This window comes from Thunnus maccoyii, chromosome 20 (assembly GCF_910596095.1).
Source record: "Thunnus maccoyii chromosome 20, fThuMac1.1, whole genome shotgun sequence".
NCBI lineage: Eukaryota > Metazoa > Chordata > Actinopteri > Scombriformes > Scombridae > Thunnus > Thunnus maccoyii.
Window position 1 is genome coordinate 5,397,534 of NC_056552.1, and position 205,687 is coordinate 5,603,220.

The window sequence follows — 205,687 nt, forward strand, 5'->3', positions numbered from 1 at the left end:
AACATAACCACACAACCACAACCAGTCATTCGCAATTTTCAGTCATACACAGAAAATGTTTAAGTGAGAAAACTCAAGCCTTTAATAGTCATTAAGTCTGCTCTTTATACTCGACCTTCTATAAGCTCCTCGTTTGCTTGTAATCAAATCCTAAACAGTAGCGGTAGCCGCGGCGCTCGCCCTGGACCAGCTGACCTTGACAGTAGCACTTAGTATAGCAGGGTCAGCTTGGACCTGACAAGGGTGATGATTTCTTAATGTAGTCAAAGGGCACAGCGAGTGGACGGCCGCTGAGCTGGGGAGCCCGTCTACATATGAGGTGGGGGTTAGGGAATCGAGGGGGGATGGTTTGGTGCCTGTAAGGGAAGCCTGGTAATGTTTTGGAGGGTTGGTGGGGAACCGCGTTCATGGAGCAGACCGGAGGAATGTGGGGAAATGCACAGCTGCCCTGTTTTGTCATAGCTGTGCACTGTGCTGTCTGTCTGAGTAACATAAAGCTGCCAGTGTTGTGTGTTCAAGTGCAGGACCTCCCATGGATGTGCAGGCCACAGATGCACAACTCAGCATGAATGAACCTTCATGGCCAGCTACTATGTAGTACAGCTAAGGCAGGGCTTGAAAGCAACACTATCCATCAGTCAGAGTCTAGTTTATTTTAGTTTAGCTCATCAGTCTGTCAAATCTATTGTGTGTTTACCGATGTGAACAGCGTGATGTATCCTCTGACTAATGCACCTCTTTTGTCTGAGCAGATAACTTGCGTTCCTGGCAAAGATCAATTTCAGAAGTTAAGAGTGTTTCCCAACAAACGTTCTTAAATCTGAAGACCATGTTGAATTATTGAAATCTTAAATAAAACATGAAGTCTTTGGTTCTTCCTGCAAGTTGCAGTGCTTCTAAAAAAACTGGTTACTACAGTTTTCTGGAAAATTTAGCTGCCTGAGAGTCATAGTGAAAGCTTTGACGCAAGCCACATTGAAGCCACAGTCTGTGCTGTCCTGAGTCAGACCCCTGCAGACTCACACTCACTATAAAGCTGTAACATTGAGATGGTAAGCCACATGTTGACGCATTGGAAAACTGCAAAACCTCTATGGAACAACTGTAGTGAAGAAATGAAAACATAGAACATAAAGTAAGTTTAAACAAATCTTCAAAAAATAACATATTGAACAGAATGAATGAACAAAGAGGTGGAATAATATGATCTGGTACAGTGTGTCTTTTTGACTTGTGTTGTTTTTGTTTCTATGCAAGTTTTATATGATTTTCTGTTATTTTTTTATACCGTTATGATGTCAGATGTTAAACATGGTCAAATTTCCAAAACTTGAGGTGAAAGTGTGTAAAAATGCTTCCTGCAAGTCAAAAGTCAGGGATTCAACCTGTTCTGAACGCTACGCTTCCAAAGTTACCTTGACTTCCTCCTCCTGATGACATCAGATTGCACGTGGATGCTCACAAACGACCGTCCGCTCCGTCTGTCCGTGGGTTGTTCATGTTTTCCTCTTGCTTATTTCGGATTGGATTAGGGCTCGAACACTTATGGATGCATTCAAGAAGCTTATATTTCAAGTAAGGAACGAGAATAAGAAGCGCAATCTGACTACGGCCTGTTTCAGACAGAGGCTGAACTGAGGGGCTGCATAAAAAGCCAGTATAATATAAATAAGGAGTTTTTTGTCACTGCAAATCATGCAAAGATATTCCAGTGGAGCCCCAGAATATAAATATAGACCTGGGTGTATGTGCATATGTCTCCTTCAAGGTGAAGTAGAATTAGCATCTGTCAGAAAGTTGTCCAGAAAACCCAAACTTTTAAATTCAACCAGGCCATCGGAGCTCAAAGTAATTAGGAATATGCGTTGACCTTAGAGGTCACATCTGTAGCAGTGAAGTGTCAGTCCATGGCTGAGTTCCCTTAAGCTTACACGTCCCCTCTGTGTTTATGAGGGTTAGCGAGGGTTCAAAGGCCAACTAGAGAGTGCACACTGTCCCATTACTCTCCCACCACAGCGCTCCCTCCCTCCCCACTCCTTAAACAAGCTCTTGGTGAAAGTGGTAAGTGTCTGGGGGGGTCACACCACAACATGTGCCAATGGAGATGTCTATGAAAGTTAAACTCCACAGAGAATCGGGGAGGCGATGTCCCTTTTGAGCTTTTTCCTCAAGATTTATGCGAAATATCCTCGAACGTTCACAGTAGAAAATAAAGCTGCATCGCTCTACTTGAACTTGTTTTCAATCCTTTTCCCGTGTTTTTTCAGGCCTCTCTGATAAGCAGCGAACACTTTCCGAAAACACAGCTTAATGTTCTTTATGTTGGATTGTCATCTGAGACCTGAGAGTACAGCTGCAGGTCTAGTGTTGCCCCACCATGGCTGGGGATGTCTGACAGGACAGAAACCCACCCAGCATTGATTACCAGCTAATTATAGGCTAAGGAAGTGGCAGCTTGTTTGTTTCTGGGTTGCTGAGGAATATATTTGCACTTCACCAAGAGTTCATAACCTATCGAGTGCGAATTCCGCTGAGCACTAAGTGCTATCTTTTCTATCTCACTCTGTCTGGAGCTCACAAGATCTCTCCATTCTCTCTTTCCTCACTTAATTCCACCACCCTCTGTTTTCACAGCCTCTGTGGGTGGTGCCTCCTGAAGCCCTCTTTCACACCCCGTGCGGAGATTTGAATAAACATATGTTGCGTTAATTATGAATCGGTGCCATGGTGCGCCTCAAACAGGAAGGCGTTCTTCGGGAGCCACTTTGGAGAGTCTGAGCTCCAGCTAAGTCGGTCTAATGAGAAACGTTTTACATGGTGATTATGGGGGGGGACGTCTTCACTCCTGCTTCTCACAGCTCACAAACACCTGCTCCCAGAAATGTCTCGCAAACACACCCAAACTAAAGCCAGGCTTCATCACATTTTTACCACGGTCTTTAATAAACTTGTCAACGCCTCAGCAATGTGTAGCAAAAGAACTGCATATCATCATGTCGTCTTTATAATGTATATGATGCAGATGTTCTACGGTATGTGCTGATGTGTCTATGTCAGTCCAGTCCATACATTTAAAGATTAAAAACACACTCCTAATAAATATATTGATTTTATTGATGTTGAGTAATAAGAGCTCTATAGAAAATGATTGGAAAGCTTTGAGTATTTACAGCCAGACAGCAAAAACACAACACTTATTCCCCAAAATATTTTACCTTGTATAATCTGAACTGCAGTTTTTCCAAATACATTCCCTGCAACTGATAGTACATACCTGATTACCGTGTTTCCCAAGGGGTCACAGGATAAACTGGAAGGTATTTCAGTATCAGATTTTTCTGCTACACAAATTATGTTTATTTTTTTGGCTTTTTCATTGTGAAATCTTGGATAGTTTTACCTCTTGAAGCTTTTAAAAACTATTCAAATTAAATAATGTGAAGGATGTGAACGTGAAAGGAACATCACTTTTACACTACACATGTTTCATGTATTTTTTAAATGTTTTAAATGTTTTTTGCATGTTTTATACACCTTAATCCAAGTGCTTAAAGGTATACTAAGCAGGATTTTCCTAAGAAGCAATGTAAGGACTCATACTAAAATAATCCCTCACAATCATCACTAATGACCAACTATAAGTGTGTGGAGGTGGCATTTATCTACAGAGACTCTGCCCTCTGCTTGTATTTTCTCATTTTCTTATTATTTTGCTGAATTCAGGAAGTTTCTGGACGTCAACCTTTGGGCAGTGGCTGTGTTGCTCCCGGCCAATAACAGCACGCAGGTGTGAGGTCGGGACTCGTAGCGCAGCGACTAGGTTACGTCACTGTCTCTGTCTGTCTTTTCTGCTCTGCTCTGCTCTCTGTCTCTGTGTCATGGAGGTATAAAGAGCTGCAGGTCTGTGTGTCTGTTTGACTGAGGGGGGGCGGGGGGGGGGGGCTGAGCTGCACACACACACAGAGCAGAGAGGCCACAGAGGACAGGATGAAGCTCTGCATTACCCAAAGCCAGGCCCGCTCATCCAGGAATTGGCCCTCCCAGGAGAAATCAGCATCAATGCCGTTTTAATGCACAGGCTTACTGGGGCTCAAGCCCCGGGCCCGATGACGTGACTGGGCCCCCGAGGCTCGGAGGAAAAAAATAAAAATAAAAAAACTAAATAAAAAAACTCCTGTCTCGTCGGTACGTTTTTTTTGTCCATTTGCGGTGTCTAGATTTAGAGCAAAGTGAGACATCCGTCTATGTGTTTAGTATCTCTGCCACTGCTGAGCGGAAACTGGAAGTGTGGTGTTTGTTTTGTTGTCTGCAACAGTTGCTATTTATGGTCTTTACACTTTTGTTTTCACTCTTTATAAATCTTTCTATCGTCTCTTTCTGTTTCTAATAAGCTTATTCAAACCTCTGAGCAGGAGGTCTGAAAGTGGCTCCCTGTTAGCATGCCGGCCGGCTGACAATCACAACATTAAATTAAAACATTAAATTAACGCAGAATTACGCTTGACTTAACATTGATGTCATTGGAAAATGACTTTGTAAGAGCCCTGGACTACCACACTAATCAAGGACTTTGCTACTCATAAAACCAGGAGGAAGATGTTTTGAAGGTAGCAACGGACCTCAGTTGTTTCATCTGTTAAGTGTGTGTGTGTGTGTGTGTGTGTGTGTGCGTGTGCGTGTGTGTGTGTAAGCACACATATGTGTGTATTATGTGTGAGAGAGATGACCTTTGTTGTTTTACCCTACCTACCTGCGAGACAAATTTCCCTTTGGTGACAATAAAGTTAAAATTGAAGTTGAAACTTGCAACTCAAAGATATATTCAACCTGAGACAAAGGCATAGTGAGTAAAAAATGGTCACAAACCACAATGTTTGGGACAAATTCTGCCTGGTTTTGTAGTCTTTGAGCCACAGTTAGTCAAGGTTGGGAACAACACAAAATTGTAATGATATTGGAACTGCGAGTGATACATATCTCATTCTACGTGATGATAACATCATATTTTTTCATTGGCTTGTTTGCTACAAGCACCAAACTGGTGTTCGAGTGAAATGAATGCCACGGCTCAGCCTGTGCATTGGGTTTGATTTGTGAACTCTGTGACAGGCGTGCCATGCCCACCCACATCGGCGCGATGTCAAGACACGGATATTTATGGCCGAGAGGTTATGCACCCAAAAGGCACAGTTGACTTAAAACATGAGCGAGGAAGATGGCAGAAAAAAAGACAAAAAGCGACAGTAATTATTACTCTGAAGGAACGAGGAGGCCCCATTTCAGACGCTTGTGGCTGAAATACAGTGAAACTGCATATTAACGACAAGCATATATGAGTTTGACATAGTGAACATTGTGGTCATGAGTTAGAGCAACATGTAGCCTCCTCAGGTTTCAAATGGGGGTTGGTGGGCCTTTCCAGTGCAGATTCAGCGGGAACAAGCTGTAAACTAAGTGCTGTCAACCTGCAAACGTTATACCTGCCATACTGTAAGGCTTCAGTATGCTTCAAATGAACTAGTTCACACAAAGTGTCGTCCAAACCAGTCTTAAAGTGTTTATACCTGTTCTGAAAAGCCACAGTCGAAGGCCTGCTGTCATAGAGTAAAATGTGAATGTTGAATCATACAACGGGAATAACAGCACACACTTTGGGACAGTCTCAAAGACATTTATAGTGTTGTACCAGTTGTACCAAGCTGCAACTACCACGGCTTGAGGCTGAAGCCAATGTGGAAGTAAATTAAAGTTCAATGCCAGTAGCGGCCGCTAGATGCTGGATGCTGACTCCAAAAAATGTCTGGCTCCAACTGACTCTCATTCAAAAAGTGTAAAAATATTGCTCCGTTAAAAAGATTTGAAGATTTATAGTAGCTTTGATGTCTGTCGTGTGGGTGTTGATTGACAGCTGTGATTGACAGTTGGCTCACCTGCTGCTCTCCTCGGCTCCGGGACTACTGTTGCTATATTTTGATAAGTTTAATGTTACTTGATAATTATACCTGCCCTGTTAGTACAATTTAGCTAACGTAGCTAACCTTAGCCCACGTGTGCAGCGCTCGGTGTTCCCAGTAAGCTAACGTTAGCTTGGGTCCGAGGTAGCGGGGCGTGTTTCACCCCTCACTCCTTATTTGGAAGGTCATGTCTCCGAACGGAAAAGATGACGACCGACGGTAAGCAGCAACTCTGGGCTTCAAACCAGCTGCAATGCAAACCAAAAGGTGACAACACACCTCACTATGTCAACGGGTTGTACACAAAAACACTGATGGAAGTAGCTGTATCAAGTTTCCAAAAATGGAGCTGGAGTTCAAAATGTTGCTTACCTTCACATCTTTGCACACCTGAAAGTTGGGAAAGTTGTCAAATACAGGCCTAAAATTCCAACATCGGAAACGTGGTTTTAGTCGCTGTTCGACCATCCAACAAACACTTTATTTGAAGCGTACTGAGATCCTTAATGTCAGCCGGGGATTAACAGTGTCATTCATTACACACCAAATAAAACCTGGCTCATTTTTTTATATTTTATCATCAGTCATGTTCTTTAAGCCAGCTAATGATTTAACAGTGTAATCTCATAATCACCGCCACCTCTTCCCTTTCACAAAATATCATCTGCTTCAATTGAGAGCTCTGGTGATACCGTTAATGAAGACATGTTAAGACATCCGCTGATGTGCCCGTCTATCACGTCTAAATCTGTCGGCCCACAGAAGCCGTGTACAAGCCAACTGCACTTGCTTTTACTACATTCTTTTACAGTCATCAAGATTTTACATCAGTATCCAGTTGCAGCACAGGTCATGTCTACAAGTTTGAAGGAGATTATAATTCACTATTTATAACTTCTGCTCGCCCAGACTGACGTAAAGGCAGCAGCAGAAAGTTTAAATTGGTTCCTGAGACATCATAAGATAATCACAAATGTGTATCTTCATCAGAAAGGTTCGGACATTCAGATTAAAAATGCTTCACGCTGCTCAGAATATCTGCATCCCCCCCACCCACCCCCCCCCGCGTGTTTAGCTTCATGCCTGACCACATGAAAACCACCTGATCTGCTAATAACAGTCTCAGGAGAAAATGAAAGCTGATTGTGCTTCAACAAGGTGATGGCTTGAGGGCTCTAACCGGAAGCAAGGGAGAGCAGAGCAGCAGAGGAAGTGGTGACTCCAGCCGGGGGTGTATAGGGGGGGGAGTGGGCACGCCTGGCTGGCCGTGGCGGCCGCGGTGTCGCTCACACTGTGGCCCTCTCGCCACCGGTGTCAACACTGATGACTTCAGCGCGTGCCCTTGTTAGCTCACCTTGCTAGGAGAAACACAGGAAGTGGGATTAGAGCAATGACAGTGTCGAGGGGGGGATAACTGTGTCATACCTGCACTGGAGGGGCTTTCATCTATTAATGTGTGTGTGTGTGTGTGTGTGTGTATCTTCACACACGTGCAGCTGCTAATACCTCAGGGTCATCTGTTTCATTTGTGTTTATGAAGCAGATCCTCCGTCCAGGCTGGTTGACCGGTGACGGACAAACAATCCACTAAAAGGTCTTCAAGAGCAGAGACTTGTGCATGACGGCAAACCAGTTTCTGTTTCATGCAGAGTCGGAGCAAATGAGCTGTGATTTGTCACGACGGCACAACGGGAAGCTTTAGCAATCGCAGCGAACATTTGTGAAAGTTAATTTTGCATATTTGACTGGAACTGAAACCTTACCTGACCTGTTTCTGAGGTGTTCTGCTGCCACAAATGCTGACTTCAAACACCAAGCAGGTCAAAATAAGTTAAATCACATCTGGTTTGATATGTAAAGTGTTATGAAACTTATTAATTTTGTCTTAACTTGCTAACACACAAGGCCTAATAACTCCAGGCTTGTGCTGGGAGATTGTGTAACGTCTTAAAGGAAAATTCTGGTATTTTTCAACTTGCTTCCTCTTTGTGTTCCCATTAAAACTTTTAACAACTTCACTGTAGAGTTTTAGGAATCAGGTCCTGACCTTTCATAAAGTAAAAATCTGCTTCACTGTTGAGATTCTGTTTCCTTTATTGTATTATTGTGACAGACTTGCTAACCTCTAGATAAGCATGTTATTACTAGATATTATATACTTTTTTAATTGGTTATAATTAACAACAGCAACAAAAAAAGAAAGCAACAAATACATTATCAGTTACACACATAAACAGCAAATCAGATCATGTTCTCTTGATGGATAATCACATCCTGAATCAATTTTAGAAAAGTCAAGTTGAAGTTTTATGTCCTAAAAACACATTTATTTTGTTTTATTGATTAACTTCCATTTTAAAGACACAATTATAACAACCGTAATAGCACAAAAAGGTCGTTAATCTTGACCTCACACAAGCAGCGCTTATTATACAAGTATAAAAAAAACCCCAAAACGTTGAACGGGTTTCAGTGATTTAAATGGGGAATGAAAAATGATTCAACCTGCCAACTGGTTTATAGTAACGAAGAACTGAGAAAGTAAAAAACGGATTCCCTTCCTCTCGAAATGTCCTGCGACACAAAGAGTTAACAATGTTTTACGTAGGTTTTGACCAAATTACAAAAAAATCACTATTTCTTTAACGAATAAGCTTTAACTTCAGAGAGAACTGGCGAATAAATGTTTACAAGTCGACCAATGAATCAGACAGAAAAAATAATTCAAATCTTCTTAACAATGTGGTTTACAAGCTGAAAGAACTTCTAATAAATCCTATGTGCAAAATATAAATGTATTGATAAATTATAAAGTCAATTTAATATCCAACATGCGTAGTCTGTAAAATATTTGTCAGATTTACAGTGATATAGTTAAATTATCGCCTAATTAATTAGTTTCATTTCAGCCCCTCGCAGATCACTTTACTAACTCTGCATCATATAATTGCATTAATTATACATAATGTGCAGATTACTAAACGAAAATGCACACAGATATTTCCAACAGGGACCTTTATACTATTTATTTGTCAATTTATTACACTTATTTTTTACTGATTTTCATTTCTTCTGGAGTCGTTTTTAAAAAAAAGAAAAAAAAATATAATCGATATTTTTAAATATCCTTTAAAAGCAATTACCACATTCCTTTTTTTGGTGCGTGTGATTTGTGTTGAGCTACTCAGTGAGAAGGGGGATGTCTCCTTCAAATCTGGAGCCTATCACGTCCTCCCTCTTCATCAGACACACCTCCAAACTCGCTAAATGTATATATCATAGGTTAGAAAACTGAGCATGTGTTCGAGTCACTGGTAGCGACTCCACACGTCAAAAAAAAAAGACAAGACAATCAACCCACTCGGGTAATAAAAAAAAAAAGTTTAGGTGAATAGTCTAATGAGAGAGTGTGAGGGAGGATATGTTTATATTTTTGATTTAAAGGCTTTGAAGACGAGACATTCAAAGTTGATGTTATGTCAGTGCGCAGCGAGAGACTAAAGCATTAAAGTCATAGGTGAGGATAAAGTCCAGACTGTGCTGTTTTTTGTGATATTTTTTTTTCTTTTTTCTTTGTACATGCTGTTATTCAGTTGGACGTGAGAGCGGGGGACTTATGACATTACGCACAGACCGGGAGCGGGGCTGCAAATGGGCGGCATAGGTGGCAACCTCTACCTCAGCATGTTGAATGGGACTGAAACGCAAACTTTCGCTAAGAGCACCGACATCACTAGTCACCTCCACCGCGGCAGCAAGGAGCTCGCCGAGTTTAAAATGGGGATTCAGGACGCGAGGTTTTACTACACGGACTCAGTTCAAAGCGGGCAGGACGCTCTGGCTCTGCCGTACCACTCGGAGCAGACGGTCGGAGGGTACGGAGCGCAGCCCGGCAGGTTTTACGCACAGACCCTCAGCAGCTGTCCGTACGGCGGCGTGAGGTCGCCGCCGAGAAGTGGGGCCGGGCAGGGTTACATCCCTACGGCGGGAGACGGCTTTCCCACGGGCGCTAAAGACGTATATTCTCCTTCTCCGGAGAATTACCCTGCGAGCTTTCAGCACGGTTACCAGCGCCCGCCTCTCTACCCTTTACCTGGGCTACAGGTGTGCGGGAAGACTCAGGCTCTGCTCAATAACTACCCGCTGTGGGCCAAGTTCCACAAGTTCCAAACCGAGATGATCATAACCAAACAGGGGAGGTAAGTCTGACACACAAACATTACATCCCCCTCTTATCATCCCACGCCGATAAAAAAGATATTGATTGAATATCACTTTTATGTTCAGAAAGAATAGAGGTGGGTTAAACCGCGGGTCCCTTTAGCTCGTAGTTTTTACTCACTTTCTGCTTTACTCAAACTACATGACAGAATTGTGCCACAATTCCAGTTAAAGAACAGTTTTCCTGACAATTAAATAACATTTTACGGCCTTGTTGTGCTCTGATCGCCAATTGGAGGTTATAGTTTACTCAAAGCTCTTGTTTGACTTCGCATCAGTGGTCAGGTGATGAAGGTGTTAGCGACTTTTTATTTTAGGACGATGAGAATGACATCTGGACTAAATGCATAATAGATTTCCCACTTTTACTGTTTTTTATTTTGCGCATAAATTGGTGAGCGGTATCACCAGTTAATAGAAATTAAATTGACAAGAAAATATACAGGATACAGTAAATTATTTCAAGGATAAACAATATAATCTGCAGTTTTAATTGGCGTACAGAATTTGCTCTCAACTTTCCTTCTTGACAAATTGCACCAAATCTAAAATTTGCTCAGGGCAACAGTTGTTCAGCAGCCAAAGAAATGATGAAGTGGAGCCAACATCAGTTGCTGGAAAACATTTTGACACCTCTGCTTGACCTCAAGAGGCACTGGGGCCCCTTCACTTTAACACAGCAGGCATTTAACGCCAACAAGCGGGCAAATCAATTAAGTTTGACCCCTTTTGTAATTGGAAAAAAGTTCACATTATCACTACTTTCCTCAGTCACTGGACGCACTTCAAAATGAATCTTTTGTCGTCATTAATTTGGAAAACACACACTCTCCCCTCCTGTAATTATAACACTGGTGTTCTTTTGTTCGACAAGATCAAATCAGTGACAGATCAAGTTATCTATCACACTGAGAGGATGACATATAAAAGCAGAGGTGATGAAGTGAGACATAAACTTTTTCGATAATTCAACCTCAGCGTGTAGGCGGATTTAGAAACGGCGATACTGAAATTGAGAGTAAAACACATCTTTTTTTTAAAAAAGCATTTTTGTTGGGGCAGGTTTCTGCACAGCACAGAACTCCTTGAGCTTAGAAATGGGGGGGAAGAGACGGCGCTGCCGGGGCTCTGCTGATGGGTCACCGAGCATTAAGATGCAGCCACGTCGATGAGGATTAAATATGCGACACTTGTGTTTGACAGAAGGTTTCAGGCCATAAGTTTCTCATGGCTCGGATCTGTGCACAGAAAACAAGTGCGCTGTCATATAATAGGACACTGATATTTCCCAATGATTTTACTCGGCTTGTCAGCTGAAGCCCCATTTTTTTTTATGAAATCGACTTGAGTAAATATTATAATTCAAAAATAAGCTCATAATGATTTCCTGGTGACATTTTCTTTGTTGTTTTGACACATTTTTGTGTGTTTTGGAATTAACAGATTAACAGTTTTGGAATATGAATTTCAATTTGTAAGCTGCGTGTTACAAGTCCTGCGAAATATTCCCCTTTGACCTTCATGGCTTCTTTACTCTCTGGTTGACTGCTGTAGGTACACCTGCTGTCAGAGCTATTTCCAGTGCAGTTAAAAATTCATTTTTGAAAGCCAGAACTACTTTGAAGTAGATTCTTGAGAAGATTTCTGACTTTTTTTTAAAAAAAATTTCCAATTAGACTTGTGCAAAAATAAAAAAAAAAATACCCTGCATATGTAAGAAACTTAGTTTCTATATTAGTTCAATACATTTCCGTTGTTGCATATGTTTAAACCTGTTACAAACTTTAGAGTGTGTGCAGATTTTATGAGTAATAGGAATCATTTTAGGAGTCAGGTGTTGGCGAAAGCAGATATAGATAGTTTCAGGTGTTTATGGTGTAAATTTGTATTTAATTCACTTATTATTTTTCTCAGTGTGTGTGTGTGTGTGTGTGTGTGTGTGTGTGTGTGTAACCTGGCAGACTGGTGTCTAGACTGTGTCCGTGTCAGCTCATGTAATTAAAATACTCGATACAGTTTTCATTTTAGATCCCCTCATTTCAACATATCCTCAGAGCAAAGACTGTAGGGAAACATACAAACACACACATTTGTTCCCTTTTCTACACAAAAGTGTCAGTTCTACCCGCAATAACATGGGCGCGGAGGTGTTTTCCTTCCACTTCTGACAAAAAGAAAATTTTCATGTTATGCAAAAACCACAAACCTCATATTAGCAAAATTTCAAATCCTGCCAAAGAATATGCCTTTTATCTTATCTCCCCCCCCCGACATGTGCATCTGCAAGCACCCAACGCACCAAGCGATGAAGGTGCCAGATAACAAATAATAGTGATAATAAACATATATTAATACTAAAAAAACAAAACAAAAACTCCTGACAGATTTTTGGAGGAGTTAAGAAGAGGATACGGATGGTTTTTCAATATCAGAGGCACTGTCCTTCTTAAATTTTCATCTTGGGTTTGGGCTCCCACAATAATTTTGCAGTGATTTCATGAGCGAAGTCTGAGGGTCTGCAATGTTAATCAAAACCCCGGCATCTAGAAGAAAGAGTGAAAGAAACTCTAGAGAAAAGTAGAGAGAAGGGTCAAACACCACCAAGGCTTTAGATGGCCATGCTGAGAGGGGTGAGGCGGCTTTGAAGTTCAGGAAGTAAAAGACTAGATTCTCTTTTTTTTTTTTTTTTTTTTTTTTTTTTCTGCTGCTTTCTTCAGCCTGCACTCTGTAGCTGGTAGACGCCGGGTGTACAGCCTGACAGATCTCTCAGAAGTTTTGCTCATGTACCACACCTGGGGCTTTGAAATCTAGAGACATTTTCATGGCCTGTAGCAAAGGGAAAGGCGCGCAGGGTGGTGGTGGTGGTGGTGGTGGTGTGGGGGGTGAGGGGGGCGAATTCATCTCCACCTCTCATGAGCTAAATTCAGATCACCAACACTATAGTCGATGCCATTTCAGAGTCCTCTCGGCCTACGTTTGACTCGCGTATGAAGGCAAAGTTCATCGAGACAGCGCGCAGCAGGATGTGGAGGTAAATAAAAACACAGCGCGGTTATTGTTGTCTAGAGCTCAAACAAATGAAAGAAGAAGAGAAGCAGAGAGAGGCCTTTCAGCTGCAAAATTAATGGGATTTTCTGATATAGTAAAAAAAAGAATCAAGTGAGTAAAGTTGAAAAGAGAAAGTGAAGCTTTTTCCTTCATTCATTTGTTTCACCAAAGTACAGATCCTACACACCTGGCATGGTCTTAGTTGAGATATGAGTCAAGAGGATGTACTTTTCCCTGCCGTGGTTTCCAAGAAGCATATACTTTTTCTTTTATTTGGCCAGAAAAGTGCCACACACTTAATATTTCACAAGTCATGGGAATGTGGTTGTGCGTGTGATTCTCGCTGACCATATATGTTCGAGGAAGGAGATAGGACTGATTAAGTTCTTACCACACAAACACCTTTCAGGGAAATAATGCAGAGTTAAACATCAGACTCAGAGGAACCATGCTCATCTGCTCTCTCTGCTCCACTGAGTCCACATCATGACATGTAGCAGTCTGATGTCTGGTGGTAGTTTTTCACAGAGGAAATTATCCTTTGATTTTTTTTAAAACATTTTTTTTTTGGCTTCCTAAGAAGAGTAGGTACTTATTACATGCTAATGCTACGAGTGAAGCAATCGCAGAAAAGCAGAACTGCACAATTATTAGCATATATGAGCATTTTTACATCCCCAGATTTGTAGAAAGTGACTTTTTTTCTTACAAAACATGTATTACAACATCTACTCTATGAAATCACGATCAGTGCATCATTTAAAAAAGATATAGTATTTTTTAAATGGCGTGCAGCTGCTCAGGTAAGTCATACAAAGTGAAAAATGCTCAACGTTCATGTATAGCGATGAAGAATCAAGTTTCTTTCCAAAGTAGATATGTCATATTTTGGAAATGATCGCTTCACATTACCAAGGAAATTAGAGTGGGCGTCTTTTCTACTGTGCCTGGCTTCAGACATTTTAATACTCAATAAAACAGTAATGTTAAATATGTTAATGATCATGTCAGTGGAAAAAAAATCATCATCACACACGCTGTAAGGTGCCGTTTTTAGGAATATTTGGAAGTGCTGTATATTAATTATCTTTCTGTGTGTGTGTGTGTGTCTCTATCTGAAAGCAGAAGTGGGACTATTTCAAGGTTTTGACAGTATGACTCGTCGCTTCCTGTTCAGCTGTTTATGTGTGCATATGCAGCTTTTCGCAGAAACATCTAGTACCAATATTTTCAGATAGCTAAACAAGAGCTTCCTCTTATCGTGCAAATAACTTGTTCTAATAAATGAGCGGTGAAGTCCACCACGTTTTCGAGCCACAGGCCAGACCCTGCTGCCCTCAAGGGGTTATTTTTCACTGGTGTTTCTCTATATTTGGTTTCCAATAGGGTTAATAAAAAACTCTGAGGCTGAGTGAAAAACGTGCTGCTGATTTGTGTTTGATTCATTAGATGCAAACTATGAAGGCTTTCTTCTTGCCTGCAAGTTTTTAGTGTCAAGAAGTCCCATGAAAAGACCAAAACTAACAATGAATTGATCTCACTAAGAAATAATGTCTGTGTATCCAAAGCCTGATGTGTCTTCAAGCTTCATTTTGTCCAAAAACTATTAAAAACACATCAGTGAGCCACACCGTTGCACTGGGTGCAATGTTCCTTCATTACCATGAACACAGACACTGAAGTTTAATTTTAAATCAATCCCACACACACTGTCATGCTGCCAGAAATACTCACTACAGCACCAAATATGGGTTAATCTGCTGCTGAAAATAGTCCCCAACAAATGCACCTTTTCCTCTGGTTTGAGTAATGTTTGCTACAAATCTATAGAATCCGACTGTTTTATGAGATAACTGAGCATTTTCAAACATTTATTTATATATTTGTGCGCCATTTTTAAAAATGTCTTCAGTAGGAACCAACCGGCATGAGGTTGAGTAGGGAAGTTGGAAAATATAAAGAGACGGACTAACACGTTGTTGGTTTCGGGTTTTTTTTCATTTGGATTTGTTGTCATTAATAAAAATACAGCCAGCCTGGCTCTACATAAGGCATGAAGCATGGAATCAATCCCATGGTGCAATGGTATCAGATGACATTCTGCACTACAAAAAAGAAATTTCGACATCTCTAGTCCATGAGTCCTACAGTGTCCTCCAAGACATGCAAATAAACAAAACACGTCTTCATCAATGTTGCAGCACATGTGCAGCATTTACAAAAAAACATGTTGCATATACAGATAACACAACGTAAGTCTTTCCAGCTGACACTTTAAAGGTGCAGTGTGTAGGATTTAGTGGTATCTAGCAGCGAGTTTGCAGATTGCAACCAACTGAATACCCCTCCCCCTCCCTTTCCACGTGTAGGAGAACCTACAGTGGCCGTAAAACTCGCAAAAACCATGAAAGGCCCTCTGTAGAGCCAGTGTTTGGTTTGTCCCTTCTGGGCAACTGTAGAAACATGGCTGGCTGCGTGGAAGAGGACCTGCTCCCTGTGTAGATATAAAGGCCTCGTTCTAAGGTAACAAAAACACAACGATTCTTATTCTCAGGTGATTGTACACTAATTAAAACACACTTATGAATATTATATTCCATTTCTGCCAAGTCTGTTCCACTAGATGCTGCTAAATTCTCCACACTGCACCTTTAAAAGCGACGAACACGTCTGGACACGCTTGTTGTCGCCACAGTTTGTGTCTCATGACGTTATTGAGGTTAACTGTCTGTCAGTGGTTTTGGAACATGAGCTAAGATGCAAGTGTTATTGGTTTATTTTGACGTTGTGATCGCACGTCAAGATGTGATGATAATTTTTAAGCATCCTCTGGAGACACTTCTGCGGTGCATGTGTTGTCAAACTGATGAATTTGCTTTTCTCTATTTGTTTGTTATTTGTTGAGCTCTCAGGGCCACCGTACAATTCCTCTGCAGTGAGTCAATACAGGAGCAGGGATTGTCCATGTTAAAGAGTGCTTGTGTCCGGCAGCAGCTGTAGACTGGCATGTTTTCGTCACAGATGATCAAGCGTACGCACGGTGACAAAAACTGGACCTGAACTCCTGTCCAGATGAATCAGCGGGTGCGCTCATGTAGAAAAGTCCTCTCCCTGGTGAATAACCAGTTCCTCTCCTCTCAAGCTTCTGCCTTGCATCCCCAGGACAACCCCTCCACCCCTCCCTCCCTACACTCCACCCTCTGCTCTTTCCTTTTCCCTTTCTCTAACCTCTGTTTCCCCCCCGCGGTTTCCCCTCCCGCGCCCTATGTCTACACAACCCCCCTCCTCTCTCTGCAACATCCACACAGTTTATTTTGATTTTTTTAAATGTCACCACCACTGGCACTGTCTCTGTATTACTGGCTGGTACACCACACTCGTCTGTTTCTATGGTATTTAGTCTGAAAAAGGACTACAGTTATGAGTATTCATGTGCGTATACACCTGGATCAGAGACTGCCAGCCGTTTGTCATTACTATCATGTTTCTGGTGAATCAGAGTGGAGCACTGGCAAGTTGGTCTGTCTGATAGCTGTAGAGTTGCAGGTTTGATTCCAACTGGTGCCCAAGCAAGTCCATGTATTTGTATATCAGCCTGCTGCTAAAGAATTTGCTAAAACAATAGAAAAATACAGCAAAAGAAGATTGAGCTGTTTTTCTTGTGGTTGTAACAGCCTCATAGAAATAAAATGCTGCATGCGTCAAACTGTAGTCAGAAAGCAGCTACTGTACCCTTTCCTTACCACACCGCCACCGCACACACAATAACTGCACGCTAACTTGATGTTGTCTGATGTGTTTTGTGTTTTTCAGCTTCTCCTGGTGAACTCTATAGTTACCGCCCTCGCATGCAAATACCACTCTGTGTTGTGTTTTCTATGGTTTCGCCCCCCCCCTTCCCCTCCCCCCCGGCAAGTTCTGATTTCCCATAAAAGGCTGTAGTATAAGTGAATCGACAATATCAGTGGAGCAAAAACGATAACTACTCATCAACTTTCTAGATTACTCTCGTCAAGTGTAGGTGGATTCATTTTCATTTGCAGAACAGCCTCTTTCTGTTTTCACTTGTATTAAAACACCAATGGAAGAAGAGCCCTCTCACCTGTTCTTTGCAAGCCACTAAAGAGCCGCTGCCACGATCATGTTTCACCAAGAACTATGATTGATTGTTAAACTGGACTCGCCATGTAGCCAAAAAGACCCAACTGGGACCTATCAAGGCAGGGTTTTGTCTTACCACTGGAGGGTAAGAAGAGTGTGTGTGCTCAGTCCACAAGCATAAAGAGTATATTTGATCATGCGTAATATATTTTCAAAGAATGCAAATGCAAGCATTTGTTGACATTTGAAATCAAATTTATTCAACCAGTCAATCAAGGAGGGTAAAGATTTTTTAAAGAGGACATATCATGACCATTTCCAGGTCTGTATTTATATTCTGGGGCTCTACTGGAATATCTTTGCATGAATTACAGTTCAACAAAACTCCTTATTTATCATATACTGACCGTTTTATTCAGCCCCTCAGTTCAGCCTCTGTCTGAAACAGGCCGTTTGAGCTCCTGTCTCTTTAAGACCCTGTTCCACTCTGTTCTGATTGGTTAGCTGCCTCTCAGCAGACTTCCTCGAGCCCCTGGAGGCTATGTAAACAAACAGTAGTAGTGGGATTTTGCTTCTTTTTGTGTGTTCTTTAATCAAAATATAAACCTCTCAGATACATCCACGCATTCCAGCTGATATCAGATACAAAATATGTGAGCAAACGTCATGTAATACGGAGCATGTACGAACAATCTGATGTCATTTTGATGGGGAAGTAACAGTAACATTGCAAACAGAGTGTCCAAGGGGGATGAAGCCCTGGCTTTTGACTTTAAGGCAGCATTTTTACATACGTTCACTCCAGATTTTGGACCTATAGACATCCAACATTATAACAATATATAAATGACAGAAAATCTCAAAAAGCATGTTATTTTTCCTTTAAACTATTAGTATGTAGTAACACAGTCTATATACAATATGAGTATATGTATATGAGAAGTGTAATATTGTTTAAAATTTTTGTACTGGCTCCAACACCAACATGAAACTTTTTGATTTCAGGAATTTTAAAAGCTTTTTCTACAAAACTCTTTTTTTCATTTAGAGCTTAAGTCTTCAAATTTCAAACGTTGTCTGACAAGAACATTTCCTAGTCTTTTTAACTAGTCAAGCTATCAGCAAAATTATGATTAAAATCAGAAACTAGATTAAAGAAATAGTATGAATTTGAGCAAGTATTTGATGCTAGCTTTTGATACTTTGCTACTGAAAGATTTCGATCAGTATCAAGTACCAATATCTTATAGAAATAAAGAATAAACTATTCCAATATGACAGCTTGTAACAAACTTATGACATCCAACTTCGAGGATTAATTGTGTCTTTAAATTGGTACTTTTGTTGTATAGACACAAGCATGCGCACAGTTTCAGGCGACACATACACAAAATATCTCATCAACACGGACATACCCTCCAGGTGCCTTACTAGCCTGCTAACAGTAGCCTCAAACACTTTCTCTCTTTACACACCTCACTTGTTTTTACACCACTAAATGACCAAAACGCTCCAGGGAGGAGGACACACTGAATCTAAATGAGATGAATTTCCATACAGACGAGTTAACAGTTTTTGTAGTTTATCTAGACAGCACTGCCAACATGTAGGGTTATCTTTTCTTGACATGCTCTATGTCTAACAAGCTGAATTATCATCATATGTTTAACCCTTGTTTATGATCAAGAGAACAGCATTAGCGTATTGAGAGCGATGATGAAATAGAGAAGATCTTATCTATTTGTTCCACCCACACCAAAATGTTTTAGAAAAGAGCGAAGGTGTTTCTGTAAGGGAAGGTGTTTTTCCTTTTTTTCATGACCAGTTGTTGCACTTTTACAATGACTAATTTAAGTCATGCCTGATAGAACATAGTTATATCTGTAATGACTCTTGAAAGGACTGGAGAACACTTACTAATACTAACAAAGTCTTTCAACTGATTTACGCTGAAACAGAGCGTTTCTAAGCAAATCCCTCATTCTGATTTTACAATCTAGCAACACACTTTAATCCAGCTTGGATTCAAAATGTACTACAGGCAGGATGAGTAGTTTAAAATTAAAACTCTTCAGATTGAACACAGCAATGGGATGGATGGATGGATGGAGGGTGGTGCCGGTTGCCTATCACTCATTACAGATGCTCCATAGCCTCAGGTGCTGTTCGCCAGTGAAAAAAAGCAGCTGGGCAAAATGTCAAACATGTTGCCCTGATTTATTAACACCAACTACACTCTCGTGACCTTATATAGACCCAGAGTGCAGCACAGATCCACATACAAGCAACGACTGCCTCAGTCCTCATTCAGTGGATCATTATTTGCTGTTCAGATACTGTGGACTGTTTACATTTAAACAAACAGTCCAACATAAAGAGAATGTGCTTATTTTTACAAGAGTTAGATGAGAAGATGGATACCACTCTCATGTCTGTCTGTTAAATATGAAATTACAGCCAGCAGCCACTTAGCTTAGCTTAGCTTAGCATGAAGACTGGAAGCAGGTGGAAACAGCTAGCCTGGCTCTGTCCTAAGACAATAAAATCCACCAATCAAAACCTCTAAAGCTAATTAACACATTATGTCTCATTTGTTTAATCCATACAACAACCAAAGTGTAAAAAGGACAATTCATGGTTTTATGGGAGGTTATGTATGTGTCAAACTGTTTCTTGATGAGTCAATCTAGCTATTGCCTCCTACTTAGCTTGGCATAAAGGCTAGAAACAGGAAGTAACAGCTAGCCTGGCTCTTTCTGAACACATAGCCTAACTTTGCTGTCATTTTTACACTTCAGTTTTTGTATGGGTTAAACAAACAAGATATAATGTGTTCATTAGTGAGCTTTAGAGGTGCTGGTAGGTGGATTTTTTACTATGGGACAGAGCCAGGCCAGCTGTTTCCCCCAGCTTCCAGTCTTTATGCTAAGCTAAGCTAACCGGCTGCTGGCTGTAGCTTCATATTTAACCTACAAAAGTGAAAGTGGCATCATTCTTCTCTAACTCATAAGTATAAATTAATAAGTATATCCGCTTTCTTGCTTCCAAAATGTTAAACTATTGCCTTAACTTGGAAAGATGATGCAACTCAGTAATGTCTTACATCTTTTATGGGATGAAAAACAGTCAAAACAAGGTGGCAATTATGTGACTGGCTGACCCAGAGAAGGTATTTACTGCTCATTTATTCTGTATAATGTAAAATGGGAACTAGTCAACATGGTTAGTAATGCTGAGGCAGTTTGAATGTTTCTCTGTAGATTGAATGTCAAGCGTAGACATGAGTGAGCCACTGTAAAATGCCAGAAGTGTGTGTCCATTGTGGTTTTGTGTATTTGGTGCGTGTCTGTATTATGTGTGTGTGAGAGAGAGAGAGAGAGAGAGAGTTTTGCTCTTGGTTTAACCCAGCCTCTCCTTCTCCTTCCCTGGGCCATGGTGCCCAGGGACACCATGACCTCCCAGTTACCTCGTCTCACTGAAGCCCTCCGTGATCAAAATAAGTTCAAGATGCAAAGCCCCGGCAAACAGGAGCAGCTTTAGAGGCATCTTTTATTAACAGCAACATTAAAAATTCACCTTCACTCGCCCCCTCTGTCAGCCATCCCCTCCACCTCACGTCTATTACTCACTACTCTGATTCTTTAGCTAGTGAAGCAAAGACAAACAGGGTCACCTCCCTGCTTTACTTACATTGCTGTCCTTAAAGAGCACTTCTTATACATCTGAAGTCACATCTATTTGTTCTTTTTGCATTTACTTTCATGTATAAGTTACTTTTCACTGATGTTTTGGAAAAAAATTAGTTTGCTTAGAAAGATATAGCTGGTTGGGGGAAGGGCTGTGGTCATTAATAATACTTTATGCTGGTAAAATGCTGCACAATCTCACTTGTACCTATATTTTATATCCCCTAAAATACAAAATACTTGTTTTTCTGCTGGCACTTGTCCAACTGTGAAAGAAAATGGTGTCTACATTTGTTCTTCATCTTTTTAGCAACAACTTACATGAAATTTTTTTGAGGTAACACAAAAATTAACGCTAACGTTTTTTTGTTGAAACATCAAGGTATCTAAATTTAATGTAAATTTCAGCTTTACAGTGATGTTTGTCTTTGCAGTTCCAAAATATGCAGATATGTGTGTACAAAAGGATAATGAATAATGGTTAAATGCTTTTTAACTTATCCAGGAGGATGTTCCCCTTTCTGAGCTTCAACATCAGCGTTCTGGACCCTTCTGCGCACTATAACGTCTACGTGGACGTGATTTTGGCTGATCAGCACCACTGGAGGTACCAGGGCGGCAAGTGGGTCCAGTGTGGGAAAGCGGAGGGTAACATGCCAGGTACGTTTCAAACTGTAACACATAACAAAACCCAAAGTAATGTGCTGTAATGAGGAATGGATTGACATTTTGATTTCTATTGCTGCTGTGTTTATGGCTATTAGAAACATTTCCATGATCAGAGAACATCATCCAAATATAAAACACAACTAAAGAGTGATACAGTAGGTAATATCTAGAATATGACTTGTATAGGGCTGCAACTAACAATTATTTTTTATTATTGATTAGTCGTTTGGTTTGTAAAATGGCAGAATATGGTGAAAAATGTTTATCACGTTCTCCCAAAGTTCATGGTGACGTCCTCAAATGTCTTGTTTTGTCCACAACAACAAAGATATTCAGTTTACTGTCATAGAGGACTAAAGAAACCAGAAAATATTCACATTAAAGAGGCTGGAACCAGAGAATTTTAGCATTTTTACTTGAAAATCACTCAAAACGATTAATCGATTACAAAACAGCTGCAGATTAATTTAATGTTGATCGATTAATTGACTTGTCAAGTAACTGACATTAATTGTTGCAGCTCTAAAAACTGTTTCCTACTCACCAATAGCAGATTTTTTCCTCTGTCATTCCTTTGATTTGAAGCTGAACATGCAGTTTGCAGTTTATTAGCATCACATCACTTGGAATTTGAGTTTTTCAGTCACCTCTCTCTGATATTTGGAGCCACCGAGTTGCTCAGTTTGTTTCTCAAGTGTTTTACTTCGAACCAACGTTATAATTTTTTTCCTAAACATTTCTAAACTTACCCTCAGTAGCCAGGAATAAAACAAACAAAAAGTATATCCTAATGTGTCCTCTTGGGGCTTCCAAAAGCACTGAACAGATGATCGAAGACTGATGGCTAATGTGTGAGAACCTGGACAGTCGGTGAGCTTCAGTGCACGCAACATGGAAGATCTTGAGGAAGTGGTTTCTTAAGCAATATCGTAGCAAACCTACACTCACACAGTAGGGAAACCAAGATGTGCATCATAATGCACAGTCGTCTGAGTCTAGAGGTTTTTGTGGACATTTTAATATTGCTTTTGCAGCTTCACTTTACATACTGCAGGTTCTGGTTAAGTATTCCCCCAATGCTGTATGAGCCACAGCTCAAGTTTAGTGACAGAGTGTGTGAACTTGTTTATGTCTAGGAGAAACAGCACATTTAGTTTATAGTAGATATCTGTTCACTAATGTCCACGTCTTTTATCTGTGTGTGCAGCCAATCCTCAGCTTTACTCAAACACTCACTTTAATTCATTTGGGAATACGCCAGAAAAATATTTATTGGCTCCCAAATTCACAAGACCTGCACTTGTTTTAACTTATTTTGATTTCAGTATCTAATACAGTTCAAAGAAAACAGAAAACACACAAAAATGTGAGATTATGTGTGCCTGTAGGTGTCAGATAAGCAGGAAGAGAGTAAAGAGTGTAAATTATGAGAAAATGTGGTTCATGTAAACAGTTTAAGAGAGTGTAAGATTGCTTAACTAACTTGATCCTAAGGCTGCAATATTTTCATCATTGATTGTACTGGGTTTTTTTTTATTTTTTTGATGAATCTTTCAGTCTGTAAAACGTCAAAACGTCATCAGTCCGAAACCAAAAGATGTTCAAAGATGTAATGATATAAAACTGAGAAAAGCAGCACATTTTAAATAACAGGAACTTTTGGGTGTTTTTGCTTGAAAACCATTGAAACAATCAATTAACTGACTAATTGTTTCAGCTCTAATAACCTCATTGCAGCCTTAAGGCAGATGTTATTTGCTCCATCTCATAAAAACTCCAAACGCTCTGGTTCCATATGATGTAATACATTTAATAGCGAAAACTAGTGGGATTAAATCAATTTTACCACCTTCCTCGAAGCCTTTTGGAAAAACTTTGAGACTCTGAAACACTGAGAAAGACTAAATTGGGATATTTGTGAATATCATGATTGAGCACTTTCAGTACTTCAACTTCAGATTGATCACAGTTTCTCCAGCAAGTGTCTGAGCTGGTCGGGCACCACTTTCCCATAATCCACAGTGTCCAGAAGTATCTTTTTATTACTTAACATTTGAGCTCTCTTCAAGCACCATATTTGCCTCCCACACACTGCTCCCTGAGTATATTGTATTCATTTCAGCCTCATATTTCTGCTTTATTTATACAGTGTTCAGATTCATGGACAGAAATATTAGATCTGTGATTACGTTTCTATCCTTATTTCCAGTTTGCAGCTACGTAAGAAACATGGAAATCTTTTTTTACGTCTGTTTCCATCTATGTGTCTCACTCCTTGTGCTGCTTTCCTTTATTCATTCATTCATTATTTCTTCCTGTTCACACCTCAGAAAGAAAAAGAAAAAAAAAACTTAACAAAAGTAAGCCAACCAAAACGACATTTTGTGTGTGTGATTGATGATAACTAAACCACAATTATCTAAATGAGAGAGACTGTAAAGTGTTGTCACACATGTGCCAGGTGTTGTGGAAAGGTGACTGCTGATGTGCTAAAGTTGTGGAAACTGTGGTGAAACAACTTTACTGAATTAGATTTAATAGTGCAGTTATGTGGTGTGCTCATATAAGGTTACCAGGTCGTTGTGGTGACGCTGTGAAAAATCATGGTGCTGAGATTATATCCTGTAAGAAGAATGCATCAATTGTAAAAAGAATGAGAACAATATTGTCTCTGTTGGCAGAAAATAGCCAGTCATCAACCAAATGTATGGTTTTTTTTTGTAATGAAAAAATGTTACAGCTTCTCGCCGTCCTACTTATTAAGCTGAATCAACCACATGAAAGTGATTTATACAGTCACTTGCATTGTGAAATGAATTTAAGATGAAGAATGTCGTCAAAGTCGTCTCATTGATGTGTGAAAATAAAAAAAATTAATAAATAACTGTGAAACTCAACCAGAGATAACAAGTTCAGTCAACTTGAGATATGTTCAATCACACTGACATCAGGTCGCAGTCAGATTTGCTTCCTATTTACATCTTCAAAGTCTGAAGAATCTTTAACATTAAGAATTTGTAACAGAGTCAAACCACCAATATGCAACAATATGCTATTAACAGAGACTTTGCTTTGACTCAGGAGGTAAAGCGGGTTGTCCGCCAATCAGAAGGTTGGTGGTTCCTCCAGTCCGCATGTCGAAGTGTCCTTAAGCAAGATACTGAACCCTGAATGTGATTGTGTGTGTGTGAATGGGTGAGCATAGAAACATTGTGGCGCGCTTTGGGTAGGAAGTATCGCTCCTGAAGAGCAAGTTGGCACCTCGCATGGCAGCCTCTGCCATCAGTGTATGAATGAGTGAATGTTGGCAGGTATTGTAAAGCGCTTTGAATGGTCGATAACGGACGATATAAATGCAGTTACATTTACCATTCATGGAGGTAGGGACTGAATTCGATACAAACCTCCATCATGGTTTAAATTGTTTTTATTGCTATGAAAAGAAACAACCATGATTTATCTTAACATGTATTAAAGACACACAGCAAGTTTCCATCATGTATGTTGTCTTCAAACTACAGAAACAAAGCTCTCAAACAATGCATGCTGGGAAGTCTGATCGTGTTTCTTGAGAAACTTAATTTAACGAGTTGAGCCGTACGTTCATGCAACTCCTTTCAAGTTAATTCATGTTTATCAGCTCTTAAGTGGCTGTTTTAAGTTGAATGAACTAGAAATTAGTAAAACTTACATGTTTAAATTAATGACAAAGGATCAGTTGATGCTGCTAAACTCTTGTACGATGTTTTATTCAGCTCTGACATTTTAATAAACATGCAGATTTACAGATTAGATTTATGCTCGTTTAAATGACCACAAAATTCAACAATACTGTTTGTTTGTTTTTTTTAGATGTGACAGGAAATGTTTTAACACTTTAAATATCAATTGTAAGGTCATGGAGTCATGGTTATAAGTGTAACTTTGCTTTGATACCTGCAGGGAACAGGATGTACATGCACCCCGACTCTCCCAACACCGGAGCTCACTGGATGAGACAAGAAGTGTCGTTCAGCAAACTCAAGCTCACCAACAACAAAGGCAGCACCAACAACGTGGCACAGGTACTTTATCCTGCTCTCTGTCTTCTACTTGTGTTTTTTCTCTGTTTTCTCTAATATCTCTATCTATTTTAACAACAAAATCCAAACATCATCTTAACCCTGTGCCTAAGAGATTTATTCTCCCCTGATTCCAAAAATACCCAACACCACACACATTATCACATTATTATATCAGATATTTGATATTATCAGTAAGCGACCTGTCTTTCCGGATGTCCTGACCTTCAATTCACCTTCAGATGATCGTGCTCCAGTCCCTTCATAAGTACCAGCCTCGTCTTCACATCGTGGAGGTGAAGGAGGACGGCACGGAGGACCCCTTCCTCTCATCCAAAGCTCAGACCTTCGTCTTCCCGGAGACTCAATTCATCGCTGTCACCGCTTATCAGAACGCAGATGTAAGTCACGTCGAGTGCATGAAACGCATTCTCTGAAAAGGGGGATGAGTTTTGAATGTGGAAAAATAGATTTTAAATGCATAAATACAGCATCAAGAGTGAAACCGTGACCGACTTCTTGGAAGGTTGGACTTGGAAAAAGCCTGAAAATAAATAAGTTTTGTTTTAAAGTCCTGTTTCACTAATTTGTTACATTTTCAAGTGATGATTTAGCATCTGTTACTTTATTTTCTTTTATTTACCGTCTTGATTTGGCACAATGGGGTCATAACACCATAACGACACCTCTTATAACCTCTATAACACCATATTAATGAGGTCTAGAGTTCAATCATTCATGTCAGAGCCATGTTTGAGATAGAAGCTTTGGTTAATGCATGCATGCATCAAAAATGCATACACACTAATTTACATTCCTACAGCTTACTGTAAGCGTTAGCATGGCTTATTATACAGTAGCTAAGTTCAACTAAGAGTCACCTCACCTCGACTGACCTGCGTGCTGCTCACCCCTCCCCAGTAGGTGCTGTAAACAGTATATCTTCGACAGCTGTTCACATACATTGTTTAAGCGTTGCTGTATGCCAAGATGAGATCCGCACTGTGTTGTATGCTATACTGTGTATGCTGTGAGTACTTATACTAGTGCCCAGTCTCAGGTTCTAAAGATGAACTCTTTCCAACAACAAGAAATTGCATGTTATCCTCATTAATTATTAGTCTCTGACCTCACTCTTTCTGCTCTCTTGTTTCTCTTACGTGGCCGCTCACTCCTTCTTTTTCCTATGCCTGCATTCTCTCATTGCCCTCCTCCTATTCCCCACACAGATCACTCAGCTGAAAATAGACCATAACCCCTTCGCTAAAGGTTTCCGCGACAATTACGACACGTAAGTAATGTGGAGAACAACTGTGTTTTATAAAGAGAAAATCATACAGTAGTAAATCTCCTTTTAAAGAGGGTAAAAGAACACATCACTTCATTTGAACCTTGAACCATAAATAGTGAGACTGCATCACTGCTGGTGCTTAAATGCCCCCGGCTGCTCACATCACCCTTTCAATATTGGCATAGATGCAATTACTGCGCAGCTCGAGCATGCAGCAGTGAAAGGGTGTGAGGGGCTGCTAGATGTTTGATAGATAGTTTGAGGTTTCAGCAGGAAATAACACCTTTTTTTTCTTCTTCTTCTCACACTCTCTTCTCTTCCCCTCCTGCCTAGGCTGTACGCTCCTCCCGACTCTGATCGCCTCACCCCCTCCCCTACAGAGAGCCAGCAGCTGCTGCCAGGGAGTTGCTACCCCCAAGGCTACCTCTCTGAGCAGTACATGAGCCCCCTGCCCCAGAGCCGCTTCTACGGCCGGGAGCCCATCGGTATGGGCCAGCAACACAAAGACCCATCCTCCAGCCCTGGTCCTCACAGCCGCTGGTACCTGCCTCCTCAGCAGGGTGTAGCCCCCAACCGGCTTGACTTCACTTCCTCCTATGAAGGGGACTTCTCGGGAAATGGTTTCTACAAGCCTTTCCCTTTGCAGACATCCGCTCACCATGCCCTTAGCTACTATCCAGACCATCCTTTTGCATCTACTAGTGTGTCTGTATCAGGGGCCACCTCGGCGGGCTGGAGTACCAGCCGGCCCACCCCTCAGTACCTCAGCCACCCCAGTAAACCCGGCCCTAGTCTGGGCTGGTTTAGACCCCTATCCTCCTCTTCTTCATCCTCGACGTCACCCGGCAACCCTAGGCTGAATCCTCCTTCGCTTCTAGAGTCTCTCCAGCCGCCCCTGCTGCAGGACAAGCCCAAAGACACTGGAGCTGTGGTGGCAGAGGAGCCCTGGCTCGAACCGCCTTCTGTGAAATCAGCAGACTCTGCAGACTCAGGCCTGTTTGAAGGCGGAAGCGTGGGGGACAACAAGAAGAGGAGAGTGTCACCATACACGTCCAGCACCGAAAACTCCCCGCCTCCGCGCAGTGGAGACATCTGCGAGAAAGACAGCAACAGCGATGCAGACTACTATGGCTATTACACCCACTGAAGACCTCACACATCACCAACCGCCACAATCTCTCCCAATGTCTTCCCACACCTCCCTCGTGGACGCATCAGTCTGTCCAGTCAGGTCATGATCATCATCCCAATTTTTGTTTTTTTGTTTTTTTTGTGCTGCAGACAATTACCAGAACCACATAACAGAACGTGCAACCTCATCTACTTTCACATCACAGCGTGGGGAGCCTATCTTTAAAGTCAAAGTGTCAAATGATTACAGAAGGAAGTTTCAAGGTTACTGTCAAAGTTAGTGTTGAACAGGAGGCCAAATGGATGTGACTGGTCCGGCGACAGCTGCCCTAGAGTCACATAAACACCAAATAGACATACAGACCTGTGACTTAAGCCTTTGAAACATCTGGATATTTCAAAAAAAACAAAAAAGATCTGCATATCTGCTTGCTGACAGATGCCTGCAGGGATTGTCTGTTCTTTCTGCATCAAACACTCTTTCTGTCTCTTTTGCTCTGTCTTGTCTCTTCCTTCTCACCCTCAACCATTCACACATCCTCTCACAGTATGCTCACGTTCATTTCCCCCTGATGATTCTCAGGGGAAATTATATTTCTCACACACACACACACACACACACACATACACCTCTTCTCTTCAATCCGCCCCAGAGAGCTCCCACTAGTGGCGACAGAGAAGCATTACCGGTGCAGAGGCCACAGTGTCTGAGTAAAGTTATGTCAGGGTGTTAAGAGAGCTTAGCAAGCACATGTTCTGAAGTAAGGCCGCTAATCTGTTTCAACCCTGCTAGGACAACCTTTTCTGTGTAGGTTGCTGATAAGTAAATCAGCAACCACAGCAGAAATAGCAAGTCCTTACAGCTGGACGCAATCCAACATATCTCACATGTGTAAAGGAACAATTGTGGAATTAACGGATGGTTAATTTGATGAAATGTGGATTAATCATAACAAACCAACAAATGTTTAAAGAGAGGGTATTATAGAAGACAAAAAAAAAAATTCTCAACACAAGGTTTCAACCACATCTCATGGTCCTCTTCAGTGGATGGAGTTGCTCAGTTGTCATGGAGATGGTTTAGTTGTCATCACCTGACCCAAGTGTGGAATTTCGGTCAAGTGATAACAAGTAGTTGTATAAGGAGGAGAGATGGTAACCCCTGTCGCTCTGGCATCTTTGTCCTACTTGATCTTCCTCCAGCTGCGCACTGACTCCTGGTTGATGACCTTTGACCCCTGCCCAGTCGATGCTGTGACCGGTTTTGGTCTTGTGTTCACAGACGGCTAATGTCTGTTTCCGGTTTTCAGTCAGTGTCTTGTCATTTCACTATTGTAGTGTCCCCAACAGCTGTCACATTATTGTCATACACCACTGCAGTCTTCCTGTTTTAAGGGTGTACATTTAAAGATGTTGAACGACTTGTGTAGGTGTTGACATCTTGTAACTTTACGACCCAGTGGGTTGCTGCTGATGGTCCCCGTTAAGTTGGCAGCGTCCATCTTGTTCATACTGTCTCCTAGAATTTACGTTTACATACTACTAAATCATGTTGCATTGACAAATGTGTACTTGCAGATATTGTGCTGCAAGAACAGATATTTTGAAGGGAAGCATTAATTTTCTAGCAAAACATACATGTATCTGCTGTTGCAATTTAGTTGTATATAAATGTAATTTCTAAGAGACAGGGTTGCACTGTAGAGAATTGTCTAGTAGTTGGGTGTATTTTGGTGTTAAGGCAAGTAAATTTCACTTTCTATAGCCCAAAAGTATTTGTCACAGGAGACATAAGAAACTGTAGAGCATGCCCTACTTATGGAAAAAGTGTAAGCTCCACAAAAAAAACCCTTTAACTGGGACAAAAGATAGAAACCTCAGGAAGAGCAACAGAAAAGGTCTGACAGTGACAGCTCGGACCACTCGCTGCTTCACCAACCTTTCCAAATAAGTCGTTTTGAACTGCCCCTCGCTGTGGTGTAACACATGGAAAAAAGTAATCACATTCAGTATTTAATTGTTCAAACTGAGGGTCTGAATCTGCGCTGTAGACTGATTAAAATATGTAAGATCAGGTGTAATGCTCTTAAGTTTATGGACCCACACAGCTTGTTTAATTAAAGGTGAATGTGGAGCAAAAGATGTACATTTTCATGAAAAAAATGTACCAATATGTTATATAAACATGCAGTAGTCACATCATTGTGTCATAAAAATAAGAAAATACCCCCGATTAAAATAACTAGCTCAATGTCGGTTGATTATATTGCTTTATTTTACAGGTCCTATCATTTTATATTAGTTTCTTGGAAATTTCATGAGTAATTTGCATGTATTTAATGGTTAATTTATTTTACATATTGCAAGTTGGTGCAATTTGGTATGAATTTAGAAAAAAGGGAAAAAGTGTTAAGTTGGTAAGTGCCCATTTAATACTTTTGAGTTCATATGTAGTTGTTAATTTGCAAAAAAAGTTTATCTGACAGAAAATACTTAAGTTTTCAGTGTGTAGTTTTGTGTGTCAAACTACATGTTAGCATATTAGATTCTTTCCTAAAAACTCTATAATGAGTGCATTTCCCATATACTACCAGATGACATAACCCTGTTAAAGAAATATCCTAATATTTAACAGTTACACAGCAGCTACTTTTAGTAAATTGTTGAAAGGATGTACTGGAAATTAATAGGTTAAGTGTTAAGTGTTACTGAAATTATTGATAGACGCAGTATAGCAGTTTTAAGAAACAACTTAATATGTTAATGTATTGTTTGACACACAAAACTACAACTGAAAAGTAAGTTGTTTCTAAGAATTTTAAAGAATTTAATCTATTAAGAATGTTTGCAAATTAAGAACGACATAAGAACCCATTTTTCTTATAATTTGTACCGAATGTGCACCACCCTTTTTGTAAAATGTCCTTAAAATTAACCGTTATGTCACTGAAAATTTCCAGGAAATTAATATTAAAGGACCTGTAAAATAAAATGTTACCTCAATGTCTTCTTTTTCTCATCAACTTAAAGACGATTTACCGACACAGATGAGCAATATATCAAGGTTTTACATCTTGACACCAGGCGTGAAAAAGTCACACGTGCTTTGATAGAGTGAAAAATAATTATAGCAAAAACCCCGCGCCTCTGCTACAATCAGTCGATGTGAAAACGCCACACATGAATAAAGCCTGTGATCAATAAGGGCATTGATAACGACATACAACTGGAAAACAGTATTGGCAGAGTGAAGTGTGACAGCTTAAAGCACAAACTGTACATGAACACGTTTAACACATTGCATTATTTAGGTGACCATATGTTTACTATGAGCTTGTTTTCAGTCTGAGTCATTTTCACACTGTGACTTTAACTCTACATCTTAATCTTGTTTGTTTAAATTAGAGAAAAGATATCAGCTCAGTGCACGTGGGGACTCGTCAATGAAATTATGCAGCATTAGGCTTATGGTGACTCTCTAATCCTGCATCTATTCAGCAGTAGTGCTGCACATTTTCCCAAATACAGTAGGAGCAGAGCAAAGTGGGTCATTCAGATTGGCCACATACACCTGTAGATAAACGGACGAGGCACTGTCACCCTCCGACCATGATAAACAGGAAGCACAAAGTGACCAGACAGACACTCTGAATTTCCCCCCTAGTCTTCGGGCCCTATCATGTGCTGACACTGGTTGACAGAGGTCCGGCTTCCAGCCTGGTGACAGAAATGAAGAGTGAGGCTGCAGCCAGCGCTCATCAGAGGTCTGCTCCTCATTCCTCACCAGGTGTGCTAATGGCTTCAGACAACACTGGGGGCGACAGGCAGGCGCTCACCCAGTGCAGAGAGGGGTTACTTAAGTTGTTTCTTAAGGAGAAATGAAATTATTTATAGTTTTGTGCATTTTCATACGATTGAAATGTCTAAAATGAGCTGAAGAAAGTCATCAGTGGTCTACAAACAGTACTCTATATAGTATTTTACATTTAATATGCTCTGATTTTTCTACTATAGTGCAACGATTAGTCAATTAGCCAACTGTTAAATTAACCGCCAACTATTTTGATAATCAATTAATCATTTTAAGTAATTTTTTAAGTAAAAATATCCGAATTCTCTCATTCCAGCTTCTTAAATGTGAATATTTTCTGGTTTCTTTTGTCTTCTGTGACAGTAAACTAAATATCTTTAGGTTGTGGACTGTTGGTTCAGACAAAACATTTTAGGTTGCATCTTGGGCTTTGGGAAATTGGGATATTGGACATTTTTCATCATTTTCTGCCATTTTATCTGCCAGAAAAAAATCAACAGATTAATCGATAGTGAAAATAATCACTCTACTATCATGAGAACAACCAGACAACAAAAACTTCATTCAGTCATCTTGAAGGAATAGTTTGACATTTTGGGAAATTTGCTTTATCACTTTCTTGCTGAGTTAGATGAGTGAATCTATACCACTTTAATGTCTGTATGCTAAAAATGGAGCTAGAGCCAGGAGACAGTTAGCTTAGCCTAGCATAAAGGGTTGAAACAAGGGAAACAAGCTAGCCCGGCTAGCTAAGAAATAGTCCGGCTAATATACCCTCATGCGGCCACAAATTGTTTGTTTACACTTATAGAACCACATAGCTTTAGAGATGTTGGCAGGCGTATTTTGTAACCACTATCATATTCAATGGACACATATAAAAGTGGTGTTACTCTTCTCATCTAAGTTGTGGCAAAAAGGCAATTAAGCATATCTAAAATGTCAAACTATTTATTATAACTTGTTTTTGTTTTTTTACTACAAAGAAAAAACAACTGGGTCATAGCTACCACTGAGGACATTAAAGTCAGAGAAGTCAGATAATTTGGTGGTTTTAGGGACCTGGACGAAGTTAACATTGAACAATTTTCCAGGATTTGCATATTTGATGGGTTTAAGGCCATCTTCCTCCTGGAGGTGTGGACAGGACTTTGAAATAGCATTTAGACCTTTGTGTTGAGAAATTACATTTACAGAAAAGTATAGATGCACCATTAACTACATAAAAAATATTAAAAATCCAAATAACACACACAATAGCACAGTTTTATAGACTGTCTTTACAGTGTGCATTGGGGTAACTTGGACTCTTGACCTCTATGTTCTTTCTTGGCAACACACTCATTTTAACAAAATTTTTACTCTTTTATGAGCTAGGTTGATTTTATACAAGCTTACGAGTATCTGTACAAACACTGGGACTAACACTGGAGCCGCTTGAAGTTAAAGACAATCACAAACATGATGCATATGATGTAAAATCTCTTTTTTACTGTGCTCATTAAAATAATGTTAACATTGATGTTGATGCAAAAAAGGATAAACTGGTCCTGTACCTAAACATTTAAAAAAATAATGTTAAATGGGCTGAAAACAGAATGGATATATTGTATGATCAACTGATGAAAAATATGCTTGTTGCAAAGGAAGTAATTTTAGTATTTAATGTTTATCTGTCAGAGAAAAGGATGATTATTCTTAAATTACCTGCATCAAGGGGTTCAACAGACAATTCTTATTTTAAGTGCAATTAACAGAAAAGTACTTTTAGTTTAGGATTAAAGATGGCAGTGCAAAAAACAAAGAGAGCAAACTTTTATGTGACCACCGGCCTGTGGACGATGTCAGTTATTTATTTTACGTGCTGTGGTTTGTTAAGTGTTATACTGTCAATGAATCTGCACCGACATGAGTGCAAAGTCTCACATCATCAAAAAGCAGCAGAAAAAAATGCTTTCAGACACCTCAGGAATGACCCCTGCTGGATATCTCAGCTATTACAACCAACTTCAGCCAATGAACCCAAATGAATCCCTGTTAAACCTCTAATACCTCCGTTTCCCGCCTGTTTCCCTCAGTAAGAGAAGAAGACTGTGTGCAGGAAGTGTATTTCCAGAGAGTTTACTGTATAATATGGAGGTATGAAGAGTCAGGGAGGGAGATCCGGCAGGTTGAGCTACAAGCATGTTATTTTTTTGTGTGTGTGTTATCCATGTGCACTGTTTATGTCAAAGGAGCAATGATGCTCTTTTGAGTCCTTCATTAAAAGCTTATAAATAAATTGCGATGCATAAATGAATAAAAGAAGAAGATTTTTGAAGGGGAAAACTTATTTATTAAAAAAAAAAAAGGTGGCATACTTGTGTATTGTACTGTTCTTTTTTTATTCATGAAATTAAAGCTTAAACATGTTAAATCTTTGTTTGATGTGTTCATTTAATTTAATTATGTTGTTCTGAAGGCTGAATGACTGAAAGCAATTATGGAAGCAAATAATTACCATAATATTTTTTTGAATTATATCAGCAACTGAATGCCAAAATTTGACATTTAATCACTACTGAATACTCAGTGGTAAAATTTTAATTGCATAGAATTTATTGCACTGAAATATTTGACTTTGAAAACCATCTTTCTGTGTGTATGTGGTCTGAGTTTCACTTTGTGGAATTCACCAGATTCACTTTCAATTTGTGCAATTTCAAAAACTTTATTTCCAGTTTATATTTATTTTAAGGTTCTCAAATTCAGATTCCCTTATGTGTGTCCCTTATGTTCAGATCTGAATATCTTGAATCTTAACGTCTTAATTAATTTGAGAAACCAGTTTTTGACTTGATTTTTATGAATTTTTAGATCTGACATGTGCTAATTGAAATAGAGCAACTTGAATACAGCTTTTGGATATTAGGCACGTGAATTCATCTTAATTTATGAATCCTATTAAGAAATATATACTGGAAATAAAGTTTTTGAAATTTCACAACTTGAAAGTGACTATTGAGAATTTCAACATTAAGTCTTCAGTACTGATTCAATTTCAAATTTTGGTATTCAGTTGCTTATATATTTCAAATTATAATGGAAATGATTTGCTTCTAGGGCAAATTACTTTTAAATAACTTGTGAATACATTTTAAAATGTTATATATATAATAATTCATTAGTGCCACCATTTATTTTCAGTTAAATATTTTGGGTAATAATGATTTTGTTTTAAGAATGTCAATATCATTTTCAAACAAAAGTCCTATTTAGTCTATTGCAGTTTCAATAAATTCACTTCCTCTCAGAAATAAAAACACAACTGTGACGTCAACAGTTTAATGTCCTGTATAAATACAGAGTGTACATGTTTCCAACCAGCTGGATACTTCTTTCACTATTAATACAGCATAATATCTTCTTTCCTCTTTTAAATATGCGTACGTGTCTATAATGAATGTTAATTGTTATTTTTATATAGTTACATGTTCAGAAAAATCAAATAAAAACAATAAAATATTGTTTTTATCGATGTTGCACCACCACATGACCAAAGTATTTAGACAGATGCTGTCTTAAATTTCATCAACGGGTCCCATCTCGATAACAATCATCTTCAGCATCATACTCGGTTCTTAGTAATGTGAAGGCTACAGATACCAAGTCGGAGTACTTCATATGCGGTACGTTAGTATTGGTGCACATCTAGTTCACTGATGTCTAGTTATTGTAAATATATAGTAGCCATGGGTGGATTAGCACGGAAGGGGATCTGTCTTTAAAGGACAAGGCTGGAGATTTTCTATATTTTTCTAATTGTGAACAAATATCATGCGCAGAGTCAAACCGACAATGAACTGATCCACTTACAAGTATTGTGTGTGTATCGAAAGCCTGATATATCTTATTCCAAAAACACATTCATGAGCCACACTGCTGCACTGGGTGACATGTGTCTTCATCACAAAGATTATGGTGACAGTCGTTTGTTTAGAAATGGATAGGAATGAATCCAAAGAGTAATAACAGCAATCATGTTTTCAGTCTCCGGAGAGTAGTTCTGTGTGCACCATATCACCTGCTCTTGACTTTGTGCGACACTGTAAATTTCTCAAAGAATTTCAGTACAAAGTCAAGACGTTGTGATATGTAGCACAACAAGCTAGCAAAGCTGTAAACAGAACCGCGTTCCCCCACATCCTCCTCACATTAGTTTGTCTGCCTTGCACAGAACTACTCTCCTGAGACTGATAACGTGATTAGTTTCTAAACAAACTAACATGACCAAACTCTTTGTGATATAAGGAACATGTGACCCAGTGCGGTGGCGTGGCTCGTTGGTGTGTTTTTAATAGTTTTACAGAGGTCAACGGCACAGAAGAATAAGATATATCAGGCTTTGGATACACACACAATACTTGTGAGTAGATTTGTTGACAATAAGAAAAAAAAATTTAAAAAACACCAGCATTATCCTTTAAGGTAATTTAGCTATGAATATTCCTAAACAAATTTGCAATAAATCAAATTACCACAGAGCAGTTGTGCCCCCTTCGTAGGTCAGGGGCCTTTGGGCAGTTGGCCGCTTTGCTAGATTGGTAATCCAGCCCTGACTACAGTACATGTATACAGTTAAATATTTGTACTCATTATAAAACGCAGTAAGCTGGTTATGAGGAGACATTATTCGATTGAAAGTTTACATTTAATACACTAATACAGTCGGCCTCTTTCTAACCTGACAGACAAATGCAATTTTGATAGCTTAAAAAGGGTTTTCATTTCAAGTAATCAGTTCATTTCAAGTCCTTGTCTGCCGAGTGCGCGTCACAAGTAGAGTCTCAGAAAACTGTGAAATTCTCAAAAATGAAAACTTAAATATGTTCATTAAAGTCATCTAAAAAAAATAATAATAAAATGCATTAAAAAATGTCTCTTGATAAGAGTGGTCGTTCTGTTTTTCTTCACCTGAGTATAATGCATACTGGATACCTTCACTGGTGACTTTCTAGTAGGACTAAGGGGTCATGAGGGTTCCCATGAGCCAGTCATGGGTGTACAGAAAGGATGAGAAGAGATCAGCACGATCTCCGCTCTGCTAATGATCCCCAGAGCGGTTCATATATGCTGTCCAAATATCCACAACTGATATTTTTTTCCATCTCTCTCTCATGGTTTTGTCTCGTAGTTTTGTCTGTTGTCCTCACCACAGAATTATGTTTTCAGTATTTGCAAAACCTGGATTCTCTCTGAGCTTCCAGTATGTCCCGTTTGTCAACCAGACATCACGTCCACAGGAATCTTTGGCTTTCCTAAAGAAGAAGGAAACAATCATTTACTAACTTGCTATAATTCAAGTATTTGCACAAGAACATGGTGAGAAAACCAACAAAGAAGAAACATGTTTTTTCCAGCTAAACTACTATATAAATTCAGTGGGTTTTGAACCATTTCAAATGTTGTCACTATAGTCACAGTTGTGTGTAAATTAGGCTCCTTCTTGAAGAATGTTTTAACTTTGTTTAAGTCATTTATGCTGCATTTTATTTCTACTGGGTGCCATTGTTTTATTGTGACTGTATTGCATATTTTGTTTGTATTCTCGGGTCAATGAAAAACAAATAAACAATCCAGACTCAGATAAATAACCTGACCAAGTATTTTGAATATATGGACACATTCATGTAATCAAACATTTAGGTTTAACATTTAGTATTTAGCACTGCCTGCTACAAATATCAACAGTGAAACAGTTGAAATGGTCACAACATACAAATACCTCAGAGTTGAAATAGACAATAAACTTAACTTTGGGAACTGTGCCGGAAGAGGGAAACTGCAGCAGAGAACATACTTTTTACGCAAATTAACCATTTTGATGTAAACTGTCGGATTTTACAAATGTTTTACACATCGGTACTTCAGAGTTTTCTGTCTTTTGGTCTCATGCGCAAAAAGGACCAAGCTAGGCTGCGATGACATATCCGGAAAAACATAAGCACTGACCAAGAAACAACCACCAAACACCAAACACATCCTCCAAAAACTAGAAACAATTTTACAGGATTGTATCCATCCCCTTCACTGACTTGGGGAAAGAAAATTTTATAAAGAAGACTCAAAACATTTAGATACAAGAATTTTTTTATCCTTAAAGCAATCAGCCTGTATGACATGCAGGTTTAATCGACAGGTCTCTCTGCTGGTCACTTGCACTTTTATATCAAATTTGATTTTACTGCTTTTTGGGTATTCTATTGTTTTTACTGTGGTTGTTTTTATGATGTTTTTATGTTTAATCTAGTATTAATAACAAAGTTCATAAAGAATTATTGCTTTATGGTCTTTATTACTAATTACTAATTATTATTAGTTAGAAAGTTTATACCTTGTATGATGATAGATACAGTATATAATAGTTAGTTAATATCCTTCCATAAACAGGATTATAAAGAAGTGAACTAGAGCAGCAATGATTAGTCAATTAGTCGATCAATGGAAGATTAATTGACAACAAATCGTTTGAAGCATTTTTCAAGCAATAAGATCAAATATTCTCTGGTTTCAGCTTCTCAGATGTGATGATTTTGTCTTTGTCACGTGACAGTAAGTTAAAAATATTAAGGTTTTGGACTTTTGGTCTGACAAAACCAGCAAACTGCAAACATCACTGCGAGCTCTGAGAAGTGTTGAATGCCATTTTTTTCACATTTTATAGACTAAACAATCAATAAATCGAGAAAACAATCAGCAGATTTATAGATGATGAAAATAATCGCTCTTTGCAACCTTTAAATGAACTTACTTGAAAAAACGTGGAGTATGCTCTTCACCCTTTTTGGCGAGCTCTTTTCTCCTCTCCCTCTGGAATTCCTCTAATTCATCTTTTTTATTGTCTGCTCCTTCCACGTTCCCCTCCTCCAGCATCCTGCAAGAGGGTGGAGAAAAAATGTGATAAAAAAAAGATATTCATCACTTTCTGTATCATCTTGTTTTGTTTTTTTTCTTGCACATTTGAAGATTTCACATGTCCGGTTCTGCTCACCGCTGGTCTGGGCGCAGGCGACTGTCTGTAGGAGGCAGGAAAGGCCTCAGGTCTGAGGTGAGTTCATTCAGCTCCATGGCGAAGGTGGAGAAGCCGTAGTACAGCAGGTGATCCTTCGGCTGGGGATCTGCGGGGTGACAGAAGCTTCTCAGATGAGCTGCTGTACAAATGTGACGCTTGGCTTTATGCTGATAAGGAGTTTTGGCAACAGGAGCGCTTAAACATCTCACTTCTATTTAAAACTTCCACGTCAAGAGTAGATAACTTTGAGTCTCGGCAGTCAGTCTTATTACATCAACACGTGACACAGAGGGCAAACTAAATCAATAAAGTTTATTGTATCATTGAAAAAAGCATAAAAGTGTGAAAGTCTGATTCCATTTAAGCTGTCGATAAACCGCAAGAGTAACTGTGAAGGGAATTATGATAATTAGAAGTGTACGATCGGAGAAAACACTGTATTATGATATTAATGTTTTAATGATGATCAGTCTTGTCTTCAAAGAACATGATGTACTCTTGACTTGTCTATTTGATCTTTATATGTTGTAATCACATTGTTCTGTTTTTAAGTGAGATGTCTCGCCGAGATGTCTCAAACCTTGTTTGTGTGCTGAAGGTTATATCTGAAGGTTACATCTAAAGCGCATATTACACAGTGACCCCGATTCTAAGAGGTGATTGTCAGAAAAGGGGGAACTAAATGCAAGAACTGGAAGTTGTGCAAGACAGGAATGACACCATATATTGATTATCTTGCAGGAAACAGGTGTCTGCAGACAGAGAAGAATGACACAACACAAGCATTGTGTGTCTGTGTTGACGGTTGTGTTGAGAGAAGGCCGAAAGTGTAAAATGTTTGTGTGAGTTGATCAATGTGCTTCTCCTTTGCTACAGAGCTTAGGAGGCCGATATGTGTATATTTTATTAAATGCAGTTGGACTGCAGGAAAACAGTATGTCTCTGGTATTTAATTGCCTTCGTCACCTAACTAGAGAAGCTGATATTTAGCTGCAACAACGTAACAAACATGTCCTAAGTCTTGTTTTGGACTCACTTGGCTTCCAGACGCATTTCGGAGTGGGCAGAGTGTCACAGAAGATGCCTTCATGCCACAGACCTCCGAACCGGTGAATGACACTCCCGCTTTGGTCCAGCACCGTTCCCTGCACCTCGTTCTTGTTTGTTTCTGAACCCCAATAACGAGACTACGACAAAACAAAAACTTTATTGATCAAATCTTTGTAACCAAAACACAACAAAGTCACATGCAAACTAAAAAGAAAAGGACAGAGCAGAAAGATTTCAACTCAGAGTGTAAAGTAGCATCTAAATATTTAACTCACCTTGACGAAGGTGATCTTGCAGGTGCAGATGTTGCTTTTGAGGTTGCGGATGGTGACCTCTCCGTAATGCTCCAGATAGCGCTGCTGACTGAGGACGTTATGGATGCAGGTCACCACTTTGTTCCACTCGTAGTGGTCTCCATACCTGCACAAGGACACCACGGTTCAGCAAATTTAGTGACTGCTGAAATCATTAGTCAATTAATTGATTAGTTAATGGACAAAGCATTAACGCACAACCATTGTCTGCGGCTTCTCAAATGTGAGGATTTGAGGCTTTTCTCTGTTTTATATTATTGTAAACTGAATATTTTTCAAATTTGGACTGTTGGTTGGACAAAACAAACAATTTGAAGACGTCACTTTGGGCACTGGGATATTATGATTGTGACATTTTTCACCATATTCTGACAAAAAAAAGTAAACGACTGAAATTAATGATGAGATTAAATCATAAATTGCAGCTTTAAATTCAAGTGTTTCTTCCAAAATATATCACAAGTCACATCAATTTTATTAGGCATAAATTATGACATGACATCATTAAGTATACACAGTCTAATGAAGTGGATCTGTCCGGTATCATGAGCAGATAGTTTAAGTTTGTTCAGTTTGTGGCTCCAGAGACTGAAAATGGTGATATTCATAGAAAGTATTTCATGCCTCATTATTCCAAACTGACTTCTAACACAGATATTCTTTATCATTTCACATAAAATATGATTTGCAGTTACACTTAATGACTAGAGTCACGCCTCATCAAGCAGAGACATCACTGGAAATTTGCAAATACAAACTGTGCAATGTGAAAATAAAGCTCAATTTTTTTTTTTTTACCTCGGAAGAGTCACATTCACCATCCCTGTTGGCAGAATCTCCAGCGATTTCCCCCAGAACTTATTTTTCCATCGCTGGTCTGTTATACAAATGACAAAATACATTACCTGCATGTCAAGAAGCAGCTTTTCTTTACATTTTAAAAAAAGTAAAGTCGGGAGGCTGACACACCAGAATTCAAGATTATTAACTGAAGCATCAAAAAGACAGACTTTGATAGAAGAAGAGGAGAAGTCTCACCTTGCCAGAAGGAGAAGTTATCTGAGTCTGCATGACAGGCGGAGATCGGAGGATGGTGACAGACCTGGTTAAGTAAAAGACAAAGAGGAAATGAAAAAAACACCAAAATCACAACTTTCAACAACTTCACAAATAGTTTTTAACTATTTAATCTTAAACAAAGAGACTGTACCTGCATTTATGTGCCTTTCCTTGAGCGTTACATAGCAACTCTCTTCCATAGCTGTACGCTTAGATGTGCAGGACTCTTTATGTTTTAAAGATCATATAGGAAACTTTGCCATGACTTAAATAATTTACTTTAAGATCCCTTCTAGAAATATTTTAAGACATAAAAATCCTCTGCTTGGAGAAAGAAAAACATCTCCTCCACTATCGCATTTAAAAATCCAGAATCTATTAATCAGTTTACTGTCCTCATACTATGACTTTAAATCAATTACTTTATTAGAAGTCACTGTATCATGATTCTTAATAATAATTATAATTATTGTCTTACTCTTGAATTCTGACTTTTATCTAAAATACAACATAAATAAACGTCTTTCTTTGATAAGCTGACTTGCAAATCTGCATAACAAGCTGCTGAAAAACACCAAATAAACACACAGTTAACTAAATAATAATCGTATAATTAATAGCCTAAATATCAATGTGCCTTCCAAAAACAATATGTTACTTAGGAACTACGGTACACTGCTGAGCAACTGTTTAAGTAATTAATTGCTCTGTGGAGAAATGACATTTAATTATTTTCCCTTAATTGCTGTCACTTCTAAATAAACGATATAGGCATTTTTGTTCATTTTTAATAACATCATTAGTTGCAGTGATTTTATTAGAGCAATAAATCATTCAGTGTTGACTTGTGCAGCTCGGTGTGGCCAAGCTGCTCAATGAAACCGCTCTGTAATTAATCTTGATATTGCAAGACAGGATTATGGAGGCTAAACTGTAATCCCCATCACTTTTTCACAGTTTTAAAGAACGTTTCTATGGATGACAAACCTGCTCACTGATGAGGCGGAAGCCCCGATCCTCTCTGATGCACTCATAGGTCTCCCCCAGCACCGGGTTAAAGGGCTTGTAGCGGTTTCTGAACGTCGCAGTGGAGTAACCGGAGATGGCAAAGGCAGCAATGTAAACCTGCAAGACACATCATACAAAAAATCATTTATTTCCAGTTGTTTTGCAGATAACATGGACAATTTGGTGAAATCTTTATCTATATTATTTATTTGCCAATTTCACACTATTCCGCTGATCAACAGTTGGCAGGATAGTGTGTAAAGAAGTGCAGCAAAGCTCCAATAAAGGCGGGGAAGAAGAAGACTGCAAGCTAGCAAACATGGATGTAAAAAATGCAATGATTAGCCGATTAATCAATCAGTTGCCTACTATTAAATTAATCTCCAACTATTTTAATAACCGATTAATCATTTTGAGTCATTTTTTAACAAGAAAATGTCCAAATTCTCTGAGTCCAGCTTCTCAAATGTGAATATTTTCTGGTTTCTTTAGTCCTCTCTGACAGTAAACTGAATATCTTTGTGTTGTGGACTGTCACCTTGAGCTTCGGAAAACAGTGATTGATATTTCCCGCCATTTTTTGACATTTTATGGACCTTTTACTTCACTCCTTTACTGTTACTGCACAGATGCAAAACTTTTTAGGGAATTTAATCAACATCTAAGCAGGCGCAGATTCATCAGGATTTCTTCTGCATCATCAGCAACAACAAATCTGCTCAGTAGTTTGACACTCTTTCCCATCTGTCTAACAGATATGTGTACATCTGTTTGGACGGTCTCACCATTCTCTGGTAGGGGTCCGATGTGTTGTTGGCAGTATCCAGTAGCTCACTGTACTCCAGCTCCTCACACAGCCTCTGCAGCAGGTTAACGGGCTCATTAAGAGCTGCGGGCATGGACACTCGAGCCAAGTCTTTACCTGAGCAGAAACAGCATGGCAGCCTCAGAAAACTTCAGTGTTGAAAATGAACATGTTTTGGAAACTTTTTCACGTTAATTAGGACTTTAACAAAATTTTGCTGCACATTTTTCCTGTGTAAATGCAGAGGAGTATGGCTATATCAATACCAGTTTTAGTAAGTCCATACCTATGTTATTGTAGAGGATAGCCATGAGGCCCACATGGCTGTTGTCTGGACAGTGAGCAGCCAGTGTGGTTCGGCGTCCGGTGCTCTGGGGAACAACGCTGTTAGGAGACCTGGAAATGCTAGCATGGTACTTCCGGGTGGCTGATGCTGTAATGTTGATGAAATGAGACATAATATTGATATTATAATTATTAGTCAGGCCTTACTCTGATCTTAATAAACACCAAAACAAGGGTTAGGGTTAGGGATTAGGGTTAGGGGTTAGGGTTAGGGTAGGGTTAGGGTTAAGAGTTAAGGTTAGGGTTGGGTTAGGGGTTAGAGTTAGGGTTAGGGGTAAGGGTAGGGTTAGGGTAAGGTTAGGGTTAGGGGTTAGGGTTATGGTTAAGGGTTAGGGTAGGTTAGGGGTTAGGGTTAGGGGTTAGAGTTAGAGTTAGGGGTTAGGGTAGGGTTAGGGGTTAGAGTTAGGGCTAGGGTAAAGTTAGGGGTTAGGGTTATGGTTAGGGGTTAGGGATTAGGGTTAGGGTAGGGTTAGGGGTTAGAATTAGGGTTAGGGGTTAGGGTAGGGTTAGGGATTAAGATTAGGGTTAGGGGTTAGGGTAGGATTAGGGGTTAAAATTAGGGTTAGGAGTTAGAGTAGGGTTAGGGGTTAAGGTTAGGGTAGAGTTAGTGTAAGGTTAGGGGTTAGGGTTATGGTTAGGGGTTATTGTAGGTTGGGGTTAGGGTTAGGGGTTAGGGTAGGGTTAGGGGTTAAGATTAGGGTTAGGAGTTAGGTTAGGGGTTAGGGTTATGGTTAGGGTAAGGGTAGGGTTAGGGGTTAGGGTAGGGTTAGGGGTTAGTATTGGGGTTAAGGTTAGGGTAGGGTTAGGGGTTAGGGTAGGGTTAGGAGTTAAGATTAGGGTTAGGATAGGATTAGGGGTTAAGATTAGGGTTAGGGTAGGGTTAGGGGTTAGAGTTAGGGTTAGGGTAAAGTTAGGGGCTAGGGTTATGGTTAGGGGTTAGGGTAGGGTTAGGGGTTAAGGTTAGGGTAGAGTTAGTGTAAGATTAGGGTTAGGGGTTAGGGTTATGGTAGGGTTAGGGGTTAGGGTAGGGTTAGGGGTTAAGGTTAGGGGTTAAGGTTAGGGTAGGGGTTAGGGTAGGGTTAGGGGTTAGAATTAGGGTTAGGGGTTAAGATTAGGGTTAGGGTAGGGTTAGGGGTTAAGGTTAGGGTTAGGGGTTAGGGTAGGGTTAGGGGTTAGAGTTAGGGCTAGGGTAAAGTTAGGGGTTAGGGTTATGGTTAGGGGTTAGGGATTAGGGTTAGGGTAGAGTTAGGGGTTAGAATTAGGGTTAGGGGTTAGGATAGGATTAGGAGTTAAAATTAGGGTTAGGAGTTAGGGTAGGGTTAGGGGTTAAGGTTAGGGTAGAGTTAGTGTAAGGTTAGGGGTTAGGGTTATGGTTAGGGGTTATTGTAGGTTGGGGTTAGGGATTAGGGTTAGGGGTTAGGGTAGGGTTAGGGGTTAAGATTAGGGTTAGGAGTTAGGTTAGGGATTAGGGTTATGGTTAGGGGTTAGAGTAGGGTTAGGGGTTAGTATTAGGGGTTAAGGTTAGGGTAGGGTTAGGGGTTACTGTAAGGTTAGGGGTTAGGGTTATGGTTAGGGGTTATTGTAGGTTGGGGTTAGGGATTAGGGTTAGGGGTTAGGGTAGGGTTAGGGGTTAAGATTAGGGTTAGGAGTTAGGTTAGGGGTTAGGGTTAGGGTTTAGGGTTATGGTTAGGGGTTAGAGTTAGGGTTAGGGGTTAAGGTTAGGGGTTATGGTTAGGGGTTAGGGTAGGGTTAGGGGTTAGAATTAGGGTTAGGGTAGGGTTAGGGGTTAAGATTAGGGTTAGGGGTTAGGGTAGGATTAGGGGTTAAAATTAGGGTTAGGAGTTAGGGTTAGGGGTTAAGATTAGGGTAGAGTTAGTGTAAGGTTAGGGTTAGGGGTTAGGGTTACGGTTAGGGGTTATTGTAGGTTGGGGTTAGGGATTAGGGTTAGGGGTTAGGGTTAGGGTTATGGTTAGGGGTTAGGGTAGGTTAGGGGTTAGGGTTAGGGGTTAAGGTTAGGGTTAGAGTTAGGGTTAGGGATTAGGGTAGGGTTAGGGTATTTTTTTGAGGTTATATAGCTGTTTTCGACCTTGGTAAGTTTATCTTTTTGTTAAAAGGTCATCCATGATGTGTACTGATACAACTAGCAGTCAGAGTAGATGAAACTATTACAGCATATGTTTAAAAATAAGATATTTCATTACATTTGTGCCATTTTTCTGCCTCCCATATCCAACTCTACTTTATTTTTCACAGTTGTGGTCCATGTAACAGCATGTCTTTGCATGGACGAGGTTTCTGATGTACCCACCATGTCCTTCCTCTGGCTCCGAGTTGGTGGTGCTTCCATCACTAAGTCCAGATTCGTCAGACACCTCAGATGAACTACCGCAAAGGACATCATCGCTGGCATCAAAATACTCCGCTGCCGAGTCTGTTACCGAGGGAGGCCCGTGGGATGGATGTGTCGCTGCTGCGGGCTACAGAAGGGAGAACAAACAAAGCTCAGCATCAAAAACAACAGTTTTTATATGTGCCAGAGAATCTGAAGATGGCAGGTGTAGCATGAAGCTCACCTCAGTTAACGTGTTTGACTGGGGGACGTTAGTTTCCCAGACTTCCTGCAGCTTCTGCCTCTCCTGCGACAGAGTTTCATGCACCGACTTCAGAGATGCCAGCACTGAGAGGGAAATATGGATACGTATTAATTTCAGTTGTCTTTGAATATTGACTTATACATGAACGTTTTTATCTCTGAGGACTTCTCCCTCTGATCTTATACTCTATCTCCAGTACTATTTCCCACCATCTCTCCTTAGCACTGAACTCTTCATTGTTCACCTGTTTGTAGAGTATATACTGTATGCATGACAGTGTCTCTGACCTCGTAGCGACATGGTGCAGATATCCTGCTGGATTTTCTTGCCCTCGGGTGATGTGGCGACCGGAGGGGACAGCTGAGAGTAGACGTAGTCGGGGATGGAGGGGACTGATGCACCGAGGTGAGACGAGCTGCTCAGGTGGCTGGAGGACAGCTGTGGAGTGAACGGAAGAGGGTGAAGAACATTTGTTTCACTGGTTGATTAAACAGGTTTTTTATCAGTTGAAGTGTAAAGATGTAAAAGTGAAAGTGTCACTGTTTAGTCAATATTTTGTACACTCCATTCTCTTCATTTTTTTTTAATATGTATGATTACTTGACTTTTGTGGTACTTGTATTTTCTCTTAGTTATGCACCACAAAATCAAGGCAAATTCACTGCATGTGAAAATCTACTTGGTAGTAAACAAGTAAGTTTCTGATTCTGTAACTCATCACAAAAGGTTATTACATTCTACTCTTTAATGAAAAATGTAATTAAAGTGCATAAAATCCAATATGTACAAAGCAGTATCGGCCTCAGACTACGTGCAAAACAAGCATACATTTGATTTTGAACATTAGAACAGATTGCAGTACATTTTGCATTAACAGGAAATGATGCAAGGCCTGTTCTGACAGATATCAACCAAACGAAAAGTTCAGAGTCCTGTCCTCACTTTCAAAATGACAAATTACTGTAGCTGTATTAGTTTACTGTGAGTAGCTCATCATTAACATTTAGTGTGAAACTGATGGGCTAAGAACAAGGTGCAAAGAATGAATGATTTTGGTCATGCAGTGATCATGACTAAACATTTCCTTCTATGTTGTATGCACAGTCCTATCTTTCAAGTTACTACATTTGCAAAAAAAATTAATAATATTAATTTAAATGAGCCAGGATCAGAGCTCGTGTCGGATGGATATGAAGCATTCATCCGATAACTCAGGAAAGTTGCATAATAACTGAGTTGAATTACATTATATATACATCCATTAAAGTTGGGTTTAATCACACTGAATGACTTCGGCTGATGTGAGGCGTCCATGATTGCTTGGTTTTCAGACATGTCCATATTATTAAGTGCCAAGTCGGATATATGAACACTATTTACAAGTCTCCAAAGCGGCAAGTGTTTGTTATAACTCCAATTTAACATGAACGCAACATCACACTCATTGGAACAATTAATCTTTTATCATTGTTTTAAGAAAAGATAATCTCCCACACAAAGTGTCCCAGCAGCAGAAGTATCAGAACAGATGCTTTAGTAAATCTCTTTTTTTAATTAAAGAAAAGCAACTGTAACATATACATAATGAACATTTATTATAAATGAAGCATGAAAAAATAAAAAGCTAAAATAAAAGGTGCTAAATACTATAAAGAAGGAAGTAGCCATAAAAATTAAATACAAAACTTGCACTTGAGAGGCTAAAATTGTGTGGTGGGTATTTATTAGTGGTAGTTATTAGTGTTGATTTTATATACGTAGTAGTGACACTGAGTGGATTATCCAGGTGAAAAGAATTTAATTGACTTGACCTCGATGGAGCAGAGTTGGCATTAATGTCATTAGTTACCTGTGCTTTTCCTGCAATGACAAGTGAAAGTGAATGCTGAGAGGGACATCACAGCAAGGTGTCTGATCTGTATTATTCTAGTCTTCTAATCAGGGGTTTATTTACAGCTGGGACACGTTAACTACAGTTTTATGGCTCAGGCGTGGACCTCTAATGCCACAGCCCTGCAGGTTTTTAGGTGTACACAAAACACTATTTGTTTGGCGTGAATGAAAACCTTTAAACCATTCAGAGCAGCTGGAAGGACAGACAAACAACACTATTCGGGTTCCTAAAGAAGGAGATTGGGAACTACTGATCTAGCTTCTAAACTAATTGCAAGTACAGTAATAGATACAGTTGATCTATTAATTTACTCTACAACTCTAATGTTTCTATAGATCAGAATAATGTCGTTGCTCTGTTCTGTTCTCTGGTACATAAATAAGTTTTATATGTTGAATAAAACAGTGCTTAGTAGGCCTGACATCTAAAACACCAAAACAGAACACATTTACCATTTTAACATGAAAAAAAAACCATCTTTTATGTCATTATTTATGCAGTCACAGTTCATTTTTGGGATGGAAGTCAAAACACAGAATAGATTCAAGTTGTCTCACGTTCTGCCCATTGGCCACTCACCGATTTAGTAATCCCACGAATAGGCTTTGGATCAGAGAAAGGCCCCATGAAGTTACTGGAGGTCTGACGTGTCAAATATTCAAACCCAATATGCTCTACAGATTACCAGTAATGGAGTTAATTTATGATTTCAATGGAAAAACCAGTTAGTAGGTTAGAAAAACAGCTAAAACATTAATATCACATCATATCAAATCAATGTACAAATGTGAAAACAATGTCAGTCATGTCTGTTAGGCTAAATACTAACAGACAGAGTGAATGACAGACCATTCTTACCATTCCCAAGGCCTCTACTCTGGACAGCGTGCGAGAATGACCCCACATCTTCCCCGACTTCTGCTTTTTCGGCTTCTCAAGTGAGAGATTCTGCAACAAAATATAGAGAAAATATCACAGAATATCCCCATAAATAATGTTATTTTAATGCGATGCTGCCTTGAGAGGAGGAGTGATTGAGTCTTGCTGTTGACTTTCTTGCACTATTAAATTCAACATTAGTTCACCTGTATGCTGATGATGCGCTGCAGGTCTCCGTTAGTGAAAGTCTGGCCTGCCTCCAGCGCCTGCAGCCTCAGGATTAAGCGATTTAGCTCAGAAAGATCCAAATGGCAACGGTTCAACTCTGAAAGAAAACATGAGGTTTGTTTTTTTTTAACATATCAAGTTTCAATGAGTAATTAGTCAGATAACTGTGGTCCTGATCACATTTTAAAGTTCAACTGAAATCACATTTAATCTTTGCTCTCAAAGAAATGCTCCTTGGTTCATGGCAGGCTAACAGAGACAAAGTAAACAAACTACCGTAGCTGCAAGTCATGGACAGACAGCATGTTGCTAACAGGGATTTTGAAGAGCAGCTACCAAACCAGCATCTAACAGATCCAAAGTGACATTCCCAAGTACGTTAACATGCTGTTTAATGTGCTGCAGCTAATTAGCTATCTAGCCTGCTAACTGACATTAGCGGTGCACCTTTCCCCAGCGAATGTTTGCTCAGTGGCTCGTTCAAAACAAGTTAAGCTGCAGGACAAGACGTGTGTTCATGTTTGTAAGTTAGATAAGGAAGAGACTTTAACAGGAAAGCTAATGTTTGTTGTTCAGAGTCTGTAGCTCTTGTGTTGTGTAGCAGGATGCTATCAGGCTCAGTGTGACCGTCTGCTCAGACTATGATAGAACAAGACATCATTTATTTATTTATTCAAAATAATGTAAAACTGAACAGCAACATCATAAAATCAAAGAATTTTAAACATAAATTTCTCCCTTTTAGTTTCTGATTTTTTTCTCAGGAGAACACAGGACAAGTGATTAACAGAGCAGATACAGTATGTAGCTGTAGCAGACAAAACAAAGGCAATTTAATTTCAATTGGACTTTAAGGAGAAAAAAAGAAGATTAGCAAGGATTTCACAAAGCCAGCTAGCATTAGCCTACTGTTGGTTCATGTACAAGAAAACTGTTCCTGTGAATATTCTTACACATTTATGTCTGTTTAAACATTTACGTCTGTGCTGTTTGAAACATTTCAAGAGTGACTGAATGGCAGTCCAACAGTAAGAAAGAGGTCAAAAACATGACATTCACTAACATTTAAAATTATTATCAGCTTCTATTGGATATACAGTATCTAAACATGTCACATAATTTGGGCATGTTATTAAAATATTCTAAAGTATGTATAAAGTATGTAAAAAAATACATTTTTTATTATATTATACTTTGCTTAAATTGTGTTATTTTCAACAGACTAACATTGACTAACATAACATGCACTTTAATTTATTAACGATACATAATTAGTGCACTTAAAAATACACTTCACTGTGCTGTTTTGAGATACCATTAAGCTAATTTGAACACACTTTTTGGTACCTAATATAGATACACTTGAAATCTATTTTAAAGTTACTCGGATTATATATTCAGTGTATTTTTTTTTACTTAATTTGATTATTATATTGTAAATATATTTCTTGCATCAAATGTGTACTGCAAGTAATATTAAAAGTGAAAGTGTGTCCGATTTAGGGGGAACTATTGGCAGAAATGATTCATAAGTATGTTTCATTAGTGTGTAATCACCTGAAAATGAGAACCGTGTTTTCGTTACCTCAGAATGAACCCTTTATATGTAGATATAGACATAGACATAGACAGACATAGTGATACCAGATAATCAGAGATCTCCCCGCCTACCGATTGTTTGGGGATTTCTAAATTCATGATAGTTAAACAATGGTGACATACACCCCTTACAGTTTATCAAGGACAAGCCTTACTGGAAATGAAGCTCTTCCCCCATTATTCTAGAAAGACTTTGGACTGGTTCTGCAATGCACATGTTTTTTTTTTTAACTCTCTAATTGTTTCCACACAGTTTTAGCAACAAAAGCTGGGAGATTGTCCTCCATCTCTAGTTGAGCGAAGTGTTAACAGACAAACCAAACACTGGCTCTGGAGAGGGCCTTTTGCATTTTTCAGGTATTCAATTGATTGTAAACTGCAACCTCACTGCTAGATGCCACTAAATCCTACACACTGGTCCTTTAAGTATATACAAAGCACTATTTTGTGAGCACATCATCGGTACGCAAACATGTACTTAAACACACTTAATTACAACTTAATGGTATCTCAAAACTAGCAGTCAAGTCCAGTATGTATTTCAGTATGTTTCAAATTAATTACATATTGTTAATATATTAAGTACAATATAAGCATGTCAACAGCACACACAAGTGTATTAATCATGAGTGCACATGGAATTATACTGAGTATACTGCTGCAATTTAGTATAGTTATTTTTTTACAAGGTTTAGATTTTAAACCAGAAATAAAAATATATACACACCACACAGAAATGCAAGGCACACTTCCATCAGCTGTTTTCCTAAACTTTCTTCCAGACCTTATTCATCATTTGTTTCCTCCACTATAAGCTTGTAAACTTTGTGTCTTTTGCAGTTGAGAATCTATGACAAATACCTCGAACACAGGTGTCTGGAGTCTGACTCTGCTGCAGCCAGGCAGACACTTTACTGTTGGCAGCCGTGTTAGCTGAGGGCAGCACTCCTGACGCTCCCGCTGAATCCGCCACACCTGCAGGATTCTGGTGATGTGAAAGCAGAGGGAGTTAATTTAAAACAATATTTCAGTCACTTGTAAAGAATGCTCTGTGACATTTGACTTGTTTGATAGTCACCAAATCTCCATTTCTCTGAGCTGTGCCGTGGGAGAAAGTCTGGAGGAAGCCACTGTGAACGTGTGCTGCCTCGTTCTTCTTGTACAAGCGGTGGGCTTGTAGCTTGGTTACCCAAATGTAGAAAAGCTCATGGCTCTTTGCCTTTCGAAGACAAGAAAAGTCGTTTTAACATGAAAGTACGCAGTTTCTTTGCTTGAAAAATAGCAGGATCATTAAGTTTACCTTCATGTGATAGAGAATGTCCCCTGCATCCAAGTCAATCCGATTTGACTTCTTGTTAATCGACATAACTGCAAGGCTAACATCTAAGGAGCCCTGGACTCTTCCCCTTGATACCTTTAGAGAAACAGCAAATGTTAAGGTGCGTTCACATATAATTGCTCCAAAAACTACACTGTAAAACTTAACATTCACTTACGTCTTGTTGACTTTTGCAGTACCGCAAGATCCCTGCTTCCAAGACAAAGTATCGCTGAAAAAAAAAATCAAATAGTCTTTTTTTTTTAGAACTGTTTTTAATTAAAAGTCAACATCTAACATAGACGACAACGTGGACGGATTTCTCACCTTGTGCCAACCTTTAAGTGGCCACTTCCTCCTCTTGAGAAGATACCCTTCACAGATACCTGGAGTGGTCATATCCTGAGGATTATCGCTTCCTATGTACATTTCTGCCTGAAGATCGTCAATCACTTCCCAATCTTTGATGATCTATTGATAGCATGACCAGGAAAAAAAACACTGGATTTAAGGCAACTCGTCTATGTTACAAGATTTACTCTTTTGTGTTTTAAGTGTGAGGTCGGTGTGATTTGGGACAAGTGTAAAGTGAGCCCCATTTCTTTTTCTATTGTACACATTATGACGACTCAAGAGTATCAATATTTCATGAAATAATTCAACAAAACTTTGAAATATTCTGGTGTACCGATGCAAATATACTTAACTGGAATAATTTATTTTTAAGACTTTAAGTGACAAAACTTTGTATCAAACGTGAAGAAGAAAGCAAGACTGCTCTGATTTCCTAGTAGGTTAAAATTATAGATGTTAGATTTATCTCTAATCTATTAATTTTCCTTGCAGACACGAAGGTCTGAAAATCTGATCATGTGAGAGGTTTTCTTCTTTCTTTTTGGACGCTTTTAAGTGTTGTTTGAAAATGCGTGCGCTGAATTGTGAACATGTTTGTAAGGTCATACAGGTCAGGCTTAGTTTTAAGCATGATACAGTGACAAAAAAATCAACATTATGGTCATATTAATGCTTACTGGGTGGTGTTGATTCACTGCAGCATCATTACTGCATTTCACATAAATTAGCCGAAGCATCAGCTCACTAATCTCAGTCATGTCATGAAAAACAACCACCGTAATTGTGAAAAACTACCTAAAAAACCTAAACTACAACTAAATATTATGTTATTCTGGGCCGTGCGGTTGTGATTCTAGTTTTAGAAAACATGCCAGTGAGAAAAATTCGCTACCTTTCTTTTGAAGATCAGAACACCTGACTGATGTGAGACTCACCTGCCTGGAGTGGCGAGACGACAGAGTGCTACTGCTCCGAGAGTGAGAGGGCTTGTTCCACGTTGGCGATGTCTTCTCCATGCCGCTCGCCAGCGACTGGCTGCGATTGAGCGAAGACCCGTATGAATCCATGTCGGAGCGCAGACCTCAGACTCCCTTCCCTGCTGTGATTGGCTGCTTGTTGAGAGAGATCTGATGTAATCTGCTACGAGCCCCCTGAAACGACCAATGAGAGAATTTTATTATTTTATTATATAATAATTAATATTACGCCTCCGGTCTGTATTACAACAAATAGGAACACACATCAAAGTAGTTTTCCCAGATGCATTTTCAAGAATGTAAAGAGAAATGTGAAGATTTCTGAGGTATGACCGCATGTAATGATTATTTTTAGCATTTCAATTTATGTATTAATTATTAAACTCATTGATTAATTGTTTGTCTACAAAATGTCAGAAAAAAGTTGTTGTCATAAAATTGCTTGTTTTGCCAGCAAACAGTTCCAAAAAAGGAGATTTTAGTATCTACAATCACAAAACAAATGGGCAAACTTGTTCTGTTGATGAAGATCAGGCGATATGATCAAAAGCTCCGGAATAGCTATTGAATGGACCTTGTGGCGAGATAGTTTTCTCAACAAAGATATTCATTTTTCAAATATATATATATATATATATATATATATATATATATATATATAAAAACAAAGAAATCCTCATATTTCAATATTTGAGAAGGTGATAAATAACTTGATTATCAATTAATTGATGAATCAATTAATTGGTAAATAGTCTCTGAGGAACTCTGAGAGAACTGTGTGCTGTTGTAGTAAATCTTTCAAATAAACTGCATCTGCGATTATCAACACTTTGCAGAAACTCAGCTCTGAAATCTTGTACTTGCTGTTTGATATTGTTCCTTATGAGGAGCCGTATGATGACACAGGAGAGCAAGACAGACAGAGCTGCACGAGCGAGCGAGAGAGTGAAAGTGTTCAGCTTTCAACAGAAGCAGGAGACGAGGGCGGACTCTGTGTAATCCAGTTACCTAACTGAGGTAAGAGCTGAGCTCTCGGGCCAAGCCTGTGACGCCGTAAATGCTACCTGGATACCCTGCATATATCCCGGATCCTCATATAGATCAGTCTGGATCCTAAAGTCACCCACACTGTAAAACTCACTGAGTTAAGTTAACTCAACTAGTGATAAAACCAATAAACTAAAAGGTAGTAAATTGAATCCATAACAGTCAGATTTTCTTTACATTTCTCAGTTTGAAGAGCCTGTTTTTTATTTTTTAGAAGAGCTTCTCTGCACAAAAACAACACAAAATACCCCTGAATTTGATAATAACCTTCATTGTGGTTTTTATTATAATGAAAAGAAACAACCTTGACTTAAAGACAAACAGCAAATCACCTTATAGAACTGAACTAAACAAAATAAACCTTATATTATCAAGCCATTTCATATCTTTCTATTATTTATTTGTTTTTTGTACAATGCTGTCATGTTTTTGTAGGATTTCATCCTAGTTTTATTTATTTTACCTTTACTACTCATAATCATGTCTGTGTCTTAATTTAATTGTGTTTCTCTGTCTCTGTAAAGCCCTTTTATCATCAACATCAATAAATTTAACCTGACTGCCAAATGTGTAAAAAGATTCAGACAACAGATATGAGAATATGTGGAAATGTAAACAGTATATCTCCAAATTAATGAGGCTAAATTGGTTGTTTACAGATCATCTTACTTGAGCAACTCCGGCTTTATGGTCTGATGTGACCCCTGTAATAAAAGTAAGCAACTAATGATGATGAATTATGAAAATGATAAGCTGATTCTTAACAACGTGCTCAAGTTAAAAAGAGGAACAACCTACTAAGATACAGAGTCTCTTGTCATTCTCGTGGTTTTTGAGTCACTGAGTTATCTGTTCATCTTCTCAACATGGGTGGAGGTGCTTAAAAACCTTTATTCAGTGCGCAATATGTTCCAATCCACTATCTCTGAGCAGTATGATGTGTATTTTTTTATCAGACTCTGACAGAGAGATGTTGATAATAATGAGAACATAATGCACTTTGTAATGCGGTTGCTGCTGTGATGATGATTTCCTGTTATTTTGTCCCCCCCCGTTCATTTAAACAGAAAAATATTCAACACATTTGTAAGAAAAGTTTGGAAATATTGTAAATATCCTTCCTTTTCATGCTTAAGTATTGATTCATTTAGTGAATATATGGATCTTTGTTTGACCGGGTTTACAGTATAATGTATAATGTCACTGAATTAACAAATATTCCCGCTTCAGAACAAAATTGCAATACAAAATTTTGACAGAATCCCAGAGGATCCTGTACAGCATGATTTGCACATGCTGGTATAACGGCTACAGTTTGTGGCACCGTGGCTGATACCACCTGGTAGGAGAGGATTACTGACCTTTGCTTAATTGGTTTTTCAAGGGATGTTTTTAGCAACTTGTCACTTGGACAAAACGATCACAAGGCAGAGAGCACTGACACAAACACACACCCGTCCTACGTAGGGCTGCGACTATTTTCATTAACGATTAATCTGATGATTATTTATGACTGACGTTTGTGTCAGAAAATGTCAGAAAATAGAGAAAAATGTAACTTCTTAGAGCACAAGATCCAAAGATATTCTGTTTACTATCATGTGTGACACAAAAAAGCTTAAAATCTTCACATTTGAGAAGCTGCAACGAACGATTTTTTGGCAAATATCCTTTAAAAAAATGACTAAAATGATTATCCGATTATCAAAATAGTTGCTGATTAATTTTCTGACAATCAACTAATCGATAAGTCGACTAATTGTGAAACCTTGAAATCTCAATCTTTGCAATTGAGGTGATTCAGAATTAATGTCAAAAGGTGTTTTTGCAGTAAAAGCAGGAAAAACTAACTATTTCTTCTGACTAATTAAAACTTAATTCTTCCATTGAGGCCTGTAGCAGAACATGTTTATCAGATAGTGACCAAAGTTTTATTTGCATGAAGGAAACAAACCACATTTGTGCATTTGCAGCATTTAATTTGTTTCCGCTGCCCCACAGAGTTTCTGTATTTATAATACTATGGAACAGATTCAGACTGTGTGGAGATGTAACCTGTAAAACAATGAGAATATAGGTCAAACCAACATCTCTTTAAATCTGGGCAGAACCAGCCCGGCTTGCTGTTATGTTATGTAAGAGCCTGGAGGAGGAGGAGGAGGAGAGTGACTGACCTCAGTGATGGAAACAGGATGAAAGGATTTGCAAGTTTCTGAGCTCGCTTACTCAAGGTAGGAAAGATTCTACGAGTAAGAAAATGGTTTTTGATCTGATTTAATGGAAGAAAGTTCCACAAGTTTCTAACTGAGAGTGCTTCATGCAAAGCTTCTGCACAGAAAACAGGTCCATGCAACTCTTTTTTTTTTTTGCAAATCTCTTATTTACAGCATGAAGAACAATCCCACTCCAAATAATAATTTGAAAATGCAAGGCGGCGTTTACTGGACTGTTCAAAACAGACAAATAATTCTTGGTCAGAGAGTCATTTGCCCTCATGTTTGACCCAGAAGAAAAGAGATAACATGCACATAGATTAAATGACGTCAAGAGGGCATCATGAGGAAATGGTAGCCAACAAAACAAGCTGAAGGTAGCCTTATTGGCAACCGCCAAAAAACCGCATCATGCCAGAGGATGGAGTTAAGATATAGAGATTATGGCGGTTAAAATCTCTTTTCTGGTATAAAAAATATGACTAAAAACACAGAAACTCTGCCATCAGTGAAAGAGAACACATTTAATGAGTCTCACTATTATTTGTCAACCTTATTGCAGTACAAACATTTTAAGCAAAGAATCTCCAGACTATTTATTTACTAAATAAAAGCACAAATATGTTTAATAAATGAAAATAAGAAGTGAGAAAATGTTTATAATCTGTCACCACCTGGATGGAAACACATGTCCTTCCAACAGCAGTAAAAGTTTGTGACTGAGAGTCAATTAACTGGCAAACAGTAAACAGCTAAACTGATGTATTTTAGTGTGAATGGTTCATTATTAGCAGCCTGGTTGATTCACGTCCTTGGTGACGGTGAGTTGGGGGTCACTTGAAGACCTTTTGGGCTCTTGTGAACTATTCAGGGCCACACAGGCTCTAATCTAAAGCCCATTAAGATGTCAGTGTTCCAGCACTCAGTGAAGAGGAAGTCCTGACAAATTCAACCAAACGTTTTTGTTTTTTATATGTTTTAACATCATGAACAGGTGGCCACAGCGTATTCACTACAGGGATTACTGCGTATTAGATGTCATATCTAAATTATATTAATATTCTAATGGTTTTGTTCGATTGTTTCCATCAGAATTTAACCAAAAGTTTCACATTTCAGTCATGTTTTCAAAGATAATTATTCAAACACACACGAAAAAACTCACCTGAAATTCACCTCCGACTCTCATCATGTATCGCGGTCAAACGCACCTTGTAAATCCAACAAAAGTGTCGTTTGGTGTTGAAGAATCTGAGTGAAATCACCATCTCGACGAACGAATTGTTTTTCCATCGAGGCGCGTTCAGTTAAATAAATAAATTTAAAATAAAGAAGTCAAACCTACATGTTACATCCACAGATGATCATTTATTCTGACCACATAATCTCTGCGGCCGTGCCCTCTCTGTCGTCGGGTGACACGACCAGCCTCCAAATCCAAGGAGAGCTGCGCGCCGCAGGCAGCGCGCCGTGCGCAATGTGTCCTGGGCATTATCCGCATTAACTGGAATTACACTGAGTGTCTAGCAGGGATGTAGTGGAGGGTAAATCTAGCCAACCTCCAATCACTCTGCACATCTAGTTTACTCGTATTGAAGCTTTAAAACAGGGTCGCAGGAGAGGTAGATGAGGCTTCATCACACTAGCAGGTGGTGGAATTTAGTGGGTGTGGTGTTTAAATAGCAACATGCGAGATTATATATGTTAATATTTACTGAAACATGTGATTTTTGTTTGTCATGCACTGCAGTTGCTCATTTTAATTCAGCATCACACACAGTAGACATGGCAGATAGAGCTTCCTCGACTACTGTTTGTTTTTTGCTAAATATATCAAAATTAAATGATCTCCAGACGTGGTAATTATTCTAACCTGATAATAGTGATAATATGCACCAAATTTCCCCTAAAAGAGAGTTCATGTTGTAAAATTTGTTTTTGAAACTGTGATAATCACTCCTTTTGCGGAGGAGTGAGGTGCTGAAGTGAGTAATGTCTGTCTCTCCCAGAAAAGCAGGCCATAATAGACTAACTGACCCAGATTAACATACTGTAATCTGCAGATTAACGTGTCAGGATATGTGACCACTTGTGTTTATTTTGGCTGGAGTGGTTTTCATGATGCTACTTAAGGCCTTACAACAATGCCGCCGCACCAGCTGGTACTGTACACGTCTCAATCAGAATGCATTTGCAGATTATGAATTAAACTGAAGTTACCAATTAAATACTTGACTTTTTAATCCATTTCTTACCACACAATGCCCTTAATAAACATCAACATCCTGCAATAAGTGAATGTGAGACTTATTAAACAGTCACAAAATCCATTGAGAGTAAATAATTTGTGTGTTGACATGATTTATTTATGTATGACAATAACCTTAAATAAAGGAATCGCTGATGTTTTTACAGCACAGTCCGTTCAAAACTTCCACCGAGAGGCTGAGGTGCACTGAAACCAGTCCAGACTCCTTCGTTCAACAAGAGCCGCGGCGCTTCTACAGGCACACTGGTTAGATTCAGAGGAATTTAGTGCCAATTAAACTGCTCCACTCAACAACTTTCTCCAATCCTAAAAAGCTGAACCTCCGGGTGAATTTTGGTGCTGAAATAAATTTTCAAGTGTGCAAACTCCCACGGTCCCGCATCTTTCCCAGGCGGCTGCTAATCAGCGAGGTAACAAGTCCCAGTGAGTTCTTCTGAAGCTCTACGTGGCCTCCTCGGCTTTAGGAGCCTCCTCGGCGCTCTGCTGTTTGACGTACTGCTGCAGCAGCGCCGACAGATGAGCCGGGTGTCGCTGCAGCATGGCGGCCGTGCGCGAGGTCAGCATCGTCAGCCCGCTCACCAGCTCGCCCCTGACGACGGACACCGACGGCAGTTTGGAGTAGCTCACCACGCCCTGAGCGCTCAGCAGCGTGTTGTCTATGCAGGCGCCTGTTGAGACATGAGAAGAGCGGTGATGAGGGAGCTGCCTTCATCGCAGTCTGGTAAAGAAGAAGCTCATGAACATCATCACATCACAGCTGCTCTGCAGGGAAATAATGGACTGATCCAACTTTTGCACTGATATTAAATTACTTTGGGATTTATGACTGTTGGTCAGATAAAACAAGAAGTCTGATGAGATAAATTTGAGTTCTGGTGACTTCAGATAAATATTTGTAATGATGGACATAATTTATAGCTAAATATACAATTTATTTATGTGTCACAGCTGCAATAAAACTGTTCTTTCAGGCAAAAAAGTTGCAACCACTAAACAAGTGTAGTATATTACCAGTTTACTCGTTTAGTAGCTGCGTCACCAATGAGATGATGTTATGAAACAAAACCATTGTTGCACCTTTATTCTGTCCTACGCAGTGATGATTGTTATCTGAGTAGATTACATGGCAGCAGATTAGATCCACACACCGTTTACAAAGGAAAAAACAAAAGAATCATTATTACATCTTTATCAGTGTCTCTACTTATGAAGATGTAATATCGAAACATTTGACTTATCTTATTTTTTTGCACAATGTTGTGAGATGCAAATAATCTTCTGAAGAGGATTTCTTTCCTCTTCAGAGTCTTTTAATGATTTTATGAAACTAAATTTTCCTTACTGATAATCAGACATGACAATAATTCTCTAACTTAAGCTGTAACTTTCAAAAACATTTAGTTTGACCACTTAAACTTATTATTTTCCTCTGCAAACACACAGAACAGGAGCAATAAAGTCTCCAGTTCTGCTGGTTTTTTTGAGAATTTTCCTTTTTTATATCATGGTAAACTGAATGTCTTTGTAATTTGGAAAGCTGGTAGGAAAGATCTCATCATGTGCTCTCTAGAAAAACAGACATTTATTTGTATTTTATAAACTAAACAAGTTATCAGTTAATTAAGATAATAATCATCCGATTAATAAACGGAAGGTTACACAACAGTCTTATCAACTGCTTCTTGGCCTTTGGTGATTCTCAGTTTATACGTTCAGGAAGTCTCTCACCGCGTTTGCGCAATCTTTGTTTGCAGCACCCGTAAATTATGATTCTGCATTCTTAAAGTTCCTCTTTGCTCGCATAAGTTAGAGATAAAAACATACCGAGGAGCGTCATCTGTGGGCTGGATCTCAAAGTCGACAGCATCTCCTTCGCCTTCGCCTCTTTACACACGAACAGAACCGTTGGACCGATGAACAGAGGAGCCATGTTGGAGTAAACACTCTCCAGCAGGAACGACCGCATCACCTGGAAACGAGCACGGTTGAAGATCAGATTAACCTTTGATGATCCCACAAAGGAACATGTGCTAAAAAAAATGAATATTTAAGAGCAAGATGTGTGTTTTATGTGAAGGAAACACTGCAGATCTCAGTCAAACTCTTCTCAACCTTTGATTAATGGTTATTTTACTCATGTGCAGTAGTTTCAAAACTGCAGAGTTGATGAGAAAAAGTATGGATTTCACAAATAAATCAATTATAATATTCCAAAATAAATTAAAAAAAAACAGAATGTTTGCATATAAAACAATATCTGGGAACCGTCACTGTCTGTTTTAACATTTTACTTTAAAACTTTATGTTCAAAGTTTTTCCCACAAACAGTTTTAAGGCTCTTCAGTAGTTAAAACGGTTTTGTGCTGCTCAAATTAAAACCTCTGGATGATGGATGTTGTTTCGTATCAGTTTTTACCTGGTTGGGGAAGAACTTGACGGTGATGTTATGTTTATGAAGTCTGTGCTTCAGGATCATCATGTCCTCAGCGCTGCTGGCGTTGTTCTGAACCACAGCGACCATCTTACAGTCCTGGAACACGTTCTTCAAATCCTTCTTCATGAGTAAAACCAAATCGCTCTCCTGATAGAAGGACAGAGAAGAGTTTGAAGCCGATTTCAGTAAAACATTAGTATTTATTCCCTACTTTTACCTATAACATCACCCACAGTGTTTATATAGTTCTGGTGAGGACTGAGCTGGTTTCATTTGGGGTTTTTCGACATTTTTGCTACACCTTTCTTCGAGGAATGGTTTAAATAAGAAATTCATATAAAGAATACGAATCTAACTAGTCATTTAACGCCAACTTTCAGTACTTAAACAGAAAAGTGTGACGGGGATCCAGCAATAGTTCAAAACACCCACACACAGTCAGCACTTACTGCAAATTTAATTGACAGCTATACGTTTCAGTCTAGTGACCTTTATCAGTCATTTCACTCAGCAAATGACAACAGGCCTGCGTATGTATTGTATATAAGCACCAACAGAACAATCTGCCAATCTGAAGACAAAATAATCAATAAATCTTATAGGAAAAACACACCTGGGTCACATCATCAGGTGATTTTTCCCTCAAATTCTCTAATAAAGTGTAAAAGCTGTCAGTACTTGACAGGTTTTGATATTTAGTGCGACAGACACATTTTAGTCAGTACCAAAAAAGAATTAATGGACCCTTCTACATATATATACTTTCTCCAAGCAAATTATTCCACTGACTGACTTATGTGGAGAGAATGAACAGCTGTAGCGTGTAAATCCTGGTGAAATTACAGGTTAATGTCTGATAATCTCACATCAGTCTAACATGTGAGATATCTATTCTAGACTAGCAAACAATACAGTGCAAAAGGCATAAAGTTTGATAATTAGAACAGTATTTCTGGTACATAATCTATATCAAGGTACTTGTGAGATTTTGCCCTTTAAGTAATTTATCTGCCACTGTAAAGCCGCAACAGTAGCGACAGAGTACGGAGGAGCCTGTGACGTAAGCACGTGTCAACAGTGTTTTTGTAATTACTCTCACTGCCAGAAGGGGGAGACAAAAGTCCTGCACTCCAGCTTTAAAGAGACAGGAGGTAAAACGGCCTGTTTCAGACAGAGGCTGAACTGAGGGGCAGCATAAAGAGCCAGTATGAGATAAATAAGGATTTTTTTTAAACTGTGAATCATGCAAAGCGACTCTAGTGGAGTCCCAGAATGAAAACATAGAGCTGGAAATGAGCATAATAGATCCCCTTTAACTTTCCCCTTAACCCCTTAAATGTGAATCGTAAGCTGACTTCAGCATCACTATATTCTGGCTCTTGACCCTTCATATTTAGTGAAATGATGAGAAAAAGGGGATGAATGTTACCTTTATTGGGCCTTTGTTGGTGTCTGATGGATAGGCTCCTGGAGGAACCACCCGTGTAGGAGGGATGTACTGAGTGACAGCCAGGAGCTTCTGTTTCAGGATGTGCATGGGCTTCTTGTGGCGAGTCACAGCCTTGGAGCCGTGCCGGACACTCTGTGTGAGGGGAAGCCATCCTGAAAACACACAAACACCAACAAACACATGTTAAACATCTGCCGATAGCAGCTCCACTGGCTGTGAATGAAAACCGGCTCTGCTAACATTAGCTGAGTTTAACAGTTTAACTGACACATTATAATTAATACTGCGAGCGTTGACTGGCTCCAGAAAACATGACACTAAATAATAATTTACTACAGACAGATAGTTTATGTTAGAAAGGTAGTATTGACTCAACATTACCCTGTTTCGGTAGTAATTTTGCACACAAGGTCGCCGCCATGTCTGACAGGAAAACGGTTTTCAGGAAGTGACGATAGCTGCAAATGCTGCATTCACTGTCATGTCGGGAGAAAGACAATCACACCAGATAATAGTGGCAAAACAATCCTGAATTAGCTTTTTTTTTATCGTGTTACTTATTTGCAGTGATGAAAAGTAACTGAATATATATACTCAAGTACTGTATCAAAGTACTATTTTGAAGTACTTGTACTTTACTTGAGTATTTCCATTTGATGCTACATTATACTTCCACTCCACTACATTTCAGAGGGAAATATTTACTTTCTACTCCACTACATTTATTTGACAGCTTTAGTTACTTTTCAGATGAAGATTTGACACAATGGATAATATAACAAGCTTTTAAAATACAACACATTGTTGAAGATGAAACCAGTGGTTTCCAACCTTTTTGGCTTTTGACGTCTTACAAAAAGCAGTGTGTAGTCGGGGTCACATTTCACATGTCTATGAGTTGTTAACAGCTCCACCAAATAGTGATTTTTCCCTCTAAACTTCGCACATGCTTTCATTTCAATAAATGTTCAAATGATCCAATATTTCACCAAAAATCAAAGATTAGAGAAAAAGTCCAAAAACTGATCAGATTTGTCTATCAGAACTTTGTTTTTTCTTCTTTCCTCTCCCATTAATCATCTCACGACCCCGCAGATTTATCTGGTGACCCTTTGGAGGGGCCCGACCCCTATGTTAGGAACCACTGGACTGAACTAGCTAACTGTATATAAAGTTGTTGAAACTAGCTCCACCTCAAGCAGCTACAACAGTAACATTCTGCTCTAACACTGATGCTTCACTATTAATAATCTAATGATGTCATATATAATAATATATCAGTCAGAGGGACCAAACCACTACTTTTACTGCAATACTTTAACTACATCAAGCTCATAATACTTACGTACTTTTACTCTAGTAGGATTTTTATAAAGGACTTTTACTTGTAATGGAGTATTTTTACATACTTTTACTTAAGTAAAGAATCTGTGTACTTCTTACACCGCTGTTTATTTGAATATTGTTAACAAGTGAATCCATAGACAAACGTATATTGCGTATATTAAATAATGTATATTAATTAGCTAAATCTTTATGCATTCATGTTAATATTGAGTTGTATTTAGATGTAATTGCCATCTGTAGTAGCTTTGTTCACACATATGCAGTTATTTTTTAATGTGGGATATGTAGCTTTCAGTAATCCCCTAAATATGATGTTTTTAACCGGAGGATACAACTATGACAATGGCGGTAACGGTTTTCCCGCTCGGTGGTCATCTGTACGACATGACTTGAATGCAGCGTCATGCATCGCTGTGTAGTTTTAATCATCGGTATCATCGCTTTACGGGTTTTTGGTGGTAAAATCAAATCTACTGTGTACACAAACTCTATATTTCCACTCAGCCAAAGGTTAAGTTTGAGATTGTGACTTTAAAAATCGGTAAAAATCGGTGTTAAACCTCAAAATGTGTCCCTGTTCCACAACTCATCGCGCGTTTTCATAATGTTTTTACGTAATGCAGAATGCGCCGTTACGTCAGTACCAATTTGACAAGCATGAGGCGCATACTCAGTAAGGATTTATTGAGACATACCAGTTTATTTGGTAGATATCTTCCGTCCCAAACCTCTCTGACATTTGGCCGCCAGAGTGATTTTGCACTGAAATTCACCAGAAAAGCGACGAGTGACCGCACAAGCATGGACCTGAGTGACATGAGGAAGAAATACAAAGGAGACGAGGAGGTGAGCGCTCAAAAGACTTGAGTAATCTGCAAGACATATACTGAGTCTTATACCTTAACCAGCTGTTCAGCAAGGTCAAAGTGCCATAAATCCAATGTTAGATGCACATATACTATATGTGCAATGTGTAGCCTGCTATTTTTATCTAATCCAACTGTTTTAAGTGCATTGTAGGGCTGCAAACCAATGAATATTTTCATTGTCGATTCATCTGTGTATCGACTTGTGTTTTGCCGATATCAGTGCAAACATTTTACATCTTATTTTGAGGATTGTGAACATGTTTTTGTACAGAACATTTTCTCATTCAACCGAAGAAGCCAAATGTTGTCTAAACGGAAGTAGCTTGTACAAGAAGTTCACATAAAAAACAGTTTAAAATTGGTAAAATTATCATTTAATGATAAAATAATACATTATCTGAATCAAGGTCACAAATTTGACCAATGGTAGTTTTTGGTATTGAGGGTTTTTTTTTCATATTTGGTGACACAGACGCATTTTAGTCAGTACTAGGGCTACAACTAAGTATTATTTTCATTATTGATTCAACGATTGATTATTTTCACGATTAATCGATTAGTTGTGGTGAAAAATGTCAATCGCTGTTTCCTTAAGCCCAAGATACAACTATAAAATGTCTTGTTTTGTCCCGTCCAACAGTCCACAACCCAAATATATTCAGTTTACTATCACAGAGGACCAGAAACCAGAAACCAGAAAATATTCACAATTTAGAAGCTGGAACCAGAGAATTTGCACATTTTCCTCTAAAAAAAAATCACTCAAAACGATTATCAAACTCTGAACGACCAATCGATTAATTGACTTCTTGTTGCAGCTCTAGTACAATATGTGATCCACTGTTTTCATGCTCTCTGCTCTGTAGATGTTTCTTGATTGTACAGCATATTTAGAAATGTTAAATCTGAAGTTTATGTCAGACTAGTGGTGTCTGTTTCCTTGTGCATTTATATACAGTTGATTATTTTCTTCTCAGTGCTTCGAGGAGAGTCAGCTTGTGTCTCTGGATCCAGTCAAGCAATTTGGAAACTGGTTTGATGACGCCACAAAGTGCCCTGCAATTGGAGAGGCCAACGCTATGTGCATCTCCACAGCCACCAAGTAGGTTAACACACCACCTGAGATGAATGTGATGATTAACTTTCACAGGTGTCACAATCCAGTGTCAACTTTTGTTGTGTTTCTGTCTGTACAGAGACGGACGCCCATCTGCCCGCATGGTCCTCCTCAAAGGTTACAGCAACGAAGGTTTTAGATTCTTTACAAACTACGAGAGCCGGAAGGGTAATGAGCTGGTTAGTAACTCGTCTCTTTCTGACAATCTGGACTCTTTGTGCCTCTTTAAGTGATCTTGTGTGGCCTTAAAACTCACTAAATAAGGTCACTGTCAAATCTTATCTAAAGTTAGCACTGTGAATTGGTGTCTTCCTCATACTGGCTCACCTGTATAGCTGCTTCTGTTTTGTTTAGTTTAGTCTTTCACTCTTTAATGTCCTGCATGGGATCATTTAGCTTGTAACGTGGCAAAAACAGACACATTTGCAGACTCATCCAACAGAAAACCAATAAAAACCATCAAATACAACAAGTAATAAACAATAGTAGTAGAAAAATAACAGGTGAGTGCAATTAAATCAGATAAAACTAACAAATAACTGTTGTAACTATGATTTACAGTCCTTACTCTTTAAATTGCTCTGGCATAACTTGCAAATGTGTAAAATTATATATCTCAGGAGTCATATGGCAATAATAATAATTATAATAGTAATAAAGTTTATTTATATCAGCAATAACAACATGCTTCACAAGGCCAGATGTAAAAGGAACAGAATACAATAACAAATACATACATGACAATATGCTAAATACAGGAAAACTGCATGATAAGAGGATCAAGTTGATCTTTAACAAAACAGACTGAAAGATATAAAACAGGATATTTGCTTACAACAACATAAAAATGGCCTCTGAGTTGATGACTGACGAAGGTCAATGACTGAAATATTATTTTTTCAGTACACTATGTGCTTCCTTTGTGTGATTTGGTGTTTAACTCTTTAATGTCGGCCCTAACGATCTGTCCTTCATCCACAGGAGAGTAATCCATACGCGTGTTTAGTCTTCTACTGGGAGCCTCTTAACCGACAGGTACGAGTGCAGCATCACCTACTGTCTCATTGATATCATTTCAGTGGATTTTTTTTTTCTTATATAATTAATATGAATGTATTTGAATTCTGGTTTGCAGATTCGTATTGAGGGCAACGTGGAGCGGATCCCCTATCAGAGCTCTTGTGATTACTTCCACTCACGACCAAAGAGCAGCCAGATCGGGGCCGTTGTGAGCAGACAAAGCACTCCTGTTCCCAACAGAGATGTAAGGAACAAAAATATATTAAGTTATAGGTGACATATAAATGCTGAAGGCTGAATTTCATCGTGTCCTTTCTTTTAGTATCTAAGGCAGAAAAATGCGGAACTAGAGGAGAAATACAAGGATACAGAAGTGCCTATGCCTGACTACTGGTAAGCACTAAAACACACTAAAAGTGAATAAGCTTTGATATATTTTTACCTTTTTAAGATTCTTGTTCACAATGTTCAGACTGTCTCGTGACATGCTTCGCTAACAGGGGCGGCTACATCGTCAAGCCTTACTTGATCGAGTTCTGGCAGGGTCAGACCAACAGACTCCACGACCGCATCGTCTTCACCAAGCCGAAGGACGGAGAGACCGAGCTGGGAGAGTTTCAGCACGCCGCCGAGGGCGACTGGGTTTACCAGCGACTGTCTCCATGAGAAGTATGTCAACAAGATGTCATATACAGGACAAGACTGACATTTCATCTAGAATATGAACTCATCATTGATTAAAAAAAAAAAATCTTCGTCTTTACCTCATTTGAAGTTACCGCTCATGTAGGTGCTAATGGGAACTATTTGATGTGGATTAAATAGGTGCTACTGTAACTCACCAACAAGGCCAAACATCATTGTGTTTCATTGAACCTAACAGTGAGAAGTTCTGGTTGTCAGTAAAGGTTTTTCCACTATAACTGTGGATAAGAAAGATGTGATGCAACCTAACCGCCGTACAGATTTACAGTTGCCATGTGTTATGAAATGAAAAGCTGCTGGCTGTGTGATTTACAGGAAGTGCACTGACCGCCACAGGAGAGCAAACTCCAGCTGGTCTTGTTCAATAATCATTGACAGTAAAAGTCGGTCATTCGACAGCATTGTCTTGAACTGTTTTGAAAAGCACAATGTTCACTTTTAATTCATTTTTAATGTTGACATAAGTGGTAATACTTTACTTCATGGATCTCTAATTTCCCAATAATTTAATAAGGAAGGTTATTTGGTACTGATTATAAGGAAAATGGGGGATTATTTAGTTGAGTTGAACTTATTAGCATTTTTTGAATTTCCAGAGGAATTTCCTTGAAATAATGGCTCAATTTATACGCAAATATTAATCTGTGATTATTTTATTATTGGAAACTTTATACTCCATACGTGTTGACTTGTATACTTGCCTGTGGACAAATTTCAATGCCTAAAATATTCTCTATCTTATAATAGCAATTGGAAGTACACTGAACAGCTGTCTCCATTTTCCCTATAATTAGTTCCAAATTATGTACAGTTGTCCTTTCCAGGAACCTTCATATGACTTTAAAGTTACATAATCCCCTTTTTAGGGAATTATAGGGATATATGGCACTTGTAAAATAAAGTGTTTCCAAATTATTCATATAGCCTTGACATCTGACTTATATTCATTATGTGTTGATGTATCTATGACCGTGGGTCCAACTGCCTTCTAATAATGACATTAAAAGAGCTGATGATGTTGATTGTGCCAACTGTCATGTGCATTATGAATGTCTTGTACTGTTTGAGAATAATATTGATGTTTATTGTTTACTGATGGAGGAATATATTTTTTTCTGTCTTGAATTACAGCCAGTAATAAAGTTTAATTTGTAACTCAGGACTAAGTGTGTTTTGTGGCCAGCAGATGTCAGCAGTGCAACATTTGAGAATATGAAAGATCAATGAAACAGAAGTATTTTCAGACTCAACAGAAGAAATATACCGTAGTCACTGGAAACACTGCCAGCTGATTAGAGGGTTTTTATGGATGACTAAATAGCACTTTCAGTCAGTCTGTGAACTGACGTATTGTACTGAATGTCTTATCACAAAATGTAGAAGCAAGGCACCTGCTATCAAATGTCAGTGTCTGATTACTATCTCCATGTCAACAAAACCAGCCAACACAGACTCAGATGAAATAACAGACTTGCCCCGGTGAACCAAAAAGAATGATGTCACACAGATTAACATGTGGTAACTGCTCAGTATGTTGTGTTTTTCCCTCCATATGTTTACATAAGGAGGGTAGTTTATTAAAAAGCAATCGGATAACACCAAAATATTGATTCATGTGAGTTTAAATGATTAATATCAGCTAGCTTTAGCTTATAATTGTTAATAATTATGATATGATGTATGTAATGGTCACTTGATTTATGGTTGAAAAACATTGATTTGTGCTATCTTAAGTCAGCCAACAACCTCATAATATTTTTAGCTTATTGCTATGGAGATATGAATAACAGTTAATCAAAACAGTTTTGAGCCACTAGAATGCACTTTGGACATAAATAGCAAGCTATGAGTTAGCACGCTGACAAGTAATGTTAGCATAACCGTTTAAAACTAATGAGTTAAAGCAAAAAGGGAAACCACTAAATTAGCTTCTTTAAAATTGAATAAATACTCTAACGAAAATTTGCCTAAGAAAAATAAAAAATATTCATTAATGCACGTTTAAATGGTTAATATCAGCTAGTTTTAGCTCATAATTGGTAATAATTGTGAGAAGTTGGTAGGTTTTTGATGAGTGACCCCTCTCACAATAGTCACTTGATTTATGGTTGAAAATGCTGATTCATACTGTTTTAACAAGTCAGGCAACAAGCTCACAATATTTTCAGTTTATTGCTATGGAGAAATTAATTAAAACAGTTTTGAGTTAAATACACTTTGTACATAAACAGCAAGCTAACATGAGTTAGCGCGATGACAATGTTAGCTTAGCTGTTCAAAACTAGAACGGTGAGCTAAAGCAAAAACCGCTAAATTAGCTTAATTAAAACTACATAAATACACTGTCTAACAAAAGTTTCTCTGCTAATTTTTTTAAGAAATGGTCTGAAAACACAAAAGTATTGAAGTTTAAATGGTTGACATCAGCTAACGTTAGCTTTGGCTTTTAATTGGTAATAATTGTGATAAGTTGATAGGTTTTTGATGAGTGACCCCTCTCATATTATTCATTTGATTTAAGGTTAACATTGGAAATGTCGATGTTAGCATAACTGATTAAAACTAAAACAGTGAGCAAAGCAAAAACAACGGGAAACCATTAAGCTAGCTCCATTAAAACTGAATAAAAACACTTTCTACTAGTGGAGAGTTTCCCTGCTTAATGTTGGACATGAATATTTCAACTTCAAAACTCAGTGTAACTCTTTCCCAAACTGTAAACTAAATCTAATCCTATCCATAACTTTAAAGGTCAGACATACTGAACTTTTGGAAGAATAAATAACACTAATGTTGAAATAATTCAGCAAAAATACCTCTTCTTGCAAATGCCACCACACAAACACAAAGTACTCCTTTATAATAACACATCTTGTCAAATTTATTAAAAACAAAATACACTTTTTTTTTTTGCAGGATTTCAGAAAAGATGATATAAACAACAAATGTTAATTTAACAAATCTGTGGAGTATCCACAGTGCTAAATCAAGCCTTAATTTGCTTTGGTTGTAAAAATGCAATAAAAATCTCCTGCCTTGGTTGCACTGTGCAAAGCTCTATCTTCCCTTATGTACTGATTGTGTGGGACATAAAAAAGGAGGTTTTATTCCCAAACTCTACAGCCATTATAATAAAAAAAAATTTAAATTGCAATCATGTTTACAATTCATTCATAAGGATGTTTGCATGAGGTTAGGCAGAGTCACAGATCATTTTTGAAGATATATAACAACAATATGAGGCCATAAAAGTTATTGAAAGAGTGTACTTTCAGTTTTGGAGTAACAATGTTTACAAAATTTCAAAGAAAAATGTCTCAAGTGCTTGTTTAGCCTCCCCTCACTTCTGTAAATGTCTGATGTTGATAGCAGTTGTTTGTTTAGGCGTGAGTCCTCTGGTTACAGTATCTACCTGGGTGTGGTGCATGTTTATCCACCCCGCACATTGCAAATGTCATGCCAATGTGGTTGTGCTAGTACATATTTTACCCCTTCAAGCTTTTATGAGTGTGATGCTGATGTATGACACAACTGTGATCAAGTATGTGCATTCTGGTGTTTGTGACCATGTTTGCTATTTTTCAGTCTTCATTTTATGGTTCTCGTCACTGAGGTTGTGCTCTGCGAACAGATTTGGGTTCTCCACCAGCGTGGCGCGGACCTTCTTCTTCTCCTTGAAGCGACCAGAGTGGGAGACCTTGACGTGGCGGCCTTTGGTGGCAGATTTATCTACAATCTTCTCCAGTCTGGCATTGAACTGGCTGTCCATACGGTCCGGAGGGGGATTATTGCTCGAGTGCTCTTTATGCCCAGTGTTGCTGCCGCACTCGGCCGGGATCTCGTACAGGACCTTGGATTCAGATTTCTTTTTGCGTGAGAAGGTCAGCTTCCACCAGCTTTGGTCAGCCATGGCACCGACAGAGACTGGAAGACTGACCTGTGTGGCACAGAGCAGACACTTAGGACTGAAGACAAACTGAAACAATAGTTATAGCTATTTGACATGAATATTTCAGTGAGCATAAGATACATTATATGCAGTAGTTTGAGAAGGTTCCTCCTCTGCACATTTCAGATAACTGTTTGCTTGATGGGATGTTGGGAATTACATTTATTGAAGGGATCATGTTGCCATCCTGAACAGACTTGTAGCTTCTGTATATCATTGAGGACACTAAGGTGATGTCCTCCATATCGTTTCTGAGAATTTGGGCATTTTTCAATAACCTGAGGAGAAGTTTACAACTACACACAAATGACACATGGTGGGTTTTAAAGGCTGATTCTGATATTTTTTAGACTAAATATCTTTAAATTTGAATGTGTGTAGACAAGGACTATTTGTCATGACGTACCATGTACTTGCCATGATGAAGGCCTTAATGGTTCAAATGCGTAGGCATGTTTTTAACTATGACTTAGTAGCCATGAAGTATTAAAGGCTTTTTAAATTTATTTCTTGAGTGCCTCAGATATTTTCAATAATTCTAGACTTTTTTTTTTTTAACATATAATAAAGGCGCTTAGTTTTTCTCCTAAGGCTTTGAAACAACATTAGAAGAGATAAAATGTGATGTTGATGATGAATTTGATGAAGCAAACTCTGTGAGACTGAAGCATCAGTATCTCGTATTGTTATAAAGTGGCTGGTAAATATATATTAACATGGTGGATGAATAATTTACTCTAGTAAAAATGGCATCACTACAATGTAAAAATACTTCATTACAAGTAAGAAGAAGAATCTTTATAGCACCTTTTTCAAAACCCGTGTTACAAAGTGCTTGATGAAGCATCCAATGACAAAAGCAGATGATACATATTTTACTCAAAGACAAGCAAAAACTTTTGAAAGAAGAAGTGAAAAAAAGTATTTAAGTAAGAGACCTGCATTCAAAAATTTTCAGTAAAATGCACCTTAAGTATTAAAAGTAAAACTACTCATTATGGAGAATAAATGCACCTTTCATTGTTAAATTTCCATATATTATATCATTATATTATTATTTCTGATGTATTAGTTTGATATGCAGTCAGTTGGTTTTTGTAAAGCAATATGTACAATCTTATATTTTGTATATAGAATCGTAATGTGTAAAGTAACGAGTAGCTATAGCTGTCAAATAAATAAATTGAGGTAAAAAGTACAAGAGTTCCTTTTGAAATGTAGTACAGCACAAGTATGGAAATATTCAAATAAAGTACAAGTATGTCGACATTGTACTTAAATACAGAGTAAATAAACTTTTCACCATTGATCATAACCTTGAAGGAAATTTCAAAATCAGGTCTAAATTTGGCCTTAATACAGTAGACCACGCAGTATGATTTGTATAGATTTATATTAAATTAGCTTGATCTTAGAGCTGCAATGATAAGTTGATTAATTGATGAGTTGATCCACAGAAAATTTATCAACAATTATTTTGATAATCGGTTAATCGTTTCAGTTAGTTTTCAAGAAAAAAGTGCCAAAAATTCTCAACCTCTAACCTCTCAAATATGACGATTTTCTGTTTTTTTATCATATATGTCACAAATTTTAAATATTTGGGCTCTGAGACATTGTGAATGTGTTTTTTCTTTCACCATTTTTAACATTTTGTTAACTAAATGATTAATTGATTAATCGAGAAAATAACCAGTAGATGCAGCCCTACTTGAGCTCATACTGACAAATGACACTGCGGCTCTGGATTCTCCTGTACTGGTCGCACCTATCAGACCCGTCCTTAGAGAGACGACAGTAATCCTGAATGGCTTCTTTTCATTGTTGCCACATTGAAGGTGTAACCTAATGGAGGGAAGGGGACACCCGACACTCTGCTCTCTGCTGATAAATTAATGAGCATCTGAAGAGTATCCTCTGTCCCTCCCATGTGATCTGATATGAAGTCAGACCAATGAAGAAGCAAGCTGTTGTCTTAGTGATACTTCAGGAGCTCAGAAACTTGTTATATAACAGCATCACAAAGTAAAAGTGGGCCTCTGGATTATCTATTTATGATTCCAGACACAGGAATTCAAATTTATGGACGCATGTAGACACACAGTCTACACCTGGCAGCCATAATTGCTCAAATAACTTCCTTATTAACTGAGTATTGATTCAGTCTTTGACGACATGAAGAGGATCATAAACAGGTGCATGATGTAATGTTTAAAAAATATCTTAAAGGGGACATATCATGCTTTTTGTTATTTTTATACTGTTATGATGTTGGATGTTAAACACGGTCAAAGTTCATAAACTTGAAGTGAATATATGTAGAAATGCTGCCTGCAAATCAAAAGCCAGGGCTTCAGTCTGCTCTGAATGCTTTGTTTGCGGAGGTTTTTTCTACTTTGCCGACAAGCTGGTGTCGGCTCGTTGCACATGCCCATAAATGAATGTCTGTTACGTAACCTTTGTTGCTAAGGTTTTTCCATGAGTGTTCGCGTTGTCCACTTGCCTATTTTGAATCAGATTCAGGCTCCAACATGTACAGATGTATTTGAGAAGTTTATTTGAAGTAAAGAGCAAGAAAAAGAAGTGAAATCCTGCTACTGCTGTTTGTTTACGTAGCCTCTGGAGCAAGCAGAAGCTTCAGGGAGCTGACCAATCAGAACAGAGTGGGGTCATCAGGAGGCGGGCCTTAAAGAGACAGGAGCTATAACGGCCTGTTTCACACAGAGGATGAACTGAGGGGCTACATAAAGGGCCAGTAGAAGATAAATAAGGAGTTTTCTGAACTGTAAATCATGCAAAGATATTCCAGTAGAGCCTAAGATTATAAATATAGACCTGTAAATGTGCATGATATGTCCCCTTTAAATAAACACATCTAGAAACACTCATAACTGATGGAAACACCTGTACTTTGATGTTGGATTAAACAACTAGAGAGAGTTCTTAACTCAAAGTCTTATTGTCTTTTTTTCAGAACTTTCAACCACATATCACAATCTTTATTAGCAGATTGAGTTGTAAAAAATGGTAAGTGGATTTAATATTAAAAAAAATGTTTTTTTCTAAGGTCAAAGATGAACTTTCAGGGCGTTCTTGCAGCTTAGTGGTTATGGCACCTATAATAGGTTTATTCTGGCGGGGGAACCTTTGTTGCATGTCAAACCCCTCCAACTCTCTCCCCCCATGTTTCCTGTCTTTATCGCCAATGTCAACTGTCAAACAAAAGCAACTAAGAGTGAATTTTGATGGTCTACTAAAGGAAGTTTTATTCAAACACTCAAAATTGATTACATCACATCATGCTGAATAATTTCACGTGGAAAAGTAACACATGAGTAACACTGGACACCCCCTCAGTCCATTTTTCACTTTTTTTTATGGTTTCAGATCCAGGACTCTTAGGTGGAAAATGACACATTTTAGCAGAAGTTCTGTCCCCTTTGCTATAGTGGCTTTCAGTTCCATAACCTGCTAATCAGATCACACTTACAGTGGTCTTTTTGTCTGAATGTATGCACTCGTATAGCGGTGAAATTGTTTGATTGGTTGTTTTTTTTTTTGTTTGTTTTTTTGCATAATGCACACTGTGGAGACAAATTTCTGCTTGAGGATAACAATTATATCTATCTATCACACAAAACCAAACTCTCTAGTTGTAACATGCCATAACACACCATGTATAATAAGTTTATCATCAAAGTAGTGAAGCTTTTAAATTACGTATTGCAGTACGGCATCCAAGTACATTTAAAACAAGAATAAACTTCAAACTTTGAACTGCAAATGAAATAAAAATAGTATAGATAAACAAAAGTTCCCGAGTTTCATCAACGCAACACGTTCCAGTGCACGAGGGCTGACAGGAACTACACAAATCCTCTTCTGGTATGCTCATTTTTATCATGGAGCACCTATGCAAATAAAGGGTACATGCCCTTTGCAGAAACACTCATCTTACTCTTATCTGAACCATGTGATATTAGTCACCGGGCACACACAGGTAGTGCAAAGGTTCAAGACACAGTGTTGGAAACAACTGGCGAGATTTTTGATGTAATGTTGTGATAGAGTTTGAAGTAACTTTAAGCGTGTAATTTTACACTTTGAACACTTACATAAGAGCCTTTGTGCTTTATTCTTCTGGACCTTAAGTTACGTCTTGGCCCATTAATGCTTAATTACACTTATTTCTGACCTGACACTCAGGTAACAGATCGTCTTGATGACCAAAAGGAGCTTTTGTGAGTTCCCCAGTGGCCGCAGAAACCATCTCATACCAAAGTGTTTACTTCAAGTGTTTAATTCAAGCACTAATTCTAAAATTAGCCCCCTTTTTTAAATTGTTCCTCCTTTTTTCTCTTGCTGAATTCACCGCCATTGATGTTGTTCAGTCTTTAACAAAAGGCAAGTTGCTCCATAACAAACGTTTGCAGAGCATTTACATAGTATTGTTGACTTTCCATCAGCCAGTTTCTGCAGAACAAACTAACTAAAGAGGCTAGAGCAGCACTTTCACACCACGTTAAGTAAGAGAACATAGCGGTACAATATGCACACATATTTCTTTTAGTATTCCATGTTTGTCTTAGATGTGACCTTTGAGACAAAAAACCCATGTTGACTTAAAGGAGGCCCTCCATAGTTCTCTTTAATAAGTTACCATGCATTCTGTTATGTGAAGGTGAGCCACTCAGCAAAGCCTCACAGATCACAGCAGGGAAAGGAACACTGTGGCCACATTTGGAAATCACTAACCAGCTGCGAAGCCTTTGAATAACATAATGTTTGAGCTGTAGAGAGAAAGAGAGAGAGAGAGAGAGAGAGAGGAGGCTCCAAGGGCACCGAGGGCCGCGCTGCCCTCATAATTGAGCTGAAGGTTCATTAGATTCTCGGGTTTCGTCCCGTGTGCCAGCTTCACTGTTGACCCGTGGCAGCAAAGTTGAATGAGTTGCTGAAGAGCTTTTTGACGGATGTTTATAATAAAGTTAATATGGATAAACATGAGCGTCTATAATTCCTTTTAATTGTTTCTTCTCTGGTTGTTTCCACGTGCCGTCACATCTATATAACAAGTGATACTGTATCTAATGGTTACATCAACAATAACCAATAAACATTAAAAAGTTATAAAGTCATTAAAGTCTAGTTTGGTGTGATCTTGGACTGAGAAATGTGTATAATTCTCACTTATATAGTGTCACCAGCTCAAACTCAGCTATTGTTTTTTCATATAATTACATTTTCTAATATTTTAATTCCTTTTTTTATATTATTTCATAAAGTCAGGCACTGAATGCCAGTCTCCATCTTGTAGGGTTCCAACTGTGTCATGCATCATGTTTTACTGTTTTACTGGCATCTTATTGTCTTCTGTCTGTAATTTTTAACCAACCCTTTATTGGTTTCGGAACATCTTGCCAAAGGACTGCAGTTGAAAATTAGCCAGCTGGCACATTTCCAGAAATGCTACTTAATGTGCATCGTCTTAATGAATAAACAAATGAAATGTAATAAATGAATCTTTTTTTATTAATTGATTGGTCTATAAAACATCAGAATCCTGTAAAGATGTCTATCACAGTTTGCTATAACTCAAGCTTTGTCCAACCAACAGTTCAAAACCCAAAAATATTCAATTTATTGTTATGTGAGACAAGTAAAAGCAGCAAATTCTCACATTTGAGAACCTGAAACTACCAGATGTTTGGCGTTTTTGCTTGAACAATTACCTAAATGATTATTTGCTGATTTATTTTTTTGTCAATCAACTAGTCAATTAATTGCAAAATTGTTGTAGCTCTGCCATCTGGATAAAAGTTGGTGGACAACACTAAAAATAAGATGCAAACTTTATCGTTCTATACTCGACAAACTTTGACATGTTGCATTTTATAAATGTAGGAGAAAGTTGTCAGTATGTTCAACCAAATGTGTTACTGTTACTAGATCTTATCTGAGGAAAATATACATTGTGACACGTTACCAAGCACATAAAACACTAACAGGAACAGTTTGTTTAGTTTGTTAGACACATAAAATAGCCTTTAGGTGAACACATATGTTTTCTTACCTTGTTGACAACGAGCTGGCTGATGGAGATTCTCTCAGATGTGAAACTGTCCCGCCATGCTTATAAATACTTTAACTCCTCGCTCTTTCTCTCTTTCTCTCTCTCTCTCTTTGTGTGTGTTTTGTAATTCTTCTTCTCAGGTGATCGTGCACAGGTGCAGCATCTCTTCCTCTCTGCCTCTACCTCACCTTGTCCCTCTATACCCTCGACTCCACTCTAGCACACACCCTCCTCAAATACACACACACACACACACACATAAACACACCTTCAAACCCGCCCCAGCTAAGTGCATGAGTGACTAAATGTTGCAGCCATGTGATTTAGTGAAACCTTTCTCCAGGCAGTCCGCACATCAAGATTACTGACGACAGAGTTAATGTGAACTTGAGAGGTGAGCAGCTTTCCAAAAACTGCAAATAAATTCCCTTTATCGGCCTCACTTTAAAAAAAACGATCCTGTTTTAATGTGGAGTTTGGATGCAGAATAAAGCCATCTTTGTATTTGAGTTTTCCCGTTCCTGTTACACAACTCTAAGTAATTACTTTAAGCTGGAGAGAGAGAGAGAGAGAGAACGACACGGAGAGAGGAAGGACTCTAAAAGATAATCTGGGTGAGGTGAGCGCCCCTGATGTTTTGCATAGGTTGCGTAAAATCACACACAGCGAATGGATGCTTACTTTGCAAGTTTGGTTAGCATTCAAATGACCTGATATTAGGCCATTTGAGAGACGCTGCTGCTGCACTTGCAGGGATTTAATGGGAGTGTTGAGCTATTTTTACTTATATGCAGCTTGGAGTTCACGAGACATCAAAATGTTATGTTATTACTGTAGTTTTCAGTGAAAGAATATACAGTAAGGGATTTGTCTACAGTATGATGCTGTGGATGGGATTAATGACAAGAAAGGGGAATTACAGAAAGTCCCTTTTAACTCCTTAAAGGGGACATTTCATGTTTTATGTGATTTTCTGTTATTTCTATGCTGTTATGATGTCAGATGTCTCTGTTAAATGTGGTCAACTTTCCAAAACATGAGGTGAAAGTCAACAGCCAGGGCTTCAGCCTGCTTTGAACACTTCATTTGCAAAGTGGCTTCAACTTCTCCATCAAACTGACGTCAGATTGTTTGCACATGCCCACTAACGGCCGTCCATTCTGTAGCCTTTGTTGCTGAGGTTGTTTCACGGGTTGTTCACGTTGTCTACTCACATATTTCGGAGCAGATTTGGGCTCCAACATGTACGGATGTATTTAAGAAGTTGAGTTTGAGTAAAGAACAAGAAAAAGAAGTGAAATCTGACTACTGTTGTAAAACGGCCTGTTTCAGACAGAGGCTGAACTGAGGGGCTGCATAAAGGGCCTGTATAAGATAAATAAGGAGTTTCTTGAACTGTAAATCATGCGAAGATATTCCAGTAAAGCCCCAGAATATAAATATAACCTAGAAATGTGCAGAATATGTCCTCTTTCTAGTTGGTGGGTCAATCATTACAAGAATTAAACCCACAGAACTCAATTTCAGATTCTAGTGGAGATCACAATGTTTCCAAAGATACCAAATATATGAGGTTGAATTTATTATCATTTATTTCATCTGTTTTATTTCATTATTTATGTATTTATTTGTTTTAGCCTTGTTATTTCCCCTTTTGCCCCTGTGTTGTCTTTCCTGTTCCCAAAGCATCCATGAATATGAACATTATGATTAGTTATTGTATGTGTGTGTGTGGGTTGGATGTGGGTTCTTTATTGTCTTTGGATGGGTTGGTGTCTGCACATGCATTTCAATATAAAGCACAATGAGTATATTTGTAGTGAAATGTGCTACATATGTTCAAATTGCAGTGGTGGAAAGTAACTAAATACATTTACTGAAGCACTGTATTTATACTTTACTTGAGTATTTCCATGTGATGCTACTTTTTACTCCACTACATTTATTTGACAGCTTTAGTTACTTTTCAGATGAAGATTTGACACAATGGATAATATAACAAGCTTTTAAAATACAACACATTGTTAAAGATGAAACCAGTGGTTTACAACTTTTTTAGTTTTTGATGTCTTACAAAAAGCAGTGTGTAGTCGGGGTCACATTTCACATGTCTATGAGTTGTTAACAGCTCCACCAAATAGTGATTTTTCCCTCTAAACTTCTCACATGCTTTCATTTCAATAAATGTTCAAATGATCCAATATTTCACCAAAAATCAAAGATTAGAGAAAAAGTCCAAAAACTGGAAACAGATTTGTGTATCAGAACTTTGTTTTTTCTTCTTTCCTCTCCCATTAATCATCTCACGACCCCTCAGATTTATCTGGTGAATCTTTGGAGGGGCCCGACCTCTAGGTTGGGAACCACTGTACTAAACTAGCTAACTGTATATAAAGTAGTTGAAACTAGCTCCACCTCCAGCAGCTACAACAGTAACATGCTGCTCTAACACTAATGCTTCACTATTAATAATCTAATGATGTCATATATAATAATATATCAGTCAGAGGGACCAAACCACTACTTTTACTGCAATACTTTAACTACATCAACCTCAGAATACTCATGTACTTTTACTAAAGTAGGATTTTTCATGCAAGACTTTGATTTGTACTGTAGTATTTTTACATTGTTGTATTGGTACTTTTACTTAAGTAAAGGATCTGAATACTTCTTTCACCACTGTCAAATTACCTGTGTTAAACTCCTCATCATCCCCAGTAGGCTCAGAGTCTGCAGACCATGGATGTATAGCTGCAGTCAGTTACAGGACAACAGCGTCCTCTACCTGCTGCTTGCAGCTCTGCACCAATCAGGCTCTAAAACATCCACCAATCAGCTGCAGCTGTTAGCATAGTGAGCTGTGATTGGTCGACTGTAACATCGCCTCCGTTTACTGGCTCTCCTTCTCGTAACGTGTCATAAACACTGCAAACCGGACGCTGACAGCAATCCTGGATTTAAAAAAGCTTGTAAATAAACTTATAATGAGCAGATAAAACATTGGAAGTGGTTTAGTTTTGATGAGGAGAAGAGACGATGGAGGTGAGCTGAAACAAACTCTCTCTAACTTGTTTTTATGAGCATGTTAGCTAGCGAGCTAACAGTCAGCTGTCTGAAAAATGAACATTTTCCAAAGCTTAGTTAAGAAAAATAGTTAGTTTCTGTTTTTCTACGTAGCTGCTGTAACTCGCACAATAATGTAAATATTCGTCTCTGAGAGAAATAAAGTATAAATTATAAATATCTTAACGGTTTTCTTACTTCCAACAGAATATTCAAAATCTTCCCATCGACATACAGACCAGCAAGCTTTTGGGTAAGACAAACTATTCAAATATAAGTGTTTATTTTATGTGTTATGTGTAAAATCAAGGGCTTATGTTTACTGTTGCTGTCAATGTCCTCTACAGTTTCTCCATCTGTTGCCTCCAACAGGTGATTAAAACGAGCTGACAGGTTAAAAACAACAGTCAGGTGTCCATATGAACAGTGAAAGAGGTTTTCCTCGCTGTAATCATTCCTCCTGTTCATACTGGATATTAAAAGATCCTTCCAATGTGCTTTCAATGTAAGTGATGGAGGCCAAAATCCACAGTGTGTTCACACAGTCATTTAAAAATTGATGTGAAGCTTATATTCAGCTTCAGCAGTCTGAGTTAGTCATATCAAGTGGATATCTGACACATTTACAGTCTTTTTAGCATCAAATTCCCTCTTTGTGTTTCCCTGTTGAGCTGTGGTGGAAGTATAGTAACAAAAAGAGCAACTTTGGCACTAAAAATACGAAATGTTGAAAGATATCTACTTGATTTGACTCATTTGGACGCTGAAGCTTCATATTAGCTTCAGATAAACTTTTAAATACATTTTTGCACAGAAGGAGGACTGTGGATTTTGTCCCCCATCACTTACATAGTAAGTGCATTATGAAGGGATCTGGGATTTGGGCACCTGACTATGGTTTTAAGACAGACCTGAAAAATAATGAAGCCGTCCTTTAAATCTTTCTGTGTCCACAGACTGGCTGCTGGATCGACGTCACTGTAACCTGAAATGGCAGAGTGCAGTGAAAGCGATCAGAGAGAAGATCAATGCTGCCATCCAGGACATGCCAGAGAACGAGGAGATCAAGCAGCTTCTCTCTGGCTCCTGTAGGTCTCACTAGTATTTGCCCCTCATCTATTATTATTATTAATATTATTATTACACTGGAGTCACAGCGCTAAAGCATACATTTACCTGAAAGATGAATCCCTGATGATCCCTGAAAGATCCAGACTGTCACTTAACATTTACCACAGTTTTCAAGACATTTCTAGAATCCACAAAGACTCTTAACCATCTGGACTTTTAAAAAACTGGTTAACGTGTACTACATAAAAATTTAATTTTCCTATTTGTACAAGCAATAATTAATAAAACCTATACACATAAAATGAAAGTATTATATCAGTTATACTTGTTAATAGTATTTCCCACTATTTCATATTTTAATTTACAATAGTAAGTTTATTTTTTTCTTGTGTCATACAAAACAAGAAAGGAGATATGTCATTTTCAGCCACCATTTTTGTTTTTAAATATAATATATAAATAATATATATAATCGGAAAATAGTTGCAGCTTGGAAAACTTTTTTTTTGCCGTGCATTGGGCGGAATATTTTTTAATCCAGATGGTAAATCATCTTTTACTTTTATTCTGGAAATACCTTAAAGCTGTAAGTGTTGTCAAACAACCTGCTGGGCTCGTCAGATATTGTCAGACATTTATATTTTTCTGAAAAACAGATATTTAGCTTTCCAACTCTAATGTAATGATAATAAATGAGAGGCACAAACTATTTTGTCCTTTAACAAAATCAGCTCACTTTTTCTTTCTATGATTTATGGAAAAAGTCATTCTTATTTTTCAATGTTGTATTTTTTTTGTTTTCATTGATAGACATTCACTACTTTCACTGCTTGAGGATCGTGGAGATACTGAAAGGAACAGAAGCTTCCTCTAAGAACATCTTTGGCAGATATTCATCTCAGAGGATGAAGGTGAGAAGATTCAAACAAGCTGCTATTGTTTCTCTCATAGTGGATCACAAATCAATGGTCTGTGGGGATTTTTTGTCCTTTAATTCCTTTATTATAAATTCTAATAAGATTTGGATTATAATTTTTTTCTGTTGTTACAGGACTGGCAGGAGATTGTGTCCCTTTATGAGGCAGATAATGTCTATCTGGGTGAGTGAAATGTGAAAAAAAGACCAAAAAAAAAGGAACTATCTTCATCCTGGGTCGCAGGATCATTACTGCTCTGCTCCTTTCATGTGGTGACAAACAGGTCCACCAATTCACCAAGACCATTTTACCTGTTGTCAACCTTCTCTCAACATCCAATAGCCTGTCAGTTTTAATTTTCTCTGCATTTTACATGATAGAAAGACTCTAATAAGCATATGGCAAGACTGATTCTGACCCCAAGACTTGTTATTGTTCTCCTCCAAAAAAACTGTGAGGTTTGGAAACTATTAAATCTAAAACTAGCTTTTTCTAAACTGTGAAAACAGTAGTTTTGTTTCTGCTGATCAGGTTATCCTCACATCAGTAGCACAGGATATAGATGAATAAGATCCAGCTATAGAAACTAAATAATCGCCTTTATAAGTCTTTTAATAAAAAGAAATCTGTTCCCAGCGGAGGTGGCCAGCTTGCTGAGTCGCAACGTGAGCTATGAAGGACCGGCTCTGAGGAAGCAGCTGGCCAAAGCCCAGCAGCTGCAGCAGGAGCTGAGCAGGCGGGAAGTGGAGTGCCAGAGCTCAGCCGCAGACCTGAGGGAGCGCTACTATGCTGCCTGCAAACAGTACGGCATCAAAGTAAGTGCAAGAGTGTACACACATAAAACACCTACGCTGACACTGTGCAACACTCAGAATTATATATTATGTGCAGACTCTTGTTCTCTGTGCAGACCTTCATCATCCTGTTGCTTTTTTTGCCTCTGCCAGGGAGAAAATGTTCCTCGTGAGCTGCAGGCCCTGGTGAAAGACTTACCAACGGTTCTCGACGACGTCGGGAAGGACACAGCGAAGTTAGAGGAGCAAATTCAACTTTACACCGCCTTCACAAACTTTGTATGCGAGTGGTGAGTATGAAATCAAAACACAGATTATTTGTTACTTGTTATTCTGCTTCTCTGTGTCTCCCAACCCCTCCCCCCCCCCCCCCCCCCTCCCTCCTTCTTTCTCTCTCAACCCAACCGGTCAGGGCAGAGCCCGGTGCTGCTTGAGGTTTCTTCCTGTTAGAGGAGGGTTTTTCTTCGCCTCTGTCGCCAAGTGCTTGCTCATGGGGGAATTGTTGGGTCTCTGTAAATTAAAGAGCGCAGTCTAGACCTGCTCTATATGAAAAGTGCTCTGGGATGACTCCTGTAGTGATTTAGCACTATTTAATAAAATTGAATTGAATTTTTCCCGTAGTTTCTGCACTGTGCAGCTCAGCCACATATACAATAAACCTGTTGTTAGATGTATGAGGCTTAATAAAGTGTAAAACCCTTCAAATAAAACTTCACAAAATGTCTCTGTTCTATTAAACTATAAAAACGATAAGAGTTTTTTAAAATTTCTTGTCACATGAGCTCACATGTTTCTATTTGTAGGTCTGACTCTGTGCTGCCCTTGCTGACATTTGCCCAGAGGAGAGGAAATGCAACGTTTTATGAGTGGAGAACGGGGAAAACCCCCACAGTTGTTGAGAAGCCCGTTGTGGAGGAGGCAACTCCTGATACAGTCACAGAGGACATGGTTGGTTGTATTTCTCTGTATTAAGTTCAGATTAGGGCCATATTACAGAAGCTTTCTGTGTTAGATCCAAAGAAACAACCACTTAATTTATAAATGTGTAAATCTGTCATATTTTGTTACACAGTCCAAATTGCTAAATCAGGCCCTAATTTAAATTATCACAGTCACTAAACAGATCTCAGTGTTAGGACATTTGTATAATACAGCCTCAGTACTCATGTGGCAGATCTTTATACAATGTGACTTATTCAACAAATGTCAAAAATGGTTAAACAAATCTTTTGATGTATCCATTCACAGCTGAATTTCTTCACCTGTGTTTGTGTGTTTTAAAACCTGCTTTAGATCGACTGGGGTGACTTCGGCAAAGGAGCGGACACTCAGGGTGTGACCTCTGCCATCACAGTGGAAGATGGGATCGACTGGGGGATCAGTCTGGAGCCGAGCTCTGAGGTATGACGCCTAAACACATTTCTATTCTCATTTTATACACATCTTATATTATTTCACTGTTAATATCTAGATAATGAAATAAGTAAGAACAATCTCTACAAAAAGTGTATATTCCTCTGATATACCAGTTTCTGTCTGTCTCGCTCTGCAGGATACTGGTGCAGGCGGTATTGATTGGGGTGACAGTGAAGTTGCTCCCATTGAAATTGAAATCGTAGATGCGGGCACAGACTGTAAGAACATTTTAACAAATCGACATTATGTCTTCAGCCAAACTTCTCAGCTGTTAAAATGTATGTTAGCTAAAGACGAGTGTGTCTTCTTGTAGGTCCTGATGGGGTGGCAAGAGGAGAAGATGCTTTAAGTATACTGGAGAACTCCCAGTCACGCAGCCAGTTCATTGATGAGCTAATGGAGGTAAAGACTATAGTCATCCAGTGTCACATTACCCTTCAGAGACTATGCTTCCTTTTGATTTTTGTGTAAAAGATAACAGAACTGTGACAGTGTGGTGTTACAGCGGGAATGTCAGACATTCAAACAATTTATAGTCCAAAAACCAACAAAGATACAGAGTAGTGTCCAGACGACTAATGATTATTTTTATTATGAAATGATCTACTGAGTATTTTTTGGGTTATTCCTGTAGTAAATAATAGAAAATGGTGAGAGGTGCCATCAGTTCAAAGGTGATGTCTTTAAATTGCTGGTTTTGTCTCCACACTTCAAAACCCAAAGATAATCAATTTACAGTGATATAAAACACAGAAAAAACTGCTAATTCTTACATTTTCAAAGCTAGAATCAATGACTGTCTGGCATTTTTGTGTGATAAATTACTTAAGAAGAAAAAAAAAAAGATTATCAAAATGGATGAATCATTTCAGTTGCTGATAAATTTTAATAATTTCGGCTCTACTATATATATATATATATATATATATATATATATATATATATATATATATATATATATATATATATATATATATATATATATATATATTGGTAAACTTTTGACTGACTCACATCTGCAGAGCATAACTTGACACTTTTCTATAATGTACTTTAAAAGCCCATCTAGGGACGGACATTGCAAACTAGTTTAGGCTATAAATGCTGTTCATGCTCTATACTTCTCCCTATACAAATAAACATTAAATAAATAAATGTAAAACTGACAAATGAGCAGAATATTCTTAGATGTGGATGGTTTGCTTTTGCAGATTATGATGACTTACACGAAACAGGATCATGTACAGTATGTGGATACATAAAGCTGCTATAATCAGTATATAAATGTTAACAATAGATCAATCAACTGTACTGTATATGTGACGGGTTGCTTGTAGTGACGAACGTACAGAGAATTCTCATCTGTTCCCTTCAGCTCTACGGAGATTAATAGCATCTTTCAGCTCCTTGTTTTGGTTTTACAACCTGAAACTTCACCCTTGTGGTTCACACTCATCATTTTTGTTGTTTTTCATCAAAAAAAGCAACACACTGTACACAACCTGCAGGGCTTTAAACAGCAGACAGACAAAGTGAGCATCTAGCTGTTAAGCAAGATATTTCCCTCAGGAGTTGACCAAAGTTTGTTATATCAACTTTATGAAGTGATAATATGTCAACGTTGGCAACATGTTTCTGCTGCCACCATGTGGACATAAAACGTTACTGCAGGTTTGAACCTTTTTTGTAGGTAGTAATTAAATATGTTTACGTGTGCAAATTCAAAACCAGTTTTCGAGAACCGCAAACCACAAGCACTACTGGTTTACAGCACACAAGCAACAAATATTAGTGCAGAGAACTCACAGTATTTGTTTGAATTTGCAGGGAGAAGCAGGTACAGTCACAGAAAAGAAGGTTAAATGGAAATTAATACATGTGGAATAATAATAATAATAATAACTTTATCTGTACAGCACTTTTCAAAACAATTAAACAATGCTTCACAGAACAATGGAACACTAAAAGCTTAAATAAAATGTTGAATAAAAATAAAATAAAAACAAAGCATATTGTATTTGTTATCGAGTTCATACAAAAAACAAAGTAGTGACGCTGGTTTCGTGTGTCGGTGTAGCTGGAAGTTTTCCTCACCCAGCGTATGAGTGAGATGGGAGAAGAGGCCGATGTGGTTGCTATGAGCCAGTTCCAGCTGGCCCCCTCCGTCATCCAAGGCCAAACCCGCGAACACGTCCAGAAGATGCTGTCAGTGGTGCAGGACCTTCTGGGCCGGCTGACCTCCCTTCGGATGCAGCACCTGTTTATGATCCAGGCGTCGCCACGGTACGCCGCCACAGCTGATCACGACAATATCAGCTTCAGTCAGCGTAAATCACAGAGTCTGATGTTACTTGAGTAGAAAGAATTGACATTTGCTCCTGAAATGTTACAAATCTGCTTTTTCTCATTCTTCTTCATATGAAATGTGTGTGTTTTAGGTATGTTGAACGTGTGTCAGAGGTGCTGAGACAGAAACTGAAGCAGGCAGACATTCTGGTACTGAAGAGCTCCACGATGGTTGAGAGACGGCAGGAAGCCCTGGAGGAGCAGTCCAGACTGGAGCCTCGTGTTGACCTGCTGGCAGGATGCACCCGGGAACTCCAGAAACAGGTATTAAATTAATATTTTAATTTATTTATGTGCACAGGTTGGCTATTATACAGCAGAGATGATAAACGTTCAGTCAAGGTCAGTGCAGCTTATTTCTCATCGCTTAGAAATCAATAAACCAAGGAAGCAGATAATCAAGTTCTGTAAATTTAAACACTTGTCATGAGATCATTACATCTGTGTTAGAAGCCTCATAGCCGAGACTCGTCAGTAATAATGAATATTATTGCCAATAATGACTGACTGTCTACTGTCATTTGTATTTGCAGATTGAAGCAGATATTTCAAAGCGATACCACAACAGGCCCGTCAACCTCATGGGGGTCAATATATAACGAGATCCACAGACTCCACAAAAGTATTTTGTCATGATCTACAAGGAGAAATAAAAGTGGTATTTAATTTAAAGTCTTGTGTCAAGATAAATATTTTGGATTAATACTGGGTAAGAAACATTTTGAAAATCATTTTTAACAGACCTGTTTTGACTGATCAACAAATTACTGTTTGTTGATTAAACCTGATTAATGTTTTCATATTTATTTTCATATTTTAAGCAACAGTAACTTGTAATACTTATAAGATCCCGATGGTGATGTATATAATTTATAGTTACCTGCTAAAATTCATAAACCAAGAAATAGTAAAAAATCTAAATGCAGATCTACAGTATGTGACTCATGCATGTGTTTTGTATGTGTGTGTATAACATTAATAATACTGTAAGTGCTGTTCTTTTATTTATCCATTTATGAATGCATCATCTAAATGCTTGGTTAAATTAGTTTTTACAGAAAAACAAATCTTTTTATATTATTTTATATCATATGAATATGTATTACATATGAACCAGACCAAGACGTACATGGCACCAGTATTATATAATATAAAACAAGTAAATTACTTACCTTTTTACATTGTGAATAAAACACAAATAATTCTTGTGGGAGGATAAAAATAAAGCATTGTTAATCCTACTTAAATATCTTTCAGCAGGATCATTTCTGAACCACCTTACTTAAATATACACATTTTTTATTACAGGTAAGATGAAGAGACTTTATGTAACTTCCAAATTCTATTATAAATAATTCATAAGATGGGTTTTATTTTAAATAACTTAAATAATGAATCTAATATGAAATTTATCAGAAAACTCTAGTAAACTGAAAAATGTTGTATTGTATACTTATAGTAATAGTATAAAATGACATTTGTGACTCAAAAATTAAATGAAAGCTTTTATGTATGTACAATTATAAAATATCTAAAAATCTTGAGTTGAAAAATTGTGCAATGTAGTTTTTAAATCTTTATTTTATCGGTATAATTTGTGTAATATTACCAGTGAGCAGTGGAGGAAAGTAACCAAGTACATTTACTGAAGTACTTTACTTAAGTACAGTTTTGAGGTACTTGTACTTTACTTGAGTATTTTCATGTGATGCTACTTTATACTTCCACTCTACTACATATCAGAGGGAAATATTGTACTTTCTACTCCACTACATTTATTTGACAGCTTTAGTTACTTTTCAGATGAAGATTTGACACAATGGATAATATAACAAGCTTTTAAAATACAACACATTGTTAAAGATGAAACCAGTGGTTTCCAACCTTTTTGGCTTTTGATGTCTTACAAAAAGCAGTGTGTAGTCGGGGTCACATTTCACATGTCTATGAGTTGTTAACAGCTCCACCAAATAGTGATTTTTCCCTCTAAACTTCTCACATGGTTTCATTTCAATAAATGTTCAAATCATCCAATGTGTCACCAAAAATCAAAGATTAGAGAAAAAGTCCAAAAACTGAAAACAGATTTGTTTATCAGAACTTTGTTTTTTCTTCTTTCCTCTCCCATTAATCATCTCATGACCCCTCAGATTTATCTGGTGACCCTCTGGAGGGGCCAGACCCCTAGGTTGGGAACCAATGTACTAAATTAGCTAACTGTATATAAAGTAGCTCCACCTCAAGCAGCTACGACAGTAACATGCTGCTCTAACACTGATGCTTCAGTATTAATAATCTAATGATGTCATATATAATAATATATCAGTCAAAGGGACCAAACCACTACTTTTACTGCAATACTTTAACTACATCAAGCTCATAATACTTATGTACTTTTACTACAATACTTTTACATCAAGCTGAGAATACTTGTATTTTAACTTAAGTAGCATTTTTCATGCTACTTTTAACTTTTAATAGAGTAGTTTTACATTGATGTACTTTTATTTAAATAAAAGATATGAACACTTCTTCCACCACTGTTTGCCACATGAGATCTTAAAATAAGACTTATTTTATTGGTATAATCTTGTGTAATATAATTCAGGGGATTTTCAGTCGGCTGATGAAAGCTTGCCTTACTAGAATGTTCTGCGCATGCGCTGTGTGAAAGCGTGTTTTGGTGTCAAGCGGTGCTGCTAGCGGCTAGCCGGGCCAGCTAGCAATTCTGCAAGTCATGGTGGGCCATTCAATGAGGAAAGGCTGGAGAATGCAATATCGGACAACAACTGTGGAGCTGTTAATGAATCGGGACTTTAATTACAGTTTTTAGGTAGGTCATAGTGGACTTTTTTGGGGGGGCATGAGTTGCAATTGTCTTCATGCGTAAGTATTAATATCAGGTTTTCATTTAACTAATGCGTAAACGGATGCGTGGATTTTAGTGATTTGTCATAAGATAACGTTAGCGGACACACAGACAAGCTGGTAGTGTTTATGTGTGTGTCACCGGATGCGGTAATACGTCTTGTTTGTGATATTAGTCACTTTTTAAAGTAGTTGAACGGTTATTAGCAGCAAACTAGCTCGCACGGCTAGCAACGTATTTAGGGCTTTGGAGTTCCAATAGTAGTTTAGCATTTCTTTAAGCCCCACCCACCCTTCATTTCTATTGGCTGGGAATATCTGGAGTCATGTGTCGTTGGCTCGTTTGAGCTCTGTGATTGGCTGCTCGATGTGTCAGCCATCTTTTCACCACTTGTTGCTAGGGAGATTGTTTGATGCTAGTAGACGGGTACCTGTCACTTTTCTACGGTGAACAGAAAAGCAAGTTATCTTACAATTAAAGACATATTTTGTGTAAGAAGGTGATTATACGTGTGTGATAGAAGCAGCCGGGTGTCAAAACACACAAGGTAGCTAACGGTTAACGTCATAAGGACGAAGATAGGAGGAGGGAGGGACCCTGCCTGCCGCCTGCCGTTGAGCTAGCCACCCAGCCAGCCTCGACTCCCTCATTCACCTTCAGCAGCACCCACAAGAAGTAGTTGTCCTGTCAAGGGTGGGGTGAAGCCTATAGCAGGGTGTTCATCATCTCTCCTGCGAGCCGACATCACTTCTCTCTAGTCTGGGGAGGATGGAGGAGTGGCTGCAGTGGGCTAGCAAGTCCTGATTTTCTCTCCATAAACATGTGCTTAATGCAAATGTTAGGTAGGTAATAAGACTTGTGTGGTGTCTGAAGGCTGAAAGGACTGTGTTTCTAAAGTGGAGCAATAAAATGTAATTTCTCACTCTTGTCAGGAACTGGAAGACGAGAACCTTATGAAGAACAAAGCTTTGAACACAAACTGGACTCTCTCAGAAGTGGAAACCCCAGCTTGGATCTTAAACATCTTTAAAACTTGTTTGCTGAAGACCCTTCCCCCTGACTATCTTAAACTGTTTTTCATGTGTTTATCTCAGTCCTGTACAGAAGTATTGATCCAAGCTAGTTGGCCCCGTTTTTGTTTTTATTTTTTACTTTCACCTTTTGTTCCTTTGTAAAGAAATGCTTTACCTGAAAAAGTACTTCACAGAGGGCCTGATTCAGTTCACCATCCTTCTGAGTCTCATTGGGGTGCGGGTGGACGTTGACACCTATCTAAGCAATCAGCTGCCCCCACTGAGAGAGATCATCCTGGGCCCTAGCTCAGCCTACACCCAGACACAGTTTCACAACCTGCGCAACACGCTGGACGGCTATGGCATCCATCCAAAGAGTGTGGACCTGGACCATTTCTTCACCACTCGGCGGCTGCTGAACCAGGTGCGACAGCTGGATCGCCTCTCTGTGCCCAGTACCGAGCTCAACACCTGGCTAGTGCATCGTGACTCTGAGACTGTGGTGTCCGCCAGCAGCCAGTCCAGCCCCAGCATCACCCTGGACAATGGGGCCGGCCTAGAGGACGTTAACAACCCTGACGCTACCCCGGCCATGAGGGGAGGAAGTGGAGCATCTGAATCCACGTACAACCTGAACGCAGCGGACGGCAGCCTGGGAGCCGTGGCCCCAGAGGGCAACCAGGAGCAAGAAAGCAGGGATGGCAACGACGACCTCACCAAAGAGGTACTGCAGCTTGTTTCTGCCTGCTAAAACCTGGGGACTATCTGTCAAAAAGAGGGGGCAAACCTACTTTTGACACATGCTTTTTGTCATCATTGTAACCCGCCATTCATTATTTTGAGGAGTTTATCTTGTATTTTTAGGTTAAAACAGTTGAGAAATTAAACATTGGATGTAAATGTTTTGAGTTTTTCAGGTGGAGCTCATCAGAAGCCAAGTAGCCACCAACAATAACACAAATCAGTCATATAGAAAAACCTTTTCTTTCTCAAAACACCTTGTGGCAACTTAAATCAATCAATCTGCTACTGTTGTTTTCTTTTTAAGAGTTTCATTAAGATTTAGCGTACGGCAGCGTAAAAAACACGAGTAAACAGTCCTAAAAATGAAGTATAATCTAATTTTAGGTGACATTTCACACCAATATCATTCATGGCCCACACCCCTGGTCTTTTATCAGTGTCTGATATTTTTAGTCAAACCAGTTGTGTCAGATTCATCACAGCTGTGATTCTGATCACATATATCTTGTTCATCAGAATGCAAGTTTGAAATGCACAGCAACCCATCCGCCGTAGCTTCAACTCTTAAAACGGCACAAATTTCAACGTGAAAGTGCTTTTTTTGCCGGAGATTATTTTTCAATTTAACTTTAAATGATCTGAGAACACTGACACAGAATGGTCACAGTGGTACAGTGTTGTTAGGGGTCACACAAAGCCATTGTTGGACTGTAATGAAGCGAGACTTATTTTTGGTCACATGATAACTACCATGCCAAAGTGTTTATGTCATGGTTGCATCATCTGACTACATTTCTATTACATGATCTGCCCCCCCTCGCCTTCCAAAAATGATCGACTGTAACGAAATAATGATCCAACCTTGTTGTCTGAAAGATAAACAGTATAAGTACGAGTTTATTATCACAAATAAGTAGATAAATTCAGTCATACATAGTCTAAATATGTAGAGTTTCATTTGTACCTTGCTACAGTATGAGTTTAATACTTTTCACACCTAAACAATACCTGGTTATTAAAATACCTTCTCTCTGTATACAGGGCCATTTTTCAATGGTTGCAATCTGTTTTTCCAGGACATTGACTTGATTGACATCCTATGGCGACAGGACATCGACCTTGGTGCAGGAAGAGAAGTGTTCAACTACAGCAACCGTCAGAAGGAGAGTGAGGAGGAGAAGCCCAACCCACCAGAGAACAAAGACGGGAATGAGGAACAAGAGAGCTGGAGAAATGGAGTGAATTTACAAGGAGCTCAGCCAGTGGACGGAGAGACTGGAGAGAGCATTCCAGAGCAGGTTTGTAGACCGATCAGCCCTCTTTTATCTTCTTGTTTTGTCATGTGGGAGGTGGTACGTTAAACTGCTTTGTACTACATAAAAAGAAAATGGAACCTTGGGAGCAGCACACTGGTGATAAAAGATCATTTTGTTTTTATTCATGCGGAGACACTTCCAGTTACTTCCTTTTCACCTTCTTGCCCTAAAAACATTGCGAGTTTAAGAATTATGTTCACCTATAACGGTTTCAGACAGTGGACGGTAAGATCAAGCAGATCAAGCTGTTGCAGTCTGATGTAGGAATACTTTTAAGTTTTAGTGAGCTATAAAACCTTAAACAACCTCATTTTACCAAGTTGTGGTATTACAGCATAACATTTATTTCAGAGCTTGACAACAAAGACAATGGCCGCTCAGAGTTAGTGACATTTACAGCAATGCTGATGTGACAAATGCGATTGGGGAATATTTTACATCCTCATCATAGCCAAAAAAAGATTTTAAAAATGAAGGTAATGATAAACCTGTCGTCATTTGTGCCCATTCTGTCTTTCTGTAGTCCCTGTATAGCTGCTGCATAGTTAGCACATAGCTTTAGCATCGCACTTCTACATGGCTGCAACTAATGATCAGCCAAAACTCTAAAATTATTCCATTTAGTGAAGCTGGAACTGAGAAATGTTTGGCTTTTTTGTTTTAAAAATGACACATAAGATTAATCAATTATCAAAATAGTTGCAGATTATTTTTCTAAGCGTTGCAGCTCTACGCTCCTGTAACATCGTCAGACTTACGATGGACAGTTTAAAGAGATGCAGCAGACCCAGGGTTATCATCTTTCTTTATTCCATACATTCTTCTTTATTGTCAAAACCTTGCACCTACATTACCCAGAATGTAGCTCTACTGGATTCACTCGGATTTAGGTGTGTTATGCTAGTAGCAGCTAATGTAGCGTGGAGCTGTTTGCCTCCAGCAGAGATGAGGAGCTACAGAGGTCTGGTAACCTCACGTCTTTCTAACTCCACACCCTCAGATTTATATCATTTTCAAACTTGTCATCTTCGGCCCCAACCGACACCGACTCAAGTGATGAACTACTATACTTAACTATTTTCATATACGAGTTCAGTTATTCTAATATTAAATAAATGATATTTTCTCATTTCAAGTGGCCTAAAATAAGGGCTGCATTTAAAATTAAAATAACGTGCATCTTAAAATGAAGTGGATCGATCATATTTAGCTTTACATCGTTCTTGTGCCTTCAGTTCGGATATTAGTGGGTATGTTTGCTCCAAAGAATTGTGCTTTGTCTGTAGTGGCGCTTCACAGTCACCACAGTCTCAGAACATATGAGACAAACTGGTTTTGAACTGCCAGTTATTGTGTATTGGGCTCTGAGTGCTTCCAAAACATGGGTGACCTACACTCAACAACGTACCTGAATGCCTCCTGTGTAGTAACTCGCTGATGATCTGCTGAACGTGCTGCTAACGCTGCGCTTTCTGTCTAGCCACGGGGTCAGAGTGTCCGTTCTTGATTAAATGATGTTTTTTGTGCTTGTTTTTCTCTGACTCGTGTCACGCCTCGTCTCTGGTCTCCTCGACACGCTGGAGTCAGTCGGCAGAGGCGTGAAGCTCCGCCCTGTCCCTGCACGGAGCGGAGAGGCTCAATGATCGCTGGTTTATTCAAAGTTTATTAATATCGTATAATTTTTTATAGTTATGTTATAATTGTGTGTCCAAATTGCACCAATTTCGACACTGCACTCCCTTGGGTCCCCAGCCATATACCCGCCAAGTGTCGAGTTGATCGGATGAACGGTTCAAGAGATTCGTGAAGGACATACATACAGAGATTCCTTCCTTTGGTAGACAGATGCAGTAGCACTCCCTCATACCTGTAAACATACTTTGATGTGTAAAATTGGTGGAGTTCTCCTTTTAAATGTAATCATTGTTAAAACGTTGGCGCACACATGAGCAGCATCTATGATGTTTCTGGCTGGAACGCAACATCAGGGTCAGCCCTAAAACCATGGTTGTCCGTGAGTGAGTGATTAAGTTACCTCATTGGTCAGCGGGCTTTGTTGGAGTTTCCCCATTGGCTGTTACTCTTTCAAAATGAATGGGTTGCGAGATGATGGAAGCGGAGGACAGCAGCGATGCAGAGTGATTGTGTTTCTGCTCCGACCTCTGACGCTCTCAGCTCCGGTGTTAAATGCAGTGAAGTCGACTAAACTTCTGTTTAAACATACATGCACCAGCGTCTCTGCGTCTCCTCCTCTACCGTCCAGTGTGATCGACTCTCCGGCTGACAGCGCTGTTAGCAGCCGGCAGAAGAGACGTTCCACAGTGTGTTTGGATTTTAAAACTGAACTAACACCAGGATGCAAACGTTTTCACATCACAAACGATGAACAACGGCATTAAAACACAAGTCTTGCAGGTAAAACATACAACTCAAAAGCTGTTGTATCAGTTTAGTGTGGGGCGTCTGCTCTGCAGGTGCGTTTGATTTAAATGTAACCAGGCGGAGATAAGCCTTCTGAAATTGCACCCAAAATTCTGTAAAAACTTTCTCACTGCAGCCTCCTTTACCGGGAAAAAAGGTGCATAGAGGCATGAAGGAGTTAAACCCCAAATAATCACTGTGACAAAACACTCAATGCAGAGTGAAAAACCAGAGACATCCGCTGAGTGAAACCGATGAAGGAGCAGTGGGACTTAATAATAATTAGATAATAATTAGAATAGTTATAATTAAATAAAATCAGTTCTCTTCCAAATCAAACATTCAAGGTATGAGAGGAAAATATTGTTCTTGCAGCTGCATTTATAACCTTTTTTTTACTCAAACATAGCTTAACCATGTCGTGATGCTACTTCAGTAAATATTACTGAGACCACGACCACTGACTGTCCCAGTAACATACTGGCCACAATGTCACACGTTGACCATAGACGATCAGTCCAGCCATATACTAGGTTACTAGGTTTTGACCTAGGCTTGTTTTTGTTTTCTTTTTTACTTACCTAGACTGATTAAAAGCATGATTGTGTTATCTTTATTTTTTATCACATTAATCAGAAAGGTGTGGGCTGACTGCAGTAGTCAAGCGTCGGTGAAAACAAAACAAAAGAAAACTTCTGTCAGATTAAGAACATTTGTCAGTTTCGAACATTGAAATCTACAAGCCGTGTTCAAGACACAAAACAACAACACTAAAAATGTAAATGACAAGTTAACTCGTCAATATTGATACATTTCCCAAACAAGTAGTTTTTTTTCCTATGTTAGAGAACAAAGATCTGCTGGTCTGCCGGCTCAGAGGCCTGGAAATATGCTTCCTGGAACTTGACTTAGATAACGACGTTGAGGCTGGAATTTGATTGTCTTAATGAAGAGATCGTACTTTTGTCAATACAGTGATACTCACACAGAGTTTGTATTTGCAGTTTATGAAAAGAATGAGAAGAATTTTTGACTTAATCTGTACGTTTTGTTGTTGTTGTTGTTGTTACTCAGCTCCCAGGACTTGGCTCACAGACGTCACTGTCTCTACAGGAATGCTTACGGCTGTTAGAGGCCACTTTCCCTTTTGGAGAAGAATCCGAGGTAAAAACATACAATTTTTTGTTTAAAATGTTGTTTATATAACATTTGTTTTGGAAAACAGTAAAATTATCAGAGTTTTTATTTAATGTGCACAACATTTTCCATCAGTTTCCAGCCCCGGTCGTCACTCCAGAAATATCAGCTTCCACTGAAGAAGTTCCTTCTACATCTCAGGGCCTCCCAGTGGCTCCACAGCTGCCCCCAGCAGAACCACAGTTAGACCTGGAGCAGCAGTGGCAAGACATCATGGCCATCATGGAGCTACAAGTATGTCCCCTTCTTTAAAAAAACATTATAGCTCTTCTTGAAACTGTGGGATGTATTTATGTGTCCTGACACCATTAATATTAGTTTGTTTGGAACTGAGAGATTCAAAGTTCAACACAATGAAATACAGATTTATCTCGTAATTATGAAGCATAAAAACATGTATTATAATTTGAGAAAAGGTAGATTTCCCAATAATAATGACAACATCTTTGTGTTTAAAGGCAATGGAAGTGAACAGCACCAACTCCAGCAGCGGCAGCGACACAAGCGGGACAACCGAGTCAAACCCGGTGGGAAACTTTGAACTTTCTACTCGCTCCACACCGATAAACCAGGATGTCAGCCTTCACCAGGCCTCCCTCCCCAGCTGCAGCCAAGACTTCCCCCAGATTTTCAACACCCAGTTAGACTCTGGCAGCATCACCCCGAGAACCACCATGCTCAGAGTGTCCTCCAGCAACTCCACCAACATCAACTCCACGTTCGGAGCCACTAACCTGACCGGGATCTTTCTCCCACCACACATCAACAGTTCCAGTAACAACGTCACATCCACACCTATCCTACCAGATCCGTTCAGCACCCTGCTGGAGGAGTCCATGCTCGACGAGATCAGCTTGCTGGACCTCGCCATGGAGGAGGGCTTCAGCCAGGCTCAGGCTTCCCAGTTGGAGGACGAGCTCGACTCAGATTCCGGTCTTTCCCTGGACTCCAGCCACAGCCCGGCTTCCCCGAGCAGCTCCGAGACGTCCTGCTCCTCCGCAGCTTCTTCCTCTTCAACCTCTGCCACGTTCTCAGAGGAGGGAGCTGTGGGGTACAGCACTGACTCTGAGGTGGCCACTGTGGAGCCAGAGGAAGGCGCTGTTGGCGGTTACCAGCCCGGGTACAGCAAGCTCTGCCGTATGAGCTATCAGGACCCCTCCCAGTTCCACAGCCTCCCTCAGCTCGACAGCATCAGCCACAATCACACCTATAACCTGCCGCTGTCCTCCGCGTTCTCAGAGCACCCGGAGCTCCCCATTTCAACCGGCAAGAAGACTGTCCGGGACAAACAGAGCTCAAAGCTTCAGCCTCCTCAGGACTTACTCGACAAGCACTCGAGTCGCGATGAACGCCGAGCCCGGGCCATGAAGATCCCCTTCTCCAACGAGAAGATCATCAACCTGCCCGTGGAGGAGTTCAACGAGCTCCTAGCCAAGCACCACCTTAGCGAACCCCAGCTAGCACTCATCCGCGACATCCGCAGGCGCGGCAAGAACAAGATGGCGGCCCAGAACTGCCGCAAGCGCAAGCTGGACACCATCATAAACCTGGAGCAGGGCGTCCAAGACCTGAGGCGTGACAAGGCCCGTCTACTGAAGGAGAAGATGGAGTTCATCCGTTCCATCCGGCAGATGAAGCAGAAGATGCAGAGTCTGTACCAAGAGGTGTTCACACAGCTACGGGACGAGGAGGGCCGGCCCTACCCGCCCAGCGAGTACTCGCTCCAGTACAGCGCCGACGGCAGCGTGCTGATCATGCCCCGAGGCATGACAACTGCAGAGCAGAATCGTAAGCCCGAGAAAAAACAAAAAGACAAAAAGAAGTGAGGGGGGGCAAACTGCTGTTTATTCTTTCACTTTGCTAAATCAATAAGAAAGATTTCTGCAGATGCAAGAGAGATGTCCTTTTTTCCTTTAAGAAGATTCTGGTGAGTAGAAAAATGGCATTGTTGGCTACTCTTCCTGCATTCGTTTTTCCCTTTTCATTCTGTTCCTACGTTTTTTTTTTTCCCCCCCTGGAAACAACTTTTGAAGCAGAAGTAGCTCCTCGTGTGAGTACTGATATTTCATTATTTAGAAGGGGGGAAAACAAGCAAGGAGAAGAGGGGGAGATATAAAAGGACATAAAATGAGCTATTAGAAAAATGTTAGCTGCTCTTGATCCTTTTGCACCAAAACCACAGAGGATGGAGAAGATTTGTCGGTTGTGTAAGGGGTTAAAAAAATAAAAGAAAAAGAAGGGGACTGGTGTCAAGAAAAGTGGGAGTAAAAAAAAAACAAACACTGTCAACAAGGATGGTTGGAATACCTATGCACCGAAGGTTTTAAAGGACTACCAGATCACATCCCACCCTGGAGACTTTTAGTGATTGTCAGAAGTCACTGAGGCTTTTAAGTTCTTCAGGCAGCATCTATGGTTGTGAGACTTTAGATACCAAAGGCTAAAGGAAAGTCCATCTTTTTAGGATGCCATTAACACCTGTACTAACCAAAGGTTGTATTTGGTGCATCATCATTTGATCTGTATACATCTTTAAAAAAACAAAACAAACAAAAAAACAACAACGCTCAAACAAACACTGCACTCTAATTCTGTAGGTTTTGTTATCGACAGTTATTCGAGTCAGTCTGTCGGCGGCGTCTGAGTTTTAGAAGGCCCTAAAGAGAAAACGGAGGTTGCGGGAAGTAGGATGTTGAGACAAGAAGGAGTCGGAGGCGGAGAGAGAGAGAGATAAATAGAGAGATAAATAGAGAGAGAGCGAGAGAGAGCACGGGTGTGTGTTCCCGGGCTGGCCACTGCTAAAAGAGGCCCTGAAAGGTTGGAAGTCCTGCGAGAGGAGCAGATGGATGTTATTTTTTATTTTATTTTATTTTATTTTTTTTTTAGGGAAGAGGCACACTGCATTGCAAAATGTATCAACTTCCTTATAAATTATACATAGCACTGTAATTTGTCTTTAAAAGGCTTGGCTATATGCATTTTGCCGTGTCTGTCGCTATTCCTTCGCTGCAGGTTTAAATAACGGGAGCTGCGTTTAGGGAAGGCTCTTATTAACTGTTCATAATCTGTAGTATAAAGGTTATAGGTCTAGCCACATCAGCTTTATGTAGAAGTCTACACCTTCTGTTTTGAATTTTTTTTTTTTTTTTTTTTTTTTTTTGGAGAAACTTTTGAGCAGAGCCTGTAAATCACAAGAGGAGAATTCAAGATAAGTGTGATGATGGGCCGGGAGCTTCAGGAGGAGAGAGAGAGATTACTGTGATCAAACCCACCAGGCTTGTCACAGATCAAAGTTATTGATCATATCTTGTTTTTCTTCTTCCTCTTGGGTGCCCCGTTTTTGTTTTTTTTTGTTTTGTTTGTTTCAACATTAACTTGAAGCAGGCTCGGCTGTCGCTGTGGTGTAGCGATTTCCCTTCTTAAGTAACTCAATTTGCCAACGTTACCCAACTTTTTTTTTTTTTTTTTTTAATTGTTTTTTTTAACTGCTGTAAAAGCCGAGCTGTTGGCTTAAATATTACGAGTCCTATGTTCAAAGTTTTTTGTGTTGATGACAAAGTGAGCCAAGTTGTTAAATGAGAAATGTTTAAAAAAGAAAAGAAAAAAAAAAAAAGGTACTTTTGAATGTGTGAAACGACTGTGTGTGTTGTGGCCACTTTGACTCAAATGCCTTTATTTTCCACACAATCTCGTTATCTTTCACTTTAAAAAGGTTTTGAGAACTGAAGGAAAAAAAAAACTGTTCTCAAAGTAGAAGTGCTATTATCTATTTGAATGAAGTTCGTCAGTACATGTACTACATCACCCTTTTAAAAAAATAAATAAATAAAAATGAAAAAAAAAAAATAGGTCAATTGTTGCAGCTGAGATAGCACTTAATAGGCTCGAATATTTACAAGAGGCTGAACAGAACTCAACACATTAAGATGATGTCCAAAAATAGTTTTTGAAAGGAGAAATGTCCTCATTAAATGTGATATTCAGGCATGAAACTGGTTAACATTCACCTCAGTGTAACCCAGTGCAACACCGACTATTTAGTACTGCTACTACTTAGTGCACTTTTCTTTCTTTCTTTTTTTTTTTTGTCTGTCTTGTTATGTAAATATTTCCATGTTTGTGTTTGTTATGATTTATGTAGTTTGTCAAATGTCTCCATAACAGTCTCACCCTCTGCTTTTGAGTTTGGATGTAGTTCCCTCTGTTTTGAGATATTTGCTGGCAATCAAGAATTGTTTTTATTGATTAATAAAGTGTTTTTATTTTCACCTGTGACTCTTGTGCTCTAGTTGTCATGGTGTGCGTTGTGCTGTACGACGGGAGCTTGTTTAGCCAGTTATTCAGATAAGTTGAGCTTTCAGATGTTCAGGGGGAACTCCGAGTTTGGATTTGTTACAGTAATTTAAGGCTGCAACTAACGATTATTTTGTTTTAATCGATTAGTTGGTCCAGAAAATGTTGATCAGAGTTTCCCAGAGACGTCCACAACTCAAAGACTGTCATAGAAGACTAAAGAAAGCAGAAAATATTCACATTTTAGAGGCTTGAACCAGAGAATTTGTCTTTTCTCTTTAAAAAAAAATGACTCAAATCGATTATCAAAATAGTTGGTGATTAATCGCTGCAGCTCTACAGTAATTTTTGTAAATCTGCTTCTTGGAAACGTCCTGCAGGAGTGAGAGGAACCAGAACCAAAAGGTAACGATCCTGTTACATTAAAAGTGACACCAGCGTGAAACAGCACGGTAACAAAAAGTGGTTTATTCTCCAAAACCGACAAGCAAGACATGAAAAACACTACGAAGATTACCAAGGACCAAATTAACCACTGAAAAGGGTTCATAACTGTACAACAAACAAGTCCTAAGGAAATATCTAAGATGAACACAGTTTTGCCCTCAAAAGCACCAATGTCCCAAGTTAAAAAAAAAAAAAAGAATAATAATTATGGCACACTGATGAAAATAAAAACATCACCAAGCTGATACGATGTCATAGCAAGATGATCGAGCACTGCATCGAATGTAAACGAGAAGATGATACCGAAGTAGAGTCGAGCAACTCTTACAGGTGCAGTGTGAAGGATTTAGTGGCGTCTAGAGAATCTACGGCGGCCGAAAAACGCAAAAATCTAGAGCCAGTGTTTGTCTGTTCTGGGCTACCGTAGCAACATGGCGGGCTCCGTGGAAGACGATCCGCTCCCTCTGTAGATGTAAAGGGCTCGTTCTAAGATAACAAAAACACAGTCATTCTTATTTTCAGGTGATTATACACTAATTAAAACATATTTATAATACTCCGTTTCTGCCGAGTCCACTCCGCTAGACGCCGCTAAATTCTACGTACTGCACCTTTAAGACATGACTGAAAATGTAACACTGACGTTTCTGTTGGGCTGTGTCTCGTTAGGCAAACCTGAAGCGTATATATACATTTAGATTATATCCAGATAAAAGCAGAATCAAATGAAGTGACACTACACTAAAAGACGAATGAGTCCGATGGCGTCTTGCTTGTCTCTGCCCTCATCATCACCCTCGCCTCCCCCCCCCCCCCAAGACCCCTCTGTCCAAAGTACAATGAAGTTCAAAACTACAGTTTTTTTTCCTCTCTTTTCCTTTGCCCTGTGTTAGTTTTTGTCATCCTTTTTCTCATCCTCAGTCGGGTACGAGTGCCAAGTAAGTCGCTCCTCATAGAACGAGATGACCACCTGCGGACACTTGACGTTGGCCTCCTTCGCCGGCACCAGGTCAGCCTCGTCAGAATTTTTCCTGTTAAAACAAACAAACAAATTCAACAGACTTGCATTTGATGCAGACAAATATTTAATGACGCATTTTAATTCCCGAACATCTGGGGGGTAATTAAGTTCCACCAGCTGCCACGCAGTTATTGTGCAATACGACGGCGTACGAACCATTTCATGAGGAACATGAGTTCTCCCGTCGAATCTGTGGCGCCGATAATCCTTTCTGGATCCAGACCTCGAGCGAAGCCTCTAAGCTTCTCTGTCTGAGGATCAAAGAACGAAACACGACTTCAGTCAAGCACAGAACATAACGTCAGCATGACACTAACTACCTATTTAAAGGTCACTGTGTTTATTTATATGAGATGAGACGAACGGGCTCATCAACACGAGGACACTGCTGCTGTGAAAACATGAAATATTGAACTTTTTTTGGATCCACATGGCGATACATATGTTCTATGTGTGAAGCTGCCTGCAGAAATCTATAAATTCTAAATGCTAATCAGTAAAAAACGAAACAGGAGTAAGATTTGCGAGGCTGTAAGTCTACATTCACCCCTGATAAGACAGATTTCTCACTTCATGGATCTTATTGTCACTTTTAAAAAATAATATTCATTTAATCCATCTTATTTCTTCTAGAGCTGTGACGATTAGCCGATCGACAAAGTTAATCAGCAACTATTTTGATCATCTATTAACTATTTGAGTCATTTTTTAAAGCAAAAATGTCTGTTTGGATGAAGAATTTGCTGCTTTTTCTTGTCTTACATGATAGTAAATGTAATATTTTGGGGATTTTAGACTTCTGCTCAGAAAAAAAACACTCTAAAAATGATCATTAGTTGCAGCCCTACTTTCTTCTTCTGCATATTTGTACAATATTTTACACTTAAATATTGTTTCAACATGATCATACTTGTACGTTTTATATTTTTGTGTCAGCAGTTTAAAACACTAAAGCATCACGTTTGTTCTGCGATGAGTTGAGGATAATGAGTGAAGTCTGCAGAAAGTCCACATGAGACTAAAAACAAGACCAGTGAAGAAACATGTGGATTCAACCTGAGACCTCATAGAAATGTGGAGATGGAGCCTGAAATCACCAAAACAGCTGTTTTATGTTCTATCATTCTGTCCTTGCAATATTTTAAAACAGCTCTGCAAACAAAAACATGCAAAAAAAAAAATGCTTATATCTTACTGTGTAGATGAAATAATGTTTTTACTCTAAACTTTCTTTTGCTCTTCTATAGTTAAAGGACTCAAACAGCAAAGCAAAGAAAAGCTTCACAAAGTTTAACAGTTTTACATATTCTGAGACTTATTTGATTCACACTGTTGTCAAAACTACTTTAATTATATTTCCACAATGTTTACTGGATTAAAAACACAGACAGTTATTTGCTTATTTACGTGTTGGTGGTCAGTAGTCATTATGGTGCGTTCAAGTGCGACTTTTAACTCTTCATAAGTGCTCGTTCGTCGCGGTTTGGAGACTCTGTGTGTGTTTCAGGGCTCTTAGAATAATACGACATCTGGCAATTACTCAAATTGAACTCAGTATTCTGTCTAAGGAGTTTAAGACTAAGACATGGGATTTAAAAGCCGATATTTGTCGTTATCGTTGCCAAATCAATCGTCAATAAGTCCTTTAGTGTAACGTCTTCTTGTGCTGAAACAATTTAATAGAACTAATATTATAAACTCATCATATCACGAAATATGACACCGCAACTTTCTGGTCTAATGAGATTAAAGTCGATATCATCATCAATTGTTTTCACCCGGTAGATTATTATTATTATTATTATGACGTCAGTGTTTGGAGATGTGAGAGCAGCAGAGGTGAGTCTGTGTCCGTCGGAAGGAGGGAGGTTCTGTTTGCTTATCGCTGCAGAGACGCCAAGGCGCCGATTTACAGACTGTGTAAACATGGCGAAATACTTTCTGAGTTTTTGCTTATTAAGTCTCAAATTACCACTGAAGTATTTTCACTTTATCTTCTGTTTATTATCAAGTGGGTTTTACTTTCCATCTTATGTATATTTACATGTTTTTTTACGTTTTTTTTTTTTTTTATGTGAAGCACTTGGTGAATGTACTTTATTTTATTGCAAAGCACTTTGAGCTGCATTTTTTTTGTATGAAAGGTGCTACACAAATAAAGTTATCATAATTATTATTATTATTATTATTAAAAAACATTGACGCTGCTCTCTGCACAGAAGAACAAGAACCCTCTTCATTCCTTCACAGCGACAGAAGACAGATGCTGTTATTCAGCCTACTGTTTTTGTATCCTAACCAAACAAATACCAGTAAGACTCACCGACCACTTCCAGAACAGAACTGGGACTTACTTCGTCTTTCTTCTTCTTTGATTTACTGTCATCTCCTTCTGCTTCTCCGGCCGCCTTCCTCTTTCCCTCCTGTGCTGATTTCTGGGACTGCAGAAATTCTGCAATCAAGTCCGGACAGTCCAAGTTGTCCTCTGGCTCCCACGTGTTATCTTCACTGTCGACATAAGTACATTAAAAATACAGTTTTTATGTAATTTAATCTGTTAAATATGCCTGTATCTCTTTTCTCGGTTATAATTTTAATGCACTCTTTGATTTGGGGGACTGTATGAATAGAAAAATGGTAAGAAAAGAGACAGAATGGCACCAGAATAATCCATAATACACCAAGTATTTATTAGACACGCAAAGACATGTATTATATATAATATCTATTCCCCAAAAAACACTCACTCAGAGAAGCCTTTCCACTTGAGAAGGTACTCTACTCTCCCTTTCACAACCCGCCGATTCAGGACCTTTTCCACTACGTATTCTTCCTCCTCCTCTTCTTCCTCTGCTACATCTTCTGGCTTCTTTTCCTTCTTCGGCTCAGGCGAGGTCATTTTGGTCTCTGCCGGGGTAGACGCTGGAGGAAAGAGCAGATAGTTACTGATCCTGAAGACGCTCAGTCTTTTAATTGCTGCTGAGCCTTCAATCTGAAAAAACGCTTATTGCCTGCAAGCGTTAAAATTCATTGACATGGTTAAAAGATCATTTTCACATGTGTTTTGGGAAAAGTTTTTACATTATCTGGTTCACAATTAGATGGGAAACCAGTCTGCTGAGTGTCGTTTTAAATGGGTCACAAACATTTATGGTGCCATGTAGTAGACACACATCAGTATATTCATTCCTCAACTCTTGACACACACCTTACCGCACAAGGACAAGTGATACAGAGAAATTTATGTTAGAAAATAATGATGTATAAAACCTTCTGTAACAGTGGGACCATCGTTAGGGGGTTCTGTAGTCAGGCTCATACTCATCAGGTAGACCTGGGGACCAGCAGGTTCTCTGGTCAACGTCAAGATTGTTGCATGATGGAAGCGAGCGGGAGTCAATGTGGTAGAGAGGAGAAAACAGCATTGGAATTTGAGATTTATTGATTTATTGAAAAGACACATGGGTGACAATGTGAGCCAATGGAGATTACCAGCAGTAGATATTTGATACACTTGGTTATGTTGATAACTTTATAGCCCATCGTATGAATAATGTTTCTGTCCCAGTTATAGATTTATATTTTAAAAAGACTGCCTAATCTGCATTGCCTAAAGTTACCCATGTACCATCACTCAGTGGTGGAAGAAATATTCAGATCTTTTACTTAAGTAAAAGTATGTAAAAATACTCCAATACAAGTAAAAGTCCTGCATGAAAAATCCTACTACAGTAAAAGTACATAAGTATTATGAACTTGATGCAGTTAAAGTATTGCAGTAAAAGTAGTGGTTTGGTCCCTCTGACTGATATATTATTATATATGACATCATTAGATTATTAATAGTGAAGCATCAGTGTTAGAGCAGCATGTTACTGTTGTAGCTGCTGGAGGTGGAGCTAGTTTCAACTACTTTATATACAGTTAGATAGTTTAGTCCAGTGGTTCCCAACCTAGGGGTCGGGCCCCTCCAAAGGGTCAGCAGATAAATCTGAGGGGTCGTGAGATGATTAATGGGAGAGGAAAGAAGAAAAAACAAAGTTCTGATACACAAATCTGTTTTCAGTTTTTGGACTTTTTCTCTAATCTTTTTTTTTTTTGATCATTTGAACATTTATTGAAATGAAAGCATGTGAGAAGTTTAGAGGGAAAAATCACTATTTGGTGGAGCTGTTAACAACTCATAGACATGTGAAATGTGACCCCGACTACACACTGCTTTTTGTAAGACGTTAAAAGCCAAAAAGGTTGGAAACCACTGGTTTCATCTTTAACAATGTGTTGTATTTTAAAAGCTTGTTATATTATCCATTGTGTCACATCTTCAGCTGAAAAGTAACTTAAGCTGTTAAATAAATGTATTGGAGTAGAAAGTACAATATTTCCCTCTGAAATAGTGGAGTGGAAGTATAAAGTAGCATCACATGGAAATACTCAAGTAAAGTACAAGTGGGGGGAGGGGGGGTTACAAGTGTATTTTATTTGGAGTACAAAAATATGGGCCTAACTAAAATGTATCATTGTTAACCTTTAACAACAGAATTGCACGTCAGCTACCTGCATATTTGTCACTTTATTCATTGATAATAAAGCAGAGGCAGACAGAGCAGGTATTTATGGCCGTGCCAGTTACTGCCAGCATCAACAACACCTGGCGGCAGCGTACAGCATGTATCATTAACATTAGTGTGGAGATGCTAGAATAAAGCCAGGCTTACACACACTTTGAATTAGCATTGTCGTAGTGTAAAATGCCCTCTGCATGCTCAATTTAGAGATTTTACTAATATATATTTTTTGCTGCTCCTATCAGCTAGCGAAAAAAAGAAAACACACGACAAAGGCTCGAAACGAAGAGACTCAGCTAGCTGCTGTCTCCTCCATATTGCTTTCCCGTTAGCTCACTAATATAACACACTGTCGGTTATAATGATTATTTACGGTCACACATAATGTGTCGGCTAACAACAACTGGTTTTTCATTCTCATTGAAACGATGCACGTTAACCTCACAGCTAGCTAACGTCACCGAAACAGCACGTTTGGAGGGAAGGCAAAGATTAAACTCACCGATGACTAACTGCTTTTAAAAGCTCCACCCGAACTGAAATAAAACGACACCTTTGCCTCGTTAAATACACGCTAACAACGTCGGTGTTTGTGTCGGTTTTGTTGTCAAAATACAGACAAAGCCGCTAGCTTGACTACAGCGAAATGTGTCGTTTCCGCCCCTTCGTCTGGTATGAGAGAAGAGGGAGAAAAAAAAAAGTCCGCCGGAGCGGGACGATGGCGCAGCTTCGCAGATCTCAAAGCGGGTGGATGTTACTCACCAGCGTCACAGCAGCCAATCATGGTGCGCGCGTGTGATGTGTAGATCTGTGACTGCGGGCCGTGCGCAAAGGAGGACTGGACCAATGAAACGCCTCTCACTTTCTGCATGATATGTGTACGTTAAATAAACAAATCAAATACATTTATCTAAATCAGTGTGGGGTTTTTTTCTTATTTTTTCCATTAATTAAAAAAAAACCCACTTAATTTCAAAATATCTTTATTAATGATGAAGTACATTTTAAAGGGTACACAAGCCCATAAAATAAATTGTTATATTATCCATTATATTATTTTCATCTGAAAAGCAACTAAAGCTGTCAAATAAATATAGTGGAGAAGAAAGTACAATATTTCCCTCTGAAATGTAGGGGAGTGGAAGTATAAATATATAAATATTATTATTTATTAGTTAATTGAGCTATTAGGAAGAGGTAAGACCATGTAAGTGTATATTTCCTCCTACTTCTTTTCGGGCATGTAATATTTATTTATGTTGTTCGTGAGAATTTGTTTATTGAGAGTTCGCAGTATATGTCTACCATTCATTTTATTTGTTATTCTTGTTTTGTTTTTGTGTCTTTTACTTATTTGTTACATGTTCGAAATAAACATAAACAGTACAAGATGCAGTACTTGAGTAAATGTAGTGGTTTGGTCTTTGGGTTTTTTTTCTTTATCCCCCTGTTGTTGTTTTTTTTTATCGCTATTTTGTTTTCTTTAATGAGATTTTTTAAATATTTATATAAGTCTTTATTGTACATTTACTCACACATGTACTCACTGTACATTTATTTTTGTCATTTCTACCACTGGAAATGACAAAAATAAAAATAATCATCATAAGTCAAAATTATGAGATAACAAGTCAAAAATTACTACTTTCTAATTAATTTAAATAAGCATTTTTTTGTTTATTTTTTGGATGTTTTGCCCCGCCTTCCTTTACGCTTGCGCGCACACTACCGGAAGCATACGTCACCGTGTGACGTAACGTCGCTGCTTGTGTGACTTGCGAAATGGAGATAGGAGCCGCTTGGGAAAACAAGCCTCTGGACTGGAGGACTTTGGACTCAAATAAAGCAGAAACGTCGACAAGCGGGACGACATCAACAACGACAGCCGGCTGGATACTTCCTCAGAAGCTAACACACACTTCGTGAAAGTAAGTAAAGCCAGCACGTCGACTGGATGTTAGCTTTTAGCTAATGTTTCCTGCTCATAAGTGTCATCACTCAGGCCAGAACACTAATCAACCGTTAAACAGTCGTTAGTGGTTTTTGAGTCTTGACACAACGTTATCAGTACTTTAGGTGGAGCTTTTAAAGATGCTTTTTCTCTTTATATTATTTTGTATTGACACAGTGTCAGAAGACTTTTAATTTACACTAACAATCAGGTGTTACATTATGTTTCTTCCTGACTGTTATTTTTAAAACAGATTCAAGTCCTTTCAACTAAAACACAGCATAATGTTTTCTTTGATGGATAATAAATAAGTTGTTACAAGTGTCAGTAACTGTGGTTATAAGTGATGAAAGTTAGTTTCTCTTTCTTTATAACTTAGAGCTCTAACAATTAACATAGTCGATTAATCGATTAGTTGCCAACTATTAAATTAATTGACAACTATTTCAATTATCGATTTAATCGTTTTGAGTCATTTTTTAAGAGTAAAATTTTCAAATTCTTAGCCCAGCTTCTTAAAATGTGAATATTTTATGGTTTCTTTAGTCATTTATGACAGTAAACCGAATATATTTGGGTTGTGACTGTTTTGGACAAAAGACATTTGATTACATCTTGTGCTTTGGGAAACAGTACATCATTAGTTGCAGCACTAATTGTTCACTTTCTGTTTGAAACCCATGCAGGACTGCACCTATAGATTAGTGTCATTATCAATTCATCTGTCGATTAGGCTATTTTCTCAGATTTGTGGTTTGGTCCATAAAATGTCAGAAAATGTCAAACACTGTTTCCCAAAGCTTAAGATGTTGTCCTCAAATGTATATATTTATTGACAACTATTTTGACAATCGATTATTAATTTAAGGGAAGGGAAAATGCAACATCTTGTTCACAGTATTTCATTATAAACTAAATATCTTTGGTTTTTAGACTGTTGGCTGGACAAAATAAGCGATTTGAAGGCATCACCTCTGTGATTTTTTCCCCCTCTGTTTTCTGACATTTTATAGTAGACAATTGATCATTAGGAGTCATTCTCAAATTCTCTGGTTCCAGCTTCTCAAACGTGAATATTTTCTGGTTTCTATGATAGTAAACTGAATATCTTTAAGTTATTGACTGTTGACAAAACAAGACATTTGAGGACATTGTCTTGGACTTTGGGAGACAGTGATCAACATATTTCACCATTTTCTGGTATTTTATAGACCAAACAGAGACATAATGACCGATAATGAAACTAACCCCTGTTTTACAGACAAACCAAGCGTCAGATTCCCTGAAAAACCACTACGACTATTGTTTAACACAGTGGCATGTCATTACAATTACCACTTCTCTATCTCAGAGGGGAAGCACCGGCAGATAAATACATTGTACTCAGCTTACAATAGATAATACTGGTTTAAATGAGTCCTGGTCTACCAGCTGGACAGTATTTGGCTGTTCAATAGGCTGCTACTTCAGGATTGGCTCTTCAACTGGCTCTCAAGAGTCTTAAATATTTTGCTCTTTTGAGTGGTGAAGACACAAACTCTGCTGCGAGAGTGACTCAGTTGATTTCAGCTTCTCTTTTAAAGGATGAGTCATCAGCTCAGGACATCATCATCATAACAGTTGTGAGAGCGTTTTATCCTGATTAACTGAATGATTTCCTCTCATTGATTTCTCCTCTCTGTGTGCAGTGCAGCACTCGGTAGGATGATCAGCAATCAAGAAGAAGATGTAAGTAACCTCCTGTTGCCCTTTTTTTTTGTTTTCTTCTTCCTCTTCTAAATTTAACACCAAGATTCATTTCTTCTGAGTTAGTGAAACCTAAAAAGAAAACCAAGCAGCGATACACCTCCTTCTTTTTTTAAATGTCTCATCTTTTATGTGCAATACGGCACCTGCCCAACAATGTGCAATATAATGTATTTTTCTCTTTCATTTTATTATATTTATCTCTCATTTTATTATACACTATAATTGGAACTGAAGCTCAAAGAAGCCAAATTTCACGGCCTTCAACGTTGCTGGGCATGTGACAATAAAACCTCTTGAATCTCTTGAAAGTACCACAGAACAAATGCCAAAGAACAATTCGTCCATTGATGTGTTTAAAAAGCGTATGAGGAACTTGGCCTCAGTGTAGAGGAGGCATGTGTCGTGTCTTCACAGTAATCTAGATCTCAATCTGTTAGAGACACTACAGCAGTATAAATATATATTTTTTCTATTTTAAAGACTTGTGAAACTGCTTTTCTTTGTTTGTTTGTTTCTGCCCTTCAGGAGTTTGTTGCAGTGCGGGTTCAGGATCCCCGCATTCAGAACGAAGGCTCATGGAATTCATATGTGGATTTTAAGATTTTCTTACATGTAAGTATTGAAAGCTTCTTAACAGTGAGAACTTTGACTGGTCTTTGTGGTTTGTGGCTTTGAAAAGTTGCCTTCCTGTCAAATCTTTGTTGATACTTAAAGAGTTTCCTGCCAAACAAGAATTACCTGTCATTTTAAACCTGTGTAGCAGTTTTTGACATTAATCCAAACCAAATGTAGGTTTCTACTAATCTTTTACTACAAAGTCATTAGAAGTCAACATCACATCGTCTGGAGCTTCAGATAACACGTGTTTGATAAGAGTTTTGAGACGTTCGTCAATCTCAGCTGATCTGAACCCAACCATTTGCGAGAGCGGAGAGTTTCCTTCTTTACATTGTGTTTGGACAGGAGTTGATGTTGTCGTCGTCTTGGCAGCTGTCTGTGTTTAAGAACGCTGCGTCAGCAGTTAAGGCTCCATGCTTACACGGATGTGCGGGTGTTGACTCATGGAATTGGGAGGACGTCATGTGACCTCACATGATCTAATGTCATTTTGTTGAGTCGTGGTTGCTTTGCTTTGGTAAATGTCAGATACAGAAAAAGCTGGCAGTGTTGACAGTTTGATCCATTCTTTAGTATCTTCTAGTTATTTCTGCACAAACACTTTCTAGCAAATCATTTCTTCTGTTCCCAGCATTCATTTAAACTTTTGTGCACATTTTTTGAAACGCGTAATTATGGGGATACACACAATAATACAATAATGATTCGCACAGTTTCATTTAAAGCTCCTCCAAAACAGACAGGGCATGCCTGAATTTAATTAAATAAACACAATTAAAAGGTAAAGGTTTCCTGTTTATAGTTTATCATTTTTATTTTTCTTGACATTCCAACCATCTCTAATTACTGTGGCTTCAAGTGAAACAGGAGGGGAGTCACAGCGGAGAAAATACGCCTCTGAGGACTTTTCTCCTCTAATGGAATTCACTTTAATGACATGGAAACTTACCAACACAGCTTGTAATTGATTCTGGGTCGTCAGAAGGTAGTCGCTTGTTATGCAAACATCAATGGACTCTGTGACACATTACTGGAACAAATCTGACATGTGACCATGTGTTAGTTCTGCTGTTAGATCAGCAACAGTTGAACAACTGGAGCGTGAATCATCCCAGTCACAAAAATAAATTTAACATGTTGTAAAATTAAGTAGAAAGATTTTGTGTTATTCTGTACTTTTCTTATTGTTAACAAATCCCATGAAAAGAACAAAACCATCAACGCGTCCGTCTCTTAACACTTTCCTACCTCGCCTTTAGCACTCGGTCTGAGCTCATTGGTTCCTATTAAAGATAGACGTCTTTTTAAAAAATGGGTCACAAACATTTAATTAAAAAGTCTCCGTAACTTCCTGAAACAGCTGGGAAATGTAGTTTTTAGCAAATGTTACTCAAACAGGAGGACTATTTTCAGCTGTGGATTAACACACATTTGTTGCTCTAGTGAGTGTTTCTGGCAGCAGGACGGTGTCTGTGTGGGGTTGAACCAAAATCTGTGTTCATACTGATGAAGGAATGTGTGTCTTATTGATGTGTTTTTAACAGTTTTTGGACAAAAACGCAGCTCTACAGCACAGAGGAATAAGATATATCAGGCGTTTGGATACACAGAGAACATTTGTCAGCAGGAGGTTTTGGTCTTTTGATGGGATTTAACATCAGCTCGTTGGTTTGGTCTGTGCATTGCAGTAGTATAAACTATAATACACACCTTTTTGTTTCCATTCCCAGACCAACAGTAAGGCCTTCACAGCCAAGACGTCCTGTGTGCGGCGGCGCTACAGTGAGTTTGTCTGGCTCAAGAAGAAGCTGCAGAAGAACGCCGGTTTGGTGTAAGTAGACGTGAAGAGGAAGCAGCTCGTCCCGGTTTAGTGCTCTTCCTGTCCGGGGTCGATAGCTGTGAGCATTTCAGTGATGTGTCATCCGAGGCCCCCGGGGCCAGTTTTACATGACAGCCAAAAATGCTTTTTCATCAATGAAAACACTGATGACCCCACTGTTCCCCACACTACCTGCTCAGCACTAAAGGGCAGACAGACACAGTTAGCAACTCGCTGGCGAAGCATTTGGCAGCTAAAGAGCCAGATGTGTTTCTGGTGGAGACCAAAACAGAGATAAAAGGGGAGTGAATACTGGATTTAGATTCATCATGGCCAGAATCATGACTCCAAATGAATGTTGGACTGTGTCTGCTGGATGTGTAAATGGGCAACTGTTGCAAAAACAGTCACTATATGAACTTTATAATGTGATAATATGTTAATATTTTGTTTACAGCTTGTTCCACTGACCTGAAGTGACCAAAAAAAGCTGGTTGATGGAAATATTCAGAAAATTATACATCTTGTTGATGCCAGTAACTGTTTATTTTAACCTCCATATTTAGTGTTTATAAGCAACATATAAACAGTTAATAAACAGCCTGTAACACAGTATAATGTAGTTGTTTATATTAATAAACAGATACAAGTGTTTAGTAATGTACTCCTCCTGTGTTATAAAGAGCTTCCACCAGGTTACTCTTAACACAGATTTATCTCAGTGCTGTCGGTCCTCTCCAAGGTTTTCTGTCACCTACATGGCACATCTGTAACATAATTCATTTAGCAAAGATGCTGTAAACTACAAACATGGAGAATAAACCCTTTTTGCTTGTTTTCATCCCTCTAGGCCCGTCCCAGACCTTCCAGGAAAATCCTTATTCTCCTTTAGCAATGAGGACTTCCTGGAGAGGAGAAGGAAAGGACTTCAGACCTTCTTGGACAAGTCAGTTCTTGTTCTTTTCTTTGTTTTGTTCTTCATGAGAACAAAAAATCAGATTAGATATTATCTGTTAATCTGCTGTAAACATTTATTGTGTGTAACTTAATGATAAAATCTTTTGTTGACATTAATCTTGAGTATATGTTTCTGTAACGTGTGCATGTTTCTGTACCATACCACAGAGTGGTGAACATGACGGTGTGTCTGTCAGACAGCCAGCTCCACCTCTTCCTGCAGACCCAGCTCCCGGTCGGTCACATCCAGGACTGCGTGCAGGGCCACACTCCCTACACGGTGACAGACGCCATCCTCACCTACGCCTCGTCCAATCGGGGCTTGGCTCAGGCTCAAGAGGACGACTCCATCAAGGAGCCGAGTCTGACTGTTTCTTATGAGTCGATGGAGAGGTACGAGGCAGGGATGTGAACTGTTGATACAGAACTAATGACGTGGAAAAAACCTTTTTACTGTTTAGATTTATTTGTGCCCCTCATATGGACCAGAACTTTATAAATATAGAATTAACTTCTTGTTCTTTTGAAATTGAATGTTGCTGTTTCTTTCCAGTGAAACAAAATGTTTTCTCTTCCTCGCTCCACAGCCCAGCTCCTCATCAACCTTGCCTACAAAATGAAGACACCCACAGCCCCGAGCTGTTGTCGTGCGGTGACTCTGACCCTCTCGACGGTTTACTGGAGCTCCACGATAGAGACACAGCTGAGTTGCAGCACAAGGAGAAATCCTCTATAAGGGTCCTCCAGAAGCTCAACCATCTAGAGGCCGTGGTTGAGGACTGCGACCCGACAGAGGTGACTTTTTTTCTGGGCGACAGACAGGATGACGAAACACCTGAGAGTCTGAGCCTTGGAGAACGGACTCAGCAGAGGAGCTGTCAAATTCAGACTCCAGTGGAGGTGCACTCGCCCATGGGGACTGGCTTTGAGGAGAACTGTGGGGTGGACGGCGTGCTCGAGGAGGAGCATACAGTCAGCGAGGAGACGTCAGATACAATAGAAGAGACAGTTTCTCATCCAGACACGACTGAGAAGACAAATATAGAAAACGTCAGCTGTGAGTTTCCAGAAAAATGTGTGAATTCCGTCGCGGTTTTAGATTTTACAGACTCAAAGGAACAGAGTGTAGATCACCTCGCCGCATCTCAGGAGGACACTCTGGAGGACGTCTGCTCTGAAAAGCAGGTTTTAGAAAATCACGCCATCCCTGAGGTCAGCGGTGTCACCGATGGTCACGTTACAGAGGTCACCTGTCCCGAAGAGCCTGACAAACCAGACGAGCGAGACAAAGAGAATAGTGATGAACTGCTGAGTGCAGAGGAGACAGCACTTCAGTCAGAAATCCATGAAGTGAATCACAATGAGCTCAGTGTCCCCGAGGTCGACTGCGGTGACGCCGTTCAACAGATGGACGAAAAGCAAGCTCAGCAGGAAGTGGATGTGGATGGAAGCAGGACTAAAGAGGACAGCGACGAGGACAGCCGGTCGCTGCCGTCCTCCAACGAGAGCATCGTCAAGGTCAGCGATGAAGAAAGCATCTGTGACGAGACGGAAGCGGCGAACGACTACATGAAGACTTCTCCCGAGGAGGTCGCTCACTGGTCGGAAGTTGAGGCTTGCAGCAGGAACATTTTGGACCTACAGATGAACGGCTGCTCTGAGGAGAAAGACCTGCAATACATGGCCGACATCAGGGACTTGAGCAACTCTTTGGACGTCGGCTCAAATGTATCCGGCGGAGATTTGGCTGAAGACTTCAGCATCTTAGAGACCAGCCGTGTTCCCGAATTAGCTGACAGTAGGTGCGCGGAGCAGGAAACCCTGTCCTCGCTGTCTTTGGACGCCTCAGAGGAGACTCACGAGGTGGAGGTGCATTAGTTAAACAGCTGAATGGCACCTTCAAGTCTCTACACAACTCTCACTGAGCCACAGCAATGGATCATGGGAGTTGTTCTCTGCCAAAGACACATTCGATCATATTCAGCATATAAACATATAAACTGGGTGTCGTGTTCCTGAAAATCTGCTCATTACGTCTTTAAAAATGTAGACGATCCGCTCTGTTAGAGTCCCATCACTGAAACTTATGTTGTCGGTATAACGTTTAAAAAAAAACAACAGTGTATATCTTATTTTAAATTTAAAACCTTCATATACACTCAGGTACAGTAAATATTGGCACTGTTTTTCCAACATCTAAGTTCTGGATGATGATTTGCTTTTTATGAACAGCAGAGGGTGCCCAAGCTCACAAAAAACACACATGCATCTTTGATTTAGGGTTTTTCTGACCAGATCGAAAGGTTTTGTTGTTGTATAAACAGATCAAATTAATGTCTGTGAGTCACATTTTAAGTCAAACGTGCTCTGAAATGTAGTCATGTTAGTTTGTGGAGATAACGAAACATCGGAAAGACAAATTATGACAGAAATATACATTTAAATGAAGTCACAGATGTGAAACTCATAAAAAAAAATCAAGGTATTATTTCAGTCAACATCTGTGTCCTACTGAATCCTGATAATGTGAGCTGAGAAAAGCTGCTCAACCTCTGTTCAACAGAAAAACATGTCTTGTTCAAACCTGATAATGACGCCGAGCATAATTTATAGCAGACATGTCACGACTTTGTCTACAGATAAAAACAAGAAAAGGTTATTTATGACATGTATGAAAGGAAGGATACAGGAAGTGGCGACGCTCAGCCGAGGCGACTGATGAAGTTGGTTTAACTGTCCCAGTCGGTCAGTCGGGGACGGACTTTGGCGTTTTTAGTGCTGGAACATTAAACCAGTTTAGTTTTTGGACTGAGAGCAGACCGACACTCCGTGAGTTCACCTCTTCGCACGCACTGCTCTCAACATGTACGTGCAGATTATGTTTTACAGGCAGCAGAGTCGACCTGATATTTATTTATTAACTGACGGTGGATCAGAGAAGGAAAAGAATAAAACGTTTTAGCGCCACAAAGCACAAAAAACAAATAAACGGGCCTGTTTTTGATATTTCGTGTCATATTGAACGATTAATAATAGTTAACACTTGGGAAGCCCCCTTTCAGCCCTGAGAGCCTGATGACACTCTGAAACTGTTTACAGAGGAAACATGATTCACACCTTCACGGTGACGTCACAGTTCACACATTAAGGTCCGTCATTGTCAGATGGTTTGAGTCAGGTACTGGTTTCCTTTTTTAGGACACAACACTGCCTCTTATAACCTTTACAGCTGGTTAAAGTGGGCATAAGTTATTTTAAAACGTTAAATCACAGCCTACATGAAAATAGACTCACATGGTTTAAATGATCAGCCTTAATTCAACCAGTCTGAACTCTGACTGACTGTTTTCACACTACTGCTGTTTGTGCTTCTAATCGGTTCTGTTTCATTCAAAAAAAAAGGGACCCAGAGTTTATAGAGCTGTTTCACATAGAAATGAGCTGACATTGTTATTTAGTGTGATTTTAGTTTTTGACTGTTAATGATCGTCAGTGTTTGATCATCATGAATGTTTCAGTCATCTTAAAACTGTCACAGCCATGAGACGCAGCAGGTCGATCATCAGTTCCGGGTTTTACTTTGTTTATACACTGTAAATGTAGTTTGTCAAAGTTGAGTTGCTTTTAAAAAGTCTTTTTTTTAAGAGCCGTCTCTTTCTAAGGACATCTCTATTTTATAACGTGGATCTAACGAGGGGACTGATAACCTGAGTGACTGCGTCTGTGTAATTATATAAAATATAGTCTGGTTTTATTTCAAATAAAAACTGTTTTTCTTCGTTACTGCTACACTTGTGAGTGATTATTTCTGTGGTTTCAAGCTTGTAATGTCGTCTCACCCAACAGATCTCAGGGTTTAAAGATGACATATTGGAGCAATGCTGCCTCCTAGTGGCTGTAAGTCAAACCTGTTTAATAACCAAACTGATCAGGCAGTAAATTGTATTGATACTTTTCAGATTTCTGTTAAACTCCTAATACTATGTCGTCTGGAATATTTTGCATATTAATCATCTGTTGACTTTTTCTAAATATGTCAATACTATTAAACTCTTGACTGAGAGAAATATCATCATCAATCCACATATTGATAATTTTAATCTAATCTTTAATAGTGAATTGATACATGTTATCAATCCACAATGATTAATTAATTTGCACTGAGGCTGCAGCTACTTTCATTATTAATTATTCTGTTTAATTCCTGATTTCTGCTTCATTATTAATCATTTGGTCAATAAAATGTCAGAAAATCCTGGAAAACACTCATTAAAAATCCCAACAGTCTAAAATTTGAAACATATTCAAGTTATACTGATATAAAACAGATATCAGATCAGAAAATATTCACATTTGAGAAACCAGAGAATGTTTTATAGTTTTTATTAATTAATTAAATGATTAATCAATCATCAAACTTCTCGTTAGAAACAGTTCATTTCCAGTTGATTGATCCATTGACTAATCATTCGAGCTCTAGTTTGAACATGAATATAGTTTGAAAGCACATAATAATAGTTTTATAGTGTACGTTAAAGAGTTTGTACTGCAGCACATTTACATGATATAAAATTTACCGTCTGATGACGGAGAATAATTTCCAAATTACAAAAGATTGTCTGACGCGTCTGTCGGTGGAATTCATAGCTGGACGTGTCGGCAGCGGCTCTGTAGAAGAAGAAGAAGAAAGAAAAAAAAAAAAAAACACTATCAGGCAAACGCTCATTAATAATTCAGTGTTCATTTTAAGCTGCGCCTATCTACCGGTATTAGGGAATCATTTTCTTAAATAGGACAACTGACGCTGTAATCACGCTTTTGTTGCACATATTTATTCTCACCCATTGCACCGTTCAGATTGTTTTATGCAGTACTTCTTCCAGCCAGCAGATGCCATAAACGGCAGGTCAACGGGCTGAATATACCTCAATGGCAGTCTGGATGAGCACCAGGGGGACTGTTTCTGTGTATTAGGGCCACAATAATGGTCCATAATGCTGATGATAAGAGAGAGAGAGAGAGAGAGAGAGAAGAGCGCTGCCTTCGGTACCTGTTGGGAGCTCAGAGGATGTAGGCCGGGTGCAGGAAGTCCTTGGGGACGATACCCACGGTGCCGTTCAGCTCGCCGACCCACCAGCCGTGAATGTTGTACTCCTGCAGCCAAAATTTAAAAAAAATAAAGAACGGTGAGTCTCCAAAAAGGCGTCAAGGAGCGAGTGAACGAAGCAGGTGCACAGTTTTATCTCATATTATTAACACAGTGACAGTAAATCCTTTTCCACTAAAAAAAAAACAAAAAAACACATCAGGTTAAAATCACTCTTGTGTTGTATAAACTCAACAACATGAACAATATTCTGCTGAACATCAGGTGCTTTAGCCTCGAGGTTTTCATTCAAAGATTAGGGGGAAAAAGGTAAACAAGACTATTGAGACAGCGACTGTCTAAAATAAAACGTCTTTTTTTTTTTTTTTATTGCTCAAAAAGCCATAAGCACCACCTGGCCGAGTTCTCCCAGACTAATTAGAGCGAGACTTCATTTCTGTTCTGTGATTAAAAAAAGAAAGAAACAGGATCAGTCGTCCGTGTGTAAAAGAAAATATTATGCTGGGTGTCGTTCACAGATGAAACGCAACGAAAGAAAGTCTTGAAAGAAACAACTGAGTTTGACTTCAATGTAAACTAAATATATTAAAGGTAAAATAATAATAAAATAAGCAGTTATTAGAAGTCACTTTGGATTTTTTGTAACTTGTGGTGGGTATTTGCTATAATTTATTGACTAAATTAAAGGGTTGTAAATATATCTATGTATTATGCAACAATTTGAAACATTTCAATCAATTAAATTCATGACTAGAAATAAAATGAAGGTGTTTCTCATCATTGAAACACCAACATGTGAATAAATACAATAAAATCTGTTTTTTACTGAAACTAACTGTGAGCTAAAGAAGAAGAAATTATAATTTAGACAAACTGAGCTGCAAAAATCTGTCCTTCAAAATAAATGCAATTCTTTTAAATAAAGGTTTAGTTTAAGGTTTATATGTGTTTAATTATTGTTGGCTCAAACAGTTAAGTTGCTTTTTATCATTTATATTTGTTTTACACTTTTTGTAAATATCAAAATGAATTGATGTGTATTAATCATTGCTGAAAGAATCAGAATCAAATCACTGTTAAATTATTATCCTTCAAACACAGTTAAATCTAAAAATAATCAACATAATAACTGTCAGTGAAAATATTTTTATAGTTGAAGCCTTAAAGAATTAAAAATAAACAAAAAGAGACATTTTCCAGATTTATAAAACACATTTTGCAAATTTCAGGTTTTCTTTTGCTGTTTCAGTTTCCTCACAGAAAACTGGAGTAAATTTTTTTTTAATTCATTCATTTGTTCAAGTCCTTTAATGTGTTTTAGGAACAGGAGTCACATCAACCACCACATGATCATCTGATCGCAGCAGTTGGGCTCTAACGAGATCTGTACTGGATCAATATTTGGCCAAAGACCAGAGGGGCGTTAAAGCCCAGCAGAGGAACAGAGGAGGCACCAGCCGGCCGTCGTTTTCCCACCCTGATGGAACGGAGAGCCTGGACACTCATCTCTCCCCTCCGGCAGATTGAGAATGGCTGCGTGAACGTTTTATCTCCGCGGCGCAGAGGAGAAGATGAAACGCTCGACTACACACGCGAGCACATATGACAGACGTGTGAGCAACATGTAAGCAGTCACACACACACACACACACACATATATATAAAAGTTTTCCCCCATTGATGACAGACACCAGATGGCTCTAGATGTGCTTTAGATCAGAAGTTCTTACAGGTTCTAGCTGTAAAAACACACATTCATCCTGCGCGACAAACGGCGTTTTGTCAAAGTGTTTCGGCCTATCATTCCAGACCTGACACTTCTCTCCAGACCAGAGGAATGAGAGGCAGGCCTGCGGCTAATGAGCGCTCTCTCTGGACAGCGAGTAAACGATGGATGACCGGGACAGTGATAAACCGCAAGACTTAAGTGTTCTTACAGCACAAACAGGTACCCACAATAAGCAGATTGTCCATCCAGGCCTCATCGTCCCCCCCCCCCCCCCCCTGCTGCGAGCCTCGCTGACAGCTCTGACTGGGATGTTCCAGTACGTTTTGGCTCTCTGACAACCTCTGACTGACAATTCAATGTGTGTTTGAGCTCATAACATCGGGGGAGGGGGGGAAAGTTCAGTCCAAAATGGTCTTTTTATGCTCCTCATAAGGCCAGAGAGAGGGGAAAAGCCCGGCTCTGGTACCCATATCGAGAGAACGTGAAACAGAGGAGGAGGAAAAAAAAAAAGGGGGGGGTGGGGGTGGGGGGGGGGGGGGCGGACGGACGGGGGGGGGGCAAAGGCATCGGAGAGAGGAAACGAAACAGTTTTTCTCTCCCTTGGGGGCGTTGCAGCACTATTCCACCAACCGTAGTGACAGAGTTTTATTTATCTCCGCGGCCCATCTGTGCAGTCGGTCTCAAATTCTCCCCGAGAAAAGGTCTTTTGGATTATCAGCAGCGCCCGCCATTTTAATACAACTGCTACATCACAGAGTGGGTGCCAATGGCGGTGGAAGTCTGTCAGGCGTGCAGAGTCCATCTTCCTCATACTTGAAATGGGTTCATCCAGAGTACACCTGCTGTAATAGGGACATTCCAGGAGGCGTGGAGAGTAAATTACCCAAATGACAAAAACTATGCAAACTCCTCAATGTCCTCTTCCTTCTGTTTGTTTCCCTCTTTCTTTTTTTTTTTTTGTCTTTTCAGTTGTTTTTTGTGCTCTTTTGCATCTTAAAGTCTGAAAATTACAAGGTTTTAGGGGGGAAAGAGGAGGTTTTAGCTCATTGTGTCTGTGTGAATGAATGTTAAATCTCTCCAAAATGCTCTGAGGTGAGAAAAATCAAGCGTCCGTGAGCGGTTGAGTCGGGGTAACGGTCTGGTTGTATCTTATTAGGACGTTGTCAGGGGATACGGCGTGAGAGGTGACACATATCAGCCCCCGTGTTTGCTGCAACCTGGATGCAGATCAAATTGACTCAGTGTGGGAGCAAGAGGGAGGAAAAAAAAAAAAGAGAAAAGGGGGGGCCAAACAGCGCCGTGTCGTGGCGGCTGCGGCACGTTGACTCGTTGACCTCCCGGTGACTCCTCCGCCGAGAGAGGGGAGAATGAGCGTGGGCGGGGCTGGCACTGAGAGTGGGTTGCTATGACAACACCTGCAGTGTACCGGCGCAATCGTTTATTTACCACTCAGGGGGCTGGCTAATGGTGGCATCCTGATAGGCCCATCGCTCATGTTCCCCGACCGGAGGACGGATTGACAGCTACCCGAGCCTGAAGCGAGGGAGAAGGTGAGTCGAGGTTGGCTGGATGCGGCGAATGACAACGGGCGAGGCAGGTGTCGTGTCACACCGCCGCCGCCGCCGCCGCCGCCGCCGCCGCTGTATAACTAAAATAAAACACAGATTTGATATCTCGCTCTTTAAGGAAAATGCACCTTTTTGTGTGAAAATGTGAAATTCTGTCCTTCCTTTTTTTCCTTTTCTCATCTTATTCTCACATATAACACACACACACACTCGCAGATGAAACACACACACACACACGGATACACACACACAATCCCAAATGCATACAAACTAGGGGGAGTGCTAATAAGCCTGACACATGAGGCATCTTTCCTCGGCCACCAGCTGACTGAGGCAGGCCTTGGGCGTGATGGAGCGCAGGAAGTCTCTCATTGCCCTGCTGCTGAACCCGCCGCCTGGGTGTTACAATCTCTCCCTTCCTCCCTCCCTCCCTCCTTCCTTCCCTCCCTCCTCATCTCCACCCCCCCCCCCCCACCTCCCTCCTTTTCTTCCTATTCCTCTCTTTCCATCTCTCCTGTAGCAGCTTTTCCACTTGCATCCTCTGTTGTTGTTTTTTTCTTTTTTGTCGTTTTCTCCTCTACATAGACTCATCAGATACACTGCAGCTCTCTGCAGTTGTTCCATCACTGGTCACCCTAACAAAGAAACATGGACACCTCTGCCAGAGAGAAAACCATCATCTGTAACCCGCAAATCAGGTTAGCGAGCCCTCCTCGCCGCTCGCACAGGTACATCCCCAATGTCCTGCTAATACCTGAAGCTGCGGAGGGAGAAAATTTTTTATTTTTAGGGCTACCGTATGAAGATTGTGCCAAAAAAAATCTTGTCGAAACTCATCCAGAAATATGGATGATAATTCTGCACAAGCAGAGATCGAAATGGCTACTTAGTGTCCATTTTTTTCCAAGTGGGCTTTTAATTAAATCAGTGAATTGGCTTCAAATTGGAAACATGACAGAGCATGAGAACGTTTGAAAATATCTCAGGGACGATGAGATTTAATAAAAAGAAAACCTACTCGCTCCTTTCTAATGCACGCCTGGGATTACAGATAGCTCCTTAACTTAATAGCAATTTAAAGTGGATTTGTGTATGCCACTGAGTGTCTGTAATGATGGCTGTTTACGCCGCCCCTCATTTATAATAATTAAGCAGAATAGATTGGGGGTGGGTTGCTCGGACGCGGTTCTGGGCTATTGGCTTGGGCTGAATAATGACCTACTGTAGTTGACCGGGGGATGACCGCTGCCTCCTGCATGACCCCAAACCCCAGACTCACCCCCTGCTACTTTGGGTGGTAAATAGGATGTCTTGCCTGTCTATAGCGTCTTGGTGTCTATGGCCACAATAGCAGCTAGGGGTCTTTAAATGGGTGTGTGACAGAGAAAAGGAGAAAAGAGAGGGGGGGACAGGGTTCACACAAAAGAATAAAGGGATCCCCCCTCTTTGTCTCTCTTGCTTGACTTTTCCCATCTGATTGTTTGCCCACTTTTCCTTTTCTTCAGCTGCATTCAGTCGATGTGACCTGTGGGCAGTCGGCCAAACCGGCTTGTAAAACAGAGAATAAGCCTGTTATGACCCTAAATAAAGTCTGTCACAGGTAGCCTGGATTGAATATGACTTGTTCTTTAAACACGTGGTGAGTTTTTTTAATTTATTCCTATTTTTAATCTCAACATTTGTGTTTTTATTTTAGTGTAAATCACAGCAAGTGAATCTATGATGCTGTAAATCAGCTTTCTGTGTTTGTATGAGTTGTCATTTAATAAAAAACCGTCCTTGTTAAAACAGCTGGAAACCACCACAAGGTGTCAGTGGTGTCCACGTTCTCGTTGTCTGTAACAAGCAGCTGCAGCTGAACACTTTGGCCAAATGTTGGGAGACGCAGCGGATTGGCTGGCCCGTCTCCCCCTCTCTGGGTTTTGGTTGGACGGCGCATGGAGGAAGAGAGTCGAGCAGGACGACGGAGGGGAAGAGGGGAGAGGTGGCAGCGGCGCTTGCCAGAGTTTTAAGGACCCTGGATGGGTTTGTGCCATAAATCTCTTCCCACTCCATCCCGCCGTTCTCCATGAGTGCCTGTGGGAATACAGGAATGTGACAGCTGACCTGTAGAGCCCACATCTTTTGATTCTGGATACATAAATTAAAAGGCAAGAATGCAGGACAACCTTATGGTTTAGTGAGGGACATGGCCGGCATTACACATGTCAGGGAGAGGTGAAACACATTGTAAATCCTATAACAAATATGCCTTCGCATGTTACGGCCTATGATGGAGTTTAGATCTTGATGCGGCGGGAAATTGTGAAACATCTCAACAATTTAAATCGCGTTAAAAGATCTGAGGGTGTGATATTGCAAAAAACGGAGCTCCCCGGTATTTGTCATCACACACTAAAATGTCAGTGGAAAAGCCATAATGCGCATTAGAAAAATGCAAGCTCTCAGGAATGAAATGCCAGAGCAAAAATCACAAGATGGATTTCACGGTGCGTTTCTATCTCATGTATCAGAGCGCCGAGCATCGCCATCGAGCTCTGTGTGGAAGGGAAGTTAGGCATCGCTGAAACCGGCGGCAGAGGCGCGCTACGAGATTAACTCTCTTGAACTAATGGGATTCACATGAGTTGTGAGGTTCCTAATTTATTTACTTTGTCAGTGATACACAGATACACACACACACACAGCAACACACAAGGGGGGGAAAAAAAAAACACAAATACAGTAAAAATGCCCCCACTTTACAGTAAGTGAGAGATCAATAATGATGGATGACGGCCTTTTATACAATCGGCATGTTCTCCTCAGTTCACAGCCATATGACACCACGCCTGTGGCTATCCCATTCTGCACTTCAGCAGTCAATCACATCCCAGCTTTAAAAATAACAGTTTGTTAGCACCATTGATTTAGCACTTAGAGCGTGTCCTTATTACGTTGTAATTATGGTCAGTGTTGACATAACAGCACAGACAACCAGGCCTCCCACCCTCTAAGAGAATTTATGGGCCCTGGTTTTATTACGGCCATTTCATGTGTCTGGGTCCCCAGTTAAGCGACAGACTTGAGTTCTAGCCAAGGGCCCGTATTTCACTCATCGAGGTCAGGGTTCTCAGGAATCCCCCGTAAAACTGAACGCCAGCGGGGCCCGCGTGTACACACACAGAAGACGCAGGGAAGCCCTCCCCAAGGGCTCATTAAAATAAATAGCCGATTACAGGCTATAATCCAAATAATGCTATTCATGAGGGAAATGTGATGCTATTAGGACGCAAAACGGGACACGGGTGGAGTCGTCGTGTCGTCACACGAAACCAAACATTCGGAAGCAGTCCGGAGATCACTTTTTTAAATAATTTACGAGCAGATCCTCACTTTAAATCCATTAGAGGATAGTTAGAATACTCTCTCGTAGTCTGTCACTATGTTATGACTTCAGCATACAGCTTGACAAAACAAGACTAATCTGTGTCATTACGATTGTGAGATTCTACGACGACGTCTCGCTTCCAACCTGGACTTTTCTTGCTTTTAAGGTCTCCATCGAGGCGGTAATCCCATCCATACAGTGAAAAGTGATACGGCAGGCAGGGCTGAAGCTGTTTGAGGCCGATCTGTAGCACAGAGCCAGGTCCTCTTTGTTTCACCCCCCCCCCCTTCATCCCAAGTGTGGTGCCTTTGTCATCCTTGTGTGAAAAATGGACATGGCTGTTTTGACATTTTCCCCTATCAACCAGCACACACAGACGGAGAAGGCTGGCATCTCATTAATCTGGTACTGCCAAGAGAACCTCAATTAAAGGTCCATCTTCTGTGAAGAGCATCTTTCACCTGTGACCTTATCTGCTGTTTGGAACAAAAGATTCCTTCAACACAAACAGATACTGTTTATTTCTCCATCTCAACCTCAAGCTTGATTTATTCAGTTTAATATAAAAGTAAGAACTAATTGTTTATGTACAAAAGCGGCCTGAAAATAAAATATTACAAATGATTAAAATTCAGTAGCTTCATTTTATTTATTAACCATTCAAAGCCATCTGTGATTAAAAATGCGAGAAAACATCCATTTCTTGATCTCTACCACATAATTACTAACAAAAAAAGAAAAAAAAAAGCTGAACATACTGTATTGTCTTCCTCCCTCTGCTCTTCACATAATTTATTCCAAACGCAGAACATGATGATTCAATTTCAAATCGACCAATAGCAACAGTCTGGGAACAAGTCCCTGTACGCAGCAGAGTAAAAGTGCCCCAAATTACAAGCTCTTGATTTCGAGTAGGCTGGTTTTTTCACTAGTAGATGCTCTGCATGTAACTACGAGATGGCCATAAAACACGAGGAAATAGATTGAGGGAAAAAGAGCTGAGATGCAGGATGGCTTCACCTGCAGTTTATGTCAAACAGAAAAGGAAGAGCTTCGCATGGCTGCCTACTCAATTAACCCCTGTGATAGAGGCTTCATAATGAACAACAGCACCATTACCCAGCACCCCGAATGGCACTTCACCCTAGTGGCCCGCCAATAGACAACGCCACTGTCGGTGCTTCTCTGCTGCATCAGGGACACGAGTGCTCACTGACGGAGGAATTTAGATGTTGGGGATATCAGCGTGTTCGGGAAGTAAACGAGGACAAAGTGATTACCGGAGCTGATGTTGTTTAACCCTTAAATAATTAGGCATTTTTACGCTTCTACATCACATTTTGCTCATTTTAAACTACTGTAATTGCTCCTGTAATTGTGTTTATGAGTCAAGGGTGCGATCTGGGAAACGGCTCCCATTAGAGATGAACTGGAGAACAGAAATGTAACAGAAGTGTTGAGACGTGTGTCTGGAAATCAACGAGAGAAGTTTAAATAACCTCTCGGATTATTCTCTTTTGTGCAGATGTCGATGCTGACCTTGCTAATGATGTAGATGAGATCTCCTCTCTGGAAGGCCAGCTCGTCCGGCTCGTCGGCCTGGCAATCCCATAAACCCTGGTAGTAGTTAGCATAATCTGATGACCAAGCTGGGAGGAAACGCAGAGCACAAATTAAATAAAAGAACGAGACGATGTTCTTTTCTCACGTCTCAGACAAACGAGCCGATTGCTGTGAGCTCTTGGGTTGAAAATTGGGATTTGTTCATTATTAGTGGGAGAAGTGTAATAAGGTTCTGACCTGGTTTGTTGTTCATCTCGCTGCTGTCATCTGTCGGATCTGGAAAATCCTCTTCTAGACAAACAAAACACATCAAACACAACAAAATTACATTAGAGACAGAACATTTATCTTTGTCCTACTTAACTTTTATGAGCAGGAAGCTTTTTTTTAACTAGATATCTGACATTTTCATTTTTTTCATTTGACAGGAAAAAAGCAGCCAAACACTGATAAGAAACATTACCTGCTGCGAGCCTGATTCATAAAGACAAATATTCAAATATAATGACAGAACAAAATAGAGGGATAAAATGAATCTGGAGCCAGTGTCTGATGTGTCTCTCCACGTGACGCAAAATGATAATTACTCTTTTACCAGAATGGACTGGATGAGGATCAATTTGTTCTAATTAATCAGAGTCACATGCAGGAAGAAGTTGAGGAAAGAAGAGAAGGAAAAGAGGCTGGTCGTTAAAGGCGCGCAGAGGCGGACGTGTCATTGACTGCGGGGCGTGGCACCCGGTGGTCTGAGATGTGACACAGTGATATGCCTCCCCTCGGTCTCCCACATCCATCCTTAACACTAGCGGGCTGACAGCAACCCAGCAACACTATCCACCTTCCAGCACAACTTGCGCCTCTGCTTCCAGGAAGAGCAGGAAGGAACACACACACACACACACACACACACACACACACACACAGTATATCCACATGCATACAGTATGTCAGATCATGTTTGTGTTTGGATGCAGAAAGTTTTATCGAGTGACAATTTCAGGCACGTTTCAAGCACAAAATTACTCATATTTTTCTTTAAACTGCTAAATCTGTTATAAATCTATTAATTATCCATGCATAAAGCTTCTCTTAAAAACATTCAAATGCAGTATATTGTTATTACTCCAAAAGAGGGTTAAAAAAAAAAAGATTTTAATTTTGTTTGCAAAGGATTCAAACATTTGTTCAGCATTCTTCAACTGCTGTAAAGAAGAGCATCCTTCAGTTGAGAGGCCACCGCTATGGGCCAACGGTTTCTATATCAAAGTGATTTAATTTTCCAGTCAATAAAATCAGTCATCAGCACCAGAGCCAATACCTCCATCGCTCTGCATTCTGCCTGAGCCGCGTTCGGACTGTTGCTCCGACAAAAAACGGAGCGAGCTCATCACCTGGAAGAAGATGATGCTTCGATCTTATTCAGCATTTCCTTGCTAGGAGGATGTATCTGATTTTGTACAAATCTTAATATTTGGTTACCAACTTTTAGGAAAATGATCTTAAACTTGAATGACAACTGTTGAAAAGTAAACTTAAACATTCACAACAACAAATTAACAAGATAAAGTCACTGTAAAGAAAACAGGAATGTTTCTATTTGTCGAGAAGATTATTTAAATACAAACACGAGCAGCTTTCTTCGTCTTGTCAGTGAAAATAACCTTAAAATTTAACAGCATCTACACCAGAGTGTAGAAGATGTAAGTGAGGTAAAGTGAGGTGCGGAGTGATTGATAAGTGAAGGGGTGAGAAAGTGAACGAAAGAGCCCGTCATTCGATATGCCATCTGTGGTCAGGGTCTGTACCTCTTCCCAGATGGCTTTGAACGCCGGCGTGACAGTTTGAAGAGTGATTTCCCTCTCACCAGTGATTTTGGCAAAGGTAATGTACTCACTGAGTGAAACTGAATCTTGATGTATCTTATTTAATAGAAAGAGTGATGGACGACGGCCCCGAGAAGATCGGATCACCCCCCTTTTGTCCTTCTCGGGATCTTGTAGCCACCCTGACACATGGGACTGTCCCCCCCCGCCCCCGCCCCCGCCCCCCCTCCTCCCCTCAGTGGGGACTCATATGAACTGTTCTGGGGTCTTTCATGCAACATTCTTAATCAAACTTTAATTTCTATTAAAGATGTGACATTAAGAGCTCCAGAACTATTTTAAGCCCTGAGACATGCGGTTTTTACTATCCTTTCAACTAAATTGCTGTTGCTAGGCAATTTTAGCCAAAACTCTGCTTAGTGGATTGAATTGTGGGCTATTTGTTGCCTGGCAACATTAGCTAATTGGACGTTCTATGACAGAGCATTCGGAAATACCAGGCTCTCGCTGATTTCAACAACATGTTTCTCAACAGATAGCTCTCTGTGAGATTAGTAAGGAGACCAGTGGACGGAGAATCATCCCCCCTTTTCCTGCTCTGTGTGTGTGTGTGAGTCCTGACATGCTTATTAGTGTTGCTTGATTTAAAGTGAGTGATCAGTCTGGCTGTTTGCGGCCGATAGGGAGGCACCTGGCAACACGAATTTCCCAGCCAGCGAGAGATCATCAGAAATATTTCTTGTGGCAAAAAAAATCTCTTTGGGCTTTGATTTTGTGTGAAGCAGCAGAGAGACTGTGTCCAATTGTTTGACTGAGTATCATGAAGGCTTGTGTGTCCAGCACATTCCTGTCTATTTATCTGTGTGTGTGTGTGTGTGTGTGTGTGTGTGTGTGTTGGGTTAACCACATCCTCATACCTGGCAGCACCTCATAGATATCCTCGTCCTCTTCGTCCATCTCTCCCATCTCCAGCCCTCTTCCGTGTTTGTGAACGGCCTGGGCAGCGCCGACCGGCCGAGGAGGGGGAGGGCCGGTCACCCCCTCAATGTCATCATAGGTCTCCTCTTCGTCCTCCTCTTCCTCCTCGTCGTCATCGACGGGGATGGAGCTGGAGCTGAGATCTATGAGTGAAGGGGAGAGACGGCGTGATGGGCCGGCGTTAGCATGAAGATGGAGCGCGGCGTGGCACGAAAGACACACACATGCATTAAAGGGTAAAGTAAGAGAAATGTTGGAGGGGTCCTGGCAGCACAACAGGCTGGAACACGTGCCGTTTGCCAGCAGTGACGAACACGGGAGGCTTGAATTAGAGCTGCAAATATCTATTTTCATGATTTATTCAGGTGATGATATTATTTTCCTAGAAGCAATTAATTGTTGCGTCTGTAAAATTTCAGAAAACGACGTGAAAATGTGAAAACGGCCTTTAGAATTTCCCACAGCCCGGGGTGACGTCTTCAAATTGCTTGTTTTGTAAGACAGCACGAATGTGAAAAATAGCCTCTTCACAATGATATATAACAAAAAAGAAGCATATCTTTGGATTTTAGAAGCCAGAATCAACAGATGTTTCGCATATTTGCTTGATAAATGACTTAAATGATTAATCTGATGTCAGAATTGTTGTTGATTAATCTTCTGTCAATTTCTGTCAACTGTTTCAGCACAAGTTTAGATCCAACTCTTTTCATACTTTGCATATCCCTCCTCTGTTGCTCTTCCTGACGTTTCTTGCATTTTTTCCCCATTAAAGGTTTTTTTTAGGGAGTTTTTCCTTATTCTAAGGATAGAGGATGAAAAAGCCTCCTGAGGCAAATTTGTGATATTGAGCTATACAAATTAAACTGACATGTCTCCTTCTTTCCTCTATACTTTTTGTTTATCATTAAAATCAGACTTTTCATTAAGCCCTTAGAGGTGCCACAAAAATGTCAAAAAGTACACATTGAAAAGAAAAGTGAGCCTTGTTCTCAGGTAGATTCAGGAGGGTAAATAATGATCTACATGTTCTACATCAGATTTTGTAGTAAAAAACCAGTCTGGAAGGAAGTAAGACAAACTGCCGAGTGTCTGTTACTTCCCGCAAATCAGTGGCCCGACCCGAGCCCATTTTAGAGTAGACGAGGCACGACTCGCTCGCTCAGATGGAGGAGCCGTCTCATTGCAGGCGACTGGCCGCTGCAACACAGGGTATCAGGTCCTCCGCCGTACACCGAGCGGCCAAGCAGAAATCAATGTCACTGGAGGATAACCAGAACATCTACCAATCAATTTCCTGTAAGTTGGAATTCGGTAGGAGGGTTAGAGGAGGAGCGGTTGGAGGAGGAAGAGGAAGGGTGGGGAGGGTGGAGGGGGGGGGCGTAGTAGAGCTACATGACATGGTGGGTGACATGTCGAATGAGGAGATTCGGGACTCTTGTGTTGGGCTTGTGTGCAGCTGGTGATGGATCGGGTGGTTTTCATCTGAGTCCGAGATGATAAAAGACTCTCTTTCCCTTCTGACCTTTCTGCCCCTCAGATACACAAGCAAACTTTAGTAGGAAACGGAGAAAAAAGAAGGTTGGAAGGTTTAGACTCCTTTAACTGCATTTTCCAATTAAAAAGTCGACTCCAGTTAAGTCAATCTTATTTTTATAGCCTGATATAAATGTATAAGAAAAAACTCCACCAAAAAATATTTAAACAGGACAAAAATGTAGAAACTTGAGGCTTAGGAAGAGCAAGAGAAGAGGGGGGAGGAGGTGCTGTATGAAACAAACAGACAGTCTTACCTCTAAGTACAAAATTAATCTGTTTCACCCACTCTGTGGCCTCCAGAGGACTGCTGGCAGTGAACTGGTGGGAACAAGAGAAGAGGTAAAAACAATCATCACATGTAAGGTTGCATTAATATGGAAGCGAGAGTTCTGATTTTTAATTTCTGAGGCTAATTAGCAGACAAAATAATATTAACAGAGACATTTTCCCTTTTGAAATATCTGACATTACTACGATAATACCATTATCTGTTTCTATAAAATCCAATGTAGACACATAAATTCTTTCTGACTCTATAATAACGCTATAATTGAGCAGAATGCAGTGAATATATATATATATTTATATACGTTTTTAATTAGGATTTCTTAAATTTGTATTTAATGAATTGTGACCCAGATATGTACTGAGCAGGATATTTTATAGTGGAAAATTTTAACTTGTCAGTGCTCTCTGGAGGAATGTGGACACTGTTTCTACTTATTGGGACAACATATGTGCTGATACCAATATATTTATGAAAAGCTACAATTGGCTGATGATGTATATAATAATGCTGATGTATCGGTTGGGCTGTAATTTGGAAAAAAGGGAGAATTACCTACAATAAAATAATACCTAACAATCTATAAACCTTCCCTTAAATTCACTCACAGAATTTCAGTTACTAGCAGTTAATAGTTGTTACAAGCTTATTGTGGTTATACAGACCTGGAAAGCCCGTTTTCCGGGGGCGTAGAGCTCAAAACAGGCATTTTTTTTGGAGTCTTTTCTCAGGTTGGTCACCAGCTGTACACTGTAGTCATTGATGTGAAATGAGCCCTTCTGCTGTTTATCTGTAGGGACGAGAGCACATGTCAGGCTGTTATCTGGTTCGTTCTATGTTGATTGTCTAATGTTTTTTGTATGTTGGCGTTTCAAACAAACCTTTTTCAGTCCCAAAGTAGTAGAATATGGAATTGTTGAGGACGCACCATCTCTTCTGCCACTCTGAGCCGAAGAAGCTGTGGTCTAAAGACAGAAGTGCACAGAGATCAGTGACAATAGATGAAAATGGCAGACTGGAAATTCATACACAACAGTTTTACATAAATATCTCAACATACATAATGGTTTGTTTTATTTTGCTCAAAAAAATAGATAAAGTTAATGCAGAAAAGCAAGTTTATAAAAATGAGTTTTTTAAAGGGAAGTGATGTTGCAAGATGAATTTAAACAGGAAGATTGTTCCAGTCTCAGTCTCCTGTAGTTTTAAGTCTAGATCTAGATGTTAGCTGAGTTATTTTTGTGAGATCTGAGGTAGCGTGCAGGTTAATAGTAGTGCCTTAAAAGTAATGAGTAAAACCTTAAAATCAATCCTGACATTAACTGGAAGCTAAAGCAAAGAGGCTAAACTGGAGGCTGCTCTCTTTTGTTTTATCCAGTCAACAGTCTGGCTGCAACAGTATGATGTCACAGTGAAGTTGACCTTTGACCTTTTGGATATAAAATGTCATCACTTCATCATTTTATCCTATTAGACATTTGTGTGAAACTTTGTCATAATTAGCGTATGAATTCTTGAGTTACGGCCAAAAATGTGTTTTTGTGAGGTCACAGTGACCTTTGACCTTTGAACAACAAATTCTAATCAGTTCATCATTGAGTCCAAAGTGGACGTTCGTGCCAGATGTAATGAAATTCCCTCCAGGCGTTCCTGAGATATTGCGTTCATGAGAATGAGACAGACGGACAACTTGAAAACATAAAAACAGCACTGAACTACGTTATTGATATGTCAGTATTACTTCATGGTACTACTCGACGCAGGGCTGAGATCTATACCTCTTCGTTTCTTTTCCAAGTAGCCTTGCTTCAAGATGTTGTTGAGGTCTTGAGCTGCCACAGGAGAGATGTCTTCGAAGTCTGTGAACACAAGCAGATGAATCAGTTAATATGATCTTTAATAATGAAAAATGCTCATCACAGTGACTTCTTCAGGTTTCTTGTTCCTAATTCACAATAATATAACAGAGAAAAACAGAAAATCTTCACATTTGAGCAGCTGGAACCAGATTATGTTTGGCTTTTTTTTTTTCTGAAAAAATGACTAATGTTATGAAAATTGTTTCTGTCAATCAACTAATCGATTAATTGTTTCAGCACTAGCTCCTAATAGGCTTCACTTAAAACCTGCTTCATTCCCAAGGCAACACACACCGTGAATATAAAGTGTTCTACGCTGTGGATCAAATACATCCCTGCTGGCTTTAGGAAACTGAGATCAATACATTTACAGTGCTGCTGAGCACTGCAGTCCATTCATCTGCTCACATTGCACTTTTAATGGGAGCGACCTTCCTGCGGGAATTCAAACAACTCTCTCTAATTTGCAATGTCAAATTTTAAACATGATAGGACAATACTTACTGTAAGAGCTTTAAGTAAATTAGTGCAGTTGTTTGGCAAACAAAGCACAATGCATTTCACGTAGTATTCAGCCTACTGTGCACTTTCTGTTGGAGGGAAGTGCTTTTTAAATAGCTGTTTCCATGTTGGAAGTTCTAACGAAAAAATCTGCATATTTGTCCCATTTTTCAGGCTTGTAAATGTGACCTCAGGTCGGCCTCGAGCACCAACTTCCACCCAGGAGTACCTGGATTTTCCATGTGTCAAAAATAAAGCTCAACTTCCTCTGAATTCATTACTCAACAGGCATTAGCCTTGCAGGGAAAAAAAAAGCAGAGGGAGAGCTAGAGCCGCCTTTCTAGTCTGAAACACAGCAACAATTTAAAGACCATTTACGTTAGTCAGTGTGACACTCCATTCAGACCGCTGATGACAAGGGGAATGCCTGGAGTCCACCCCCCCCCCTCAGAAAGGACGTGTTTAACTGCTGGGAAAAACCAAACATGTCATCCCGTAACAGAGCCTCCTAGTTTAAACAGAGAGCGTCCCCCCGGCATTAGACAAACAGGAAGCTCTTTCTCATTCATAAAAACACAGCAACATGAAAAAGCAGCGTACACTGAAGCTGTGTGATGCTCTCTCTGTGAGTCGTCCTTTTGAATCTGCTCTCTTGTCAAAACTCAGTGAGTTTTGTCTGAATAACTTTGATCTAGAGAGCAAAAATAAAAGCTGATATTGGCTTTTTGCTTGGCTAACTTTCCAGAGATTTAAGTTCACAACAAGCCCGGCGGGTGATCCGATAACCCCGCACTACTTCAGCTCGTGGGCCTGACAGATGAGCGGGTCATTCCAGAGCAGAGCCCCAGACACCTCACGGCACTAACACGCTCACATATCATCAGCCTGCCTTTGTGGATGTACTGACCGGTGACACTATAAATACAGAGGTGCTAAGGACTGTTTTGTCAAAGAGAACCCGATTCAGTACATCATAACAAACAGCGGTCATTATGCTCCCCCACCTCATCTATCCGCCGGCAGTCCGTCCATTTTTTTCTGGGTCTGCTTCCCTGTTGCGGCCCACTTCTAATCCCTTCATCTATCTGCTTCCTTCGCTCTTCATTTATCTCAAAGGTCGAGCCCGGCTAATAGACGAGGAGGTGCAAAATCAACACGGGATCGCTCTGATCTGCTTGAGTCAATAAACATTACACATTCATGCGTGCTTAACACCTCTGCGGCGGGGCCTGACCTGAGCTCACTTCACTGTCTTTCTTTTGTACGAATCCCAAACAAGGACACAAACGGGTGGAAACGGACGTCGACTTTGTGTGATGAAAATGGGAACACGTACGCAATAGTTCTGGATTCTTCCACAGGGTAGCAGCACGACCTAAAAGCATCCACCGAGTCCTTGATCCCACCCTAAATAAAAGCAGAGTCTGATTGGCTCGGAGTTAACAATGCCTCCTTTAATGAAAATTACACACGCTAACATCTCTTTGGGACCAATGCAGGTTTAAGTGGATATTCAGAGGTAATGTTATTTGAAAGTGTGTAATTTAGGGGCGTTAAAAAAAAAAAAAAAAAATCCCTACAACCATCATGAGTGTTTGAGTTTGGAGTTTGAGTACAGGCACAGAGAGACACATTAATGCATCTAATTAAGGCCTCATCAAAATCGCAGACAGACGGCACTCTTTCATAAAAATCATAAATTGCGTTATCAATTATTCAGGGCAATGCCATGACTTCATTTTCATCCCTTTTGCGTTTTAATTAGCACCATCCACAGCTTTGGTATTGACATTAATTTGATGGCAATTTATTGATATTTCAGCGTAACCTATTTAGCTGAGTGCAATTACCAACGAAAGAGACGCGGATAGATGCGATGTTAGCGTCGCGTCACGTTTTCGTAAATCAAGGTGAGGAGTTGCTACCGGTGGCCCGTGCTAACTGAAACTAACAGCTCTCGACGGTCATCAGCAAGAAAAAGGTTTGAGTCAACACCCGCCCCCCCCCCATTTCCAAATGGAAAGGAAAGGGGGAAATAATCAATAGAAATTTTCCAGAGATATGTGTTTAATTGATCCTGATAAAGGAGCGTTTTTGAGCTGACCTGTGTGCTGATACGTGCTCTGTTCTGTTGCTGTCTTGGATTTGTTTTAAACTCAGGGTGTGTGGGGGGGGTTGAGGAGGGGGGGGGGGATACACAACAATGCATCTGAGCTGCCAGCGGTTTGCCACAGTCGCAATCTCTCATTTGGTTATTCACACTCTCTCAGCATGGTGTTATGAGCTCAGCAGTTGATCCCACAAGAAAAGGCTGATTTATGTTAGCATGACCAGAGGGAGTTAATGTATTCTCTCATTAAAATCCACTTTAGTTAGGCTGAAAGTCAATCAAAGGCTGGATAGAGAGTGAATCAAAATGAAGGGAAATGGTTGGGTGGGAGGACTAATATGTTACATTATATCTAACGGTGGTCATAAATGCAACAAAGATGTTATGAAAACACAAAAAAAATAATGCGCTGAAGATGTTGATGGTGCTCCAGAAGATGGAAAACGCTGAAGGAAAAAAGAAGCGGGTCTCTTTAGTGTCTTCTCCTTGTGACAGTAGGAAGGCTGAGAGGAGCGACGGCTTCGCTCCGGTTCAGTCCCAGCGGGGGGACGTGTGCGTCCAGAAGCTGGGGTCTGAACCGCTACTTTAGCCACAGTTATGGAAACGTTTACTGTATATTTGCCGGTTTCTTGGAAAAAGCCTGTGAGCTGTTGGGGGGAAAAAAAAAGACCTTTATCAAGACAAACATGTGGCTTGTAGCAAGTGTCTTTCTTCTTTTGTTATTCTTTTGAAATCTTATACAATAACATGTGTAACCTAAAATGATGCAGATGTATAAATAGTGTAATGTGCTCTATATGTGTGTGTTGAAGACGTCCTGCTATACTTTTTGGTGTTTGACACACAAGCTGTGTCTTGTAATCCCACGTGGGGCGAGACAAATGTTTGGAAAGACGATTCATAATATTTTCATCTTGCCCTGTCCATCACTGTCGATCTAATGTATCTGAAGCCTGCGTGCCATATGTGATGTCTAATATTGGTTCTCTTGGTTGTCTTGTGTGGCTGCTCTATTTTTTGTTTTAATGTGTGTGTGTGTGTGTGTGTGCCATGCTTCCTCAGTATTTGCTGCAAAGTCTGTTTCTTTAGTCTCGTACGACTATACTATACACTATATCTACAGTCCTTTTGCCATGTTTAGTTGTAAAGTTATAATTGCCATGTGCTCCGTATTTCTCTGCTCTTTAATTCCTTTCATTGGGTTTCTTTTCATTTTTGCTGTTTTCTTCTTCGTGTGTGCTGATGTTTTGTCTGGCAGGACAGCAACTCAACTTTATTTTCATTAACCATTCATTTGTTGATTATTTTCTTCATTAATCCACTGATTTTTCTTCTTTAAAATGTCATAAAATTGTGAAAAATGTCAAAAGTTTCTAAAGCTCAAATTGACATATTTAAACTGCTTGTTTTGTTGCCACAACAGGACAAAACCCAAAGACATTTAATTCTACTATTACAGAAGACTAAAAAAACCAGCACACTTATATTTACGAGGCTGAAACCAGTGCATTTTGTGGATTTTTGTGATTCATTTCCTCAATCGACTTGATCGTTTCAGTCTTAGTCTGCTTTCTGTCTTGCTTGTTTCTTTTTCATTCTTAATATCAACATACACAAAAACTGTGGATGAAAAGAATAATTTGATCAAAATCTGACAAATCTACATCACATTGATATTATCTAGAGTGTGCTGGCCCTCATGAATAAATATAAATATATGGCAGTTCATTACATTACAATATATATAAACTACAGGGAGAGTTTTATTTTTTAATCCAGAGATACAGAGAAAACAACAATATACTACCAGTTATTTACTTGTATTAACTATGAGGATACATAAGTTAACACTGTGCAGTGAGTAGGATTAATCTCTCTATTTAAGAGCAAGTAGAGGAGGTGACCCCCCCCCCCTTACAGCACAGGTATGGATCAAGATCAGCAAGTTATCATATGTTTTCTTTCTCCTTTGCTTAGTCCTTGAGCGCGGGGGCTTTCACAGCGCCTTTCGATGCGAGAGGTATTGCATTGAATGCAGCATCAGGGGGCAGGACCTGACCCCCGCGTGAACTCTGCTGATGAGGTGAAACAGAAGGCAGAGAGAGGCTCCCCGGCCCTGAGGGGGCTGCGGGGAGGAATGCTGCTGATTCTACAGACGGAGGAGCGAGTGAGACCGCAATCCTCTTCGATACTGTCCTTGATTAGGAAAAAGGATTCACTCAGTGCACCTTCACCCACTCGGCGCTCAATCTGCGCTCAGGCCGGGCTAAATTGATACATTTTTCCTCATTACAGTAGGAGGCCTCTGCTGCGCGTCCCTCCAGCGAGGCGGCCGTCAGAAGGGAGGAGAGAGACTGAGAGGCACTGAGGTTAAGGGCAGAATGTCTTCCCTGCCCTCTTCTCCTCCCCCTGATTTGATTAGGACTTCAGTCATCGATACATAAACCGTGTTTAGGACCTCCTAATGCATGTGTTTGAACCAAAGAAAACATGCAGTGCATTATATCAGGCTGCATGATGCCGGTATCGTCGTCTAATAATGTTTAATGGGACCGGGAATTTATGCAGGAGTGATTTGGGATTTTTTTTTTTTTTTTTTGGATCAAGGATGTCGATCAGGTTTAACAACAAATCTCCGACCTGAGATAAAAGCTTTTGGCCGACTGAAGCCAAAAGCCCAAACAGAGCAGAATAAAAACTTAAATATACACAGAAATGATCAGGTAAACATTTTAGATCATAAGTTTTTTTTAAATGAGTTGGACTTTGATGCCTTACAGAGATGTCTGGTGTTTTACTCTTTTATTGTTTGACTAAATCTGTTATGCTTGATGTAATTTGGTAGAAAAAATATATATATTTCTGTACCTCTATGCTGGAATAGATGTCAAGTCATTCCAAGCTCCTTTTTCGCTCTATTCCTACATTCAAACATCACACACCGGCCAGTGTAAAGCCACTAAGGGGCTAAATTTACTATGTGACACCGGCTTCCCCCTGGGCAGCCATAAGCAGCGTCTACAGCGACCCTGAATTTCCCTTTTGTAGATTTACTACCACTATTCAAATGCTTAACTGCAGATACAATGATCCTCTAATCGCTGGGGATGGTTTTCAGCTGCTTCACTGGCAGCGACAAAAGAAAAAAAAAATAAATAAAGAAAAAAAAGTAGTAAGAATATAAATACCAACAATGGAGGAGTTCAGGCCCACAGGAGAGCCTGCGTATCGGTGATAAAAACAGGATATAACGGTCAACGAGAGAGAGCCTGGAGGGAAAAACACTCGACACACTTACCCTCTGAATGAACAGTCATAGCAACTTTAAAACGCTTCTTCTATTTGCACTAAAATGCTTTAAATATCATTTTTGCAGTAATGGTAGGTAAATATCTTGGCGAGGACCGGTGTTATTGCGCTCCGCTTTCTTAGCAATATCTCATATTTATTACCTTTTTATATAAATCGCTGTTATTTTACGGTCACTGCTGTTACGTATTATACCAATAAACCAATTACATGGTGCTATCATTCTTTAACTCCTGCAATCAATCACCAGCAAATCAACAGGCAACAGGTGTTACAGAGGAAATCTTCAGTGAAGACAAATAAAGTCCGAAAACTCATCGAAATCTGTGTCTTCCTTTCATCTGATGCTTAAAATAAAAACATTTAATTAAATTATTTTTAGTGGATCAAATTATGGATTTTTTTACACTTATTATGATTCATGTAATGCAAAAAAACCCATTAATATTAATATTAATTTGAGCACGTTTTTCCCAATTAAATGCACCATAAATTTTACTCTTTTTAATTTTATTCTTAAAAATTAGCGGGAACGTGCTAATAATTAGTATGTTAATTATATTTTTAGTAGATTTCCATTCAGTCTTTCATAAACAAATATAAGAAGTAGATAAATAATTACTTTGGATTTCTTTTTTTTGCTTTGTCTCCTTATTTTACTGCAGAAAATATGAATCATTCTGAAACAGTTACAGTAAAATAAATCATTTGAGTGTAATGTCAGTAACTAACTTTATTAAAATTTAGTAAAACACATTGTTATAAAACTAGTTAACATTTAAGGGAAATAATAAATAGAATTACTTGTGAAAATAGTGGGTTTTTTCAATATTATTCATTCTTTTATCATCACAAACTTTTTTAAAAAAGTTTCCTTATATCATCTTTTTGGACAAATCACAAATAAATAATTGAATAAATAAATCAGAAACAAAATAAAACCAATTTGGTTTTGCTTCGATTCATTAACAGGAAAACAGTAAATCAAACTCTTATGACTGAAACTGCCACAGAAGTCGTTTCAAACTGATTTCATGACGATATATAAATGTATTCATCAGAAAATATTACGCATTATTAAAACTGCAAGGACGGTCATTACTGAGGGATTTCTGTCTCACTATTTTTAAAGTCTTTTAAACATGACACATTTTTTTTACAGTTTCACCACACGGGAAACCAAAATCACAATCACCGAACACATCAAATCCTGCAAAATATCCAGAACTGCTATAAAACAATAATAACTTAACCTTTTAATTTAAATCTGGCATTTTATTAAATGTTGCTGCTTAAACTGCTCACTAGGAATTAACACCTTAAGGTTAATTATCTAAATTCACACTTGTTTCGTTTAAATAAAACTAATTACAGTTTTCATACTACAGGACAAAGATCCTGCACTATTTTCCCAGTTCATTAATTATTTTCCACACAAACTGATTCTATTTCTTCGAGATAAGCTAACCTACGAGCGCGGGGTCGCTATAAATCAATGGCTAAAAAATTTCCATTGTAGATAAGCGATCTCCCAACAGCGTACAATCACACGGCAGCTCTGTCCCACTTGGCAACAGACACACAGCGCTGACTTCTCCCAGCCGTGCGGAGACCCCCGGTGTAAAGAGGGATGCGTCCTCAACATCCTCAAATAACTCCACAAGGGCATGTTAATGACCTTAAAGTGCTACATTACAGCAACAATTAAACAGAGGGATCCCAGAGGCATCGGGGAGCCGCCGTGTCACTGTCTGTGTATAGGCCAACACATCTCTCCCATCTCCATTTATTTCCCTAAGAAATCAGCGGGGCCACCTGGGCTTGGCATTGAAACTTCATTCATCTCCAGAAATGGATTCCAGTGGAGGGCAAAATCAAATTCTCATTTGCAAGGCAGGGGGAGAAAAGAGAGGGAGTGAATGCAGGAGGTACCTGGGAACGCTAACCTCTGGGTGAACCCGCCGCATCTGATAGTTTTGCTATTTGTCTGTGACATTGACAGCTCTGGGGGAGATTAGGAGCCACCCTGCCCCAGCTTCCCACTTTGCATTCTGCCTATGTGCCTCTTTACAGATGGACTGCCGCACATTTACCTTCGCCTGTTTTTTCCCCGGGTTTCGACACTAGCGCTACACCAGAGGCAACGGAGGGGATGTAATTATATGCCGTGCAACAATAAAACAAAGCAAATGAGGGGAGAACTGCGTCGTCAGAGCAGGCTTTACAAACAGGGAGGATGCAAAAAAAAAATACACGGTGTGGCTTTTTTTTTTTTTTTTTTTGGTGGGGGGGGGGGGTGGGGGGGGGGGGGCAGGGGGGGTGAAGCCGGAGATGAGAGTGATGGATGCCCTTCGGTTAAATACGTCCAAATCCCCCCTTCAAGCCGCTCTCTTCTTGCCAGGCAGTGTGAGTGAGTGTGTGAGAGAGAGTGTACAAGATTAATAGTGTAAACAGCGAGGGAGAGAGGAGAGAGAGAGAGAGAGAGAAAGGCAAGCCGGGAGAGAGAGAGAGAGAGAGAGAGAGAGAGAGAGAGAGAGAGAGAGAGAGAGAGAGAGAGAGAGAAAGAAAAGACTATCAGCATCTGCAGCAGCACAGTAGCCCTAGGGGAATAGTGTGAACTTTTGAACCCTGATGGCAAGCAGTCGCAGCGATGCACAGAGCCTGCTCCTGCCTCGTAATGGGTGTGTGTGTGTGTGTCTCTGTAGAAAAAGCACAGAGGCAGCAACCGAGGGAGCAAAAGGAAAGGAGAGTGAAGGAGAATGAGGAAGAGAGAGAGAGTAGGGGGAGGAGGGGCGGGGAGGGGAGGGGAGGGTCATTAACATATTCCTCGCTTCCTTGCAAACGAGCAGCCGCTATCCAAATGTCACAAAATCCATACACCGATGAACGCGGTGAAAAATTAATCTCCGGGCAGCAGATATTCTGACGGATGCATACAGTAGACGGCGCGATGACCGAGTCCGGGAGAAACTTTGTGACTGATGGGCGTTGTGTGTGACAGGAAGGACGATCACTCACGCACAACTCTGGGCTGAGTGCAGACGGGTCACAGGTTGACCAAAACCAGAGGCCAAAAGGTCAAAAGTTCAGTAAGTGGGCAGACAGCACGACCAGAGGCCGACAAACCTGCGAGGAGGTCATCTGTGCTAGACCCAAAATACTTTCCAGGTGCTGCATGTGAAAGGAGAGCAGATAAAAGCAGAATAAATGCTGATAAGTATGTTTATTTACATTATTTCGTCCTCTGTGAAGCACCCGGAAACTTGCTCTTTTTTTTTCTATGTTAAAGATCCTCAATGAATTAACTTCACTTCACACACACACAGACACAAGAGCCAGTTGGCACCTAAAACACTGCTGATTAACCCCCTAATGGAGCATCAATCCGTCAGCTGGCATCGTTTTCCCCCCTTATTCCACCAGCCAAGACGCACTTTCAAAAGCACTTCACTTTATATAGCTTTCTCAAGCTTCAGCCAAAATGACAGACTTTAGATTTAATATTCGATTTACCAGCTCGGTGTGATAATGTTGTTACTGTATATTGGCTCCTCGTATTCAAATGAGAAATAGGCGACGACGACACATAGCTTAAAATTGGTTATCCTACTGCATTCTGCTGCCAGTAATTGGTTCAGGAAATGGAGTCGGGACAGTAATCACTGACAGGAATCACATTCCTGCGTTCTTCAAACAGGCCTACACGACGGAGCAAAACCTGCCTGATGTGTAATCTATTAATCGATTAGAAAATTAATCAGCAGCTATTTTGACAATCGATTAATTCATTTTTCCATCAAAAATGACAAATAATAATTTGCTCTAGCCCTTCCATTGTAAGGATATGCTGCTTTTCTTCGTCTGATGTGATAGGAAACTACTTTCTGATTAATATAGAAAATATTAAACAGAATATTCAATTATCAAAATCATTGTTAGCTGCAGCCCTACCTGCCTATATGTCAAATTAAATTAGATTCATGAGACTTTTATTATAAATTTAAGGGATTAGATAAGATCACACTGTAGGTCAGATGATAGAATTGAAAAGGATCAATAATCAAGCAGATAAAACGAGTAGATGATAAAATAAAAAAGCAGATGGAGTCAAAGTTTTTGTGAATTAATTCTTTAGGGCCAAAATCCAAACCTGAGCAAATACAGGCTGGTACGGTACATCATAATAAAATCATTACGATCACAAAGAAGATGAGGGAGACGTATCGGAAAGCGCCATCTTTCCCCGCACGCCTCCTGAAACAAAGCTCTTCCTGCGGTACTCTGTCATCGCCGCAGCTTCCCAGCAAACATCCCCGAGCGCCCAGCGGTGCTCCCCAATCAAAGAAAAACAAACAGGCCATTTGGACTTGGTAAACTTGACCTGCAAACAGCGTGACGGGGCTAAAAGCCCTAACATCTACGGCTGTCTCCTGGGGTCTATTTGTATGTGTGTGTGTGTGTGAAAGGGGCTCTTGCACACCAGAGGGAGAAAATTTGTGCCTATATTTGTTTATGAATGCAAAAATGTGCTGGAATGGGAGAGGAAATGAAAATGAAATTGTGTGTGAGCCCCCGTATAGCAGCGAGAGAGAGAGATAGAGAGAGGTGGAGGGTGCTAAAAAAGAGAGAGCAGCAGACGAGGCTGGGGTGAGGCTGCAGGCGCGGTCAGGTCACCGGTGCGGTCGGCGGGTGAAACTCAGTTCACATTACCATGCAGACACCCGGGCTAACAATGGAGGCTCCATCTGTTCCTGTCAGCCATTACAAATCTGGTGTCACCCAGTCCGCTGAAGACAACAGGCCACCGCATCTAATCAAACGGCGCACAGGCTCCTCCTGCGTGTAAAAGCAGCCATCGACTTCACACTCACTCACTCTCTGGTTAGGGAACAGAGAGCAGCGAAGGCAGGCAGTCGATTACCACGGATAATACATTCTCCCAGTCACAAAGTCTCTTTTGTGTACAGTAGGCTCGAATAAAATGATACGATTAAACTCTAAAGAATAAGCTCAATTTTCTACCTTCTCTTTAAAGCCGAACGCTTTTCTCTGAATCACAAATTCATCGTTTATTTTTTTTTACAACAAAGGTTTTCTGATTTTTTTTTGCGTTCAGGGAATAAAAGACAATCTAAAGAATCGTCACCGCTGATGACTCTTCCTCCTAAAATGTCACTGATTTCATTAAGTGGTCATGCCATTATTTTCCACAAACACTCCCTCTTCTTCTCTTGAAACAGACCGCCCAGCAGAAAAGTGTGAGCCGTTTCTTTCAACTGGCAGTGAACAGAGAATGAACTATGAACTCCACATGCCCTTTTAGTGAGGACACAGGCCATTCACTACCATAACACGGTCGCAATCCCCCAGCAATAAAAAAAAAAAAGACACAGCGCTGTGAGGTGCATGTTTTTCTTACAGAGTCAAATGTTATGATTATTGATCCAACAATAAAAATGTGTATTTTTGGGGGAGTTTTTTTTGAGTGCAGTTATTCAGTTTAGTTTCAAACTGCAAATAAAAGAAAGAGAAGTCTGTGGTGATGCTGCGTAATTGGCTATTTCTCACATTTAACGCAGACAATGATGTGACACCGTGTTGGAGCTTTTAACAACCATCACATTCCACAGTAGCAGACGGTGTAGTTTGTAGTTGGGTGTGTTACTATAATAGCCTTAAGGGAAATTTTTTAAAGCATTTCAGATTTAGATTTTGTTCGTTGCCCCGAGGAAATCTCGCTTTGTTTATTCTCAACAATTTCAAAAAGTGAATTATGATCGTCTTGTGGTCTATCTCCCCGCCATCTGCCGTGATTTGTTTACTCTATTTGTCCCAAAAGTTGCGGAGAAAGGCGGCAGTTACTCTTCTGTGGGCAGAGGACGTAAGAGTTCATTAAGCCGTTTTCAAATAAAAAGGGGGATAATTTTTTGACGACATCCAGCTGGCGTTAACTACCGGTATCACAAAACAACCGCAGACAGCGGCGATGTTTTCTTTTTCTGAAGATTCCACGTGATTCTAGCTTTACCTCAGGAAAAGGAGCCAAAAAAAAAGTGGTAGAGATGGGCACCTGAGGCGGCCGAGTCAATAATGCCCACCTGCGGCATGTCACGTCAAGGGCTATTAGCTGGCGCATAGAGTCAGAAATACAAAAAGTCTGAACGGGGGAGGGAGGGCAAGTCCGAGAAAGGGGAAGATCGAGAGAAAGATTGATAAAGGGAGAGAGGGATGGAACACACATGGCCCCTCAGGTACAGTGTTGTATTTCAAACCCGGTTGTGAAAGAATAGAGGGGCTCGGGGTCAATCAATCACTGCATTAGCCCGCAGCTACAAAGCCTCCTCTCTGTGTGGGCCGCCTCCATGCCTCCCACAGTCCACACATGCACCTCAAGGGGGGGAAAAGATCAGGCGGCAGAGGATCGGCCACTGGAGGGAGCTCTAGGTCACCGATCAGGCCTTTGTGAACCACTGGACCCCCTCCCCCCTACCCCTCCTCCTCCTCTTCTCCAGCATCAGGGCAGCCTACCTGCACACTGGCCAGGAGGGAGAGGAGAAGGGAGGAGGAGGAGGAGGAGTCATTGATGTCAGCACAGCAAGGTAGGAGGCCAGCAAAGGAGGAGATTTCACAGATGTGGGCTGTCTTTTTTTGTGTGTGTGTGTGTGTGTCAAATTAAGAGGATAAGCAACAATATACAAGCAAAAAGATCCGCCTGCGCTTCCTGTGGCGAGGTGTAGGTGTGTCAGTGAGGATAGTGTGTTAAAACTGCACTTTTCTCAGGGGAATGCTGCATCGCCTCCTGTGACAATAACTCCTCCTTTTTACCTTTTCCTTTGTTGGTGCAGAACTCCTCGTACACCGTCGCCTCTCAGCAGAGACACATGTTCACAAAGGACAATATAGACGTGTACGTTTCATTATTAGGGTTAAAATTTCACCCCATTCCCCTTGGTTTAACTAGATGATATGAGCTGAAAACTATATATATAATACGAGCTAGTGTCTCCTATTAGTGCTGCTTTGCTCCGCATAGACAGCCACTCAGAATCAGGCCTTTCAGAGCTCAGATCTTTGCCTCAACAGCCTGTAAACACATCAGGAATCGGACTCGGGACTGTTGTTAACTTACACTCAACGGCTCCGTCATCCTGGTAGTCAGAAGCTACCGAAGCATCGTCTGACTGGGCGGAACGACCCAGACTGGAACTGCGATTGTCATCGGAACCGTCTTCTTCCCTGTCTGCTGAGTGTGTGTGTGTGTGTGTGTGAAATAGAGAGATAAAGCAAAGGAGGGAGTGAGTCAAATATGAAAAAAAGACTTTAAAACACACAGCTCGGTGTAGAATGTGATACTGTGATGATGGAGATCGGGGTGTTTTACTTACTTCGGAAGGGGAATTCCTGAGGGTTTCTGTAGAATCAAAAACAAGCATAAATCAAAATCTTACGTTGAATTGAAGTATTTTCTGTGCTCTCAGTTTACAGACATACTCAGCTCCAGTATTTGCTTCGAAAAATTTAGTAATTGTTTCCTGCAAAGAGGACCACAAAACCACAAGTTCGCTTTACCAGTGCAATGTGTCTGTTATCGTGCAGTGCAGACAACATCAGTGGAGACGGTTGTTTCCTGTGTAAACTAACGCACTTCATACAAGACTTTCAGTTTTTTGGGTTCACAGGCTGTTCATCATGTTTGGAAACTAAATCACATTAAGATGAAATTATTCTGATGATTCTTTTAATAGATAAGAGTAAGAATGAAGTCTCAAAGGTGACGCTATCACACTGAATGAGTTCTGTGTTTAAAGCCATTACAGCAATAATTACGGTTCCTGTGTAGTGTTACAAGTAAAAGTTAGATGTTGCTTTCATGAAATTACATTGTGACACTTGAGTGGTAAAGAAGCTTTCTTTAACACTGATTTAATGTTGACTTCAGAGGTAAAATCCTACCTTGTGTGGACCACCCTGAAGTTATTCAGTAAAACGAGTCGTGTCTCTTGAGTCTTTTCGCTGAGGTCCTCATCTTGAAGGATGTCTGATACAAACAGCTCACAGTCTGAGGAGCAGAGAACACAATAGGCATCGTGTTCATTACATGCTTTTCAAAAGACTTTTCAGGTAATGGGGTAAGACAATGAGGACATGATTCTTAATGGAGCACACAAGCATTTAAACAGTGTGAATGATAAACACAAATACATAATCAGGCTTCTGTTTGTAAAGTTTTATCCCTCAACACATCCTCTAATTATCTACAAAGATAAAATAAGGTGATTCGATGTCGCTGATCACAGTCAGTCATCAAAGTTTAAGAACTGTGGTTTTGCATCATGAACGCTCCTGTGCGACTAGGGCTGCAACTAACAGTTGCTTTCATTATCGATTAATCCTTTGATTATTTTCTCGATTATTTTAGTCGTTTGATCGATAAAATGTCAGAAAACGGTGAAAAATGTTGTTCACTGTTTACGTTCAAAACCAAATTTAAAAATCTGCTAAAAGCTACTCGGCTCCGTAACCACTGACTCTAAAGTTCATCTCGTGGTCTTCTCATGAACTCAAATAATCTTGCTTTTAATTTGACAAGCTTCCATTATTAATCTCTAGTTGACATTATGAGTGTATGTGATGAGCTACCTTTGTATTCTGTATTATGTGTCCTTTGTGTTTTGTACTGTTTGTTATTGTGCTGTTATTTGTTTTAATTGTGACCTGCTGAAGGGACTGCGGATGAAAAACAGCTATAAGCTAACTCTAGTGCAGTACATCAAATGGTAACATTTATGTTTAATACTCTACATGATCCCAATAAATACAACAACAAAGTCCAAGATACAACCTACAATATCATGTTTTGTCAACCCAAAGAGATTCAGTTTACTATCAGAGAAGACAAAGAAACCAGAAAATATTCACATTTAAGAAGCTGGACAACTTTTTTGTCAATCGACTAATCAATTAATTGTTGCAGCTCTATCTGCAACGATTAATCACTTTAGTGCCTGTTCCTTGTGCTGTATGTATCATTAAATAGAAGTTCATAGAGTACATTAGTAAAGTCTCATTGATGCAAATGAATGACAATAATCTTTCAAATATCAGAGTCTTTCTCTGAGTCATCAGTTGTTCCACTACGACACCTCCTCAGGGCCGGCTTCCTGAAATCATAAAACTATTCTTTGAGTGGTTTAATCTGTAAAAAAAGTCCAAAACACAAAGAGGAAATCCAAAGATATAACTTCAAATATCCGTACAGACAGAAGTGCTTATCATCAATATTTTCTTTCACCGTTTGTACTAAATTGAGCTGATGATGATGATGATGCTGCAGGCAAACAGGTCGGTCCACATGAACTTATCTGATTCAATGTCTTTACGTCCTCACACCCATATAACACAAAGCGCTAAAAAAATTATGCAAATGCTCCTCCAAAGGCCGTGTTTGCAGGTCTGGCAGTTCATGCAAATGCAGTAAATGCCAGGGTGCAACTATGCCGGGAACAGCTTACATCACCAGGCAATGGAAATATGACATGTTTTATGTTGTAAAAGGAGAATTTTCTGACCAACAGAATAAAGAACAACAAGAAAGATGCCACACAATATATGTTAGGTTGTTACTTTATGTTTTAACTGTCTAAATGTAAACAACTGGTAGAATAATGACATTAAATGTTATATCGACTACTTACACTATATTTCCATAGTTACACTATCCTTAAATAACAGGATTTAAAGAAAGAACTGCAGTGTTTAAGACGAGCATTAAGAGTAAATAATAATACAAAAACGTTACCGTCCAAGAGCCTCCTGATGTCGTCTGGGATTGTCCCCATTCCTGACTTTCACCTGTCCAACTCGACACACTTGGGTTCTCTGACTTTTTCAGACTTTTTCTGCCTTTCCACACTTTGATTTTTTTGCTCTACAAGACAACCTATGCACACCCAGCCTCTGTCATACTGTTACAACTCCATAACAAACAGTCTAGCACACACACACACACACACATTCACTCACTCACTCACAGATCAACTGGCACTGCATCTAACCACCTGTGCCCTATTGTTCTGAAACCTAACTTCCGTGCATGCATCAAGATTTGCACAAAACGGGGTGGAGCAGGTGCACGGATGACAACTTCCTCTGCACTCTAGTTTCTCAGTCGAGGCTGATGACAAGGTTTGACTGATGGGGAGAGAAAAGCCCTCAGCGTGACCGGCAGCGGCGCTGCCTGAGAGGGGATCCTGCAAACATGCAAACAGCAACACAAACTACTGAGAGAAGAGAACAGCAGGCCGGTAAACCACGGACATGATCAAGATGAATCACATGAGTCATCTCTGACCTTTATGCCTCCTTTATGACACATTCACAGCCCCTTATACCACTGATACAAAGTCATGTATTTAGTCAGGTGCTCCTGTGTGTTTGTTTGTTTAACCTAAAAGCCTGTGACCATGTATTGTTCAGTCTGAGCCATTAAATCCTCCAGAGTGAGACCTAATGGAAAGACTCAACCACAGGTGATATGTTTATACAGTAGAGCTTTGTCCCACTTTTATGATTAAATAACAGCCTAGTGGTGTGTTGAAGAGATTATCTCAAGCCTCAAATATAGCTTGTTTACTCTTCTAAATACTGCATTGTTAAAGCACTATTTTATAGAGCAATAACAGCGATCAGCCTTAAGACTACTGTTCCACATAACATAGAGCTGCAACGACTGACAGAATATTAACCAGCAACTGTTTTGATAATCGTTTTGAGTCGTTTTAAAAGAAAAAAATGCTAAAATTTTCTGGTTTCTTTAGTTCTCTATGACAGTAAACTGAATATCTTTGGATTGTGAACCATTGGGACGGGACTAAACAAGACTATTTGGGTTGCATGGACATTCTTCACCATTATTTAGATCTATGGTCATTAGCAGTGGTGGAAGATCCTCAGATCCTTTACTTAAGTAAAAGTATGTAAAAATACTCCAATACAAGTCAAAGTCCTACATGAAAAATCCTACTACAGTTAAAGTACATAAGTACTATGAGCTTGATGTAGTTAAAGTATTGCAGTAAAAGTAGTGGTTTGGTCCCCTGACTGATATATTATTATATATGACATCATTAGATTATTAATAGTGAAGCATCAGTGTTAGAGCAGAATGTTACTGTTGTAGCTGCTGGAGGTGGAGCTAGTTTCAACTACTTTATATACAGTTAGCTAGTTTAGTCCAGTGGTTCCCAACCTAGGGGTCGGGCCCCTCCAAAGGGTCAGCAGATGAATCTGAGGGGTCGTGAGATGATTAATGGGAGAGGAAAGAAGAAAAAACAAAGTTCTGATACACAAATCTGATCAGTTTTTGGACTTTTTCTCTAATCTTTGATTTTTGGTGAAATATTGGATCATTTGAACATTTATTGAAATGAAAGCATGTGAGAAGTTTAGAGGGAAAAATCACTATCTGGTGAAGCTGTTAACAACTCATAGACATCTGAAATGTGACCCCGACTACACACTGCTTTTTGTAAGACGTTAAAAGCCAAAAAGGTTGTAAACCACTGGTTTCATCTTTAACAATGTGTTGTATTTTAAAAGCTTGTTATATTATCAATTGTGTCAAATCTTCATCTGAAAAGTAACTAAAGCTATCAAATAAATGTAAGTAGGTGGAGTAGAAAGTATAATGTAGCATCAAATGTACCTCAAAATTGTACTTAAGTACAGTACTTGAGTAAATGTATTTAGTTACTTTCTACCAGTGATCATTAAGCTAACCTGGTTTAACCGTCGTTTACAGTTTACTATGGAGTTGCAGAGCCGAGCTGTTAACCTGCTAACGTTAACTGTTATTAATCAGCCGGAAATGGGTAGCTGTAAGTCACCCTCTGCTGCCTGTTGCAGGTCGACGTGTGTTTCCTGAAAGCAAATGCAAATGTACTTACCTTAATTTTCCAACCATTCACACCAAGTTTAGATGTTTTAACGTTAACAGTCGGCTAACGTTAACTTGTGGCCAACGGTTTTTCACGTCAACTTGCAGCTAACACTAAAATATTGTTAGCTAGCTAACGTTGAAGTTATGTTAACGGCAGGCCGCTCGTTAGCTTGTCTGAAATAAAGATAGGCAGAATCCGTCATTTAACAACATTATTTCTGAGTAAGTTCATATATTAACCAGCTACCGTTACAAAAAAACGTGGAAATTAGTTTTAAAAGCAGTAGGACGATGCACTTGTTGTGTTTGGGGACGTTTGTGTGGATGTTGCCTTCAAGGACTCACAACGTTTGAAGTTAAGGTACGTTAGTAAAATTGTAAATCGGAGTTGCAACGATTATACAGTTGGGTTAATCGAAACAATTTGATAATCGATTAATTGTTTGTCATTTTTTAAGCAAGTATTCTCTTCTCAAATGTGAATATTTTTCTATGATAGTGAACTGTTGGAGTTTTGGACTGTGGGGCGGATGTAACAAGTCAATGAAGGCATCATTTTAGGCCCTTGAAACTTGTTGATTGGCAGTTTCCACTGTTTTCCATAACAATAAACCCATTGATTAAGAAAATACGTGGTAGATTAATCGATAATGAAAATAGATAGTTTCAGCCTTAATTCCAGCAATATTTTGGTTCAATATTTAAGTATGTAAGTTCATATATTTAGCACCTAATGTTACTACAACGGTGTGAATCAGTTTTTAAAGTGATATATTTTATTTGTATGTTACACTGACTATATTGCTCAGGTACTGGCAGCCTTCAAAGTTAATGCTAGTTATGGTGGTGAAGTTGTAAATTCCAAAGATTAGACGATTAGTCGATCTAAAGGGACTTAATTGGAAACAGTTTGATAATCGATTAATCAATTTTTAAGCAAATATCCGCTTGTTCCATCCTCTAATATGTGAATATTTTCTGTTTTATTTTTATTGTCCACTATGAAAGTGAACTGATCTGAATTGGGCCTTGGAACTTGTGATAGGCTGACATTTTATAGACCAAACAACACTCTGATACATTAATAAAATAATCATGAAAATTAGTGCTAGTTGCAGCCTTAGTTCAAGCAGTATTTTGGTGGCAATGACATTATTTCAAAGTTCATATATTTACTACCTAGTGTTACAACAAAGGTGTGAACTATTTTTTAAACTAAAGTAATTTAATTGTGTGCTACACTTGCTTTGTTTTTCCATGACATTTGTGCGTATGTTGCCTTCATGTTCTCAGAATCAAGATCTGCAACTAACAATTATTTTAATTATCATTTTATTTGTTTTCGATGAATCATTGTGGTTTATAAAACATCAAAAACACAGAAAAATGCTCTTCACAGTTTCCTAGAGTCCAAGATGACCCAAAACCATCAAATATTTGGCAGTTTCTCCTAAAAAAAAAAACTACCTAAAAGATTATTCAATTGTCAAAATAGTTGCCTAATCGATTAATCGACTAATCGTTGCAGCTCTACCATCTATAAAGTGGTGAAATTGTAAATCAGAGATGTGGCCCTGTAATGAAAATCCAGTGGCATACAGCTGCTTTTTGCATAAAAATAAGAAAACATATCTCAACAGGGCAGGATGCAATTGATTCAACCAGGAAATACAACAGTAAAAAGCTCAATTAGCCTAGAAAATCAGTTTTTCATTATCTTCACCCTTAAAAACCTCATTTTGGCAAATACGGTATCAGAAATGAATGAAAAAATTACAAAATGAATGAATGCAGCATCACCAAATTGGTCCCTCACTATATCTGACAGGGCGTGGATGAATGGTTTATATCAGCAGTAGAGGGTGAACAGCAGTGTGTGTGACAGGGCCGAGCTTTAACACACACACACACATGTGTAGAGGAGGGAGTGGTAGCAGCAGTAATACAGATAGAAATAGTGGTGGGCCTGACTATCGCCTTATTGATCCTGTATCCTGAAACACTACAAGCAAAGCCATCAAGTAACCAAAGCTCAATCAGACGCCGTTCACATCCACACAATACACCGGATATCAATCAAAGCTGTGTTAACGCTGTAATCAAAAATACAGAATATGTAATCAAGCTCACGTTTAGCGCTGGAGATGATTGTTTCACATCCTCGGCAACATCACGCACGACATGAATCGTCTATACGCAACTTTTTGAATCATATGTGTCTGCACAAGTCACTGCACACTGGGTTTAAGTTTTTAATTCATTTTTATTTAAGTATGTAAAACGCAGATGTTTTCTAGGTGCCTCAATGATTTTTTTCCTTTAATTAAAGCAAGAAAGCAGGTGTTTTATTTTGACGGGTTCTATTATTTTGACATGTTTTTGTCTACTCAGTTTGAATGTCTGGGAAAACACTCAAATATGAATGATAGATCTCCTCATAATAGGTTACTCAGGGTTGTGTTGGCTTTGAAGCAGAAATCCCAACAGCTTGGGTGGTTATGCTTGAATAATAGAGCCGTACAACTCGCATTTATAACGACAAAGCCCCCCGATTAGATTACAAGACCACCTTCGTAGGTTTGGAGCACTGAGCTGGTGTTGCTGATGTGTGCTTTAACACCAACATGAGGACTTGTTCCTTTAGCTAAATGTGGTGCCGGGAAATGGAATAAATGGGCTTTGATGACATCACATCTTTAAAAAGAAAGTCAAATTTACGGCTTATTTATTGGAGGTTTCAGGTTATTCCATTTATAATTTGTATTTTATTTTTATAATTGAAGTTTTGCTTTTTTACTTTGCTTGTGATTTCATTTATGGAAGATATTGATTCTATATGTTTGTTGGTCGTATTGTTACTTACATCAAGGACCACAATGGAAATGACATACAGTGTGGACATTATTGTTTTTTTATTACATCAATTACACAATCAGTTGATGAACTGATTGGTCGATCGACCGTTAAGTGATTGGCCACTGTTCTAATCGTTTAAGTCAATTTCTTTAAAAAAAAGTCCCAAAAATCAATTGGTTTCGACTGCTTTAATGTGGTATTTACTGGTTTTCATTGTCCTCTGTGATAGTTAATTGAATATCTTTGGTTTTGAGCTGCTGGTCTGACAAAACAAGTGATTTTTAGATTTCAACTTGGACTCTGGGCAGTGATGGGGATTTTTTAACCTATTTTCTGACATTTTATAGCATCAATGAATCTAGAAAATAATCAGCAGATTAAACAATAATGAAAATAAATGTGAGTTGCAGCCCTACATACATTGTAAATTTTCAAAAAAAAATAGCAATTTTCCTTCAGTGTGTTGTAATATTTTTATAATTGTCTGTATTTTTCAGTATTTCATAACGGTCTCCTTCTCTGTCACCTCTCTACAGGAAGCCACGGGGTCAGAGCGAGTTGAGTCCCATGTCAGGATTGTCCCCACGTTGACCTGCGGCTGACTGGCCTCCCAGCAAAAAGCCCCTGTGAAGGTAAGAGGAACTGGGGTCCCCTCCTCCTGGAATAGAGGTTCCCTCCCCTTGACAGCTCCACAGAGCCCCAGCCACCTGCCTGCTGGGTCAGCCCCATATGAAAAGGGAAGCCCTTTGTAATCCGACGGGGATTACACCACCCAACAATGCACCACTGAAAGAGCGACAAAAGCCCTGTATCAAACGCCGCTGAGGGGGAGCACGGCTATGATCTCCCGCTACTACCAACACTGACTCCTCTGCCACCTCTCATCTCCCCAAGAGGCTCTTCAACCTCCCCCCTCCCCACCCCTCCACCTTTAGCATTCGCTGCCTCTGTCCTCCTTCTGCCCTCTCATCTCTAGGATCTGGCCTTTTATCAGCGCATTCCTTTTCATTTGCATTGCGGCGTGGGGAGGGACAGCGGGTCTCTCTGATCTGATAGAGCCAGGAGAGAGAGAGTCAGGAGGATCCTCAGGGCATGATGGGTGTGTGTGTGTGTTTGAGTGTGTGTATCCTGCCCTGCAAACACACACACACATCACATTGCATTCTCAAGATAGGCAGGAACTCTTTGCAAAGAGCAGAGGGACAAACAGTGAAGCACCCATGCCTGTCTTTCAGGCTCTGTTTGTCTTAATCTTAGAAAAGGAAGTTTAGTGGTTGAAGGGCATGATTTCACTCAAAATGAGGCATTCGCTTCTAAAAATGTGTAATTATCATCCTTAATATCCTCAGAATGCTTCAAGAACAAGTGCAAAAATACACTAAAGTTTCACATTATCTTGTTTTAAAATCTGAGCTATTCACATAAATCACAGAGAGTAGCTGTCGCCCTTTTTCAAACAGCAAATATCTGCTGGAAACACGTCACCGAGTGTTCAAACCCTCCACGAAAAAAAAGGTGTCCGGCCTGATTTCTTTTAAGGGTCTCTTGTAAATGTTTGTGTTGCTGGAGGAGATAAAAAAGAGGTAGTTTACCTTTCGGATTTCCTTTAGAATCATTGTATTCCCAACCCACCCATTGCTCAAACATATGTCAGTGTAGGGGGGCTTCGGTGGCGGCGAGGTAAAAAAAAAAAAAAGTGATGATAGATTGAGGACACAAAAGACGGAGGAGCAAATGTGTGGCCGCTAAATCTACAACCTTCAGTCAGACACACATTGACTGACTCGTGGAAAAAAAAGGGGGGGGGGTTTAGGGGTGGGGGGGGGTTACCTCAGCTTGTACTCGAATCGATGTTAGCCCCTGAGAGCATTGAATAGAAAATCATCCAAATTGTATTATGTTAGGATATATGAGCCATTTCAAAATATTAATTCAGCATTATTTGAGGTGTCTGTTAAGGATAGCAGTTACAGCTAGCGGCGCGTCGACTCGACTGACTGATTACATACCTCTATTACACGTGATATATGAATGTATGAGAGGGACCTATTTTTCATTACCAAGACATTGTCCCTAGAGGCAGTTGTTAAAGAAGAATCTATGAATTATCCCCCTGGAACAACTGGCCCCTGTCACGAGATGAGAAGGCAGGAACGGGGGAAAAGGAAAGGAAAGGGAAGGTAAAAAAAAAAAAAAGAGGGAAGGGAGGCAACGCGCTATTGATAGTAGTGGGATTGAGAGACTGGAAGGAGGCCAGAAGAATGTGTCTGCCAGTGCTTGTGATCCTGCACACTGCCGCCTCTCCCTCTGTCCAGTTAATTGGAATACAAAGCAGAGCGGGGTCGATGAGAGAGCGGTGGTGGTGGTGGCGAAGAGGAGGAGTGAGGAGGAGGAGGAGGAGTGAGGAGGGAGGGAGGGAGGGAGGTAGCTGCTGTCTGTCTCCAGCAACACTCAACCTTCAGTGCTCGCTGGGAATTGACTGGGGAACCAGCAAGCGAGACCGACACACTGTCACTGGTAAAATGAACTGTCACCTTGCATTTCTCAACCTCCTGGCAGCATCGAATTGGCCGCTTTGAACCATGTGACGTGACACTGATTGAGTTCTGGTTTCTTCTCCCCCCCCCTTCCTCCTCCTCCTCCTCCTCCTCCTGGGCTCTAAAGGAAGGAGCTGGTTTAATTTCAAGTGTACAGACTCTCCATGCAAAGTATCAACGCGCAATCACAACGTTGCTGAGCATCACCCGCGACTCGTATCTTTACACCAAAACCCTTCTCACGGATGCTCTATCCTTCCTCACCGCCCCTCATTATTTCATTGTGCTGCTTCGTTACTCTGCCTCTCTGCTAGTTTTGTTTTTCTTACGGCATATAGTCATGGCAGTCTGACAGGCACACGGAGGAGGAAAACTATTAGGGGTAGCCATTTGGATCCTGGAGGCAATCCCAGGGAGTATTAAGACGTTAACCCTGGCCAAGTCACTTGTCTCTCTCAGTTACTATGCTGATAGAGTGGGGAAAGGATGCAGTCGCAAGGGGGTGGGGGTGGAGGGGACCCAGGAGGCTGGTTGGGGCTTCAGGTCGGCTGGCGCTTCCAGATCCAATAGAGCCTGACTCGGATGGGGGGATGGTTGTCAAGAATCTCCCAGGCTGGGCTAAAAAGAGCCTCAATGCCACAACAAAGGAAGAAGAGATTGTGCCATTCATAACTAGACGGCAAGGTTTCACTGAACGATAACGGCGGGAAAGTAGTGAAAATTAAATTAATATCAGTGAAAATCGAAAGAGCAAAATCACTCGTGTGATTCTTTTAATTTCCAACATCTTTACATCATCTGAAGAAGTGCTAAAAAAGTAGAGTTTTCATTGAAATGGTTAATATAAAATGTATGGATTCCATTAAAGCATTGATATTTCCACCTTTAACCTCTTAGAGCTGCTGGGTTCGGGTGTCTAGGATACCTTCGACCTCGTCTGCTTCTCCAAAAAATATCAGTTGTTTACTTATATGGTTCAATTTTGCAGTTTTTCCTTTTTTCTTTTGCAATATTTCTTCAGTCAGCCGTTTCTCTATCGTCATAAAAGTTGGCGGACTGTAATAAAACACCAAATGGAAATATGACTTTATCCTTCTGTCCCTTAATAATTATGCATGTTTTATGTTATTGATACATCAGAATATTTTCAATATGCTCCGTTTGGTGGAAATTCGTCTCGTACACACGAACAGATAAATACCGTTGACCTCAAATAGCCGCGTTTGATATCTGCCAATAAAAATGACTCCTCTGTGGTATCTCTTAGATGACCAACCCCCCGTTATCCCCATGAATACTGTATCTAGTTTTCCTTTGAAGCTCTGGGACCCTGCAGAGTGACATGCGACAGAGGAACTGGTAGAAAACCAAGGAAGTGAGCCTGGCAATAGACTTGTAAAAGAGCCTGCAACAACTGCAAGCAGCATGGGGTACAAACAGCACTGGGTTGACCTCAAACAAAGTGCAGAGGGGGGCACGGAGATGTGCAAGATATCTGAGGGGAAAGAGGATGGCTGCTATATTTATATATATATATATATTAATAGGCGTCCTGTTTGTGCAGTCAGGTGTTCATGGTTTATTATTTTTGTGCCCATATAGGATCCGCTGTCTCGTCCGTCCGCGTCCATTAACCATTTTCTCCCCCTCTCCTCTCCTTGCCCTACATTCTCCAGGCAGAAGGCGAAGCTGATCCGAAGGTGAAAAACATCCTCCTCCTCCTCCTCCTCCTCCTCTTCTCCCGGCTGAACATCTGTCTCCGTGGTGTTGGCTGCAGCACCGATTCTGACACCTCCAGATGGAGAGCCCGCTGGGAGCGCTGAGGTATTACCTACAGAGATGGCAGGGATCACACCTCTGGAATGAAGTCCCACACTTGTTTTCCGCACCGTCCCCCTTTTTTTTTGTCGTTGAATCCGTCACTATTCACCATATCGATCGTCACCTCCCCGGTCCTTGGCCTTGTGACTCATCTCAAGAGGAAGCTTTTGGCTTTTAAAAAAAAAAAAATGCATGACAACAAACCTCTCAAGCCTTTTCTAATTTACAGTAATGGGCCGTATGGTATTTCAACTGTAACTTCTATTCGTGGAACCGTATTAATTTTTAATATAGTTGTGAGAGAAGTGCACACTCATGCAGATATATTTCAAATGATTACCGATTTCCATTTCCTAGAAACATGTTCTTCAGAGAGCAGTTTTTAGTTTGCACAAACTAGAACATTGATGAAACGGCACATTAAAAACAATACCTGCAAAAAAAAAAAATCTAAAGTATGAGCGGCCTAGAGTCGACTTCTCCGAGCCACTCTGGTGTCTTGACAGATTGACTCCGCATTCATTTGTGCCTGAACTCTGTGTGAACCTCAGCTTTAGGAAAAAAGGGCACCGACAGGCCAGTGCTGCTGGGGCAGAAAGTGTGTGTGTGTGCAAACCTAACACCCAGTGCAAATATTGAAACTGCTGCTTCCCCCTTTAAAGCATCAGATGAAACTAGGTGGTCAGGTCCGGCAAACGTTTAGCTGAAGGTGAAGCCAGAAGAAGCACCAAGATGTTAAATTACCAGTTTTTTTTTTAGAAGGAAAAAACGTAAGATGTCTAATAAAAAAACCAGTTGAACTGGAAAAATGATGTAAAAATACAAAGGGATGTCATTGCAACCTGTGTCAGCTGTGTGTCCGAGCAGAATTTGGGTAACAAATCAAGGGTGAGACCTGGCTCCCTGGAGTTTGTTGTCATGTTTAGAGCCCCTGGAGGTATTTGGAGGTGAAAAGGTCACTGGGAACCACCCCATGTGTTGTGAAAGATTCCTCTTGTCACATTATGCAAGAGGGGACTTTGGTGAGACTATTAATGGAAGGTAATACAGAAAAAAAAGAAGTTTGTGGTGTGATTCAAAAACATTCAGATTTATTATTTATTATACATTATATTTATTTAAAAATGTCAAAGTGAATAAATTCTGTTTCAAAATTAAAAGTTTGGGTTGATTAGAGACAGCAAACACTTTGAAAACCACATTCTTTTATTTTCATTTTATAGACTTTATTAAGCTAAATCATCTCAACAATTGTTGGAAAATACCCTGTAAATAAATAGTGCAAACGATGACACTTGAGTGCCCCAACACAAAAACACAGCATGGACTCATAGGAAGATTACAAAAAAAAAAAAAAAATACAAGAGCGGATGAAAGACATCCGTTCAAAGACAAAAGTTTTCTCAGCATCCAAATCAGTAACCAACGCACTATAAGCACAGACATACCCTGTATACTTCACAAGTCCACAAGAATGTTTCCGTTTTATTCTGGTGAAACTTGAGGGAGAGAGAGATGTGGAAATCTGCTCAAGTCCCCACAGTCTTATTTATTTTTAAGAAAAAAGTCATGGTTCACAGTCTTTCCCCTTGGACTTTGGGGAGGTTTCAGGGCCTGAGAGTTTCTCCACAGGTGCGGGACCGGTCACCAAAACGCAGCCCAGTTTCTCGCGTTTCTTCTGTTTCATCCTGCGGTTCTGAAACCAGATTTTCACCTGCGTCTCGTTGAGCTCCAGACTGGCGGCCACCTCCACCCGCCGTGCCCGCGTCAGGTATTTATTGAAGTGGAACTCTTTCTCCAGCTCGGTCAGCTGCTTGGTGGTGAAGTTGGTGCGGATCACGTTGTGCTGACCGGGAACCCCGAACTCTGACAGGACAGCTGTGTGTGTGGAGGAAAAAAAATGGATGAATGGATGATGAAGAAGAAGAAAGAAAAAAAAGAAAGTCATGGAACTAATGTATGTCTTTTAGATGTGAATGAAAAATGTGAGAATGAACAGAAGAATGCGCAAAACGTTAGTTGCCAAATACATTTTTCAGAACAATTTAAAACGCTTAGGCCTCATTATGTCAACTGGGTTGTGTTTTTACGCACAGTTCGCGCGCTGTGAGCCAATATTAGCTTCACATGACTTCTCTAAATTGCACGTCTGAGCTCTATAACTCAAACTTTGTCTTGAGGATGAACAAACCTGTTTTAGGAGGATTTCTCTTCACTTTCATCCAGTCGAATGTTTTAGAAGTTTCCTCCACATGATCCAAATCTTTCTCCTTGTTTTGGGGCGGCAACCTCGTGTAAACACTTTCTGAATATTCTTGCTGCCTCTGATCTCCAAAATGTAGATACTGGCTGCCTGTTGCAACTCCAGGCCCGCAACTGTCTCCGGTGTAGGGAGCCATGTTTGTTCCGAGGGGTGAAACCTGCGCGTGAACGTAGCCCCGGTCCTGCTCTGGAGCGAGGCCGTACTGGTGATGTCCGTACTCTAGATGTGACCCGTACATGGAGTTCCCCGCCGGTGTTGCAAACTGCAGATCCAAGTTGACGTGCGTCTGATGGTGCAGAGGGAGGTTCGGAGTCTGATGTGGCGCAGAAGTCGCCGCAACTAAGCGCCCGTCCGGTGCGTAACTATCACTTGTTGCGCACGAGTTGGACGACATGTATCCATGGTTTAAATTGTGGTATCCGGCCTTGGCACTGAAGATATTTGCTCCCCGGTTGCACACTGGGTAGTCTAAGTAGGAGTTCATCCTGGACTTTTGGGGCCTATTGTTTGTTCAGAAGTCGATCAAGCCTGAGCGGTCATTAATCGGTGCTCCCTGTGCCCTAACCTTCTAGGTAGTATGTCAAAGCTGTAAAAGTGCCTTCCACCCTCATATCACCTTCCTGACACACCATGTGACCCGCTAAACGCCAATGGCAAAGGACCTACAGCACTCTGTCAAGTCTGCGGGCTCGTCCATCAAACGGCTCGCATTTACATGACAAATGCTTCAATCAAACTCGCTCATCCATCTGATAAGAACACAAACATCCAGACACATTTTCAGTCTGCGGCGTTAGAAGCAGCTCCAAATGACAAATTAATAACAATTCTAAGATATGTGTGACAACATAGTGCAACATAATAATAATTAATGAGAATAACAGTGATTTATAAATAGTGATAACAAAGGCCTCCAAAAAATAGAAAAATACGACGCACAACATGCATTATTACTCGTCTTGAAGATGCTAAAAGTTATTTTACAGACTGGTAAATTAATTTGATGTCATGTGAATATATTTTTAAATATTTGGCCTATAGTCTGTTTAAGCAGTGATATTTTTCTCTTATGCAGTGATTTAATTCGTTTTCAGTTTAGCAAAATTTGAGCTCGACAACAAAAAAAATATTACGTGAGTTTGTTGAGAAGGTTTCCTCAGCAACACGCAGCAGCTTCTCCTGAATCAGACAGTTTTGTAGTGAAGTGAGTGATCCATCATGCGCTCTTTTTAAACATAGACAGCTTGTGTGGCCCACTTTGCCCATAAAAGAACAAAGACACTTTTAAGAACCATATAGGCTGTTTTTTTTTTTACGTGCTTGAGAGTTAATGACACTCACAGATTATAATATCTTTCCAACACCTATCACGTCCACAGTCATAAGAGCCCTGTAATTAACTAAGAGTTAATGTGACGTTATAGAGCTAAAGTGCTAATTAAGCTTTAACAACAAAAAAAAAGAGGAAGATTTGCTGTTTGTTTTTTTTCTAACGTTTCGGCTGCTTTACGGTTATCTCGGTGTATTAAGGCTCTCAGAGGAGTATTTAGTCCTGTTGGAGCTCTGCGTGGGTTGAAATCTCAACAAATGGCGCCTAAATAACAACAGTGAACATTGTTGTTTTAAATTAAAGGTGGATTAAAACACTTATTAATGTGTCTGAAAGTATGTTTAGAGCAACACAATGAATTAAAATTGCACAAGATGAATACATGTTTATAAATAGGGCTTGAGACTGATATTTAGGTTAATTAGTCCAATAAATAATCATAAAATACATGCATCAGTAAATAAATTAAAGGGGAAGTATTTTTTTTTCGTGGTGAGTCGAGGAGTTTCCAGAAATCAACATCTTGTCTGCTACAGATGAGTCAGTTTTGGAGCTTGCATGATTCTGTCCTGAGGAGAGCAGCTCTGAGAGAAATATGACAGATCCAGGTTTTGGTTAGCGGTGCTGCTGCTGTTGTTGTGCGTGTCATACTGCGCGTCAAACTGCGGGCCGTGCGTGAAGCCTGAAGCCGGATATTTGGAGTATTCTGCCGGGTACGCAGACTGGGATTGGTGTTGTTGGGATTTGAGCGGAGGGGAGGCCGGCTGGTAATCCCCGCCCAGATGGACATAACCCAGGCTCGATAGAGTGGGGCTGCCCGGGGCGGAGGGGGAAGACGGGGGCGAGGAGGAGGAGGTGGTGGTGTTGGATGTGTTGGGGAGGCCCTGAACCCTCTCGTCCTTCTTCTGTTTCATCCTCCGGTTCTGGAACCAGATCTTAATCTGCCTCTCGTGGAGGTTGAGCAGGTTGGCCATCTCCACCCGCCTCGGCCTGCACAGGTAGCGGCTGAAGTGAAACTCCTTCTCCAGCTCCACCAGTTGCGCGCTCGTGTACGCGGTGCGCGTCCGCTTGGAGGTCGGGGACGCGCTCGGACACTTCTCGTTGACGGTGCAGTCTGTCGAGACAAACAGTGGAGAGAAGAGGAAGGTCAGGGGGGTGTCAGCAGCAAACAGGAGCTCTTCACATGTTTCTATGTCTTTCTTTTCCTCCTTTTTTTAATTTAGAGAAAATAGGCACAAATAAACAAATCAACAAAAATGAGAAGAGAGAAAAAACAAACAGACTGAAGTATAAGACAGAGGTTAAATGTGGAGTTAAGATATTTTAAGAAGGAGTCTGGATATTATCATGTCTAATATCTAGTTTTCTTTAATTGTATGTTCTGACAGTAAATTAAGAAACTGATGGATATTTTACTCCATTAGGTTGATTTTATTAGTATTTTAAATATATCTTGAGTTTTATTTATTTAGAAACTTTGAATTGAGTTAAAGATAAAGGATGTTTATTATATTTTGCATAAATTATAAAGCTCTCTACTTGTGATTTGAGATAAATAAATAAACTTTAAGTTTAAATCAAGATATTCATTCATTCTGTTTTGTCTGCTAAAAACTCATTTTTATAAACTTACATTTCTACATTAATTTACTGTCACTTTCTTCTTTGTATTTTCCCAAAAAGTTATTTTATGATTCCTGTGAGGCCTTGTTTTGTTTTTTAAAAAGTGCTTTAGCTACAAATAAATGTTAAAACAAATCAAATGATGTGAGCTTGTATGTTTATCTTTCTGTCTCATCTCTGCCTGCAGCTTAATTAATAGCCACGTGACCTTTTGACCTCGAAAAGGAGGAAATATATAAGCTACATATTAATTTCCTCAATTAACTACGTAAGAGGAGCAATGAATGAAAAGGCCTCATTGAGAACAATCGCTGCCTTCCCCTCTCCTCCTCCTCCTCCTCCTCCTCCTACTCCTCTTCCTCCTCTTCCTCCTCCTCCAACCTGCTAATTTCATCGTCGTACAGACCTGCCATCCTCCTGCTTCCTGCTTTCTGATTTGCGTGTCTGGACTCTTTCATCCAGGGGAAAATCTTTTTGCTCATAGTAAACTTAGCGTTTTGTTGTTTTGACCTCCGGGGAAGCTGCAACGTGTCCACTCGGTGCGCAGCTGCTGCTGCTGCAGGATGCGTGCAGCCAAAGCAGTCACTGACAACATCCTCATGATGATGATGAGGATGATGATGATGACGCAAAGACTCGCTGAAGAAGTGGTGGATGTTGTTGTTGTGTGTTGTACCGCTTTTCTGCATTTCCATTAAATGTGCACCGGGGCCCCTTTTGACCTTCTGACGGAGCGCTGGCAGCCAAATGTCACATGGCAGGTTTCCAGAGAGCCGCGGGCTTCTGGCCTGAGAGGATCCAGAAAAAAAAAAAGAAGAAGAAGACAGAATCAGGGAGGAGACTAAATGATCCATCTTATCAACTCAATAGTGTGCTGACATGAATAGCAAAGCTTCTCCTTGACACAGAGGCGATGAAAATGGAGAGTTTGGTGGAAAAAAAAGACGCTCTGAGAAACAAAAATAAACCAAAATCTGTGCAGAATTTGGACTATTTTCCTTTAATTCACGCGCTGCAATTAGTGACCTCACTGGCCTACAACGAGGCTCCTTTTATATTTCATAGTTTTATTCGATAATTCCAGTAACACAAAGCATATATCATGATTTTAGTTTTTAAAAACGAGATAATTTCTTTAAATCTTTTGTTTGGTTCAGGAGGGAAACGAGAAGAAGAATAAATAGTAAACAATATCACTAATTAGTCTTCACACAGACATCCATACACATAAATAGGAATATAAAAAGAAAATACATTTAATATAAATATGAGTATATTCTTTTTATTCTGCTTTTAATAGTGTGTTTCCTGAAATTAGGCATCAGGCCTCAATAAACAACAAGCCTGTAGTCTGTTAATTTATTGTCCTGTCTCACATTTTCAAGGGAAACAAATATATATAATCACATTCTACAAAAAAACACATCCATCAAACAGCAAATAATACAGAAAGCCTCTGTGCGCTGCAGCTGTTTTTATTCTTTACATTAAAACAAAGCGCGAATTAAACAATATCTATAATTAAATTAAATCCAGCCTTCCTCTGAAATTAAACAGAGCAAAATTATGAAGCAAAAGAGAGGAAGAGCGTGAGTGTGTGTGTGTGAGAGAGAGAGAGAATAAGTCTGGAGGCATGCAGCTTTATGAACTCTGCTTGAACCGTGGCTGGAGTCAGGCTCGTAAATCATAAAGACACATAACCGGAGCGCGCGGCACAACACCCCGGCTGCCTTACCTTCAAAAAACCTACATTCATTCCGCACTACATTAAAAAAAAAAAACAAAAAAAAAACAACAACAATCCCGTACACGAAGATAAACAACCGGCTCCTCTCACCTTTGTAAAATGTGCCAGATTAGAATAATCCCCCTGCAGAGGCTGCGGCTTCTCGCATTAAGAGATGATGTGATGGTTTGCATGCCAGGAGGGTGAGAAGCAGAGTGGACAGTGTTTCTGCAGCTCACACCGCCCTGCATACTATTTCACTGTGTGTGTGTGCGTGTGTGTGTGTGTGTGTGTGTGTGTGTGTGTTAGAGAGGAGAGAAAAAAAAAAACCTCTTTTCTTTCTTGCTGATCATGCAAGCTGCAGTTTCTTGTATGCTAATAACAACCCCTGCGATCAAGATAAAGCCTTTTTTTATTTTTTACGCGCGTCTATATGGAGAAAATCTCTCCATCTTTATAGCAATTAGAGCTGAATAGAGAAACCCGGAAACATTAAGGTGGCTCAGCACATAGGAGGCACAGCTGAAATATTTTGACACCGACTCATTGTGAGTGGATTTAGATAAGGAAGACGAGCTGTTAAGAGGCATGAATGAAAACGCTTGTTTTTTATTTTTATTCTGACTCCTTTAAGTTGTTCCCTAGAAGAAGAAAGAAAGAAAGAAAACACACACAAGCAGCTACATTTCTATTTGCTTTAAACAGACCTGGGATCTTGTCCAACGCTGTAATAATAAATTCAAACATCTAGTTTAGGACTGATGCCAGAAAGATGCTATAAATCACTCCTGCAAAAGAAAGCTATCACTATTTAGTCTGCGCCATGCCATTACATTCACATACCATTACGTCTTGTTTATGTAATGAGATTTTTTTTTTTTTTTTTCAAAGTGTAATTTGAATGAGTGATCAGGCCGGCCTGGTTTGAAAGCTGTAAAGTAAAGAGGAGACAGTGTGGTCAGCAGCAGCGTCCATCACAAAACGCGCAAGTGCAGAAGTTTATAACGAGCCCCCCCCCACCCGCCCCCCCGCTCGGTTCACATGATCAGATTTGCTGCAGAGGATCGATCGGAGGCTTTTTGGCGGTGCTTTGATCTCTCCTCCTCGTCACGTTCTGCTCGATAGCTTTGATTGGCTCTTAGAGGTAATATTTAACTAATTAACACAAATGGACGTCTTTGATCTGTGAGGCGTGCTGCTGCAGGAGGGAGAAAAAAAATCCCAAATATACAACATCTGTATGTATATGCTGCTATATTGCACAGCTGCAGCTTTATGACATGGATGTAAAGTGTTGTGTGTTTTCTGTGTAGGCTACATATTGATTGGGGAGTGTTATGTCACGTGATCTCTCCTAATTGTAGGTGGAGCTGTCATTTTTGTGCCTGGCTTGTTTCTTGTTGAATGCTCCACTATTCTGTGTACACGTCTGTTTCCTGTCTTTCCGTCCCAGAAGAAGGATCCTTCCTCTGTTGATCTTCCTGACGTTCCCTCCAATTTTTTGTCCCAGTTAAAGAGTCTTTTTTTTTTTTTTTTGGCCTTAACTAAATCAAGAGTTTAAAGATAGAGGTATGCTGTACTGATTGTAAAACCCCCTCTGGGCCCCTTAAGGTAAATTAGTGATTTTTGGCTATACAAATAAAAATTGACTGAGGAAGACCTCACAGGTCAAACGTTGTGATAAATTCTTGCATGCTTCCGGTGTGCAGACAGCTTTTCCTTTTTTGTTGCTGTTTTTTTTTTTTTTTTTTTTTTTTTTTGTCCTGCACCTGTACCCGGATATAGGTTGGATCCACCTTGTATGCATCACATCGCACATGCCCCATAAATCTCCATGATGGCCTATACACACTATAAATCACTGGGTTCAACTTTTACCCAGTTTAGGTCCACACAGCAGGCAGACTATGTTAATAGGAATTAGGTTATTCTGACAGGACACTATGTTTGTATGACATTCAAATGATACACAAGTTATTAACAATCAGTAACAAACTGTGACATGTCAGTTTAAAAAGATTTAACAAGCTTTAGTTTGAGTAAAATAAAAATAACAGTAAAACTGGGTCAAAACAGCCGCTTGTGTTGAGTGGCTTCACCCAAACTGGGTCAAATATAAACCCAGTGATATTTAGAGTGTAAAATGTTGATTTAACTCGACCTTGCAGGTCAAAACTCTGGAGCTTCCTGTTTATTTTTTGTCCTGCACCCAGCTAGAGGTAGATGTGTTCACTATATCCACCTTTTATGCATCACGTTGCACAAATCGCAAAGAAAGACGATTCAGTCCTATAAAAAAAAAGTGACATAAATACAAAGAAAATCTGCATCTTTAAAAAAAAAAAAAAAAAAAAATCTTCTAATATGAGGCAGAGATGATGAAGATGAACTGATGTGATGAGTCAGAAAAGACAGAAACAGTGATTCAGACATGAAAACATCTTCATCTTCATCACAACGAGCTCCACACTCTTCAGGCTGCCTGTCTGATCTGTGACAGACATGTTCACCCACCACCACCTTCCTCTTCCCTCCTCCCTCCTCCTCCTCCTCCTCCTCCTCCTCCTCCTCCTCCTCCTCCTCCTCCTCCTCCTCCTCCTCCTCCTCTATTCAGTCTGCAGGCCTGCTGACAAATGCAGCTCACTGCAACCTCTCACTGCAAGCAATTAGCTGCAGGAACCACGTGTCCACGCAGGAGGAGGATTTACTGCCCGCAATTCATTCAAAGACAGTTGAATCAACAGTAACAGCAACTTCTGTCTCTTTTCATTTCTCACAAGCAAAATACATTTAAAAAAAGTAAACATTAACAGAATAAATGTGTATATAATAGTTTTTAGGCTTCTATTGGATAAAATTAGGGTCAAATACTTTAAAAGTCAGTAAAGAAAACATCATTTTCTATAATATCATGTCAAAAAAACATGTGAACAGAAGTTTAAAACCTGATTTTTTTCCCCTTCAAATCAAATCCAACCCCCCCCTGACTGTGCCTCTGCTCCTCTGTTGTCTACACACTCAGTAAAAAAAAAAAATCTTTGGCAAACTTACTTTTTCCCCTCGGATCTCATCTTCACATCAAGACAGATTCTCCGTCCAGTCCAGAGTCAGCGGTATGTGTGTGTGTATATATATCTGACGCTGTTTGTTGAAGTCCTCCTCGCATTTCCCCCCTCACCCCCCCTCTCCCCTCCACCCCCTCTCCCCTTCAAACTAAAACTCCTCCTCGACCCCCAGACGGTCCAGTGAAAAGAAGACAAATGATGTGCTGAACAAAGCCCCACATTGAGGGTCTGTCTTGCAACTTTCACAGATGTCATATTCTGCTAGAGTGTGCTGCTAAAAAGGAGAAGAAGAAGAGGAGGAGGAGGAGGGGGGGAGAGAAGAGCCTATTGAGTCTGGTGAAGGCCTGACATTTTCAGCACATAAAACCAGGACCAGAAAACACCAAACAGTCTCATCAGTAGCTTCACTTTACAGCAGAGTTATTAGTTATTATTTTCCATCTTTTCTGAGCTTCTGATTGGACGTTTTCTTCTTCTCAGGTGAAGCGTCATCACCTACATAATCCCCAAGATGCGAACTTGCGGCTGCTGCTATATTTACACAAATTCGGATCTACAGGGTATATATAGATGACAGGTCATCAGCCTCCGTTAATAATTCAGTCATCTAAATCATCCTAATACGCCCGTCAAATATTACAAATATAACTTCAACATTTCTACATTTTACAGTTTCAGCCGAAAAAACCATAATATTTCCTCTTTATAAATGGTTTATAAGCTGTAATTAACTGCTTTATTAATGGTTAATAAATCATGTAAAGCAGTTATAAGCTGATCATAAGATGTTTATTTAGTTATAAATGTTGGTTATTTATAATGAGTTTCTCACTTTCTAATAAGCAATAAAGTGTCCTGTTACACTTATTAATGAGTCATTAATTAAGTCTGCAGTTGTAAATGTTAATAAGTTGTTAATATATTGATTTTGGTCCTGATCAGATGATCCAACCTGACAACCACAAAGTTATTCTTATTGATGGATTTATTAGTGATCTATAAAAACATTAGTGATTTATTAACCGTTAATAAAGTCATAAAATCCCTTCATGTAAAGTGGAACCAAAGAAGAAGAACTTCCATCCTGTAGGGCTGCAACTAACGATTGTTTTCATTATCGATTAATCTGTCGATTATGTTCTTGATTAATCAGTTAGTTATTTAGTTTATAACATGTTGATCTGTTTCACAAAACTTAAGATGCAACTTAAAACGTCTCGTTTTGTCCACAACCCAAAAATATTCAGTTTACTGTCACAGAAGACTAAAATAAACAGAAAATATTCACATTTAAGAAGCTGGAATGAGAGAATTTTAGCATTTTTACTTAAAAATGTCTCAAAACGATTAATAGATCAACAAGATAGTTGCTGATTAATTGTCTGTCGATGGACTAATCGATTAATCAACTAATCGATGCAGCTGTAAAACCCACACAGGTTGAAATAGATGTTTTATAACTATATGACCTCATTTTATCTTCTCAACGTTGAGAGAAATCATCAACACACTAAAATCTCTTCACTCATTATTTATAATGAGTATTTACAAGGTTTATATTGTTGAATTATTTGTGTCACTGTAACAAGCGACAGAGTTGTTTTTTTTATTGATTAGTTGATCATATAACTGCACATGCACTAGTTTATATTCTGGCTCCAAACCTCTGAATCTCTGCTCTCGTCTCATATTTCTTATTATAAGAACTCAAATCCTTCACTGAAGTAAAAATACATAAACAACATTGTAAAAGTATAAATCCTAGTAAAAGTACACAAGTTGTCCTCTGTAAGTGATGTTATCAGACTGTGTCTGATACAACAATGTTTAATAAGCATTTTAAGGTTGTAGTTGCTGGTTTATTTACTTCAGACACAGTGAACTCAGAGGTCGAGCTCCTCTAAAAGGTCAGGAGATAAATCTGAGAGGATGTGAGCTGATTAATGGGAGAAAAAGATAAAGTTCTGCTGCGTATATTTGTATTTATCTGTTGCACTTTTCTCAAATCTTTGCTTGTTTTTGAAATACTGGATCATTTTACCTTTTCGGGGCCTCTAACAGTTTTAAATTTGAAACCATGTGAGGAGTTTAGAGGGGAAATGTCTCTTTGGGGGGAATTTCAGATCAAAAAAAACAAAAAACTTGGACTGTTTTGTACTTTTGTTGCACAAAAGTATAAATTCATCTTCAGCTCGGATGAAAATCAACATCATGTGTCACAAAAACAATAAAGTACAAACATTTCAGCTCTTAAACATCTGAAACAGCCCCAACTAGACACTGATTTACATTTGATCTCTATAAACTTTTGACATATAAAGTAATGACAGCTGTCAGGTAAATGTATAAATGTAGTGGGAAAGTATAAAGTGGCGTCAAGTAGAAATACTCCTCAAAAAGTACTTTCTACTACTGATGATTCAAAAAGAATCATAAAGTAAAAATAAATAGCAAATCAAGCTGATGAACAGTCTCAATCTGACTTGTAGTAAAATTATAATTCATAAGAATTACATTAAAAAAAAGACATTTTGAGGCCACAACCTCCAATTAGAAAAAGCTCTCAGGACAAAGTATGAGGGATTAAAGGTTTATACTCTCCTCTCATCCTGGGTAAAGCGAGAGGAGATAAACAGACTCTGCTTCTTCTCTGCTCTGCCTCTAACCTGCATGCCCCCGATGATAAGAGCTGAACCGGGGGGAGAAAAAGAACCATCCATCATCGGCCTGGCCGGTCTGAGGCGCCCTCTGCTGCCTCCAAACACGCATTACATCACCTCCAACAGCAGCCTGCCAGATGTTGAGCGTCTAAACTTCCCCCCACAATAAAATAGTAATATGTATTTGTATTGTACATGTATTTTTATCATCAGGCTTTAAACGAACTAATCTGCATTAAAGGGCGGGAAAGTGTTGGCTTCTTTAAAGGAGGGTATGGTTGAGCTTTTTAGGCTGTAATTCAATTTAAATGTTAAATAAACAGTTTTATGGTTTGCATTTAATTTTAAAGCTGAAATAATAATTTATTATTTACATTAATGGCGTTGAAAGTGGAGCTGCGTGTGGAAAGATTGTTTAAATTGTTTTTATTCTTTAAAAAAATAATGTTTTAAAGCTTTATGATTCCTCTACAACCTGATTATTCACTGCATAGTTTGCATGACTTTAAATTCTTATTTTCTGACTCTAAAATGAATCTTCCTGCAAAGAAAAGTCGACAAAACAGATGTTTGCAGCATGTTTGCATTGATTTTTTTTTTTTTTACACAAACTACAGCAGCAAGAGTCAGAACTACATTATAAAAATAAAAATAAAATCTCATTGTAGTCTTTTGTCTCCTGTGCAGGAACACAGAGTGTCTCCAGGCCGGAGTCTCGGTGGTGACACTGCAAAGCCTGACGCATCTGCGGCTGCAGTCTATCGTCTACTGACCCAGCGATGATCCCGCCGCCATGAATTATGCATGAGATCCGGGTCCAGATTACCCCTATCAATATGCAATACTCATTACGCTGCTTAAATTGCCACTTAATAGTTATGAATATCTGGAAAATGTCTGGGACCCATATAGCACCACCACTGGTTTTAACTTTTTTTTTTTTTAATACCTGAAATGAAAAAGACTTTTTGGAAATATTACATTTAAAATCCTGGCAGCTTTTAGTTTACTTAGTTGATGAGGTCGTTATGTTTTATTAGTTGCTGATGGATAAAGCCCAACATTACAGGCTCGTCATTTCTTTCTTTAAAGTCAGTGAAGCCTGCTTGTGTCCAGCTCTCCGGGGTTTGTCCGAGACTTCACCTTTGGCCGCTCGGTGACTTGACAGATCGAGATAAAAAATCACTCCGAGAGCTCAAGTTCGTTTCATGGCAGCTCCACAAAAGCTGCCCCCTTTTCTCCCCCCTCCCCTCCTTCAATAATATTATGTGTGCTAGAAATAAAGCACTCTTTTATTTTTATTTTAATATGTGAAACTCAACAGTATTTGCACCACTGAGCCAGAAAGGCCTGCAGAGCCACTTCTAAACTCATATTTCCATTTAAATCAAACATAAAGCAGCACTTCCGCGTGTGTAAACATGAGAGAAATCATGTTTATATCACCACTTTTGAAACTCAAAACACAATCCAATCTCATATTTGCTAAATAAAATTCAAGCAGCCACAATAAATTTTTTTTTTCTATTATGGAAACTTTTTTTTTTTTTTTTTTTTTCTCTCCAGCAGCTCAAACTAAACATGACTGGACACCACAGTCCAGCCTTTGCAGTCCCATCCACGCAGTTAAGCCGTCACTTTCATTCAAGGTTGTGAATTATATAGTACATTGTCTACTCCCCAAAACCATAAAACCAACTTTATGGACCTCACGTGACTTTTCACAGTCTGTAAGTAATATAGGCCTATACAATCTTTGGTAAGGGGGGATTTTTACCAACTTCAGCCTTGACTAGCTTTATACACACACCTGTAAAGCCAAACCACTCTCTTTTTTTTAGGGGGATTTTTTTTTTAAACATTTTTTTCTACCACATGGCAAACATCTCGCTGCAAAAAAGAGGTAAGATTTTAAAAACTCTTTCACCCTGTCTCTGCTAAATAGTTGCACCAATAAATATGGCCTAAAATCTTGTTGTTTATCTGACACTTTAACAACTAATTCAAGAGGGTTAAAATCAGACTTTTACGCAGCTTCTCCTCCTAAAACCTTTGACTTTGTGTTTTTCTAATTGATAACACAGTGGAGACACATTCCAAGCAAAAAAAAAAAAAAAAAAAATTGAGAGAAACTTTTTTTATTTCCAAGCGCTATGAGTTCACTTACAAATACAAAAAGCTTATTGGCGCAAAGAAAAAAAAACAATAATAAAAAAACCGCTTACATCACTGCCTATCCACAGAATAACCCTTTGCACTAAAAAAAAAAAAAAATTGATCACATTGACAGGTTGAATACATTTGCATTGTTCATAATTAGTTCTAAACAATGATAATAGATGCACAAAAATACCCCTAGAGCTACACATTGGCTTGTTTGTTTTTTTTTCTTATGAAAGTTTATGGATCTGGCCACAAGATCAAAAAATAGCAGTAAAACTGACACTAAAGCGCTTTGAATGGCCCCGAAATACATTAGGTTTACATTCAATGAAGAGCAGCATATGGTTTGGGAACTTTTTTTTTTTGTTTTTTTCTTTCTGTACAATGAATTTACTCCTGTTAGACCGTCAAGAAGTTACAATAAAGAGCTCAAGTTGAAACACCTTCAAGATATATATATAGACAGAGAGAGAGAGAAGAGAGAGAGAGAGCAAAGAGCATGGACAATTCATTAATTAATACCCCCAATAATATTTACATCTTGTTTTCTTTTTTTTCCTCCCCAAATAGGAACATCTAAGCTATCATAATACAACAACAGTAAACTAAAAATGGCATTTTAAGACCACAGGATACTTCTTTTTCTATCACAATAGCATGCTGGAAGGTGCTGCGCTTTTTTTTTTTCTTCAATAGCTTTACAGTACTCATGGAATTCTTTCTTTTTTTAATCATTTTTTTTCTTTTTTATTATTATTATTATTTTTTTTAACTCTCCTCCAAAGTTATTCAGTTGTGGAAGGCGCTCCCACCCGTCACGAGACTCATGCTTTTCAGTTTATTGTCCTTCTTCCACTTCATCCTGCGGTTCTGAAACCAGATTTTGATCTGTCTTTCGGAAAGACACAGGGCGTGGGCTATCTCTATCCTCCGCCGTCTGGTTAGGTACCTATTGAAGTGAAACTCTTTCTCCAGCTCTAGCGTCTGGTAGCGGGTGTACGCGGTTCGGGCCCTTTTCCCGTCAGGTCCAGTCATATCTACAAATTATTATATTTTTATAAATATACAGAGAATTAGCAGCTGCACAACAACAACAACAACAGCAAGATAGAGATAGATAGAGATAGAGAGAGAGAGTTTGAGGCTATACTTGTGCAACATGTAATGAACATGCAACCAACACGACACATATAAACACACACACACACACACAACAGCTTCTTATCTTAAGCTCGCGCCGGCAGCCAAACAAACAAACAACAACAACAAAAAAGATCCACATGTAACAACAACCCCATCCTCTCTCTCTCTGACTGTTAACCTGCAACCCCTCAACGACAGCACAACAACCCCCATAAAGACTTTACGAACACTGCCTTCATCTCATCTCATCCACACCGACCTGCTCACTCATGCAACACTTGACAGATTTATGACGCACCGTCAGCGTGACATCCTTCAAAACCAAATATTATTAGATGTGTAAATATACCATGGCTTATGTGCAGTTTCCGCATCCAGGGGAATATTTGTGGCGTTTGGCAATCATTTGATGTGGGAGTAGAAGAGGTGGCGTTGGCTTCCTGCTGCTGCTGCTGCTGCTGCTGCTGCTGCGCCCGAGGTGCCGCGTTGGAGCCGCCGCTGCTGTGCGCGCTCTCCTCGGTCTCGGAGGCGATGGCGGCGGCGTCCTCTATCTCCGTGAAATGAGCGCCGCTGTTGCTTTTGTTGAGACTGTTGCCGGTCGAGGTCGTGCTCCGGTCAGACGGAGGAGATGGGCTTTTTAGTTCCAGCGGCTCACGGTTGGCCGAGGCGCACGACGGCGGCGGCGGCTGCTGCTGCTGCTGCACCGGATCTGGAGATGAGAGCGAGCAGTTGGGTGTCTGTCTGTACCGCGCGTCCGGCCCGAATCCCCGGGCATCCTCTCTCACGGCCCCGAAGTGGTTGCCGGTGTTGGTGCGGTTCACGGTTAGGTCCATGCCATTGTAGTTGTAGCCGAAAGACCCGGAGTGCATGGTGCCAGGGTCTCTGAAGGAGCCGCTCACAGCGCCGTTAGTCCCATAATTTAGTAACTGATAGTCGGAGCCATTTGGATAGCGCCCTGAGAACGAGTTTACAAAGTACGAGCTCATTTGCTTGGATTTTTAAAGCCTCGATTTGTAGATCTTTGTCGCTATAATCCTGTGTGCTTGCACGATTTATGGATGCAATCATGAATTATAAGCAATGAAGCCCTACTGTACTTTGCCAGGTATGCGGCCAAATATGGGAGCGCGTTCGGGAATCACGTGCCTTTGTTGACCAGTCGTAAATCCTCACTGATGACTTCAAGAGGTAATTCATGCTCCATGGTTACAAATGATGACGAAATAATGGTCGTTAGGCTCCAGTCAATGGTGCCTCCCCGCTGCGCTCCCGAGATACCGCGCAGGCAGAGAGCGCCATCTTCCGGACAGGCCGGGCAGCGCTCCGCCGGGACGCGCTGTCAGGGCCCCGGGAGTCATCCATCATTTATGTAACACTGATAATATAGGCCACAAAATGCTCAGGTAACACATAACTGAGACTTATCAGCCGCAGGTGTTGGCAGTTTAACGCGCAGTGCGTCAAATCGCGAATTATTTTCATCTTTACGCAGCTTTAGTGTGAATTTATGGGTTTATTGTGACTCCAGAAGCATCACAGCACCTTTTATAATAACAACAATAACGTAAATAACAAGTATTTTTTTTCTCATGAGTATTAATGACGCCACAAGATTTTCCAATATACATCAAAAAGCCTTTATTTCTATGTACAATTTCCTAAACAAAATATTGCACACAATATCCAGATGTGCATTGAGAACACATGGTGAACAACAATAAATAACATGTAACATTTTTTTTCCTGTAACATCTGTACAAATATTTTTTTTTTTTATAACTGTTGATGTAAACAACAAGCCTACAGACCACAGAACAAACACAGCACAAGATGTACAATGAAGGACGAAGCTTCTTTTTTCTTTTTGTTTTTCTATCTTTTTTTTAATGCCATGAAGGGAAACGATGGTTAAAACTCAGCAGGGTCCTACAACAGTGAGGTAACAGTGTCCAAAAAAATAACAACAACAACTAAACACTATAAATTATGTACATTTTGGGCGGATTTTGCATAGTCCCCTAAATAAAGACACGAGCACAAAGACAAACAGAGGAGGACCTGGTTTTAACCTAATGCAGACATCACCGTGCAGATACTGAAATAAACTCTATCACGTCTCTAAAATGGGATTTTTGCAGCATTTTATCTACAAAGAAATAATACATCATTTCATTTTTAAGGAGTGTGCGCGCGCACACACACACATGCCTTCCTTTCCAGTGTCCCTTTCTTATTCTTATTATTATTTTTAGCTCTTTTTCTCCGTCTGTTCCTCCTCCTCTTCTTCTTCGGGTGTCTTTGACGGATTGAGGAGTTTGTTCTCCTTTTTCCACTTCATCCTGCGGTTCTGAAACCAGATTTTGATCTGTCTCTCGGTCAGGCAAAGGGCGTGCGAGATCTCTATCCGGCGCCTCCTGGTCAGGTAGCGGTTAAAGTGGAACTCTTTCTCCAGCTCCAGAGTCTGGTAGCGGGTGTAGGTCTGTCGGCCCCTGCGGCCACTGCTGCCAAACGGGCCTGGAAATGAAAAAAACAAAACAAAACAATAAATCCATCAGTTATTCAATTCATTAAATGCTTGCGTTAAATTGAGATGAAACTGCGCTCAAAATCTGTGCTGGTGTATCTAAAAAAAACACAGTCAGAGTGTTTTCAGGTGTATTTCAACTCCAAATCTCATTCTTACAACATATAAATAAACTGTTTTGATTTGTGTAAATTATAATATAGTAATTATCTGTACTTTCATGTATTTTCCTATAATAATCCTTTAAAAGCTTCTTCTAGGTGCGCAAATGTCTGATGGTGCCACTCGAGTAGCTTATATTCATATATTTTTTAATTATACTCTATAATTTCACTATATTTCCAATACTATTTCAGTATTAAAGCTATAATACGCCTGATAGTGAGTTTATAATGACCTTTAAATATTTAAAAAGCTCCTCAATGATGTCATTAATGTGGGCTGCTGTGTGTCTGTGGTGCGCAAAAGTGACCTCATGGTGCATTTTCTCTCTTGTGACATCAGTAGGCTGTATTGTTTTATAACATTACAGTAGCCTACAGTCAGTCAGAGGTAATAGTGGACAAAGCTCATATTACATGTTTGTGTGTTTTTTTAAATCTCTAATTATATTAATATTTTTCTTTGTGTTTATATTTCAAAAGTGCGCCATATTTAAAAAAGCGTTTCTGCGATATTTATCCTTTCTGAGGTGCCATGTGACGCGGGCTGAGAGCTTTAAGTTACAGCTCGGCTGATGGAGGCCCAGTCTGTATGTGAGGTGCGTGCGTGTGTGTGTGTGTATGTGTATGTGTATGTGTATGTGTATGTGTGTGTGTGCGCGCGCGCGCGCGCGCGCGTATGTGATGATGATGCCAAAGCCCCTCAGGCGCAGGAAGATCCATGCGCAATCACTATAATCACTAAACCTGCTTCTTTTTTTGCTTTCCAAGCTCTGTAATCACCAAACTGTTTACTGTTTTATTGTTACTAAAAACGTGATTAAATATGTAGAGACAGTCTCGCAGCAGCTGACAGGTCTGGCTCACTTCATCACGCGGAGCAGGACTCTCGTACCTCCAAGGCAGCGTGACAACAACACAGTAAAAAACGCAGAGTTTGTACTCACCGGCCGAGCAGGCGTTCATCCTCTGCATCCACGGGTAGATCAGAGTGGAGGACTTGTCGTCGAGGCTGCTGCTCATGCTGACACTCTGTTCGGGGCACTCCGCTTTGCTCCGCTGATGCTCCTGAGTGACAAACAGCGGCTGGTCCTCGCGGCTCGAGAAAGCGCACGAGCCCTCCGCGTCCTTGTAGAAAGTCCCGACCGGGTTGTAGTCGCACGGCGCTCCGCCGCTGGTCCGGCCGTAGATGGCCGCCGCGGCCGCTGCGCCCGTCTGCTGGTAGTAGGACGCCGGGTAAACCTTCTCCTGCATGTTGGCTGCTCCATATGTGGCCGCGTTGGAGTAGTGTCTTAACGGATCGGTGTATCCCGAGGAATATAACGGTATCTGACCCAGGAGAGAGTCCTGTCCTCCCGGTAGAGACACGGGAAAAGTTGAGTTAACAAAATAGGAACTCATTGGGTGGACAACGGGGTGTATATACTCCGGAGGAATATGATTTGTTGTCTTTTATAGTCCAAGTGGTTTTGCCATTACTTTATCGGAGATTTGGTTTTTGCTGAAAGGGGGGGTTGTGAGGTGCCACTGAATACAGAGGGGAAGTGTACCATCTGATCAACCTCTGGCCAATCACCGGCGTCTGTGCTTGCACTATTGCACCCATGGGGGGCTCTTGTTGCGCGCAGGGGTCCCCTGTGAATCGAAATGAAGCGCTCGAGCCTGTCGGGTCTTTACGCACGCTCACGCACACAGTCGCAGAGAGATGCTGCGACTCATGGAAACACATATGATTATAAGAAAAACAACATACTGTATATGAAGCAGCTGGATGTGAAGTATTATTTCGTTTAATGCAAATAAAGCAGATTCTCTCTCACACACACACACGTTACCAAAATGCGCAATTTGCGCATTGTTTCCGTTTTACGCACAAATGTCCGTCTCTCTGTCTCCTCCCCCGCCTCTAACCTTCACTTCCATCACGTCAAAAAATAATCCACTGTAACTAATAAACACTGTGTATCCTCAATGCAGCCGCCAGAAGTGGCAATCCTATCATGATTATCGATTTTCAATCTAAACTGGGTGCAGAAATAATGCGCCAATAATGTTGATATTTTCACTCTTCAGAAGGTTTTGAGGTTCTGATGTTTCTGATTCTCCCTCATCAGCTGTGATTGACGTCCACGAGGACGCGCAGAGAGCAAGGAAGGAGGGACACGCGCTTCCACACAGATCATCACCATCATCACCACCATCATCATCATCATCATCACACACCGTGAACAAGTGGACTCTAATTTCACATTTTCCAAAAAATGTTGGAGATTGTAAGTATTTGTCTGGATGATCAATTATTCACCTGTCAATAACTGTGTTTAGGATTAATTAATCAGATCAATTAATGTTACTGTTAACAGCTATAAGTATTATTATCATCTATCAATTAAGTAATATTAGTTTCTTATTAGTAGTAGTATTATTATTGATCATCACGGTCCTGCAGTTAAGGCCTCTTCTTCTTTTTTTACGTTAATAACACCACGTTACAGGATTTTCATACAAAAATACTGTAAAATGTGTTAATTTAAGTGTAATTATTTATATTTATGATGTTTATAATTCAATTTAGAACATTTATAACTCTTTAATTAGCTTTTTCCATTGGAATAGTTACAACATTTAATAACAAGTAAAATAATGATAACGAAATAAAGCGCTGTATTGTTAATATAATCTTAATATAATGATTTAATCCATGTTTTTAATGGATAAAAGCAGAAAAATACAGATATAGCAGAATATTAGTTCATATAAACATGAATAATGCTGTTTTTCCGTCTTTGGTTTTTGCTTAAAACCTTCTGCGCTCCTGATGTGAACATTTTTATTTGGATAATGTTTCTAAATATTTAAATCTAAAAAAAAAAACAAAAAAACCCCAGTACATTATAAAATATGTTAATCTTTGTCCTGTTTCCGCCTCAACCAGGCCGCAGACCTCTGCAGCTGCTGCACATTTTTGGGGAAAGTGTTGAAATCAAAGAGCCACACAGTGTCTGACAAACTACAGAGTCACTACAACACAGACATGGAGACACATTCAAGCTTTCATGTCACATGATGCTTTTATATAAAACACTGACAGACTGTTCGTATCACACAAGACGCAGAAAAAACCGCCACAGAAGCCTCAGAAACACAACAGCGTGTTTAAAACTGCGATTATTAACTCAATAGATTTGGATAAATCACAAATAAGACAAAAACAGAGCAAATATTCACTCAGCATTTACAAATATCCGTATAAAGGAAACAGAGGAAGCTCGATGAGGCGACAGCGCCGCGCAGCTTCAACACAGAATGAAATAAAAGGAGGAAATAAAATCATATAAAATAATATAAAACAGAATCAAACGTCTCAGCAGAGCGACATGTGAATAAAAAGCAGCTGATTTTTTTTTTTATTTTTTTTTTGGAGAAAAGCATTTTCGCAGCAGCAGCAGCAGCAGCAGCAGCAGCAGCAGCAGCAGCATAGGCCCTGCATGACCATCATCATCATTATCATCATCATCACCAAAATCAAGCTTGTGTGGCCTGCAGCAGAAGCCGAATCCTCCTCATATAACACTCTTTTTTTTTAGGCCTTAAACTTTAAACATGCAGCTATGCACATTTTTTTTTTTGTAGCTGAGATGTTTGTGTTTGAAGTCGCTGCAGCATGTCAGGGGTTAAAAACACAGAGAAGTTGTGAATGACTCGTCACAGCGTAAGAAAAACAGACGCTTTGAACTGGATAATTGCCATTTCTTTTAAAGGTTTGATCCTCCTCGTTTCCTGTAATCTAAACATCAGGCCTACAGTGACAGTTGAGCCACAACAACGTCTGCAGCGGCGCTCTTGTGCCGAGTTAATCGCTGGCAGATTAGAAACATGGTTGCCCTTACCTTTGTTGATAATCCATCATTTCCAGTGTTGGGGTGCCACTCTGCTGGAAGCTCCTCTCGCTTCCTCTCTATCCTTCTCTCCTCCCTTCACCACCACCATCATCAAGAAAAAATCCCCCACTTTGTTCAAATGATTTCATGCAAGTAATCCCACCATCCAGGAGTGAGCAGATCCTTCATTTTCACGCACAAGTGCAGCCACATTAACGTGACGCACGCATCGCGCAGAGAGAAGCACCGTCGTCCAGCTTTTTTTTTTTTTTTTTTTTTTTTTAAATCACGCACCCGCCGGTTTTCACTGCAACACCGTCTGCAATATACGCGACATAGCTTATACAAAAGCGCCCAAGAAGAAGAAGAAAAAAAAGAGGTTGTGTTACTAGTGTTAAATGAATGAGCCTGTGGAAAAAAACAGCAGCTGCAATATAACCTCATGGGAAATAAGTTCCCATTCCTGCTGTCCACATGACCGCCAGCGACCAATCCCGGAGCCCAGCGAGTCGTAAACTTCCACGGCAAAAGTTGTAAATTTTCATAAACAGCAGCCGTTTTTGTGCTTTAGACGTGCTTTTCTCATCGCCATCTTTATTTTTTTTTCTTCTTCTTCTTCTTCTACGAGGCCTGAAATGTTTTAAATGTGTTGCTGGATTGAAGATAAAAGTGTAAAGATTCAGAAATACATGAATGTTTTTTTATTTTGTGTGTGTGTGTGTGAGATTGACGTTGTTGTTGTTGTTCCGGAGCTGCTGCACTTCAACCTTTTTGTGACTCTAAAGGTCTGTACAGCTTTGTTTTTGTTCCCTGATCAGAGCTGCAGTGTTATATAGATATTTAAAGACTTATATGACACAATATTAGATGATTTCTGTTGGATTTTAAACCTTGTGTGACCTGTTTCACCTTCATTACCAAATTAATCGTCTAATCTCAAAAACCTCAAACGCTGATGATTGAGCTTCTTTTTTTTTTTTTAATCTGAATGATATAGTTTCAGGCTGAAAGACTTTAGCATTAAAGACTATAATCATCTCTTAAAGTGCAGTTTCCTGCAGTCAGAGCAGATCAATGCGGCTTTGACCACAGGCCAAAGAGGCTATTTGCGGTCATGAAGGAGGGATTTTAAGGTCACAAACTTTTCTATGAAGATTGTAAAGTACAAAATTAAAACTTTTCACAGACTCATTTCTGCTAAAAAAAAAAGCTTCTTATCATTTCTTATGTCTTATTTCCGTTTTGGATATTTTTTTTTCCAGATGGCTTTCCTGTGATTTTCACCTCCAACGAGGATTTCCGACATTTATAGACGCAATAAAACCATAAATTCCTGAAATGCAGCACATTCCCTCCCGCTTTCATTTTTCCTTTTTCTTTCTTTTTTTTTTTATGGCCTCCAGGAGACACAAACTCCAACAAAGTGCCTGTAATATAATATCCCGTAAAATGTAAAGCTTTGTATGTTTCTTAAGTAAATGTCTTAATTAAAAGCATCACAGGCCTTTAATTTCATCTGTATGTTATCTAACAATCAGTCATAAATGTAACCTTATATATAAAATAATAATGGAAATAAGTTAATTAATGAAAACTGTATTTATTTCTCTCTGAAGGCCTGTGAGTGGAAAAAAGTCACAACTGCGTCTGTCAGGACGTTTATTTCATGTTAATTTAATGTTTGTTTTTTAAAGTTTGACTGAATTTCTGTAATATTTCAGTCAAAAAATGAAAAACAATATTCGTTGTGTCTGCTGGTAAAAGTCTTAATTAATAAAAAATATGTTTATTAAAATCTCTTCGTTTCAATTCAGTCGATTAATTTCAGTTTTATAGGTTTAGATGCTTAATTAGACATTTAATTTATTCTTTCTTTTGCATGATACCAACTGTACATAACACAATAATAATAATAATAATGTTTTTAATTATTGTCCAATTATTTTCTGAGCAATTAAAAATCATCTTTAATACACTTACAGGCCAACAATATTATAATATTAGTGTGAGATGCAGCAGTTTGTGGTGTTGATGGTTTTAAAGGTTTTTTGTGTGTTTTTCTGCGACCAGAACAAAGAAAGTGGAAGCAGAGATGCTGTAAAACTTTATGACCTCTTTTTTACCTCACAATGAAAACGTCAAGATGAAGTCAAACAGGAACAAACTCATCTTCACACATTAATGAAAAATAAAACTATAAAAATAAATAAATATATATTTAAAATATTAAAACATTAGAAAAAAATGAAAAATATCTTTTAAAATCTAAAGAACAGAAGTTTTTGTGTATTTTCTTGATTTAAAAAATTTCAATAAAGATGATGAAACTAAATCACAATTTTAAAAAAAAAATTTATTGACCATCAGTGCAAATAAAGTTTGAATACACGACTGCACAAACACATTTCCTTGAGATAAGAAGCGGCAGGCCTTTATTTGTTAATATCCTCCAGTTTATATAATTTTAATATTAATCTAATAATACTTTCATGAGTCCTCGAGCCGATCGAAAACCCAAAAAATCAGTAAGTTTGGATGTCAGGCGTCCCGTCAGGCCCGTCTGCTTCATGTTGGCACTGTAGGTTTGTTTTATATGTGTGAAGAGAAAACCTTACAAAGCTCATAATGTTGTCTCTGCAGAGCTGGAGATTTAGTGGCAAAGCAGAGTCAACTGCAGATATATATATAAAAAAAAAAAAAATCTATTTACAGACATGAGATATTGGTCGTAGGCACAGTGTGTTTCTGCTTTTTTTTCCCAGTTTAAGGCCTCTCTACCTCCAGTCCTCCTCCTGTGTTTATATCTGAGAGCAGTGGGGTTTTTTTCACATATGGGGATCGTGGCTGCAGGTCCTGACTCGTGTCTCCTTCACTGGCCTTTGCCGTGCTGCGGAGCTCTGCCGCGGACGGAGTTGCGGACGATGTGAGAGAAGCCAGGCCTCCGGACCAGGGGGGCACGGGTGGAGATGACGAACAGGCTCTGCAGGGCGGTGGGGTCGTGGGACGCGTAGGAGCAGCGCAGGCCTCCTTTAGGGACGTAGTTTATGATCGGGACGCCGGGACGGGAACGGGCGTCTGCGTAGGAGCTGCTCCTGCTGTCCTGAGAGCCGCTGACTGAGGAGACAAAACACCAGGAAGGAAAAAAAATAAATACACAGAAATCAGGCTGCCAAGTGTTTAAATTATGTGTGTAATAAAGTATCAAACAAAATACACAAAACTTCACTATTAGAGATGTTTTATGTCAAAAAACTAATTATTGAAGTTCAGTTTAGTTCATCTGTGGTTGTCATGGATACATATTTTAACATTTTCCAAGTTAAATGTTGCTTCATCACAGTTTCCACCTAAAGTTCATTTAAATTTATGAGGCAATTTTTGTAATGGTGACATTTTTTATACAGAAACCGTTTAGTTTCACAGCTACATTAATTTTTTTTAAAAAATACAGTTTTTAGTTTATATATTTTGCACATAAACAAGCTAAACACTGATTGTATAATAAAATAAGAAGCTCAAACTCTATAACAATCACAAATAAAAGCCGTGTCGTGTGGACGTGTTGTCGTGCTCACCTGGCCAGTGTATCCGCTGGGCGCTGATGGTCCTCCGAGGTTCTCCCGCTCTGCTGCGGCTCTCCGGCTCGTTGGGGTTCCTCTGATCTATCGCGGGCCGGAGCGAGCGCTGCTGAGTCATGTGGGGGTAGACGTGCTGCAACACAGCGGTGATGTGACTTCACAATGAGTTTCATTCACTACTGAGGATTACAACTGAACAGCCTGAACAGTTATACAAACCATTTATACAGTTAATAAGTCTTGATTGTTGACTGATAATCATTTGTTGATGTTATGATTTGACTGCTGTTTATCTAAACTGTGACACATGTGGACTCACGCTGGAATACAGCTGGTCTTTATATTCAGAGATAAAACTGATCATTTTCCGTTTTTGGGGGGAAACCTGCAGCTTTATTTGAAAACATTTCATTTAGATTTAGTGTGAAACAGCATAAAGATTAAACATGTTTTAACCTTTTTGCTTCTTAGAAAATGATTGGAGGAAAAATGAAGGATGAACAAGAAGCTTTTGAAGTGACTGAATCTGAATTTAGGGTTATTTTTTGCTTCTAATTTATGTAAAGAAATAAATATTGCTGGTCTTGTTGTCTCTCTGATCACGTACCTGCCGTGAGATCTGAGTGCAGAACTGCTGTTTAGTCCTCTGGGAAAACGGCGTCAAAGAGCTCAACTGAAATTAAAAAAAACCAGTAAAGAGTCTGAAGGATGAAATAAGCACAATTATTATTATTATTTATCATTTAATCAACAAGAAGCAATAAGTAAAAACAACAGCAACACACTGAGGATGACGACACTCACCTTGGTCTGCTGTCGTCTGTGATGAGCCCGCTTGCTGCTCTGCCGATGGTTGGCGGCGTTGTTGACGTCCTGCAGCAGCCGGTAGATCTGATCCACCACCGCGGGGTCCTGCAGTAGTTTCTTCCTCTGGAGCAGCGCCTCCACGCGCTCCCTCTCCTCCATGTCCTCTTCCTCCTTTTTCTTCTTCTCCTCCTTCACCTCTAAGTCCTCTTCCTCCTCCTCCTCCTTCTCTGTCTTCTTCTCCTTTTTCTCCTCCTCTGTCTTCTTCTCCTCTTTCTCCTCCTCCTCCTCCTCTTCCTCCTCCTCCCTCTGCCGCTCCTGCTTCTCCTCCCAGACTTCAGCAGCAGCTACAGGATCCTCCAGCAGACCAGACAGAGGGCGCTCGGTGAGGAGCTGCGGAGACATTTGATTCAATTTGTTTTTTATTGCCTTACTGTATGTGTAGCCACCGGTTTGCATTTACAATATATTAGCAATTACTGTCACCGAATAACCTTGATAACACCGTTTGTTTTTTTTCCGTCTGGACAATAAAACATATTTGAATTTGAAATGAGAGACAGCCAATGAAAATAATCTGCGGGAATATTATTCTAGCTAATTTAAAACAGTGTAAGTGTGCATTTACTGTGAGGGGTCAGCCAGAATATGAACCATTCATCATCACAGGACAAAAGCTTTTTGACTCCCTCTTGTGGTTTCATGTGGACTCTGCATCTTTAATGGCTATAAGACAGCCTCACCGGCTGCGGGTCACAGTCACGGTTTGAGTCGGGGGGTTGCGTCTGCGCTTGGCGCGGTTTGACTCTCTCCCCCGCCGTCTCCCCCTGCAGCTCTCTCCTCCGACCCCTCTGGTCTCGCTCCTTCTGCTCCTGCTTCAGACGCAGTTCCTGCAGTTGTTGCCTCCACAAACAAACAAACAAACAAACAAACAAACACGACAGAAGAGAAACTGTAGCATCTCTGATAGAAAGTGAAGAGATTTTTACATAATTTACTACTAATTAAATCCCTTTATTATTATTTTTCTTGTTTTTAAATTGTTGTTTTTCACCCCCCTCATTAGAGGATAAATATACATATAAATATAAATATAAATAAAAAAATAATGCTTCAGTAATGATGAAGAAAAGAAGAGCAACCCTCCACCGAACTACATTCAAATTGTCAAAGTTTTTCCCATCTAGCAGCGTTTGTTACTGGTTTGTGTGATGAATATTTCCAGTGTGTGATGGTCTTTTATGGTTTAAATCATAAGTTATTCTCCATGTTTGTGGTTAAAAATAAATATTTCCCCTGAGTGTCCAGTTCTGCCTTTATTATACATTATTTTAGTAATATTTGATTTTTGTTCCTGAACAGTATCAGTTTATCTTTATAATGATGCTTCTGTTGTATTTTATTTATATCAATTATATTTTATGATTTTCTTTATAATCATCTATTTTCCTACAATATTTCTTATTGGTCATGAACAACCAAAACTTACAGCAGTGAAATTACTTTTCATAAAACACAACGTGGTTGTCAGAAAAAATCATGGCTTTTTCCTAATTTTTGTCTTTTTTATTGATTCAATAATTATCATTTAGTCAATAAAACATCCATCCATCCATTTCCCAAAGCCCAAGGTGACATTTTAAAATATGTTGATTTGTCCAACTAACAGTGTAAAACTCAAAGATATTTAATTTATAATGTAATAAAACAAGAGAAAAGAAGCAAATCTGGAGCTAAAGAATGATGATATTCTTCCTTAATAGATCACTTCAATGATTAATTAATTATCAAACTTGTCTGTTTTTGTCTGAATATATTATAAAAACATCCTCTATATGTTTGCTTGATAATTAGACTGAAATTTTGTTTCACCTCATGATTCAATCTTCAAACTATTTAAATCACTGAAAATAATGTGAGACGCAGCGTTTCAGACGTCTGGATTATATAAACGAGCAGTTACATCATGTAACATTTACAGTTTTACACAACCTCCTGTCGTCCGAGCAGTAAAACATCTCCGTGTGCGTGACGTGGAGCTTCTGCTCTTCCCTGAACTGCTCTGAAGGTGTTGAAAGCGCGCCGCGTGTTACCTGGCACACTCCTCTCTGGCTTTGGACGCCGCCGTGTCCTGGAACAGCGAGCTGCTGTGTTTAAAGTACTTGTCGTATTTCTCGCCTCCCTCTCTGGGATAGATCCTCTTGAAGCCTCCCAGGTGTCTGGCCTCGTACCGCTCCATCTGCTGCACCGTGGCAGCCTGGCACTGACGCAGCTCCTCTGACCTGTGTGGTAAAACACACACACACACACACACACACACAGCAATAATAACCTTCATACTGTCTGTCTACAGGAAGCGTACGAGGATGGATGCGCTCTTTCTGTTTAACAATGTATGACCTTGAGGGGGGAAACATTGACACACTGTTTGCATGTGACGGTGGCGTACCTGGCCTCTCTGGAGCGGTTCTGCTGCAGCCTGTCCTTCACCCTGCGTCGCTCCTCCTTGGTGATCTTGCGGCGGTCGCAGGCGCCCAAGTTGATGAGAACCAGAGTGTCGTACAGCAACGCGTCCTTCACCTCGCGGTCCAGCTGAGAGTCAGTGGTAAAACTCGGGGAGTGATTCACCTGAACGCACAAACACATACAGACACAGAGAAACATTTTAACTCTTTAAACCTCTTTATGAAAAGCTTTATTTTAGATTCTAGTTGACATCCCCAAATTTCCAAAGATGCCAGATCTGTCTGCTGAACGTGGAGCAAATATGTTGCTGCACAAGACATCGACAATACAGCTGCAACGATTAGTAAATCAACAACATATTCATCTGCAATTATTTTGATAATCAAGTATTTGTTTTAGTCACTTTTTTAACCAGAAATGACAGAAATGATCTGTTTTAGCTGTTTCAGCTTCTCAAATGTTAAAATTTGATGCTTTTCTTTGTCACATATGGGGGGTTTTGGACTGTTGGTTGGACAAAACAAGACATCTGACTCTGGGAAATTATAATATTTACTGACATTTTATGGAAAAAATGATTAATCAGGTAATCGAGAAAATAATCAGCACATTAATCAATCAGGGCTGCAACTAACTGTCATTTTAATCATCGATCAATCTGTCGATAATTTTCTCCATTAATCGATTAATTGTTTGGTCTAAAATGGTGAAATGTCTCAACCAAACGTCCACAATCAAAAAGATATTCAGAAGACTAAAGAAACCAGAAAATATTCACATTTGAGGAGCTGGAACCAGAAAATATTTGATATTTTTTTCTTAATAAAATTACTAAAAACAATTAAACGGTTATCAAAACAGTTGGCGGTTAAATTTCTGTCAGTGGACTAATCAATTAATCGATGCAGCTCAATAAATGATAATAAAAATGATGGTTAGTTGCAGTCTGGTGCAGCCGTAAATGAACATGAATATTTCACTCAGTGTTAACATCATATAGCTTTAACAGAACAAACATGATACTGTCAGACTGTGGAATAAACTCTAAAAACACTTAATCTACTTTAGGAGGAACTAAAAGAGGGAAAATGTTAAAAACAAACTCATCATCTGCACTAAACTGCATTAATACAAAAAACTGTTTATAACTTGAGAATCTGAAGGTCACAGTAACAGATAATATGTATATTAATGTATTAATAAACTGTGTGTTAAACAGGGGCGTCGTGGTCTCTCACCTCCAGCACCCAGGGTCTGAGCCGGTGGTCCAGCAGCACGTCGAAGCCCAGGATCTCGAAGCAGGCGCTGCCGGTGGTGTGGTTGGGGAAGCACGTGTGGTAGTTATGCTTGAGGATGGGATGAGCGGAGATCAGAGTCTTTACGATCACGTCCTCGATGTCGTTCCACATCTTCTCCGTGTTGCAGCAGTTGGACTCCAGGTACTTGTTCAGCGTTGAAAGCTTTCTGGGTGACAAAAACAAAACAACAAACATACTATAAACCTGCGATATTTGAGAGTCTTAATAATAGGACCGATGTGCATCATCTGCGGTGTTTATGTACCGTTTGCTGCCGGTGTCCTCGTCACGGACAAAGTTCTCGCTGTGCTTGTTGATGGAGTAGTTGGTGAGATGCATGCAAACATCCTCCTGATGTTGGAGAGATAAATCACAGACAAGAAGAAAAACATACAGTTATATTTACAGTTTATTCTTGTGTCAAACCAGAGTTAAAATCTAGCTGGTGGAGCCAAACATACAATAGAGAAATATTATAAATAATTGTATTTTGCTGTATTTAATTTGCTCAGAATAAACAGCTCTGTTTAAAACAAACTGCCTGTGTTTATTAGTTAATTGAGTTGAAGCTGTGGAGCCTGACGAGCACATTAATATATGATTGTGCTGAACTTGTTTATTGTGTTTTAGCATTTTTCATTCTTGTATTTGAAGTTTTTCAGTGAACGGTTGAAACAAAGAACATGAATTACAGACTTTTAATGAAGCAAGTGTCAAACTATATGCTTGGATTTTACTGAATTCTTATATTTTTCTCATTATTTTGTTTGTAATCATGATGATTCAGGTTAATTACTCTGGAACCACTGATGCAACATTATCAAATATCACTTTTTATTGTAACATACAGGATATTGATCATCACAATGACTCCTTCTTGTCCTTAAAATGATACGACTAACATTATTCTGTATTTTTTATATTGTCAACAAATCTCATGTTGTCTGTGGCACTCAGGCCTGACTGTAACTCTACTTAAGAAATAAACCTTTGAAACTGGGTCAGAAATATACACTTTCATTTTTTAAAAAGCCTCAGTGATTGGGAGCTGTAGTTTTTCACAAACGTTACTCAAACAGGAGTAAATAGTGAATTTGTTTGGGACTATTTTCATCTGCGGATTAATACACATTTGGTGCTCTAGTGAGTATTTCTGGCAGCAGGACGGTGTGTGTGTGTGTGTGTGGGATCGAGTCAAAATAAACTAAAGTGTGTATTCATGGTAATGAAGGAACAACAGAATAACTCATTGATGTGTTTTTAGCCTCTTTCACACAAAGTTCCTGGTAAATTACTGGAACAACCTTTCAGGCACCGCTAGTGATTTTCACTATTCACACATGTCATGGCAATGCTGGAATAGATGGGGCCAGAGACAGTCCAGCAGATGGCGGTCATGCAACAATCATGGATGCCAACCGCCATAAAACTCAACAGATGAAGAAGAAGAGGACGGCTGTACGCGGAGGAAACGTCTCTTATTATTTTCGGGAACATGGCGGGCGAGGAGCTGTCTTTGTCAATATTCTTGTAATTTATTTATTTATTTATTCAACAACTGTGTGAGACTAATAGTTTTTGGACAACAATGGAGCTCGATGGCACAGAGGAATAAAATATATCAACTAATAATACTTGTTAGTGGATCGATTCATTGTTGGTTTTTTTGACAATAAGAAAAATACAGAGTATCACCAGACTTCTCCTGGATTAATTCTTACCACATTGCCGTGTGTTGGTTCGTTGTACTTTGTGGTGCAGAAGCGAGCCAGTCCTTCCTTGAACATGAATATGCTGAATGGGTCACATGACGTCACCAGCACATAGATACGCAGGTCGAACTTGTACCCGTCGATTATGAGAGGCTGGGGAGGGAATTAAACGCACGTTTAAACTTCATCGTGCGTGTTTTCTGGTTGTATGTGTGTTGTTGTTGTTTTAGATCCTCACCCGGGAGATGTAAACCTGACAGATCATATGTTCTCCAGGTTGAATGTCTCTGCTTGATTTGGTGATGAAGATGCCTTTTCCTTGGCAACCTGTATCTGGCTTACAGATGTACGTTTTGCTTTTTTTGGCCCTGGTGTACGCCTGGAAGTCACTGTAACTGCAAAGCACATTTGGATAAATTAGTTTGTTAAGACACTTTTAGAAAGACAAATTGAAAAGAGAGAAAGTTACGGTGAAAAGTGCAAACTGACTCTGCGGGAAGGCACCACGTTCTGGGGAAGATGTTGTAGTCTTTGGGGAAAAGCTTGAGCATGCGGTTCATGTTTCTCGCCAGTAAATCTTTGCGGCAGATCTCACTCATCCCTGGGAAATGGTTTATTTTCTGCAAAGACAAACGAAACGCTCTCAGTTGTTTACATGGGAAGTTTTCTGTGGGCATTTGAGGACTATTGATACTAGACTGTATAGTTTTATGTCTAAGACTGATACTCAAAGAGAAGACTGGGGAACGTTGGTTATGACCTGCTGAATAATAATTGCTCTGAATCACCCAGTTAGATTACAAACTGATTACTAGAGCTGAAAAAACGTTATGAGCCATGAATACTAAGCCCTGAAAAAAACTATTCAATCTCTCATAATCTACAGAAATCTATATTTCTTTATTATTTCACAGGTTAGCGGATAAATGACATTGAAATAGCAGAGTGACTGATTTCTTCTGATTCATTTCCAGATGTATAAATTGAATTACCAGACGATTATTTTACAGTATTGAATTCAGTTAAATGAGTCCTTTAAGATGACAGTAGGGATGTGAGGAGGAGGATACCTGATAACGTTTCATGTCTTTAACACGGTCCAAAGTCACAGAGCAGTCGGTCCAGAACAGCGTCCAGTCTTCCGCCTCCGCCGCCTCTCTGAGGCCGTATCTACGGGCAGCACGCCGCACTGAGACACACATACATCAAAGAGTATTTTTAATGCTATTAGCATGTGTGTGTTTATTATTGTAGTGCATGTGTTTCAAAGACTCGAGGTATTATGCATTAATTACTGATCTAGGAGCTACAGATCAATCATAAATATAAGATAATACGCCGATAATTTGCTCTTCTGGTTTCAAGGTTTCCAGCAGTTTTTGGAACTTGGCTGCAGGGATTTACTCCCCGTTCAGCCACAAGAACATCGGCTCAGGAAACCATTTCTTATAGACCTGGCTGTATGCATGGGGGCCTTGTCATGTTGAAACAGGAAATGGTCTTCCTGCCACAAAGTTGGAAGCACATTATTATCTGTCATGGTATGCTGTAGCATTTAGATTTCCTGTCATTAAAACTGAGAGGTTGTGCCTGAACCATGAACAACACTAGCATGGACAGGGTTTCCACATACTTTTGGCTTGTATTTTGTGTTTTCCATGTTCATAAACAGCATCTGTTTTACTCAGTGATTCATTCTACATGACTAAAGTCTCTGTAGATATAAATGTCTAGAATGTTGCAGTTTAAAGGACAGTTCACAATTTTTTATGCCTGTCTTAAAACAACAGTCAGGAGCCCAAATGGACATTGAAACATGTTTTTCTTGCTGTAATCATTCCTCCTGTTCATACTGACTATTAGAAGATACTTCATAATGCACTTACAATGTAAGTGATGGGGGACAAAATCCACAGTCCTCCTTCTGTGCAAAAATGTATTTAAAAGTTAATCTGAAGCTAATATGAAGCTTATGTGAGGCAACAGCCATCTGAGTTAGTCAAATAAAGTAAATATCTTCCACAGATTCTTTTTAGTAAAAGTTTCCTTCCTTGTGTCTCGAAGGACGTTGTTTTCCTGTTCAGCTGCAGTGGAAGGATCATAAGAAAAAGAGGGAATTTGGCACTAAAAAGGCAGTAACGTTGAAAGATATATACATGATTTGTCTAATTTGGACAGCTGAAGCCTCATGTTACCTATAAATAAACTTTTAAATACATTTTTGCACAGGAGGAGGACTGCAGATTTAGTCTCCCATCACTTACATTGTAATCAGTTTAGGGGAGGATCCTCTAAAGGTCGGTATGAACATGAGAAACAACTACAGCCAGCAAAACCTGTTTCAATGATCACTGGGGCACCTGACTGTTGTTCTAAGACAGACTCGAACATTTCTGAACATATCCTTTAACATAGACAACTGAGCTACATGACATAATAATAAACATTCATAATTTAGTACAAACGTACCACTTTCATATTTGCAGCTGGTGAGGTTGATACACAGTCATCTGGAAGAGAAGAGAGACAGAAAGAGGGACAGACATCTGCTTTGCTGCAAGGGCCTACGGTTATCTCATTACGCTCGTCTTTTCCTTTTTCAAAATGATGAGGACAAGTGAGAAAACAAAAACTTAAAGAAGCCTCCAGGACAAGTTATAAAATCATAACTGTCGAGGTGCTCGGCGTTAATATACCTGCAATGGGGAAATATCTCTAGATGTGCAAATGGAGGAGATCCGGCAGTAAAGTACCTCTTCTTGTTTTTCCTCCTCTTCTTGTTGATGGCTGCAGGGTTGCAGGCGGGGGCTCTGGTTTGGCTCTCGCCCCCCTCTCCCTCTGCCTCTCCCTCTCCCTGCTGTTCATGTTTATGCTTATCATCATCTCTGTCTGGGCTGTCCACGGGTAAACCCATCCTGGATGTGCACAAACAAAGACAAAATGTGCTCATTTGACTAGGAGCAAATAGCAAAAAAAAAAAAAAAAAGCTTATGTGATAATGTAGACAAAAAAGAAAACAAATGATGTCCATTTCATTTACTCATTTACATGTTTTTAATGGGCTGTGCTGTACAGCCTCACAATGAAATTCAATCAAACAGAACAGAGTACATGCTGTAAGTGCACGCATGGAATCATGTTTCCGTTTCCATTTCTCTCATCAGGTGAGTGCTCCGGCTGTCGGCACGCTGTCACACACCGGCATTCAAGACTTATTGTAGCACGATGGATACAAACAGTGACAGCGGCAGAGAAGAGAAAAACAGCAACAGCGACTGGAGCAGAGATGCTACAGAAATAACCTCGTAAAGTTATTTACAACTTAAATTCTATTGACTTCAATAATGTTGACACAAACAAAACACCAAAAGTCGTGTAAATGAGGTAAACTTTACACTAATACGATTTAAATTTGTCCCATTTTTCATTAAACTCTGATTGTTGAAGTTTCAGAACGAGACTTTTCATCATCACATATATTTTCAACAAATGTCCAGCAACTGTCTAACACAGCAGAAACATACTGTATGTCTCAGGTATTTCATAACCTGGTATCTAGGGTTATTTTCATTATTGATTATTTTCTCAATTAATAGATGAGTTGTGTTTTCTACAAAATGTCAGAAAATGGTGAAAAATGTCAAAGATGTCTTGTTCTGTCCCGACCAACAGTCCATAACCAGAAGATATTCAGTTTACTGTCATAGATGAAAAAACAAACCTGAAAATATTCACATTTGAAAAGCTGAAACCAGAGAATTTGGACATTTTTTTCTTAAAAAATGATTCAAAATGATTAATCACTTATCAAATTGGTGGCGATTACTTTAATAGTTGTCGACTAATTATTGCAGCTCTAATTTCTATTTATTATTGATTCATCTGCTGATTATTTTCCAAATTAATCGATTATCATTTGGTCTATAAAATGTCAGAAAATAGTGAAAAATGCCCGTTATAAATTCGAAGGTGTCGCCTTCAAATGTCTTGTTTTGTCTGACCAACAGTATAAATCCCAGAAATATTTAGTTTACACAATAAAAAACAGAGAAAAGTAAAAAGTCCTGACATTTGAGAAGCTGGAAACAGAATATTTGGCATTTCTGCTTAAAAAATTAATCTCAAAATAGTTACTGATTAATTTTCTTTTAACCAATCGATTTATCCTTACTCATACATCAACGCAAACCTTTCACATTTTTTGACCCTCTATGCTAAAAGCATTTTTAAAGTGTGACCACTTTGGAGTGACTGAGACGTCTCTTTTATCATAAATTAAGTGCACATTCATCTATAAGATGAAGACGATAAAGTCTATAGGAATAAATGTAGGTGACTTAAGTTCCACTTGTGTGTTCTCCTTCTTAAATGTCTGTCTGCACTCTGACCGGAGCACAGTGGCCGGCGATCGTCTCAGCTGTTCGCCTCTGCATCCTATCTGGTGTCTTGTGGGGTGAAGGTGAGGTCAAGTTAATTCCTGGTAATGATCGTGATAGAGTACTGGGGGGGGGCTGGTTGGTGGTGGCAGGAAGGAGGGACATCCCAGGTACACGGTGGGAGGTTACAGTGCTCGGTAACAGTATTCTGATCCAATGATCTGGATAATCCTGGCCATGAACTGTGAGCTTTACACTGGGCCGAGACGCCCCACTGACCTCAGCCTGGATACGGTTACAGCCCCGCAAATGATTTCACCAAGATCCTCCCTCAGCGTACGACAACAACAGGTACACGAATAACACCTTTGTATTATCTGTCCTCAACAAACAATGACTGGACTCCGTAAGAATGACTTTGTCACTTGTTAAAAATTAAAAAATTACCATTCAGGCAGGTAGACAGACACACCATGCTATGCTAACACTTACTAGCATCTAATTTCCTTTAAAAACAACAAACTGCTGCACTAAACACAATCTAAAGATTAGACATTTGTAATTTCTGACATTTAGCTCTTGTTGCTATGCAGGTTAAATGCACTTATGTTAAGCTGCTTTGGACAAAAATGCCTGAAAGAAAAGATAAACCTTTAAAGGGGACCTATTATGCTGATTTCAGCTTGTTGTACTCCACTAGAGTAGCTTTGCATGATTCACAGTTCAAAAATTACTATCAATTATTTATCTTATACTGGCCCTTTATGCAGCCCCTCAGTTCAGCCTCTGTCTCTAACAGGCAGTTTGTCTCTTTAAGGCCTTCCTCACGATGAGCCCACCCTGTTCTGATTGGCCGGCTTTCAGGAAGCCTGCCGACAGGCAGCCGCATCAGAGTTGTGTTAAGTTACTGTCGTTGCAAACCCAACATTTTCTCCTTTACTGCTTCATGTTAAAAGCTTTTAAATGACTAAATAATGGGAGACATTTATTGGGAAGAATTTACAGGAAATGAAACGTGTTCCTCACCGAATTACCAGAGTTTTGTTAGCAGTGCTAAACTGGTCAAAACAACAACATATGGAGATATTTGGAGCTAATTGTTCAGCAGATCAGTTAGAAATAATGCAGTACAAGCAGAAACAGCGATGATGATGTTTGTGCAGATGACCAGCACAACTCCAACAGGTAACTTATTTTACTTGGCCCTGCTGTACAATTGAGTCGTGGCTTGGTGTGTCTACCCCCAAAATAATAGAAAAATGCCATAATGTTAGTGTAGCGGAGCAGTGAAGTTGTGCGCTGTGCGTGGAGCAGATGACCATATAAAGAAATCCGTCACTAGTTGACGTCGACTCGAGCTGAAAGTAGAAAAAAACGTTGGAAACCGAAAGTTCAGGGCAGTCTGAAGCCGGTGCTTTTTGCTCACAGGGATTAGTGCTACATCAGTTTACCTCATTATTTGACACTTTAGCCATGTTTAATATGAACATCCGACAATGTAACATCATATATATGATAAAAATAAGGAAAAGCATAATAGGTCCCCTTTAAATTCTATATAAAAAACATTTTCAAAATCTCTAATTAGAATTGCAAATTGGTATTGCACACAACAGTCCAAAAATCTACTTAATTTGCAATGATATGAAAAAAAAGACAACAAATCTTTGCACATTTGAGAAGCAGTAACAGGCAAATGCTCTCTGCTTTTACTAGATAAATGACTTAAATGATCATTAAAAACCACTTTACTCATTAATCTACTAATTGTTTAATTACTAATCAGTCACTCTGGTTTCAGTGAAAAACGTGTGCAAAACACTCATTAATTGCATTAATGCAGTCTAATCGAACAGCTCTGCTATATATTCCACTTTCATGAAGGCTATAATGTTCAGGTTGTATTTTAGCTGTTTTAGAAAGGTGCTAATTTAACTTTCTGGTCATTTTTGAGGCTGTAGACTGTTGAATTTAATGTAATATTTAGTCTACCTACTTTGATATAAACAATGCAGATAAAATATTAGAAACACCTCTCAGTATAATGCAATAATGTTTAAAAGCACAAACTACAGCTTCCAAAAGCACCATTAGGTTGAATCAGCACTTCTGTAAAACAGTTTCAACTAAAAGTGAACATTATAACCTTCATGCAGGTAGGATTTATTGCAGCATTGTTTTAGTTTTAGCTGGGTTCACCTTTTAAATTGGCAGCTGAGCAAATTTCTAAACTTCACTGTCAAGCCTCACATTTGAGAAATGACTCTGACTCACCTGCACTGTCAAGCCTACATTTGTGAGGACACAGGTGTTGGAAGAAGCTCGGGTCCCGCTGCCGCTGCACCTCTCTGACACGGGAATCTTCTTTGTTTCAAGAGCCCTTTAAGATGCTTTCACACTCCTCATTAGACAAACCAATGAGCCACATCTCAACCTTGTGCACCGTCTGCTTCTGGACTCTTAAAAAAAAACAAAAAAAAACAGAGTAGATTTGTATCATCACAAGGATGGCTCACTTCAGATTGATTTACACAGTCAAGCATCAGGCCCAGCGGTGGATCTGGTGACCAATTACAAACTGTGGGGACAAACACCTGATCCGTCTTGACATGATGGAGAGAGAATGAGCAGGAGACCTCAGCAGGGAGCGACAGGAGAGGGATAATCCCTGATATTTGTTCACTGAAATAGGAGAAGAGCTTTTCAACACTTCAAGTTGTTAAATTTAAATCTGTGCTGAAAAGCGGCGTGGCGGCGTGTGGTGTAAGTGAGAAGGCAGTACATCGATCTTCTTGGCCAAGTTGAAACGGAGTACCTTCAGTTGAAGCGCCGTCTTAGATTGAAGACATTAAAAATAGAGCGCAGGTAGAAGCTCACGCACTTGGAAGAAAAGAAAGTAGACGGACAGGACGCTGTTGTCATGGCAGCTTACAGATATCGATCAGATCAAAACAAGACTGGATGTTAGTGAGGCTGACGAAAAGCACAAAGTGGCCAATTTATAAACTGATTAATCAGTCAATCAACATGAATTAATTATTAGGTGACAACCTACACCCTTCCACACTCACTTATCTACCTTTTGTCTTTCTTATGATGCTTTAAAGATCACCTGCGAAGGCTCCGCTTCTGACGTTGGCTGATGAATTGACAAGTCGTCACTGTACGTACATTTGCAGGTGTTTAAACTGTATGAGTGAAAAGCTTTTGTGTGTGTGTGTGTGTGTGTGTGTGTGTGTGTGTGTGTGTGTGTGTGTGAAGAGGAGAGAGAGAGCAATGGGCCCTCATACAATTACAGAACAGGCCAATTATAATTTAATGTGACAACGGTGTATTTTTATGGAGAGATATTAAATTAGGGTAGGAGGAACAGCCTGCGCTCTTTTCTCTTATAAACAAAATATACAGACGGGCGACAAATTAAAGGAAAAACCAGTCCAGGTCTGAATGTTTGACCCCTACAGTGAGGGGATCTGGTGGCTCTGTTATGCTATGGGGGGCATTTTGCTGGCATGGTTTGGGTCCACTTGTCCCCTTAAAGGGAAGAGTCACTGCAAACCAATACAAAGTTGTTCTTAGTGATCACCTTTATCCTATGATGAAACATTTCTATCCTGATGGGAGTGGTCTCTTCCAGGATGAACAATGCACCAGTTCACAGGGCACGAGGGGTCACTGAATGGTTTGATGAGTATGAAAATGATGTGAATCATACGCTACGGCCTTCACAGTCACCAGATCTCAACCCAGTTGAACATCTATGGGAGGTTTTGGACTGATGTGTTAGACAGCGCTCTCCACCATCATCATCAAAACACCACATGAGGGAAAATCTTTTAGAAGAATGGTGTTCATCCCTCCAGAGGAGTTTTAAAGCGGAGCACTGAAGCTGTTCTGACGGCACATGGTGGCCCAACACCGTACTAAGACACTTTATATTGGTTTTTCCTTTAATTTGTCCCCCGTCTGCAGCATGTCTCAGGTGTGATACAGTATTAAACATAAAAGGTAAAGACGAACTACCCATTTAATTTGGAAGACTTGTTGTTAATAAGTACAGCTTTTTGAGTAATGCTCTGCTAGATCAGAAATCACCATTTTAAAACATTAGGTTCTGTGCACCATTCACTCGTTTCCTGTAGCAAACATGCAAAAAATTCTGGCATTATTCAAACTGTGGCTGTTTGATTTCAATGTCTTGGTTGTAAAAGAAAATAGATAAATATGAACTACGAGGACAAACCCTGAGAGAAAGGAACAGGAAACTCCACTAACATAAAGAAATTTAGTTCATCTTCAGTGTAACCTGGAGCTGAGCTACAAGTTGAAGCCACAAAAATCTGGCTGCCTCCCGTCCTTCCTGTGTGGAAACTGATTTCCCCTCAAGAGGGCTTCACTTCTCCCCTGCAAGTATAAGTCTTTCAACATGCATACATCACAGTAAATGTACCGGGGTTAGCTCAACGGATAATTTGCACCTGTACTCCCAACATCCTACTCCAGAGTGAATAATAAGCAGCTGCCTGAAAGTGAAGATACTGAAATTACACGGTCACATTAATGTTATATAGTGTGCGTATTAGTGTAACAGGGTTATGTGTGTGACTAAAAGGCTTGAAATAAAGAATTTAAGGCAACTTAAGCGTGGTGAATGTTTGATGATAGAGGGAATAGCTGAACGAAATGTGAACGTTCAAAGCTGCCAGTTGGCCGTGGAAGAAGACCTTTATGGCTCAATGCCAAAGTCGGAAAAAATATATATCCCTCTGGTTTTTAAAAGATCGAGGATGTGGAGAAACCTGAAAAAGTAATTTACTGGAGCAAACAGTTTTGGTTACAGTCACAGCAGGTGGACCAGAGAAAACATTCACTTTATAATATCTGTATAAGAGTTTGGGTAGCTAGTAGAGCTGCAACGATTAGCTGCCAATTTTTTTGGTAAGCAATGAATTGTTTCATTTGTGAGAAAAAATGTCCAAAGTCTCTGAGTCCAGATTTTTGAATATGATTTTTTCTGTTTTCTTTAGTCTTCTGTCATGATAAACTGAATATATTTGGGTTGTGGACTGTTTGTCAGGACAAAACAAGACATTTGAGGACGTCACTTTGGACTTGAACAACTTTTTCTGACATTTTATAAACCAAACAACTAATCAATTAATTGAATCGAATCGCTAGTTAACACAGCTGTCAGTGTCGCAATGAAATTTGATTAGATTTGACTAGATTGAACAATGACAAAAAAAGGTTGGTAGACTAACTACTGAAAGTGTTGCTGTACAGACAAATCTACTAGATATCATCTTTCTGCTATAACAGCTATCAATATCTGATACCTGATCTGTAGTACTTAGATAGAATCATAGACAGTATTTTCATTATTTTTGATAACAGCTATTAAAATACAGTATGTGACTAGAGCTGCAATGATTAGTCAATTGACAAAAAAGTAATTACCAACTGATTTGGGAATTGATTAATCAGTCTAGTCATTTTTTTAAGCAAAAATGCCAAATATTTGCTGTCTCTGGCTTCACAAATGCCAAGATTTTTTGCTTCCTTCTGTTTTCTATCAGTGTAAACTAAATATTTTTGGTTTTTAGACTGTTGGTCAGGCAAAACAAGACATTTGAAGGAAATCATAACAGGCATTTTTCACTATTTTCTGACATATTATAGGCCAAATGATTCATCAATTAATTGAGAAAATAATCAGCAGATTAATCAATAATGAAAACAATGCTCCAACAATTAGCCGATTCATTGTTTTAAGAAAAAATGCCAAAATTCTCTTGATCCAGCTTCTTAAATGTCAATACTTCCTGGTTTATTTAGTCTTGTATGATAGTAAACCGAATATCTTTGGGTTGTGGACTGTTTTGAGGACAAATGAGGACGTTTTAGATTGCATCTTGGGCTTTGGGAAACAGTAATAAGGCTATAGACTAAAAACTTAGTTTAATCGATAATGAAAATAATTAATAAATTGCAGCCCTATGTGACCAGTAAAACTCTTTGAGGTCATAGAATATAGTGTGACATACCATTCACTAGTTAGCTGTTAAATGCCATGAAATGTCAATTTAAAGACATAAAATTAAATTAAGCTTTCTTGTGATTATATATCAATCCATATCCGTATAAATTATCTCATAAGACTTTGAATCTTTACTGTCTTCCAGAGCCAAAAAGTTACACAAAACGTCTCTGAATTCTTCTTTTATGAATCATTAAGCTTCTTTAATAAGCTGCACAGGTTCAGTTTTTTAGTTTTAATTCAGTTTCTTGAGCTTTGTTTCTTTTACACTGAACAAATCAAGTAAAACATCGCAACTAACAGCATGACTTATTATGTATGTACTGTGCTGTTGCTATGGTAACGAAATGCCGACTTCTCCCCTAAGCGCGAGCGAGTTCATGCTAACTGCCTTTAGCTGAGCTTTAGCTTTTAACAACTTTTAAACGGCTACAAACGTCGTAGAGCTGAAGTTACCGTTAGATAAAAGGTGTGTCCTCTTGTTCCCGGTGAGTAGCGCCAACCTGCAGCTTTCTGTCCGGTTGTTAGTGCTGTTATCGGCGGCTCGTGTGTTGCAGTTTCCGCTGGACGCACAGTGGAGCTGAAACAGACAAACGTAAACATGAATGAAACATGGCATTAACTCGAGCCACTCACGCGCATCCCCACTGCGGTGCCCGTTTCACTTTCAGCCAATCATGAGCGAGGAGGTGTGAGAGCTCTCGTGTCTGATTGGCTGCTGCGTCACCGATGAGGAAAGATGTACAGGGTCATCCACAGGTGCACCCTGCAGTTTATGTGCTTTATAACCAATAAACTTTAAATTAAACATATCTAATGTATTCATTCAGTCTAAAAAAAGATTTTTAATTTAACGGACTTAAATTTTGTTAATAATGTATGATTGTTTGTCATTTCATTCCGACATTCAAGAGGAAATCATCATTTCCATCACACAAATACTAAATATTTTAGATCAGTGGTTCCCAACTTGGGTTCCGGACCCCAGAAGGGGTCGCTGGATTAATCATAGGGGTCGTGAGATACAGGATAGGATACGGAAAAAAACATATTTTGGACACACAAAATTGTGATTTTTTTGGTCAAACTTTCTTCTAATTTGTGCTTCATTTCCTGTCGATTAGTGTTTTACCTCATCGGGCCTCTACAAGTTATTCAAATAAAACAAGTCCTCTTTCTAGAGCTGCAAGGTTAGTCCATTAATCGATTCGACAGAAGACTAATCAGCAAATATTTTGATAACTGAATAATCGTTTTTGTGATTTTAAGCAAGAATGAAAAAATAAGCTGGTTTCAGCTTCTCAAATGTGATGATTTGTTGCTTTTCTTTGTCGAACATGATGATAAACTGAATATCTTTGGGAGGTTTTGACTGTTTTTTCACTATTTTCTGACATTTTGTTGTCAAAACGATTAACCGATTAATTAAGACAATAATCGATAAGTTAACTAGTAGACAATGCAACATGTGCAGATAAATAAGATTAATCAATCATGTTCATCATTTCCACGGCACAGAGCCTATTTTGTGTACAATAGATAACCTACAAATAAGATAAAATACAATTTTTTTAAAACGTGAGACTTTTAAACGTGCATTTATAGTTGAACTGTGAAAACCTTAACGTGCAAGGTAAATAAGGTGTGACACTAACATCATCTAAAACAGTGGTTTCCAACCTTTTTGGCCTGCGACCCCTTAAAATAAAGCAAAGTCTAGCTGGGACCCCTCGTCATGTCATACCAAGAGGAACCTTGTTACTGACCTCTTAAAAACTGCATTCAAAGTGTAAATCTACATTAAATCAATAAATGGACCTTTTAATCATGTTCAGGTGTTTTATCTTTGATAGCTGATGGAAACGTCACCAGTGACCAAAGGTGCAACATGAATGTTTAAACTAATTAAGAAGCCTTCTGATTATTTATTTTATGAAAAAAATATGTTTTACTACTCATCGTAGTTCTGATAATTGACCAGCAGCCAAAATACAGACTGACCTAGCAAAGCCTGAAGCATGAACATGTGACCTGGACTTCCTGAATGTCACTGAATGAGATTTGGAACAAGATGCTATTTTGTTGTCGGGTTTAAACGCTTTATGTCTTTTCCATCACAAAAAGTAATTTAAAAAATTACTGGCTATTAATTTATTTTTAGATGTCTTCATTTTAATATCATGGATGCCAATTTTTTTTTTTTTAAGTATACAGTATATATAGCCTTTAGTACCAGTCAAAAGTTAGGACACGTTTGACTAGTACTGTATATGTTGTGGGTTTTTTTGTTTTTCTTTATTGAGTTGATGTTTTTAAAATCATGTCCACAATATAAGCTCATCCACTTGCAGTCAGTTGGAAGACCATGAACACTGCTGTGGGTTTATTATCAGGTATATTATCACATTTCCAGCTGCAGTTTATCTCAATTAATTCTCAATTTTATTTATTTTTATTTATTATCAGTGTCCTAATTAATGTTGAGGAATTAATTAATTGATGTTCAGTCCTGAAACCTCATTTGGTTTCTTTTTACAGATTTGTTATGAAATAGAAAAGGCAGGTGACAAATAAAAAAATACAACCAACACAACACTGCTGTTTAAACAGAACCAATATTTAAGTTTATATAATTACAACAGTCTAAAGTGTAAAGACGTGTTTACAGAACGAGGATCAGTGTCAGGACATAAAAGGGTTTTGGTTCCCTCTTGTGTTCACATCCTGAGTTTGCCAGACATGAGGAGGGAGCGAAGAGCACGTGTTCTCAAATGAGACTACACTTCCCATAATGCATTTTACAGACGCACGCACTTAACCCATATTCTGGTGCCTTCAGGTACAATCGGGAACGACGCAGCAAAATCTGATTTGAGCACACATGAAAAATCAGATATCTGAGATTGTCTGACGTCGTGTTCAACTGTCATGTATGCGCAGGCGACTCATGATGTCATCAGTTATTACATTTAGCCCAATGACCCAAAAAGTCCACTTTTTGATATTATGTTGTTGATTTAGCACTTTAAAAAAAAAAATTTTTTTAAAAAGCACCGAAAATATTTTGAAATGTTCATGTTCTCTACTCGTCCATGTTGCCTATAGTTCTACTAAAAAGTATTTATTTTTGTTTTAGTTCAGTTTATTTACATTTAGGCGAATATAAATCTTCCTTTTTAGTGCACTTGGAAATATCAATAAAAGATTCAAGATGTTATTGTCACTCTGGTTATACAATTGTGTGAAATACTTTGGCTGGAAAAATAGCAAATAAATATATATGTAAAGACATAAAATACAATAACAAAATATAAAAAGCAATACAAAATATGAATATATATGTATATATGTGTGTGTATGTATATATATATATATATATATGAAAAATATATAATATATAGGCTACATACATACATAGATACATACACAACTATATGTGTGTGTGTGTGTGT

General features: G+C 39.5%; 15 protein-coding genes and 4 long non-coding RNA genes across 33 annotated transcripts in view; 8 read left to right on the forward strand and 11 right to left on the reverse strand.

The window, feature by feature from the left end:
* LOC121886721 overlaps window positions 1-1,609 on the reverse strand; it is a 10,288-nt gene extending 8,679 nt beyond the window's left edge. The window contains exon 1 of the long non-coding RNA XR_006092826.1: window positions 1,416-1,609. This is a non-coding gene — a long non-coding RNA (uncharacterized LOC121886721). The remainder of the gene's footprint in view (window positions 1-1,415) is intronic.
* A 4,346-nt stretch (window positions 1,610-5,955) lies between these two features.
* LOC121886720 lies at window positions 5,956-8,027 on the forward strand. The gene is made up of 2 exons (XR_006092825.1): window positions 5,956-6,221; window positions 7,498-8,027. It is a non-coding gene; the product is annotated as an uncharacterized LOC121886720 (long non-coding RNA).
* A 1,200-nt stretch (window positions 8,028-9,227) lies between these two features.
* tbx21 (T-box transcription factor 21) lies at window positions 9,228-31,108 on the forward strand. 2 transcript variants are annotated; one of them, XM_042398226.1, is made up of 7 exons: window positions 9,242-9,319; window positions 9,548-10,153; window positions 21,516-21,670; window positions 25,622-25,743; window positions 25,983-26,141; window positions 26,970-27,031; window positions 27,365-31,108. In XM_042398226.1, exons 2-7 carry the CDS (start codon window positions 9,606-9,608, stop codon window positions 28,176-28,178), a joined length of 1,860 nt encoding a protein of 619 aa, XP_042254160.1. In that variant the 5' UTR covers window positions 9,242-9,319; window positions 9,548-9,605; the 3' UTR covers window positions 28,179-31,108. The 2 variants fall into 2 exon arrangements, with proteins under 2 accessions (XP_042254159.1, XP_042254160.1); XM_042398225.1 differs by having other exon boundaries at window positions 9,228-10,153.
* A 5,280-nt stretch (window positions 31,109-36,388) lies between these two features.
* Window positions 36,389-58,176, reverse strand: osbpl7 (oxysterol binding protein-like 7). Its single transcript, XM_042398280.1, has 22 exons — window positions 57,874-58,176; window positions 53,407-53,622; window positions 52,445-52,588; window positions 52,296-52,349; window positions 52,100-52,213; window positions 51,878-52,018; window positions 51,661-51,784; window positions 49,179-49,297; window positions 48,952-49,041; window positions 46,487-46,637; window positions 46,179-46,282; window positions 45,914-46,082; window positions 43,547-43,693; window positions 43,241-43,377; window positions 42,435-42,572; window positions 41,427-41,490; window positions 41,187-41,265; window positions 40,350-40,494; window positions 40,061-40,211; window positions 39,004-39,130; window positions 38,764-38,886; window positions 36,389-37,270 (listed from the first exon to the last, which is right to left on the reverse strand). Exons 2-22 carry the CDS (start codon window positions 53,536-53,538, stop codon window positions 37,162-37,164), a joined length of 2,562 nt encoding a protein of 853 aa, XP_042254214.1. The 5' UTR covers window positions 53,539-53,622; window positions 57,874-58,176; the 3' UTR covers window positions 36,389-37,161.
* LOC121887485 lies at window positions 54,163-56,720 on the forward strand. The gene is made up of 3 exons (XR_006092983.1): window positions 54,163-54,465; window positions 55,155-55,210; window positions 56,604-56,720. It is a non-coding gene; the product is annotated as an uncharacterized LOC121887485 (long non-coding RNA).
* Window positions 58,177-59,052: 876 nt separating the features above from the next.
* On the reverse strand, window positions 59,053-64,991 carry mrpl10 (mitochondrial ribosomal protein L10). The gene is made up of 6 exons (XM_042398217.1): window positions 64,904-64,991; window positions 63,243-63,337; window positions 62,841-63,013; window positions 61,394-61,558; window positions 60,802-60,946; window positions 59,053-59,645 (listed from the first exon to the last, which is right to left on the reverse strand). The coding sequence occupies exons 1-6, from the start codon at window positions 64,945-64,947 to the stop codon at window positions 59,419-59,421; spliced, it is 849 nt and encodes a 282-aa protein (XP_042254151.1). The 5' UTR covers window positions 64,948-64,991; the 3' UTR covers window positions 59,053-59,418.
* Window positions 64,599-69,078, forward strand: pnpo (pyridoxamine 5'-phosphate oxidase). The gene is made up of 7 exons (XM_042398216.1): window positions 64,599-65,054; window positions 66,055-66,179; window positions 66,274-66,373; window positions 67,176-67,229; window positions 67,330-67,458; window positions 67,537-67,607; window positions 67,715-69,078. The coding sequence occupies exons 1-7, from the start codon at window positions 64,833-64,835 to the stop codon at window positions 67,878-67,880; spliced, it is 867 nt and encodes a 288-aa protein (XP_042254150.1). The 5' UTR covers window positions 64,599-64,832; the 3' UTR covers window positions 67,881-69,078.
* Window positions 69,079-69,968: 890 nt separating this feature from the next.
* prr15lb (proline rich 15 like b) lies at window positions 69,969-78,100 on the reverse strand. 2 transcript variants are annotated; one of them, XM_042398219.1, is made up of 2 exons: window positions 77,939-78,100; window positions 69,969-71,856 (listed from the first exon to the last, which is right to left on the reverse strand). In XM_042398219.1, the coding sequence occupies exon 2, from the start codon at window positions 71,827-71,829 to the stop codon at window positions 71,494-71,496; it is 336 nt and encodes a 111-aa protein (XP_042254153.1). In that variant the 5' UTR covers window positions 71,830-71,856; window positions 77,939-78,100; the 3' UTR covers window positions 69,969-71,493. The 2 variants fall into 2 exon arrangements, with proteins under 2 accessions (XP_042254153.1, XP_042254152.1); XM_042398218.1 differs by lacking the exon at window positions 77,939-78,100 and adding an exon at window positions 72,029-72,371.
* Window positions 78,101-80,809: 2,709 nt separating this feature from the next.
* Window positions 80,810-88,220, forward strand: cdk5rap3 (CDK5 regulatory subunit associated protein 3). Its single transcript, XM_042397206.1, has 14 exons — window positions 80,810-80,983; window positions 81,212-81,257; window positions 81,961-82,092; window positions 82,886-82,986; window positions 83,127-83,175; window positions 83,629-83,807; window positions 83,940-84,076; window positions 84,590-84,734; window positions 85,080-85,187; window positions 85,339-85,420; window positions 85,516-85,604; window positions 87,280-87,485; window positions 87,641-87,812; window positions 88,082-88,220. Exons 1-14 carry the CDS (start codon window positions 80,978-80,980, stop codon window positions 88,145-88,147), a joined length of 1,518 nt encoding a protein of 505 aa, XP_042253140.1. The 5' UTR covers window positions 80,810-80,977; the 3' UTR covers window positions 88,148-88,220.
* Window positions 88,221-90,184: 1,964 nt separating this feature from the next.
* Window positions 90,185-101,376, forward strand: nfe2l1b (nuclear factor, erythroid 2-like 1b). Of its 2 annotated transcripts, none has more exons than XM_042398068.1 (6): window positions 90,185-90,381; window positions 91,350-92,154; window positions 93,251-93,472; window positions 96,986-97,075; window positions 97,184-97,342; window positions 97,567-101,376. In XM_042398068.1, the coding sequence occupies exons 2-6, from the start codon at window positions 91,597-91,599 to the stop codon at window positions 98,932-98,934; spliced, it is 2,397 nt and encodes a 798-aa protein (XP_042254002.1). In that variant the 5' UTR covers window positions 90,185-90,381; window positions 91,350-91,596; the 3' UTR covers window positions 98,935-101,376. The 2 variants fall into 2 exon arrangements, with proteins under 2 accessions (XP_042254002.1, XP_042254003.1); XM_042398069.1 differs by lacking the exon at window positions 90,185-90,381 and adding an exon at window positions 90,388-91,259.
* A 949-nt stretch (window positions 101,377-102,325) lies between these two features.
* cbx1b (chromobox homolog 1b (HP1 beta homolog Drosophila)) lies at window positions 102,326-108,158 on the reverse strand. 2 transcript variants are annotated; one of them, XM_042397182.1, is made up of 6 exons: window positions 107,940-108,156; window positions 106,140-106,222; window positions 105,617-105,791; window positions 105,224-105,377; window positions 103,026-103,120; window positions 102,326-102,879 (listed from the first exon to the last, which is right to left on the reverse strand). In XM_042397182.1, the coding sequence occupies exons 2-6, from the start codon at window positions 106,192-106,194 to the stop codon at window positions 102,738-102,740; spliced, it is 621 nt and encodes a 206-aa protein (XP_042253116.1). In that variant the 5' UTR covers window positions 106,195-106,222; window positions 107,940-108,156; the 3' UTR covers window positions 102,326-102,737. The 2 variants fall into 2 exon arrangements, with proteins under 2 accessions (XP_042253116.1, XP_042253117.1); XM_042397183.1 differs by lacking the exon at window positions 106,140-106,222 and having other exon boundaries at window positions 107,940-108,158.
* Window positions 108,159-109,159: 1,001 nt separating this feature from the next.
* On the forward strand, window positions 109,160-118,314 carry snx11 (sorting nexin 11). Of its 2 annotated transcripts, none has more exons than XM_042397179.1 (7): window positions 109,160-109,365; window positions 111,077-111,116; window positions 111,663-111,749; window positions 113,486-113,586; window positions 114,425-114,520; window positions 114,700-114,924; window positions 115,119-118,314. In XM_042397179.1, exons 2-7 carry the CDS (start codon window positions 111,093-111,095, stop codon window positions 116,407-116,409), a joined length of 1,824 nt encoding a protein of 607 aa, XP_042253113.1. In that variant the 5' UTR covers window positions 109,160-109,365; window positions 111,077-111,092; the 3' UTR covers window positions 116,410-118,314. The 2 variants fall into 2 exon arrangements, with proteins under 2 accessions (XP_042253113.1, XP_042253115.1); XM_042397181.1 differs by having other exon boundaries at window positions 111,082-111,116.
* Window positions 118,315-118,897: 583 nt separating this feature from the next.
* skap1 (src kinase associated phosphoprotein 1) lies at window positions 118,898-151,059 on the reverse strand. Of its 3 annotated transcripts, none has more exons than XM_042396619.1 (13): window positions 150,073-151,059; window positions 148,227-148,332; window positions 147,659-147,684; window positions 147,403-147,516; window positions 134,273-134,353; window positions 133,376-133,459; window positions 133,160-133,284; window positions 132,463-132,526; window positions 130,609-130,812; window positions 128,106-128,159; window positions 127,845-127,954; window positions 119,582-119,685; window positions 118,898-119,199 (listed from the first exon to the last, which is right to left on the reverse strand). In XM_042396619.1, exons 1-12 carry the CDS (start codon window positions 150,110-150,112, stop codon window positions 119,593-119,595), a joined length of 1,101 nt encoding a protein of 366 aa, XP_042252553.1. In that variant the 5' UTR covers window positions 150,113-151,059; the 3' UTR covers window positions 118,898-119,199; window positions 119,582-119,592. The 3 variants fall into 3 exon arrangements, with proteins under 3 accessions (XP_042252553.1, XP_042252555.1, XP_042252554.1); XM_042396621.1 differs by having other exon boundaries at window positions 147,403-147,513; window positions 150,073-150,523; XM_042396620.1 differs by having other exon boundaries at window positions 128,106-128,156; window positions 150,073-150,523.
* A 993-nt stretch (window positions 151,060-152,052) lies between these two features.
* Window positions 152,053-190,117, forward strand: LOC121886560. Of its 8 annotated transcripts, XR_006092778.1 has the most exons (7): window positions 152,053-152,572; window positions 155,604-155,699; window positions 159,281-159,428; window positions 172,780-173,995; window positions 180,198-180,356; window positions 182,690-182,749; window positions 183,227-183,583. It is a non-coding gene; the product is annotated as an uncharacterized LOC121886560 (long non-coding RNA). The 8 variants fall into 8 exon arrangements; XR_006092777.1 differs by lacking the exons at window positions 182,690-182,749; window positions 183,227-183,583 and adding an exon at window positions 190,032-190,117; XR_006092780.1 differs by lacking the exons at window positions 182,690-182,749; window positions 183,227-183,583 and adding an exon at window positions 188,700-188,789.
* Window positions 159,435-162,180, reverse strand: hoxb1b (homeobox B1b). Its single transcript, XM_042396623.1, has 2 exons — window positions 161,617-162,180; window positions 159,435-161,303 (listed from the first exon to the last, which is right to left on the reverse strand). The coding sequence occupies exons 1-2, from the start codon at window positions 162,170-162,172 to the stop codon at window positions 160,993-160,995; spliced, it is 867 nt and encodes a 288-aa protein (XP_042252557.1). The 5' UTR covers window positions 162,173-162,180; the 3' UTR covers window positions 159,435-160,992.
* On the reverse strand, window positions 163,515-165,822 carry LOC121886559 (homeobox protein Hox-A3-like). The gene is made up of 2 exons (XM_042396631.1): window positions 165,048-165,822; window positions 163,515-164,132 (listed from the first exon to the last, which is right to left on the reverse strand). Exons 1-2 carry the CDS (start codon window positions 165,493-165,495, stop codon window positions 163,549-163,551), a joined length of 1,032 nt encoding a protein of 343 aa, XP_042252565.1. The 5' UTR covers window positions 165,496-165,822; the 3' UTR covers window positions 163,515-163,548.
* Window positions 174,235-176,384, reverse strand: hoxb5b (homeobox B5b). The gene is made up of 2 exons (XM_042396622.1): window positions 175,748-176,384; window positions 174,235-175,292 (listed from the first exon to the last, which is right to left on the reverse strand). Exons 1-2 carry the CDS (start codon window positions 176,382-176,384, stop codon window positions 175,045-175,047), a joined length of 885 nt encoding a protein of 294 aa, XP_042252556.1. The 3' UTR covers window positions 174,235-175,044.
* hoxb6b (homeobox B6b) lies at window positions 177,634-180,190 on the reverse strand. The gene is made up of 2 exons (XM_042396627.1): window positions 179,031-180,190; window positions 177,634-177,912 (listed from the first exon to the last, which is right to left on the reverse strand). The coding sequence occupies exons 1-2, from the start codon at window positions 179,482-179,484 to the stop codon at window positions 177,647-177,649; spliced, it is 720 nt and encodes a 239-aa protein (XP_042252561.1). The 5' UTR covers window positions 179,485-180,190; the 3' UTR covers window positions 177,634-177,646.
* ttll6 (tubulin tyrosine ligase-like family, member 6) lies at window positions 184,235-202,876 on the reverse strand. Its single transcript, XM_042396630.1, is given in 18 exon segments — window positions 184,235-185,078; window positions 185,540-185,675; window positions 186,150-186,215; window positions 186,347-186,559; window positions 186,698-186,727; window positions 187,090-187,249; window positions 188,440-188,628; window positions 188,796-188,974; window positions 190,051-190,276; window positions 190,376-190,461; window positions 191,832-191,975; window positions 192,061-192,217; window positions 192,312-192,442; window positions 192,893-193,011; window positions 194,292-194,332; window positions 194,576-194,737; window positions 198,473-198,657; window positions 202,692-202,876. Coding segments are annotated over 16 exon segments (2,283 nt in total). The 5' UTR covers window position 194,737; window positions 198,473-198,657; window positions 202,692-202,876; the 3' UTR covers window positions 184,235-184,833.
* Between the last annotated feature and the right edge of the window lie 2,811 nt (window positions 202,877-205,687).

Coding starts and splice junctions, on each gene's coding strand:
- tbx21 (XM_042398225.1), top strand. CDS start 9,606: ATGGGCGGCATAGGTGGCAACCTCTACCTCAGCATGTTGAATGGGACT. Junction 21,671..25,621: donor AGCGGAGGGTAACATGCCAG/GTACGTTTCAAA, acceptor TGATACCTGCAG/GGAACAGGATGTACATGCAC. Junction 26,142..26,969: donor CCGCTTATCAGAACGCAGAT/GTAAGTCACGTC, acceptor TTCCCCACACAG/ATCACTCAGCTGAAAATAGA.
- osbpl7 (XM_042398280.1), bottom strand. CDS start 53,538: ATGGATTCATACGGGTCTTCGCTCAATCGCAGCCAGTCGCTGGCGAGC. Junction 41,491..42,434: donor TCCGCCTCATCAGTGAGCAG/GTTTGTCATCCA, acceptor TTACTTAACCAG/GTCTGTCACCATCCTCCGAT. Junction 41,266..41,426: donor TAACTTCTCCTTCTGGCAAG/GTGAGACTTCTC, acceptor TTTGTATAACAG/ACCAGCGATGGAAAAATAAG.
- pnpo (XM_042398216.1), top strand. CDS start 64,833: ATGCGCCGTTACGTCAGTACCAATTTGACAAGCATGAGGCGCATACTC. Junction 66,374..67,175: donor GCCGGAAGGGTAATGAGCTG/GTTAGTAACTCG, acceptor CTTCATCCACAG/GAGAGTAATCCATACGCGTG. Junction 67,230..67,329: donor GGGAGCCTCTTAACCGACAG/GTACGAGTGCAG, acceptor TCTGGTTTGCAG/ATTCGTATTGAGGGCAACGT.
- mrpl10 (XM_042398217.1), bottom strand. CDS start 64,947: ATGTCAGAGAGGTTTGGGACGGAAGATATCTACCAAATAAACTG. Junction 63,014..63,242: donor AAAATTACTACCGAAACAGG/GTAATGTTGAGT, acceptor GTGTGTTTTCAG/GATGGCTTCCCCTCACACAG. Junction 60,947..61,393: donor TCAAGTTCTTCCCCAACCAG/GTAAAAACTGAT, acceptor GCTCGTTTCCAG/GTGATGCGGTCGTTCCTGCT.
- prr15lb (XM_042398218.1), bottom strand. CDS start 72,112: ATGGAGGACATCACCTTAGTGTCCTCAATGATATACAGAAGCTACAAG. Junction 71,857..72,028: donor ACATGATCCCTTCAATAAAT/GTAATTCCCAAC, acceptor TGTGCCACACAG/GTCAGTCTTCCAGTCTCTGT.
- cdk5rap3 (XM_042397206.1), top strand. Junction 83,176..83,628: donor GGCAGATAATGTCTATCTGG/GTGAGTGAAATG, acceptor ATCTGTTCCCAG/CGGAGGTGGCCAGCTTGCTG. Junction 83,808..83,939: donor GCAAACAGTACGGCATCAAA/GTAAGTGCAAGA, acceptor TGCCTCTGCCAG/GGAGAAAATGTTCCTCGTGA.
- nfe2l1b (XM_042398068.1), top strand. CDS start 91,597: ATGCTTTACCTGAAAAAGTACTTCACAGAGGGCCTGATTCAGTTCACC. Junction 93,473..96,985: donor GAGAGAGCATTCCAGAGCAG/GTTTGTAGACCG, acceptor GTTGTTACTCAG/CTCCCAGGACTTGGCTCACA. Junction 97,076..97,183: donor CTTTTGGAGAAGAATCCGAG/GTAAAAACATAC, acceptor ATTTTCCATCAG/TTTCCAGCCCCGGTCGTCAC.
- cbx1b (XM_042397182.1), bottom strand. CDS start 106,194: ATGAGTATGAGCCTGACTACAGAACCCCCTAACGATGGTCCCACTGTT. Junction 103,121..105,223: donor CAAAGAAGAAGAAAGACGAA/GTAAGTCCCAGT, acceptor TTTGATCCTCAG/ACAGAGAAGCTTAGAGGCTT. Junction 102,880..103,025: donor CTCATGTTCCTCATGAAATG/GTTCGTACGCCG, acceptor TTGTTTTAACAG/GAAAAATTCTGACGAGGCTG.
- snx11 (XM_042397179.1), top strand. CDS start 111,093: ATGATCAGCAATCAAGAAGAAGAT. Junction 111,750..113,485: donor ATTTTAAGATTTTCTTACAT/GTAAGTATTGAA, acceptor TTCCATTCCCAG/ACCAACAGTAAGGCCTTCAC. Junction 113,587..114,424: donor CAGAAGAACGCCGGTTTGGT/GTAAGTAGACGT, acceptor TCATCCCTCTAG/GCCCGTCCCAGACCTTCCAG.
- skap1 (XM_042396619.1), bottom strand. CDS start 150,112: ATGGGGACAATCCCAGACGACATCAGGAGGCTCTTGGACG. Junction 130,813..132,462: donor GATTAATTTTGTACTTAGAG/GTAAGACTGTCT, acceptor CTTCACTCATAG/ATCTCAGCTCCAGCTCCATC. Junction 119,686..127,844: donor TCATCTACATCATTAGCAAG/GTCAGCATCGAC, acceptor TTTTGGCTGCAG/GAGTACAACATTCACGGCTG.
- hoxb1b (XM_042396623.1), bottom strand. CDS start 162,172: ATGAACTCCTACTTAGACTACCCAGTGTGCAACCGGGGAGCAAATATC. Junction 161,304..161,616: donor GAGAAATCCTCCTAAAACAG/GTTTGTTCATCC, acceptor CCACACACACAG/CTGTCCTGTCAGAGTTCGGG.
- LOC121886559 (XM_042396631.1), bottom strand. CDS start 165,495: ATGGATCATTTAGTCTCCTCCCTGATTCTGTCTTCTTCTTCTTTTTTT. Junction 164,133..165,047: donor AGGAAGCAGGAGGATGGCAG/GTCTGTACGACG, acceptor TTGTCTCGACAG/ACTGCACCGTCAACGAGAAG.
- hoxb5b (XM_042396622.1), bottom strand. CDS start 176,384: ATGAGCTCGTACTTTGTAAACTCGTTCTCAGGGCGCTATCCAAATGGC. Junction 175,293..175,747: donor GAAACTGCACATAAGCCATG/GTATATTTACAC, acceptor AATAATTTGTAG/ATATGACTGGACCTGACGGG.
- hoxb6b (XM_042396627.1), bottom strand. CDS start 179,484: ATGAGTTCCTATTTTGTTAACTCAACTTTTCCCGTGTCTCTACCGGGA. Junction 177,913..179,030: donor GATGAACGCCTGCTCGGCCG/GTGAGTACAAAC, acceptor TTTCATTTCCAG/GCCCGTTTGGCAGCAGTGGC.